The sequence below is a fragment of the Accipiter gentilis genome, chromosome 3, assembly GCF_929443795.1.
Source record: "Accipiter gentilis chromosome 3, bAccGen1.1, whole genome shotgun sequence".
Classification (NCBI taxonomy): Eukaryota; Metazoa; Chordata; class Aves; order Accipitriformes; family Accipitridae; genus Astur; species Astur gentilis.
In genome coordinates this window covers 6,497,628-6,767,016 of record NC_064882.1, presented here as the reverse complement: position 1 = coordinate 6,767,016, position 269,389 = coordinate 6,497,628, and the positions used below count along the sequence as shown (strand labels likewise).

General features: G+C 39.2%; 1 protein-coding gene across 4 annotated transcripts; it reads left to right on the top strand.

Moving 5' to 3' along the window:
- The first annotated feature begins 32,468 nt into the window (after window positions 1-32,468).
- RAPGEF2 (Rap guanine nucleotide exchange factor 2) lies at window positions 32,469-222,580 on the top strand. Of its 4 annotated transcripts, XM_049833423.1 has the most exons (29): window positions 32,469-32,612; window positions 89,226-89,296; window positions 92,854-92,910; window positions 107,307-107,390; window positions 127,579-127,654; window positions 130,378-130,545; window positions 172,838-172,969; window positions 183,037-183,214; window positions 185,000-185,136; window positions 185,719-185,877; window positions 187,568-187,720; window positions 188,091-188,255; window positions 191,220-191,327; window positions 191,419-191,622; window positions 191,735-191,843; window positions 194,073-194,319; window positions 198,767-198,924; window positions 203,483-203,723; window positions 203,975-204,358; window positions 205,976-206,187; window positions 206,272-206,395; window positions 207,026-207,049; window positions 208,095-208,318; window positions 209,170-209,355; window positions 211,181-211,333; window positions 213,805-214,030; window positions 215,677-216,236; window positions 218,906-219,211; window positions 220,459-222,580. In XM_049833423.1, the coding sequence occupies exons 1-29, from the start codon at window positions 32,544-32,546 to the stop codon at window positions 220,482-220,484; spliced, it is 4,941 nt and encodes a 1,646-aa protein (XP_049689380.1). In that variant the 5' UTR covers window positions 32,469-32,543; the 3' UTR covers window positions 220,485-222,580. The 4 variants fall into 4 exon arrangements, with proteins under 4 accessions (XP_049689380.1, XP_049689390.1, XP_049689409.1 ...); XM_049833433.1 differs by lacking the exon at window positions 207,026-207,049; XM_049833452.1 differs by lacking the exons at window positions 32,469-32,612; window positions 89,226-89,296; window positions 92,854-92,910; ... (1 more) ...; window positions 127,579-127,654; window positions 130,378-130,545 and adding an exon at window positions 148,771-148,936.
- Window positions 222,581-269,389: the final 46,809 nt, after the last annotated feature.

Below are 269,389 nucleotides of genomic sequence, written 5' to 3'. Positions count from 1 at the left end.
TACTGCTGCTACTACCAGCAACGTGGAGTTGAGCTTGGAGGAGGTGCTCAGGCTTTTCATGGGTCTATCTGTCACACCCAGATGAGCCCGCGGCAGCTGTGGCAGCACTGCTGCTGCTCCCGGTTTGCACAAACAGGCAAGGAGAAAAAAAGAAACCGCTTCATATGCTGTGGGAGCTCCTTGTGCTACAGGGCACCGCGCAGGGAAGCAGTGTCCTGAGGGCAGCAGCTCCCGTTGGCAGCGTACGGAGGTGAGAGCAAAGGGGAGGGAGGAAGAGGCAGAGCAGACCCGTGTCTGTGTGTCTGTCTGCACGGCCTTGCTCTCCCCCAGCACATCTGCCTCAATGCAGAGATGCGGTTACGTCTGCCGAGCAAGGGCAGGACGCGTTTCCACAGTCCTGGGAGCAGGTGGGCATGTTTGGAGACCCGCTGTGACTGTGAATGCACTTCAGCCATCACCTGCTGCTTCCCAGGCGACTTCTAGGGAATTTAGGCATTTCCCATTTTCCAGTGGAGGTCATTGCCTTGCTGTCATTAACAGACTGTATTTCCCAGTGGCTATTCTTGAGGGAAGGAGAGGAGGTACAATAAAACTCCTTGGGCGGTCCTTTTCCGTAAATGCTCTTAGTCCTTCTCACTGCTTGGTGTTTTACCTAGGTCTCCATTATGAATGCCTCAGCAGTCAAAGCTCCTGGTCGTAGTGAACTTCTTAAAGCCTTATGTATTGCTGGCATGGCGTAAGTTCTTTTCACATGCATGGTTTTGCTGGAAGAGCTCTGCCGGTCTCATAAGGGCTTTTTCTATTGTCACTCTCATTTCTGTAACACATTCCTAGCTGAAGATGATTATTGCTAATTATTGCTTTACAAACCTGAGATTTCTTTCAAGATGCATTAATCAAAGTAATTGGAAAAATTAATTCTCACTAAAAACTAAATGGGGTTCTGTGAAACAGGGCGCTCTCTTCAAAGGGGATTAGATATTCCCTAGAGAGCTCGTCCAGCTGCTTGAAATGTATTGTAGTTTAGCTCTGGAATACTTCTATTGATTAATGACAAAATATCAGCTAAATACTCTATTCTCAATGGTTTTCTGCAGCAGTGTGTGCCAGCAGTAGGCTTTCATTAGATCTGTTGAGCTTCAAAGTCAAGCATGCCAATAATTTGCCTATTCCAGGAGTTCTCAGGGAACATCCTCATAGGGCACGGATTAGAGCAAATTTAAAAAAAAAATTAGTAAGTGGTTACCACGGACTTTGGTACCTGTGTGTTGCTTTATCTTCAGCAGCCTGTCGAATCAGTCCTCTCTGTCAAAGAGAAACAGAAACAAAACATGGTACGATGTTAACCTTAAGGCATACATGCCACTCTCAAATAGTACTGGGAAGGAAGACTAGGTCCGTTTCCACCTGGAAGATTTAGGTGGAGATATGGCAATGAAACTAGAGAATGTGAAAAATAACAATTGCTGCTTGCTTCCACACTGTGCAAGGGTTGCAGAGACAGTGGTCTTGGCAGCAGTTTGACTCCTTTAAAATTTTGAAAAGAATTATCTAAATGGGTAATAAAGCATCACACAGAGAAATGCCTTCCTGCAGATCTTTTTAAGCAGGGAAAGAGTTGTTGGAAAGGTAGGGGATTATCTAAAAAGTATCCAAAGGTCACAAATGGAAAAGAGAAAAGTCCATGACAGACTGTACCTCTGAGATCATGGGACACAAATGCAGCCAGGATAGCAAATATCGCTGTAAATAAGTCAAGGTTCAATCCTCAGTAATAAGCTCTTTTTTAAACTTAACTTGCTTGGGTGAGATAACCACGTGTATTACATTTGTCTGGAGAGAGAAGCAACAGCACAGCGTATGTGTTTGTCAGCAACACCTACACCCCGAGTAGTCTTTATCTGAATTCCTGCCATGGTTATCTGCAGGCAGGACTTAGACCATATGTTGGGAAAAGAATTGGTACAAATAGCTGAATCAGAGCTCCTTTGAAGCTCAACAAAACAGGGTGGCTTAATTGTCCTCCCTGACTTCTCCGCTTCTTCATCTTATTTGCTCGGAGTAACTGTTCAGGTCCTGTGCAATCGAACAGCAAAAGTGTCAGACGTAGATTAAGCGGTGACAATTGCTTAGGCAATTTCTTTTTCCTTAGCCCACAGAATTCAAGTAGTGTTGTAGTTCATGATTTGCCCAAGCTGTTCTTAGACCAGTAGCCAGACAAAGGCTTTGAACCGGCCCATGTCCTCCAGTTTATCTCCCTACTCACAGCTGTCCTTCCCCTCATCCTCTCTATCCTGTTCTCCTCTTTCTCTTTGTTTCCCTTAGGACTGTACTGAAACAATTGTGTCTGTCTGGTGGCATCCTTCAACTGCTGAAGAATTTAGACATACATTTGAAAAAAATAAAAATCCCCGTTCCGAACCAAATGCTGAAAAGAAATCCCATTTTCCATGTGAACCAGTGCCGCAGTTGTAGTACTAGCGAGTCTGAGCATTGCGGAGCAACTGCTCCAAGGGAAAACTGGATTTCCCTCGTGCAGGTGTCATAGCCCAGTTAGAGACATTACGAGGAGGCAGCTGGGTAGAGGCACTGGTGTATGGATTCGGGCACGCAGATTTATCCCCTTTGCTTAGATGGAGAGGGACTTGCCAGCACTCCTGTGGCCGTCACAGCAACCCACAGCACAGAAGGGAACACGGACCCTCCTTCCTGCCCCGGGCGCTGCCGGCTGGGCCGGGGCAGGCAGCAGGCATCTCCCCCCACAGCAGCCCCCTCAGCCATCTCGGCTGACATCCCTCGGGACAGCAAGGCAGCCTGCGTGGGGACATCCATCACAGCAGTCACTAGGAGTTACGTTTTTGGGGGGTTGTTTTTGGTTTTTTTTTCCCCCTGATAAGGCATGTTGAGAGATAAGGAGAACATAGAGCAGCTCTGTTTCTCAGAGATGTCAGAGCCGATAAACTGTAGTTTTTCTGTGGTTTTCTCTGGCAGATGTGAGCGATTCAGTGTACAAACTCTAGTAAAAGGAGCGGCAGCAAATTATTCTTAAAAACTTGAATTGGGTTTGACTCCACTGTACCGTTTGCACAAAAGGGAGGGGATTCCTGCTTTGGGGAGGTTTAAGCTCCCAGGTCGCTTTTGCCTACTACAGCTTGAGAAACAGAGCTCCACTGAGCGTATCTACCCCGTCTGTACCAGCTGTGTGTGTTCAGGCTCAAGTTCACAGAGTCAAGTGCCTGAAATCAGTTGAATCCATATTGCCTTCAGGGTCAAAAGCACAAGTCCCTGACACCACCTACCCCGCACTTGCTTTTCCTTGTCTGGACAGGCAGCCTGGCTATTTCTAGAATGTGCAAGCAACATCAAGGACTGGGGGATTTGGGCCAAGCATGAGGTCAAAGCCGACACGACAGAGCAATTAGATAATCAGCTTCTGAAATCAGTGGCTATTAAGCATAGGCAGCCCAGACATCATGGTGACTTGCACGTAGCAGCGTTGATGCTGAGGATCTATTAGCTGAAACAGCAGCTCCTTGCTCCGAATGCAGGCGGTATTTGGGGAGAGCTGATGATCTGCCTTCAGTCCCTCTCCCCCCGCCACGGCCATTAGGGGTGGCAGGGCAGGTGGAGTTGTCCTCTGGGATGGATTTGGCCCATGGGTCACAGTGCAAAGCTTTCTGTGATAGAAGAGGGCTTGTCACCACAGAAGCATTTAGATTGTCATCATTTGATAAAAGCTTAATCAAATTGGTATTTTAAGGAGTTTTGTTTTTATGGTCCCAGCTGTCATGGAAACAAGCACAATTAAGAAAGAATAAACCAGAGTAAAAGTCAGAAAAGAGAGGCAAAAGTACCGTTTTCATGAGTAACTTGGGGAATGCTGCTCCTTGGGTCTAGCGTGGGGTTCGTCGGGAGTAAGGCTGGGGAAGCCAACTGTAATTACACACAGCAAACCAAAGTCCACACACGTTGCTGACCAGCAAAAGTGTCCCACGCTGAACGGCCTGGTCAGGCTTAAATATGCTCAGTCCAGAGCTACGAACTGTGTGTTGAAGTCCCTTCTCGTGTTAAAATGAAGTATGACTTTTGCTGTCGTATATCATTTTCCTTGCTCTTAGTAAGCGCTTATGCAGACCTATGAATGTGCATGGCACTTCACTGATCAGAGAAATTGCTTCCCTGCAGCAATTGCTCAACTGGGGGTGAGGGCAAGGACTTCTTGTGGTAAGATTGCATAGCACAAAAGGCAGCTAGCTTCGGCGGTGGAAGTGTATAGCCCTTCTGCACTGCATTGATTTTCACTCTCTAGCTATTATGAAATAGGGTTGGGTGGTTATTTTTGTAATTATTTTATTTACTGGAAAGCAACTAACAATATTTATGAATTTGAGCTCATTTTTGCAAAACTATCTACTGGGGGGAAAAAATGTTGTTAAAACAGTTTTGAAATGTCTTTTTATTTTTTTTTTCTATTTTGAAGGAAAAATAAGTGGGTTTGGTTTTCCAGTCCTAGACAAATATTTCTCGTTTGGTTTACTCAAAATATTTTCTCTCCTGTGTTTTCAAGTTCATTGGCCAAATACAAGTAACAGGTTCTTTCATCCTTTTCCGTGGAAACAAAGAGAGTGTCTGTTCTGTCTGTCTGTCATTTTAACTAAGGAATTTCCTTTGCATTTATTCAAGCTGATTGTTGTCTTTCTTCTGTCTGAAGGGTTACTGTATTCTTTATCATGAAAAATTCACTGTACTACAGAATAATATTTATGTCTCTACAAATACATTATGTAAAACATCATCTAGAGAAATCATTCTCAAGAAACCAAAAGCTTTTGTCTGTAAAGAGAGAGCGTTCGTTTCATGCAATCAAGGAGACATAAATAAGGGTTGCAAAGTGTCATCTCTATGGTGACAGCATTAAGGCCCTTGTTCAGCATGCAATGTGCTTTCACTTTCAGAAATTTGGGGGTGTTAACACTGGCAGAAGCACTGAGAGTTAAGAATTACCACCTCGTACAATATGTTTGAAAGCATTTTTCTAATAAGTCTGGGCATCTTAAACACGCTTGGTTAGAATATCTCAACAGTGAGTCTATGGTGTAAAGGAGAGTAAATATAAGCACTGTATTTTATCTTAAAATTCGTTAAAGATCATATGATAAATAATGAGTGAAAAGCTTTATTTTTCTAATAAATTGTTCTAAAACCTATATATTTTAACTTCACTAAGCTGCTTAAATTGTTTTTATTTTAATCTGTGCTGAGAGCAATATCTGCAGATCAGAAATGAGAGTAGTGAAATTATTTGTTGATGCTTAGGTACTTAAGAGAGAGACTTGGAATCCATGTCTGCTATTGATTTTACATGAAGAAAGTGGTTCAGATCCATTTTAGTACTAGAAAAAGCCCACTTCTTAGAAATACAAAGCAGACCATAAAATCTATGGACTATAAAAAAGAAACCCTATTGAATACTGAGAGTTCATTCTATATTGGAGGGTTCATTTATGAATAGATAGCCAATAGTAGAAAAAAACCCTGTTGTATTATGCTAAATTCAATGGCCCTTTGCTACACAGGGGACCAGGGGGCAAGGCAGGAGGACCTCTGGTCACCTATGCAGAGCTCAGCTTTTGCTGGCCTTTCTCATGGCGGAGCTGCAGAATGTGTCGGGCTGTGATAGCACATTTCACGCAGCAGCTTCTTCTGTAATTGAGAGAGACCCAACATCCCCTTTCTCTACTACTAATATCCGGACTGTGTGTTGGCACACAGCAGTGCCCCTGGGATGTACCTACTCACATCGGACAAGTCTTTCCTAAATGACTACTGCTTCCTAAGAACACACAGCTCTGCGCAACTGTACCAAAGCCCCCCTTAGTGCTGCGCATTGGTGCTTTTTTTGTTAAGAAGGAAGAGAATTCCGGTGCACGTTGTTAAATTCAGAAAAGCAATATCACAAACCTAATGTGTAGATATAACACACACGCACACCCCTATACGTGGAGGTTATGCATATGTGTAATATATATGCACACCCTTATTTGTGTTTCCACAAGTTCGGACTCACACCAGATGTGTTTCAGCAGGAAATGTTTTTCGAGTAACGGCAGGAGATGTTAGTCAGTACAACACTTCTTTCCAGGACCATAGGTCTATTCACACTTTGCAGGCAAATGATCAATGAAGGTTCAGAGTTTGACCTCAAAAGGTGGTGTCCAACAGAAATACAAAAAGGGTGTCCTCAGGGATCAGATGAGGCTTGCAGAGGTCTGAATGCTGCTGACTTTTATCTCCCTGCATCACGTTAAGTCACAAAGGATCAGCCCCCAGAAACTAGAGATGTATCAGTTTTGTACCAGATATCAGTTCCTTTCAGATAGATCTGATAGACTCAGGCTTCTTATTTTCAACGGCTGGTTGACTCAGACAAGTAGGTCCATCCACTTACTACACTTCTCCCTGCAGCTATTTTCATACTGTGCTACTGAATATATTCTTTTGCTTGAGAATAACTGTGAGCAGGGGAAAACAAACTGGGAGAGTTCCTCCTCTTCCTCTTCTCTGCATCCAGGTGGGTGGATCAAAGAGGAAAATCTATTCCTCTGTCTTGCTTTTCTCCCCCAGTGGGGAGGGGGGGCATAGTCTGTTGTGTGTTTGGGAAGAGAACACCAGATCCCCATGAGGACCAAAAAGGGCAGCTATCCAGAGCTGATAACCCCACGGCTGGTCTTTTCTACTTGAGCTCCTAGTTAGCTACAGATTCAAGGCAGCCCTACAACTTTTCTTCAGAGGTCCTCAAGAAGCACAAAAGACACCTTAAGCTCAGAAGCTGGTTTCATATGAGCAGATATTAAGTCAAGGCAAATATTATAACTGCAGAAAATTCAGACTGATACCAGACTCTGAAAGGTCTGTACACACACCTAACCCTGCTCACTCTGTCCGTGGGTCATGGGTCCTCTCTTCCAAGTTCACTCCTGCTCTGATAACCTTTTACCGGCTTCCTGGGTTACAGCAAATGCTACACTCTGTCCTTCGGCTCCCCAGAATTATTTTTCTTCCTTCACTTCGGGAGCCTGTGCATCTGCTATTCCCAGCAGTTTTCTAATCCCAATTATACCACAGCTTTCCAGTTCCCAAGATTTCACATTTCTACTTGCTTTTTCTAGCTGTCTCGCTCTGTCCTTGGGAAGCTTCCTCCCCGCCAAGCAGGCTCATTTGCTCCCAGGAGGGACCAATTTCCCTTCCCCTCACTTTGTCCACTTAATGAGTTATGTCTATTTTCAACATGGTGTATAACAGACAAACACCATGAATAACTTACATACTTTCTCTATTTTTGGTGTTTTAAGAAGGGTATGCTTGGAGGAATACCCAGCGTCCAATGTAGACACACTGCAGCACATTGTAAGAGCACCTTAACTATTGAAGAAGCTTGTTTTTGGAAAGAAATATTGTAGTATTTTTTCATACAGCCCTAAAACCATCAAAACCCTAGCCTATTTTGGGCTTCTAAAACTGCTATGCAATATACATAGCAATGTTAAATATACCCATATCATTATGTGTGAATTTGCATGTGTATATGTAAGAAAAATGTGATGTAGAACATATCTACATATATAAATATAAATTGTTTCAGGAATCAAGCTGTAGGAGTTTTTATTATAACTTAAGGCAAACATGAATTCTGCTGCAACTAGATGTGTAAGTAAGAGGTTCAAAATGAGGACCTAGAACGAATAGAAAGAGGAACAAATTCAGGTGTCTGAAGCTTGTTATCTACTTCTGCACCCCATGCCCTGCATGAGACTGAGTAACATGCAGGTTTGCACCCTTATCGGGAATAAGCATCTGCGAGCACGCAAACCCGGTGGGATTCTGGTCATACAGAGGTTGCAAACCTGACGCTTTGGGTCTCCACAGCATTTGGGAATCGGCCGAGTGATGGGATGACTCGGTGGCTCGTGTTGCATTAGACCTCGCTCCCTCAAACAGCTCCTCCCACATCGCTGTCTACTCTAGTCATGTAGGAAAACCCAGCCCGCAGCCACTCAGCCCTTAAAAGCAGCTGTTGGATTATGTTAAGTAGGACGCTTTAGTCAGGTTATTTTTCAGGCAGCTTCATCCACCTGGGAGCCTGTCTTTGGGCAAACTGGTACAAAAATATATCTTGAAGCTTCTGTAAGCCTGGGCTGATGTTTTGCTCGGCACAGTTTTTGATCTATTAGCTGTAGTCTCTCTTGCTCCTTCCTTAGTCCATGATTAATCTCGGCCCTAATGACAATTCAGAATGAAACTGCAAAGCAGAGCACAACTTTCTTCAGCCTTCTGCAACTCAGGTAATTTCACATACGAAGTCTTCCTCATCTGAATCTGTGCTTCACTCTGGAGACGTTTCCAGGCGAAATGCCTGAGCTCCCGCACACCTCGCGCAATTTCACTGGGGTAGCGAGGTCTGTGAGGTGATACGTGTGAAGGATGTGGGGGTCAGGTGCCACAAGTAGTTAGCATTGCTGGCACCCTTTGTTGCTGGAGATGTCTCTCCTGTGTAGGGAGTATGTTCAGTTTTCCTTGTTCTGTAATCACATCTAGCATCTGGGCCTTATAGACAGAAAAGGCAGAGAGACTCATTATTTAAATTATTTTTGCTACTAACCTATTTCAGTACGCTTTATTTCCTTTTATCTTGGAAATTTTTCCTTGGAAATGTTTCCTTTTATCTTGCCTAAGGCAACAATTTTATATAGCTGTTCCACTTTGCAAGAACATTGTACCTGTTATACCTTTTGTTAGAGAGTGTCTCCTGGAGTGGGGGTCATGTATGGCTTTTTTTACAGAAACATTCCTTTTTCCTGCTCTGAAAATCTGGCTATGGAAAAAGCAGCATGACATGAAACAAAATTAGCCTCCTTCTTCTGGTAAAAAGCAACTTTTTGTTATTTTTGATTGGGTGCCTACCTGTTAAAATGGTGCTTTCATTTTTATTTATATAAACATGTTCAGGAAATGAATATGTATTAGCCACAGATATGAACTTAAAGTGGCTTTGGTTTACTAAATTAAGTCAATATAGGTATTCTAATCCAGAATTAAAGTGGCTTTATTTCATTTTAATTTATTTCAATGTCAAGTTGAAATACCATGTAATGCCAAGTCCCTTTAAATAACGAAGCCCAGTGATTTTCAGAGACTTTCCAGGTCACTCAGAGATGTGTCTGCCAGAATTTTAGTGCAGAATTATGAAAGGGTCTGAATTTATGGAATGAGATGCTGTTCCAGCTGATCAGGTGCATATCTAGAAGGCACAGTACAAGAAGAGTGAAGCAAAGCCATGCTCCCCATTGCTGGTCCACTGAGCCTTCAGGTGGGACATCTGGCTGGAAAGCCTTACAGCTCCCACCCAGCTGGAGTACCTGAGTTTTCTTTGGTTGCAATGCAAGGTGCTGGAGAGTGGAGACTAAGGTCAGAGAGCTAACCTCAGCATTTCACTCATGCTGAGGCTCACCACTAGCCTCCACACCACTGTTTCACAGCCGGTAAAACACAAGCAATGGTGCTCTCTGCAAGGAGCCCTGTGCTGTTATGGTATGTATGGACTATGAATATAAACAAGTATATCAAGTCTTGGGAAAACTGCTTTAGCAACACAGATATAGCTAGAAATTTAACCTGAGGTCTTGTAATTGCAAGCTGTGTCTCTCACCCGTGCCGACAGGGCAAGAGTGTTACGGGAACTCATAAATTACCAAAGTCTCTGTAGCATCAATTTACAGTCTGAGATTAGTATTGATATTTTTACTGCCAAATGTGAGGGTTGTTAGAGCTTGACAGCATATGGAGGCAGATTCTGCCTTAATGGTTATTACAAAGCACTTGGATAATAGCTTCAAAAAAGATACCCCAAATTTAGTATGACTGAGTTTCTAAGATCACTATTGCCCGAGAGGGACAGTCTTGTTACCATTTCCATTGTCACCTCTATAACAGGGATTTTATAACGAATCAGCCATCGAATATCATTTAGCTAGACAAACCCCACACAGGTGTCCAGCTGAGGAGGGTATATCTATCATTCATGTTTGTGAAAAAAATGTAAAGCTCTAGAAATATTTCATCATTATAGAGGAAGACAGGTCTTTCTTTGGGCATCAACCAGAGTTCCTTCTGCACCAGGCTTAGCCCTAAAGCTTTGTCACAGAGAGAGATTATAAAGCGTATTGTGGGTTCAGGCCTCTGGAAAAGCCACAAGCCATGTTTTTAGTTAAAAGGAGAAACCATTAGAAGCGTGCTGACAAAGTCTCCTACTGGAGCAGCAGCTGATGATGCCAGACGACTTCATTGCTGGTATAGATTTAAATCAATTTCCTGCTGGTCTACTGATATTTATGCTATTGCTTTAGCTAATAGAGCTGTATTGATCCAGGCTGAGGATGAAAAGAAAAATCATCCTCCAAACCATCATAGTTACAGAAAATAAAAACAAAACCAGGAGGGTGTTTTCACATGGAGCAGATCTTGAAAATGGCTGAAGCAAAACAGGAACAGAAAGGAACTCTTTTTGTGAAACACTTGGGGAGTTATTCCAGAATAGTTTCTATAATTAAATGTTAATCCAACTGAACTTTCAAGTGTAGATAATACTTGACTCCTACTCCTAGGCAAGGGATTCATTTCCAAACCATATGTCTTCTCAGGATCCATATTAACTGAAAATAGATCACTATGTGCAGAGACAATTGAAACAAAGATCACTCCAGTTCAAAGTCAGGTTAGCCTCTCCGTAAAGGCTGACGGTTTTGTTTTGACTGTATCACATTAACAGGGAAGGGCACCTTTTAAAACCGGATTCAGTCCTGTTCAGCATGGGGCTAAATTTTAAGTGTGGGTAGTCCATGCAACGCTTCCTTGAACATCGTATCCATATTTCCAGCATCCTGTAATCAGCAGCTGAGCTTGGAGGAGTAGGTACTAACTGACCCCGCTTCTCTGAGTTAATAGCTGATGCACAGTGTTGTTCCAAGGCCTCTGCATGACAGGGTCCTGCTAATTTATAACATTTTTCACTGTTAATTAAAGGTGATGGGGAAATTTTCCTAACATTGTTTCACTAATCCAGTTTACAGCACAGTCCCAAAACAGTCGCATCAGCACAAGTGCAGAGGCAGTGGACTGTGCCATAGGTGCAAAAATAAAAAGCAGGAACCTCTTAAATCAACTTTGCTGCCAGAGAAAACACAGCTTGGAACTATGTCCTGAATTTTCCATTGGGTTTATTATTTTTCAGCTCCATAGTTTGGACTCTCATGTAACTGTGCATTCCCCTTTCCAGAGAAGAATCTTCACTAGTTGTGTGTGTTATTGTTCTGTGTGGGCTTCAGAAGAAACAATGTATTTGAATAATTGGTAGAAATTGAATTGTAATTTAAAAGAAAGTCAGGTGGTCTCTCAATGCTTCCCACTGTGTGAGCAAGGGATGCCTTCACATTGGTCATATGGAAAGCAAAGTTTAAACTTTTGTTCTCCCTTGTGGAATAAGGGAAAGGGTAAACAAAGAAAATCAATTATAAATGTTCCATTAATAAGGATGAAGATGGAATATAACTGTCATTGGGAAAAACCCTGGCTTAATTCCCAAGGGACTGCCTCTCAACAGTTTTGGCTTAGCAGAGGCGTTTGAGCAGGCTATTCTTGGTCAGATAAAGAGAGGCGCTGCTGGCAGCACACACTCTGTGGAGACTTGAAATCTCTGCAGTATGCTCCCTAGCTTGGTCCAAATGCACTGGATTCTCTAGGCACAGTGAAAGACATATTTATTTGATCAAGGTTTTGGAGAAAGCTGTGGGTATATTCCCAGAATGATGAAAGGGGGAAGAGATGATGGTAAGAATGACAATTATTTAAATAACACTGAGACTGGTTTTCCTTTTGTTTCACTGTTACTGCTGAAATATTAATTATAAGCTAGGGCCTTACATTTTATTTATAGTAATGTAAATAAACAATCATATGAATCCTAGCAGTCTTATTCCCCAGCAAGCACATACGCTGGTAGGGTATACTTAAAAGCACAGAACCAAACCATTGCTAAATACAGATCCATTGCTTGAATTTACAACACCCTTTAGGGAATTAGTGTCCTCCCACTCCCTCAACAGCAACAGAAGTAGTTCATCCTACTGGCCAAACAGTAACTTCCAGATGACAATAATTTGACCACCTGAAGCTGGTGGTTAGGATTACTACTTGTGGTGGATATGGTTAAGCATATTTTGTGTAAGGTTTCAGAGAATCAAGGCCAAAATTGGCCTTGTGACCCTGTGATGAACATCTTTAACCTGACTTAAACCATATAAACATATAGCAAATAGCAGGAGTTGTGGTTGGTATTGCTCTGATTAACTCTTTCCAAATTAATTCCACGTGTGGACTTTCTTTTTCTGGAGTTCCTGGTTCCAGTTTAACTAGAACATCCCAACTGCTTTCCAGTATAAAATGGCCACAGCTGGCATTATCTAGGAATAGCTATTTCATGATGGCTTAATGAAAAGCATAAGCGGGCCCGAGACGTGTGTTTACAATAGAACCTATTAATTTCCACATCAGCTGAAGGTACTCTGTGATTTTCAGGAGGAGTGAGCCGCTCAGAAAACAGAGCCCCAGGGCCAGTGATTCTAAATCAGTGATAAGAAGGCTTTCTATTCTGTTCTAAAACTGATAAGTCAAGCCAGACCGAGTGCTAAATATTAATTTGTGAACGAGAAATGGAGAAATAACGAAAAGCTTAAGCTCTTACAGACTGTAATTTCAAACATTACTCCAAATGCAAATATGTCTCTCTGGCTTATTTTACTTCCATTATTTTCTTCAAAAGATGGAGGCAGAGTTTCAGCATCATGAACTGCGTTCCATCTGCCGTCCATTAAATATATCTCCTCTTGAAAAGCACCACATGGCAGTCAGTAAACAGAGGTAACCACTCGTCAGGGATAGCATAGGTTTCAACAGCTCCTGCATCTCACTGCTGGTTTTTTTGCCTTTTTTTCTGCCTGTCCTTAGAGAAAAAGATATCTCAGATATCTCCTGGATATACCCATGCAAACAGCAATCACAACATTCACCTGCTTGGTGTAGGAATCCACCCTGAGAACTACCTTGAGATCACCATCTAATATGAGCCACCAGCGCTGGGTGGGATGCCACGCGCCGTTTCTTTGCAGCGCCACCAGCTTCAGCCCCTCTGCCTGCCTACCTGGCGCTGCCCATGGCACCAGAACAACTGCTTCTCCACCGCATGGTAAAACGTTTGGGGTTTTTTCCTGGTTATTTTTAACACAGATTAATTCACTGATCTCATTTTCCATGTGGCCTTGGGGGGGGGGGGGGGGGGGGGCTTGGGGAGAAGCAGTTGTGCCAAAACAAACAGTGCAAGATGGGAACGAGTGGCTGAAGGTCAGAACTGCTGAGCCACCATCGTCCCAAGGAGGAGGAGGACTGCACCCGGAGCGGTGCTCCTACCCTGGCACGTACACAGATGTAAATGCCTTTGGGTCCCTGGGGAGACTGCGTGCAAACCAGGGGCTGCAGCACTCAGCAGATGAAGGCTGGTGCAGAAGGATGGTCGAAGTCTTTCAATCTAGCCCTCCTGGAGGCTCTGAAATCACAAATGGCCCATCAGTAGCGGCACTTGCATAGAGCATGGAAGTTCAGACTCTTGTATAGTCATGGTTCTTCTTTAGCACTTGCCTTCTTTACATATACGTTGTAAAGACAGAGATAACGGGGCCCTTCACACAAGAAGTGTCATTTTAATACCCCAGTTAGATATCTTCAAAAGGTAACATGTATCATCTGCGCCATACTTCCAGTAGTATTTAACTCTGCTTTTATTTGCTTAGATTTTTCTCCTGAATTTGATTAAGAGCCTGAGGCTGGAAGAAAGCAGAAGACATAAAAGCAAGCTCTACCCTCCTGTCACCTGCTGACAGTCATTCAAGCAGTTAATCAGGATCCTCTGTGAGAATGGCTGAAATTATAGAGTGAAGGAGTCCTGCTTGGTCAGGTTTATCACTCAGTTTATCATCTTTGCTTCTTTGAGAAGATGATTTCTGAGGCTACATAAGAAGGTCAGACCCCTTTTGACCTTAGGGTTGCCAGTGGGATCAGGACATCAGTAGAAATTCTAGGACACAGCTGTGGAGGTATGCGAGTGCACTATTTTTTAAAAAATTGGATCATGAAAAGAGAGTCGTATATTTTCTTGAAATCAGAACTAAGAAGCTTACAGATACTATTATATAGATCAATCCTATTTTATTTTTAAGGAATTATTTAAGGGATTTTTTAAAAAAATTAATCTTCTGATCTTTAAACCACTGGAAATGGAACAGTAATCATAGGCCTATCTGGAATATTAGGAACCCGAAACATAGATGCTTGGCTCTTTATCTTAGGAGTCCTAGAACGCGCATGAATAATATGCTAATTGTGAACCAATCTGCTAACTTGTAAATCTGCAATAACACACTTGCTCCATTACACGCAACAGAACTCTATAAATAATCAGGTGAAATTTACTTTTCCCTTTACAAGATATCAGTGTCACTAATAGCAAGCTGTGCATTCTCGATTAGCGATTATGTTGCTGCGATTAAGTTACTTCTAGTGCTTTAAAAATAACCTTGCCTATTCCTCTTGTCTCAGAATTGCCTGGCAGAAATCATTCACAGGAGCAGTGCCTGTGTCACACAATACCATTGCAACGTTATTGGATTAAGGACAGTCAGCAAGAAGAGTCCAAAGCACTTTCCAAGATTAGTTTCTCAGGAAAAGTGCTTTCCCCAGAAAACCTATGCTCCTAAGAGAGTGTAATCCACCATCTACTGAGAGTAATAGCAATCTTACCATGATATTAGATAAAAAGCAGGGGAAAAAAGCTCTTTGGTAGAAAAACCTCTTAGGGCAGCATGTAGCACAGTGGTTGGATCGAAATAGGTTTATCCAACTTGACATTTTTCTGAAACTTGCTCTATTTTTTAATGGTATTAACAATGCTGCAGAAGAGTTCAGTAGGTAAACTGACAGGCTGGTTTTGTCAGTGGGTGTAATTTGTACAACTTACACCATGCAACGCTACCACTGTGTGCCCCTTCTGACAAGGAGTGGGGATGGTAACCTGTTAGCTCATAGCAAACAGGCAGCTCAGCATGACCTCCAGATATTATGCCACTGAATATGTTGGTTCTGCACCTGTATCTTGAATATTGTGTGCTGTTCTGGTTCCCCATTCTTACCAATCTCATGAAATAACCTGTTAAAATGAGAAAAGGTACTGAAAGTGGTTGATGTGGATGTACTTACCTACCTGTGCCATTCTGTTATTCTCAACAGCTGAAAACTAGCAGTAATCTGGAATCAGAGACAATGTATTTGACTTCATTTTTTTCAGGCAGAAGTCTAAATATTTTTTTCTCTCTCTCTCTCTCAGAAATTACTCAAGAGGCTGTAGTAGAGAGTTGTTAAATAATGACCTTTCTGAATAAGATGAATAAGGAGCAGTTGCAACATTTCATAAGCCAAAACCTAGAATTAAATTGCTAGAAATAGATTTAAGACATCAAAGGAAATTCTTTTTCATGCAGTTCATAGCTAAACTGAGTCACCTTTTGCCACAAAGAAGTTGCACGGCAAAAACTGTGAATGAGAGTTAAGAGCAATTCTGGCAAGGATATTAGATGGTACGAATTCTTAATCTGACCCCAAACTGCAGGCTTTATGTTCCTGTGACTTGTACCCCAACAGCAGAAACTACTGCTGTGGATAGCTTGAAGAGCACATACTCATTATTCAGGGCTACTAGAATACATATACTGTATTGTAACACAACTTATATCATCCAGATATTGTTTCTGGTATCTTGGCAGTTAAGGAAGAAATAGAATGTCGAAGTACAATTTGTACAATTCTTGTTTAATTATTACAAGATACAAGTGCACCGAAATGTATCAGTCTCTAAATCTGTACTATTAAAAAAATCATTATTAGTGTGAATCTATATATAAACCATCACTATAATTTAAAAGCAGGCTCCAAGACAAATTCAGTTTCATTTAATAAAGGTACTTTTATTTTTTTAGTCCATCAGTTTTATTCTTGAGTCTGGTCTTTTATACTGGTGCATTTGAAATTCAAATGGAGCTGTGGTAGGATAACATCTCTGTAATCGCTGTTAACTGGAAACACCAAGAAATCCTTGCCGGCACTCAGCAGGAGGTTTTCATTCAGCCCCTGGACCAGAACCTCGTTCTCTCCTCAGATACTTTTTCTTCAATATGCGGGTGCAGGGCTCACTTTTTAAGTAATGAATGAGAGCTGCTGAGCAGGGCACAAAAGCTTCCAAATTGAAAAAGTATCCAGTTCATGTTACCGTCTCTGGGTGTGCATGCATGTGTGTGCCTGGCACACAATAAATAATCTCTTGTGGTTGAAAAATACCCAGATACTTACTCGGTATGAAAAATGTAAACAACGGAAGTCGTTTTTTTTTTTCTATTTAGGCATCGAACTGTCCAATGAAACAAAAACTATCGTGCCATGCAACGTACGTTTTTTCCTGCTACTTAATCTTGCGTTATCTGTGCTGTTTGCACTTTAGCCACCAGTCTGTCATGTCAAACAAGGGTTCACCGGACAAACGCCGGCCACGCAGGTGCGCAGTAACGCTGCCCTTGCCCCGTCCCTGCGGCACCTGCGGTCCGGCCCCAGGCTGAGGCAGCATCCCTGCTGTGCGAGGGGCTCCCAGACCCCAGCGCCATCACCCACCCGAGGCTATCACCCTTGCCCCCACGCGGGCTTCCCCCGCCGAGGCTCTGTGGTGGGAGGAGGGCATGGCGTGGGCACGGCTTGCCTGGGAAGGGTCTAGGCCCTGCTGCTCCTGTGCCCACCGCCGCGGTGGCTGCAGGCTCTTCCCCCCCGACGCAGGCGCTGAGGACTGACGCTTCGTGACGTACCGTCCCCTCGGCTCTGCGAGTGTCCCTGGCGCTGGCCGGGCCCGATCCCCACCACCGGCAGGGTGGCAGCCCTGGGGAGGCAGCTCCTGCAGGTGTCCTTGGAGAGCTGGCTCCAAGTGAGGGCCACATCCCTTTCCGTGGGTGCAATAAGCGTGCTGGAGACTGCCCATTGGCGAGTAAAATGACTTGTCTTTAGGAAACCAGAGTTGCGGAGACCCTGACTTTCTTGGTTTCAGCTCCTGTTTGCTGCTTCGGGGGGTCTTTATCCAAAAAGGTGGCTCCTGGGCAGGACCTGTGGCCCTTCAGGGTCCTCTGCTCCGTGAAAGATATCTAAGCGAGGACATGCAGGTCTTCTTCTAGAGTTACTTTTTCTCTGGTTCACCCAGTAATTTTGTTGAGATTTTTTGTTTTGATGCTGGCAAAATATATGGAATAAGAGAGCCCCAGACAAAAAAAGTCTGGCTGGCGTGCCTGTCGGAGCTGTCTTGATTTCTGCCGATCCTCCAGCTGCTGGTTCCATCTGTTGTCTCCTGCTTTTTCTTTCACTTGTAAACACCTTAGGGCACGAGCCATTTCTACGTGTGTGCGACTCCAAAGGGACCGGTATGGTGCAATACAAATCCTCAGTGCTTCAGCAATACATACAATATTAAAAAATGCTTAGCAAGAGGTTTCTAGTGTATTTCCAACCACATCTGAAATAAACTTCTAATTAACGAATAATCAAGGACAGCACAGTGTTCGTTAACACTCTAGTTAAGCATACATGACAGCTCTGATTTGTGTACTGAGGCCTTTTTATTGTTGCTTTAATAGTTTTCTTTTTCCCAACCATCCCTAAAGGGCAGTATCTGAGCATTTGATTGGCAATGCGTGTCTGTGCAAGCTTGCCAGCAAATCCTGATCTTCTGAGTAAGAACTGAGCTGGTGGACACGGGCTCTGAATCATCAAGGGTTACTTGTTCAACAACATTTTGCTCCTGGCTCCTCCTCTTGACCCTTGAGCTGCTCCTCCCAGTGTGACTTGTCTCGGGTCCCTCCTCCTCTTCCCAGTCTAGTCTCCCATTTCTCACTCCTCCTCCCTTTACTTTCCCAATAGCCTCTTCCCCAAGCCTTTCAGCCAGATTGTTTTGTGCTCTGTCAAGCCAGGGCAGGAGCACACCCAGCCTCTGCTGGCCATCACCAGCCTCCTGCTGTCACCCACAGTGGTCATCCGCCATGGTGGGCTGCGCTACCTTGCAACTGGGAGGCAGTGCCCGCAGACAGGCTCAGAGGATGGCTTTGGCCTCGAGCCCTCATCTCCATGGAAAAGTGTAGCCATTTAAAATACCAGTGTAGTTGAAGAGGTGTTATACTTACACATGTGATGCTACACTTAACTAGGTGTGCTTTTGTCGGTGTTGACAAAACATACAGGAAGGGGGATAACCTTTGTTATTCTTGTCTGTCTTTACGCTATGCAAGCTTCTCCCACAATTAATGGTATGTGTCTAATCATGAAAGTAATAGAACACCCTTCTAACTGGCACCATTATATTTTGTACAGAAAGAGCCTAATAAGTCACACAAAGATGAAAGATGGAAAAATATGACTGCCATGTCATTGGACTACAGATTAAATCATATGACTTCAAGATTTTCAGCAGCAAGAAGAACAGTAATGTCATTAAAACTGTTTGTAAAAGTACATCCAGTTTTAAAGCAGCCCCATGGCAGACATCAGGACTTCCCCAGGCCTTACAAACAAGCTGTCTTGCTGGAGTGGTCTGTTTCTGAGATGGAGGGAGATATGAGGCGACACTGCAGCTGCAGCACATGTTTTGCTTTTCCTACCTGCTTAGACTCAGTAGCTTGTTTTGTTTTAAAACAGAGTTTCTAAATGAACAACTGTAATAGCTGGGTGCAGCAATCTAGGAATACTAGAATATATGAACTTGCTGCCAAGGTTTTTGCTGAAAGGCTGGGGAAAAACCCCTTATGTTTTGCTTACTGGGATTTATTGGTAGCAGTATTAATGATGCTATTTATTTGGTAGCAATGCCATTGTAGGTGGTGCGAAGATTGTAAGCCATGCTAAAGACTTTACCTTTATTATGTGATTTCCATGCTTCCCAAGGTTTGACTCTGAGGATTGTGCTTTGTCTGTTACTATATAGCATGGTTTTGTTTTGGGTTTTTTTTTGCTGTGAGAATGAATATGTTTGTTGGTACTTATGGCAGGTCTGAATTTGGTTAAAAAAAGCTCTAGAGGTCTCAGGCAAGTTATTGTTTGATTGGAGTATTTATCAGCTTTGCCTACATTTGAATCACTTCTCTCAAGCGCAAGTTAGGGCAGTGACACAGTGAAATGCGTCCAAAATAACAGCCAAATGAATGCTAGTACTAAGTTCACTTTTGCATGCTACAGATCTCTTAACGCCCCTGTTTCCAGTTGCTAGTCTCTCTGCTGCAGGTTGCCATCCCTGTAGTGACTGACTGAATGCCATGTATCCCCATGCAGGTGAATAGTGTTTGCTTCAGTCCACAGTGTTGCATCTTAGCTTCAGCTGTAAAGATTTTGGGTTAAGATGCCAGGCTCTGGACTGGAACAGCTGAGGCGTGGACACATGCTCTTCTGCCATCCCTCCTGCAGAGAGGGGGAGGTCAAGAAATCAAATGCTGGGATTAGTAACATGATATACCACGGTAGGAAAATTCACCAGGTCTCATCTATTGGATCCCAAACACTTCTGAGGGCATACTCAAAGTCTTTTGCTTTGCTGTAGGGTTTGGGGTTGGGGGTGTGTGTGTGTGTGTGTTATTATAATTTTAAATTTTTTTTATTTTTTAATTTCAGTGGACTGAGCTCCTTCATGAATTATGCTCCAGTGAGCCATGGTAGAGCTGGCCTGTTCTCCCTGCACTCATGGAGTGAACCACAGCAAGACATTAAGGGGACTAACGGAACTCTGAAGTAGATGACCTGCAGCCACATTAATTATTGATCATGTTAGCAGTTGATGAGTTGTGCTAAATTGATCTGTGGCAAGATAATGTGAATTAAAAGCTGCTTAAATATTTAATTCTGGGCTTTTCCTAGATGGCATGAATTTGAATGAAAGGCTACACATAAGTCATGACTAGAATCAACTTTTCAGTAAAGACAAGCTATCAGAATAAAAGGTACTATCTAAATGTAAATCATGATTTATTAGAGGAGAAATTTCTTGCATGTAAACATTTTAATGGAGGACCGGAAACCTTTCCAGATGAAATTCTCTAAAGTGATGATGATATATGGAGATTTTCTTATTATTAGTTCAATTCCTGCATATTTTACTTTAATTAAACGTTGCAGCATCCAAGGTAGTGCATGAGGCACTGTAGGGAGAGAGAGAGACCGAAAGCCTGTAGGAAGTGAAGGAGGACTGCTGGCTGAAACTCCATATGTTTGCTGCAGCATTGCAACACTGTACAGCTGGAGCACAGCTTGAGTGAAATGAATCCGTAGATGACTGGTGAGAGGAAGTAAGGGGGCTAGTTCTGACATTGGAGATATATGTGTGTGTATATATATATATCAGGCAAAAGAATTTGCTGATGACTCTGCACAGGGGCTCATAATACTAGGGGAGGACTCAGGGAGCTAGCACTCTGCATGTCAGCAGCACCAGTTAAAGTGCCTTTGACAGGGAGATAAGTCCTGTTGAATAAAAAGGTCGGCATCATTCCATCTGAAGAAGAGCCACTCAGATCTCCTCAGCATGCTCGGATCGTACTGCATTGCCCCACAAACTTTTTTGAAGGACTTTGTGGTATCGTTAATACAGTTTTGAAGGTCGGCACACATGCTCGGTTGGCTTAGGTGCCGCAGTTCCAAATAAATCCTTCCCTGGCTTCTCCCAGCACAGAGAGAAACATCCTTAATGTAAAGCAGGCCTGGTCCTGAAGTAGAAACGTGTTTTAGTTCAGCATGATAGCGTGTACAGGCTAGAGTTATCTTTAGTGAGAAGGGGAGGCTCCTGCCTACTGCAGTTTCTTCCTTCCCTTTCGTCTCACTTCATTCCTCCATGTACCAGAGAGCATTTTGGCAGTGGAGGGTATTTGTCTTGTTTTTTCTCACCCTTCACAAAGGCTGTCCTCTGCTTAACATGCACATTTTTTCCTTTGGAGCCATTTTCCTCCGTAGGCTCTCTGAGCTGGCCAGACGCCAAACAGTAGGGTGAGCTGCATGAAAAAGCCTTGATCATTGACAGGCTGTCTTACAATTTCTTTCTTGTATTCAAGATGCAGATGGATGTTATTAGAAAGGTTTTTACTTCGAATGTGTGCGGCTTGTCCACATGCCCGAGATTAGTGCTCAATACTCCTATATGCTTTCCATCCTCAAAAGGGCTTTACAAGTGTCAGCCCTCAGAACGCCCCTGCGACGTAGGTGCACGCGTTTTGTTGTATGTTTTATAACAAGGAGGGACACATGTTAGTGACTTGTTCAAAGATGTATCACACAGCAAGCATTATAAAGGAAGGAAATCTTTACACTTTCCTAATGTTCTTCTCTGATGTTTTCGTGTCTAAAAAATTCATGAGATTTCACCGTGGCAGCGTGTTTTTCCATATGAAAGAAGTGATTAGTGACAGCAAAAATTAAAATGTATCTCAGGTTATAGTGCTACTAGATAAATATGCAGCATTTCTACAGTTTATTAGGCCAAATTTCCTGCTGCACTAAGCTTCAATTAATGCAGCAGAACGGGAGCCTAAAGGGATCATCAAAGAGACCCAAGTTTGATAGAAGATTTGGAGCGCTTGCCTCAAACCATACTTCAAAACAGAGGGAAATGATTTTAGGAGGAGTGATGAAAAATGCCTGTCTTCTCAGTTGAAAGGGCAGTGCAGGATTTTTCCCCCCCTGCTTTAACTGCAGGACTATAATTAAAACAGCTACAGTAACAGCAACAGTCCCAGTATGAACTCCCTTCCACTGAAAGTTCTTGTGATATTGTATCTCATCTTGGTGAGGGGGCTGAAATAAGCTGTAGCTGTGAAAGGCATCTTTATAATTATGTATTCTCACTGAGCTTTTACTGGCATGACTACTCTGGCATGCTTTACCTTGCACAGACAAGCCAATGAATGTTTCAAGGGTTGACCAGCATACATAATCTGGCTAAGGCCAAGATCACTCGGTAAGATGTGGTTTCTAAACTAGGTCGGCAAGCCCTTAAAGGATGTCTAATAATCAGTATTAAGGGTCTCTGTAGCCTCAGTGAGCCTCAGGGTCTGTAGAGGTAGCTGGAGGAAACTGGCTTGGAAAACAGTAGCCACCTTAGCTCAGTAAGGAATAGTTAATAAGGCTGTGAGATGGTGAGGTGCTTGTCCAGAATAAACGAGCAGGGGCTGGCTTGTAGGAGACTGCAAGCACAAAGATTTGTTTGACACACATACACCTACTTTATGCTTTCTGGGTAAATAGGTTGAGAATAGCCTGTCTAGCTCAAGTCATGAGGAGGGTAAAGCTAGATAGGCTTAAGGAAGTGTTTACTTTAATTCTGCCCCACCATCTTCCCTGTTTTATCTAAGCTTTGTTTTCTTTAAGTTTTGGGTGTTGGGTTTTTTTTCCACCGAGTAAATAATCACATAGTTATGCCCAATGAAAAAAAGGACTCTGTAGCATCTCAGGAAAGATGTTGAGAATTAGTTACTGAACTCTCTGGTGCGGCAGAGAGGACCACATGCTCATGCTGCATTGAGTAAGGTGAAGGAGTGGAATGGTATAAACTACTCATGCTTTTTTAACCCCAAAAAGGAATCCTTACTTGTTTTCCAGAATAATTCTACGTTCGGATCTTATCTCCCTCTTGCTGCTCTGGGAAAGGTATATGGCCCCAGAAATTACTCTGGAAAAAGGGAAATGTGAGTTCTTTCCTGTTTTTCTGACCACTCTACAGATGAATTCAGGGAAATGATAGGCAGATAAATTCATGAAAAGTATTTTATGGGAAATTACAGCTGGAACAAGTTACCACATTTTTATGGATTCCACATCCACAGGCTTTAATGTTAGCTACCCTATTTCACTTTATAATCGTGTAAGTGAGTACATCTGGGCCAATTAAGCATTTTCAGTTGCCTTCAAAAGAGTTGCAAATGCCTGCTAGAAGTTGAAGATACTGTACTATTTAGCCTTAAACATTTAGAGTAAAGAGATGCTTTTCCAGGGCTATGACATACCTGCATGGTTTTGATGACAAAATACATGTAATGCTCATTGCAAAACCATGAGGTGTTTAAGTTAATATCTCGAAGCTATGTAATGCTTTGGATATGTTCAGTACTTTTATTCCTCTTTAAAATTTACAACAACAAATATTTGCAAGCACTGCAGAATGGGTTCAGGCCACCTGTGGACCAGTTTTTTTCAAATGCCATCACATCTCCATCCACCTACAAATCTCTTTGTTATTTCCTACAATATTACCCTTGCAAGTGCCAGGTTTGAAGCTCCCACAAAGTGAAGTGCAACTTGACTCCCAAATGCACAGATCTTTTAACATCTAACGCCAGTAGGAAAATACAACCCTTATCTTCAGTGTTGGTCTCCAAGTTCAAATCAACTGACTATCTGTACCATTATTGCTGGGTTTTTTTTTTTAAAAAAAAAAACAAACAAAGTGGTATTTTTGCTTGAAAGGCCCCTTTTTGCACTTTGAAGATGTGCTGATGTGTGATTTAAGCAATTGTATTTACATTACCCAGGAGTATCAACCCACTATCTGGCTCAGAGATTTACATACACAGTGAGCAGGACCTTTACTGAAAGTGTATTAGTGATAAGCATGGGTTAAGAATTACAGGTACTTCAAATAAAACTTCAGAAAGTCTATTTGAATATAACGAAATATCCATGCTTAACTGCTGGAGCATTGATATTATTTTTGGAACACAAGCAACCAGGACAAATTAATTAAAAATGAAATTTTCTCTTGTAGTTCAACTCCTCTCCTCCCCAGCAAGAGGAATCTAACTTCATACCTGAACGCAATAGTAATGTGAAGGCTTGAGGCAAAATTGTTAGCTATTCACATCAATGGAATGAAGTTATACAGCTCACTTCCACCTGAGAGAAGAACCATTTTAAAAATTTGTGCATCGCTAACAAGACGCAGATGTCGCTATTGGGCAAACGGGCAAGATTGTTTTGTTGTTCATCAGGCACCCCTTCCCAGCGGCACGGCTGAGCATACGTTAGAGAGGTTTCTCTTTCGGGGGTTTTAAAACAGTGCATCATTTTTTTAGCTAGAGACCAAAAGGGGCATATCCATCCTTGGCCACATCACTGCAAGAACTCCCTGCAACCCCGACAGGGATCAGAAGCAAGGAACGGGTCCTTAGCTGTTTTAAACTAGCAGGATTTTGTTGATCTCCTTGAAATACATGGATTTTAGTCAGATGAGGACCTGGGCTGTAATGTGAAGATACACTGAAGCAGGAGAAATGATCCACCCTGGCTCTTCTCCCACTGAAGAATCCGCTTCCTCACGTGGATGCTGTTTGCACATGAACAAGAACGTGTGGATGCCGATCCCCACCCTCCAGTTTATTTGCAAGAGGATACTTCTGAAGTACTTCAAGTCTTCCTTATCCCAAGGACCAAAATCCCTGAGCTGTCTCCATTCCAGCTAGTTCAAGCTGAAGGAAGCAAAACAAATAAATGTGGATAACAGGAGTGTGCTTATTGTGGCCATGTACAGACAGGGCTCTCGTTACGCCAGTCAGATGCCATAGCACAAAAAAGGGAAAATTCCTAGCAAAGAGCTTCCCCCTCACAAAATCTTTAAGATTTCATGTGTTTTTCAGAAATGTATGTCTTCCAAAGAGTCACTTGATTTCCCACAAAATGCTAATCTCAACTACCTCTTTCTGTACAATTGTTTCCCACATTTCAGTTTCTCTTCCTGACTTAGAAAACGCGTTTACAAGATAAACTTGGTTGACTGCGGACCTTCATCAGCAGTGTCCCTGTGCTAGTTGCTCTGCTAAGCACAGCAACAATGAGAGAGGCAATTCTTTTAATTTTTTTTTTTTTTTTTTTTTTTAAATTTGTTCTGGAAATGAAAAGTGAAGCAGACAGCAGCTTCCCATGTTTCTCCAGCAGTGCTACAACAAGGCAATGGGGGATGTTCTCGGCACAAATCGGTTGTTGCAGGAGTAGGAAGATAGTGTTTATCACAGCTAGCTGCTGAATTTTTAAAGAGTATTATAAGTATCTGCTTCATAAGTGAAACAAATAGCAAAATTAACACAAAAACCTGAGGGAAAGTGGTAATTTATTGCTGTCTGTCTTAAATATAGATCCAGGTAATGCAAGGAATACATTGTGTAAATGTCTACCATGCAGTTAGTGACTGCCTACCTGTGCAGTACTGCTTATTTTTGTCTGTTCCTTCATGTCTCTATTTTTGTATTAGTCAGGGATTTCTTGCTCCAACTTAATTTAATGCTTGAATTTATCATTGTGTATTTGTACAGAAGCTGAAGATCCCAGTGGAAATAGGGATCTCTCTGTATTAAGTTATTTACAAAAAGAAAGCAATAGAAAGTCTTAATTTTCACTGCTGACATTACTGGTGATTATAGAGTCTGTGTGAAACAAACTCGGTCATAACAATGTTTTGAACACAAACTATTTTATTTTTTTTCTATGATCTGTCTAATAGGAGTATTCTTGGACTACAGGTGCAGCAAGGAGCTCTGCACACACAAGGTTAGGCATATTGTCGTTAAATTGTCTGGAACGTTCTCAGGATGAGTCCACGATAAGCTTAGATCACCTTGGTAGCTTACCTCAGTGTCGATCTATCTGGAACATGCTTTCTTGGGATAAGGTAAATTAGATTTTAATGCCGTTTTATTCCAGGTACTGGATGATTTCTTCCTGGAAAAATAAATGGAACATAAATCGATGGAGTGTGGTATCACTGATTTGTAAGTAACAAAAATATTAACTTTTCTAGCATTTACTGAACTTAAAGTTGATTCTATCTGTTTAAATTGGTACCTAGTACTTGTCACATTATGATATAGGTGTGAATATGCTTTGCCAGGATATGTATGCACAGCACAGAAACATTCACTTAAGTTCACACCCACACATCCCCATATGCTTTGAACAGATCTAAATGGTGACTGAAGGATGAAGAAGGCTGAACCGCATAAACATTATACACAATGACTATAATTTCAAAGCAAGGGAATAATTTATAAAGGTTGTTAGGAAGCAATGTAAATGCAAATGCTCTTCTAATAAGCGCCAGCAGTATCATGTTGGAACATATTTGTGATGCAGCATAACGTGTTAAAGCGAGAGGGGAAGAGCGCGGACGATTTCTGTGGAAGATGGTGACAAGAGTAAAGAGGTGAAAGCCGACAGGAATGCGGCATTTGGGGACTCAGTTCAAGGACTAGTTACAGCACAGGCTGACTTAGCAGTGCAGTAAGCTTGGTGGCTGAGCGAGGACAGGCAATATCTGGAATAATTAATCAATAATTCATTACAAAAAAATGCTATCAGCTGTAAACTTAATTTGTAGAATAATGACCTGCAGTAATGCCAAAAGTTATAAATATATTCATATTTCTTGAAACAGCTAGTAGAGACTGAAGCCAAACACTTCAATCATATATAACAAAGCTGATTTCTGGGGGAAAAAAAAAAAAAAGAAAAAAAAAAGGTTTCTGATGATAGACAGTGAAAATTAGGCAATCAGTATAGAATCCTAATACTGAAAATAGCACATTTGGACTTAATAACAATGTTAACAACAATTTTTTCTCTTATAAATATTTCATATCTTTGTGCAGGACTAAAATTCCTACCTCCTATGTGTTTCATTTTCCTTGCAGAGCTTTACATGTTTTATTTATCATTCTGCATGATCTGTTAGATAACTTTATCATCTTGTAGTGTTTTACGAAAAGCAGTATTGTTGGATATTAATGATCATGTTGCTATCTATCGTTAATACGTATGAGTTAAAGCCTTTTAAAGACTTGGCCAGCTTTGAATAAATATTCATCCTGTCTAGATGGACTTATAGACAATTTCCCCTTTTCATACTGAGGCACAATCACATAGTGCTTGGGTTGTAGAAACTTCAAACAATTATTTTAAACAACTCAATTACAGTTATTTTAGAAAGAGTAACTTTGCATTTTCTTTTAGAAAATACATTGGTTTAAAAACAAAACACTGAAATGTAAGTCTGGGTTTTAATTTGTTCAGTAATGAAAACTTCAAAGGCAGCGAATAAGAATGAAATATTTTTTCCTCATTTGGGATGCTATTTACTGAAATATAGTATTAGAAATACATGTGGCATTGAATATATAGTTCACAAAACTGTGTTATAATATACTTTCAGAAGTTGAAGTGGCTCCTATGTATATCCTGCCTGTATTAGACTGTGGATGACTATTTGGAAAGGAGTGCATTTTTTAACATATGTATCATTCAGAAAGTGTCATCTACCTAAAAGGACCCTGGTTTTAGTCTGTCTGATCCCTTTGCCGCTGTGCTGTGGGTGCAATTCAAGAACCACCGCAGGGCACCCCTCCTTGCTGGCAGCCTGTCCCCGAGCACACCGGCACCGAAGCACTGACATATTGCCCTGTGCTCTGCGCCATCCCACCAAAACAACCTCTTTCACTACACATCCTGATAATGAGAAAAGATGCTATATTTGACTCTTTCTATGTCTGTCGTTAATTTTCTGTTTAAAAAAACTCAAAATGCTGTTAGAATTAGTAACAGCACTTTGCAGTGTTTTTCTTACGGCTTCAGAATACTTTACCTAAGCAGTCGAGTTGATACTTTTGTGCCTTTCTCTCTTCCCAGAAGGAGAAGCTGGAGCAGATGATGTTGAAGCGAGGTCTGAGCACCCCTTTCCCAGTGGAGGTACTGGGATAGGAGACTCACAATCATCTCCCATCATCACTTCCACTCCTGGGAGATAAGGGGCACACTTGTATCATGGTCACGAGCGCGAATGAAGCTTGTGTAGACATACCTGAGCTTACTTCAGAAATGCAGGCTTGACTTTCAAGAGTTGCTGCTAATTTGTTCAGTGTTCATACAGTATGTAGCTGTATGAACTGTCCGTTACTACTCCTCCTAAGTGCCGCTGCGATACAGATTTCAGCCACCTTTCCTTTTGTCTGGGCACCTTTATCAGTGCAGCTGAAGGGAATACCGTGTGGGCTCTGAATTCCTCTCCAAAGACCATGTAAATACTTAGACAGTTCATGCTGGTCCCTGAGCTACCGCTGCTAGCGTTAAACTAACTAGTTAAAGCTGGTTTGCATACATTTGCAGCTACAGCAGAAGCCGAGTGATAAATATTCCCAAATGTAGCTATGCAAATAGTGGCAAATTCTGAATAAATGTATGAAATGCATTATAGTAGTCACAAATTCTTCTCTTTTTCCTTTAAGAAAAAAAAAACAAAGACAAATTTGGCTTTATGGCACAGGCCAGGTTCTCTTTTATAACCTTTTGAATTTTTTACATCCTTACAAAAAGGGCTACATCCTACAAAAGGACTATAAACTGATGGTAAACATTCAAGGATTATTTTAGCACGGTGGTAAGTCACCGATATCTTTCTATCCTACCCTCTGGTTCAGGGGCACAGAGTGGTGGTTATATACCGTGCCTGTACATCAGTCATCGCTAGTTGACAAATAGCCACATAACTAGAGGATGTTGTGTAAAAAAACTAACAAACAAAAAACCCCAAACAAACAAACAAAAAACCCCACATGTCCTTCATCATGCTTTAAAAGATAACAAAAACTGGAGTTGCACATGGTAATAATCGCATCCATATGTAAATCGCAAAAGGTGAGAGACAGCATTCTTGGAAGCATTGCCATGCAAAAAGACAGCATAGAGGCCAGTCTTGTTCAAAGGAGATAGTGTCCCCCCCGCTAGCAGCCTTACTTGTACCCGACATCATTCATCTTTGACTTAAAATCCAATAAAATTGGCTTCCGCCCAGCCCAATGGGGCTGGCTACAGTTCTCAAGGTCAGCTCTGGGATGGTTTGTCAGGCCGATACCTCCGTTCCCCTTTACTGTCCACCTCCACGAGTGGTTATGAAAGTAACATTTTATGGTTGCTGAAAAGGTGCTGGGAGAGAGCTGGGAAGAGGACGGGCAGTTCTGAGGGCTGGAGCTTGGCTGCACGAATCTGCTTCAGCTGCCATGCCACCTCCAGAAGATAGATGAAAACAAGTATTTATCCAAAGCAAGGGGATAAAAGGACATCCAGGGGTTTAATATCCATAGCGACTGCATATAATTTACTAAACTCCCCAAAGAGGCAATATTCTCTTTCCCTTCCAGGGCAGACTGGCCTCTCCTGAGCAAACCAGGCATTTAACTGTGGGTGACCAATAGCTGGTGTCACAAATTAAAAGCCGTGTGGCTAAGTCAAGTGCAAGCCTTTCAAAGTGTGAGTATCTTCTTAAAAATGAGGCATAGCAAATGAACAAAGAGCTCACAGAAATGCTGAATTTGTTTCCTTGGCATTTCAGTAACTGTTTGACCTGACCATTTCAATTTATCCCTTAAAAGAAATGGAGATACTCAGGAAGGCAGAAACTGTATTTCTAAGGCAAAATACTGTTCTAAAATACTTTAACATAGCGCTTAGTTATAGCTCTCCAAAAGGATATTATGCTGAGCTGTCACATTTTGACTCGCGGCCTTTTCATATTGCTGAAATATCAGTACTGTACTGCATGTAATGTATATGGTTAAGTCTCGGTTTCCTAATGTAATATGGGGTAGGAAACCTTTGTAATGCAATAACATGACCAGTGCAAACAACACCCTCCCCCCCTCCAAATCCCTTGTAAATCAGGCTGGTTAATGTAGACTGAGGAACAGCCAAAAAGCAAATGCAAAATGAATGGCAGGTCCTGGTATATGTGTGTTTTCTAAAACGTACTGATTTACTGTTGAAGTTAGAAAACAGGAAAGACAGTGAGACTAAGAGAATGTGAAAGTTGCAAAAACGTTTGATGCTGTAAATTATATTTTGTTGAATATTTGCAAGAAAAATAGGCGTTTCCAGTGATAATCGGATGTGTTCTCTAATATTGTCCTTACTATGTATCTTGATGATTACTTGCTGTTTTTTTTTTTTTCCTATTTGAATGTAAGAAGTATTCTAATTACAGCTAGAAAAAAACAGCATAAAGAACAGGCTTGTATCCACCATGGAGAATATAAACAATCAATCAGAAGCATCTGCATTATACAAACATGTTGCTTACAGACACTAAAAAGGTGTTAATGCAACACATCCTAAATATTATTAAGAAATGGTTGAGTGTATTTGTACATACTTTTCTAGCTTTCATTCATTTCCATTTCTAACAATTCATGTAGTGTGTGATAGGCCTTTGGCATATGTCTATAACCACCGAGATTTGTTACATTGTTCAGAGTACAATTGGAACCCCCCAAATCCCGTTGGCTGAAGTTAAATATCACCGTGAATCACAGGTACTGTGTTACCAGATAACACAACAAAAAATTAATCAGAGTGAAACACTTCACTCGATGCTGTTACAGCTAATAGGTCTGAAATGAAAGATAATTGCATATTAAAATAGAGTGGGTAGCTCTGTTTTGATGTAGAGATATAAAGATGTCAGGCAAGCTAGTCTGTAGCGGGAGGGAATGGGTGCCCTGAAGTGATTGAGGAGCGGAGCCCAGGAGAGCATTCCTCGCATTCCTGCGGCTCTCACCCTATACATATGCCCCACAAAAAAAGGGAATTTTAGCACTCCGGGTTGGTAAACTGAGCTTCAGAAAAGCTGGCACTTTCCTATAGCTGCAGGCTTGATTAATTTGAAGAAATGATGCTCTCCAGATGATGAATGTGAGGCATATTTAAAACTTATTTTTTAGGGCAAAGGACATTACATTTTCAATCTGTTAGCTAAAAAAAAAGAAAAAAAAAAAAAAAAAGATAATCCCCCATAAGGACTACTAATAAGCACTGACAAGCAAGATGTAGCCAGGATGTGGAGCCCTCCCTAGCCTTTTCCCGTGGCCTGCCCAGAATGAACGGTATTAGCTGCAAAAATATTTTGCTGACACATATGGATGGGATTAGCCCAAAGAGTTGTCTTTGTTAATGAGCCATATCTCGAAATTCTGTAGGTTTAGTAGATTGCTGTCTGAAGACACAGCCTGTTTGAGAGCCATGTATGTCTAAAAGCATAAGATTTTGTCTCCCGAGACCAGCTGTGTGTGTTTTGGGAGGACAAAATAGTCACCCCTGTGACTTTTCACAAATAAAAAATACAAATAAAAATTACATTGCCTTACTTGTGATTAGAATGTGTAAACCCCTGCTAGTGGCTGGAAAACAAACAGATTTCTTAGCGTAGACATTATTTACATTGTGTGATCCGTATCAGCAAAGGGTACACGTCGCTTGTAAAAGCAAATACATTAATAGTATTACACTGCCGTTAATGGCACATTAATAATACTTCCATGATTCGTATTTGTCAAGCTGCCGTTGAGACATGCTCGGTGTCGTGGTAAACAAAAGAAAATCAGCCATGTTGCAAGACCTTTATTCTTTCAAAACTTAACTCCACGTGAGAAGAAAAAGCCGCCAGATAACCACCCCCCCCCCCCGAAAAGTGTTAAATTAAAGACTTCACCCCCCTTCCCTTCCTCGTTTTTAACCCGTATAGCAATGACAGAGGGGACAGCCGGGCTGATACGGATTACTCTGGAGAAGAGTGACAACAGGTGGCCTCCCCAAAGCAGGGAGTCACTAGATCCAGCAGATCAGGTCTTTTTTTTTTTTTTTTTTTTTCTTTCTCCCCCCCCCCATGCCCAGCTCCCTCATCACCAATATTCCCAGGGTGCATGGGATGATGCGCGTCCCTCGGGATGATGGCGACAGCCGGTCAGTGTTTTCGGGGGGGGGTCCCCCCGCGACCCGCCCCCCCCCCCCCCCTTTCCCACCGTCCCGCCCCCCCGCCGCTCCGCCTCCCCGAGCCAGCAACTTCCCCGTCGCCGAGGCGGGCGCGGAGAGCCCCCCATCAGCCCGGATGGGAGGAGGAGGAGGAGGAGGAGGAGAAGAAGAAGAAGAAGAGAGACGGCGACGACGACGGTGGTGGTGCCCGGGGGGATGCGGCGGAGCGGGCCGGCGGGAGGCGTAGAGCCGGTTAGAGAGGGAGAGCCGAGCCCTCGTCGCCGCCGCCGCCGCTGCTGCTGCTGCTACCGGCGGGGCTCGGCTGCCGCCGCCGCCGCCGCCTCCGGTTTCGGGCGGCGGCGCTGCTGAGCCCGCGGAGCCTCCGCGCCGCCCTCCCTCCCTCCCTCCCATCTCCTCGCCCAAGCGCTCCGGCCGCGCAACCCGCAGCGCCAGGCCGCGGCCGGCCCTCCCCCCATCCCCTCCCCGGGCGGCGGCGGCGGCGGCGCCGGCGGAGCCCGGGCAGGCGGCGGCGAGGCAGGAGGGGCGCGATGGCGTCCTACGTGGATAACAGCTTCCGCCAGGCGGTGATGAAGAACCCGGCGGAGAGGAGCCCCCAGGTAGGCGGCCCCTTCCCCCGGACCCTGCGACACCCTTCCAGCCCCGCGGCGGGGGACGGCACCCGCGCCGCTGCCCTCCGTGCCCGGCGGGAGAGGCCTCCGCCAGCGCCCCCGCCCCGCGGCCGGGGTGGGGGGGTGGGGGGGAGCCCGGGAGCCCCACGGCCCCGCTCCCGGGGGTGCGGAGCGGCTCCGGCGCCGGTTTCGCCTCCAGCGCCCCCCCCCCCCCCCCCCCCGCGCCTTCCAGCGCCGAATTCCCGGTCGGCGAGCTCACGGGAAGGGAAGAAACGGGTTAACGCGAACAACTTTCCTCCTACTCCCTAATTTTGGGGCTGGGGGGAGGGAGAGGGAGCAACGCCAGCTGAGTTTATTTTGAAGGTTGCTTCCGGTAAAAAAAGGAAAATTGCAGTTAGAGTGTGATTTGGGGGTGGGGTGGGGGGGTGGTTGGTTTTGTTTTGTTATTGTCCCGCAGTACGCTGTGGCTCTGGATTTGAATTCGATCCCTGCTTTTACATAGCTGGCTGGAGCTGGCAGCGCTGTTTCATAATGTTGGAGCTGAGGTCAGTGGTATTCTTGGCAAGTCCTTGCTCTCCAAAGTAGGGTGAAATCCTTACACAATGGCACCAGGCAGGAATTTTTCAGATACCTGCGCCGGGCTCCTGGAGCCCTCTTTGTCAGAGGAGCCTGCGTGCTGAAGCTGCTTGTAAGCGTAACTGCACTTGGAGAGGCTAAGAAAGGTTAAATTGGGGACTGGAGTGCCTACAGAAACATTTTGACTTAACATGACCTGAAAAACAACTAAACTGAATGAGTTCCTTCTGCTCCCGAACGGTTGCTGCAGTGGCTGTTGCTGCCAACTGTCTAAAGACTAATAAGCTTTACACTGATCCCCGCATCAAGCCGCGGTTCAATAGCTAATGATACAAGGAGTTACTTTGCTTGGAGTTGTAATGCCATCTGTCCTATTTTCTAAAGGCTTGTCCTGCTCTCTGAGCAGTCCCTGTGTTCTGGTTGTGGGGAAGAGATGGTGTTACTGGTTATTTTGGCAGGCAGCTGAATGCCTGGTGACGTTTTCAAATTGGGGGCAAAGAGGAAACCTTGACTTTCGGTCGGCACCCATAAGTCATTCCTCCTACTATAGATACGTCATTGTGGTAATGTTATTTTTATCCTCGTGCTCGTGGAATACGTGTGAGAAAATAAAAACTCCCATGGAAAAATATACTGACTGCACAGGCATCGTATTTAGCGTGTCTTTTTTGCAAATCTTCCTTTTTGTGTTTTTGTTTTTGTTTTTTTTTAAAAAAGCTGCTTCTGGAACGTGTTTTTGTGGTGTTAAAGTTGTTTCTCTGTCCTTGTTTGACCTTTTCCAAATGTCTGTTTGCCTTAAGTGCTGGACCCGGCCCTTCGGTGTGTTGTGAAAGCCGAAGGAGGCCGAGTGCTCTCTCCCGGGGAGGATGCTCTCCGCAAACTTGTAGCGAGGTCCCTCGCGTTGGTAGAGGTGTAAGTTCCAGCCGGGGGAGCCTGCCGGCGGTGTCCGGCCTCGGGAGATGGTTATCGAAGGACGGGTCGGCTGTTCAGGAGGAGTGACACCTGCAGATGCTCAGAAACCAGTTGGTCAGGTAGTGGGGCCACCAGGCTGGGCTTGGGGATGACGCTTCCCCTGTGACATGATCTGTGCCCTGTGTGAACTGTTAAACTTTCTCTTGGCCTTGCCGGTCAGCCCTGCTCTCTGGAAGGGATAACGAAAAAAAAAACACCAGAAGAGCAGAAAGTAAGAAATGACGCAGTGAAGAAATCGGCCCAAATGCAGGGATAAAGCTGGTGTGAAGGGCACGGAGCAGAGAGCTAAATCAGGAACACCAGGGCTGCGTTAATGCTGTAAAACTTCCCGAATCAGCAGACTGGAAGCCTGCTGTGGCAATCGCCACAGGAAAAGAAACCCACCCTTAAATCCACGAAGCTGACACTAGCCAAAATAATCCACAAATAAGACCAAATTTGTGGGAAACATAATGTATTGTTAGCACTGGAAGTACTTGAAACCGGTGATCAGGCGTGCCCTCCTGTTGCTGCTGGGGAGAGCAGGGCTTGCAGCAGAAAACTTGGTTGGCATTTTTGGGAACAGCTCGTGCTGAATTGTGTCTTGAGGAGTTTTCTAATGTTGGTTCACTCTTCTGGAAATTCAGTTTTATTTTACAGCAGTATTGGAATTTGAAAGAAATAGGCTTATGCATATCATCTTTCAGTCATTAAGTAAAATTAAAAAAACTGTTTATATAGAAGGACACAAAGACCTCATTTTTTCTTCTTCCCTTAAAGTAACTTTTTATTGTCTCTTTACTTGTATTCTCCTTTCCTTGCTATGCTATCTCATAAAGATAGTTACTTAATTTTGGCTTTTGAGAAGTCATGAGGTATCTTTAAAGTTGAGAGGGGGTTGGAAAGAGAAAATTTATTTATCATATTCATGTCAGTACAGGAAATAACAAGAGACATATGTTAGTAACATATTTGCTGTTTACTTGTGTTTAACAAACTCATTGGGCCTCTGCTTCTCCCAGATCACAAGGAGGTAAATATGCGTTTGACATTACTATTCACCCTGGATTGTCATGGTGCAAATGTGGCAAAATTATTTCACTGCAGGCTCAGAGGAGAGGAGTGACAGTAGGATGGCCAGCTAGTATTTGTATGTACAGCTTTGAGAGCTGCTAGATCTGATATGTGTTGTCGGAGAAAGCAGACTTAACTTTGCGTGAACTTCTGTAGTCTCTTGGTAATTTTGGACTGGACTGTTTTTTGGTGGTGTTTTTTTTTTTTTTTTTTGAGGTAAACAGTGTGTTCAGCAATTGGTTTGGAAAATTCTTAGCTTCATATCTCTTTAGCGTATCCTTGCTTACAGAGTTTCTCTAAATTTTGTGAATTACAACTCAAGACCTCACTGACTTAAAGAAGCTCAAAAATAATAAAAAAAAGTATGTAAATGGCCTGTACTTTAACATGTCTGTTGTGTAACAGAGCTCCTCTCTTTAATTGCTTTATTAAACTATTCATTTTCTCTTTGAAGACGTGAACTAGGAAGTTAATTTAACTACTTTGGGGAATCTAACTTCTAAATGTTCATAAATTACAAATGGTTTTATGCCCTTAAGCTGTGAGTAATAGCGATCTATTTTTTTCTTTTCTCCAAACGTCGTCTTATATGAACTGTTATAGCTTTAATTCTTTTCAAAACAAATTCTTATTGGTGTCATAGGCCATCTTGGAAAGCATGCAGTTTTATGCTGGTGTAGCTTAATCTGAAAAAATAGGGCTGCTTTTGTTTTCAAACAAGAGAAACTGAGTCCTAATCTCTTTCTTTATCCTAACAACTCATTTGCATGGCATGGTATGTGAATAACTAGTTACCTCAGAAACTCTGCATACTAGTTCACTGTTTTCATGCCACGTAGTGACGTCTGCAGGAAGAATTTTTTTTTTTTTTTTTTTTTTTTTTTAATGTATGCCTTATACATGTTAGGTGCCTAAGGTTTTCTTCTGGAAACTGCCACTGTGGTACATTGAGGCAATTCAGTACAGTAGTAATGAATAGCAGAGAAGTAACAGCATCAGACTTTGTCTTAAGGGGAGAACTGTACAGTAGCCGTTAGTTTGATATTAGTGCGTCATTTAATGTCAGAAGACATCTAAACAGGATGCTACTGTTGAGCAGATATTCCCTTCTCGAGCTCTCCAGAGGAACAATAGTTTAATTATAGGATGTACCTATGCTTTTTCCAAATAAACTTTCAGCTTGTTCCCCAGTTGTGTTATTTTTATGCCTGTAACCACTGATAGCACGATTGTGTGCAATCTTCAGATAAGCCAGAAATGAACATTTCCTTCTTGCTATAGTGATGTCTTAGCAAATAAATACGAGGCTGTCTCGTTTTACGGGATCATAGAAAATAAGCGTTTTACATGCGAGTCTAGCATAAAGAATTATAGTCTTTAAATTCAGGCTTATTGTGTGTCTGTATATCAAATACACCAGAAGACTAGAACTGTCTTTTTCAAAAGACCTGATCTGGGATTTCTTACATTGGGAAAACAAAAGTATTTTGGAGCTTGAGTTTTGCTTTCACATTTTCTTCACTGTCAGCATGTTACCATGTTACTATCTTTTTTGATGCTAGTATTCAAAGAGGAAGGTAACCCCTGTTACCATGCTGATAACAGCAGCGTAGTGCTGAGAACTGGTTCTGTTGCTAAATTCTTCTGCTGGTTCTCGGTAGCCCTGAAAAGTGAAGGACTGTGACAGCTGATGCCTGGTGTTTGGCTGTATTACATACTTATAATGGGCTTTCTATCATCCATCTCAGGGCTTTGTAATGTGGTGATTCAGGAGTAGCTTTAATTTGCAAGGTTTGACATTCTGTTTTTTTGGAGAGAGCTGGTTTGGCCAACAAAATGGAATTCCTAAATGCACTTCCCATGGTAGTGTTCAGGCTCTCTGCTGTCTGCAGTAACTAATTCTGAAGTGGGGGCATGAACCCGTTACGTTTTGTGTTAATGTTGTGAGCGTGGTTAGTAACGCAGCTTAATGAAGAAAGGCTGTTGCAAGTTCTTGGTCCAGGCGCTTTTCTCTTGCTTGGCGGTTGGTTTGAAGTAAAGTTGCCATTGTCAGGTCAGCTGTAAGGGTAGTTGGTCTGAGCAAAAAAGGGGGGGGCCGGGGATGGGGAAAAGCCCTCCAGATGCTGCAGGGTTTTGGAAACTTGTTCAAAATAGTTAAATAGTTAACATCCCCAGAATGTGTCTGATGAACTGTAAGTGAAGCGGTGTCTCTTGGGGGAGATGGATACAGATAAACCAGAAAAAGTTATAATCGAAGTGTGTATATATAGACCTTTGGCCATAGAGTTTTTTCTTGCTGTGTTTCAGCACTTACCTGGGATGATAAAAACCTAAACTAACTATTTGGAAGAAGTGAGACCTTTATGTGACAAAGCAAGTCATGTCTTTGTTTAGTACAGAAATAACATTAGAGAATGTATTTTTGAAGTAAGTATACTTTTTTTTTTCTCTTAATGTTTTCCCTTGAGCTAGTATTACTGTGCAGCATAATTTCATACCCAACAAACTTAATTGTATGAATATGTCTTTGTGGCTGATAACTAAAACCGAAAACCCTCGCGTAGCTCGGATTTTCTTGTGACCTCTCTAATCTCAGTCTGTCGAAACAGCCCTGGAATGTCTGATTCTGAACTTCCACCATCAATTTTCATGTTTTTCCCAAAACTAAGGGCAAGTACTGCAACAGGCTGCTCAGTATCCTGTTTGTTTTGAAAGAAAATATGTTTATTTCCCAGTCTTTCTGACAGAGGGTACATTTTCCCGTAGCCGTTCATATCTTTATTTCTGAGAGCTTTGAAAACGGCAAGAACATTGAATTTTTCATTTCTTTTGCCCCAGTTCTCCCCTGTCATAGGGCTAGTACGTTCTGCATTTGTAGATTTCTGTATCCTGTAGTAATAAGAGTTTCACCAACATTTACAAATGTTGGTGGCATGATCAGGAAGCCTTCACCTATGGAGTAGAAATAGCTTCGTCCTAAACACTTGTCTGCTTTTTCATTACATCAGAAGATTGGTGCCTGGTTAGCTGTATGTATCCGAGCCGATTTGAAACTAGGTAACTTGGAAAGTGAGAGTTTAACTGTAGCACCGATAAGCTTTGTGTAATTTCCTACTTGATTAATTATCTGTTTGGTAGAGTTTGCTGTTGATTTCTGCCCTGCTGTGGCTGCGGAAGTGTTTGCACCAGGTTCAGGCTGGGTATGTTCCCATGAGCCACGAGCATGTTTTTGGCAGCCTTGGGGACATACCCTCCTGCACTTAAAAAAGCTGGGAGCGTAACGACGCTGCCTTGCCTTTCTGTGGCAATCTTACCTAGGAAAGTTACTGAAGTGAGTAGTGCCGGGCCTGAAGCCCAGGGATCTTCTACTCAGCCCCAAGCTTTTTTTGTCTACTTGCCTTGTAACGTGCTGTTGAGACGTAAGAGCATGTGTCTGTACTCTCAGTGGTGCCAAAGGGACAGCACCGTCCCTCCCATCCTCGCTCATCCCTCCGGTGAGCCAGGGGTGCTGCTGGGGAGGCGACGGTGGAGGAGAAGGGTTATTGCAAGGCTGTACCGATTGCCGTGGCTCGGCTTGCCCTTCTGCTAAAGCTAGTAAGGAGCAAAATCATCTGTTGGACTTCTGAGACAAAAAAGGCTGATAGTTCGTTCTTGCCTCGTGTGTAAAAGTGTAGGTCAGGAAAAGTAAATGGCACACAAGTGTTTTCCCAAAATCAGGTAGGAGGATACAGCGTGGACAACCTACTAACCCATGGAAAACACTTTTTACCTGGAAAAAAAGATGATTTAAATGTAATCTCTGAAGATGCTTCATTTATTTTATGCTTATTATAATAGAGGTTAGTTAAGGTTTTGTGAAAACATTTATTATTTCTTCAATTCCATTATTTTTAAAAATCTGTATGCTTAAAAGTCTTTAAAAGTCTGTATGCTTGTGTGAAATATTGAGTGGTAGCTACTAATTTGGTCTGATGAATTACTGATCTGATTTTGATCATTTTTTTTCCCCTAAATCAGAATGCTGCTACTTAATCTGTTAGCATGTTTCAAGAATAACCATATGTATACTGAACAGTCGTTGTAAGAACTTTGACTTCCTCAGCGAGGGTTTTTTGTATCCTCATGAGAAAATATATTTTGGCTTGTGTTTTGAGAACTTTCCCACAGTAGGAGATCTAATTTTTGCAAGGTATTGTTTGGGAATTCAAAAGGAGCGCTGGCAGAAAGATAGCTCTACAAAGATGCTTTGTGAAGGGCAGCTGAGCCTGCGCGCCTTGTTTGCCGCAGCCAGTGTTGCAGATTTAATTTGCTGGATATATTTTGCATGAAGAGATGTATTTGAATAAGTCTCAAAATGGAAGTGGTGCTCCGCTTCCCTTTTTCTGAAGTTGGTGAAGTTGACCACTTTTCTTGAAAAGGGAGAGAGAGGAGCCCTACGGCAATGCTTTTCTTACAGCTTTGTTTTGGTGTTAAAAATAGCTTATTTGTTCTCTCTGGGTATCTCTGTGTTATGCCCGTATATCTGTAGATGTATTTCTTTGTGTATCTCAGTCTTGTCTGACCTGAGTAAAAGTGATTTAATATTTGATTTTGAACAGTTCTAAAGAATTCTGGCCAACAATAATGAGCAGTGTGTATATCCTTACCTGATCAAAACACTGAAGGAATAAGATAAGGTTAAAATATTTGAATGTTCTTAGGAAAAAAAACCCAAACCAAACCCCAATGCATGAGTTTACTTTTCAGCACTGATAAAAATGAAAGGAATTTTCTTGTACTAATATTTATATGGATAGCATTTTTCTTGTATTTGTATGTATTCTGATAAAGACAAGCAGCATAATGAAAATGCATCTGGTATCAGGGTAAATTACCTGGGAAAGGGTATTAAGTTTCGTGGAAGACCTGTTGTTAACTGTCTTTACCAGACTGTCTGTTTCTGTTTGCTTGCTTTTTTGTATGTCTAAAGTTAAAATAAACTCAGCTAAATAGATAAGAACACGTCTTTCGTAGTTATTTCTGAATTTCAAAGGGGAATATGGATCCTATTCCCTGGGGGATGATGCTTTAAAATTTTTGAGGGTGGCTTTTTTTTTTTTTTTTTTCCAGTTTGTATTTGCTGTTCTGTATTTTTAAGGATACTCTTGTCTCCCATCTTTGTTTTACTTTTTCTGTAGTTGAGGGAAAAAATACTGGTACAATCTTTTCCATTTGAAATTAAGTCATTCAGACTTCATGTCCTGTTAAGCAAAAAATAAACCAAAACTTAGAGGGGTGAGATAGGATGTTACGCAAATGTGGTTTGTAAGCAGTTGATGGAAAAACAAGACTGTACCACCAATGCAGCTGTAAGAAGCTTTGGCTTGAGACTTGACTTGCTGAAACCAAAGGCTAAATCTTTCATGGTACATCATATTTTTCTAGCAGCAAAGCTTGTTTAAGAGCTTTGTTTCCCATGCTGATGTTCTCTGCTGCCTCGTTTGTGCTGATCCAACTGTTCGTGAGGCTACAATATAAACAGGATAAGTGATATGATCTTGTTAGCTGAACAAAAGAAAAGTGACTTATTTTTGAGAGGTGGTGTGTGAGAGGTTTTTTTTCTTTCTAAAATCTGGGTGACTCAATCTGGTTCAGATTATGACACTCCAAATGTCAGTGTTGGTACAACTGATGCTGTGAAGATTTGCGCTACAAGATTGAGAATTAATGGTTATGATTGCGTGTAGGAACCTCTGAAACAGCTTAACTTCCTGCAGAGAATATATAGTGCTCCATTTTCAAGCACCGTCTTGAAGCATAAAAAAACCTAAATTGAATGGAATATTATGAGATTATTTACTCCTCATGTATTTCCTAAAATGAGGTTGTTTTTGGTTTTTTTTTTTTTTTGTTAACTTATGAGGCACATGTGCAAGGTGCTTCTTGAGAGAGGTGTCTCCCATTTTTGTTTGTTGTTTTGAGGATTAATCTCAAAGGAAACTTTTGTAATAAGTCTCTAGCTCTAAGGTCTTTCTCCATTAAAATATAGCAATGATAAGAAACCTGGGTAGTAAGACTACCTTTGTGTGCACTGAATTGAGTACATAAGAGATGATAAGGCCTGATATATTTTTGTATTGCTAATACTGAATCTTGTCTGTATTTACGTTGCTTTGTGTATGGTAGCTGAAAAATGGATGCTGGTGGGCTGTCTTCCTGGGGGGAAACCAAGATGTGAAGTGAAAAAATTTTATTGGCATGCAAGTTGAGACACGCACACTTTTCCATTTGGTATCTGCAATATATTGGGACATACCTAAAATACGTACCCTATAATGTTTTTTTTTGACTTTGAGGTAAGTGCTTACTCTTGTCAGGAAGCTGTTCCCTCACCTGCATGGAACATTTTCTCAAAATATGTAATCTTGCTGAAACCAGCAGTACGTTGCAATTGTGTGAGTAGCCAGCGCTCCTTTGAATGGTTGTGTGGATTTTGACTGTTTGTCAAAAGACATATCAGAATACACAACATAGGCGGTAGTAAATATTTAGATATGTTTTGAACTGAGAGGGAGACTTGGCTGTGCAATATTGCAGACTTCTTTGTGTCTGTTGTCAGTGTTACTGCAGGTGTCGGAAGTGTCCTCCGCTGAAGCGGACACACAGGGCCTGATCACTTTTACCCATGTGCTGTAGCTCGTTCAGCTTTTGAAGGTGGCATAGCTGTAGTAATAAAAGACGTGCTTTTGTTTAAATAGCTGCGTCAATGTTTTGAAGTCATGGCATTTTACTACATTTATGTATGATGGTACTTAGTGTTGAAATATCTTTGAACTTTGTAAGTTAGCAACTGCAACGTAAAATGTAGTAAAAACTTATTAAGTTGTGTCATCGAGGAAGAGCAGGCCCCAGAGCAGACAAGCTGATATTCTTAAAGTACTGGTGGATTCTGTGATAGCTGATTAGAAACTGTTGCTATTATAAAGTGAGAGGAAGGGGACCTGGCTGTGCCTACACTGATGGCCCTGCTGGGGAGCTCTGCCTGTGGGATCAGTCCCCAACTCTGGAGGAACCAGAGTCTCCAAAAAGATTAAAAAATTGGAGAAGAATCCAGGTGCTGGGTGCTGCTGAAGCAGAATGTGTGGCAATGATGTTTTGTGTGGTTGGGCTTTTTATCCCGGTTGCTAAAGTCATACCAAGATGCTGAAAGCTGAAGTGATGTAGGTGATCTTGACGTGCGCTGTGATTTCCTGTTGAGGGTAGTTAATGACTGGCAGCTTCTCCACTGAAGGCAGTAAGTGGCGCATCGATTTAAATTACATTAGTACTGTTCCTTTGTAAAATATTAGTTTAGCTTGTGGATGAAATACATGTTGAGAACATGAAGAAACACAGTTTGATTGTTTAGGTTTGTTTTTGGCTGTGGTCTCAAAGGAACAAGAAGCAAATCTTAAGAAAAAACAATAAATGGGGGTATAGTTCATGGAGGATGCTCTGAGTATGAAAAAAGAAATAGGATTTTGCACTGGCTAATGATGAGTGCTGGTTAGGTGGTCTCTCTCTCTAAACTCTGTAGTTTGAATGTATTCCCTGATAAGGAGGTAGTGAGCAAATGGTAAACGTTCCCAGTGAGGCAGTTTTCACTCTGAATTATGGAAAGGTAGTGAGGTTCTCCGTCTAACATTTCATGTTCTCTGTTGATCTGTGGTATGTTTCGAGCTGGTACATCGAATTTCTTGGGGGTCTACAGTGTATTTGTTACACAAAACACAAAAAATCAGACCTCTGTGTGAATCGCATGCAGTGGTCTGATCTGAAGACTGAACTATTTCACATACCTTCATATTGCCGAAGGTATGGAAACACAAGTGGCTCTGCCAGCTACATGCTGACCAGGACCAGGCGCTTGCTGGAATGAGGGTAATTGAATTTCCATCCTTGTCACCGCTTCTCTGTCACTGCTGAAAGCTGCTAATTAGTGCCAATGCTTTGTTTTAATTTGTGATGATTTAGTTCGCAAATGCCAACTCCTTGGTTGTAGGACACTGAACGACTGTCAGATGGCAACACAATTCCAGCTCAGCTGTTAAAAATGATTTGAGGTAACAATGCCAAGGGAAGGATGATAGTTGTTGTCGCTGTAGATATTTGCCGAGGTGGAGGAGAGGAGTACAGTCCATCTCTGCTGTATTTTAGGTAGCCATCTATTTTAGTGCTGTTAGCTCTTATTTTACCAGATGAAGTATTGATGGATAGCTAGTCTCTGCTACTCCTAAATCCTCTTTAAGAAGCTTCTAAGACTTCTTTATTTAAGATGACTTTTAGAAGAATATTGCTTTAGTAGTCAAAAAACTTCTAGGCTACTGGATATTGCTGTACATGACATGGTGGTCTGTAAATGCTTTGTTAACTTTGTAAAGCAGTTTTAAGGACCTGGAGCAAAGAAATTTGAGGTTCAGGGTAGGATAATTCTTTCTATCCATGTGAGAAGATGGTATGTTTCTGAATGCCCAGGTGAATTATTACTCCTTCTTTAATTTCTCCCTTCTCTTACTTGTTCTTTGAACCTAACCTTATGCTGTGGTTTAATCTCTGTTTTATTAATTTGATGTCTTGTAGCTTCTCCCTTTCTAAACCTCCATTGGTAGTGCTCTTTGAATTTTGTGCCTTAAAGTCATCACTTCAGGTATTTTCCTTACTAGGAGAGCACTTAGAAAGAAACAGCACGGTGGTTTTGGCTAATACTTTCATTCACACTTATTGATTTCTGAGTGGGAAGTAAATGCCTCTTTATTTACAAATTGCAATACAGGGTACATTATACAAGTTATTGTCCACTTTTAAAACAAAAAGTACAAATACCCTCAGTATGTCCTCATTGGAATTGGCATATGTCAAATTTCTAACTTTTTTGGGTCGATAAACTAGCATGGCTGTTTAAGGTCTACTGTTCCTATGTGAATGAGTGTTCTATATGAATTTAAAAATAAAGAGAAAATAATGGCACTTTCTTACAGTCCATCTCTGCTTGATAGTAAATGAACATTTAGCCATGACGAAAGTAACATGGTTTATAGAGACACAACCTACATAAACTCAGTTGGATTTGCTGTTGACATTGGCCCACGTTCCAGCTTATGAGTTACCTTACGTTTCTTTTGAACAAAGGAGGTTTGTTTGAAACAGGTGCTCTAATGGTTACCCCGGCCTTTATAAATAGCTTTTAGGTGAAGTATTACTTCTGTTAGCTGTGGGTAACTTCACACGGCATCTTGGTTTATTGCTTCAGGTTTCCATTAAAAAAAAAAAAAAAAAAAGCCATCTTGGCTATAGCTTCGTGATGTTTACTGCCTCATACACTACTGTTTATTTTTAGAGTGTGCTTGTCGCAATTTGTCAGCCAAATATTGGCCTGTCACCTCTGCTGTTAGATAGCTGCTGAAATGCTGTTCCCAAGATGACTTTTCAAAAATACGTAATGAATTAATACCTACCCTGGTTGTTCCAGGGTAATCTTAGTTTTAGTAGGAAATAACGCAGCTAAAACTTGCCACCTTTGCAAAACCCATAGAGCGATAGAAAAAAATTAGATGTTCTTATTAAGTATTGTAACCATACCATGTGTTAAATGCGTTAAACTCAGTTAACATGCTGAAGTGGTTTGGAGAGTCTGTGGTAAGTTGCCTGAACATGTCGAAAGGTTTGAATGCTATTTATGAACAGTAGTGAAGAATGTTTCTACATCGGTTGTAAAATGAGCCAGGAGATAACAAAGAAATAGCAGGGCCAGTATCTAGGCTGGTAAGACATGGCTACTTACGCACTGTGCATTGCTTTAGGAAAACTAGATCAGAATTTCTTTTAAGGAGAAAGGAGAGTTCTGCTTTATATAAGTGACATCTGATATCTTACTTGATTTCTTTTCCTGTTTCTTCTATTTATAGATGTCTTGAGTTTGGGATTTATCTGAAAGCTAAGGTCAGGAAGTGCCTTCCTCCAAAAATGCTACTTGTTGTGGTTTTCTGGCATGTCCTCTCCCCCCCTCCTTCCCAAAAGGAACTGTACAGAAAGTATTTTTGCACAATGAAACAGATCCTCAGCTCTGCAGATTTCATGCTCTGACTGTGGCATATACTGCTTCACGTCCAAAAATGAAACTTCTTAAATCACTCTTGGTGTTTACATCAGTTGTATGGCTGTTTTGAGTAAAACGCAAAAGGCAGTAGCCACTTTAGTTTGAATTATTACTGCTTTGAATAGAGCCTACGCAGAGGTTGGGATGTGCGGGCAAAGGAACATAGGCTGTATCCTATTTGGTAGGATTTATTTCCCATGTGGATTTTCAGATGACTTTAACGACTTTGTTTTAAACAGGAGTTACGCATATACGTGCAGGAGATGCTCATCCATTCCCTATGCTTCCACCAACTGTTTAAGGTCATGGAGGACCTTAAATGTGAAAGGTCTCTCCTGCCTTGGAGGTGATGAGAATAACAAGCACATGGTCATGAAACACATGAAGTTTTTTGCGAGTTCTGGTGTATGGAAGAGGTTCTCCCCAACTTGCAAACAAAAGGCAATTACTTAAACCAGTCCTCTGAGAGAGTACGGTAGTTCTGAGGGAAGCAAAGATGTGGGAGTGCAATGAATGCTTTTGACTAAATAACTGGTTTTGTTGTAGATAGGGTTTAGTGCAAGGTCTTAAATTCAGGATTGATTTCTCACAAACAGCCCTGTTTAGTCATTAAAGTTTGCAGTATTGTTTATGCAGCTTGTATGCTTGTGGTATGACTGCTTACAGCAAGCATGTACCTTAAAGTACTTTTGAAGAATAGCTGTTGCTATAAGGAAGTTAAAATGAGGCTACGTTTGAAGACATGATTAAAATCTTTAACTAAACAAAGGCCCTGCACCCAAATCTTCTTGTGATGCTCCCCTTTTAAAAATTTATTTAAACATATGTATTTATAGAAACTACTGATGACCAGTAACTCCTCCTTTTTGGAATACAAGTTTGGAAGTCTATAATGACTATTTTGTCATTTGACCTTGTTTTATACTGTTTCATACTTTCATATGCAGTAAACGAAATTGTATTTAGAATTAGGACTGTCAACAGTAGTTTAATGTTTTGTTGAACTTTGGATTCGTGTATCTGGCTGTTGTATAACTTTTTATGATGAACCTGATTTGTGTTTAGTAATTTGGATTTACTTTTAAGAGACTTTGTGATCTGTTGTCTTGAACAGGTTTCAAGAAAACAAGTTGTGAGTTTAATTGGCACTGTTTAACAATCTCACCCTCAGTGAGCAGTGCCAGTTGAAAGAGGCTTATGAAACCAGCTCTGTATGTCTGAAAGTTTTCTTAGCTGTTGAAATTCAAAGTACTGACCAGACTGTTTTAAATTTATTCTAAAAAATAGTGTGGCATTTGTTAAGAAACTATCACGAACAAGATCTTTTTCTATATTCACCCTGTTTCTAACCTTCTTGGTGCCCTGATAATTGGGATATCAATTTTTAATTCTGTATTCAATTAAGAGAGGGGATAAAACCCCAAGTGTCATTTTGATATGAGTGCCAGTGCTCAGAAGGCTTATGAACTGGTGGTCCTGCTCCTTTTTTCCTTGGCAAAAATCTTCCATATACTCTGCAGAGGGAGAGTAACTTGTGTGTTTTCCCAAGTTTTCTTTTCTTTTGCTTTCAAATAGCGACCATAATAATTAGGCTGCTCTCATGCTTTTCTTGTATTCCTAACTGCTAACCTTGTAAAATAACAGGGACTTACAGTTAAGACAAAAAAGCCCAAACCCTTAACAGCCACTAACTTCTGTGTCTTGTCTTCCAGCTGTAAAATGTAGAGGGGTGGTAAGCATCCTTTCAGGTGCTTTGCTGTCTGTTGAAAGCTGGCCTTGAAACCACTGCAGTTGGGCTGCATGTCAAAATGAGTAATTTTGTATTAAATTTAATGGGTGGAATTGGTAGCTGTGAAGTAAGGCGAGAGGCCACATGTTCAGTGCTGAAGACGATCCTTTTTGCATCCATTACTCCATTCCTTAGCTTGTTAGAATGGACATTTACCTTTCAAGATGGATGTGTGTTTTGGTTAGGTTTTTTTTTTTTTCAGAAGAAAATGACAAAGTAGTGGCTGTAAATAGTAGTGGAAGCAAGATCTAGTCATTCTGTAGATGAGGTATGATTGCATCCAGTGACAGACCATCAAACATGGTGGTCTGCAGGCAACGCAGCAGTGTTCAGTAATGGTTTCTTAATGTTGAGGCGTTTCAGCAAATTCCAGCTCTCAGGATAGCATGGCCCCTGTGATACCTGCATTGCAGCTGCTCTGGAAGCATAACCTGCTTGGAGTACCCTTGCAAAACTTGAAGATGCTGCAATCATGAGTCATTTAGAAAATTTTAGTTAGAAGCCTGGTCTTCAGGAGTGTGCGTTTACGTACAGTAGCTTTTCAAATAGATTCTAACTTAATTCACTTACAAGTTCTTTACTGTGAGAATATTTAAAGGAAATTATTCCTGGGGAATTAATTCGCCGTTTTAGTTAATCTTTTCAGGAGATCTGTGAAGGTCTTGATAAAGGTTTTTTCTGTAATTAAAAAAAAAAAAAAAAAAAAAGGGGGTGGGGGTGGTGGGACTAAATAAGTGATCTGTGAGACCACCTGCTAACCATAAGATTGTTCTTTGATATGAGATAGATGCAGAAAATATAGAGAGAAGCTTCCAGGTAGGGGCAAGATAGTGACCTGATAAAAAGCCAGATACAGAAAAAACGTTGGACTACTTAATAGTGGGTCATCTTTTGTGTGTGTCAGCTTGCATATTGAATCTCGCAGTTAGTTTCAATTGTGACTTTTAAATTTTTTTCCTTGGCTACTCTTCTCATTCTACTGTTTATTCTCTCTCCTTTTCTCATTCTTTTCACAGTTGCAGGCTTCTCTGTGTGAGGATCTTTATTTCAGTTTGTGCTGCCAGAATTCAGCTTTCTAAAATTCCAAAATTATTCACTTTGGTAATGAACAATGCAAGAAAAATGCTTTTGGGTTAAAACAGAATTCAGTCTGCCATAAGCACTAAAGTGAACTTGCTGCTTATGGACAAATTCTTTCCCCAACCTCAAAATATGGCCCTTTTATAAATCCCATACAGTGTCAAAATCTGAAGGATGAGATAGCAATTGCACTGACACCTCTTAGTATGCTGAGATTGAAAAAAAACACTAGGATTATTTTTTTTGGCTTGTTACTTATGAAATTTCTATTTAATCAATAGTCCGTGGCTTACATTTGCTTTTTATTAAAAAATAAAGTTCCCAGTAATAACAACATGGTACTGAAATGACACACATTAGAAATGGTTTCTGACTGTGTTTATATTTAAAAAATTCTATTCAAACATCTGTTTACACTTGGATAAAATCAAGAAAATATCCTTGCTGTCCTGTGGGGTGCGTGCGGTTTCTTTGGTTTTGTTTTATTTTGCATTAAGAATAAATGAGTTATGGCAACTGAAACTAACATAGCTACACTGAAATTGTATTGATTGATAGCACGAAATGTTGGAAACAGGAATATGCTCTAAATGTTCAGTTGTGGAGTGGTTGTTGTTGTTGTTTTCTTCTCCTTATGATGTGTCTCTATAGTTAGTGTGAGTCACAGTTGCTATTAATATAGATGTAACATTTCATAATTATCCTTAGTTTCAACAAATAAAGTGCATCCTTTAAAAAAGGAAACAAAACTTCTCACTTTGTGTAGGAGGACTGTAAAATACCATAAACGAGTGTAAGAATGAGGACGTACTTTCTAAATCAGTATTTCGTATCTGGGGTTGTGGGTAGCAGTTTGTCAGTCTTTCCCCTGGTCTGTTAATGACATAATCTGAAAAATCAGCTGGCAAGTAAATTATTCAAACGTTATGTCAGCTTTAAAAATTTAGATGGCATCCAGAATTAAGTACTAATTAATAACTTTTAGTGGAATCCTGAAGGTGTTTAGTTGGATTTCTAAGTAGTTTTGAGAAATAAGCTTTATCTTATGCATTTTCTGTTAGCTGCTTGGCAGTTGACAAAGCAAGAGTTGGAAAAATTGTGGATCTGGATACTAAGAAATGCTTTTATAGTCAATGCAAATTTAGATTGAGAGTAAAAGGCATATTTTTGCATGTGTAAGCAAATATTTTAATGCCAGACTTTTGCTCTCTATTGTCATTAGAGCTGGGACAGCAAGCAGAGGACTTGAGTGCTCTTCTTTCCAGCCAATTTGACTTCTTATAAATAAACTCTCTGTTGTGTATTTTTGTGTCCAGTTCCTTTGAGCATCGTTGGAAGCTACCAATGATAGCAATGTAGAGAAAAAACCTTTTTGGTGTTTCTGCATTATGACTGCACTGCTCTGCTGTAATTATTACCCTGTGGACAGCTGAAAGACATTGCCTGTTTCACAAGGCAAATCTTAAGGCTTTTCTGTTGGTGGGATTGGTGGTAGGCTGCTGTTTGGAGGGATCTTAGAGCCATTTAAATTAGCTGAGTTATTAAAAATAGCTTTATCTGACCACGTCTTTCTGCCACCCATGCACGCTTACTTTTAACACTCCCAGGAGAAAATTATTTTTGCGTATCTTCCAGTTCCTTAAGGATGACAAAAGATGTTTCTGATGCCCTGCAGTTTGACTTGGTACGTGAAAGTGTAAGGATCGCATAGTCTTCAGTAGCTGATTCAGTTACACTGCATCCTTACGTGGGTTCTTGAGTCTCCATGGTTAGCCTATAAAAATATTCAAAACTGTGAGGATGAGATAAAAGCTTTCACCGGTCAAACTTAATAGCGACAAAAATGATTATTAGTGAAACTCTCTTTGCAATCTGGAAGACTTAAACAGACTTGTTAGGGAGCCTGCTACAGTTTCAGGTAACTTTGACCCTCTTTCTTAACTAAAGGAGGGGAGTGTTTTATCCTGGTGAGGCTGGTTGAGTCAAGGTGTGCATGTAGACTTGAGCATTGCTAATGGAAGTGACTGCTTTTTCTTTTGCCTAGATGAAATGCTCTGCGTCAACCTGAGCACCACCGTACTGCTGTCTGTGTAAGGCTTTCATTAAAATAACCACCTGTAATTTTTTTTTCCCCTTCAGAATGAAGAGAGCATCCTGTAACTCTGTAGAATGCATTTTGTATACAGCTAGTGGTTTTCCATGTTAATATAACCTTTTCTTCCTAATGGAATATCCTCCATTATCCAAACCCAAGATAGATCATTTGGTATCGATATTTTGCCCTATTTCTCTTAAGAGAAACTTAGTGTAGCTTATTTGGGGGGAAAAAAGTGTTCGTATGCAAAAGAAATGTAATGGCCACCTTCAAAGCGTATGTTGGATCATATTTTATGAACAGGTGCTAATAGTTAAGAATAATATGGGCAGTAATTACTGTCTTGGACAGTTTGGAAATATTAGCTGCAGGCATTTTAAAATGTTAATAACCTTCATCCCACTAGCCCAGACAGTTTCTGAAGGCTGAGGAAGCTGTTAAATAATGAAGTGCAGTGATGTTCACCAGAAGCAGCTTTACAGCCAACAGAGTAGGTACTGCTTTGTGCGACATTTTAACATGTAGTAGATGAATATTAACCACTTTAACAGAACAATGTCTTTCTAAGAGCTGGGTGGGTTTTCTAAAGGCTAAGCCCCAGATGGGTAATATAGGAAAAGGAATGAAATAGAAGAGGATAGGAGGTCAGAGTATGTGGTGCATGTTTCCAGGTAGCTCCTTTCCCCCCCCCCCTCTGTTAAGTGTCCTCTCCAGTCACTTGGCACTTGATTTGTGGTTCTTTAGAAAGACTTATTGTTTCATTTACCGTAGTGGCAGAAGAAAGTAACTTTCAGAGGAAGGTTATATAAAGAGAAAGTGGGGGACTTGAGCTCATAGCGACTCAGCCCATTTTTTCTTAAATATGACTGAGAAAAGTTTTAAAGTAACCTCATTAAGTTATTATTTTAATTTACAGAAGCACATATGTGAATTATTGCAAAATAGTGTGAAGGGCTCTTTCACTATGACCAGGTTTTTAACTTGTTTCTACTTTGGTGGCTTGCTTTTTTTTTTCACCTGCCACTATTCGTTGCTTTCATTTGGATCCAGGTAGAGATGTGCTTTAACTGGAATCGGATTTTAGCGTTTCCTTGGTTTAAATGAATAATATTGGCAAAGCTGTTCATCCGCTGACTTAAGAGTCTCTAATGTCATACATAAATTGCATACGGTACTGTAGGTATGGGAGTTTCTCGTGTCTGGACTGGGATGCTCAGAAGGAAGAAGAATGTCAGTGATGCTCTCCTATACAGTGGTACCAGCCTAACTTATGCTCTGATCAGTTTTTACACCAGAAAAAAATGCTTTTGATCATGTCATATCACCAAATACTCATTTTGTTCTGAGAAGTGACATAAACCATACTGGCAGAGCAGCTTTTGCAGATGTCTCTGTTCATGTCAGCTAGGTTTGACTGCCTTTGCAGGCTGTTCTTTTTATAGACCTGTCTGGAAAGAGAGAGGTAGAGTGTAGGAGTGATAATAACAGCTTTCATTTTCGTGAAATTTAGTAAAGTGTTTGCAGTCTCCTTGATGCCTTCCTGTATAAGTATTACTTCACCAATGAATTAAATGACTGTTAAGCTAACTGATCTGCAGGTGTTCCTAAACTTTTGGACATCTGTGATGTTGATAGGTTTGTCTCATCTCACTATGCTGCTATTCATAAGAGAAACCGAAACAGCCCTCTGACTTTTTCCAATAGATTACAAAAATATGGTGCAACTCATTATGAACCCTATTTGGAGAGCAAAAAGGGTGATAGAAGAATGCTAAGATGATAAATATGCCTGTATTGAAACCATTAGGCAGGCTGACTTGAAGTAAAGGTTGGACTACTGACTATTTGGTATTTCAGGAGGATGAGCAGGGGCATGGGATGGCTGGGTCTTTTGTAGTATTGTTTCTGATCTTACTAGTCTGGCATGTCTTTCAAAAAAAGTGCTGCTATTGTAAAGGGCAGGCGGGAATCCATAGATTCATGATTGTATGGTTTGAGGGGGAGGATAAAATTTTCATGTGGGGACACCAGATACACTTTTAGTAACTTATTAAGGTAAACAGCCTTTCTGTACTTTTATGCTTGGCTACAAAACAGTGCTTGTAGGGGGAAAACTGGGAGCTAGTTAACCTTTTAGTCTCTCTTTCACTAACAATATAGTATCTGTAAATACAGGTCTGATACTTCACGTTTTCATTGCTTAAAAGATGGGTTGTGGCAGTTTGGAATTGAAAGCAACACTGCTAATGTCAAAAGAAACAAGCAAGAGCTTCAAATTTTGATGAAGCATCCTTACATGGAAGACCTACGTTCTTTCTTTTTTACTTAAAAACAGGCAAACCAAAAGAAAACTGAAGGAAGTTATCTGTGCTGGCACTGGTGGATACACTGCTAGCACTGCTTCAAAACAGAAGCAACATCCAAAATTAATACATGAAATAAAACTTTTAATTTGCAAGCATGAAGAAAGTAATACTTCAAGATCTCCATTTACTGTAAAAGAAGAAATTAGGAGTTAAGCTTATTGTCTTTCTTATTTATGTACACAAACATAATCTAAAACCTGACAGAGACTCAACCTTTTGTTGCCATTAGAAATAAAATATATTCACTCCTTGGTATCTGAGACAGTCAAGCATTTCTGTGACTTTAAATATCTTGAAGCATTAAGAGTAGGATCCTTACTTGTGTTTGGGATGCTCTTGTTCTCTCAAAGACTGTATTGTATGCAAGGGGCTGAAATAAAAATAATGGTGTAATATTCATAAATACATAAATATCTTAAAGTTTTCTTTCTTAATTCTTGGTTCCAAACTGTACTGGAGAGAGGTTATATTTTGGTAATCTGAAAACAGATCTGTTTCCATCATAGCTAAACAGTAATTTTGGAGACAATGCTGCTTGTGTAAACTATAGAGGCAAAAAATAGACTTCAGTAGTCATAAGACTTGCTTGTTTTTCGTAGCTGCATTGTTGTTCATAGGAAGGTTTGCAATTTGTTTAATTAAAGGTTGCTCTGTAAACAATGGAAAAAGTTATCACTTTTTTTTTTCTACCTGATGATTCTTTTTATATCGTTTGACAACTGGCATGCCAAATTTGACAAGAAAATTGACAGTGTGTTTTATATGTTTTGGTTTTTCCACACCTGAAGTTAAGAAGGAACTTCTTTAAGTAGTCATAATCTAGATTTACCAGATTTAAAAGTGAATCATTTTAGTGCTTTTGACAGCATGCATTTAACAGCACGTGTTATGCACAGCAAAGAGGGAGCAGCAAGTAGATGGAGTGGTCTGTCAGCAGCTGCCAAAACTGTACACTGGATTCAAGCCATAGGTATTAATCAGTCCTGCTATGAGCAGGAACAAAATGCATCAAAAAGCCTTCAGGGCGTTGGGAGTGGAAATTCTTGCACTCTGCTAAACAGAGAAATATACTTTATTTAGTCATACAGCAGCTTCTTGAGTTGTCTGAACTAGCATAGTTGCCTTTAAACCGTGTGTCACTTTTGTGAATTTCATTTGTTACAAAAGTGCTAATAAAAGTTTTTTTCTGAAAACACAACTGAGGCCATCAGAATTAACTGATTATCTTTTAAACAAAGCTGCAAAGATTTCATCTATTAAATTCTCTTTCTGTGTTTCCACAGAACAGAGGAAAGAGGGCATGAGCCAAAATTGCTTTTGCTGCTTCTTTCAGGTCTTGCAAGTTCACTTTCCCTCTATTCCCATCCGAAATACTACCTTTTTTTTTTTTTTTTTTTTTTTGTCCCCAAAAGATCATAGAATAGTTTAGGTTGGAAGGGACCTTTAAAGGTCATCTAGTCCAACCCCCCCTGCAGTGAGCAGGGGCATCGTCCACTAGATCAGTTGCTCAGAGCCCCATCCAGCCTGACATGGAATGTTTCCAGGGATAGGGCATCTACCACCTCTCTGAGCAACCTGTGCCAGTGTTTCACCACTCTCATTGTAACAAAAAAAAAAATAAAAAAATTCTTGCTTCCATCTAGAAGATTACTTAGTATTTCTAAGTTATAAATTTTGCAACGCTGAAAATTACGGAGACAACATCCTTTACTAGTGTGCTGTTGCTAACAAAGCATAAGTGGTGCTAGATTGAAAGTAGAACTGTAGAAATGGGTACATTGGTGGAACCTGAAGAAAATGTTTGTCAGATTTATGTAAGCTACCCATACTGCCTGACTTGCTCAGATTTAAAGGGATGTATCTGGCCCCCCCCCCCCCCCCCCAGTGAGTCACAAACATTTTTCTCTCAAGAAACTTTGAATTTCAATTTCAGGAAGTGGAATATAAATAACCTTCTGTAAGAAGACCTACAATTCTTTAGTTAATGTAAAATTTTAATAGTAGATATTAGATCACTGGTATTTTCAAGGCCCATAGTTAATCAAGTGCAAGTCAATGGTATTTGTGCACCTTTTGAAAGAATTTTTTTTAATGATTAATGTTTTTCTAGATAGCTAATGCTAAAATAGTTGCAAAGATTGGAGATCGATATAGCTATGGTGAGTTTCTGTTTTGATTTTCTTCTTTAAAATTTTGAATCAGGGATTTGAAACAGGGGATAAAGTTATTAAAAAACTTAATAAATGGCTTAACATGCACCCGTATTTCTCATCTGTACTTGCATTGGTAAAGCTGGATTTTTCTTATGAAACTATTCTGCAGAAACTGAAAATTAAAGCTGCTCTTGGGTCCTGTAAGGAGTGGCTGCCTATCAGTAGTCAAAATGTCACTTCTGTTGCATCATGTTTTAAAGAAATCTCTGGATCTTCTGATACAGTTCATAACTCCAGAAAAATACCTGCTATGCTGTGGTGTGTAGCTGGTGAATCACTTACATGAACATATGTATTTGTTTGAGTGCTACAAGGGGCGGTGTTATTTCACAGGAGAGAGACACCTTAACATTTTTCAAATAAATTTTGGAGATAGAATACTGATGCTTCTGTTTTTCTACCTAAACTTATTTGAAAATGTGCACTTAGCATGAAAATAAATCTGATTACAGGTATTTGCGTATTTCTGTTAATTTGGAAGAGTTTCCCTGTTATTACTACAGCATCTTAAGATGTCTACAAAAAAGAAATTTCTGGCTCATGTTTGTGAAGATAACTTGGGATGTTTGACAAGTTAAAGTTGTTTATTATTATTCTGTATTGTCACAGCCTCAGCATTTCTGCTGCTGCATATAACTTTCTCATAGTATAAGAGAAAAATGACTTGATAGCAACAAAATGAGAAGAAAGATGCCATTCCTCCTGTGAGATGTGGTTTTGTTAGGCATCCACAGAGGAAAACTCGCATTATATGTTCAGACTGGGGGAGGGGAGTGTGGATCAGGTAAGAAGTTAGGAAATGAGATCTTGTAGCTAGTGGAAAAGGTAAACCTGCTCCTGAAAGAAGAGGCCACTATTTGTGAATGGTGCTACTCCTTGCTTTTGAAATAAGTGGTGCAGAACTACCTTATTTGACAATACTGGCTTTCAAGACCTTCCCAACCTTCTTCTACAGTTTCCTTGTTTTGCTGCAACAGTGACTGGAGGGGAATCTTAACGAAGGAGAATCCTAAATTAGTACCAAAGTGTGCAAGGAGGAATGTTGCCGGTATCTCTTTTAGTCCTGACCCTCCTCACGTTTTTCATGTTCTGTTCAGCAATTATGCTGTCAGGGATGCCAACTGATTGACAGCTATGCTTTGCATATTGGACAAGTGAATGATGGAAAAAAAAATGGTCTTTGTGGCTTTGAAAGAGGCCTGATTTGTGTTGGGTGGAATATATGCATTTTTATGCTGTTATGTAAAATGCAGGATTTAATTGAAAGAAGTAATGCCAGCTCTCTTGTCTAACGAATAGGAAGGAAGCAAGCATTGTAAAATAAATATGCAGATATATTTTTGTGTTCTAGGCTTATTAACTTGCTGTAATGTCTTTACAGTACTGCCTAGTAATAGCAAAGTTATCAATCCTAGCAATCTTATTGAGATGGATTTTTTTGGTAATTCTTCCATTGTCTCAACCTATAAAGAAGCTAGAGAGTAATGATATCGTGGGAGAAAAATTTAGTAAAAGTTTAATATTAAACTGTAATTAAATATCAAGTTAGCACATGTCTCAATGGAAGATAAAGTACTATTTGCCTGTCAAGTTCAAAGACTTAGCGCTGTCCTTGCTGATACTGACCTGATGATAAAGGCCGTTCTTATGGCAACTTCTTTATATTTGATAGTTTTAAGGGGCTTAGCTGAAATTTCTATGGTATTGAAATATTCTATTGTACTTGTTTCTTACTTCCGTCATTCTCCCAGGTGCAGGACTTTCTAAAGTGAACCAGCCAGGTAATCAGAGCTCTTGAAATGCCCATGTCTCTCTCTGCTGGAAAGACTGTGCTACATCCTGCGAGTGCATTTTTGATGTGCACAGTCTTGATACTTCTTATACATATGTTCAGAAATATTTTAAATACATCGAAGTACATAGAACAGACTCCCTTGCAATTTCTCTGTATACAAGCTTCAGGCTGTATAAAAACCTTTAGTGGCTAATTCATTTGAAAGGATACACAAGGATTTCTTGTACGTACTTGTAAATAAGGTTTCTTGAGCTCTATGGCATGATTATACCAATCTACTAAACATAATCTCATTAAGAAAAAAGATGTATATACAGTTTTTGTGGGGTAATTAAATGAGGTCTAGAAAGATAGTCATCTTCAGTCCGGACCCTGTGAATTGGTTTAGCTTGCTGTCTTGTTATTTTAGTTAGGAGACTTCTGTAATCCTCGAACTTGGTGATGCAAACTATGTGCCTTGCTCACATGGTTTCCAACAGTAAAACAGTAGTTCTGAGTATATAAAATGTATATGTATTGGTTGGCAGCTACCATCTATCACCTTAACCCCTGAGTTCCTCTTTTCCCAAAATCTGTCTTCTAAGGATTGTGTTTTCCCTCTGCTTCCTTAGTCTATTGTAGGTACTGTGACTTGTAAGGTTTCATAATAAGGTGCTTAAAGCCTGTAGCTTGATTTCATGGCCTTGCTGTTATACAAAACATTGTAAAAATCAGGATTTGATTTGCGCTGAAAGTGGGATATTTTATCCCAAACAAAATATGTAAGTAATTCATGCTGTCCAAGGGAACTTAGAGTTCATTAAAGGTCATTAGTCAAATGTCCAACTTCTTGGCTTTCCTTGTCATGAAAGTATTTCCATGTCACTGTGATGTGTCTAAAAATAGTGACTGTATCCCCATATTTTTGTGCAGTTCCAAACAAAATTGTGTCCTGTTGATCATGTAAAAAATGTCCAATGGATATCTACTTTAAAAAAAAAGCTGTTTTGTTTTCTTGAAGATTACGGGTGGGGTCACTGAGCAGGAAGAGAGATGTTTGCAGATGGGAACTCTCAAGTTTTTTGGAAACAAAGACCTATCTTTCAAGAAGGATGAATTTTTTTATTCTGTTCTTTAAATTTATAAAAGCCTCAGAATGCCATGCAATCCAAATGGAGAATATAATGGAAGACATTTTCTCATAGTACTTTCTATCTGAAAACAAATGGAAATGATGGATGCTTGTTCTTTCTGGGGAAGAAACCCAACAGTTCAGGAGTCTAAATGTGTTTAGACAAAATGCAGCTCATTACAGGACTGTGGATATTCTAGAAGCTGTAACTTGCTTTACGGTATGTTTATGCTTGATCTTATACTTAGGGCTTCATCTTTGCTCATATCATGTTATTTTTTCCAAAAACAAAATTCCAAGTTTATTGCAGTAGGTGTATTTGCCCCCCCCCCCCTTATGAAAACCTGATTTCTTGTATGACTTCATGAGAATAAAAAGAGTTAACTGATTGTCTTTGGAACAGCATGGATGGAGAGAAATTGATTTTTATGGAGTAAACAAAAAAATGACCACTGATTCTTGTCTCACTTGAATAAGTTGCTATCAAAGATAGTTCTGCTGATCTGTAACCCTTCCTGAAGGTAACCTTCAAGGGTTTGTCTAGCTCTTATTTACCTAGCTTCTCTTAGAACTATTTCACTTCTCACCCTCTGATCGTGATACCTGCTTTGACTCTGTAACTTAACATTTGCTATAACCTTGCTGATAGTTTAGTGTTCCTAAACCCCTCCTTCTGAGTTTGAAATTAAAGCAGGTAGATATAGCAAGGATTAACTTTTGGATGTGTAGCTGTTACTCTTGCATAACTTAGCGGGGGAAAGGAAAGAAGAGAAAAGATGGTTGTGATGACTTGCAAGTTTTCTGGCCGGGAATTCAGAAAATCCTAGAGAGCAGAGTGGCGGGAATAAACGTGTTTATAGAATTAATGAAAAAGGGGAAGGAAGACAAAATGGCATCAGAATATTCAGAAAACATGTTTCGAATGAGATACTGCAGAGAGAAAGTTTCCTGTGGGAGGACATCAGAAACTACGCTGACTCACTTGCTGCTCGGTTGCAGAAGGTGGCCAAAGATGTGCTGTAGAGGAAACTGGTGTGCATGTGCTCACGGAGGATGTGCCAGTTGGTGCGGTGGTAATCTTTTTGGCTCTTAATTTCTCTGATTCAGTTTTACAGCACAGCTGCTGTGTGGGACCAGCTCCTGTGTGTGACTGTTGCAGTATTTATGAAGTGCAAATGAGCAGGATTCCTCTTGGTTTGTGGCTAGGCAGGTTACAGATAATAAATGGTAATTGTTTGGTAATGAGAGAGGTGTCACTTCCCAAATGAGCTTAAGCTATGCTTTTCTTTTAAGCAATTGTAGTCTCTTGTTTGCTGCAGCAAATGACAACTTTTACATAACAGAAAAAGACGGTGTACAGAAATTATCCTAACACTGAATAAATCTGTTCAAGTATGATCTCATTCAGTTCCCTAGATGAGTTTTGTCCTTACCTAAAGCAGCAGCAGCTGGGAAGTTGGGAACTGTGATACCACAGAACACTGGCCTCCCAGAAAGTGCAATGGTGCAGGTTTCTCCCTGCCTGCACCTCTTGAAGCTTTTGCCTGTAGTAGGAGTTGTTATTTTTAAATGGACAAAACAAAAACATTGGGGATTTTTCAGATCATAGTGAAACTTGGGGGAAAAAATGGGATAATATGTTTCTTCTAGAAATACTAATTCTGGGTAGTGGGACTCACCATTCAATAGCTATGAAAGGGACAAACACTGTGCTCTTAATGTCAATATTTTTAAAGCTGGATTCACTGTGCACACTACTTAATGCTGAAAAATGAATTTAATACAGGAAATCCTGTTTGGGTGCCACTGGGAGGGTGACAAAGGAACGTATTTCAGAAACAAATTTACTTGGCAGAACCAACACCGGGTTTTGAGCCCTGTTGGCAGACACTGATAGCTCTGACTTTTTTTTTTTTTCCCTTGTTAACGTTGTGGCTACTGTTTTCCTGTTACCTTTCTTGTATTGGCTTTCTTCTTTTTGAATACCACTTTTAATTGGTACTGTGGCACAATTACGGAATTGCCCCTTTACATTCCAGATCGTAGACTCTTATGAAATTAGAACGATGTCATTGGAAAATTTTGAGCTGGCATTTTCCTTTCTGTACTCATGCCAGGGTGCAATTGTTGGGTTCATTAATTGGGGCATATGAAGAAAACATATGGAGAAGGCTGAAGTTCTGTTGAAAAGATGCTGGAGTACACTGCATGCCTCATACACAGGTCTAAAAACGACTACCCAGAAGGCATTCAAGGGAACCACCTGAATGATTTGAACTCTGTTAGAGACTTGGATTTTGCTGCTTTTTCCCCAAGCCTTTACTTTCAGGGGGAGAGCCCTGATTAGCAGAAGCCTGTGGTCTAGTAGTACTGAGTACGGGGAGACCACAAGTTAATCCAAAGTAATTAATAATCTGAATAACTAGGAAAATGTTAATTGTCAGTAAATGCTTGAGGCAGAGGACTGTTGGCGTCTGAGAAGATTCTCTTGCTTGAAATCATAGATCAAGTACTGTTCTATACTAGTGGGTGTGGAAGCTGTAGGTACGCTTCTGTACGTGATCTGCTGGTTCTGCATTTAAAACTGATGAACGGCACACTGTGAATTCCAGCTATTACTCTTTTTGTGGAACATTTTGAGGTATTTGGCATGATTTAGTTGGAGTCCAGCTTTTTGCCATTAAAGTGTTTAATGAAGATGGGCGACTGTCCTTGGTGTAGGTTATCTTGATGTTCTCTAGTTTAAAGAATCTCATAAACTAGTAAAATTTCTTTACTTGACTAGATCAGCTGATGTCTGGATTTAGTGATTGACTAAATTATATTGTAAATTACTCACTTTGGATCGATAGACTCGGTGCTTATAACAAATCAGAGTTTTTATTAGCAGCTTAGTATTTTAAATATAACTATACTAGCTTTTCTAAGGTTATTACTGTGTGCCTAGTCTTATTTGTAGGCACAGAACTATGAATTTGCAGCTCCATCTCCCCTTCTCCCTTCTTTCAAAGAAATCTGTTTATAATTCAACAAAGCGAACAACTTGCCAATGTTGATCTCCCCCCGAGCTGTATAACTGCTGTGAAGCATGAGAACTAAAGAGCTGAGGAAATACTTAAAGTTGCTATTCTCCTAACTTTAATCGGTTTTGCCCTTCTCACTCACTTCTTATGAATGAGAGGACTAAAATGAAAGCTTCATTTACAGGAAGTATATTCAGCAGGAAAAAATTAAAGGATCAATTGGGGAAGTAATTTTTCATTTTTAAGGAAAATATTGAGGACTTCCCTGTCTTGTTGATTGTGGTGGGTTTATTGAATGCTGAACTGTGCTGGAGTTATTCCTGAGACAACCCTGCTTCCCCTGTTATCTCAGGTGCTGAGCAGAAAGGATGCAACTAAGGATGGAAGTTGGTTTTGTTTTAGTTTTGGTCAAACAAATGTTATGAAGTGTTTAAGCTCAAGATCATGAACAAATTGATCTTAAGTATTACTCTTCTGTGTCTGTTTTCAGAAAGCTAATTATTATGTGGGCAACTTAATTTTTTTTTCTCAGCAGTGGAGGCCTGCCCAGATACTTAGTTTTTTCCTGGTCCATTCCTCTAACTTTCATTTTTCTTAGCATAGCTGAGTGTCTTCAGTGTGCATTCAGCTAGGAAGCATGAGTTCAATACAACTGTGATGAGTTCTAAATTCTTCTGAGTCACCTTGAATAAGCCCAGTGCTGGTGGGAGGAGAAGATAGCAGGAGAAACAATAGTTTGTACCACCCAAATTGAGCAGTAAGTCATCACTGCATGCAGTTTCTGAGAAATCCAAGTTGTGTTGGTCTCCAGAAGATGGAGCTTTAATTTATACCCTCTGAAATGTTGCTTGCCCTTATTTATCTTTTCAAAATTCTGGTCAAGGTTTTCTGTCCAGCATTATTCCAACTTTTGAACTAAAAGAACATGCTCTCCTTTCACAAATATGGGTGAACTTTTATATTAAAACTATACTAATTTGAGGAATCTTTCAATAGGCATTGTAAAGTGGAAAAAACCCACATGCTTTAGGTTCAGTGTTGATAGCTGTACTTCATGCAGTGAAGTTTTTGCTTCTCTTTCAGCTGTTTTAATTCAGTAATCAGTGTAGCCTATGAAACTCTATTTTTGGGGACAGCATTGGGTAGGCACAGTTTACTTAAAATGGGGCTTTTTGAAAGCTTTAATGGCAAGAAGAGGTCGTTCACCTATTTGTAACTCATGGCTCTCAGGGTGTAGGTGAAGGCTGAAAAAGTACTCTGGGTCAGAGGTACGCAAGAACTACAGTTCCTCTGATTCACTCATGGAAGAAAATGATCTATGGTTAATCTTGTCACCTTCCTCCTCTTAATTCAGGTGCCAAAAGGTAGGAAGGGTAATAGGGAAGGATGTATGCCAGAGCTGAGATGAGTATCGTAGATTCAAGGGAACTGAACTTACTGGTTTGAGAGTCCTGAAATCAATTACTGTGCCTGGGCTGGTACTAAAGAATGAGGAACTCGGGATACCACTCTCCTTAGTAATATTAAATCATGACTGTCAACTGACACTTGGATGTAATCCAAAGTGTCTGTCACTCATTCATCTGCATGTCCTATTTCTTAAGCTGAAAACAAGTAGCTTAGCTTGGGACAGACGGTGGGCAGGGACTCATGAAAAGTGAGTGGTATCACTCAGCAGTAGGCGTTATTACCCTTGGCGAGTTGTACGAACTTCCTACCTAATCTGTTAAATTATGATTACTATTCCAAACAGTAAAGTATGCAACTATAAAACCTTACCTGTGAAACTTCCCTGTGCAAAGTGGGGCAGTAGTCTGGCTACTAATAGTAGGAAATGAATGACTTGACATCCCCCCCTTCCCCCACAGCTGCAGTTCTAAAGTGAGCTGGGACATTCAGCTCGAATGAAAAAAAAACCCTGGCTAGTATTTCAGTCGTGGTGGTTTTTATGGGTGGTTTCTTTAGCTTTTAAATAACTCTCCCCAATACTACAAATTAGTTGAGTAAGACTTCTTGGTAACCATAGGTGTTGAACTCACTGTGCTTACTACTCTGACTTGGTAAAATGTGCACATGCTCTCTCTATTCCTTTTTATTTTATGGTGAGAATAACCATCATCTTAAAAGCTAAACATCCTAATTATCGAGGTAATAAATGGTTGAAGTAGTTGTAGCCCAATGATGCAGAGTCTTCGTACCATCTCCTACAGGTGTTTTCTCATAAAGGGCAGATGGCTGCTATGTTACTGACTCTTCAGGGACAGCAAATTAGGGGAAGGCAGATATAGCTTATGCTTCTAGAAAACAAATTTAATTCCATGTAATTTCATTCTTTTAAAGGTTTCTCCTTGTTTCTGCCCTTGCTGGAGACTTTGAAAGGCTTATGTGGCTTTTATTAAAAGCAAAATTAAGAAAGAATACAGAATTTTGATCTTGCTGTTTGATTTAAGTTACAAGTCTTTAGGACTTGTTTACTTGAGTGAGCATGTGTAAATTATAATAGTTTATATATATAATTTGTAGTATAAGAATTACCAAATCTAAGCAATCAAAAATCGCATGATAGGCCCTCAACGATGAAACTGGCTTATTAATGAAATGAGAAGAGAGTTTGTTTTGTTTTTTCTAACATGATACACTTGAGCCTTGTTTTAGAACTGAAATAGAAGAGCCCTCTGGGTGATTGAATCCATGTTTTGGAGTTACAGACTGTTATGCAGCAAAGTTATTTCCTAAACTGTTCATATTGCTTCCCAAGTTCCCATTGCAGCAGTGCTTGTGTTACTAGGTCAGCTTTGTCTTTTAATAGCCTTCTGTATAGTCTAGTTAACAACTTTATTTCTAGAGAGCTGCAATTGCCCGCAACCTCTTCTGTGTCTTAACATAGCTAGCTTTTTTGGGAGTATTCCCTTGTAAAACAGACTCTTTTCTGCAGCTTTCCTGGCTTTGAATTAATTTGAAGGAAATGAGTAGACAGGGTCTTGAGAGGAGTTTGTAGAGAGGCTTAAATAGTTCTGCTGTTATGATTTACTTCTCTCATGGCTACATTATGGGCCCCCAAAACTGTCATGTTATCAAGTAGTATGCAAATATTTTTTCTTAGTTCATGAATGTTTTTGCATCATGTATGACTGATTTTTTTTTTTAAAAAATGTTGTTAAGATTGATTTGTTTATGTATGCTTTGACTGTACCTTCCCAATTTTTTACCTTTAGCCTATTTTTTCATCATAGGCATACATTTGGAAAAAAAGTTTAATAATTGAAAAGATTGGCTTTAAAATCAGCCCACAAAGGTATTCCAGTAATACCTTTCTATACTACTTTGCTGTATTCTCTTTTAACTAAATCCTTGTTTTTTGTATTTCTTTATAAATAGTTACGTTACCAGGCTTTACAAGTTTTCTTCATGGCACTGTATACAATGTGTTGTTTATTAATACCATCTAATCTTTCTGAACCCTGCCTAAGCAAGCAGAAAAAAAAAAAATAACAAAATGTAAAATAAAAACCCCAAACGTGGCTTTGGTTATATTGTTGCCTGTGTGTTGTAATTACTTACATTTTCCTGTCTGTGATCTCTATTTGTTCATAACCCCTGTATACTTAGAGATGAAAATAATAGTAGACAAGCCTGGTTTCTTACATGCCCTGTTTAAATGAAGCTACTACAGGTGCTCTGTTGCCCCGTGTGTATGTGCCCACCACTTGACAGATACACAGGAAATCCTAGCATGGGTGAGCTCTTGTGCTTGAGTATTACAGGCTGAAAATGATCCAACCCTCAGCTTTAGCGCATTAACCTTTTTGCCTTTTGATTGCATTTTGTGTATGGTAGTTGTCCTGGTTTCAGCTGGGATAGAGTTAACTGACCCCTTAGTAGCTGGTATAGTGCTATGTTTTGGGTTCAGTATGAGAAGAATGTTGCTAACACGCTGATGCTTTCAGTTGTTTCTAAGTGGTGTTTAGACTAAAGTCAAGGATTTTTTAGCTTCTCATGCCCAGCCAGCGAGAAGACTGGAGGGGCACAAGAAGTTAGGAGGGGACACAGCCAGGGCAGCTGACCCAAACTGGCCAAAGGGGTATTCCATACCATGTGATGTCATGCCCAGTATATAAACTGGGGGGGGTTGGCCTGGGGCAGATCGCTGCTCAGGAACTAACTGGGCACCAGTCAGCGAGTGGTGAGCAATTGCTTTGTGCATTGCTTGTATATTCCAATCCTTTTTTTATTATTATTGTCATTTTATTATGGTTATTGTTATTATTTTCTTCCTTTCTGTCCTATTAAACTGTTCTTATCTCAACCTACAAGCTTTACTTTTTTTTTTCTGATTCTCTCCTTCATCCCACTGGGTGGGGGGGGAAGTGAGTGAGTGGCTGCGTGGTGCTTAATTGCTGGCTGGGGTTAAACCACGACATAGTTTACACTTCCATATCCTTTTTTTTTTTTCCCCATTAATGATTGTTGTTTTGCTCCTTACATCCAGTGTTATATTTTGTTCTTGGCTATTTGTAAAGATATGGTTAATTTTGAAGAAGGCGATACCTAATCTCCCATTACAGGTTTCAGAACAGCCCCGTTTCTTTGCTCTCTACTAAGGTGCTTGAAGTTTTGCATGTTTAATTTGCCTTGCAAGCTTCAGCTTTGTTTGATTTATGATGAATCTACCTTCTGTTACTGCACGCCCTGCTGTCAAACTGTGGCTGCTATTATGGAGTGAGTAACACAGCATTGAGAATACATGCAGGCTGCTGCTTAGCAAAGAAAGAAGGGAGATGAGTGCTTGGGAGTGTGGTGAGGTAGTGAAGATACAGTTTTCAAAAATACCTGTCAAGATTTGTTGTCACTGTTTTAAGACATTGCTATAGCAGAATGAGTTCTTAAACTGCATGGGTAATGTCTGAGCAGCGAAACATCTGCAAATAGATGTAAACACATGCAGTCTGAAAGTAAAGCAATTTTGCCAGAAGAAGGGAGTGACAGCAATGTGTCTCATTTTGTTCTTGGTATCCATCAAACTCATTCCTTTCATCTGAGGGATAAATAAATAATAAGACTGCATCTGTATGTGCCTTGGGGGTGATTGCAGGTCAAATTTTTGAATAAGCTGCATTGATTGTATGAGTTGTTTTTTTTTTCAAAACCATTGTTACCTAGATCATATAGGCAAATTGATGCCAGTGCCACATAACAAGTGCTGTAGGCTAAACATTGGTGATGCCAGATAAGGAGAAAAGTGTAGACTTGTTCACACAAATATTCACTTTTGTGTAAAATGATTTCTGATTTACTTTTTTTTTGTAGTTCATCTGGTAATTGTCCAGCTTCTGGCTGGGTAGGTAAAAAGAACAATAATATGAGCATTGCTTGTTAAAATGATGGTTATCCTTGAAGAATTTGAAAAACATTAAAATGGTTCATGTTGAAAAAAAGATAATTAACTTTATTTCAGTTAACAAGTTGAATGCAATGCACTTGTAATTCTTAGGGTTCCAGGCTCTGTGCAAAACCTTGAATTAGTTGGGCAGGCAGATTTCCTTTCTATGGAGGATGTTGGTCACCTTTGTCCAACCACCTTTCCTCAGAGTGCGCTCCTGCAAAATAGTAGCAAATATTAAATCCTAACGTACTGCACTTGCAAATCTGTGTTCCGGAAGATGAATGGAAAGAGTAAAATTTAAAGACCTGCAAAAGTCTGTTCAGGAGATAATGTCTTTTGTGATCAAAAATAAAGAAAATAGTTCTTTTCATAGACAAGGAATAAAAGAAGCAATTTTTGTTCTCGTTCTGGAATAACAAGTTTTCTTTTTCATCTTAAGAGGCCATAATTATTCAGTGTGCAGCTATTGTTCAATGATAACTGTACAAAAAATATAGAAATTGCAAATGCTTATTAATTCACCACAAATCCAGTGAAAGGTTGTAGGGCTTATAATCTTCTGTATATTTTGTGCACTGTTTCGGCATTCAAATATCAGATGCAAGTATAAAGTAAACTTGACCTTTAATATTGTTGCCGTTTGAAAGACTATGAAGTGGTATGTGACTTTTTTAAAAAGCAGAATCAATAAAAATATATAAATTGTACTCCTATCTTGGTTGGCTGCTAATACAGGCTTTTATACTGTGTTTTTTCTATTTGCTCCTTGAAAATTTGAGGTATGATTAAAATACAAGTAAATAGGCACTGGTAGACCTTCCAGCTACAAAAATCTTAATGAACGCTCAGATTTACTTTTTCCTCACAGGTGTTTTAAAGTATTGCTGGATGTACAGAATATGACAGCTCCAAAATCTGATAAATGAATGTTAAAATACAAAACCTGTTCCACTCTTCAGTGGCTTCTGTCATTACTGTTGAGGTTTGTCTTATGTCAAGAAGCTAGAGTGTATGGGAGGTGACTTGCATAAACTATTGTATTTCTCTTCTGTTCACCTTTTTTTTTCTTTTTTTCTTTTTAAGATGGTGGTCATCTCAATTCAAAGAAAGGAAAAAAAAAAAATACACCTTGACCCTTACTTCTAATCTTCTCATATAACTGATGGACTGCTGAAACAATAGCAGTCACATCTGATACAACAACATCTTATTTATAGGTGGAAGCAGCTGCATCCTCTGTCTTTGCATGCAAGAAGCCCTATTGTTTTCAAGTCACCAGGTTAATGAGACTGTGGGAAAATGAAGGTCTATTATAAAAGCATTATTAAAGATAATTATTTAACACAAAAAGGAAGGGAGGATGTGGCTGGTACGACTTGCTCTTAAACTTGAGTTAGGTGTGGTGTAAATGTAGATGTTAGTGCTGACAATTTAAGCTATAGTGTAGCCTCGAGTTTACTCATGGATTCTTGTATCGTGCTTAACATTTGGCTACATTAAAAACATCTGTTTCCACACGTCTGCAGTTTCTGACGACTAAGGGCTGAACATTAAGTAAGTTCAGTACATAGGGAAAAGTCCCTGCCCCGTTATACCCCTTCTCCACCACTGAATGCTTTCTCCTCCTCTGCTTCCCCCAGGCAACTTATCTGCCTGGCGTGCCCAATGTGCAGTGTGGTTTATCAGCAGATACTTCTGTGCCGTCCTCACCGGGTCACTGGGGCAGAGGATTGCTGGGGACGCAGCGGGGAGTGGGCAGCACTGTCTGGTGGTACAGTTTTCTTTAGCTAGGAAATGCGACTCTGGGATCTGTGACCAGCTGGCTGGCCTCTGAAACTGGAGCACTGAATTTGGGAGCTGTAAGAGGTTGTTAATCCCTCTGTTGTCATCCTCATTTTTCCTCTCTGTTGGATGCCCTAGGTGGAAGGAAGGATTTCTGTGTTGATGGGAGCATTCTCCCAGGCTTAGGAGAGCACCTTGAGCTTCACTACAGGTCCCTGAAAGTCTGTGGATGAGCAGCCAGGACCTCTTTTTCCCATCCTCTTTTGGTCAGGCGTTCAGTGGTGTCAATTTAAAGACTGTAGCCTGTGAAGCACAGAATACAGCTCAGTCCAGCATGTGCTCCCCTCATGTAGCACGTGCTCTTAGGAGCTATGTGGTATTTTCCACCTAGTTCATGCTGTGTGAATAATAATAATAAAAATAGTAATTGCTAAATGGAAAATATTGGATGATAGGAGCATTAAGAGTGAGAATTTTTTTTCAGTGCAAACTCAAGCGACAACAGCACTAGGTTGGTTTAAGGTCTTTCATGTAAAATACTCTTTTTATTAAGAACACAGCTTTAAAATTTGTGCAAGTGGAAGTCTCTGGCTGAATAATCAAGTATGTGTTAAGATCAATTGACATACAGGAGTTCCTCGGTGTCTTTTGTAGCCTACCTGTAAGTTACAGTGAATGTGTCTTTTGAAAACTGTCTGGTCCTGGTGTAAGTGATAAGATTTGCTGAATCCTTTGGGTAAGCAGACTGAATGTTTATTTTTTACCAATCTACAAGAAAAACAACAAAGACTCCAATAGCCCCTGAAATTTCTAGTTTGAATTGTCTTGTTCCAGGTATTGGGTTATTGAATTTCACTGTACCACCTTCTGTTGAAGTGGGATTTGGAAGTCTGACATGTGATGCTTGCTTGCAGGTGGTCATCAAGTCTGGGTACCTCAGAGCCTTCTCTTGGTTCAGCTAGCTTGAGCTGATCAGCTTTTTTTTTTTTAAGCTTAGTAAAAAGTTTGTGTTCTAGATCTGACACTGGTTGTTTTTCTTTCCATATAGAGTGGTTATAATAGTTACAATAGTTTTTTGGGAGAGAATCCCATATCTGAATTGTAAAGTATGCTGAATAGATAATGTTTTTACAATTAGAGTTTTAGACTTTGTTTTCTAATTTCAATTAAAATTTGGCTTTAGTTTACTGATTTGGAACATTACGTTGTTTCAAGATAGGGGATTTTTTTGGGGGGGGTGGTAGGTGGGAGTCGGGTAAGGCCTTTTTTTAGCATCCATTCTTGAACTTTAAAGATCATTAAAAACAAAGGAGTTATTTACTGGTCAGATTGTTACTTGGCTTATGTTGTAATGAGTTTATAGTAATTTTGGCTCTTGATTTAACCCATCTAGAGTTTGACTTTTTTTAAAATGAGATGTTTTTATTGAAAGTCAGCAAGGTAATATCTTTTTCCTCTGGAACATATTTTTATTTTTAGAAGCCATTATTAGGGAGATGTTTTGCACCGTTTAGGTCTCTTGACCCTTCTTATCTTGTTGAAAATCTAGCTTCAGTAATCTTTTAGTATTAGACTGCTTTGTTGCATGGATTCTTTGGTAAATAGATTAATCTCCGGGTCTTGTGACTATATTAATCTTGCTCTGCTGCTTAGGGAGGGATTTCTAATAATTAGGACGTCTTTGTGCTTGGTCTCAAAACAGTTACTGTTTTTCCTGGGATTCTAATGGTGAAGTAGGAAACAGTGGAGACAACCAGATGTATTAGCAGTAAGAGGTTCTTTGGTTACTTTTGCTTTTCATGTTGTGTAAAAAGCTTATAAATATTTAAGTAGTTTTTGCAAGATACTGACCTGAAACAGAACCTTCTAAAACCATATTAAGTGTGGGATTCAGTGTTGATATGTTCATGTAGGACATCTTAAAAGAAAAAAGCAGACTTCTTTTAAAAGCGCAGGCACTTTATTGCATCTTTTGATGCTTCACTGTGGGTGCTTGTAAACTGTGAACCACTGCAAGGCTATAATGTCAAAATGTATCCCTAGATGATTCTTCTTGAATGGCGTCTAGGACTTTGGACAATCACATGGTGTCACTTCTTGCGGAAAAATTTGTGCTTAGCAAAAGAGCTTGTTTGATTTGCCCCCTCATGCCTTCCATTAATATGACATCCTGGAGAAAAATGTTGACACCAGAGCCAGGTAATAAAAGGCAGTGGAATATTTCTTGTGAAGAAATCTTGTGTATGTTTTGCTGTAATTCTATTTCCATATATTGCTTCCAATTATTTAATTTTCAGCATTTAACTGTTGCTTCAGATTACTTTATGGTGCTTTTTAGTATTGAGTGAATAGTGATTACAAGAATCCTTTGTTTTGCTTGATGCTGCTTGGTCAGGATTTTTGTGTTTGGCTAAGTGGTCTACTGATAACCCTTTCTTCATATGTGATGTATGTTGTTGTTTTTAGTAGAGCATGCAGTCACCAACAAAGCTTACTCCAGGTGTTAACATGGTCATGTGAGCCATCTCAGTGTTATGAGTGTATTCTGAAACTTTCCTCTGCTGGCTTGAAATCAGAAATAAAACTTATTCTTGGTAATAGTCGTATTAAGCACTCAAACAGCAGGCTGTTCAAGTGAATGAAATGCCATTAACCAGAAGGTCAACGAGAGCATTTTTTTTGTGTTTTAATTTGCTTAAGAGAATGAGATTACAGCCAGAAAATTGTCTTGTCAAACAGCCAGATATTGACTTCTTGGTCTTCCATTGCCAAATGCTCAAGCTTCTCCAGCTCACTCCCCTGAGCCCTCTGCCAGCTTGCTGGGAGAGCCAAGAGTGAAAGCTTGGGCTAGTCCTTTCCTTCTTTGTTGGGCAAAATGTTACCCATCAGAGTTCTAAGCATTGCATTTTTACAAGATCTGAGAATATGCGTAAGCCATGTTTACTTAAAAACTAGCAAAGCTCCATTTTTCTTGAGGCCATCTTTTATTTGTAATGTATATAAAAGTGTATTTATAACTTGAAAGTGAGTAGGTGCTCTGATTTGCTAACATAGAACTTTTAGTAGCTGAACTGAGGGAAACTCAGTATTAAATATTAACTTTAATTTAGAAAGCCAAAAGCCAAACTTTTGTTTCAGGTCACTTGTGTTGGTATGAAGTACTTGACTGGTTTTTTAATTTTTAAAAAGAAGTTATTCTGTGAGCATAAGAATGTGTGTAAATATTTGTGTTTTCCAGTGTTTAATGTTCCCAACTTGTGCCTTCTGTGTGCTTCCCAGCCCTTTAGTGTGTTCCTTCCAGTTTCTTTGCATTTTTTTTGATTTCTTCCCTTCAAGTTGTAAATCTTCCATGCTGTCAAATAGGTTTAAAACTAGCTAGTGGACTCATAAGTGATGAAAACCAAGATATATAGAGGCTGTGTACAAAAGCCTTCTTTCTTCAGTCAAAAGAATAAATGGATTGAAATAAAAGATGGGGTCCTTGTTTCACTTGTTTGATATGTATCTTTGAAAAACTAGTCCTTTGTGTCAACATTAGCTGTTTACTATCTCTTTTCTGTGAATTATCTTTTGACATTTTTAGATCAGGTTTGCAAGTTTAATCAGTTCCTGTAAAGCTGTTAGCATAGTACTGAGTTTTTTTCTGCCACGTTATAAAAATCAAGCTTAAACCCAAGTTTTCTTGCTGATAAACCTTTATAATACCACTCAAATTACATCTGTAAAATGATTTGTTTTTTTAAAGACTTCCTAGGTTTAATTGAATGAAAAAGAGAATTATAAGTAACTTTTGAAAAGTCTCTGAAATCAGGCACACTGCAACTCAATCAGTTTATTACTGGGACTTGTGCTTTTTTTTCTTCAGGTACATCTCTGGATAAGTGTTGAATACAATATTTGTTCCCCTTCCCCTGTCCTTTGGGAATTCTAAATCACTCGCAGCAAAAATAAGACCGGTTAGCCTTACATAAACTCCCATAGTTACCAAGTAAGACTGTACTGATGCCACAAGGTGCTCAGCTGTTGCCAAATCCTGGAAAGGCGAAACGCCTAAGGATCTATTATACCAATATTGCTGCTCAAAAAATCCTTTATTCCACTGTTTAAAATATAAAAATGATGTAATTAATTCCCACAGGATGTAATATTTTTGAAGTAACTCCAGAAAGCTCTACTACATAGCACAGTACAAAGTTAACCTGTAGACATTCTGAGCGTAGTGTTGTCCTGTCATCTCCCTGCACGGTCCCTGTTGTGACCATTCCCTCAAATGCCAAAGAAGCCCCCTGCCCGACCACTGCCATCCCCTTGATATAGTTAAGGATACGTTGTTGACCCTAAACTACCTGAAGCTATTAGCTGGTTCACTGAAGGGCAAGTAGTCTTTGCATATACTTCCATGGCCACCTGTGCTCTGTACGCACACTGTATGTGGCTGTAACCTTAACCTAGTAAACAGCTAATCTGTAATAGCCAAATTCTTACTATTCTTACTCAGCTTGTACCTTCTGTAAGTTCACAGTGCAAGTTAATAATTTCAGACAGTATGCGTTCTTGCCCTCAGTCTTTAGTTTAGACTTTTTTTCACGTGCTTTAGGAAAGAAAATCAAGGTATCCTTGGAAGGAAACTGCTCTGAAATTTCAGGTTATGTTTGTAGGAATCGATGGCTTCTTAATGTGAAAATTTAGTATTTCAGTGCTTTAAAAAAGCAACAACCAAACAAACCACCAAACACATGAGGCATTTGCTGTTCCTGACTTTCAAATTCATTCATAAGTCTTCCAAAAGAAAAAAAAAAAAAAAAAAGAGCACAAGTCCAATAGCAAAAAAGTGCAGAACTGACCTCCGGGTGAGACAACTGTACAGAGCCAACTAAATCATGACTGTAACATTGGAGAATCTCCTCTGGCAAAACTTACTGTGGAAACTTGAGGAGCAACTGTCTCTGTCTGTCAGCGTGGTCTTTCATCTATACAGTGCCCACCCGAGCAGAGCTGGCAGAAGAGAGCACGTAGTACATGTGCTGCGTCAGTACATTGCTTGCGATCGTAAAGCAATCTCTGGGAGGTTGCAAAAAGGCCTTCCCAATCCTCCAGGGCAGAATTTCAATGTGTCGGGGGGAGCCAAGGACACTAGTGAGTGCAGGCTGCCCCACACTGCATGCTTTTTCAAGGCAAGTTTTGGGCCACTTTGGCCAAAGTGGAGTCAAGGTGTTCTATGAACTGCAGATAGCTGAAGCCTGTTGTTTGTGACAACGATCCACAACCAAATCTTGCCTTGTTTCTAGTCCGTTCAGTTGTGGGAGAATAAATACCAAGACTGCACTGCTTATCCTTGGTGTCCTGCACTCAAAGTAAGGAAGGGAAGGAAGCTGTGGGATCCCCTATTTGAGAACAGCTATAAAGTATATACAGAACTTTCAAGAGAACTATTGCACTGCTAGTTGTTTTTCTAGACACATCCAGGTGATGTGCTTGTTCTAGAGCTCCTGGCTGCTTCCTGTACATTCACAAGTGCCAAAAGGTTTAGTTAAAAGTACAGCTGGAACCTATGTAGAAATTTTACCCGATTTTGCAGGATTTGGCTGTCCATAAAACGTGTGGGGCCTCGGAGCTGCTGCTGCATTCATTCAGTCTTTTTCTGGTATCTGAGAGTGCCAAGAAAGGTGACAATTTCTTTCGTCCCCTGGTAGTTTTTTAGGGCTGTTTGCCCTGTAGCAGCTGCTTTGAGGTCTCCAATTCATTTTCATGCTGGTCATCAACCGCGGGTCTGCCTGTTTTGGCTAAATGCTAGTATTAGTGAAAATACAGAAGGGAATGCAGTAGAAATATAGCAAACTACTTTATTTGAATTGAGGATGAGGAAAAAAGAAAATGGTAGACATATTTGCCAGTCTACCTACAGCAATTGCCAGGTTCATGAAGGAGCAAAAAACCTCAGATCTGGAACTGGTGAAATGGGTTAAAAATGCTGGTGAGGGCAAGAAGGCAGAGCAACTAATGTGACCAGTTAGGAACTTTGTTGGCAGAAGTGCATGGGTCCTGTACGTAGAAACAATGACTTTATAACCCGAAACCACTGTAGTCATATCACCAATTGCAGATGGAAAGCTTACAGTCTGACTACTGTTTCTTGAACTAGACACTTTGCCTGAGGCTAGTAACCATTTGCAGATTAAATGGATAAAATCCGGCAGATGAGCCAGCCTTAGATATGTTGGACAGTAGAAATAATAATCCTGATCTGTGTTAAATGTAACCGAGGATGTTGTTTTAAAAGGAGAAAGTCTCAACCCTTACAAGCTTCCCTGTCAGTTGTTATCTGGATTACATGTGCTGTGATGATCTTTCAAAGAGAGGTCAGGTCCCGCTGTATGCTTTAGTTGAGACACCGTGCTGGGTGGAGGCAGCAAGCATGCTCTGAGGAAAGCTTGTGACGATGCAGGGATGGTGTGAGTAACTCCTGAGCTATGTTTCTAGACCTGGGGGTGGGGGGGGGGGGGCAGTGAGCAGGATGCAGAGACACCTTGGGTTTCCACAGAGCTAGTTTCGATCCAGCTCTGTTGTTGTTGAGCCGATTCCCTGTGGATCTACCTTCTGCACCTCACTCTCCAGGGTTTCTGTGGCTTAATTCACCAGCAGAGAAGTGCTGTCTAAATGTATGGATACTGCTGTGGGTTATTGCCAGGCTCCTGACTTAATGAGCCCTTCCCAGTGTGGCTGGAGAGCAGAGATCAGAAACAGTCATTAGCTCTACTGGTACCAGCAGAAGGCCAGCTGAGGCCAAAGCTAATAACAAGGCTGCCGGGATCTTGGTTCCTCATGCTGAACGCCACAGGCGTGGTGTCCTTGTGCCTTGCCCTCCCGGTCCTCTGCAGCCTGGGAGCTGATTTACCTCAGTCACCATGCCCGGCCTTTGTTTAGGAGTCTTCTGCTTTTAGTCACACTGTCGCTAATCATCCCTCTTCCTCTGTGCCCAAAGCTCAGGAGCATTGGTGAGTGCAGTGCAGCCACAAGTCCCACCGGGTGCTCCTGGAATAAACCTCCTGGCTACCACTTGGCTCCTGGAGGAGACAGCAGTGCTTCTGCACAGGTCTCCCATTTCTTGTCATCCAGCATCATCCTAGGCCACTATCTTCAGGAAATGCTCACTGCTGTTTGAAATCATGTTTGTCACTCCTATGTTCTTGTGCCAGACTCAGGAGAAGGAGTGGAAAGGTGTTTGTGTCTCTCATGTTTTAGGACATTCTAGGGCTGTACAAGCAGGTAATTAACATTGGTCGTATTTCTCAGTACACTTAGGAATGCTTAGATACTGACCTAGTGCTCAAACCTGTTTAGAGTTGGGTTTCTAATAGCATTGCAAGGGTTTATGTGGGGCACCAATGGGAGAGATCGCACCTATTGTCCATCAGAGCGCTTTGGGGATGCTTCACTGCCATGCTTTAGCTGAGCTCTGTTTGGAGTTGCTTTTAGTGTTAAAAGTGAGTCCTCAGACTCAGCTGTAAATTACTAACTCAGGAGATAAGCAGTAATCTCTAATGAGGAATGTGAATGTCCAATTTCAGAGTTCAAACACATGATTTCAAGTTGCTGTGAAGTATGTATTCAGTGTTTAAGAACAAATGTCGCTTGCTTATCAGTTGATAAACAGTATCTTGTTAAGATTGGGTAAATTGATGGCTGTCATATGCTTGGTCTAAATTAGTTTGCAAAACAACTGGTAAGCTTCTCTGTATCAAGATTTAGCTTAAATGTTCATAAAGAATGGTGCTTAAGATCTAGGCAAAAATACTCTGTTATGAAACCAAGGGTATGTATTTTATTATACACAAAGAATTCAGAGTTATATCTCTAACCCTTTGCTTAGTTAACTTAGACTAAGCAAAGCATGTGACATATGGTACCCCTCTGGAAAGGCTATAGAGGCTGAAAAACCTGTTTGCCTTATGCATTGGATTAAGATTCTGAGAGACTGCCTGCTGCTGTCCTGTGGACGTGTTTTTTTGTGTGTCGGTGTGTTTGGTTTCTCCATCCACCAGCACTTGCTGTTGGTCCTTTGGCAGCTGTACCACCCACCGACTTGTAAATGTCTATCTGTGTTAGGGCTGGTGGGGGGGGAGAAACTAGTATACGGAGGGACATTCTTGAACTTCAGTAAAGAAATAAAAAAAAAAAAAATAATCAGTTGTGATGTGACAGCCAGATATGTCACTAACAGTTATTAGAAATTAAATTCTAGTTCAGTAGGCAGTTTGTAGACCAGCTGTAAGGAGTCACTGCTAGTGGGTTGCCTTGCATTCTTAACTGCAAAGCCCCTGCTCACAAAGAAATAGCTGGCAGTACCTCTATCTCTTTACAGTTGTTGGTAAAGTTATTGAACAAAAAACACAGACCCAGCCAAGTCAGGGAATGGAGTAAGCAGTAGATAAGCTTTATTCACAACTTCTAGCCTTTTCAGGATCTTGTGTGTGTGTGTGATAGAGCGAGTGAAAATCACATCCCTGTGACCATCTCTGTAACCTGTGGTATAAATGCAGTGTCTTAAGAAGTTGGAGATTTGACAAACAATATAGGTGTTAGGTCTTGGTGTTGAGCTGTCTGATGCATGGAAGTGGATTTGGATCTGATGAATCCCTTCAGCAGTTGTGATGAGATGAAAGGGATTTCGAAGTGCTGAGAAAGAGCCATCTAGAGCTGCTAATGGGGGATGTTAAAGAGCATCCCCCTGATTCCCTCTGAGTAGGGTTTAACGGTACAGCCAAACCATTTTGAATGGCTTGTTCCCTCCAGAAGGGATTTTTTTTAGGGGCTGGCAGAGCGTTCCAGTGAAGTGTCACTGTGTGACTTCTTTCATACTCTTTAAGCTTTGGATCTGTTCCTGATGGTTTTCCCTTGTGCGTGCAGTGCCAGGTAAGACTGAATCAAGAGAGTGGAGTCCTTCCCCGTAAGGGCAGTCATCTGCTACATCAGCTGAAGCTGCTTTAGGTCACTTCATCTCAATAGGCAGAGGCAAAGTAGATGGGCTGAACCCTGCCTGCTTTGCCACCATGCCAGGGTGTTCTTGTGTGCCCTTCTTGCCAGGGCAGCCTCCCATAGGCTGGCCATGGGTATGTGCGTGTCTTCTGCTCGTTGGACTCTAACGTTGGACATTAAAGGGTCAGAACATTAGCATGAGTCAGAGAGGAGGCAGCTGTGGCAAATGGGGTTGGCTCACTGAGGTATCAGATGTTCTCCCAGTGGCCAAGAGAAAGTCCAACACATTTGGCGATGGAAGGCTGTTTGTTTTTTCCATCTTGTTTTATGGTACTCAGAACTGCATTTAGGTTGCAGGGTGGTGACCTGAGAAGGGCTGTGCTTCACCACCACCATAACCTTACACGTGCTTGACCTCTATGGGTGTTTACCCATTTGACATTAAAATTTCTTAGGTAGTTGGTGTTCTGCTTCTAGGATTGCAAAAATATTCTCAAGTTGAATCAGAGCAGTGTCTCCAGTAAGCCCATCTGAGATTTGGAAATTGATTCATCCCCAAGTGAAATTTAAAAAAATAATAAAAAATCCAAAAGCTCAGGTCCCTTTCAGAATCTTACCATTGCTCATAGGAAGGAAAAACCCCCAAACCTAAAAGATAGACATTTGGAGTTATTAAATGCAGCCTCTGTTTTAGGAAATACCTGAGCTAACAAATAAATTTGGGCCTGGAGATTATTCTGTGGAAAGTACTTCAGCATTTTTCTAAAGTTTGCCTCCTTTGCTGTGGGAGGATGTGACCACCAGCAGCTTTTGAGATGAATTTTTGAGTGAGGATTGATTTGACATGCAAATACATACTTTGGTATGATCATTTGCCTGATAGTCTCGGAATAATTTTCATGTGACCTACTGTTGATGCTTCAAGTAAGTTTAATGTCTGTTGTAAAACATGGTCTGAAACATGCTGCTGTAAACTCAGCTGCTCCAAAAAAATAAACAAACATGATTCTTTGCTATCTTATTTTAAAACACAAAATCAAATGACAAAGCTTTTTTTTAAAGGGTAAGCTGAACTAAGAGGAGTTGTATGTTGGAATGTGGGGAAAATTGTGTCTGTCTAAATGAATCTTAATGCTTTGTTTAAGCACATGAATATAAAAGATGTGTCGGGGTATAAACCTTTGAAATTAGTTGTGGTATAATCTTTTTCTCCCCCTTCCTCATGCTTTCATTGTATCTGTGTTTTTTTGATTCATAAATATAAAGAAACCGAGCAACACATTTTTTCTTAAATAAAAACAAAACTGTCCAAAGCAAGAAAGGAACAGTGCAGTTTTACTTCAGCAAATACGCGCTGTTGCCTCAGTGGTTGGAAAGGCGAACTTTATTTTTGTTTTGTGTTTTTGCTTTGGTTGGTTGTAAGCCAGCAATATAAAATGGTTGTAGGCCAGCCACAGAAAATAACTCACTGTATTTTCTGTTGATTATAGTACTACCGAGATATTTCTGTTGCAAGTTCTGGCAGAGCACAGTTTCCAACGCGTGCTGGTTCCTTTTGTCTCTGGATGTGAGTTGTCATGGTAATAAGCCAGGGAGCTGCAGCACGGAGCTCCTCACCAGCTCAACCCCGGGTCGGTGGTGGCTGTTTGCAACAAGTAACCTCTGGAAGGGGCGGTGGAGGTCTCCTACGGCATTGGGGCTTCTAGAAAACCCCACTTTACAAAGTGGAGGTGGCTCTGATGCTCTGGGTGATTCTGGAAATCAGTGTGTTGCTGGCTGGGTTGGGATGCAATTGTGCTTGGGAACTGATTTTTTTTTTTCTTTTTTTTTTTTCCCCTCCCCTTCTCTCAACCAGAGCGTGAGGTTTGTGGTGTTTCTGGGTTGGTTTGGGTTTTTCTTGCTTGGCAAGGGAGAAATGCAACAAGCAGAGGGTGGAGCGTGATGATGTTCAGCACTTGGGACAGAGCTGAACCCCCCCAACCCGGCGATTCATTGCTGAGCTTCTCGGTCTCAAAGGCACAAGGAGGCCAATTCCAAGGTCTTGTTTTAACAAGGTAAAATGCCAGTATTCCCAAGAAGGTAGGTGAAATGTGAGCAGTTGGGATTGTTACAGCTTCAGATGTGGACCGATAATCACAAGTGATTGTGCAGAGGTGGTTTACTGGGTTACCCCTTTGTCAGCCGAACAGCATTGCCACCTTAGCCTGTTACTAAATTTACAAAGCTTGTTTGCAATAGAAAGCTTAAAATGTTCACATGAGCAGTTATCGCAGATCAGTTGACAAAAGACAGCTCTTTAAGGTCATTGCGACTTATTCCCTTGTGATTTGGAACACCTGCCCCATTTAACAAATCTGGTACGCTATGAAGATCAGCATACTATGAAGCCTGTGTCGTCGGGATTTTTTTAATGATCACAACCTTGTTAATGATGCATTTGAAGAAGGAATGCTGTGTAGTTGTGGTTACCACTTGTCTGTGATGTTGAAGTCCAGTGACCTAGGCCTTACAGAAGTTAAGGTTTTTCACAAAACAGATTGCTCTTGCCCACTACAAGGAAAACTGTGTGAAGAGTTCATCTAGGCTAAGTCTGGAGTGACGCGTTTCCTTCATGGCAATTTGTTTGGCTTAGTTATGCCTAGATTGTCTAGACTGCAGTCCTTGTGCTTAAACTGATATAATGAATATTAATCCTGGCTGCGTTGAAACCTGTAGGCTAATTAAGCACTCTAAAAAAAACCCACTACCAGCAAAAGTATGTGAGAATTGTCATACCTTAATCTTGCTCTGACAGCTCTTGGGGAATCCCCTAAGCACAGCTAACCACTAACCCTATTTTTAGTGGGCAACCCTACCTGATAGACTGTGGTCTGCTTTTGCTGGCCACCCTAGTTGCTCTTCCTGATGTTGTTCTCTGGGCTGAGGTCCTTTAAAATGCTTCTATCATTACAACTAGGTGCCGACTAGGAGTTGCTTTTTGGCTGTTTACTCCAGGATAGTGTTTTTTTAAAACAAATTTTGCTATTTAAAAGCTACCAATCATTATAGTCATTTGTATTTGGATAAACTTATATAAAACTCATCTCTGCTACAAGTAGTTGTTTAAAAATAAGTCCCGCTGTATTTAGTAGCGGATATATTTGTTAGCACAAGGTTGATTTTCATTTAGTTAGGATATTGAGTCTTATTCCATATAGCTAATGGCAAACATGGGGCAAATAACAAACTGTCTCAAAACAATGTGAGACTTCCCTTAGCATTACCAAAAAAAAAAAAAAAAAAAAAAAAGAAAGAGGAAAACCCCCTAGGAACTGGGATAACTCTGCAATAAAAGATGTGAATGTTTGTGCAATGAATGTGAAAATGGATAGAACAGATTTAATACAAGCTTCCAACTGTTGGCTATAAATATTGAAAAGGCATGAAAAGGCAATTATATATATTCTTAATGGTGAAAAGCTTAAGTGCCTTTCATAATTATGGTCTGCAGTCAATAGGAGAGATCTTTTGTAGTGAAACCATTTTGTTTGCATTTGGACATGCGACCAACATTTGGATTTTTGACTACAGAACTTAGGCTTTTGTGTTAAGTATTTAATTGTCTGACTTCTGAGTGTCTGGAGAGTAGAAAAGAAATGCATGGTGCTACCCTGTAATTTCTATGCTCATTAGTTTGTTCACTGACTTCTACGAGATGGCAGGCTTTAATTTCCCATCTACCCTTTCCACGTTTATCCCCATCTTATGGGATGATTATAATCATGAATGTCTTAATTTCTTTACTTTATTCTGCTGAAAGCTTTATGACCAGCAGGGTATGTTGAACCAATTGTACTAATTTCGAGCTGGTGTTAAAAGTCTGTTAGTGTGGGTGGGTCATTGAACCTTCCAACTTATTTTCATACGTTTGAGCAGGTTCCACTGGCAAGATTGAAACCCCCAAACTGTTTATATTATTATATATAAATCTGTGAGGCATTACATGGAAGTAGAGATTTTTTTTTTTAATCCTACTTCCCATTAGAAAAAAAATTATCTAAAATGCAAAAATAAACACGTAATGAAATTGTCTTTTGAGGGAAGCTCATTTAAAAAGAAAATAATTCACAAAACAAACAAAATGTATTTGAAAGACAGGAAGGCTGATTTAAGTATCCCGTTGAAACATCTTGTTTCTCCACAACTATTTTACTGTGATCCTGTGGTGTTTCTCCAGCCTCTGACTTTGACGGTAATGCAGCTGAAGGCTTTGGATAAGCATATTTTTGTTCTCTACTGTTCTCTACTGAGACAACTCCCAGTTAAGACAAACCAGGAAAAGGGGATTTCTCCTTTTTTCCTTACAAGCTTTTGGAGTTGTTCCTGATTAGCTTCATGTGTGGGTACTTCAGTTCCAGATTAGAATTGCCTGTTCTTCCTGTTTCTAATCCAGTTTAAAAATTCCACCTGTAACCCAGAACAAATGTCCCCACCCTCCCCCCAGGAGAACTAAAAATAACAACTTTTTGTGTGTCAACAAGTCTTAACAAGATCAATACGATTTCCATATTCCTTTCCCACTGCCTAGCTGAAGCAGAGGAAGTAAAGGCTTGGGATGGCTTGATGGTCTGTAAACTGCTCTTCTGATGAAGGCCGATTCCCACGCTTAGTCATGCCTGGTTGCTGTGGAGTCATGTTTTGTCAAAAATTTCCTGAGGCAAATTCATCCAGGTTTAAGATGGTACAACTTTTTAGAACCTCAGTGGCCACTAACACACTTGGCTGAAGTTCAGGTAACTAATTTGGCATTGGATGGCTCTAACAGACCTTTAAGTTCAAAAATTGCCTTTTAATCCCAGTCACCTGTTTGGACTATGGGTAAGAAGGTATTTGTCTTTAGCAGCTCCTCAAATTGTCTCATCATTGTCTTGGAGAGCTGTGGTTTTGAGGCAAGCCAAGCTGTTGCCTGTAACAGGCAGTTTACGAAAAGGTAGACTCCGCTGGCGGGTGGCAAATGGGGGACGGCAAAGCTGCTCTGCTACAGTCAGTTGTCTGCCTACCCCGCGTACCTGCCTTTGCTCCCTACCCATTTCCAACACTACTTGTTCTTGCTTCCCACCCCTCCAATTTTTACATTTGTCCTGTGCCAAACAAAAGAAAAAGAAGAAATTATAATGGCAATGTGGCGTGATGCTACTTATCAGAGCGACTCTGCTGAGCTGAGTCCCCTTCGAGATGTGTCAGGAATGTTGAGTTTCCAGGCTTGCAGCTTATCTGGGAGCTGATGGTGTGCTGCTCCTTGGGAAGGGGAGGGCTGTGTTGGGCTGGATGCTGGCTGGATAGGTCTGTCTCACTCTTGGCAGAAAAACAGGAGCCCCACAGGAGTAGAGAAGGGCAAATGGGATCTGAAACTGTGCTGAATGTGGGTGAGGAACAGGATAGGAACTTCTTCAACCCTGCTGTGAGATCGTTGAAGAGAGTAGCATCACCTGATTCTGTAGGCTTAGTGTTTGAAAAAGCAGACTTGACTATTAAAAATGTCAAGTTTGGCTAAAGGAAATGCTAATTGATTCATGTGTAAAACTGATAGACCAAGCTTTGTGTCCTAGACTATACTTAGAAACTGAATGTATTAAGAATCAGGAGTTTTATTCTGTGTTCAGGAATTAACTTTTATTAGTCTCTGATAGCTTATGTTTTTCTTATATACTTCAAAACAGAGTGATATAAATGAAATAGTTCTTTCAGGTAAATTTATAAAAGTGAATTACATGATCTATATTAATCCTTAAAATATGGCCCATAGGATTTCATTCACAAAAGTGCCAATTTGGGTGACTTGACATATGTAATTGCACTTACTTAAATATTTTAATTTATATCTGTGTAGCTGCAAAATTCAGCATTGAGTCAATAAATTGTTTTCTATAACTTTGGCTTTAGTTTTTTTTTTTTAAGCTGTGGATCTCTATGTAGCATGCTGTACACTAGTAAGAATGGCTTGCAGAAAAAAGCTGTGGTAGCTTACAGTGAAGTTAAGAAGAACAAATTATCTTAAACTGTAGTGTAATAGTTTGGATTCTGGCAGGTTTCCCATGTGGCGGCCCCCCACCCCTGAATATGATGGTCCTGATGTAAGAAAGAGAATGTAAAAAATTGTAGTACATGACAAATACTTCATTTTAATCTCTTCAACAAATTAGTCTTGGTATGGCTTACTGATAAGTAGGTGCATACCTGGGCGTGCCTCTGCATGGCAATTGTGAGTGTTTAGAAGCTGGAGGTGAAGATGAATTCTTCATCTTCACGTGCGCATGGCAGGGATTTTGGTATCAGTAACACTGCATTTCTTTGTCATGGTGTTAGTCGTGTTTTGTGGGTTTGCTGGCAGCTTAATATTTGCAAGATGCGAACTCACCCTTAGGGTAAGGTTTTGCCTTTGGAGGCAGGTTTGGCTGGGATAACTGATGCAGCTTCCCCCCCGCCCTTCCTCGCCTGCCCTGCCTTTCTGTCAGAGGTTGCCGTCTCCGAAGGCAGTAACTTGCATCGTCTCCTGACCTGCTGTTGGTGGGAGCCTGGCATGTTAGTGTGAACCAGATGTGAACAAACCTACTTGGGAGCAGGCACATCTCTTCTGTGGACACGGAAATTTCTGTTTAAGCCAGATGGGATTGATGTTGCTGTAGTCCAGTCTGTTTCTTTTGGCGATGCTGGCACTGCTTTGGCCTCGGTGAGCCAGTAGAGGCAGCCAGGCAGGCAGGTGCTAAATCAATGCTAGAGGAAAAAAAGAAAATATAAATGCTATAAATATAGCTACCTGAGAGGCTGAGTCTCAAACGATTTCAGGTGCTGGATGTGAGAAGAAAAGGGAGAAAGACAGGATCCTGCAGCTACAAGGAAAGAGAGGCAGACCTTCAGCAACCTGGGTTTGGACTGGGGCTTCATTGCTCACTAGGAAGAAAAACTTGGCACTGCTGCTCTAGCTACTGTATCACGATTTGGGGGAAAAAAAGAATTAAAATACTTGAAGAGAAAAGGGATGTTCCACTCTGAGCTCAAATAACTGTTTAGTCAGCCATATAGAAATGACAAACGCCTCCCTTCCTGCCAGCGGTGTCATGGTCTGTTTAAACCCATTGAAGACTTCGAGGTGCCACCTTCACCCTGCCGTGTGCGCTGTTGCCTGCGTGACCCGGTCACTGGACCTTGCCGGTCTCAAGCTGCCAACAGGGAGGTTGGAAGTTCGGTCCCTGGGAGTGGGTGCTGGTCCTGGGGCTGAGGAGGTGGCGGGATCCCGGAGGGGAGGGACTGGGTGGCACCTCCCGGTTTCAAAACAGCGAAACCTGGGCTTGGGCTGGGGTCTGGAGCTGCCGGGTGTGATGGCGAGCGGGTGTGCCCACCCACTGCCCCATCCCATCGGAGCCTGGTGCTACTGGCGGTTGGCTGGGTGTGAGCTGAAGGTGGGTTATTTTAACAAAGATCAGCCTTTCAAAACCTGTTGTAGGCTCAGCCGGCAGATCTTTTTGAGCCCAGGATGAATATTAGGTACTTTGAAAAGGTCCTTCTTTTTTTTTTTTTTTCTTTTTTTTTCCCCCCATCCTCTGAGACAGTGAATTAAGGAATTAGCTTGTATTTTATTTTTACCCTTTGATTTAAAATATACCAAACTATTATAAGATGAAAGCTTCTTTCTGCTTGTTTGCCACTTCACAGAAATGGGTGAATTTCTCACTAATCAATGAATTTCAGAGCTCAGCATTTTGCTTTTTAACTGTAGCAAGGATGAATAGTTGAGTTGAGCCTGTAGTTTCACACCTTAATGCAAACCAGGACTGAAACCACTGTAAGTCTGCAATTTTTAGAGCAGTTTAACTTTTTCAGTCCAAAGTAGCAAATTTTCATGTCTCTATCACTTTACTAAAGCAAAAATTTGTTCATTAAGCTAGTATGAATTTAGGGCCAGCATTCTTGTTTGGTTTTGCCTGGTTTGTGTAACTGGCATTGCCAAATATGTTTGAAGCACAAATTAAATGGATAGAAATGACTGGGCATAAACATATGCAGATTTTTATTAGAATGGAGAGCAGAGGTAAGGTTGCAGGCCGATGTGTTTCTACACATCTAATTGAAGTTGAACTATGTTAAAACTTGAGTGTCTCTGTTTTGTTTCAAAGTACACAGTCAGAACTTTAAACTGAGCCAGCTGACACCACGGAAACAAACAAATTAAGAAATAACACTGAATTAAACAAATTTTGGGCTGCTCCACACACAGCAACCCAAGCATACGACTTTGGCTGCAGTACAAGTTTAAGCGTAGATTAGATTTCAGTTGTTTAGCCTTCATTTAAATAAAAACATGCTTTAAAAGCTGTGCTAATTTGTGCTTTGCATTTAATTTTTGGTTTTGGAGTTTCCATTGAGATGTTTTTTTCAAGCTGTTGCCATAATCTTTGTGTAGAACTTGATTCTTTTAGCAAGGTTAGCTGAGCCTTTTTGTTGCTTTTGCTATTTTTTTTTTTTTTTTTTTTTTCAATTCTGCTGCCTGGATGAAACTAGAAAGCAGCAAAGTGGTGGTTCTTCTGTGCTTTTGTAGAAATAGTCCTTCCTGTAGCAGAATATTTAACCAGTTTTAGTGGTGATGATTAGCTTTGCTCCTCCTGACTTTAAAATAAACTGTTATAAAGTTATATTTTAAAAAATGAAGGGAAAAACAGTGAAGAATTACTTTCTCTGAAGTTTTGATGGCTCAGTCTGCCACCTTGTGGTAATTTGAGTACATGTGCTGTAAAAACAATCTTCAAAAAAGCATCAGACTGCTGCTGTCACCTGCGTGCCTTTATATCCTGTGGATTAGTTAGAGGCAGCTTTCAGGGACACTGTCAGCTAGCAGAAATGTTTGTGTAAGTCACAGTGGGGTTGAATTTGGCTGCTGCTTTAAGGTTTTGCTCAACTAGCTGGCATAAATCACATAGGCAGGCTATGTCCTTCTTGAAAGACAAAGTTCCTGAGAGTTTTAAAATTTTAGCTTTTTTGGCAAGTGTCTAAAAAATTCTGTAGCTTGCATGCCTAATTTTATGTGTTTCTGTTATTTTTGTGAAATGGCTTTTATTATACCATAGTTTCAAGCATTTGGAATCTGTTTAGGATTTTACAACACTTGGTGCTAGTATTTCTGAAGGACTCTTGCATTCTATTAATTCACTTTTAATTAAGAAGTTGAAACAGCTATTTATGTTCTATAATACGTTTGCTGAGTAAGCAAAGCCTAGTTTTTCCTGAGATAAATGGAAAACTGAGGTGACAATAACTTGATATTCTGATTTTATTTTACTTTTTCAAATTGCGTTCTTACTCTTTAATGCTGCAGACTGACAGGAAGTGTGCAGTGCCTACTGACAATATATGAAAATACATTCAGTTCTCATTTTCGACTCTACTGTAGTTTTCTGTACCTTGCACTATTATGGAGAATTTAGTTGAAAGGAATGATGCTGGTTATTTGTCACTTAAATCTCAATGCCAAACTTTTGGTGCTAGAGGGAGCTGTTTCCTGCTAGACATCCTCTGGAAAGGTAGAGCTTAAAGAATGGGCTGCAGCACACTTTTTGGAAACAGTTGTCTGATTTGATGCCAGTGCACATAGCTGCAATGTTATAATGACTACTTCCTTTGATAGGACCCCACTGTCTGCGGCACTGGTCTGTTTTCTTGCTGCTTTTTTTGCAAATCAAAAAACCCCCACCTTAGTTCTCTCTGTGGTGAGAGGTCTTCCAACTTTATCTTCCCTGTGTTGCTGCAGCCAGCAACCATGATGGAAACACAAGTAAAGATTTATTTAGTTGTTTTTCTTCTTACCTCTCCCCCCTTTAGATCTGGGTTTTTTTGCCTTTTTTAGGCAAGGACTTCCACCATCTGCCATTCCTGGTGTGGGGATCTAGGTGATATTGTATTTACAAATATTTGACAAGTAAACTTTATATTTTGAGAAAGGAATTTTTTTAAGGTGTTCACTAAACTCATCTTGTCTGTTGCTTATGAAACTGGTCAGAATGACTCCCTTCAGTGATTTAATGCATTCCCCCTGCTTCAAGTCACTTGAGCTGCATTTCTTTAGGAACATAACCTGTGTTCTGTACTGCTTTGTACATCTGCAGGGTTGGTCACTAGGTTTGTGTCACTCAGCAGTTTTGGAAACCAAATGTCCATGGATCCATTTTACCAGGCACTTTCAATTTTAGGTCTAACCCAGCATCCTTAATGGTTCTGTATTCATCTGTGAATCCGTTACTGCGGATAAAATCTGTGCAAGCTGGTGGCAGAAGGTTACTCTCTTTCTTTTCTGTCTCTGCTTTGTTGTTAGACAGGCTTGTTGGAAATGAATTACAGTAGTGCCTTCTGGCCAGGCTCTTTTCCATGTAATCCACTGCTGTGGGCATCTGATCCTCAATGGCCCACTCCCAGCGTCTCGCGGCAGCCGGTGGCTTGTGCCGCAGAGTCTGCCATGTCTGGGTGAGTGGCAGTGATGCCACAGGGACTGTCGGGCTTGCGTCTTACCCCGCCACCGGCACAGGGCTACCGGGAGCCTCTGCTCATCCCCAGCCTGTCTGGCAAGCGAGCAGGTCGCTGGCTGCGGCAGACATGTTGTTCCACACACTTTTATTACTATTAAAAAAAAAAAATAGAAAAAAGAAAAGCAGAAAGTAAAAAAGGCAAGCAACCTACTGTATTTTCTCTTCAAAGCCTCCTACGTGCAAGGTCTCTCCATCCCAAACCATGCATAATTACTTTTATCCTTGATGTGTCCTCTGCTCCTCACAGGAGGACCAAAGCCTCTAGAGGGCAAGGGAACAGAAGGACCAGAATAGAAGTGAAACTGCAACATTTTGGCTTTTGCCCTTCTTCCACTTTTTCAAACAGAATATTTTCTTTTTTTTTTTTTTTTTTTCAGTGTGAGGAAAAGATGTTCTCTTCAATACTGAATGAAAGACACCTATTTAGTCTCAACCACTGAGTGTAACTTCTGGCATCTTTTCTGATCTGTACCATGTTTAAACAAGTATAGTAACATTTCTACACTTAATGTATTTAACTAGATTTTATTTTTATTTTGCTCACTTGAATTCAAGTTCTCTGTGCGACTTCAGTCCTAACGCCCTTGTCCAAATACCACAGCTAGCATTCTTTCATTGTACCTGAAAACTGAAGTATTTCTGTACTTCACGGTCAATTTTAAATACACAAATATCTCCCAGTGGCCAAATCTTTCATAAATGTATAGCTTTGATATATTCCATTACATGAAAACATCTTCTTACAGTAAGTTTATAAAAGTGGTATTGGTGTTAGTTTATTCTCAGCTTTGTCAGCCTCAGCTAGTGGTTGCGAGTCACTGCTCTGATTTTCAATGAATTATGGATAACGCATTGTCTCTTAACTAGCGCATTTAAAAAAACCAAAACAACGATGATGAAACAGCATCAAATCTGCAAGCCAAATTTAAATCACTCTAGAAGTTGTGGCCTGCACTGAAGTTCTCTCAAGTGCTATAGTGATTTTTAAGTATAACTTTAGTAAAACTGCTAGACTGACATTAGTGTTTCCGTAGTTGCATCTTAAGAAGTTTTAGTCTTGGATGTTGTTTTCATATCTTTATTAATGTTGTTTTGTGAGCTGGATAGTGGAGGTCCACCATGGTTGAATGTAACACTTTGCCATATAACTAGGATTGTATTTATGATTTTTTTTAATGATCTTGTGCCAATAATTTTCTCTTCGTGCCACCTTTTTTCTCATTTAAGCTTGTGGTTTACCTTCCACTTGAAGTGGATATGATTTTGTGAATATTTATGTACAAAGGGATATTTTGTTAGACTGTTTTGTACTTTTTCTTTTCCCCTGATCGTGAAAAGACCAATTTCCATGAGCTTGCTTTACGAAATAAATGAAGGGGTTTGAGTATGTTGGCATTGGGAAGCAGGACAGTGGTAGTTGCAAAGTAGCTCACTGGGGTTCTGGACCAGGCTTGTTTCCTGGACACGAGCAATAACTGCAAAAGCAGAAAGGTTTCTGTGTTTGCATTTTCTGATGTGGACACACCATCATTATTCTCCATGTCAGGTTCAAAGGTATAATCCAAGGTATTCCTGCAACTTGCCTTTAACCTCTTGTAAATGTATTATTTCCAATATTCCTGTTGCCCCTACAAGGAGAGCTCCGGATGCTTGCAAAAACAGTATTTTAACAGCTTGTACCAAAACGAGAATCCTAATTATGTTTTCCTTGTGTTTGTAGGATTTGGAGATTGTGTATTCCTATTTACACGGAATGGAAGCCTTGTGTAATCTGAGAGAGCATCAGCTAAGGTATGATACTTTATCATTAAACACACATATATGTTAATGCACTAACAAAGCAAAGGAACAGTAGGTTTGGTAACTATACACTTCTCTTGTGTACCCTACCTCAAACTGAAAAGCTGGCTATCACTGCATCCATTTCTTCCATTCTTTATTGTCCTAACGCTTTCTCCTTGTATGCGTGCATATGTGTATCCCTATTTGTTCCTTCTGATTGCTATTATAGATGCATTTATTTTCTTTTCAAACTTCCAGACTAGAAGTAAATGTTTTACATAAAGTACAAATTCCAGTCCTGAATGAAAGTCCATATATAGTCAAAATCATTCATATAATATAATAATCATGAGAGCAGAGTCTGTTATTCAGCTTCTGTTTCAGTTTGTGCTTGCATTTGTGTGGAAGTTTTAGACAAATTATGTACTACACGTGCAAATGATACTTAGTAAAAAATTATTAATAAATGTCACCACGCACTTTTTTTATTAAAACGCTTCATGAAGCAAATAAATTCAAGTAAAAACTTCCAGAGGCTTGTGTGTGTTTGATTTTTAAGTAGTTGTTTCAGTTGTCCTCACATAAACATCTTGCAGCACAGGCTTCTAAGGGTATTTGGATATTGGTGTGAGGCTGGCAGATACAGAAGGAGGCCCGCACATCTCCTCTATGGGGAGAGAGGGTGAATTACTGTTAGTTTGCATCCTGGGGTTTGCCAAAATTTGCTACGTATGAAGTTGCTGAGGCAGCTTTGACTTAATTAACGTTGGTTTAGGTTCTAATTTCTGGCCTCTTGCTTTGTCATTCTGTCAGAGTACACATTCCCAAGCCAATATTCTGTAATTTGGAGAAAACAAAAGGCAGGGTTTTCTTTCTCCTGAAGCGCTCAAGACGCATTTTGCAATGTGAATGTTGGCTTCAAAGGAGTCTCTGTAATTACTTCTGCTTTGGAAGGAGGCCATGATCACGTTCAGTTAAAGCATTTTGTGTTATGCTATTGTATGGAAGACTTTTAGTACATCAAGTTTTGCATAGCTGGAGTTGAACTGATGTTAACTTGTTTACAAAGATCAAAGTGTGCCCATATGGTTGAGTGGTATGTTGATGTGTGCTTCTTGGCTTCCTGTGCAGAATGAGGTTCTTGCTGAGGAATGTGTGGAACTCGCTCTCCCAGCACAGTGAATTCCTAGAAGAGAGCTTCTGTTTACAGTACCATACATGGAAAAGGCTGGGCTCCTGGCAGATGTGGGACAGAAAGCTTTTATAGTATCCTTCAGGATAGAACATTTCTTGTGGCAGTGGGATGCCACAAAAACCTCTGAGATGCATTAAAAACTAGTGTATTAAATATAACCTCTAGTAGTGAATTACTTACATTATGGCTTGCTCGTGATCTCATCTTGAATTTATTACATTTCTTTGGGAAGCAGACAAAGATCACATTCGAGCAAAAATTAGATACCAGTATTTTGACCAGAAGTAATTAAATTTTTCAAATATTTGAGTTTATAGTTTGTACCACTTGGTCACTGTAATTTCTAACTGTTCCAGTATAACGCAGGAACTGAAACACTTGGCTACCTTCTGTCAGAGGCCTTTTCTCCCCAGTTACTGTCCTAATAATGGGACCAAAATGCTGTAAAACTCGGACAGTGCCAGTGGTGAACTTGCGTGACTCTATCAGGAATGTACTTCCTTCACTCCTAATTCAGAGGGGAACAAAATTTGCTTGTTAAAGTGATTCTGTTTCCTATAACTCCTACTCTTAGATGGCCCATCGCCCAGCATCGTTTCAGACCAGTAGGACACAGACTATCCTTGAGCAGTATTTTAATTTTTAAATCTATCTGCTAGAAATTACTTTTCTTCTAGTATCTTCTCAACAGTAACTTTGTGTCTGCTTTCCCCTTCCCTCTCAAAACAGAGGATCACAGAAAGAAGATAAGGACCTGGGAGGTAGACAGTAGACAGTAGCTTTTTGGTGTCTGTAAAGGATTTTGGCAAGACCCAATTTTATGGTGGGGACCAGTGTCTGAAAAAGAGAAGGTTCTGTGGTTCAAAAAGTTTTTCCCTGTGCCAGGAAGCAAGAAGGTTTTTCCTTAGCTGAAATTGATATGCAATACATAATTATATACAATACAGACATTGCCTATAAGAAAAGTTCTCAAAGATGGTCCAAAGAGTAGATCTAAAATATTGAAGTGGGGAAAGGCTGTGGTAGTAAAACTTGGTCTTTTTTTTTTCTGTGTGTTTTTTGAGCAAACAGAATTAAGATCTTAATTTTCTATTAACAAAATTCATGAATGATCAGGATACCACTATAAGCCTGCCACTTCTGGACAGAAAAAGCATTATTTCTTAGTAGGCTGAATTAATAAGTGAAGTCCTGAAAGAGATAAGTGCCAAGGTACCTTTTGTAGCAGCCTGTTGGCTATTGAAATGAATTATCTAGGAAATTATGGGAAATGGCAATCAGAAGCCTTTTAAATGTCACATCAAACCCAGACCCACTCTTCCAGTCCTCAGATCAACTTTTTTGAGACTTTTTGCCTGAGCAGGAATTCTTGAGCACTTTTGTCAGCTTAGGGTATCACTGCAGGCAGCTGGTCATTAGTGCGCTGAGGTTCTGATGATTGATCCTGTGAAGAATTGAGAATTTATTTTCCAAATTTAAATATAGTTCCTCATCTGAATGTTCAAATGAGCCTCTTAGGCAAATCTCTGACTGTCTGTCAAATAGCCTTGGTGTTTGCAGTCTCCTTCAGAGCCATAGAAAGTCCACGGGAGGCAGCGGGGTTTGTTTCCTTCCCACCCCCCAGTAATTTACAGGGTCCATTTCCTTAAGACAGTAGGCAGAAATGGCATGTTGATTTTTTACACCAAGTTAACATTGCATTTCCTAATACGTGGTAAGTTCTATTATAGTTGCTCTCTATTATGCCACATTTGTCAGGCAGACAGTGAATGCCAAAGTGCTTTAATCCTCCCCTCTAGACAGAGGATTTTCCTGCAGGAAGTTCTCTCCACTTTGAGCCTTCTGGGATTTCAGCATTAAAATCTCACAGTAATTTTTAAGTTGCTGAATTTTAGCAAAATAAGAAGCTTTGATTTACCATGCAACATAATTTCTTGTTTTATCTATTGGGCCTGACTTGAAAAAGGGAACCGTTCTTGTATCATGGTATCTCTGATTAGTGTTAACGTATCATAAATTTCTATCCATTTCCAAAATTCTGAATTGTTTCCTTATAAAGCAACTTACTTTTATCAGATCACTTTATAAAATGAGATCAGTATCATTTTACCCATTTTATAGAATTTTTTTTATGGGAGCAATTACATCTAGTGTCCTAAATCAAATCTGATCTTGGATGAACTAATAAGTTTAATGCTTAGATTTAACAATTTGTTCTCTTAAATTAAAAACCAGCTTAGCTTTAAATTGATGGTTAGTTTCTGCAAGTGCTGGAGGCAAACGTGGAAATGCTGACTAACTTTAGAAAGTGAAGTCTTTGTGACGCTGATAGGAATCATAATTAAAAATGACTTCTTTCCTTCTCTTTCAGACTGATGTGTGAAACTGTTAGATATGAAAGGCATGAAGCAAATGAAGTTCTGTACTAGTAAGTATTTCTGCTTCTTTTCGTATGATGTTCAAAGAATTAATTCATTTTAAAGTCTGTTAAGGACAGCGTTCGATGCCAATTCCCTCACCCAGTGCACAGCCTGTAAACTTAAATAAGTCACTTCGTTTTCATTGTCAAACAGTGGAGAAATTTGCTGGTGCCAGGGAGGGAGCTAACAGTGACTCTTGCTTGGTGATGTGTGTTGTATTCATTTTTGTAACCAGTGAGATGTTATAGCATTAGGGGATGTGGGATGTCGTCTTGTTAGAGTAAGTTGTCATTTAGTCTCACTTCAATTTTGTCAAAGTAGTAGTGACCAGCTTTTTGTGCCAGAGGTGCCAAATCGACATATCTAACACAGCTTATAATTAGCAGGGATGTGATCTAATGTCAGCTCAGATTTACAGTAGAGAACTGAGGATTGCAATTGCTTCGTTTATGCAAGCAACTTACTGAAACAAAAGGTTTATTACATTTTTCACTTAATGCCTCTAAACCAGACTCTAAATGCAGATTTTTCTGGGTTGTCTGGTGTTAGTTGAACATCTAAGCAAATGCAGATTTTTCTGGGTTGTCTGGTGTTATTTGAACATTTAAGCATATGAAGCATGCACCTGTATGCCGCCTTTTATGCATGTGTAATTATTCCTATGTTGGCCATCAGGAAGAAGATGTGATTGAACAAACTTTAATGCTAAACCTTGACCATTCAGCAAAGTTAAATTAATGTCTAATGAAACCCCATAATCAGTTATGTATGGGAAATGCACAAGGTCAAATTTTAAGTAGACCAGTATAATCTTTATTCATTTTACAGACTGATTTGCTAGTGACTATTGTGCTGGTGATTTGTCCTTTACTAGGCAGTTGGTTGTGTCCATTACGTGTACTAGAGCTTTTGTTTAGACCCAATATCTTGGCTTCTTCTAACTGTTGGTTTAAATTTGAATTATATGCTGAATGAATCAAGGCTGCTAGTTATGCATGTACTCAAGGCAGGTAACTTCAGGCAGGCAAAAGTTACCGGGAGATACGTGCCCGAGAAAATACAATGCACAAACAGAAAATTGTGAGATCTGGGTTAACTTGAAGTGCTTTTTGCAATTCTTTTGCACTGATTTCCTTTGTCACTCCTTTCATGTGACTTAATCTTCACTTTGGTTGTTTGCCTGTCATTCCTATTTACTCGCTTCTTGACGGGTTTTTTTCCCATGATTTATTCAGTAGATATAATGGGCAGTTTGTCAGTTTCTAGACATAGAAGCTAATGCAAAATGTGCTTGCTCTAACATTTCACATCTCTGATTTAATGTTTAATGGGCTAAACCTGAAAGTTAACATTGAATATTTTTATTTAAAAAAAATATCTAAAAATTCCATATTTTGAAGCTAGAAATAGATGTTCTGTTACTCTGAGTTGTAGCTTTACATTTTATTTTAATGAACAATTTGAGATCTACTTGGTAAGAAAATCCCATGGAACCTGCAGTTTAATTTCAGTATTCTATTTTTAGGATAATGAACTTGGAGGAATCCTTTTTTTGTTTCACAAATTCAGCATACATATTGAAGACTTATTATAAAAACCAGAATTCCAATTTTACAATGTACACGTTTGGAAAAATTCTTTGAGTACTACAGGAGATAAGCAATGTGATAGCCAGGTTAGAATCAATCCGCTCAGTTATGAGCTATAGGAAAGGAGCTTGGAACATACAACCTTGTCACTTTTTATTGAACATGCCAGAATTTATCACTTGAAGCTCTTATTTTAGTCATGAAGGCCAAGGTTTTTAAAAAAGCATTAAATTTGGATGCTAAATTACAACTTTTTTTTTTCCCAGTGATGGTATGTCTTGCATTGAAATCTGAAATTGGGTGCTAATCTTCTGTGTTCATTAGAAAAATCTATTAAAATAGTTGCAACTGTTGGAGCTGTTAATTGACCTGCGTGTGTGACCTCTCTGAGGCACAACTTAATGTCTCAGTGTGGATAAGGTAAATCTTTATCCCTAAATGTTAACATGAAAACTAATACAGTTGCTCTGCTTATTTGATCAAAACTTTTTTTATTGTGAAAATTTTGTTCTTATCGTCGTCAGCTGTACTTATAAAAAGGTAAATTTCTATTGCCTGTATACAATGCTGAAAATAATTATCCACATTCAGTACACAGTAACTATTTTATCCTCCATTTAAAAAAAAAAAAGTTGTAAATTTTCATAGTGCCTCTATAGATTTTTTTAATTTTTTTTTTAAATGGCCAAAGGGATAAAATGGAGCACGTTGTTTAAAATTGGCTCATCTCATCTGCATTTACTTTATTATCAGCGGGTGTACATGGTAGTGACAAATTCTCAAACCCTACAGCCATCTCACTGCTTAAATGGAAACTGGGTTATTAAAAGTGGCAGTTCAGCTCGAGCTATTCTTCATTTGCCAGTCATCCTACTACTTTCATTTGATGGGAAGTTAATGATAAAAGGGCTTAAATCCTGCAAGGCAAAATTTCAGAATTGAGGTTTACTTGACACATATACCTGATTTTTTTTTTTTTTTTTTTTTTTTACCTGCTACCTTTATTCAAATCTACTTAAAGATCCCTTTTAAAAAAATATTTAGTTTGGTCACTTGATAAATATTTTATCAGTAGTTCAAAGAAAAAAAAGTTCCTTTTTCGTATCTGCATAGTAGTCATTCTTGACGTTTCCAACAGTAAGCTTCTAATTAGCAATTTCTTTGGAAACCAAAGTTTTAAACAGATTTGTACAGGGTGTGTATACATCTTGACAGTTGAAAAAAATTTTCAGATCAAAATTTAAATGTTTGCGATGATGGCAGAGAGGAGTCTTTGGCAATAAATGTTTTGCATATAAGCAAATGAATATGTCTCTAATGAAAAAAGCATCTTTTTTTTTTCCCCCTCATTAGTCATAAAGGGGCTGTATGTGGTTTTCAGCCCTGCTGTTTGATATTTCTGTCTGTATGCATCAGTGGTGTTTGGCTTAATCTTTCTGTAAGGAAGTCTTGTATGTCTTTAAGCTTCCTGTATTTACTTGGCTAAAGATATTGGATTGGCAGAAAATAAATTTTAAGTTTTGATGACCTGCTGTCCAAAGTCACTCAATAATGTGCTTCTGAATTGCCATGCTGGAGCACAACCTGTTTTTGTGATCACATTCTCTTTAGTTTCTAAGCAATTGAACCTGGAACTAACTTAGCTGCTGCTTAAAATGTTTTTAAAAAATACAAAGGAAACCCCAACCCAGGTTATTGTTAAGTGTATTTTAGTTTTTTAGAGAACCTTCCAAAGAAAGCCTGATAGGATATATGCTCCTACCTTCCGCATGTCCCTGCTGAGAAGATTGCAAGATGTATATTTTGGATTTAAGCTCTTAACAGTAACAAATTTCTCGCTCTGTCACACTTTAGTAGTATGCTACTGGTTTTGATTGCATTGATTCTTAGAAAAGGACAAGTGTTTAAACAAGACTAGTTAGTTATCTCTTGGACATCTTGAACTGAATTTTCGTGTTAAAGTCTATGGTTGGAAAAAGCTCTTGTCTAACGTCAACATGTTTGGGTGCTTTTATGTCATTCTGTTGTGCAGCCTTCTGTGCTTTAATGAAATTCATTGTTTTCAGAGGACTGTATTGTGAAAAAAAAGGTGTACATATAAACTGGAGATTGGAGGAAAAAAATATTACGTGTAGAACTGAGTTATTACTACAGAGAATGACCACAGCTGAAATGAGAAATGGCGATCTCTTTAGTTTCTAAATTACTGACTATGGTAGGCAGGATGTGTAATAAATATGTGTATTTGTACAATTATGTTTTGTCTTGCTTTTTTCCTCATTCCCTGCTTGTCATACAATCTGGGATGAAAAAATATCCATTTATGTTACGACTGTGGTGCTTATATGGGGAGGGGGGCTGGGGAGAGAAGAGAAAAGGGGATGAGAAGCAGAGAAGGCCGCAAAAAGGATAAAGATGCGCAATTTCAGCTGGTCTTTTTGGATATTTCTATGTTTAGAACTAAATTCTCAGGTCCAGTAGCTGTAATATCCCCATCCAGCCTTAGCCAGGTTTTCTGAGTTACATCACCATGGCCCATTTGTTTTGGGGCAGCCATGAGGCCTTCTCCAGAGCTGGCTTGGCCCAGGCTTCAAAGCATGAAATGAATGAAATCTGGAAAGGAAATAAAGGAGAACGCCTTCTTGGTTGCTATGCAAATACTTATGGTTTTCTTAGATGAAAATGTTAGTGTCTTTCACGAGGTGGAGCAGAACATTTGAAAAACGCTGGAGGGCACTGGCTTTGCGTAGCTTTTGGGACAGGCTGCGATAAGAGGATTGCCCGAAGGCGCTGGGGAGACTGATTTGGGGCAGTGACTGGCAGGAAACTTCCAGAGCTTCCTCAGGAGGATGCTTTTCCCAGGGAGGAGACGTGCTGTCATCTGTCCAGGTATCGTGCATTACACAGAAAGTCAAGCAGGGTGTAAGCTGTAAAGTGTCTGGGTGTGTTATAGCTAAACAGCTAAGCTGTAGTTTTATTTGCAGCTGTAGGTCTATGTAATGTACAGTCGTTCTGCGCAAGGACAGGTGAGAAATAGATCTATGAGTAGTCTTTAAGAGTGGGAATCTAAGAGTCAAACTTTTAAGTCCTACAGTAAAAGTGACATCTAGTGAATTCATGATTCTTTCACAGTAGCATATTGCCCCGAAGACTCTCGGAGGATAGAAGCAGTGCGTACGAAACAACAAAAAGTGATGCCAAAGTGGCCGTAGTACGTTTCTGCATAGCCTGACTTAATTGTGCGATGAAGTGTGACTGAAAATGAGCTAAAAGCCTCTGCTTTAGCTATCAGCGCAGGATTTTTAAACAGAACAGCTCTGCTGAGACCACCTCACTGAAATTTGTCTCCTGACACGTACATCTGTGACGTGAAGAAGTGCTTTTATGTTCTGTACATGTTCGAGAAGTTTTATGGTGGTGGTGCTATCATAAAAACAAGTTATTCTGTATAGATACGATATATGTGATCTATAGCTATATATGTTTATATCTTATAGTTATAAAACTTAAAACCTAAAACACTACAGAAAGGAATTGCTAGAGAACTTTTAATCAGAATTTCTGGTTTTTGGACAAGATGAGCCTGTTTGGAGGCTTGGGTCGCATTTTTGTGTTTACTGTCCTTGTTTACTGGATGTTCTTGACTTCAGAGAGCCCCTATAAAAGATTTCTTCCTTGGGCTTATAGAAATATAAGACACATTGAAAATTATTTAAAATGCTCTAAATACACAGTAAACTCAGAATATTTCTCTTTGAAGCATCTCTCTGGGTCAGTATCCAAATTTTCAAGTAGACCTCTGCAGGCAGCATTCATTCTGCTTGTGCATCCATACGTTTCTGTGGAAGTCATGTGGCAGTATATTTAATAATGCAAAGAACTGCTGCAGCAGGGCTGGTCTCTCTTTTTTTTTTTTCTTTTTTCTTTTCTTCTCAAGGTATTCTAAAGGTGTATTGCACCTTCTGATAGTCAGGCAGTTGCCAAAGTAGTGTTGGGATACTGCCAGTTCTGCACTGCAGTAAATCAGGTACCTGAATTCTTATGTTGTGTTGTGGATACATTTTCTGTGGGGAATTTCTTAGGCAATGTGTATCATTAAAACAAATACATTCAAGGACTTGGCAGTCAGCTCTGTATAAGCAGACACTGAATCAAGGCTTCTTAATAGTGTCAGTGATCAATGTTACAGTCTGTTGGCTTTGCATAGCCAGTTCCAAATTTCTGTGTTATTGTTTGACCTGATTTTGAGACTTCTTTGAATGAAGACTAAAGGAAGGTTTTTTAAGAGGATTTTAATTTGCACCTTCTTTACTGTAAATGTTTCACTAAAACCTTTCATATTTTTGTTGTTGTTGTAATCTTGAGACTAAAAGCTTTGATTTTGGAGGAACAGTAGAAAGGTATAAGATTTAATAGCAGAATTGTATGTCTTGATTGACCTCAGAGTATTTTGGATGCAAGATCATTTTATTTTACTACTGTCATTGTTTTCCTCGTGTTTTAGGAGACTATAATTTTTTGTATCAAGGGCTAATTCACTGTGCAAGTTTAATACCAAGACTTCAATGACAGTAGGTCAATGAGCTTGCATATGTATATTTGCATAATGTATTTATTGATTGCCTTGTATAATCAGCTGTCTTAGACTCACACGCGTTACTGACACTCAGCAATAATCTCTGATTGGACTGAATTTTCTGGTTTATTTTACTGATGTTATTTCAGAAGTGGAAAAGAATGCAAATAAATTAAATACTCTAAAGAAAAACATACTTCCGACTGTTTTCATGAATACTGAAGAGTTGTTTCCTGTGGTTCATTCTTCTTTATTTCCTACTCTTGCTACCAGAAGACAAGACACCAGTTTTTATCTGGTGTCCATTAATAAACGATAATCATGGACATCAGTTGAAATACGCACTTTAAGATGCCTGTTTAGTGAAAATTAGAACTTCTAAATTCTGAGTTACCAGTTTCATTACTGGGATGTATTTTAAATTCTTATATTTAGAGTGAAGATTAAGAGTAAGAATAAATGTAACTTCAATGTGTTCATAAAAAAAAAAGTATTTGAAAATTGTGTGTGGCTAATGCATAAAGTACCCAATCTGTTTTACTTCTGTGTTGGGGATATACCTCTTAATGTCATGAAGAGCACCTGAAATGCTCTGGCAGATGTCAGGTGACTGCTTAACTAGCTTATTAAGGAGGGTTATAGACAGTGCTGACAATGTGAGTAAACTGTTTTCTGATTATTCTGAATGCTACAACAGTACAGTGCTGGTGGGCAGGATCTTCAGGCAATGAGGTGTCTACCTGAGAGAATTGTTAAACTTAGACATTTTTGACATTCTAAGGCACTTCGGGGCTAATTGGGGCAATGATTATTCAATTAAAACAATAAACTACCTGTAGCGTTCAGCATACAGAGAATAACCAAAATGAGCAGAGAGAAACAGATAGATTAATCTGCTGAAATAATATCCTATGGAGCATAAGCTTCAGAGCAATGTTTTTTCTAATTTCTTCTTGTGCAGTGCTTAAATGCCTGAAAGAGGTCCCAGTTCTGATGTGTCAAATTTTCATTGTTTCTGTTCCTCTCAAGTGGAGATCTGGGAGCATGAACAATGTTCTGAATTACTCTGTTTACTTTCTGAAATTTATTCAACTTTCAACAACATTGAGTATAATTTCATGAAAATGTAATCTGCTAGGTACATCTTGGTTTGTAATATAAGCTGTTTTATCAAAAGAGTTACAAATGTCATAGCTTGTAGGAATGGTACTATATCCATTTTAAATGTAAGTCTTGAATGAATCCTTTAGTGGCTGGAATTTTAATGATTTATGGAGACAATAATTCTAACTAGCTCTTTCACAACCAAGAAATTGTTCTTGCTGATTTAATGACCTTTTTATGAAGTAACTTGGAAAATAGCTCTGAACTGGAAAGTAATTCTGGATGTGGCGTTTGACTTGCGTTAGCGGTCCTTCCAGCATCTGGTGTTGCTGGACCATTCAGTCCAGTGTCAGAGGGAGAATGACACCTCCATCGTTTAGGTTTCAGGATAGACACATCTCTCATAAAGGGAATATTAAGCAGTAATTATATGGCAGCCATTTCTGTTTTCACTGAGACCTGCATACCGATTAGATTTTTTTCAAGTGCTGTCTTAAAGGAGTTGGCTGAGAAACCAATGACCAGTAGGTGGTCAGAGCAGCAATGACTTCTGTTTAGCATGTGCTTTTAAGTCCAGGTGCTGAATTTTGCACTGAAGTGATGCCTTATTTGACAGAATTAAAGCATGCTTGACAGCAGTCATCACAAAGACCTGCAAATTCTTGCTGCTGTACATACTGAGGACCTTCATTATCTCAGCTGAACCAAACGCACTCAAGTAAGCATGTGCTGAATACGATTCATTATTCCAGAGTTTTTAGTAGTGATACATCTCATCTTGATGGAGAATGAGAATTAAATTGATAGCGCTCATTAAAGTGTAGCGATTTCTAAAGAAGTTTTAAAGGAAAGTGATGCATCAGGACTTGTTAGGATAGAGGAAGACACTTGAGGTAGCATAACTATTTGAGATTTATTGGGTTTTTCAGCAGGTTGACTTAAATCTTTATTGTTGCTGAATATTTTGGAAGGGTTTTCAACATCTTATGTGATTAGGAAATCTGAAAGCTGAAACTGGAACACCTGTGCTACTGTAGACAGAAGCATTAGAATCAGTACGTGTGTGGGATATGTGTTGAAACAAGTTATATTTTTTGCATGATTTCTTTGATATGCTTTTAATATTGATTCAGGTTTCTAGTTAGAAACCTGGTGTACAAGTGCTGCCGAATGCTTTAAATCAAAATAAAATATTTATAATAAGAAAATAAAACTTCAGTTTTAAGTAGTGTATATGTAGCTAGTTGGGGATCTGGGAATAAGAAGCTGCCCCTTCCAGTAGAATAAGTAGCTCACAGCATGAAGAGTTTGATAAAAGTGCTGAAGACTTTGAGAAAGGCTGCAAACTTCTTGGATCTTGGCAGCCTGGAGATTTATAAACACTTCCTCATTTTTGAACTTTGAGTACCTCTGAGGTCTCAAAGAACAGTCATATGCTAGAAAATGTGAAGACTCAAGTCTGAAAATACTGTCTAACCTTATCAGCGCTGACAGCCTGGTGATGTCATCATAGGCTATTGCAAAATTATGTAGCTGAAGATTCCAAACAGTTAGAGTGACAGCTATGAAGTTAGTTTGCAAGTTCTGTCTTCAGTTCTTCTGTGTCATTTTCAAAGCGGCAAAGTGTGCTGCAGGTTGTAGTTGCGTAAAAGGACTACATCAAGGAAGCTGGGGAGGGAAACACAACGGGAAGGCATTGCAATCCAGTCTCTGGATTTCCGTTTCTAGCTTCTGAATTCCCGTAAATCAAGCTTTCTTGCATTCTGGGAAATTAAATATAGATTCCCCAGGAAATCCCCTGCTCTCAAAAGTGCTATTATACAAGAGTCAAGATTTAAAGTAGCTCTATTTAAATTTTGTACAAGTAACTTAAGTGCAGATTATGAATCAAGTGTGCGTATTGGTGACTATTTTGGTATTGGTTTTAAGTTTCGCACCACTTTAAGGTTGCTGCTAGAACCTGTGTATTCTGAAAACTTTATCAGTAGGTAGCTCCATCACAGTAGTAATAACAGAAGAACATTAAATCTTGGTCCCTTGAGTCCTTTTGTTGTTGTCTTCACAGAATACAAATACTATCTTTTGCTAAAGATCTCTTGCTCTTCTGCTTAAGATTTAGGCTCTTTCCTCTACACTGTAGTCAAATGCTTCAAGTGCGTGTTAGTCTAATCCTAGTGCGCTAACAAGTTACAGTTTTAGTGCAGCTGGTGTCTTGAATCTGGCTATAGTCCCGTTGGTTCTGTAAAGGATGGATGGAAGTTTGTGTTGCCAAGGTTTCACTGGGGCTTTTGCTGGCTTTACTATAGCTAGGACAGAATAACTACATGTATTGATTTTGTTCTTCTGACTGCCGCTTAATGTGTGACTTTTGGGTTGACTTAGTTCTGAATCTCTGCAGGATAAATTGCCCATGTCATCTTACTTTCTTGGTAATAAATCTTGGTTTTGTAACTTCGGAAAGTGGATAGCTGTGCTGCATTTGGTAGGCAATATAACAGTCCTGAGTTTCATCCAGAACAGAATATTCAGAACAGCAGATAAGCTGGAAAAAACAAACAAAAACCAAACAACCCCCCCCAAACCCCCAAAGAAACCCCCACTAGTCTTAAGTATTTGAAGTAACATACTGCATCACTTAAGGCCAACTGGTAAAGTAATTTCTTGCCTGGAGAGAAGATCTGTGAATGCCTGCTTGGAAATGCACATGTGCCAATAACTCCCGATTTCAAGTATTTCCACTCCTGCTGTGCCTGCAGCCTTGCAAGACTGGAGGGTTGTTTGGGAAGGGAACTCCAAACTAAGTGGAAGTGCCGATTGCCTGAGTTGGGCAGGCTTTGCTTTCAGCCTGATGTGGACGTTCACTGCACTTCCAGTCTTCTAGTGTCTAACAGCTGCTGCTTCAGTGGCGATGGTGATGATGGACAGCAGTGGCACCCTTACAAAACTAGTCACTGGAAAGATCTTACCTTATCAAATGTCTTTCCTTTCTACATCAGCTTGACTGACAGGTGCTACTGGACCCTCCCCTCAACTGTCGCTAGGCCAAAAAAACCCCAATCTCCCTCTAAGGATGCCTTTGGGGGGGATGTCGTCAGCATCTATCGTGCTTCAGCTAATTCTGGATGACTTGCTTACATGGAGTTAATACCCTCCTGCAAACCCAGTCAGGGATGTGTCCTGTCTACAAAAAAAACCCTGCTAAGCACAATTTGCTGTCATCTCTTTGACAGAAGATGTATCTTTAGGAGGAAAAATACGGTTTCTAGATACCTCTGTGGGCTGCCAGTGGTAAGCAGTATTCTAGCAGGGAAAGAAAACTCCATAATTAAGCTTAGATTTCTTCTCTAGGATTCAATTCTGATGTTTAAAAACAAACCGTAAAATGTGATTGCAAAGAAAAAACCTTTCAAATGTGAGTATCCTATATTGGGTAAAATGGTATTTGCATGAGTCCTCACGTAGCTTGAAGAAGTGGTTTTGTAGTTCAGTATAGGCTTCTGTAGTTCCTTCTGTTCACTACAGGCACAAAAGACCTGAAGAATGCAAATGTATTGTTGATGAACAAAGGTCAAACGTAGTACAGAAAACATGGAAACTTGATTGAAGGCCACCTGATGTTTGAATAGGATTGTGGAAAGCCCAGGATCCTTGAAATGAAAGAATGACATGTGGTTTTTTGTAACAGCGCTGTCTAGCAAAAGCTGGCTGCCAAATGACTTTGAGGCTTAATTCTAAACAACAAGTGTAGCAAGTGTTGAGAAGTGCAGGAGTTAAATATATTTTCATATGAAAGGAATAGATCAGTCTTACATTTGTCTGTGGGCTTTTTGGAGGGAAGCATGTGTGTTCTGGAGGAAGGAATGTATTTGCTGTATGTGTGGGTTTTTTTCCAGATGTTTTGTTCAAGAGTATATTAAGACACTAGTAGTTGTAAACACGAAGAGAATGAAAATCCATCAGCGTTCTTTGCTCTTGAATACTGTCTTGGAAATATTTCTGATATTTTGGCTGGCAATGAAAGTTTAAAAGAATAAACAGTGTATTTTGGGGAAGATACCTTGAAATACAGATACTTCCACTATTCTGACACAGCAATATTGAAGATTTTTTTATAATTATTTAGATAATTAAGGAGTTGTTCAGTAGATATGCATGATGCAAATACCTTAGAGCTTAGAAATTCTCAAACATGACTGTAAAAATAAAAACACTTAAAGTACACATAAAGCAAAAGGAAAAGAAAACCAATCAGATAGTATTGCTGAAGTTTCTTTTTTGTTTTTTTAATCAGTACTTTCAGCTGTCAGATGAACAGATGCTTCTTTGATTATATATAAAGTGGATAAAGTATGATGTTCATGACAGATCAGTGAGAAGGAGCAACAACTGTTAAAGAGCTAGCTTGCAGAAAAAGTGGATAAACCTGTGAACTGGCAAAAGAAAAGATAAAACTGAGTTGGATGATTAACTAAGTGAAAAGTCATGGTGTGTGTGATCAAATAAGAAAAACTTAAACCACTGCAGTTAAATGTATAATCATTAAAGCTGTTTGTTAAATGATTCAAAGGTAGACTTCACAAGTGGCATTAAGAATTTGAATATTGAACTTACTGACTGGTGCTTGTGAAAGCCAGTGTCTGCCTTACACGTTGGGGATAAAACATCTCCAATGAGAAAAGATAACTAAAGCCCCTTACAAATAGGTGATTTGATAGAGGATTTAAAATAGTTATCAACTCTTAGAGGAGGGAAATAAAAGCTTGTATATTAGCAGATTTGCAAAAGATTTTTCTATTGTTTTAAATATTTTTTTTTTTTATTTTTGCTTCGATTATTTTATCCTTGGAAATGGCTTTCTGTAAAAGTATACATGGATCTTTTAGATTACTTTTTTTTCAGTTATGAAGCCTGTGACCCCTGATGAGGTTCTCTTCTACTGGACTAGACATTTATACTTAGTCAAACTGCCAATTTTTAGGAAAAGGGCGGGGGGGAACCAACCCACAAAACTTCTTATGTGATAATATAATGCACTATAATCCACATGGAAAAATTATCCTTCACAACCTAATAGTTACTTCCCAGCAATTTGGGAAATCACTTGGTCTATAGCCATTGCTTCAAATGTCTATTTTAAAAACTTTCAACTGTGCTAATTAGTGCAGATTACTTGTATTTAGAATGGCATCTATTAAAAAACAGAAACAGGAAAAAACCCAGCAGACTTGCAGTTCAGCAGTAATGCTGGTTGTATGCCTGTCACCTTAGGACTCATTTGGGGGGGAAGAGTGTTTAAAGATGTGTGACTTCTTTTGAAGTGGTGGTTTTCCTATCTGCTCTAACCTGGTTCTCTGTACTTATGTGCAATGTTGATTTTTTTTAGACTAGCAAGTTTGAGGGCAATATACAGGTCCATGTGAGAAGCAAGTTTGTGAAGCATGCCTCAGAAAAGGCAGCTTGGTGCACTTCAACTATGTAAATCAAAATGCCTTCTTGTTTTAGCTATGACACCATGTTGCCGCTTCATTTTCTATTGTCTATCAGTATAAAGAGTATTTCCTGAAGTCTTCATTTGGAAGATGTTAAGTCTTCACTGGTGGGCATGGCTGACCAGTGTGGCTTCACTGGTCAGGTCATAGCCTGGTGTAAAAGGAATATAGGCTGTATCATCTTAGTCAGTTCTTGTGTTCTTGGTCATAGATTGTGTCCTCAATTTTCTCTGTTAATTCTCCATGTATCTAATGTCTGTCTTTTCTCTTATGGTTATATTATACAGTGCAAAATGGAAATGGAGCATGTTTTTTAGATTGGATGGTTTGCTGTTTTGCTCTCAGCTGTTTTAGGCCAGCTCCTTCCCTCTCCTTCTAACTTCAGCTTTCCTTTTAGAAAGCGTAACATAGGGAGTGCTGAGGAAATGGCACTCCTGTTTTGAGGACCCTGCTGTGTAGGTACCTCTTCAGTTGAAGTTCTTCAAATGAAAAACACGCTGCTAACATGTACATAGCCTACTTAGATTTAAGATTGGATTTTAATACTATGCTGTCATCGTCATTAAAAGATGTGGGCTGTTCTTGCTTGAAGTTAGAACTTGTTGCTAAAGACTTGAGACATGTAATTTAAAAAAATGAAGGTGCTACAGATTAATTAAGTAATCTGCATCTCTTAACTGTCACTAGGGATGTGGTTTTCAGATAAGAATGCTTGTGCAGTTCATAATGGCGTACTTGAATCCAATTAGTGAGTTTCTTTGGAAGAAGCAGGAGTGGTAAAACCTGAATTAAAGTACAGATATTCTCAGTTTTGACTGTTGAAATGGCACAAGATTTCCACTGCAGGTATTTCTAGTAACCTTGAACTATTTTATTTTCCTGTCTAAACATTAGTTAACTTATCCAAGAGGAGTCTAAGCCTATGAAAAAGATTTTGTGTTACTCAAGGAGCAAGATCTGAATCTACAGTAGAATGAACTGGGCCTGGATGGTAAAGTCCTCATCCAGTTCCTCTGTAGGATGAAGAGAGGGGAGTTTATTAGGAATTTATTCTTGTGCGAGGAGAAGACATGAAAGGGGCAGTGCGTAGTAGCAGCAGATAAAGTGGACTAACAAATCTGAATGTAGGTTTACCATCTGCAAATGTATCCAATGCTCTCGTACCTTGTGGGAAGGCAGACTGATGCCAAAAGGCAAATTTTTGTCTTGAAGAAAGAGTGAAGGAGAGGGCTAGAATTGGAAAATGAAGCCTTGTTTATAGAGGGGAAGATGCTACAATTCTCTTCAGCAAGAGGAAAGTAATGGATTCAACAGAATACAATACTTTTGCTGTAGCTTGACTTCATTTTAATCACTTTCAATGATATTTCATTGGATTTGTGTTGTTACTAAATAGATTTATGCTTTTAAAAAAGTGAGGTAAATGAAATGAGGCATTCTAATGTGTATATATTTGCAGGTGGAAATTAGAATAGTTTGATGGAATTGTTTTGTAAATGATTGAACTGTGGCTTTCTTCCATAATTTTGAGCATTTTTGCCTCTGATGTTCTTTGTACTGCAAATTTGGTAGTGCTATGAGTAACCTAAATCAAGTGTCTTAAACTGTGTCCTTTTTTTTTTTTTTTTTTTTTTTTTTTATTCCAGCCCTGATGATATTGGTACCTGTTGGTATATCCTGCTGTCTGGTTCAGTCTTCATTAAAGAATCTATGTTTCTTCCAAGGAGCAGGTATGTCAGCTATGAATGTACTGCATTCTGTATTTTAAACATGAATTATGAGATGTAGAGAATTTTTAGAATTAAAAGGCAATGTCATATGCTTAATGAAACACAGAAGTACATGAGTAAACACACCTTTTCTGCCTTTACTAGCTGTGGTATTTGTTTTATGCCCATAGCTAGAATTGAAAGCCCGTTACTGTGGATAGTGTAAAAACATCCAAAGTGTCATGCAAATGCTGTCAATTTAAAAATAAAACCACCAAAAACCTGACAAATGGAGTGAAGTACAGAGTAGTCTATTCCTGTGAGTAATCAAACTTTAAATCACAGGATGCACTAGAGCTTATGATGTTTTCCTGAGGCTTTACTTACCGTGCACAAATCTTCAGTGCATGTTTTAGCATATGCTTAGATCATGTTACTGCCAGTTTTGCTACTTCAGTTTAAGGTTGTGCTTCATGTAAATGGATTTACAATGAAGAGTGGTATTTTATGTAGAAAAAGTAAGTTTGAGTGTGAGATGCTCAAAACTTACATTGCTACAGTAGAACATTTAATTATTTTGAGCTATGGAGAAAAAAATGCAGATGACTGCAAGGATTTTAGACTAAGGTGGCTGAGCTTGATCATTTTACTGGAAGCAGAGTGGAATCGCTTTAAAAAGCTGGTTTTATGCATATTCATTCAGACTACTATAAAAGGCTCCTTTGAAGTAAATAGCATGTAATACAATTTGTGAAAGGCAGAATGAAAGAATGACCCATCTCTGTACAGTATGATGAGAATGAAAGCACTAGAAACTTCCTTACAGTTTTAAACAGTGGGAAACCACTTCAGAGCCAGTGATGGTTGGCATATGAACAACTAGATGTTCCAATCTGCCTTTCAGTGGGAGAATAATGCTGGTCTTGGGACTTCCATTTGATGATGGTGGTATGTTCTTGGTGTAAGCAAGTGTCTTGCATCTGTAAAAGGACAGGCACTTCTAATAAAATGGTATATTTGATGTGTCATCAAACAGCATGTGCTAAAGGTGCAGAACTGGTTATTGTAAAAAGTAGCACAACAACAGATTATAGGATCCCTGCTGCTGGCAGATGGATGAAAATTGTCCCATATGTCATCCATGAACAGGCAATGCCAGAAAAAAAGCTGGCAGAAAGTGCTACCTTTAGATGCCGGGAGAAGGGATATACATCATCTGAATTAATGTAGGGTGGTTGTATACAGTCTGTGTCAATAATCTTCTGTTCCTTTGAATTACAGCAATGCTTGTGCTTTAGACATTTTTTGACACTTGATGAGAAGTGAGATTTAATGAGATAAACAATATGCTTGAGATTCTTCCTGGAAGAATGACAAGAAATTGTACGTCCTGTGACTCTAAGCAGAGCATTTAAGGGCTGATCACCTGGAGAAATTCAGAAATGACAGCTGGGACAGTGTCTGAGATCTTGGTGAATTCCAAGTGTGGAATTTGGCATTAGAAAAAGTTTCATAGTTGTGGATGGAGTCAAGTAGCTGCCAAAGCTGGTGTCTTGAGAAGCAAATGCAAGAGAGAGAATTTGTTAATTAACAAAGATAACATGAGTCCATGAAAGCAAAATTAAGAAACTTCGATTTAATGGTATAAAAAAGTATTTCTTGAGAGCAAAACCAGAGTCATTCTAGTGAGGGGTTTTGTGCTTAGAAGCTATAGTTATTAAGGGGTGGGTGAAGGCCTTATTTAAATTTAGGACGAGGCTAATGGGGATTTTTACTTTGCAAATGAGTAAGCTGCAGTATCTGGGCCTTAGACTTATCCATTAATAGGAAAGTTGAGAAAAGTGAGAGGGCACGCAAGTTGTTTTTGATTTGGAATACGGGTGGTAATAAGTGAGTTATTTATTTATTTATGTATTTTTAAAGCAAAGACTTGAGAAGAAGACTGAGTTGTTCAGATTTACTTATGCTGCCAGTGAATTGCTCACAAGGAAATAGTAAGCTGCTCAGATATATAGACTGGGTAGAAGAGACTGATTAGCAGCAATACTAAAATAAATTTTGCAGTGCTGTGGAAAAAAAGTGAGTGAGGCCTCCTAAAAAGGTTGCTATCCAGCAAGAACCGATAGGGTGGTATTCTGAAAACTCAAAAGTGGGCAAAAGGCCGTTACTGGATAACTATCTGCTTAAACTGACTATTTACACATACGGGGAGTAATAATTTCAAGAGCCTTTTTGAGCATTGCATAATTTGGGAGTGTTGATGTCTTGTTGCCATTAAGATAAATTTGCTACGCTTTAGCAAATGGAGCATGTTTTGATGCATCATTGACTTCAGGTAATAGGAAGAGATCTAAACATTGCCAGGTAGAGATCATCTAATTTTGATCTTGTTTGGCCAAAACATTGTCATTTGAGTAAAGTTATTGTAAATTCATATTTAGACTACTGTAGTGGATTTTTTTCCAGTTTAATCCATTTTATCTTTGCCCATCTAGAAAGCCACTAGGAAATAATTTTGCAACATGTGAAGCTTGTGAGTAAGAAAGCAGGATGGAGATGAGAAGTCTGTGTAGGAGCAGAAAGCAAGAAGTATATTCTTCTCTCCAAACCCGAGTGACTCAGAAAATTCTCATTTCCCTAACTTTTCTTCTCCCAGAGCTTAGACTAATCCATCCCTCCTATCCTCACACATCTTGCCATCCAAAACTCCTCATTTATTTTTTTCTTGCTTTAAAATTATTCTCTTTTTTGACAGCCTGCTCTATGCACCTGCAATAAATCCCTTTGCATAGGTTATTTGGGCTGCATCCAACCCTCCCAGTGGGACCTCAGGAGCTGCTGGTGCTGCTCAGACTGCAGGCTTCCACTTGCCTGCCCTCCTGGCTTCGTTGAGCTTGGCTTCATTTAATGATGACTCAGCAGCAGTAGCTGGCCAAATTTAAAATAAAATATATGTCGTTGTTGTTGTTGTCCGTCTGTCGCCCCCAGTTTCAAGAGCATTTGCTATTCTTTGTTGGATTTCACTCTTTTAAAACGTATGTCTGTACAAGCCAGGGTAAAAGTAGTACCTAGTTAGGGTAATTCAGATAGCCCCAGTGAATAAATCTGCCTGCAGTCTTGGAGGTGTTTTCTCAGTCCTGCGCTGAATTCCATACTACTCTTAACTTTGTGGCTGTTGGCATGTGACCCTACAAGGAACAGGATGGAGTGCTGTCATCAGCTGAAACACTTGAAACACTAAACTGAAGCCTTAGTGCATTTGACTGCAAATACTCAGCATATTGTTTGCATTCGGGGCTTCTATTAGCTAATTTAGTTGCATTAGTTTCAGATATAGCATCCTCAGACTGGTTGGTGGATAACAACTGGAAATGCTCTTCTGTTGTGTATTCTATGTCAGGTAAACTTTTTTTTTCTTCTTCCAAATCATTGTTTCCATGTCTTTGATATCTAGTGTTAGATACCATTTAAAATTGTTTGGGGAGGGGGAGTGATGGCTCTGCTCGGGAGACAGATAATACATAGTTGGGAAAGAAGAATGTCTTAAAACCCACAACAAACCCACAACCCCAAACTAAACAAAAAAACCCCTAGCTGTCTAAAAGCACAAGAAATGACCACCCCCCTGCTTTCCCAGTCAAACCAGAAATAAATAATAGTATAGCAGTCCAAAAATAAGCAGCTTTGTAAGGTATGGTCAAATAGCTGATAGCTGAAATAGTTTGAAATGAGTGGCATAGCTGCCAATTTTGCCGTGGTTATATAATGTACTGGGTGACTTGTAAAACTACTTATAACTAGCTATTTGACAATGAAATATTGGAATACCTGAAGTTTTAAATCAAGTAACATGCTTTGGAAACTTTAACATTGAAACTATGCCTGTTTTGTGAAAATAGCATGACTATCATTTTATTTTCCTATTGTGATATAGTTTAGCTTGTATTTGTTCGAGTGTCAGGCCATCAGCTAGCAAATAATGTTCATAAGATAAGGCTGGATTTTATTCTGTTAACTTACTATTTGGGCAAAATTTACAATTCAGAGTTTTAAAGAATTTTGACCTGAACAATTAAAGCTGCCATATTCTTTGGTAACGTAAAGTAAAGCTTAATCTTGTTCTCCTATTTAATTTCTGTAAATTACAACAGTGAAATTTATTCTGACAGCTTAATGTGAGGAAGATTCCCCCCCCCCCCCCCCATTTTACTATTTAGTTTTCATACTTATTCCTTTTTTTTTTAACATATCAGGCACATATTATGGTCAAACTAAACATTTCTTAATTTCCCCCATTCCACCACGACCACCAAACTAGCACAAATTAACACCTGGTCCCCTCACCATTTCCCCTGAGCATCTGTGCCCTGAAGCAGTTCACATGGTAGAATGAGGTTTATGTATGAAGTCCAGAAAGTAAATGAGCAGAAAATACAATTCCCTGAAGGTTGTCCTGGCTCTCCTGTGTTTTCACGTGGTCACTGACAGCAGTATTGTGACAGTCCCTCAAAATATCTGTTGGAATGGCCTCCAGCATCCCTAGGTCTGCTCAGTGCTCTCATCACATTTGCTCAGCTGCTCAGACTTCCCGCGTGGTTTTTGTTCCAGGACTTTGCTTGTAGTGTAAATTTTACTGTAGTCTTCCATCTTATTCGACTTAGAGCAGCACTACAAAAATGTCTCCTAGATCTCCCACAGCTAACCTCGTGCTTGCCCATGGCCTCCACAGCTGGAGGATGCAACTAACACTTAGCAGCAACAAAATACAGATTTGCTGGGCAGTTTTTCCTCAGTCCAGTAGACTCTGGTGCTTGTTTTTTTTTCTGCCTTTCTCTAAGAATTCTTCCGAGACTGCCTGGGTGATGGGTGATGTGTGCTGTGCTGTTTAGGCATGCTGCAATGCTGACTTGTCAAGGGTAAACCTGGCTTTGCTCTTGTCTTTAACTACTCGCTCATCTATACTCTTCCCTTGCTGTAGCCTCCTCTTTTCTTTTTTTACTGCCACACCCAAGCAGTTCTCCCCTCACCACTTCATATGGCGATGGAGAGCTGCTCTGCCTTTGGCAAATTCACAAATTTTACATGAAAGCATTTATTTAAGCTTTTTCCTCTAATTAAAAGATTAAATTTTGAAGTTGAGAGAACATCTGTTTTTTCTCTCTTCATAATTAAAAGGGATGTATCTATTTAAATATTGATGATTTAGTCCTCTGGTCTTTCCTATACTAAACCAGCTTAAAAATTCTACTGGAGAGCCATTGAAGAAATTATGGACTTGTTTTGAATGTGTTTAAAGCAATAACAATACTCAATTTGTACAGAAATGATTTGTCCTCATCCAAGTGTGTCCTGATTAACTTAAGAAGGTAATCTCTCCCAGAAGAAAATTTTTTAGGGATTTTGGCAGGTTTTTTTTATTTTGACAGGTAGTGCATATGAGTATAATAGTGTGAGCAGAGCCCTTGGCTATATACATGCATTTATACAGCTTTATGTATCCTGAAACATACTTCCAAATTTTTGTGATGCCTGGGACATGCTGTTTGGTGTGGCTTACATATATCTAACTGATGATCCATTTATATTTTGAATAGAGAACTGTCTTTGATCAATCTTTTCAGTGAATAAAATTATATTGATAGCTTGAATCACAATGATAAAATCCTTCTCTCCGTATATGACCCTAATATCATTTAGTTAAAGTGGCTGTTGCTGGCTGAAACTCGGAACAGAACAAAACTGGTGTTTTAACTGAAAGAGAGTGATCAATATACACAAATATTTAAACCAAAATAAATTTTGAATTTGGCTAAAAAGGGATATTTTTTTTTTTACTTTTTTTTTTTTTTCCCTGTGCAGGAAACTGAGAGTTTTAGAACAGTGGATTTGAGGGAGGCTCAGGGTTGTACTTTTGGGAGCTGCTGGTTTAGTTATTTAAGATGCAGAGGGAGTTGATCAAGAGCTGTGCCAGGCTTATTGAGCTTTTCCCTGTTTCTGAGTTTTGCTTATGGCTGAGGATTTATAGCATCATGATTGAAACATGAAGACTATACATTAGATCTTTGTACAGAAGAATAAATCCCCAGGTTGTGGTTTCAAGTCTATTTAAGAAATTATTTGAAAATGCGTGCTTTGGATTTAGTTTGCCCTCAGAGCTCTTGCTCTTTAATAGAAAATTTTTTTTTTTTCCTTTTTTCTGCTACTTGCTGCTGCTGGGTTTTCCCATGACCTGTTTGTTGCTTTATTATTTCTGTATCCAGCTAGTGGTGTTCTGACGCCATGCTCGTGGCTCTTCAAAAGCTGGTGGGAAGGTGTAGAGTATGGTATTGTTGTGGGCTCACCCCCAGTGCTGTCTTGTCTTCTGTCTGGTTTGAATGCCTTAGTTCAGCATTTCAGTCCATCAACTGAAACTGAAGCATGAAAGGAGCATGACCTTAGGGGTTTAGTCTAGGAAAGACCGAGATCATAAGCTGAAGAAAGGAGTTGGAAGAAGTAGTGGAGATGTCAGTCCATTTATGACCGAGTGTATATCTACCATGAATTACTCACAATGGATTTTAAGTAGACATTTAGAAAGTAATGCTAATTGCTTTGTACCATCTGCATCTACCTAAAAGATGGTGTATGTCCTTTTCAGTGGACGTGTTTACTGTGACCTGCAAGCACGTAATTAGACTATCCCATTGCATGTGACTGGGATTACTTTTTGAGACTCAAACTACTGGAGAAAACAAAAGCTTGCTTACAAGAGGAAGCATTTTGTTGGGAGTGCCTGATCTGGCCCTCTACCTTGAATCTGTTCATCTCCTGGTGGTATCGTGGCCAGCGTTATCAGTGAAGCCTGGAGCTCGCTGATGTGTGGCATTGCCTTCTTCCTTGCAAGGTGCCCGTGGAGCTGGAGCTGCCGCGGGTCTGTCCCTGAACCCAACTCCCTGAGGGCGGGCTGGCTGGCAGGGAGGGTATGCAGAGAGGGTTTCAAGCTCTTTGAGCCTGGCTCCTTCACTTGGACACAGTCACAGTCAACCCTGGCTGTAGCTGAATTAGCCGAGCCATAAATTGACGGGGCCTTGTCTTGTCATGTCACCTGCTGTTACAGCAAAGTTCGTGATGCAGAGCACGTGCTACTTGTACCGGTAACGTCATCTGAAACTGTCCTTATTGTTTGCAGAAATTGGTGTACAGTTTTTTTAAATATGAATACTTAAAATGATTTTTACAGCTAAATGAGTTTGGTATTACATATATTTTGCTTTATCCCACCCGTCTCCTGTTGTGTTGCATAATTTAAGAGTTCATTGAGGTTTGAAATTGGTCGTCTTCCAAGTGTGCTGCCAGTATCTGAGGTGTTGGGAAATAGAAGAGGACACGGTTCCTAAATGATGAGATTGGGTGGTGTCTGGCGTTGTTCCTGTCAAAACAATTATTTCAACGCTACTGGAATTTTGTTCTTGCACAGCTGCTAAAATGTTAAGGGACTTAATCTATTACTCTGGAATCTTTTGAAAATAAAAATAGAAATCTAGCGTAGTGGGCCTAGTGCTACCAGGCTCTCTTCCAAGTTTGTAATGAGGAGATGAGAAGGTAACAACAAAGCAGAAAGTGTCAAATGACCTGAATAACTTTGCAGTGAGCCTGATTATTTTTGATTCCTCTTAAGGTGGGGGAGGTTTTCGGGGATGGAAATGCTTATGGTAGGAGAAAAGCCAACTTCAGAAGATCTCCACAAATGCAAGCCTTGTACTAGTTTCTAGCTGTATGTCCTAGAGCTACAGACTTCTGTCTCTTTCCATATGAAAGACCTGGTGATGGACTTGAGATGGTCTGGATCACCTGCTGATGATCAGGTGCATTGGTGGAATGTTCAAAACAACTTCATACGCTTTCTGTAGGAGAGATACCATTAATTGATGGCGTAGAGCCTGTAGATTCAAGAATCCTTGTTCTGGTCCAGTTTTTCACTGTTTCATATGCAGTAATTGTAAGCTAAGTCAAGATGGCATTTCCTGCCACTGTTGCTACATTGAAAAATAAAAAAAAGTAAGAAAAGCCTACTTCAATTTTTTACGTTGTGCTTTATTCAGGTCAATGGTGTTTATCTTCCCCATTGAAACCACAATTGTGTAAAAATACTAAAAAGTTAAATTTATCTATTTTAATGATAAAGTTATGCTTAGGCATTTGTGATATGGAGCATAGAAACAAAGTATGTAACATTATAAATCGTAACCCCTGCTTTTATGGAGAGTCCCACTTGTGAACTAATTTAAGTTATTTTTGCACTTGCTATATGGAATAAGTATAATCAAAATTTTTCAGTGTGATATGAGTATGGGATATAACCAATGCTAAGGAAAAACAAAATCTGAGGTAGCATGGATAGTAGAGTTTTTCTGTGTAAGCATGAATGTATCTTAATAGCTCAAAGAAAAGGACCTTAAGGAAAAAATTAAAATTAAGCAGAGCGGTTTAACAGACTAGATTCATGGGGGATAATCTTTTAGCAGAAAGAAAGCAGAGGAAAGGAGAAAATCCTTGAAGGTAGCTGATAGAAGAAATACAGTCTTTGACATCTATGAATGATACCAACTCTCACATCCCATTTTTTAAATGTTAGAAAATTGGGTTTAAAATTATGGCTATTTAGTGTTGCAAAATGTGCTGAAATTGTGGTTTGTTGTTTTGTTGTGTTTTTTTTTTTCCCTGGGAATGTTTTAGAATGCTCTCTAGGATGGACGGGAAAAACCATTCCACTGAAAACTTGTTTTTCCTGAAGATATTGACATATTCTCATTGCTGAAAAATTTTGGTGCTGCTTAGTTGGTTTCTAAAGTGTGCTGCAGTGAAAGCTGGCCTTGAAACAGATTGGTTTTTTTATTGCTGACTCTTCTCTTTAGCTTATTTTGTGTCTCGTTGGTTAGAGACACCTTTGTAATCCCAGCATTAGGGTTTCTAATGGAGCATGTCACAATTTGAAGTAATTGAGAACTTCTAATCAATCTTGGAAACTTTGTTCATCTTTGCTTTTGCTTTTATTGCTCTTCCGTACATTATAATTATGTGATATTAATTTAATTTCAGCAGTTCTCACTTATACTGGGATCTTCTTTGTAAAATTTCAGGCTTGATTTTAGTATTAAAAAGCTGCTATCTGAAATGATAATGAATTACTCGCATACAAATGGGGATATGGAAAAAATGGAGAGCTTTTTCTGAGAAGTTAAGGAGGGGTAAATTCTCTATGTAATAAAGTACATGGTTATTTCAAAGTTAAATGTGAGAACTCTTATACCTGGGTATTCACCAGTGCTTACACTGCTAATGAAAGATACTTATCAGAAAAAATCTGTTGCTTTTTCACAATTGATATTGCGGCTGGTGAGGTAACCTGTTCTGCAATCTATTCCTTCTGATTTAAGGTTCCTTCTGATTCAATTTATTAGTATTTAAGGTTTTGAGTTTTAGTACAAACCTGCAAAATACCAGAAAACCCCTCGGTTACTTGGGAACTGCATTCTGAGATTCCTGCAGACAGAAAGAGGAAGACCGTGGTTTTTTTACATGCTGTCAGGGTCTCTGAGCAAGTTTTATAAATGTAATGAACTCAGAAGTTATCTGGTCATTGCTTACCCCAAAATAACAACAAAATGAACTATGTGCAAAAATAGCATAAAGAATACCAATGAGGGAGAAGTATACCCATGTGGAGGGAGGGGACGGGGTGCGCTGCAGAGCGAGGTGACGATGCTGCTCTAGGTATGATACACTGGGGAAAAGACCATTTTCAGCAGGGTGGTGAAGTTTTCACAGCCTAGGGAGCAACATTAACTAGACAGAGAGGTCTATTTTAAATCCTGAAATTGGAGATGATTTATTACTCCTGAACAATTATAGTTAGAAGAAGAATATACAGAGTGGATGATCATGCTCACCAAAATTTGTGTACTCTACAGAAAAGTCAAGAGGTACCTTAAAGTCTATCTTGTGCTTACAAGTGCAAGACTTACAAGTCTTTTTTGATTTTTTTTTTTTTTTAAATATTTATTTATTTATTACGAAAGGTCCAAGAAAATTCTTGAGGGAAGTCCAATATAAATGTGTTATGGGATGGCTGTTCTGGCATTTAGGTTTGGGGTATATGTGGGGAAGAGCCTTTTCTTTGTCTCATGTGGAACTCAGGTGATCTAAACTTCTATAGACTTATCTTTGCTGAAGAGCAGTCTTGCTAAGATAAAATAATGACTTTTACTTACTTACATATTTGTAGGACTGTAGAAAGGTTGAAGGAATCAAAACTATTGTTTTGACCATTAGCATGATTCTGCTACTATAATTCTCCTACAAATAGTGTTTTTAACAAAATGTCATTCCATACTGTAGAAGAGTAAAATATCTGAGAGTTTTCTTTCAGGTTACGCTCAAATTTTTGAATGTTTCTGAAAAATAAATCCAGGGACACTAGGCATAGTATAACATGTAAAGTGAGGGATAATTTATTTTCAAATTATAATCTAAATAGCTAAAATAAAATTATTGCTATTACTTCACTGTTTTATTTTGTTTATTCATTTACAGTTATAGGGCACTTATTACAAAGATATCTTGAATACATCTATAGTGTACTAATAAGATTTATGGAAACTAGTTATTGAGGTCATGTGTTTAGCCCTCCATGTGAATGAATTGGTTGTATTGAATGAGTTAGGCATATAAGTGGGGGTGGAAAACGTCAATATGTATGGTCCTACTTTACTACTAAAAACCTAGATGACATGTCAAGTTATTAATTTTTTGTTGTTGTTTTTAGTTTTTAAAAAAGATGACAGTTTCTAATACCTTAATTATGAAAGTCTGTAGAGGGACTTAAAAAGCTTACTATATATTTTTCGAGGTAAAAAAACCCCGTCTCATTTAGGATCTAACTTCTAAAGGCTTTGTATGCGGTTGGAAAAATACTCCTCTGTATTAATGAATTTCATGAACGCTAATAACCCAAACTGTTCAGACAAGGTCTTGCCTCTTAAGTAATGTTTTCCTACTACTTCTCATTCTTTGAGACCATTATGTAGATCTTGTGATGTCACAGTAATATCCATGGCAACACAGACGTCATTAAGATGAAGCATAAGCAAAGCTGTCTTTATTCAAATCATTTATTAAAATACTTTTTTTTTTTAAAAAAAGGAATAATAATAAAAAAAGTTAGGGGAAAAAAGCCTTCATCTTTGAATGTTTTCCAAGATAAAATAATACAAGAACTTCTAATTTAAAAATAAAATAAGGAAAATTTTCTTTTCCACATAAAGATCTTCTCTGTCAGCTGTTCTGATGAGGTACCTGCCTTCTAGCTTTCCATACTAGAGATGCTGCAAAGTTGAGCTGCTGCAACAAGACAAATTTTGTTATTGCCACTACTACTACTTTCCAGTTTTGTTTATATATTTGTGTATATAGTTTATAAACAGAGATCTTGAATTTCACAGGAAAATGTCATAAATGCATTTCTCTTGTTTAGTGTATATGAAAGGGTCATAAAGAACTGTAAGTCGTATTCTTGTCTGAAATATTCAGGTTCACCTGCTGCTATGAAGGCCCTGAGCTTCTACCGTCATTTGCAGTAAATTTGCAAAAGAATTTGTTACTCTTTACAGCACTTTTTCAGATTGGTTTTTTAACCATTTTTAGCTTAACTTTAGTTTTAAAGTAACATTATAAAAAGCTAAAGTGAAAAGCAACAAATTTGAAACTTTACTTTTTTTTTTTACATAAACTAGTCAAACTCGCTACCATACTCAGCTTTGTAACTAGGTAAAAATCTAAAATTAACCACACTTCTCAAAACAGTAGTCTGTACTAAAAGAAAAACTGTGTGAAGACCACAAGGCATATGTTTCAGGGCTTGACTGAAGGGACTTTCTCTTGAAGCAAACCTCCGATCTAGCTACTTTCAAAGTATTCACTGTGGGTTTTCCAGAACTTCTTTTGAAGTGCTTTCAGTAGTCGGCTATAAATTACCAGATTAATGCAACCTCTGATATGGGTTGTATTTGCATAAGAAATAAAGAAATCCCTATGAGTGTTACGTAGATAAAGTACTATAGTCTGTCATCTCTAAGGATGCTAACTAAACATGTTCAAAATGCTGAAGAAGTTTACTAAAGCTTTCAGCTGGAGTTCAAATTAACTTTCACACATTTTTAGCAGAAATTATTTAAAGCATTAATATACTATTAAATGTGCTTATCCTCTAATTTTAGCGTCCTTCACACGGACTGGTTAGTTGTCAGGCATTCTCTGTCTGGCTTGCCAGGTTCTTCCTGACTTGATCAACACCCTCCTGCTGCAGCACCGGGGTTATTGCCCTTGGCATCGTGATCCCTCTTCCCTCACAGGCAGCGAGTAGTTTGGGCCCCAGGTCAAGCAAGGAGCTGCATTGATGTTTGAGGCTTTTTTTTTTTTTTTTTTTCACTTGTGAAACACCTGCCCCCTCCCCCCCCCCGGTATTATTAAGTGACATGTACTTAGCTGTGCTGTTGCGAGTCCCTTCCCTGACACATGAGCTGTTGTATCTGAGACTGTAAACATCTAAGCTATCATATGACACTGGATAAGTCTAATCATCCTTATCCATGGTATGTAGTGAGCTCATGTCTCCAGGATTTGCAAACAGTGACAGGTCTGCAAATACCTCTTCAACTCATATTCCACTTGCCAGCATCTCAATTTTCCTTTCAACTGAAAAGTATTTCTGTAAAGCAGCTATTTAATCTCGCTTAAAAAAAATTAAAAAAAAAGCTGTAGGTATAGTAACATTGTGAGAATTGAATAAGTTAAAAGAAAAAAAAAAAAGAATCTATCGATTATTTTGATATGCTGTTGACCACCACATTTTAATTAAAAAAAATATTTAACACAAGTCAAAAGCAGCTTGGGCTTCACTTGCATATTTGCTTATTTTTTCTAAGAGACAGGCTCTAATTCAAATGAGAATCGGAGAAGTCAGCCTATATTGTACAGAAGATCAAATTATCTGATAGTGACCCTCTCTCCTTTAGCTGACAAACCCTTGCTTTCGGAGTTTCCTGTGTGCAGCTTTAAGCGTGGGGAAACCTGCTGCTACCTTCCCTCCCCGCATCATCCCCAGCGGAGGGCTGTTCACGTTAGAGCTGCTCTGCATGCATGAAGGGCTCTGTCTTTTTTTCTGAGGGGTCAGAAAATGGCCATGCCAAATTTAGTTTTCGTCAGAACACTCCAGCGTTCCCCTAGGGATGGCTTGTGTGTGTGCGTACACACTTCCAAATTGCGACTTTAGGATTTTTCATCCCTCGCAAGGGCGAGTTGGGTGGAGGAGCAGTCTGGGTTTCACAGCACATTCATGTGGAACCCAGCTAAACCTAGCTTGGTTAGAATGAGCCATTAAGAGGGACTGGTGTTTTCAATTCTAATCTGGATGTACCGAAATGAAACACAGTGGGTTTTGGTAAAAAAAAAAAAAGATACAGGAGGAGGAACTTGACTGAATCCCTTACTATCTGCCGAAGCAGCAGGTAGAAAATAGTCCCTGGTTTTTTTCCATCTAGACATTTACTAAATACTGCTCTATAATACTTAATTCAGGAATTCGGTGTGACTGGTTTGCTTTAGGACTAACGCGTTTTGGTGTTGTTACAAGTTAAATGTTGATTATTACCTCAAGATTGGACTTCGGGGTGTGTCGAAGGCTGGACGTTCTGCTCATGTTTGCTTCTGTATCATCAGAGAATAATTGATGCAGTGATGGAAAGCAGTTGCTGGTCACGGCTGAGGTCACAGCGCTGGTATGAGGAAACAGGCGGGACATGCAGCAAATGACACGTCCGGAGGAACGGTAGCTCCTCTGAGTTTGGGAAGTGGAGGGTGGAGGGAAGATGGGAAACACAGTAGAGAGCACTTGAACGTAAAAAGTAATGGTAGTAATAGCATTTGCAGGGTGGGTGCTACCTAAAAGCAAATGAAGACTCTTTGGTTTACATAACTTCAAATTCTAAACATGATGAATGCAATACCTCTGTATTTCACTTTGGTAGCTTTCCGTGATTCTCCTAAATGTAGATGTCAATTGAGTAAATGTAATTTTTCACAAAAAGAGTTTGGAATTATTGGGTTTATGTAACTTAAGATCTGGTTTTATCATAAACGTGTCGAGAGCTTGAGAAACTGAACTCTACTATGCGTAGCCTTGTGCTTACAGATTTATTCAGGTACGGTCTCGAAGAGAAGAGGACTGGTTTCAGGGAAGGTGAGAGAGGGAAAATATTTACTTTAATCTCCATGTATATTTAGATGTCCTGCACTGGCAAATTACTGCACAGCCGTGATCTTAAGCCCATTGTACTTCCCACATGAAAACTTCAGAACAAAGAAAGGTTTTGAATATTGATTTCTAGAGTTTTGGCATAAACCATTGCAATACTTATGCATTACATGTCTACTTTTAATATATTGTAGACTTTTTTAAAAAGCAAAATTTATATGGAATTTATTTCCTTGCATGAATGTACCATAGAAAATTTTAAGAACTTGAGAAACAAGAAAACGTGTTCCTTTGTATTTTTCCTTGCATTAGAACATGTCTAAATGCAATATGCTTTTTGACTTAGAGGAAATGCTAATTAAATAGACTTTATTCTAAACCAGCGGCTTTGTTCCAAATACAGCATTTATAAATACATAAAACCATAACAGAATTTTGCTGAATGTGCTGTAGAATGTGCACCATACAGATGACCGCATTTTGTGGGGCTTTCTTTGTAGAGACTTACATGTAGTTTTACTAAGACTTGTAATTTATATGTGAATTAATTATTACTTTAAGCTAATGCAAGGTCATGAATATCAAAAGAAATAAAGCTTAAGATTACATTATAGGGGAAAACCTAGTTTTTTGTATGTCCTTTTTGAAAAACAGCTGTCACTAGTGAAATTGGGTTTTGTGAGAGTGATCTCTGATCTTTAAGAAGAGGGAAGAAAAGGGCTTCTTATTGAAAAAACCTTTCCTTGGCGTTCGTTGTCAGTGGAGTTTTCTTCAGATTCTGCATCACTTTTGATGAATACGTTTACATTCCAGTGCTGGGAAATAACTTTCCATTTGGGAGCTGGGCTGAGGTGAAAACAGGAATGTGGAGGCCCCGGGCTGAATGCTGATAGGGAACTGTTCCCTCTGCAGTAGCAGCCGTCTCTGCTGCAAGCTTTGAAAAGAGCGTCTGTGTGCGCGTGTACAAGTATGTCTGGGGACCTGGGGAAATGGATGGGTCACGTCTGGAGAAAACTGTGTTGTCCTCCAGTGTCATGATGATAATAGAAAGGACAGAACGAGTCACCCTCAATACCTGGAAGTTTCTGGCTGTCTCTGTGTGTAAGTGGCAATAAAAACTAATGTGTTGCTTGTAGCTTTAGGTGGTTTATTTAATTGACGTACTTTGTTGTTTTGTTTTATTAGTAAATCTAATAAATTTGAAGGGGAGTAAAGGCAGACAGTGGTCTTAAATTATTCTTATTTTGCTGTTTGTTAGCCACTGACATATTTGCACTAATTGTAGGTTTATAATTGTAAAGGGTTTTTTAATGAGAACTGAAAGAGTAAATTTGGGAAACATGGAAACCCTTAGCTTTCACTTAAAACTAGTCTTCTATTAACTTGCATGTCGTAAATTGCAATACGTCTGTTCTTTAACTGTATTTTGAGTGTAACAAGTTATGAGATAGGTATGTGGTATGGTACATTTAGGGAGAAAGCAACTGTCATCTACAGTCAGTGTAAACTCAATTTTTAGAATGCCTTAGAATGGAAATGAAGTTGTAAATTACTTGTATGGATTAAAATACCTGCTTTTAATACAGATACAGCGAGCAAAAGGGTTTTTTAGTACTAAGAAATTTATTTGGAAATAATGCTTTCGAATAGTCAAGTGGGAAATTAGACTTTTGTCAATTGCTTCAGGGAATAGTATAGTTAGGGAGCAGTTGCTAGGGGACAATATCTAACCTTCTAAGAGTTAATTTTTTTTTTATCATCCATTTTCAGAATTGCTACTGTAGCGTCGATTCCTGCAAATAAAATTGTTTTGTGTATCTTTAAGTTTTTTTAAAAAGTAGATTTATCTCCACATCATGCATTCAGTACTTTTTTGGGGAATAAAAGTAACTCTGATAGAGAAGGACTTGAGAAATGAAATTGCCCCTAGGACAGGTGCTGAGGAGAGCATCTGTGAAATTTAATACTCAAGGAGCCTTAAGTCAGAGCTTACGTGGTAGCAGGGAAAAAAGTGTTGGAAAAGCTGCTGCAAAACAAGGTACTTCGGGGAATTTAGGTGAGGAAGCAATAGCCTAACCAGGCAGAATTCTGGCTATCTAAATTACTGTTACAATCTCTGCATCCCATATTGACAGCCACCATTGCAAAGATAACTTTAAACTCCCTTAGCTTCCTTTGGTGAAATTCTCTCATACATGTCACAGATTTAGAGAAAATAGTTGCAAAGCTGGGATTTTTCTCAGGTGTATCACTGACTTAATAGTTGCAAATGAGCTATTTTTAGGAGTTGAAATTAATAAGGTAGGAAGAAAAGATTTTTCTCTTTATGTATCAAGACAATTTTGATTGAAATTATTAAGGAATGATATGATACAACCAAATGTGAAGTGTATATTATGTGAAATACTCAACTGCATTTTAAAAACAAAAATGTGGTTTGACCTTAAGCTCCATAGCGAAGTCATATATCCACAGGCTTATTTCACATTACTGTAAGGGAAGGAATAAATTTGTCAAATCCAGTCCATTGAAACCTGCTAATAAAGGCTCTTTACATTTTACTTTAGCTAGCTAGTGCTCACGTAGACCATGTATTTTGTGATAAATCTGGGTAGTCAAACTCACTTTCTATGGGAAATCTGGCATCAAAATTTGGAAAGAACAGTGTCTAGCAAAAGTTACTGAATAGAGCTAGTATTATGAAGATAATCTGTCAGCCCTTCCACTGAAACTTTATTTGCCGCTACTGTTTCTGTGCTATACCTAGCATCCCTCAAGCCAGCTTGCATGCCAGCTTGTGGTCCCTTGTATGAAGTTCTTCTCCTGGTATTTTATGAAAGGGTTTACAGCTTGGGCTTTTTGATCAGCTCAGTGAACAGACTTTATTATGTGTTGGGTATTTGCTTCTTTTTATTGCTTACTAATGTTTTAAATAACTTGTTTTCAGTTAAATCTAGTTTGGTGGCTTCCCCTCCCTGGTTACTACAGCCAGAGATTTCAGGTAGAGAAGAGTGTCACCAAAGTCCTTTTTTGTTGGTCTTTGCTTTTTGCTCGTGTGAAACTCTGACAAATTATTTCTGATAAAACTTATTGACTTGGATATCAGTGTTCTGAATTGAAACAATGGGATTGGCGATGCACTAAGATCCCAGTTGTTTCTCAAAGTTGCATGTTAACAGGTATTTGTGTGACTGTGTGTGTAGGTATTGGAGTGTGGTTCTGCAACAGATAGTATGTAATACTGTGATGGATGTTCTACCACAGAGTTGGACACTTCTGAAGTGCCTGGACATAGTAGACAGTCACAAGAATTTCCTAATTTTCACTGGTTACATGAATTCCTCACTAATGATGAATTTTCAGCAGCAGATTGGAAGTCAGGAGTTTTACCTGGCATGGCATATCTGAGAAGAGAAAGGCAACGCTTGAAAGGTCGTTTAACTTTCTTCTGCCTTGATTTACTTGTCTTCTCACTTACAATACTTCACAAAGATTACAGAGTTTGTTTGCAGCCAAGTGCCTTGTGATCTTTGGTCAAAGATAATATATACGTGTGATGTGCTGTCTGCTCTGATAAATTCTGTGCTGTCATAGGAATCTGAGCAGTACAGCAATGATGTGGTTATTTGCTGCGAGAACCAGTGTGGTGCTGGGAACAGAAATCAAGAATTTTCTTTACAGTAATTCAGTGCATGCCTTCTGTCTTAATATGTTGACTACTGTTCCCTTGTGCTGAAGGGTAAAATCCAAACAAGTTACTCAAGAATAGAAAAGCACATCCAAAACACAGATTTTTTTATTATTTTTTTTTTACTGTGTTTGCTAAAGCTTGAAACTTTTGGATGTCAGCAGTGATTAGCAATGGGCAGAAGTTTAAAGTTGATACTTAGAGACAGCAATAGAGGAAGAAGAAACGGTGGAGTGGAAAGGTGTATATGCGTTTTCTGTTGAAATTAGTGCTTGCTGTGAAAATAGGCTGGCAAAAAATACAGCAATGGTGTATTCTAGACCTAAACCAATGGTTACAAAGAGGGGGACAAGGATCTGCAGGAGGAGAGGGAATATTTCTGTGTTTGTTTTCAATCAGAATATTAAATAAATTGACTTGATAATCACCATTTTTGCATTGTTGTTTTTCAATCAATGAGTTGATTTACTTTCTCCTTACCCCTTCCTTCTCTTTTTTAAAGGAAAAACTGTGTGTATGGATCATGTTAATGACCAAGAAAATAAGTTTCTCACTTTTGCAACAGTTTAATGAATCAAGCTAGTGGATTCGTATTCTGGTATCTTTAAGCATAGTTGAAAATGTATAAAATTCAAAATGGCATTGTAGAGTAAAGTACCCTCTGTTTTGTTGCTGGACTATAGGAAGAAGCATGTGTTTTGCCTCTAGGAAAATACGCATTTTGTTGAGAGACTTCTTTACTGAATGTTTCTTTTCAAGAGGCTTAGTATTCTGGAAAACTGTTTCTATTGTAGAAGTCCCATGTACCATTAAATGCGATTATTATTTTGATGAATAAGCACAGCTGGCATTTCTTTTCAATATCTGACTGCCTTCTTTTTGAGCTATAAACGTGCTGTTGTCAAGAGATTAGCCTTTGGGGTAGCGAGTTAAATTGTTCATTTCTACAAATTGCCAGGTGGGACAGGCGAAGAGATATAAACTGGCTAGATATACTTTTCTGAATGGTATAGGAACTTCTTCAGTTTGCTTGTTATGAAATAAACCTTAAAAAAGCTACTTTTCACAGACATCATACCTTAAGTGTGTCACTGTGACTGTGCATTACAGGATTGGTTAAAATTCAGATTTCACAATTTTATTGAGTCTGGTTTGTTTTTTATAAAGTAGCTGTTTCCCTGTGAACTTCAGATAGGAAGGTTTCCTGTGCCTGTTGCACAGTACCGAGTTGAAGAAAGGGAAAGGCTAAATAGTTACTTGGCTTTTGGCAGATTTTAGGGCAGGCTTGTTACAGCAGGCTACAAGAGGGGTCCTGAAGTTCCAGCCATTTTGTCAGCTCTCCTGCCTTCCTCTCTGCGATGGGAAAGGTCTGACGTTGACCTGGCAGGCTTAAATATGAACTACCTGGAGGGGGAAGCACACACCCCAGAACCAAACTTTAGCTGGTCGTCTTTTCTTCCACTCTGATGGCGTATGATTAAGGATTTAACCATAAAGGTCTTGTATTTCACTGAATTATGTACTGGTTCTCTGCACTCCACCTTTACCACTGCATTTTGAGGATACTTTGCAGTTAAGCCTGCAAATACACACATTCATTTAATACAGGCAGAACACTTGAGAAACTGAAACTAAAATAACTTCCTATTTTATCTTCTAGGAAGCAAAATAGTATCATGCTTAATTATTGCACTAAGGTGGGAATGTGTCATGAAAGGCAAAAACCTCTTTTGACCTCATCTGTTCAATTTGGGAATACTCTTAGGTTCAGCATCCTTATTTTGTTAATTTATTTTAAGTAAAAGAGCTAATTGAAGTCGATCAGCCTGTTCATTCTTTCCTTGGTATGCTAGTTAGCTTTCTGCATAGAAATGCAGATAGCTTAGGTAACTTAATACTGTAATGTCAGAAGATACTAGATCAAACTCTGTAATGTAGTTCAGAATCAACCATGCATCTTCAGTAGGCAGCACTTGATTGACGCTTGTTTTAGTGTTAATAGAATTATTTAGCAAATAGTCTTGATAAACTGTGTAAATACAAAATACACAGCTCTTTCGTGTGCTTGGGTATCAGTTACTTGTTGAAGGACATATGTGTGAAACTTGTACTGTGCAGAGGTATGTACGCTTTTTTCTATGCTTTACAGTATCTGGAGAAGATGTAAATATGCTTTTGAATTGTGTTATAGCTCTGATTTTTGTTCTGATTGAAGTATTTTTGATCTTCAGTTTTGGCAAGCGTTCTGCAGGAAGCTTCAGGCGTGGCTGTGAATGCATTGTTTTAGAGCCATCTGAAATGATTGTGGTAAGAATATTTTCATTCAGTTGCTTTCAAATTTTACAGACCAAGTTTGGTAACATTTCAACTTCCAATAAAACTCGAAGTTTTTTGTTTTGCATGTGATCTTTTTATAAATCTAAGATGTCATATGTAAATTTCTTGCCATTCTTTACACACATACTTGCATTGTTTGAATGATGAAGGCATCCTTTATATTGTTGTTACATTTACTTTTGCAGATTTCTTGTAAAACTAAAGTTTTCTCATGCTAGCAGAATAGCAGAACAGTTTGGGGCTTTTTTTCTTTTTTTTAAAAGCTGCTTTATTGTTACAGGTAAGCATAGATGCTTTAGTATTCATCTCAGATTAGCTTAAGTAATGAATGTTTGATTGAATTTAAATTTATTCTCAGCTCTCTGAGGTTTTAAGAAGGAGCTTGAACATTATAAAATTCTACCAACTTTTCTGGGTGAAGGTAGTTTTGTTAGCAGTGTCTGCTGTAGTCCAGTGGCAGAACAGCATCGTCTCTGAGGGTTCTTAGTTGCCACTTCAGGGTGCATCATCTGAACAAATGCACAGTCAGCAGGCTATCTGTTTTTTTTCCCTGTCACTGAGATAGCAATCGGTTCATAATACAGGCATGACAATTATCTAAGCCATATGTAGATGATAGTTCAAATATAGGCTGTGACACTAAACATTTTTTTCCTAAAAAGTGACAGTTTCTTTAAAACTTGCAGAAGCTCAGGAAAATGTGGTATAGCTTAAGTCTTGTAGAAGAGATTAAGTTACTTGTTTAAAGTTGATTGGTAAAAAAAGTAGCTTTTAAACTTACCTTCATGCAACTGTAGGCATGCTTTTGTGGGTTTTAAGCTCTTTGTGATTTCAGGTAAAGATGATTATGTAACGGTAGCTTGTTCTGTCGGATGTTTGAAGATATATCTCCCTCTTCCAATTCTAAATAAGAAAATCATCTTAGGAGGCTAATGCAGTGTAGTAGCAGACACAGAGGCATATGTGAGAAATGCCAATTGCTTTTTTGCTGTCTGTAACTGAAGCTCTCTGTAACTTTACTTGGTAAAGGAACAGCTCCTCAACAGCAGCCCCTTATGCCTCCCCATTTAAACCTGTATTGGCCCCCTGATCTGTCTGACTGCTTTGTGTAACTCGTATCTGGCCGCAAGTTTGGGAAACAGTTTATTGTCCTGGATTTGGTCTCTAGAAGTATACAATTTAGTTGGTGGTAGCTGTGCGGATGGCTGTCTCTCACTCGTGCATTCCTTGGTAAATTAAAAGGGAGAGTGATATAAAGGTAAGCGTAGGGGAAGGAGATGACTAAACAACAAGATCTTCTGGACTGATGGATAATGTTGGGTCAGGGGCAGATACTCCCACATGTGTTGCCTTAGTCCAAAAAACCCCAACCTCTAGAGTTTTGGGAAAGCTGAAATTGAACACTTAACTTCAATCCAGCCTTTCAAAGGAATAACTGTACCTTGAATAGTAAGAATCCCATCCCCAGAGTCTGCTGGGCTCAGTAACTTTCAGTCTCAGGGCTGGATGGGGTCACTCTGTGGAGAGGAGAGGCGGGAGAGGTGTAGGGTGTGAGCGTGACTATCAGATGTGAAATAGATACTTGGTGGTAAGGGGGTAAGCATTACCAGCTCTTCCTGGGGACCCACGAAGCGTGCTCATCCCCTTGTTATTAGTACACTGAAAGTTGCATTTAGTGGCGTGAGCTGACAAGTATGTGACACTTCTGACACAGATATGCTGCAAATTCTTAGGAGTGTTTTGTCTAATATTTCTTTTCCTTGTTGAAAAATATGGAGGAACCTTGCAAGGTGCCTCATAAGCTCTTCTCTACGTCTTCAGAAATACTGTTTATCCCTGGGTGGTGGAATTGAATAGAAGGAGGAGTTAACTGAATCCCCATACATAGCTAGTGCTGGAAGCTGTTTGGTTTTTTTTTTTTCCTCATTTCCCTGTTAGTGTCGAGTAAGGTTTAAATTAGCAGGGTGAACATAGAAAAGATGTTGATTTTCAGCCAAATTACTGTAAAAAGATTGTTCTCTTTCAGGAAAACCAGATTTCCTAGTTCAAATATTTTTATTGCAGTATCCTGTTGTGTAGTAATTTAGGACTATTACTCTGAAGACTCTGAAACTGAGAAGACTTATTTTATATTAGGATATACCTAATAGGTATTTTTTATTCTCCCTGTTGTTGTTTTGAAGTGATTTGTTTTTATGTAAATCCAGTCTATTAGAAATCCTTCCTTATGCCCTCAAAATACTGGAAGCATACAATAAAACCAGTGCTGCCTATTGAAGACCAAAACCTTTGCCATAGGTTGGTTAGGGAGGATTCCAAGTGACAAACAGAGGTCAGTAGGAAAACTACCAAGTGCTCCCTCATACCAGTTTTCTTTTTGCAATGTATTGAGTAGTGAAACGTTTGTATTTGTGCAAGAGTAAGAAGTGGGGGAGGAAGGGAGAATTTTTCCTTCTGTCATTTTTGGAAAGTGGTCATATTCAGTGATGCTGTTCATACCAGTGTTGATTTTTTGGTTTTGTGGTTGTTTGTTTGGGTTTTTGTTTTTGAGTAGTGGCTTCACTCATAGTACTGAAAATACAGGAGATTCAAAAAACACCAGTCAGCTTTGAAAATAGGATTTGTAGTGTTTCTAATAAGAAGAAACATTTTTATTTCTTGTTGGAAATGACACTTTCTTGCATCTTTTGTAGGTTGATTACATGGATGAAAATGAGGAGTATTTTCAGCGTCAAGCTTCTCATAGGCAATCTCGAAGAAGATTTAGGAAAATCAACCAAAAAGGGGAGCGACAAACAATTATTGATACTGTTGACCCTTATCCTGTGGGGAAGCCACCTCTACCTAGAGGTTACCATACGGTAAGCTGTCTGTATTTGTGGTTCACAAAAACATAAACAGGAAAATTATTGAAAAGAAACCAAATGGCTAAACTTTGTGGTATCTTTAAAGAAGATTGCTTCTGATGGGAGGTTTCTGCTTAAAATACGGCTCCATCAGTATGTGAACATGTGTGCAGCTTGCATCTTAGTTCAGAGTTGAAAGCACGTTTCTTATGACTGTGAATGTCATGTATTATTTCTTAATGTTCTAGTCGTTATTTGAAATTGTGAAAGAAACTATGTTCTGATTTCCTTTTGATATTAAGTTACAGTACAAATAGTTTAGTGTAAGGTGTTAAAAGGTCAGTTAGCGAAGCACTCAATCATGTATATGATAACAGTTGTTGCCTGAGAAGGACTGTGCTGCATTGCAGTAGGCCAAATTCTTGGATTAAATCTGTCATTTCTTTTTGGTATATAGAACTTAAGTGTCAAATTAACTGTTTCTAGTGTCTGCCTCAAGAGCCCTTTATACCTCGGTTTCAGTGAGCTACATAGTCTGCCCATCATCAGGGAGATTATTTGGTCATTCCACTCGATTTCTTTTTTTTTTTGGGGGGGGGGGGGGGGGGGCGGTAATCTTACATGTTGAAAGTTTCCAGGCTTTCTCTTCAGATTAAAATAAACTAATAATTAAAACTGATTCTACAAAATATTTTATATGGCTTTTAAATTGAGAAAAGCTCCTTTAGATTAATATGTTTGTTTGGTATTGATTTCAACTGTAAGCAAAATACTGGAAAAGCTGTTTGTCTTTGGCTCTCATTTATTTGTTTAAGCCCCCAAATCTGCTAGAACCATAAAGGCATGGGCATAAATAACTTTGTGGGTATTTAATCTTATTGAGTTCATTGGGCTGAATTTTGCACAATGTAAGCCACATGCACGTAAATTTGCAGGATTAGAGCTTTAATGTCTTTAAAATACTGTCTTTGATCCAATGCAATTGTAGATTTTTTCCATTTTTCCTTCTTTATCCTTATTCCTTGACTTGTTTGCCAGTTCGCTGTATATTCAGTGTGTGTCTGTAAGTGTGTAGATGTTTGATTACATCTGTTAATTATACAGGCTTTTCCTCATGAGTTGAATAATTACATTTTATGCCAACATTTTGTTTTTGTTTATACAACAGCTTTTAATGGTTTAATTTTCAGTGCAGTTTTAATTGCCTCTAAATTTAATACAGATTGAGCCAGTTCACTTGGTTTGAAGATGAAACATTTTACTAGTCTGTTTTTGAAAAAATAAATATGTTGTATTGTACTTTGTAGGAATTACAGGAAGAATTACTTTTGTTCATATTACTTAGATGTGTGTTGTGCTTAGCAAACAGTTCTAGTGTTATTTTTATCTAACTCTAGAAGGGCAGTATTTAGATCACACACAGTGCTATTTGCATTCGTAGGTCCCTGCCTGTTGTATAAATTTCACTTTAGGTATGCCTAATGAGTTTTTGTAAGCCTAACTGGTACTGAGAGCAAAAGCCCATTGTGTGCCATTCTGTTGTGCGAGTTCATAATGATTTTGTGTATGTGTTGGGAAATTCATTGCAAGTGAGATTTCATATTGAGTTGGAAGAGATTGCCAAATAAACTGTAAAATTTGCAATAATTACAGTCAAATGTTGCTTTAAAAAGTGTAATATGATGCATGTGATTTGTTTTTTGGTTTTGGTTTTTTTTTATTATTATTTTTTTTATTATTTTTCATTTCCCCAAAGCATATAGAGTCAAGTAAGCTCAACTGAGTTTTACAATGTAGTCAAGACTCTCCATGCTGGCCCATTCTCTCCTATTTTTACAGTATTTGGTGATCTTGTATACATTGTTCTCATTCAATTCTACTAGCAATATTATTTCTATTGCTTTAACCATACATGTTAAAGGCTGCATTGTCTTTTCTTCCTTCTTATTTTATGTCCTTTGATCTCATTTTTTGGGGGTCTTAATTTCTTGAGAAATTGACTGAAGAAAGCAGGGGGGTCTTTTGAAACACATAGGAATTCAAAGCATATAGCACATATCTTGTGGGCTTGTTGCCCATCCATTCTTTGGTCAGCATCTGTCAGGGTCTCATCTTTGGTTCTACTTCTTAATTTTGGATACATAAAGAAGCATTAAAAAAAATGCAGATGTTCAGATATTGCAGTAAATAATGTGTTAAAGTCAAATTGAAAAAGAATTAATATGATGCATTTGTTTTCAAGTTTGTTCTTCCTTGTGGATGTCTTCTGGTTTAGGTGTCAGTTACATGAGATTCAAAGTGATAAAGCTGCTTTGATAGCATCCTCAAAATCTTCACAAAATATGTAATTTCCTTATATTTTGTTTAAATCTGTAGTTACCATGTAGAATGGTTTGGTTTGTTGGGGTTTTTTTAATATATATTATTAATGCTTTATTTGCAGTAGTCTCTGAATGCTTTTCTTCAGAAAGTTCAAACAGTATTTTCTGAAGAAAGTTTTCTATATCTTTGTGAAAACAGAGAGCAAAACGTAGAGCTTAAATGAAGATGCATGGCTGTGCTTTTCAAGAATTAAAAATTAAATGCAGTGCTCTCAGTTGTGGCATGGCTTTCTGCAATAAAGTCAACTTGTAGGGGATGGTGGACCCTCACTAACATAATTTTAACATTATCTTCATAGTGGTGGAATGTACTATGGCATGTCTGATAATGTTCATCTTTTCCTTTCCTCCTATATGGCATTCATTTCATTTTGGCTCACAGGAATGCACTAAACATCAGGTATTGTAACTTACTGTGTATGGTCCACTAACAATTTACTTGTGGGTTTGCAGTGTGGTATCGTAATACTGATGCAATGTTATGAACTAAAATTGCCTCCCAGCCTTTTCTTTGATACTTGAGCAATCTCACTATGATATAAAAGTACTAATGTAAATATGGAATTTGGTGACAGCATGATGTCTCTTGCCCAGCTTGATCGACCTTTCTTCCTTGCTTTGATGTCCTGTGATTTAGAGAAAATGGAGAACAATAGGCAAAGGGTATATATAAAATATTTAGTGTTTGACAGACACTTCACTCGGGTATCTCTTCCATGACATGAAGGACTTAATCTTTGATTTAGATTTAAAAATAGCCACCCCCCCCAACCCCCCCCGCCCCGTCACTGTTTAGTACCTATATGTCAGTAGAGCAGTAACCTATGGTTACTAAAATACTATGTCTAAGAGTTATAATGTGCTTTTCAAATTACAATGGGAATTTTAAATACTTTGTAGTATTCTGATAACTTACTCTAATTCTTGAAGGACCATTCGAAGTAACATCTGACGTTGGGTATCGTACTTAGGCATGTTACTTTTGGAACAAGTGTTGCTGATTTCTAGGGTGATAAAAATAGAAACTTCATAATGTATGGAAATAAAATGAATGTGTCCTATCAGACTGATAAAATGGCATCCTTTTTGCCACCACTTGTAGTTTGTTAAAATGGATCTGTCCTTTTACAGGGAAGAAGAAAAATCCTGATAAGTTTAGGCTGAGCCGTTCTTACTTGAATCTGAAAAATCTGAACAAGGTTTTCTTGATAGAAAATTTTTGCTTGTGCTTCTAATGTGTCAGAAACTGTCTTTAACTTAGATTAGTGTTAACACCTCTTTACTTAATAATAGAAATTGGATTTTAACTTCTGAATGTGGATTTTCTTTCTGCGTTTATGTATACTTAAGGCTACTTAATGTTTTCAGTGAAATGCCCTTGTTTTGGGTGACTTGACTGAAAGAGTATGGACCCTTTCTCCTGAGAATCTAAATTGCTTTTCTTCTGCTTTAGGCTGATTTTTTTTTTTTTAATTAACTTTAAAATAGAATAGTCGCCTATGCAGTGAATTTAAAAAAGGATAGACTTTCTTTTAATATCTTACTGCCAATAAACTTTGTGGCTGCTTCAGTGCATCTGTGAAGAATTCATCATGCCCAGTCTGAGTGTTGCTGAGCTGGTTATTATGTATATAATGAATGACATATTTATTGTAAATTAACAGAAGTTCATAAACAAAAAATAACTTTGTCCAAAATAAGATGCTGTTCTTTAGTGGCCCAGAGGTTACAAGTTGTAATTTATAACTCCCTGGTTTGTGATGGTCAGTCTCTCCTGTGCCTTAGACTATATATGTAAACAGAGATGTGGGCTTTTACTAGTCTGTACCATAAGTCTTTACTTTGCTAAAGGCAAAATATCAAAGCTTACTGGGGAATATTTAGAGAGATGCAGGTAGGCCTGTACATAAAACGCTGAAACACCTGTGAATAGCCCTGCAGGTAGGCCTGTAAATAAAATGCTGAAACACCTGTGAATAGCCCTGAACAGAAAGTTTAGTATGTGTGTTTTTCACTCTGCGAGAATCCATCCAGATTTGAATTAGTTAACAGGCCTGTGAGAATTGCTGCTAGTGCATCCTCAGCCGGGCTTTGTAAAGCCAGCTGCTGAAATCCCTGCAAAAGGTCTCTCTGCCTTTAGTAGCCTTTCTTATCCCGTTCAGCTTGAGATTCACGTAAGGTGACAATCCGTTTATCCGGTGTCAGAAGAAAAAGAGCAGTGGGCCCGGAGCCGTCAATAACCCCAGCTTCTTCCCCAAGTTACAAGCATGTAACAATTTTATCCTCGCACACCGTGCTGTGGAGCCAGTCATCCTGCCGATCTGTTAAGGGCAGACAAGTATTGTCCTTCTGGATTTTATTTGAAGGAGGTAACTGAAAATTTGAATGAGAGGAGGGCTGGAAGTGAAACCATGTCTAATACCACTGAGTCAAGTCTCATCTGCAGCCATGATTCCCTGAACAAATAAGTATGAGGGTGTTTTTTTATACATATATATATTTTAAAATATTAGAACCTGCTCACTTAGTAGCAAATTGTAGAAACTTTGCTTCCTGCGCCATCTTCTTTTATAAGTAATAGTTAGTGCAAAGCATCGGCAAAGTAACCTTTTTTTTCCCCTGATACCGTTTGCATTCATGTTGTCCGCTGAGAGTCTGAAATTCCTGGATTGAAAATTTATGTCCAGATTGTTCTGTTTCCTGAAACAAATTTGCCTTTTCCTTTGTCTGAAAACTTACATTTTTAAAAACCAACAAAGCTGTTGTATGTTATATTTCTACATATAGGAAGGATTTTAAAAAATACGAATTTTATATTTTTCTGCCTGAATTTGGTGCGAAAGCCTAGTTGTTTTCCGTTACTCGGCATGTGTGGCTACTGAAGTGATGTGGAAGTTTACAAGATGACAAGCAGTTTTTTCTTGTGGCATATATATTAGTTGAGAATTCAAAAAAGCTGATTCTATTTTAGGACTTTGTTGCAGATGTCCAGTATAATTTGGGATGACACTTAAAAACCAGCATAACATATAGAATTCCTGTCATTTTAGTTTGAATCGGTAGGAACAGTTGTCAGATACCCTATCTACAAGAAATCAGTTTAAAGGAATACTGTCTATCTTTCAAGCCTGTAAATAGCTGTAGCTTTTAATGTTCCTGATGATTTTTAGGATTATCTAGCACTTTCATTCTAACACAAGTTCACTTAATAAAACAAAAAGTGAACCACAGAATCAATCGTGAGTATTCACACAAACACACAAAAAAAGGGCGGGCTGGGGGGGGGGGAGCAGCTCCATTTAGGAAGAATGAACAACATCTGAGCTAATTTACCAAGTCTAGGAAAAATTATTTGAGGGGCAGTGAACAAAGAGGTGTGGACACACTGAAAGCTTGACTTTATGCAGAGGTATAAAGGATGTGGAGAGGTTCTGGGGAAAAAAATAATTGTTTAAACACCCTTGACCTTGGAAGTGTTAAGCAAGTTTATTTACAAAGGAAAAAAGGCACAGAAAAACTACTGGGGCGATATCGTAGTCAGGTACACTTGATCATCAAAATGTTTGGGGAAGCAGAAAGTTTGAAGGTTTTGGCTTTAGACGCTTGTATGAGTTACAGCAGCTGAACCTATTTAAATAGATTTAATTTTTTAACTTGATGCTAACTTAGTTTTTCCCCAGATAGAGGGAAAAATGTGAAGAGCAAGCAGAAAGGAAACCGAGATGGTTCTGTTACATGGCATATGCAAAATGAAAGCAAAAAGGTCACCTCACTTAAAAATTGAACTCGACTCATTCTGTTCTTGGTTATAAAACAAATTAATTTAAGTAATGTAAGCAGAGAAATGGTCATTCAAAACATAATTGTACACACACCTAAACTTACAGTGTATTGCCAATGGGAAGTAGCATGGTGTGCAAGGGTGTTTTAATCACACGTTTGCAAAAATAATACGTTTTTACTCAAAATTGTCTCTAGTGATAACAAATTAAGTATAAAATAATTTATTTAACATTTCTAGTGTTTATATTTAAAATAAAATACACTGCATTGATAGTTCCATTAACAAAAGAAAGGGTCTGGTTCTTAACATTGTCAAGTGCGAGTGTCCTTTTACCAGGAAGGATATTTGTTTAGTTGCTTTAGTTCATTTACAAAATTCAGTGTGCAATTTCAAAAGCAACTGTTTTTATTATTCCATGATGACAATAATCAATCTCATTCCAAATAATAAGTAGATGTGTATGTCCTACTAGGAAGTAATACAAAATACTAGATATACATAGTATGTGTATCTAATATTTGAACACATGCAGTAATGCTAATTCCTGAAGTGTGTGACTGTGTTATATATGCAGGTGTATTTTGAAGTGAGACACTACAAAACCTGTGGGGTAATTTTATCTGAAATATGAAATTCCTGAGATGATTTGGGCAGTTCCCGTTAACTGTTTTTTGTATAGAAGTTGGGTGCTTTATGGGAACATCCACTGATAATGTTATAATGACAATAAGTAATTCCCACCCCTATGTTCTGTGTTTTGTGGCAAAACACAACCGTTTTAGCCACGTGGCTTCCCTCCTTCATCTGTGTTGTAAGGGACTATTAGTTTAAAATTATGTTATATATTAATGTTAATATGTGAGCAATGCTATCATTTTGTTTTGTGTAGCACCCGAAGCAAAACAAAATTGTTAGTTCATCATCCTTTTAGTAATGTCTACTGGCAAGCTAATGCAAAATTAATGACATGCAGTGTGTTATTTACTCAACTTGCAGCTTCTGTCAGAGGATGTCTATTTTTATATATTACATCATCCCTGCTGCAGAACTCGTATATCCTTTGGGATTTACTGTACTTCCATTCCCTTTGGAAGCGCTCACATTGATGTCATAACTGGATTTGTAATTGTGATTAGATCTGGAAATTCAAAGAGAAACATTGAAGCTATGCAGTATTTTCTGCAACTGAAGTGTCAGTAGTTTCTGATTTTCTTTTTTTTTTTAGATATATTATTAACACTAGTCCTGTTTACAGCTTGTAGAGTTGCTGATACTTTATGACCACACATATGTGAAACCGTGTTTAATAGCATAGATTTTCCAGAGTAGTGTGAGTTTTTTGCTGTTACTGACTTGTGATGTGCTCTTTTATATTATACAAAAGATTGCTTCTCTGAGATGTAGGGTATAAAACGAAATGTGAGGTTTGTCATCAAAGCAGAAAGTTGTTCATGCAGAAGAAAAATGAATTTTTCATAACCCTTTTCTAAACTGATCGTTGCATAATGTAACTAAATACAAATATTGAATTTCCAGCACTTAAACTTGATTAGAGCTGAGGAAGATTAAACACACACATACATGTGTTCTTAAACATTTTTAAATAGGATATTCTCATTAGTGTAAGGTTGTTCATTTAGAAGCAATGTTTGCATGTGAAGTACATATGGGGAAATGGGATCTGTCTATGCGTTATATTTGTAGAATACCAATACAGATCCTTTCAACACTACCATCTCTATACAGATGAGCACTGTGAGTGATAGTCCTGATGTGGACATGTGCCCATCAAAGTATGGAAAGAAACTGTCAGTTCATTTTTTTTTTTTTTTTCCCCAAGCATCTGAGCCCCTGTTACGTGAGCTGTGCTTGACGTAGTGACTTAAAGATAAAATGATTAGTATTTGGTGTCAATCTTTCCACAAAAGGTTCTGTTTCTGAGTACTTTTAATAGTGCTTTTACCTTTGATTTGAATCATTTAAAATGACCATTTTGCTGAGTGAACTTCAAAGTTCTAAAAAAAATAATCAATAAAAGTAGTAGTTTAAATATCCTGAGCAACTAAGGAAGTATGTATATGTGCTGGTTTTGGCTGGGGTAGAGTTAATTTTCTTCAAAGTAGCTGGAATGGGGCTGTATTTTGGATTTGTGCTGAAAACAGTGTTGATAACACAGGGATGTTTTCGTTACCGCTGAGCAGTGCTTACACAGAGCCGAGGCCTTTTCTGCTTCTCCCCCCACCCCACCAGCGAGGAGGCTGGGGGGGCACAAGAAGTTGGGAGGGGACACAGCTGGGACAGCTGACCCCCACTGACCCAAGGGATGTCCCAGACCATACGGCGTCATGCTCAGCAGATAAAGCGGGGGGAAGAAGGAGGAAGGGGGGGATGTTCAGAGTGATGGCGTTTGTCTTCCCAAGTCACCGTTACGCGTGATGGAGCCCTGCTTTCCTGGAGATGGCTGAACACCTGCCTGCCCATGGGAAGTGGTGAATGAATTCCTTGTTTTGCTTTGCTTGTGTGCATGGCTTTTGCTTTCCCTATTAAACTGTCTATCTCAGCCCGCGAGTTTTCTCTCTTCTAGTCTTCTGATTCTCTCCCCCATCCCACTGTGAGGGAGGTGAGTGAGCAGCTGTTTGGGGCTTAGTTGCTGGCTGGAGTTAAACCATGACAGTATAGAACTGAAACATGGGAAAGATGGAATGTTCCAAGTTCCAAGGTGGCCAATAGCATCCTGGCTTGTATCAGAAATAGTGTGGCCAGCAGAAGCAGGGAAGTGATTGTCCCCCTGTAACTGGTGCTGCTGGGACCACACCTCGAGTACTGTGTTCAGTTTTGGGCTCCTCACTACAAGAAAGACATTGAGTTGCTGGAGGGTGTCCAGAGAAGGGCAACCAAGTTGGCGAGGGGCCTGGAGCATGAGTCTGACAAGGAGCAGCTGAAGGAGCTGGGAACTGTTGTTTAGCCTGGAGAAAAGGAGGCTGAGGGGAGACCTTATCACTCCTTACAACTACCTGGAAGGAGGTTGTAGTGAGGTGGGTGTCAGCCTCTTTTCTCAAGTAACAAGCAATAGGACAAGAGAAATGGCCTCAATTTGTGCCAAGGAGATTTAGATTGGATATTAGGAAAAACTTCTTCATTGAAAGTGTTATCAAGCACTGGAACAGGCTGCCCAGGGGAGTGGTTGAGTCACCATCCCTGGAGGTATTTAAAAGACATATAGAAGTGGTGCTTAGGGACATGGTTTAGTGGTGGACTTGGCAGTGTTAGGTTTACGGTTGGACTCGATGATCTTAAAGGTCTTTTCCAACCTTAATGTTTCTATGATTCTAAGTCCAGAAGGTGAGTTATTCTTTCACTTTCTATTCCGGGTTTGCAAGTACTTCTTTTTCTTTGGACAACTGGCATATGTTAATTCCTCACTGGTCTTGCAGTTATCAGTTGTGAAGGGGGAGGGACGGGGACCAAACCCAAAGAAAGACTGTTTCTCCATATTTTGAAATATTGATGTTATAGTCATGCCTAAAGGCTTGACCAAAGAGTGGAACTTATTCCAACACATTTAAACACGACCCTTCCATGATGAGTTTTGGTGCATGAGTATCAAACAAGTTTGAGATGAGGAAGAAGGAAATTAGAGGCAATGCAAGAATTTAGTAATAAAACAAGAACTGTAACCTGCAACTCCTGGCTTCTAGTCTGGTGTCATGATCTTAAACATTAATTTGTGGAAGTAAATTGTGTATATTTAGTTTAACAGAGCTTGGGTTTTCATGTGTTTGAAGCTTTGTGCTACTTGTAACTTTTGCTATGTGGAAATAATGCTGTAATTCCTATTTGTGAATTATTTCAAGTTTGTTTGTTTTGTTTTTTAAAAAGGTGCCCCAAATCCTTAAAACTAAAGCATGTTTACAGTCTCTGAATCTGAAATGTTAAGGAGTAAAGGAGTTGACAAAGGTCTCTGGGTAGATATTTGGGGTTGTGTCTGTTATGGTAGTTCAGTGGTAGCGGGTTTCTTCGGGTGAAAGACAGGGAGGTGCTTTGGTTTCTTTAAAAGCTGTGTTTTTTTTAAAGTGAAGGAGATACAGTTGTTATAACAGTAATTGCACATTCAACATAATTCCGTTTCTAAGCTTTTAGATGAGACTCAGTAGCCCAAGTTGCAGGTACCAGGCTTCTCTCGGTGTTGTCACAGCTGCTGATGAAGATGCAGCAATGTCCATCCTACTTTCCAGGCAGTCTTAATCTTAAAATTTATGCAAAGGTTGGTCTTGACCAAAGGTGCTGGTTAGGAAAAAAGGTGGAATAATCTGCTTTATTTAAATGCTAATAAGTCTGAGAGAAAATCTTTTAATGTGTAAACTTTTTTTACTTTACTGGGTAGATGTGTACATTACAGTGTCCTGCCTAGTCCTGCTAAGTGTAAATGCCGTTGTACATGCTTGCATCTTCTAGTAGGTGACAGTTCAGTTCAGGGGAGCTAACAAGTCCTGAGTAATGCAATGTAGTTACTTTGAATTTACCACAAGGTTTGTGGTAAATTCTTTCTCTCTCTTTCACCACGCTGTTAAGGTGCTTATGTAGCCATACTCAGGTCACCGTGCAACAAAGTTGTTCTTAGATGTGAGGCTGAGCATCCCTGAGCACTTTCTAAATTCCTGGTGTTTACACATCTCTGATGGAAAGAAATATTATTTTTTTTAATAATGAAAAAACCCTTTTTTTTAAATGTAAGATCTAGTCTGTGTTAGTATTAGTGTTAGTATTCTGTTGTACAAGTAATGGGTATGGTGAGCTGGGCTTTAGTTTTGAGCAGTTAACCTTAATTATCTTTGAATTTTCAGATAGTAAAGTTTTGACATGCATCTGGAACAGCTGGCAGGTATTATGTGTATTGTTGATGTGGTTGGCAAAGACTACACAGATTGTGCTTTCACTCTGTTTTGCATTATTTGTATATGCGTGTGTGTCTATGCATGTGCTAAAATGTAAAATATTTTACCTTTTCTTCCTTTCACTTCACTAAATTACATTTTTTGTATTACTCTTGAATGTTGTAATTTGATGAGTATAAAGGCCTGCAGCTAACTTTTTTTAAAGTCTGCAAATGATCCATGGTGTGCAAAAGATCATCTTAAAAGTAAGCATGCTGACAGCTTTTCCATTAGTAATCTTGGAATACAAACCAGTGTAGAATCAAATTATTAGGGAGACTCAGTTGGGTAGGTGCACTTCTACCTAATTTTATTCAGCACTTCTATATCTAGGTAACTGATCTTGTAATTGTAAGGGAAAAATGTAGTTTAAAATTTGCAAAATGGGACATCAATCAGTTGATGGTAGCTGGCTCCCTGATTTATTTGATTGGGTAAGAGAAGAGGGAAAGGGCATTTTTTACGATTTTATATTAAGGTCTCTTTATTTGAAGGATGTAATGTTGTGTTTTGACTTTTTTTTCTATCTAAACCCAATTTGGCTCATTTTGCTTAATAATTATTTTTAAAAGTAAGGGACAACTGAAGTTGCATGGGGTTTGTCACTGATAAAAGCGAAAGGTCTGGATAAATGATTCTTGTACAGTTGCTAGAGACAGGGCACAAAGTTCTCATGATATGTTAGTGCATGGTGCATTACAGAAGGGAGGATATGCAGGGGCATGAGGCGAGAGTTCTCTCAAAAAAAATATCTTATGCTGGTAAACTTTTTAGTTTTGATTTGGTTTTGATCAACTTTTTAGTGTTGATTTTAGTTGGGAACCGCTGGAGTAGGCTCTTTGGAGACTCTCCTTGGTTAAGACTGGCTGAAGACAAAACCAAAAGTTATTTCCTTCCAACACACAACTGAAATGAATTAAAATCCTCTGTAACAGCAACCAGCCCTTTCAAAGTTAAACTTCTTCAACATACTAGTGATAAATAGTTAGTTACCCCAAGAAATGTCCAAATAAACATTCAAGGAGGTGGACAGAAAGGACTCAACATCACATATGGTAGTAAAAATGACACACCATTTCCACCATAATTTGGGGAACCTGGAAACCTAATGGGAGACTGGAGGTTTTCTGCCAGTCCCGTCTATGTCTGCACCTGGAACATAGTGATGACAGTTTCACATTATTCCTTAATGATTCTAAGTAAATTCAAGGAAAACTGTTATAAAGCATATTGTATTTGCTTAAAACAAAACTACTCCCCCTCTACTACTGCCAAAATCTCCCAATGAATAACCAAACAAAAAAACCAAACAGAAAACCAGTTAGCACTTAGAGAAGACTGGGAAAAATCTGGGTTTTGTTTGGGTTTACTCCATTAATATTTTATACTGAAACATTAAATAATTGTTCCCCTCCCTTGGGTGGTCTCTGATACATTCAGTTCCGTGCCAGAACAATCATCCTTGCAATTCAAACATGCCAGTGTATTTCAGGTAACAGGATTCAATGGGGCTGGTAAAGAACATAATGGTCTAGAATATGGGCAGTTGATTGACCTCAGAAAAATCCCTGAATTTTATTCTTACCGTTTAACAGTGCAGCAGTAGGATACACATGAAAGAGGTATGCGGTTATCCAGCTTCCATAAAGTTTTCCTGCATTATTATATGGTGAAGAACATGAAATTTTGGGGGTACCTCACATAAGTGAAGACCTTGTGTCCCTGAATTCCTGCTGTGAAATTGGTATGGACACAATGATACAGGGGGGGTTGTGGGTATTTGTTTTGTTTTGTTTTTCCTCCAAGGTAGTAAGGCAATCTGTATCTCAGTAGTGAACCTTGTACCCAGCAGGTATGGATGCCAAGGTATTGCTTAGATCTGGTAAAGAGGCCTTGCTAGTCCTATATACCTAATATCATAATTTTTGACCTTAAAAGAGCATTTTCTTTTTTGCTTTCATGCTCTTTGTCACAGTTTAAAAGCAGAAGGCACATTGTCGTGTTTTCTGATTTAATTAACACATCATCTTAAACTCTTGTCCTTACACCGAAGTGAGAAAATTTTATGAACATTGGGAAAAACTTCATCTATCCTGACAGACTGCATTTTTTCCACTCCTGAAGTACTGAAATACTTAAGGAAATTAAACTAATCTGTGACCATTCTGCCAATTAAAGTCATTAATAGTTTGAATTTTAATGTCTAATTTTTAACATTTAATAATTATAATATATACTTTTAAAGCCATGTTATATGCATTAAACTTTAGGCTTGTGTAAGTAATAACCCTTTGCTTTATGTAAAAAACACAGCTAAATCAGTTAAACACCACGTAAAGTGACTTCACATACATGCATACTAAATATGATTTTGATCTTGCAAGTAAACTTTAGTAAGACCTTATAAGTGCTCCAGGAACACAAAAGTTATGTTGATCCTTACTTCTTTTTTTGGTTGGTTTTTGGTTGGTTTGGTTTGGTTTAAGAGCGTTGTTAGTTTTAAAGCATAAGTAAATATGGAGTCCAGAGAAAAGTTTGTGTGCTCTGTTACTGTGGTGAGCCTTTGCTCAAATTGGTTTTGTAAGCTAAATTACGTGCTCTGGAAATTGGACATCTTGTCCCATTAGGGTTTCTTCATGTCTGTTCTAACATAATTGTCATATGAAAGAGAATCTGATGGCAAGTATTTTAAATGAATACTATAACTTGCTCCCATTTTAAGATGGATGGCATGCAAACAAAGTTTGCTGTACTGAAAAGAGAGCTGTGCGCAGAAGGTGACAAATGAGTCTGCTGTCAAAGGGAAGATTGGCAGTCTATGGCACATCCACCCAGCTGAGGCACCAGCCTGAGTGCTCTGGGCTTGTCATTATTTTAAAGATCCGGATTATAGATTCATCTGCAGCAGCAGCTCAACAGAAGGGCATTTGTTCAAATGGTCTGTAACATTAGTAAACGTGTTATCAAAACAGCACACATCGCTCCATTGTAACTGTTGCTTTGGTGTTGCCAATGGTGCGGTGAACGTCCTTATAATGATGTGTTAATGCCACAGCTTTACTAATACCACCCCCTCCCCCCAATTTGGCAAATAGATTATCGATGTGTTTTGGCCAAAATGGTTTTTTAGTCATAGAAACTCACCTTGGAAAACATAATTGGTAACTTTCCTTTAAATGAAACTCTGTTGAATAAAGTTCTAAAAGTTCTTGAGAAAATGCAAATAGGACAGGTGTGCCTGGACTGTTCCATGTCTGCGTTATCCTGATAAACAGGAACTCGCTTGCATGAAATTGGGTCATATGACCAGAGATTTCAATTACTGGCAGTAAATTTGCCTAAATACATTAGAATAAGACTTTCGTATTGTATAGGACTTTTAAATGGATTGTAGCATTTGGAATGAATTGTTGTTCTGGGTTTTCAGTGGTTTCAGTTGGTGTTTTTAAATCTGATGGGAGCATCGGATGGTTATTTAGCAGTCTCTCTTAAGGCTAGTGGGAGGGAGAGAGCATCAGCATTATAAAATTCAGAAGCACGCTCCTGGGAGCTTAATGGTTTTGTGTCCAGTAGCCCTGAGCTTAAAACTAAGTTTTAAACCTCCATTTCTTTCCCGGGGGGGGGGGGTGGGGGGGGGTGGGTGGGTGGGGAAGCAAAGATACCTCTGCCTTGTTTTCCTTTAAATTTATGTATTCTATTCTTGCACTCTTCAGTTTAGCTGCCTATATTCTCCTACAAAACTGTGTAATAGTCCCCTCACTGTGAATGTTTTTGGGACACACATAGTGCGGGGTTTTTGCCTTTATTCCTTGGTCTTTTTTTAATTTCTTTGACTCCACCGCCGCCGCCCCCTGCCTTTTTCTGGAGTAAATTTGGTGACCTTACAGTGTTCTGTTGTCTTTTGCATAAGTTTTTGGACATGAAGGAAATGATACTTTACACTGGATTTAAAGGGAGGGGGAAAATGTGCTGATAACTTATGTTTTTGAGGGACTTCAGGAAAAGAATGGTTTCTGTGTACGTAATCTGTATAAAAATTTAAGTACTCCTGTAAATAGCTGTGAATTAAGGTGACTGCTTGAAATTGAAGATTTGAGGTAATCTGTTGTTGCAGCATTTATCATTAACCTAAAAAGGTTTAATACTCTAAGCATTTTGACACTGTTTAGGAGAATAATAGCCATGTGAGATTACGTTCTAGAATGTAAAATAGTTGAGAGGCATTACAGTCAGATGATACATGCTGCTGAAATCTCTACCAATTTTTAACTTGAATTCAGAATTACTCTTTATGAATCCTGAAGCCTATGAGTAGTCCAAGGATGTCCTAACATTTGTAGTTCCTTTTGGAAGTGTTTTTTTTAATGTTCTTTTCTGTGACTCATAAAAAGATGCCAATTTTCTAATAAATGCAATATTTTGAAAGCAGCTGGGGATAGCCCATCATGTCCAATTATTACACATCAGGTTTATTAACATCTCACTTTAATTGCCTAAAAGCATTTGCAAAAATGTCTTGCTTTTTCAAACTGTAGTCTAAGCAAGAAGTTCTTAAATGGGTTTTGAAATACACGTGAACACAAAGTTGCAGTTAGGTTTTGTATAAACTATTCATACTTGTTTATGATAGAAACTTTCCAGGATATATTGTTCTGGTGTCTTACACGGATTTAAATTCCATTCATTCTACACTGAAACATATAATGATTCACGAAATATAATTTATATGTAATAATTTTCTGAACTGATAATGGACAGTACATACGATTACACTGCACCACTGTACCTGGAAAGTGGTGGCAGTTGAGGAGGAAGGAATAGGGAAATGGAATCAACCATTTATTTCTTGAAATTGTTTTGACTTACAAATTGCCTGTGAGTGGTGTTTTCTTCACCTAATTATATAGGTATCACTTTTCACATTTTAAATATAAAGAGGCTTTTTTCTATTTTGGAAACCACCAAGTTTTCATCAGTCTGATGCAGGTGAACATCAATTAGGCTTTGTTAGGTTGATTTAAATTTTGCATTAGTGTATGAAGTACTGACTTAATTTTCTAACAGGCAAGTAGAGGTGCATAGTAGTGACCAGCATAAGTAGTAAGGAAGTGTTTCATGGCTTCATCATCTGGAGGTTTTGTCTTTCACTACCGTTTTAATGGTTTCTTTCATGTTTTCATGTTACTCTTCAAGGCTTATGCCACAGAAACCAGGCTAGATTTTGGTTGGAAATACCGACTGATGCAGAGTAAGATGCTTATTGATAGTTAAGTATGTAATGGAGTTCAGGGTGTGCTCCCTTCCTATGCTGGGGAGACATTTCTGTCTTATCAGAACTTCATTTTTTCCTGACATGAGCATAAAACACTGCGCTGAAATTCTGCTCATGGTGTTAACCGCAAGGCCACCGAATCAGACTCAAAGAGGATTTTAATTTCTTTGTCAACAAGTAATATTTTTTAATTTTGTACTAGAGAGGGTTTGTCTGAGCTTCCTAGAACGGATAACTTCCGCTATTTCTGGTCAGCACTTCATCAGAAAATTGATTGTGCTCAGCATTAGACTGTTTTACAAGGCTTAAGCATAATTTGACGTTTTTAAATCATCTGTTAGTTGCATTGGCAGATTGCAAAGACTTTTAAAAATTCTAAACTAATTTTTGTAGTTCAGTCATTTAAAGAAGATCTTATCTTTTAGCATATACTAGAAGATCAAGGGCATGGGTGTCATTAAACTCTCATAAATGTAAATATATTCAATTTAAAATGTGCTGTGTGTGAAACGGTGTCCTTAGAATAACTGTGCAAAAAATAGACCAGATATTTCAGGATCTTTTCTTGCTTTACTAGAATTCATTTCCACTATTTTTTATAGCCTCATTTACTAGCAGTCATTGTCAGTACCGAAAGAAATCACCGCGTAACAAACTAAACTCATTATCAGTGGACATGTTATTTTGGTGGAAGCCAGCTGCAGATTGTATGACATAGTATTCTGTAGTATTCATTTTTTTTCCCTGTGTGCTTATGCCTGTGTAACAACTGTTAAGTCTGTTTTTCTATTGTTCTTGTTAAAAAAAAAAAAAAAAAAAAAAAAAAAAAGAAAAAAAGAAAGACTTTGAAGTTACTTTAAGCACAGATGGTCTCTCATTTTAAAGAATGTGTTGTAAATGTGTTCTAGAGAACTGTACTAAAGTTGAAGCCTAATGGAAGAGTGGCATGTTCCTGTTTGCCCTGGCTTGGTCTCCCCTGCGTCAAGTGGTGTGAATTCGTGGCTCTTAAGATGTTCGTCGTATAGGGCTGACAATTAGTTTATTGCTTGAGCACGTTCCCTGTTGCATTTCAGCTCCTCTGCAGTATGATGTTGCTGGTATAACATGAGAAGTGGTATAGTGTAAATGGGAGAGACTGGGGAAATTTCTGAGTTTCAGATATAATTACAGTCAGAGGGGAGAATTATAAAAGCCATATGTATGTCAGTCTCTTCCAGACCGTGTATCCCCTTTTGTTTTTAGTGGAATTTGTGTATTCGGTGCGCAAGGAGAAGCAGGAGCTGTATTCGGAAAGACTTTAAATGTCGTCTTAAAGGGTTCTGGACGTTCACCTGCCCCAGCCCCTGGGTATCTGTGGCCTGCGTAGCTGGGAAGCTGCTGAAAACCTGAGAGAGCTCATCAAGTGCGCTGTTTATAAATACTTGATAACAATGTTTACAGCTCTGCAGCAGCACTCTTTTGGGTGGGGGAAAAAGGGAGGTGATGTCAACCCCTCTGCTTTATCCTCATCTTCATGAAAAGTCATGTTCAGTTCAGGATTTGGCGAGGTAAACGTGGGTCCTTATTCCCACCCTGACTTCAGTGATATTCTTAGGAGCCAGCAGCGAAGGAATCCCTCCCCTCTGGGGCTGCCTTGATCTTCAGAGGCTGATACCAGATACAGGCAAGAGCTTGCTGTTTTATCTGCATTGTCCATCTCTACCTTAATGAGTGAAATGGTTAAGTATCCGAGGGGGCGAGCCTCAAGGAATGTGTCTTCCATTTGACTCGAATATTTCGGTGGATAAAGGGAGAGGGAGGGAGAGGAGAGAGAGCGAGAGAGAGAAACCCACTTACATCACTCGAACTGCATTGAGTGTGTGCCTGTGTGCAGGTTAAGAGACAGACTAGTGTCTTTGCTTTCTGCAGGAAGCAGCAATGCCGTTTGTATCCTAAGAGGAATTTTTTATTTAGAAAAGGAAGCATTCTTTCTACCCAGGAAATGGCTTTCCTTGTGCGTTGCTATGCCAACTGCCTGCAGCCATGGTCTTCCAAAGTAAGCACAATAACGTAATTATATTGGCGTATTGCATTCAGACTCATGATTCTCTGGGTTTTTGTGTGTGTGTAACTGTTGTATTTTTGTTGCTGACTCTTTGGGCGGTAGACGTGCTTGTCGTGATTGCGAGGAACAGGCATCATAAAATTAAATGTCCATCAATGTCATGCTGCTAAGATTAATTGTGCAAACTTGGTTAGCTGAGTGGAACAGAGATCACTGGTCACTACTCTGTCAGCATCATTAGCAGCCAGGGGAGGAGGTCCCTATTCGTGTGCTCTGCCCTGATTTTGGGGGAGTGGAGGGTAGTGGTGGCAGGGGGGGGAGGCTGCGTGCGTGTGTGTGTGTGTGTGTGTGTGATTGCAAATGAAACAGGAGTATTAACAATGCTTGGCTGAATGCTGGAGGCTGGTTCCTGCACCCTGACTAATATAATACTGTATTAAGCCTTTTTGAGGGAGTCTCTGTGCAGTCAGCCATTTTAGCTTTTTTCCTCCTTTTTCTTTTCTTCCCATTCCTAAGGCTCAGGGAATGGTTTTGGTCCCTTGGATGAATGCTGGATATGTAGGGTTTCATCAGGCTCTGTACGTCCTGACACGCTTAGACTTTCAGCGTTACAAAAATGGAGACTAACGCTGTCGTTTGGATTGCTGCTCTGCACTACAAGTGCGAGGGGGCTTTTGAGCTTACCAGTAGTGACACTTTTCGCTCCAGCTTGGTTTCCCCCCTCCTCCTCTTTTTAATTTAATGCCGTAGAGGGTGACTTGCCATCCATAAGAAATTGGTACATGATGTGTAAATTCAGTTCGGCTTATGTTGCTTCATTATGAAACCACTTGCAATCCCAGCTAACCATGGAGTTATGGGCCAGCAGGAGAAACACTCAGTAAGTATTGCAAATTCTGTTCGTTCTATCAATAACCTGTCACGGGCAAACTGCATGGAGATTGAAACTGCTTGTCGTCCTGCGCACGGGCTTTCCTGCTTGTGAATTTAATAGTGGGTTTCGAGGGAAAGCTGTACCTGAGGTGGCATTAGAGTTGGTGGCTGTATTTAAGATTGCTTTTAGCTTAGAAAAGGCAACTCTGTAGGTTCCTTTTGAATGTTAAAAATTTACTTGAAGAAATGCTGACATACTTTTATCAAGCAAGAAGCTATGAGCATTCCGTTAAAATTGTTATGCATTTCTTAAAACTTTAAAGAAATACTCAAGCTGTATAACAAGTGATATAATTGTAGGTGGTGATAAGAATAGATTTATTCTGTCTAGTGTATGGTACTAGTGTGCTGTTGCCTTGTAGCATGGCGTTTAACATCTGTGATACACTTATGCTGAAAATGCAGAAACTGTTAGTAAAACATGGAATGAACAAAAGGCAAAGTACTGATGCTTTCTAATTGATCCCATGAGTCAGCTACACCTTTGTCATGCTTTAATCCCATAGGCTGCCTGTGTTTATTGTTTGGGAAAAATGCATTCATAAGCAGAAGAGCAAACATTATTTAACAAGGCCTCAGGTGTCAGGAATTAGAAATTTAGCTTTTATGTGATAAAAACATTATAGAAGTATGTATTATGATTGCTCAGTTAACTTGTTTAAATCTTCCTGCTAGATTTTATATGGTTCAATATAATTTTCAATCTGACAATTTGTTTCTTGAAAAGATCTATATATATAATGTTCTGTGCATACTATATGTGCTAGAATGTACATGGGAATGTGTACAGTATGTTCAGCATATACAGCTAAGAATCATAAATATTGGGAAGATGTGATAGCAGGAACTTCTTAAAGGATAAACATTTTCCTCAAGAATTCAGTTTTGATTGTATAGAAATACAGAAACTAATCTAGAAAGATTTCAGAATGTGTCTAGTGGATTTTTCTTATGCATGTAGCAGACATGTCACAGTTTGTTGCTGTAGACTGACTTGTTCCTTTCCCTTCTTCTTAATTACATTCTAAGTATAAAGGAGTTCATGTTACCAAATCATTTGGTGTTCATGAAATATTTAGAACTTAATCTTAAAAAAAAAACCAAAAAAAACCCCAAAACCAAAAAACCCCCCCAAACTCCTTTCCTTCTGAAACTCAAGTACTAAAGAAGCTGAAATAGAATAGGATACCTTGACTTTGCAAATAGGAATAAAATGCGAAAGCTGCATATGTATTTGTTTTTCCTGCTCTTTTTACTCTCCAAAGAATGTTGATGAAAAGTTCTAGATTGATTCTGGTAATGCAGCAAGTCTAGCCAATATAAAATAATCGCTTATAGGTAAAGGAAAAAAATAACCTGGCATTTTAGAGACTCTACGTTACAAGCTCTGTCATATTTTAATTGTATTACTTTGAGTTAATTTAATCACAGAGATAAATTTCACTCTCTGGACCAAAATGTAGGAATACTAAAAGGGAAAAAGGTCAAGGTACTGCTTTACAAGAAAATTAGTTTACTTGAAGAAAAGTCCACATATATGTAAGAGAAAGAAATCATACTTTGACATAGGGCTGGCATGCAATTGCTGATTTTGCATGAACAAAAGTCATAGTTTAGAGTTTATATAGAAGTTTAAAATGAAACTGTTAGGACACAATGTAGCTCAGCAAACACCACCACTTTGGCAATGAAACTTTCTGTGCTTGTTCTCTAGGTAGAGGTTATTTTGTTTGGAAAATGGGACTGAAAGATGTGAATTCTTGGTAGAGAGGGAAGGCAAGCTTGAGGTTTCAAGGTATATAGACTTTGTCTTGCTTTGCTTAAAAGGAGAACTTATTGAATTAATAATTTTTGGTGATAAGTTATTTTCATATTAGTATGTTCCCAGAATCCTAAATCTTTTATTGATCTCTGACTTGATCTTATTTTAAGGATAAAGCCTTAATTACTTCTGTGACATCCCTGCCTAGAGTCTAACAGCTTGATTTGCTGGGACAATCTGGAATTGAATGCAAAAATTTCCTGTGTAAGGTTTCACAAAATTCTGTGATTAATTTTAGTTAATGCTGTTAAAATCTTAATTTCCTGCTAGTTTAGTTAAGGAATGAGAGATATGGTTTAAATCTCCTGTTCTGTGAAAATGGTATGCAAACTGACCATTAGGTTCATCATGGTGAAAATGGAGAGAGGAAAAGTGAAAAATCGTGTTGCGTTTCCTAGATAATTTAATAAAAGAAATAAAAGCAGCAGCAACAGTCAAGTGTACTGGTCCTACATGCCTCATATTTCGTAAACCGGAAGAGTTTGAAGCAGTGCTGCAGATGTCTATCTGAAGGTGGTATTGATCTATGGGTGAAGTTCCTTGACACACAACTGTTGCCATCTGCTGAACAGGGAGTAAAAAAGTATGCTCTGGGTGAAAGAGAGAAAGAGAGAAATGGAAGCTGGATTGTTGCAAAAGTAGTTCTGGGTTCTTGTATTTGATGCACTTAACCAGATTCCATGTATTTCAGTAGGTTCATTCTATTTGGCTGTGTCCTTGCTGGTTTTAAGAGTCCTCTCAACTAGCTTTGTAGTGCTCTCATTTTAATTTTCCTAATCTTAAAGGTTAGGAGGATGAGTGATGTTTCAGAAAATGTTGTTTTATGGATGTTGAAACAACATTCTCTTGAAAAGCTTCACACATTGCATCTTATACGTGCTTTATTATGTGAAAAAAATCACATGAAGGTCTAGCGCATGAAGGTTCCCGCAGTAGGCTTGGGCCTTCTAGAATGTTATCTTTCTATCTCATTTCTCCATTTCCCTTGTATGTGTTGTTTGTAGGAACTTAAGGTCACTTTAAAAAAAAAAAGAAAAAATTGTCAGGTATAATGGCTTTTTAAAATGCAACTTGAGATGCATAGTTCTTTCATGACTGTGTAATGATTAACAGCTCTTGCATTACAGAGTGCATTGGAGTGACTTATGAACAACCTGTAAGAAAGTATAAGTTACATTTTAATTTGGGTATTATTGAAATAAAATCTGCTAATAAAGGATATGTTTCACTGTCAGCCCAGTGACTCTCCTTTAGTGGTCATGTAGGTACTGCAGTCTTTTGATGTACTTGACCTGTCTTGAATTACTGAAAAATATTGAAAGCAATACATCAAATCTTTGGCTTGTTCTTACCTTATTTTAGTTCACAAAGATTTGTGGCCCTGTGCTAGGGGCCCCATCGCTCCCAGGAATGAGAAGGAAATGAATGGTATTTTGAGGAAAAGTCTTGAGTGGTACTTGTTCAAATATGGTTATTTTAGTACTACACACCAAATATGGTGTGTAGTAAGGGTGCTGGTTGGCATGCTTTCCTAAGAAATCTAGAACTATACAGAATAACAGTAATTTTCTGTTACTGGAGAGGATCATCAGTATTGTTTTATAACTCACACAATAAATGTAACCAGGGGTAGTTATTAGTCCTTTGAGTGAGCATCATGCAGCACTAAGACATGGGAAAAAGAAGGGTGATGTTGTGATCAGGTGGCTATGCTTGGTAAGCTGAATAGTCTGAGGTGGCATCGTACCTGGATATTTTTTTATATGTATATCTGGAAAAAAAGGAAGACATATGAAAAGGAACTCCGACTGTTAGCTACTGTAACTGCTGATGGTTGTGATTTTGTTGATCTTAATGAATTACATTGCACTGGGACTTGATACAGATTTTTTTTCTGTTGTTGTTAGGCACCTTTATTTTTATCTCTTACTGAAACCAGATTTCTGGTTTGGCCCCTTCTGATTATTCCTTTCCTCTTAATTTGTATATTAAAAAAAAAAATTAAAATCCTCTCTGAAGACCAATAAAGGAGTTGTGGATTTTTCGTGTGATTAGGAATAATGTCTTACCTCTTCATAGATGCATTATGATACAGTCTTCAATTACGTGACGATGTATCTTCCACAAGATTCATCTCAAGATGGATAGCTCTGGTTTAACAAGCAGCTGTTCGATATTTTGGGCTAGCTTCATTGCTCAAAAGGCCAGGTTCTGTTTATGGCATACTATTCCAGTCCGACTCAGAAGATGAAAGCATTCTTTTATATTTTTTTCTTCTGTGGCTTTTTAAAGTGTTTGTAAATACAGTGTTCACGCAATTCATTAACATAGCGCCGGGGGCTGGGGGTGGGATTATTTTCATTTTTCAGGTAGCTCTGCTGAAGCAAATCATTGGTAAAAAGTAAGGACAGAATTTTGAGAACTTAAGATGCCTATTCCTCAGCATAGCTAGGCATACATAAGTGTTCAAAGTATGGATTTTGTTATTTGAATTTTCTGTGTATTGGCTCAGTTCAGGCATAGACAGCTTAATGATCATCTGAAGGGTTGATTTTAAGTGACTTGCCTGGCATCCTACCAGAGATCTGTGGTAGAGTCTGGCTAAATTCCTGTTCTCCAGGACAACATTTAACTGAAGATTTTCTCAAAAGCTTATAAATGGCAAAATTTGGGTCATTTCATAGGAATGACAGTGAATGCATTAGTGACCTGTAGAGTTGGCTATGAAAGCATCCTTGGCACATAGGAGATGTCCTGCCGTCTTTCCATTACTGTTTCAAGGCCTGGGCATTGCACAACATATTTAAAAGGGAGGGGAGAACCACACCAGAAAAGCCACCATCTATATGTATATTCTGCATGTGTGCACAAAACTGCTTTCTCTACCTTCTGAAAAAGTAGCTGAATTTTTTTCAGGTTGACATGAGTAGTTGACATAGAAGATCTCACAGTAGGGCGTTCGTTTAGCAAATTTATGAAGTAGGAAAAGTTCAGGCCTCACAATAAGAATTGGGAAACTAACAGAATCAGTATTACTGGTTCTGATTTATGTTCCAAAGTGGCCAAATCTAGCTGTGGTGTTGGAGTGCTTGCAAAGTGATGTCTATGATGGTGCCCACTGAAATGTGTTGTGTCATAGTCACAATACAGATGTGAACCTGAAAAGGAAAGTCAGCTTCTTCTAACATGCTATTTTGAGACCAACAGACTAACTCTATCATTACTGAGTTTTAAGCACTCCTGCCTGATCTCCAGGCATACTGAAAATCCAGCTGAAATTGAGAGCTGCTGATACCCAACAATTAAAAAAAAAATAAATAAAAAAATCAAGCAACCAAAAAGCCAAATGTCAAAAGAGAAAAAGAATCCTAAATCCCTTAACGTACTGTTGATTTGCTCCTGATTCTACTAGTTAATAAAGATACAGGAATAATAGAAGCTCTAAAAAGCAGAAGATAATGGACTGTGTTGTGCTAAGTGTAGCATAGGTTAAAAATATCAGGGAATTAGCAATATGCATGTATAGTAGCATGAAGTCCATTGTAACCAGAAGCAAGCACGGTCAGCTAAGGAAATCCTGTACCGCAGTATCTCAAGTTGATTCTTCCACCTGCAAAATATTTGCATTCCCTTGCAGTGTACTGGCTCAGTGATACTTGTGCTTGTACTTAGACAATTTCCAAGTAACATAAACTTAACAGTTTAGCAAATGCACTTGTAAAAATATTCCAGGAAGTTGTAGTAAATTAGATTTTTGGAAATTCCATTTTTAATTATCTAAAGCAGGGCATCTCAGATAGTGATATGCAAAGAAATATGTAGCTTATAAAAGGATTAGAAACTGCTGTCAGTTGTGTTGCTTCTTTTTGCAGTTGTGATTGCCGCTGCTGCTGGGGGTACTACTCCAGTATGCAAAAGCGAGGGAAGTGTCTCTGTTCTGTGTCTGCTGCTGAGATGACCTGAAGCTCATCTGCAAAATACTTCTGTACTTGATAGCTTTACAAGTTGTCCGCAAAATCAATGAAATAGCAAAAGATAACTGCATGTGATTTAACAATACAAGCATTAGGAACCATGAAACTAAACTGGAATTGGATAAACATTTAAACCGTGTTCAGACTATCAGCTCTCTGGATAATGAATGAATGTTGATGCTAGGAACTCTTAAGTATATATTTTTTTTAAGCTTATTTAAAGTTTGCTTTTCTTCAACTATCTTAGATATTTTTTCTTCCCTGGTATATTTATTCTAGGCTTTAAATTGCTACAGATTAGTCCTTAACAGCATCCTTGATGTTTGAAAAGCTGAACTAATTTTACTAACACTTTCATGAATACACAGTGGTGTGAATTATTTTTTTTGTCTGACTGCAATAAATACAAGATTTTCAGGATCTCAGGATTATTTTATTAAAGTCTGATTTTGATTTTTGATATCTTAGTTGCAATAGCAGATATATAACCAGACTATTAATTATTTTCACTTACTAATATGGATGCATTCTTGTTAGTCTTCTCTAAATTAAAAAATCAATAAAACTAATACTACTAGGAAAAAAACCCCAAACTTGATAGTAGTGTATTTCAGGAGTTCATGCAGGTGAGGGTAATACTGAAGCAGTGTTTCCAGTGTTCTTTATTGCCAGTGGATGAGGAGTACTACTGACTGTGAAAACCCTACATAAGTATAGTTAATGTTAAGGATTTGATAAAAATGAAGTATTAACGTTTTAAGATTTACCTTTGACCAAAGAACCTTGTACCTGCCACACTTCATTTTCAACACTGTATTTAAAAGAGTCTGGTAGCTATAGTGCAGAAGCGTGGGATGACCCCTGCAGGTCTGCAGGCTTTTTAGGATTCTAACCTCTGCATGCTTAACCCATCGATCTGTTACTGAGATGTAACTGGCACTCATACAGTATCCCAGTACTGGATGGTCGGTGTTCCTCCAATTTTGTCAGCTTGCCAGTAGTCTTGTTTGCTGTTCATTTAGAGATGGTGATGATTCAGCTGAGAACCACAGCAAGAATAAACTGTACTGAAGGGGTCTCTGCTCAGTGGGTTGCTTGTGAAAGCTGATCCTGTGCCCAGGAGCTGGAATTTATAGGAGTGTTTGTCATTCCTTCCTAAACCCATGTTTGTATGGGGGTACTAGAAGGGCAGATGAAGGACAACAGATTACCTTCAACATCACCCACATAAAAGCATTGCAAATAGCCTTACGTTAACATAGTATCTGGCCCAAATAGTGCTGCTACTAAGTCCCTAATACATCTGAGATACAGGGGTGGAGATGAGCTATTGCCTATTTTTTTTTTCTTTTTTTTTCCTCTCTTTTTTTTTTTTTTCTTGGAAAACATGAAGGACCACAACCAATTGCATTTGCTGAAATAACTGGAAGACAGGATGAAATTTTGTGTAGGTGTTGTTTGTAACTTACACTTGTGGTGCTGGTGTTGGTTATTAGACTAGTGCAGTTTGGTAAGACACAAGAATGTGGGTTCAGCCTTTGGCCAAAAGCCTTCATCTGTCTTTTTGGGTTGCTCTCACTGCAAATGTGAAGCTTGCTACTATGAACCAACTCTACAGTATTTAGCTAACCTGGCATTCTATACTTGGCCTAAACCTTAAGCTGGTCAAAAAGCTAAAAATAAGGGCACCAGCCTTTCTGTGATCCATGGTCTCCGTTGCAAATGTTGGAGCACAAAATCCCAGCATGTTTAGTTCCCTTGTCATGAAAAGTGAAAGGGGATTTTCCTAAATGAGGAGTAGCCTGCTAAATCTCCCAGCTTGGACTGGCTAGTTTTCTAGCTTTTCCCAAGTCCTCTGTTATAGGCAGTCCATTTGATGTCTCCTGTAATATGCCATTCCTACCAAAGCCTGTCTAGAGAGCCTTAAAAAGCCATCATATAATTTGATTTGCTACAGATTTCAATAGTTACTGTGCTTTGTGTTCCCTATGCTGGGTAGTAGATGGGAGTGTGAGTGCCCTTCCTATAATTCAGGAAGGCTTTCTGATTTTTCCTTACATGTCTTGTGAGTCCCACTTTAGTGACTACTGTAAAGGACAACAGAAAGCTCTGAACCATTTGACAAAGTGTGAAGATTTTGCCTTGAATATGAATATGGTTGTGACTCCCTACACTCAAATATATGCATACCTCCATGGCATTTGCAGCTTGTAATGGAGATGAGACTTTTCCTTTGGACTGGGAATATGAAAACTGGTTTAATACCAGCCTTCTCTTTCAGCCCCAGCTTCTTGACTTGAATCAGGAGCCAGCTGCTTTTTCAAATAGAGGAGAAGCAGGCTTGTGTGTTAGGATGCAAAGTAGTGCAAAGTATTACATTATAGCTGCATTTAGTATCTGTTATTAAGCTAACAAATGCTATGGCAATCAAAACATAGCTCCATGTGTTTCAACTGTCCCAGGGTTGACAGATGACCAAATGCCGATGTTTGGTAGCAGTAGTGTCCTCTTGGTAACTGCAGTTACTTGATCTTCAGAGATATATGGACCGCCAGAAACCACATTGTAAACCCAGACAATAACCCCATGGTCAAAATTGCTCAACCTGTGATTTCTTTCACTCAGTCTATAAATATTGCCGCATTTTATCTGACTGTAGCCTTTCAGCTTGCTTGCTTACAAGCATAGGCACTGTGCACTGGGTCATTTGGGCACACCAACTGGGTAGCTTGACTCCAAACTGTGACTTTGCAAGTAGGAAAAATGGATTAAAGCTTTTCTTTTCCTCTTCTGAAGAACGATTTCATAAAAATGACGTTGTGCTATTTAGTAGGTCTTCGCCTTTTGTGTATTTAGTCATGTTGGCTTGCTTTATAGTTAAAAATAGGCTTTTACTGTTCTGTGCTGCTGTTATTCCTGCAGAGCAAGGAGAATGGGACCTGGGTTGTGCTGTTAGGACTCCATCCATAGCATTGTTTCCTAAATGCCTATCTGCTGCTGCGCACCTGCCAATCTACCGAGTGCTGTAGGAGTTACATGACTGTCAGGAAGGTCTAACGTGGGATGATTTGAAAGGGCATGGTAATGCCTGAAACAGAATATGGCTGCCGAACTGGACCATAAATTTAATATTGGTAGTGGGATCGATAGATTGAAAACAGGGTGATGAAGGACATTGTACCTGAAAACTGAATGTATTTGGTTGTGGTTGAAAAAAAAAAAAAAAATTTCTAGATTTTAGGAAATCTAAACTGAATTGTGGGAATTATTTCTTAGTTAGCTATAGCCTAGGTTTGCTGAACCATCAGCCCTGTTCTCATTTTAACCCAGCTACATTTTTATGCTCTTGATTTGTTTTTTTCTTATATGTAAGCAGCTAAAGGTACTTCAAAACTTGCATTGTACACTCTCTGCCTCTGCTGCTTCACTGATCAGGGTACAGCTTGACCTCTAAATCTTAATGTATTCCTGATAACAAGCTAGGGAAAAAAAAAAATCTTCCAAATACTTGGCAGGCAGTAGCTCTTTACTCTTCTAGATTGCTCAGGAAAGAGCCAGATGTCAGACTTGGATGTGTCTCCCTGGAGCGCTTGCCTTTTCAGTTTTGACCCACATCACCAGTGGATTTTTAGCTAGGTTTTCTGGCCTTTGAATAAGAAGCTGACTATAGGGGGCTTTGGTTTGAAATACCCATAAATAATGTAGAAAGATCTTTTTTCTGTTGTCCTCACTTTTAAGGAACCATGAGGAAAAGGAAAATGCATGAATTTATGGATTTCAGAGCCTTTGTAAAGTGTCCTACTTAAATAATTAACTCTGCATCTGGAAGTGGTGGTCCACTGAATTTTTTAAGGAAGCAGAGAAGACTCATACTAATTCTTTTCAAAGTGAAGCTGTTCACAGCTGTAGGAGCAGAATAAAAAGCAAACTAAAATGAAAACAGTGTTAGTTTCTGTTAATAACTGTGGAAGCCTGCATGCTAGGTGTACCTCTCCTTGCCTGTTGGTGTATGACTTCTGCAAACCTTTTCTGTTGTCTGACTCCTGGAGTTTCTGTCCTGTTCAGTCTTGCTTGTTTCCAAAACAGGAGGTTCTTTTAGTTGATAGTTTATTTTTTATTTATTTATTTATTTACTTTTGTGAGTAGATGAGAGATTTCTCGCACTTCAGAGCAAAGGATTTCAAATATTTCTGTTTAGCAGAAAGTTTCCAAGGTCCCTGAATACAGCTGCTATTCCTAAATAAATGGATATAAAAGCATAGTTTCACAAACAGTGGCATGCATGTCAGCAGTAGTATACAGAAAATTTAGTTATCTACCTCTTTCCTGTTGAAGGAAGAGGTTGTTTAGACAGTTAAATGTCACTCCTACACCTGCCACTTCCATTAGTATTGTACATTACTATTCTTTCTGTGATGATGGTACCCAGGGAAAACTAAATTTAGGAATTCCTGAGTTAGAGTAATAAGATTTATTTTTTTATTATTTCGTTTTAAGTGGAGGTGCAATGTTCCAGCTGGAGTTTTATTCGGTTAAGCATGCAGAGATAACATGTTTAATGCAGTAAATGACTAAAATGTCTACCACTTTTATGAAAGAAAGTAACCTTCTTAATCTCTTGCAGGATGGGGTGTCACAGCAAAGACCATTCTAGCACTGTCATAAATCAGAAGTTAAGATTTGACTCTCAAATTTTCTGCTTCTTGCAAGGTGACTCAATACAGTAGGTGATGTACATGCACACATCATGGGTCTCTATAGCTTATCTTCTGGTAGGTGGGAGAAGGAAAGATGAACTTCACTAATTATATTTGTAGAACGGGCTTCAATTATTGATCCTAGTATTTCCAGCTGATTTCTGTGCTCCTTATTTTTTCTGCAGCTTGGCAATCTCCGATTTAAAATCTCTTCATAAATAGGTGCCATTGAAATATTTCATGGTGTCAGTAGAATATACAAGTTGCTACATGACTTGTGTTTTTTAGTATGCTGTTGACCTAAGGCAGGAATATAAGGGATGATTTAAACTCTGTGTGCACACCTGCACAGACACAAATAGATAAATTTCTGGAAGTCACATCTGAATGTCAGCATTTTAAGCAGAAAAACATGGTGCTTCAATTCAATTCACAATGTCTCCTTGCTCTAAAGCAGCCTTGGTTTTAGCAGGCACCATGTAGGGCCTTCTTGTTTTGCTTTGTTGTTGAAGGAAGTTGGGAAACCATTACCTTGTGAATATGTTGTTGTGGACATCTGGAAAAGTTAAGTGATTTTTTTTTTTTTATTTTATTTTAATTTTTTTTTTAAGGGCTAATTGAACTTGGCATTTAATATTACAGTTTTGGCTAACTGACACTTAGACTACAAAGAAAAGCTCTGCAGGTCGTTTCAAAATTTAATGGAAATATTCATGTAAAATATGGTTCTGTGTTGATTTGTGTAAGTAATTTTAAATGGCTCCGCACAGTTGTTGGTGCATGGTGCTCCAGAATTTAGGGAATATCTTTGCACTTACCTGAAGACTCTTTGATGAAAAGAAGAAAAATGGTCCTTTTTCCCTTCCTATGATCACAGTGAGCACACACAAGTAGGTCTTTTGCTCAAACTAGTAAATATTCTTAGTAATTCAAAGAAGTCAGAATCTTGTTCTGTATGACAAAATAGAAACTCGGGGGTATTAGGAATGCATGATAACACATACAGTGTTAAGAGTTTGTGTCACTGTGAAAAATTTTCATTAATTTCCTTTAGCTACCATATGATGGAAAATGTAAACAGAATAATGTAACAAGCAAAGCAAAGCTGGGGATGGTATAGTAACATTCACTGCTATTATATTGCTATGGCATGAGTACAGTTGCACTTTCAAAATTCATAAAATAAGTAATAAAGCTGTTTAACCAGTAGGCATGTTAATATAGCATTAAAAAATCATAGATAAGGTAAATTACTATTTTAAGATTTTGCAACATTAGTCATATAGAAAGGGAAAATGCTTGTCATTTAAAAATATTTTTAGTTGTCTCGTTGCTGTGCTATTTTTGTTATCCGGAAAAACAGCGAGACATTACATATATTAGTTTATAGTGCAAATATGAGCCCTTTTTTGCTCTCTGTGCATCGGTATCAGAAGTATTATCTATAACCTTTCTTTCAAAAATCACCTTATTTTAAAAATATACCATTTTTAAGCAAAATTATTTGCCTTTTCTTTTTAAAATTTTATATTGTTATTTTGAAATGCTCACTATTATGCAATTAATCTCAAAACTTTGATTGGGGTAGTACACATTTTTGCTTTATATCAAAGAATGCTATAATCAGAATATACTTAAAAACAAGGTTGAGCTAGTGCTTTGATAGCCTCTTGTTTGTTGAGAATATGCATCCTGCAATACTGCATTTATTAATTTTTTTTCCTTGAGATGAAGCAAAAGTGTGCATCTTTCATTGTCAGACAAGCAAAATAGAGGAAACTTCCACTGTAGAGCAAACACATGGAAAACAAGTAGTTGCAGTTCATGATTTCTTATTTGGAGCCAGTCATCAGCAGAAGAAATGATGCATGTTCCTTTCCGATTGGTTAAGTTACTGAAAAGCAAAGTCATTGCATTAGGACACCCCACCCCACCACCCCCCACGCCCAACTCACTTTTCTCTTAAATTATTCCTTGATACTATAAAGCGAAGATAATCCTTTAGTTAAAACTCCAAGGGTGGCATTGACGTGGCTGCAGCCATCAAACATTAAAAAAAATTTCCGTTTAATTGCTTGTGAATTATCATGTCTCTATTTAAATTTTCTTCAAATTTCTTTCAATTAATTTGGCATTTTATAGAGGTAAGACTCACTGTACAAATGGAAGTCTCCAGTTTTTGCGTCTGTTCACAGCAGCTCCCTACATATATGTATCTTTTAAAAATATTTTCCTTGGAAGTGTACAGAATACTTAAGTCTTTACTAAGAAGCTAGTAGTATCAAAATCTAAAATGTTATGTTAATCATGGTGATTTTTGTCTTTTTTCCTCCTTTGGTTAGTCTGCTTCTGAATGATAAGTATACAAAAAAACAGGCTGGCTTCAGATTTTTCTGCTTGGAAGAGTGATATGGATCTGGAAGGGATTTTCTGGGTCACTGCCATTACACACTGTTGCACAGCACGTTCATAACTTTGTCTAGCTTTGGTTTGAAAGCCTTCTCTACCACAGCTGCTGTTGAGCCTGGTTTTGAGAATCTCTGTGGTTCATTAGATAGCAACCTTCTTTCAACTTCCTGCTCGTTAGGCTTTGCACCTGCATTGCCTCTTGCTGGAAATATTTCTTTTTCTTCTTGCCTATTTCTAGATAGGGATCATACCCTCTCTCAGCTTGGGCTGAATAAGCCATGCTCCTCTTAAGCTTTCTCAAATACTAGTTTTTCTTCTTCTGATAATCCTGATAGTTTTTCTCTGACTCTGTTATGTGTATGGCTTAAAGTCCATCTTTACTGAAAACATATAGCTGGGAATGTGTGCTGCATTTCCAAATAAGGTCTCTGCTGGGGCCATGGAGAAGAGCCTGAAACGACTGTATTTCTGGATGATGCATGCTGTCATCTTATTGGGTTCTTCTGCTTCATCACCTTAACAGTTCAGTCACCTTCTGATTAGTGAATACACTGAAACTCTTTTTACAGTCATTTCTAACAGATAAGTTCCTAGATTCTTGGTTTTGGTCTCCAAGTGCATGATCTCACATCTTCTCATACTGCATTTGATTTCTCTTATGCCAAGTAGGAGTCATCCTAATCTCACAGAAGAGTGTCCTGCTCATCATCCCTTGTACCAGGATTGTCTCTTTGCACTGTGTTACCAGCATGTTTGGTCCCACCCCCGGCTTGGAAAGAGGGGAATTCTGAGGTATTTTCTGTACCTATCATTTTTCATATCCCATCTTAAAAAAAAAATAAAAAAAATTACTTGGTTAGCCCTTAATTTAATTTTTCTTTATTGTAGAATTAATTAACTTTGATTTCTTTTACTATTGTAAGTTCAGTGCAGTAAAATTCAGTGCTGTAGTTCAGTAGTAAACTGCAGTAGTTCAGATTAAACAGCTGCAGTTCAAAGTTGAGATGTCCCCTCATGAGTGTTCTGAAAAACTTAACCAAGTTTAGTTAGATTAGCTGGAATGCTGTAATCATGAAATGAAATAATCCATGATCAGGTATAAAACAAAAAAAGCAATACATGGTGTAAGAATGCCCTACTGATGGAGGCTTCAACACTTGAAATGTATACATATCATAGGTCTTTTCTTTAACCATTTAAAATGTGCCCAGGAATGATGTTTTCACCTTTGGGTTAAACTTGTCTGTAGTGGTTTTCAATCCTGAGTGGTGCTTTAAACCTGAAAATAAAATCTGACTGCAGGTGCCATGAGTTTTACCCCCACTGGTGCAATTGCTCTTTAGCATCCCCCATGTCCACTTTAGTTAGACTGCTGTATAAGAAACCCCAAATGAGTCTGTATATGAGGTGTACATGAGCATCCCCTCACTTAAAATGTTCTGCAGGATTTAAAACATCTTGCTTGAAAATGTTTGAATTAACATTTCCTGTAAACATATGTGCCCACATAAAGTGTTCTTGAACTTTTTTTGCTTTTACATCCTTAGGCATAAATCTTTTGTCTGGTTTCCTGTGGAAGCAAAGTTTGTGACCAGGTTCTCTGTTCCTTCCTGTCCCACAGTTACTTGTAACAGGCCAAAGGGTTCAAAATTTAACCTTATAGGTCTCCAAAAGTCCTGAAAGTAGGCCATTTAGTTTCCAGCCCGTGAGTAGTTCTCAGCATATTAAACAGCAAAACAGCCACAGAGAGGAAGTATTTAGAAATTTCTAACTGTGGGAAAATCATCAACTGGAACATGCATTATAGGAGTATGAAAATCAGTTATTCCCAAGAGAGAGATCTTTGCAAAGCCAGGCTTTATTAATTTTTTTGTCCTCCCTGTCTACTGCTGTTAAATAGGGAGCTTTTACTGAAGTTCAGTGGTTGAGCTCAGTTTTCTATGCTCCTACCCTAGAGATATTTCAGAAGTCAATTGAAATGCCTCGCAACAGTTTTTCCTTCAGCCTAAGCTGCAATCATCGTTGAGTGCCTATCCCTAGTTGTCAGTTTTCATTATGTAGATTTCCACCATGTGAATTCCCCTCCCAATTTTTTTCAGTGTTCTTGGGAAGATGTTCGTTTGTGTGTGGGCATAGGCTGTGCAGGCTCTGTTAGGGCTCTAAATGCGAGTGCTTGGTGAGGCAGTGGGCTACTACCAAGATGATACGGTATGGCCTTGTAAACGTGCAGACATAATACACTGGGATAGAGATTCTGCTTTTCACACTTTGAACTACTGTTCAGGGATGGGATCCGATCTGAACTGCAGACATTCATAAACCAGACCAAACCGATCAATATAAAATATCAGATACTGTTAGTGAAAAAAGAGGAGGAAGACCTGAAAAGCCTTCATAGTCAATTCTGCAAGGTTTCACTTCCACTGCAGTGTTTGGGAAAAACTTTAGCACATGGAACAAAAATCTTTCCGAAATTGAGTGGCAGATACAGGCAGAGACACAGATCTCCTTTTCTGTGAAGGAGATGGGAAAAAATGTACACAGTGTCTGAGAAATGGTGTTCTCTGTAAAATCAGCCTATCCCATGCAAATAGCATTGCTTTGTTATTAATGTTAAGTGAGGTAAAGTGACTGAAATGTTGTGAAAGACCATGTTTGTCCATGTGGTTGAGGTTGCCAGAAAGTTGTCAGTACTTAAATGTGTATCCACAGTCAAAACCGTTGTAGAACAGTCTTTTTATTTTGATCCCGGGAGCAGAACTGCTCTAAATTTAAAACCACCACAGGTACTGTATTTTAAAAGTACTAAATTATCCTTTGTTGCCCAATGAAGAAATTACACTTTTACCAGGTATTTTCTGAGACAAACTTCTGAATAAAGTTCTAAATAAAAATATTGTGATCTTGCAGATTTGTTGCTGTTCATTTTAAATATGTTATAATCGTTTGAGTTAAGAATTTCAAAACCCTGAGAAGAGCTCTGGAAAACTGAGTAACACTTTAGTACAGTATGATTTAGTTCAGTTTAGTGTGATTTAGTTCAAATCTCTTCTGCATATTTTTTTTTTCTTTTGTATTCTTGGTTCACAGTCACTTCAAATACCTGTATGATACAATTTTTTTTATTATTTTTTTTTTTTTTTTAGTTTTACATAATTTGAGCTGTTGCCAATAAATTGACATTCGTTTTGCAGAAGGAATATTGTTCATGCTCTGGCACTGAAGAAGGCACTTTTGAATATAAAGTCCTGCATTGAATCTGACACACAAATGCTGTCAAAAGGAAAAGCAAATACTAACAGATCTGGTCCTACAACAGATAAGGTAGTTATGTTAAAGAAGAATGGGTGTGTGTCAGTGATGCATTTCATACTTTTCCTTTGAGAAGAGTTGTCCCTGAGAGCTTTTCTCCATTCCCCAGATACTCATTTACATTTCACCACCTCTGTCCTTCTGCAGAAGTCAATAATCCTTCAAGCAAAGGATAATTATGTTCAATGCATTACATGCTCATAGGTTTAGCTGCTGAGAGCTATGAGATGTTACAGCAAGTGGTAGTCAGTGCGTGTTTTGTGAGGGAAACAAAATGAAGCTCCCGTGTACTGGTTCTGTCTCATTCTCTCTCCAAGACCAACAGATCATGTTGCAATAGCTTAAACCTCTGAATAGTTTTACGGGGTGCTACCCGTAGGAAAGCATCAGTGCAGGAAAATATGGAGAGCTTGCCAGAAAAGCTCATCTTAATGCTTATTTCTGTTAGAGGTGTTCTGCTGTGGGCTTTGTATATGAACAACTGCTTAACCACAATAGTATCCAAATGCAGTATTTTCAGAACATGGGTTGTGTCTTGTGTTGTACTCGAGATGAAGAACATTTTTGAGAGTAGGTCTTTGTAAAGTTTGAGCCACAGTTTCACATAAAGACGTCTACTTGAGGAAAACTTGGAGACTCAAAATATATGAGATACTATTGTGTAAGTGAATGATATACAGAAGACATAATTCAAGTCAGAGGGTTTTTATTTAACTCCTGCTGAAGTTTTAAGAGAAAATACATAGAAACTTCTTAATGTTTTCCATCCCACCCCTAAGTACAAGGAAATCTTGCTTGCATGGGAATTGCATTCTAATTTGAACTGTATGTAGTTTAAACTTTTATTTTTAAATTTAACTCTGCACCGGACATGTCAGCCTGCATCATGTCTGTAGACAGAATCGATAGAAATTACTTTATTATTCAGTAATTACTTACATTGACTGCTGTGTTTTAAGTCACTGAACCATAAAAATGTTTTCCTTGATGTTTGTCTTGATTAGTGAAAGAATTATGTTGAACTAGCATGTTGATGAATACCCACCATTATTGGAAGTATTTTCTTCCTTCAGTCATTAAACATCATAAATCTGGGTATATCCTTCAAATGCATACAACAGACCTACAAACATTTAATATAAAAATGACCATTTACATAAAATGGTGAAATAAAATGTTACTGAATTGGTAGGATACTGAAGAATACTGGGCTGGTGATCCTAGACTCTTGTAGTGCAATGAATGTTTTAAAATTCCTATCTTGGTGGGGAAAAAAATGGGAAAGACTTGGGCATAGTGTTTATTTTATTTGGCTGCTGTTGCTCTTCCTTTATGAAAAGATAGAGAATACCAAAATAACTTCATTATAATTTACTCTTTAGATTTGTGGGACTAAATTAATCATCTATAAAAGAAATAAAACTATTTTTTATTATTATTGCCTTGGCTTTTATTATTTTATTAGCAAAGAGGTACTACAGAATAAGCACTGAGATGCATGTGTTCAGAGGCTTGAACAATCAGTGTTTGCTTGTGTTTCTTTAATTTCAGAAAGTGGAAATAGTTTATAAAGGTGATATTTTGTGTTGTCTTATATCTACTGTACTTGCTTGGCCTATCTCAGTGACATCTAATTGCCTATAGGATCATTCATCGTGAATTGCTTAACACAATGTTACACCTTTGCTCTCTTAAATTCCATCTTTCTGCAGATATATTTCAGTCACTTTGCAGGCTTTATAAATCTTTCATGAAGTACTGAATGGTCTTCAGTAGAAGACCTTGTTTATAAAATGCTTACTGATATGTTTGCTCTAAAATGAACGCTATGTTGGAGCTCTCCAGCTGGCATTCCTCTTGTATTTTAGAATTATATTTGTGTGTATATCTTTCTTGTTGGTGCATTTATGCTTGTTGTTTTCGCATATAACTGCATTTATAAAAATTATAAATGTATATAATTTATATATTTTATATATAGATATAATTTATGTTGAAATTATAAAAGTAAAACAAAACAAAACCCCAAACCCAACCCCACATACCCAACAAAAAACTTAGAGGAATACTATTTAAATGAAGAAAGGATTTTTGTATCATTTCACTCATTTTTTGCTGGTTTCATACCTTTTTTATGATATATCTGAAGATTTTACTTTCTTGCCTAGCAAGTATTTTGAAAATATATTAACTTTTTTTGTTGTTTTAAATACTGTATTAGTAGGATGAGCCCAATGGTTTCTTGAGTGGAAGTTGCATATAATGCAGAGGAGCTCAAGCATTTGGCCAAGAGACTAAGAAAGAGGAGAAGCCCAGTACGGTCCCATTAGTAGCATATATATTGCCTTTTGTTATACAGAAAGGCATACTGTAGGGTAGGAGAAAATCATGATGTTCTTAAAATAGGAGGAACATATTCAGAGCAAAGTAATTGTTAGCTTTGCATGCATAAAGCGGTGACTCACTTTGAGGGTGGAAGTAATAAAATGCTGCTTTTAAGATAGCAAGATGTGATAGGGTTTAAGGTATTGTATGGTTCAAAATGGAGATACCTCTTTGTCCTTAAGATAGTTTCACATAATTGTTTAAGTTTTCATTTGTTTTATGGTTTTCAAGAAGTAAAAGCATGGGGTTCCCAGCTGTACAGTTTTCATCTGGTTTCTTGACATGTATGTAAACTATTTAAATGTGAGTATACATGCATGCATGCTTATTAAGAGGTATATGTATATTTATAAAATACATATATTTATAAAATATCTGTCAAATTAAGATTAGGGCTTTGGTGCTAACTATTTTATTGGTTCATGTTTTCTATTAAAAACTTTTTTCCCCTGTTACGTCATATTTCATTAGTTCTATGCATATGTAGCCTTAACATTTTCTCACTTAGGAAGTTTGTCCTGAAAATAGGTTATGAGGGTACTTATCTGACCTTTTTAATGACTATTAATTGCTTAATGTAGTGTAGTGAAACTACATTTACTTAAGAAGAACTCGTACATTTATTTTTCTAACAGCCTGCCATGTTTTTATTCTTGTCTGCTAGTTCAGTCTGATGCTGTGACTCCCAAGTCTTCAGTAACAAAGTTAAGAAATACTGTAGTTGCTGGCTTCAGTAAAGCTGTAGTTTAGTACTGTCGCAGAAAAATAAGCGCTCTTTATGAAATGTACAAGTTGCTTTTGTTCCTTATTCCTTTGAATGACTCCTTAAAATTAGCCATCATTTAATGATAATGCAAAACAAGAGAAACGTGTCTCCTTGGTTCTGATGCCATTTGTGGTGTCTTTAGTTTGTTGTAGCTGATGTTACTGAGGCAAAGGGTATGTCCTTAGACTTACTCATGCTGCTGCATGATCTGGAGGATAAGGCATGTGTTGTATATCTAGCCTGTGCACTTTTTGAAACATTATATGAGAACCTTTATTTTTACTGTGATACTAAATACTAAAGTCAACGCAAAAATGTTGAATGGAACAATAGCTAAATACAAGCACTGAATGCTTAAAAATTCCATGATAAAGCGATATTCAGTAGCACAGCAAATATATATCTCTTGTAGTGAAGTTAACTGTCATACGTTTCCCAAAAGTAGAATTGGTGTTCGTAGCCATTTTTTCACTGGATATAATAGCATGGTTTCATGATGTTGTTTTCTAATCATGTTCCACTGCAATTAGATGTAAATACCCTGGGTCGGGCCAGGCAACTTTGTGCTGGTTGCTGACACTACTGAGTTTGTTGAACATGGCATTTTATTCTTGCCTGCTTACTGAAACCATTTAGCAAACATTGTGCTCCAGGAGTGACAGGTGTAGCCTCTTACATACAAGACTTAAGTACACATGGTTTTTCATTGTCATTAGTACTTTACTTTTTCCCCATTGTGTACAACTCTGTACATGAAATATTTTAAATAGCAGCATGTAACGAAGAAATGCATGTATTTCTCACACGCAGTTTTCATTGAGCTCACAATTTAAATGTTTCAGCTTATTTAATTTTTGTGGTTTTTTTAATCCTCACACAATTTCTCAACTTATTTGGGGTAAAGCAGTCGAGGTGGATGCTGCTTTTGGGCATGTAGCACAGAGATGTAGTCTGCAAAGATGTGAGCATGTGCTTTCTGCTTGTAAATAGTCCTATTTGATTAGGATCACAGTGACTAGTTCAGTTGCCCTAAGTAAAATGCCTGCTTCTGATCTTCTGCTGTCACCACTTGGCAAGTCCAGCTCATGCAGCGTGGCTTTGACTTGAGGAGTTACTCTGAAAACCAGTAATCACCAAACATTCAGCTGATTGTCTACAGCCAAAAAAATTCAGAAGGCTTGCTTTTATTTGCAGTGTTTTCATCCATTATTGTGGAATCCCCTGCCTCTTCCTATTGCCTGAGTAATAAGAAAACATAAATCCTTGCTGTTCATTTAAAACACTAAGTGCAGTTGTTATATTAAACATAGCTTGATTTCATTTTTTAATGTACTAACTGGATTTGCTTTGATGTACAGTTCTTAAGAATTGTTATTGCATTGATAAAAAATAAATGAGATTGTTAATGACATGGAGATATTTGCAGGGCACTGTGAAAAATTGAACGTGTTTGGCTGGGCGCAAGACTGTGTTGACATGCATCTCCCTGTGGAGTTAATACTTACTTGGGATTGAAATAGTTATTACTTTATAAAATGGAAAACTCTAAAAATACTATATCTTTGTAGGTTATCATTAAATGTGTGACTCTTAGATGATTTGTGCATCTATCTTAAAATAATATGTAGGATTTCTACTTGGAAGTAAACCTGGACTGCTTTAATTCTAAGAGACTGTACTTCTAGGAGTAGTCATAGACACATTGAAAAAGCTGTGGTGGTTCATTTACTATACATTCTACCCATGGAATGTATACTTATTTGTAGAATGGCTCAAATCATGATAAAAAAATGGATATAGTGGCCTAAATATCAGTATATACTGTTCAGTTTTGTGATAACTCAGACATACAGATTGAAAAGGGAAGTAGCAGAGACAACAGATACTATAAGTAATGCACTCCTCAATGCTGTATTTTCTGCTTCTGGTATATCATCAAAAGTGGTGAGCATAACTAGATTTTTCTGGAGGCAGTATCCATGGCTGTATGTATTAGAGTATTGCTTTTGTTAATTGCCCTTTCTTTGTTGATTGGTATATGAACATCAACTCTAGCTCTGGGCTTACTAAAGCTTTTTAGGATTATTAATGTCTGGTTCCTGTTTTTAGCCCCTCTTTCAGGTAAAATATTAAGAAAGAATTGTTTAAAATGTAACCATTTTTGCTATCACTGATGCAGTCATGCTGTAACAAGGAAGAAATCCTTTTCAGGTGCATTACAATAGGAAATGCCAGTCAGTCTAAATAAGACTAAGGTTTCCAGTTGTGTGTGCTTTCACCACAAATTCTAAAGCCAATGTTCTTTGAGGGCACATTCCATAAACAGACTGAAACCAGGAAAACAGCAGTAAAATCACTCAGTACCTTTAACTGAATAGAGCTAATAATTTTCTCAAGCACACTCTTGTGACTTGCAGATTACTTGTTTCATAACCTTTTGTACTGATCATTGTATTATATCTTAATGCTGAACGAGCTTATATTTTCATTTTCATCCAGGGAGAACAGTAATAGTATGCCAAGGTAGCATTCGTAACTGACATGGATGGACACACTGGTACAAATACACCTCTGTAGACAGTATCTACTATGTCTTGAGTTGAAACAAACAAACAAAAAACAACAAGCAAAGGCTTTTTTTAAATTATTGAGGCATTTATTGCATACCAAAATTGACATGTTAACATACTTTTATTAACTAGCAGTGGGATGCAAGCTTCTTGGGGAAAGGAGTAATTTGCCCCTGAAGTAGCATTTAAATATTTCTTCAGACAGCAAATATTTTCCTTTATCAAAGTTGACTTTCTGCAGTCTGGCAATGTTTATAGTTCTTAATGATTTTCATGGGAGCTGTGTGCATAAAGCAGTAGTAAAAAATATACATCACAAATCTTGGTGGGTGATTGTTAAATGATCGAATATACTCTTGATTCGTTCTTCAGCACTGTGTGTGAGCAAACTAATTTCAGGATTGTAGCTCTTTGCCGTTGTGTCAGTCTTCCCACTTTTCCTATTTGCCATCATGTTACTTGGCTCAAAGTATAACAGTCAGCTCAGTGGCTTGGATTTTACTTGCCTTTAATGTACTTTGACAACTTCAGAAGCAGAAGAGTTAGCCAAATCCAGACCAGTGCTTGTTGGTTTGTTTTGGGTTTTGTTATGGGTTTTTTTGTTGTTTTTTGTTTGTTTTTTTTTAAAGTGTGTGACTTTACTCTCTGTTAATCCCCATTCTGCAGGGAACCGTTGATATTGAAACTAGCACAATATTCATATGTGCTTTAATTCTATCCAAACCCCATAGCAAGATACCGAAGGGTTTTGGCATAAGGGTTATTTCTTCACTGGTGTTTGTCCTCGGATATATGGGTTTTTTTAAATCTTATATTCGCAGCAATTTTGTGGTATTTTGCTGACTTCTGTATGAATTTAAAAAAACTGCAAAACTCAAACTTTCAAGCTGCATTCTCAAGCCCCAGTGGTTTTCTTAATAAACTTGGTACTGGTAGAGAGTAAAGTGTGACGTAAATAATTTGAATTCATTTTGCTGTGTATCTACCTCAAATTGTAATGATGCTTTTTCTGCTCCACCTATAGCTTCCTGCAGATTTCACAAAGCTGCACCTTACTGACAGTCTCCACCCACAGGTGACCCACGTTTCATCTAGTCACTCAGGATGTAGCATCACTAGTGATTCAGGAAGCAGCAGCCTTTCTGATATCTACCAGGTAAGACTGGAATGGATGCTGATGGGAGGTGCAATTGCCAACAGTTTTGACGTTAATAGCTGAACGCCTGTGCTATTGCCTATTGTCAGTTTTTGTCTGAAGACTCAACAGACTTTAAAAACATGATTTTTATTTGAATTGTAATAATTTCAGGGTTTTATCTGCCATGTACTAGATCTGAAGTTTGAAAACTCGGCAAGCAATCTTCAGCACGGTGACATGATGTGTGTTGCCGTAGTTTGTCAGGATTCGAGTCAGCAACGTAGAGATGTAGTGTTTCACAGCACTTCAGGATTGTGCTTCATGAATTTTGTTTCTAATTTCTGATTTTGGGGGAGGAAATCTTCCTGAACTTCAGCCAGAGCCAGTGTGGCCTCTCCAGCAGATGTCCATGGTGGGACCTAGGAGGTAAAGGGGTTCTGTTCCTGACTCCAGCACTTCACCTCATCTTTCTGTCCGTCTGATTTGCCATACATATAACAGCAGCTACGATGTTTACAGATCAGAATTTCAAAACTATAGATTTAGGACCTTGTAATGCGAGGGATTTTTCTTCTTGTTGCTGTGTTTTACAGTTCTTGGATGTGTTGGCTTCAAAATCTGGAACATACTCAGTGGCAGGGACAAAGAAATATGCAGCGAGCAGCCTGTGCTGGCCTGACTTAAGGGGCATATTCCAATTTCCCCACCTAGTAGAGACCTGGTGCCAGCCTCTCACTAGTGCTTTCTCTCCTGGCTGTCCTAGGTGAGAAGGTGAACTGGTGACGCTATTTTAAGTTGTTATACTTCTGAGAGGGCTTCTTGTCATAAATCTTTGTGCTCTTTGTTTGGAGCAGCTTGAGTTTGGAGAGACTTACTGTGAAACTGATCCAGAGGGTCCCTAGAGCACTTGGGGATATGCATCCTTCCTCTGAATATAAACTGGAAAAAAAAACCTAAAATAAAATAAATAAATAAATGAGGAAGTCTACATCCTTCAATTGATGTTTACAATTCTTGCAATGTCAGAGGAGGATTTGTCCTGATAGGAAAGTATAGCAATTTCTTTGGGGTGGGGGGTGGGGTGGGGGGGAAGGGGGGGATAAAAAATAATCTAATCTAATTAAAGTGTTCTATTAAAACAAACATAAAAAAATTAACGAGACCACTTCTACATGCAGTACTGTTTACCAGAAGGGGAATAATATTTGTTTGGGATGGTTCTAAAAATGCAAATGTAGCCATTTAAACAATGGGAAAAGCATCATCTTTGCAAATACCTACAAGTTCAGTTGTGAGCATAGTTGTAGCATGTAGTCCGCTTCAGGTGAATAAGCTTGTAGGCTTTTCTGTGGGAGAAGATAGGCTATAAAAAGGTCCCAGATCAATTTAGACAGTAATTGCAATAATGCAAAGGTTCATTTTTGTGAAAAATGTCAAAGTAACTGAACACTTTAGGCATAGCACATGCCAGTCAAGTATGTTTGTCACAGTTTCTCCTGAAGAGAGGATTACTTTGAGACAGGATTTAGGTTTATGCTGTGAGGGTGAAGAAGATTTAAAATCAGCTTTGTTCTTCAAGTCTTCTATAGATTTTCATACCTTTTATTCCAAAGATTTTCACTTTAATATAAAAATAACAAGCACCTCTAGAGACACAGTTGTAGGTGGCATGTAGTTACAGTCATACAGTTACTCTCTAGAGAAGTTGGAAGTAAATTTTTGAAGATATTTTCAGCAAAACTTTAATAACTGTGAAAACGATCACTGAATTTCTGGGAAATTAAACGAAACCAAACAACTGTACAGAAACTTCAGAGAAATACTTCTTTATGTAGTCACCAACCTGGTGTATGACTCCTATGATAAGTTTTGTTTACAATAATGGAACCAACAGAATGGTTGGTGTTCAGAGAGAGTTAATGGTTTTCTGAAGTATTTACATGGAGAACATTTACTTTTTAAATACTCTTTTCGATTTAATAAAAAAAAATATCCATTCTTGGTGATCTTAAAAAACATTATCTGGTTTCTTCAATTAATCTACAATTAATACCTCATTTAAAGATGTCTTGGCACAGATGTATTGAGAACTATGTAATTGTACAATGTCAAACTAATTGTTAAGATAACCTATGTCCATATCAACATTGAGAAATACAAGCATGTGTTGTGGAACATAACCCCATGTTTTTGTGTTAATATACATACTTGAAGAAACATTTATTAAGAAAATAAATTGATACGTTCAGGTGTGGAAATTGATAAGGTTCTTAAATTCTTGACTTTAACTTAATGGTAACAAGTATTGTTTGACTTGATGATTTCTCATATTGTGGTAACTCATTAATTTCTGACCTCAATTTCAGTCATAAAGGAATGTAATGTAGCAATGTCCAATTAGGTTAAAGTACTGCCAAAAAAAACCCACAACAAAATAAAATGGCTGTAATTTGAATTCTCTGGGGTCAAGTCAAGGATTAAATAAACAGAAATACTTTTTGAAACCAAGAGATTGGATCAGTCATTCTCTCTTAATTGTTTGCCTTTTAATTCTCTCCCAAGTGTTTATTCGAAAACAGTAAACCATAACCAAGTCATCTACATATCTGTTTTTTATTTCAAATTTAATAGGTCTTAGGCAAAGCTCAATATCATTGTTCCTCTGATTCTTATGTTCTGTATATGATGGCTTTTTTCTGTTCAGAGGGTGGACTTCTGTTCATGATGGCTAAGTATAAAGCAATGATTTAGAAAGATTGCCATCTTATCTTGCAATTGGTAAATAACATAAATGTTTTCTTTTCTTAAATTATACTATTAATTAGATCCTTACTTTTGAAATCTGAGGTAATGATAGGTCATATTTTGCATCCTAGTAAGTTATAGTTCTGTAGCCTTAAGAGCAGCTGTTTGCAGTGAAAATACGTTCATGGCCTTTTAAGATTTTTTTGAATAAATCATGAAGCTGAATCTTCAGATGCTTTCAGCATTGAGCTGAGAATATTTCCTTTTAAATATTAATGCTGTAACTAAATTTATTTGTCAAATGTACATGAAAGAACTTCTTTTAGGATACGAAGTACTTACCAAAATAAAATACATAATCCTTTGTGTTTACCCCACCCAAGTCTCAAAAATATTTCGGATGCCAGTTAGTAAGGTCCTTAAATGTTGTTACTTTTATTTTAGGAAATAAGTTCGTAAAGTGACTAACTCTGTAGTGTGACCGGAGAGGAAGGGGATGCTGAATGTTAATAGATTATGTGCCGGCTTGTATTTGCCAAGAACAATACTTTGCTTCTGGCTTGTATTGACTTGGCAAAGCAAATCATTCACTGCTGCTTCTCGTGTATGGCTGCTCCCTCTTGCTTCTCATGCTTAGTTAATGCTTGCTATATGGAAGCATATACCTGTTCCTATATGCTCCTAAATGCTTCCTACACCTGCCATATATATTACCAGATGATGATCCTGGTTTGAGAGCGAGGGGATTTAAGCCCATGAACGCCTGTTATTCTCCCTCCCTGTTTTGGGAAGGCGTTGTTGTGTTGGCTCAGCTCTTTCCTTTGCCAGCCTTTCTTTGCCTTATCCTGTCCTCAGCCCGGTGGCTTCCTGCCGGCCCTACGTGCCCTCTGGTGTCTGCCCAGATACTGCTGGCGGTACAGGAAACCAGGAGCATCCTTTTCGAGACCCTCCCAGGATGCGTGTATTGCTTGGAAATTTTCAAGATGTCAACTTTGTTTTCTCACGAGTCTGATACAGTAACTCATAGAAGAAAGGTCCACTTTCCAGAAAGTCTTCCTGAGAGCACCCAAACCTTTCTCTCTCTCAAACCAGAGAGTCCATGCAGCCTGCCCCTAAGTTGTTGTCTGCAAAATAAAGAGGTTTTACCTTAAGATTAAGTCAGTCTTTCTGACTATATCACCCTCTGCAGTGCAGGGCTCTGGTTAATGCAAGGACATCTGAAATGGTCAAGTAAGCTAGGTCCTACTGAACTCTCCCCCAGCTTCGGCTAAGTCCTCTGCAGTACCTCAGCACTCCTGGTGAGTTCAGGTCCTCTAATCTGTTCTGCAATTTATAGCCTAGGGGTAGCTTTCAGAGTCCTTGTTGTATGCCTGTGGTCTCAGCAAATGTTGCTCCATTTTGAGAAAGTGGCGATTAGTTGGCGATAGAGGATGATGCTGTTCGTGGTGTGCTTTGTCTGGATTATTACATTTTTCCATCTCTAGGGAGGAATTATGCTCAGACTGACGCCTGTGACAGATGTGAGCTGCTGTGCTGTAAATTTGTAGTAGATAATGAAAGAATAACTACGAAGAGAGACCGCAGTAAAAATCTTAGACTGAAGGAGTTTTAAGATATTTCATGGCCATTTGCACTCATGTTAGTAGAGTATGAAAAAATAATTTCACTACCTTAGATTTATGTATGAGTTGTATGCATGTAATACTTATAATTGATATATATATGATAATTTTTTAACAAACATAGTATAATTACATGGTTTGAATTTCATAGCAATTTATTAATATTGTAAATTTTTGCCCAGTTGAAAGCTAATGTAAAACAAAACCCCAGCCATGTTTTCTCTCTGTGAAAAGCTGGATCCAATGTACCTATATAACAACAGGAGAAAATCTTCCAAGCCTAATGGAACTTCTGCAAGTGATTTCACAAGAGGTGTAGTGCCAGAGTTCTTGGTGTTCTGTATCAGTATTGGCTTATAAATTATGCAGTAAAAAACTGAACCTTTTCACTAATAAACATTTTTCACTTCATTTTTTAGTTTATTTTTTAGCCCTTAAACTACAATGATTGAAAAATGAGGTGGGGATGGTTTTTTTTGAGCTGAGCTTGGCTGCTTTGTTTGTTACCTTCATGGACTTGAAGGACTGCACCAGGCAATGAACATATTTCTGGTTTGCGCAACAAGAGTCTTCTATGATTTTTTTTTTTTTCCCCCCAGTGTTTTTTCTCTTGCATGTTTGGACATTTTGGATTGTCAATTTAGGTAATGACATTAGTCATAAAGGGGATTTATTACTCAAAATGATCCAATTTTTTCTTAATGTTTCCTAAAGAAAGTGGTTAGAATAATGTCATGGCTTAAGCCCTGGCACCACGAAACTGCTTGCCCACTCCTCTCCTGCCCTGGTGGAATGAGGAGGAGAAAACAAAGAAAAGCTCATGGGTCAAGACAAGGGCAGGGAGGGATTACTCACCAGTTATGGTCACAGGCAAAAACTAGACTCAACTTGGGGAAAAAACAAGATCAATTTAATTTACTACAAATCAAATCAAAACAACAATAATGGGAAGCAAAACCAAATCTTAAAACACCTTTCCCCCACCCCTCCCTCCTTCTTGGCTCAACCCCACTCCCGTTTCTCTCTACCTCCTCCTCCCCAGCGGCGCAGGGGGACGGGGAATGGGGGTTGGGGTCAGTTCATCACACCTTGTCTCTGCTGCTCCTTCCTCCTCAGGGGGAGGACTCCTCACTCTTCCCCTGCTCCAGCCTGGGGTCCCTCCCCCGGAAGACAATTCTCCATGGAACTTCCCTGGCATGGGTTCTTTCTGCGGGCCGCAGTCCTTCAGGCACAGACCGCTCCAGCGTGGGCTTTCCCATGGCGTCCCGGCCATCTTGGGGGGCATCCCCCTGCTCCGGCGTGGGCTCCTCTCTCCCCGGGCTGCAGGTGGGCATCTGCTCCCCCGCTCCCCTCCATGGGCTGCAGGGGGGGACACAGCCTGCCGTCTCACCGGGGCTGCAGGGGCACCCCCTCCTCCGGCGCTCCTCCTCCCCTCCTTCCTCACTGACCTCGGTGTCTGCAGAGGGGTTCCTCTCACGTTCCAATCCCCCCACTCACTGCAGGTTCCCCTTCCTAAATCTGTTCTCCCAGAGGCGCTACCACCGTCACTGATGGGCTCGGCCTGGGCCAGAGGTGGGTCCCACTGGGAGCCGGGGAAGCTTCTCACAGGAGCCGGCCCTGCAGCCCCTCCCCTGCTACCAAAACCCTGCCACACAAACCCAAAACAAATAAAAATAAACAAAAGTCTAGGCTAAAATGCTCTGTTTAAGATACTAAGGAATCAATAGTTAATATGGCTAATTTTAAGGGTTTTCTAGTTTTTCTCTTTATCTTAAGATCAGCTTTTTCTGCAAACCAATGTAGAAAAGAAAACTATGAAGGCAACCTAAAACAGAGCCAGTCGTCTTGTAAGCGGTTCTCCATGTCCTCCCATTTCTTTCCCATAGTAAGGCTGGTGTGTTTATGCAGGCATGCGTGATGAAACAGTTATAACACGGGAGGGACAGTTACTTGACTGTAAATGTACAGATCTGTTGGATAAGCCAACATCCTCCTTGGCCTCTTCTGATCTTTTTCTCAACAGATACCCAAAAATTGGTTGGAGAAGGAAATGAGGCAGTAAAGGAGGTCACTTTCTTTAGCTGTTCATGTAGTCTTACCACCTCTCTCATTATGTTGGTGTTCATGATGCCTCCAAAAAATGAAAGACTAGTAAAGTTAGGCTTAATCAGTTTCCTCTTATACCAGTCTAAAGGGACTAACAGGGTCTTCCATTTCCCCAGTCTGCCCAGTTTGACCTAAGGGAATGATAGATTTTTGTTGGTTTTTTTTTTTCCCCTCCTACCATCAGTCAAGGAGCCAAAGGCTAACTGAGAAAACTTACAGAAGGCTTCTTTACTTTCCATTTTCCTAGTTATTTCATGGTATTTGTTTAATTAGCCATTATTACTCAAATCTAGAAGTGACTGTGGTCTTGGAGATCCTTAGCAGTTGAAACAAACACTTTTGTATTACTAAAATACTAGCCTTAATAAGACACTGCTTAAAGTTGGGCAGGTCGCCTCAGGTACCATATGTGAAATAACTCTTCAACGTAGGCTTGAAAATGTCTGTCTTAAGTCTTCTGACTTTCTTGTTGGTGATGTGACAAAATATTAGGCTGTCATGTGATTCCTTTGAAACTTCAGCAAATTTTTCATGCCATCTTTCCAACTGTGAAGAAAATTTTCATTGCAACTGGTATTCAGACTTTGGAGAGACATTGTTTTGTACTCCAAGCTGCAAGCAGCATTTGTCTTACATGAAGTCTCTTTAGATTTATTTAAGTGAAGCTAATTTCTCTTATTACCCAAGAAACAAAGGACAACATGCATTTGTGAAAGCACTGATTACCAAGGTGTTCTTCATCCTTGATTAAATGCCTTGGGAAGCTCTAAGCCTCATGATTGACTGTAGTACAAATTCTGTCAGGTATTCATCTTATGTTCTGGATTTTCTCATCCTGAGGTTTATAAGGAAGCCTCTGTCCTCAGAGGAGCTAATCGAGGTTTTCCCTTCAGTCTTACACAAATGCATGGCTGTTGCTTCATAACTAAGGGTTCCTGTGTGAACGTGCTCGATTTTTCTAACACGTGAGGGGTACAAAAGTATTCGAAGTTGAAGTTTAATGTGTCAGCAAGAGAACTGTGAGTGCTTAACATCATATTTGATGCTACGAATCCTAAAGAAGCTATTTGCGATGTTTTGTAAATAAATTGGTGTGTGCTTTTAACATGAAGACAGATCCAATTATTCTTGATAATGTAACAAAATTCATGCAAAACTTTTTGCATGTATAAACTCAGAAGGAGTCCCTGTGGGATGAATTGTTTGATTCCTTACTACTGTGAATGCATATTGCATCCTTTGCTAACTTCTGCATAATCATATCTTTTTCAGAAAATTGCTTGGAGAAAAGGTTGTTTGTTGGGTTTTTTTTTTCTCAAAAGATACAGTTTATTTTTAAAGGTTAAAGTTAAATTAATAAATTTTCTTGTTACTCTGTGGAATGTTGCATTCAATTCTGAGCTTTGTTGCAGTGGTTTATATTTTTGGATAACTAGTAAGCTAGAAATAGTTGCTTTAACATTCAGATTTCTACCAATTATTTCAGTTGTCAGAAAGATTTAATTAGCTCTGTAAAAAGCGATCATCTTCAGGAAATAGTTGTAACCTTCAGCTGTAATTTTTAAAGTATATTCTGAATACATAATTGCATTTAATTTGTGTGAGAATTTTTTTTTTAAAACAGCATCAACTTTTCTTGATAATAGAGCTTTGACTTCTGTTTTTAGTTCATTGTTTTAAGACAATCAGCTTGTCTTTTAATAATCAGTTTTGTAGAATATGTCTAATTTTCTCATGTATGTTAGCATTGTGTGACTAAATTTAGTTCTGCATTCATCTTATGTGTTTTTGAGAGCTTATTCTAGGCAGGTAGGAGGGGTGCTTATTAGTAATGGGAAGGTCTGCAAAATTGACTCGTGAATTAGTCAGTCCTACTGTCAGTGGCATTGTCACTGTTGGAGACTTCTGATTCTGACAGATTGGTGTCATAAGCTGTGTGTCTACTGACTCATCGTCACTAATTTTTCCACCAGTCGCTTTTGATGAAGGCTATTTTGTAAGAGTAGTTAGAACAACTGTTTCAAATATATCATAGAGAACATGCATGTCAAGCACAGTAAGACTGCTAATGAAAATACTACTATCAGTGCTATCAGTTTTGTGATTTGTTTGCATGCCTGTATACCATCCTTCTTTACCCTGCTTAAGAAATACTCAGAATTTTTTCTTAAAAAAACCCCACCCCCACCCCCAAAACCAAACCCCCCCAAAACCCCAAAACACAAAGTGAGAATAATTTGGATACTGTGTAGTTGCTGTTATGTTTTTTATATTAACAAGACCCTGTTACAAAGCTTGTGTTGTATTGTAGGACAGAAGCATTTAAGAATGTCACTAGCTGCCCTGATCTGTCTCCAGCCATATGCTATCATTTATAAGGTGGCTGTGTATAATGGCATTAAAGTAACAGATGTCAGCCACAGCTAGTGAGGCACAAATAGGGAAGATGACTCTATGAAAATACCAATGTAATTTGTCTTACCTTCTCTGTGTTTGGAGGATTGACCTAGTTTGGGGTGTTTCTTTTTTTAACCAGTGTGAGAGGCAGATCAATAAAACAGGCTTTAGTAGCTGTGTTTTGCCCCATGTAGTATTTTTAAAGTAGACGTGCACTGTGCGTTTCCAGAGTCTCAGAAACAAACCATCCCTGTAAGGGGGGTGAAACTTGATTTCTCAAGCCATGGCTTAAACTTGCTAGTTAGAAGCTTGCATTTCCTTAAAAATTGTCATAGCTGAGCCTTGGCTGCTGCCATGGTAGTAAATCAGGTTCTGAGAAAAAGAAGCTTTATCAGCTGTGACAGACAAATGTTTGTGGGATTTATTAAGTGTTTGAGCTTAAAACTGAATCATTAAAATGTATTTACCTTTAGGTGCTATGCTAATGACCTCAGGCTATATATGGACTATGTTCTCCTTCATTTTAATACAGTTTAAAGGAGGTTATGTTTTGCAGATACTCCGTGTAGTCCATCTGTGGTGTTTAAGCAGTGACTTTGCATTTTTTTCTGCATTTGTAAATTCTTATACATTTTATCAGCAAATGAAAGCCATATTTAACTATGTTGAACTGGAATTGTAAAAGAAAAATATAGTCCTAGGTTACTGGGAGATAGCTAAATTCCTGCAGTGTTTTGATGCTGTACTTATTTCCCAAAACTGTCTACTTAAAATTACATTATATTTCTAAGTGTCTGAAAATGTAAAGTTGGGGCAGGAACAGAAACTGTTTTAAATGAACTGTTCATTTAAAAAAATTATGTTCAGCTAATATTCCAAGAAATTGTTCCTTGAAATACAACTGCCTTCAATTCCCCCCAGACCGACTGATTAAATAATGTTTATTGAATCCTGTTATGTGTGGCTGATTGAAACAAGTGTTAAAAGCCCTGTTTAAACAGTGGGTTTGGGTTGATTAATTGTTAGTTGTTTCAAAAAGGTGTGTAAATAAAAAAGCAATATAAAAAATAGAGTGAATTTATGACTCATCTGTTAGGTGATAGAATTCATTTGTGTACATTTGACTAGAAAACAGTAGCAGTGAAGAACACATTTGAATGTTTTCTTTTTGTTTGTTTGGTTGGGGTTTTTTTAATTGTCAATACGTGAATTTAGGCTACAGAAAGTGAGGCTGGTGATATGGATCTTAGTGGGTTGCCAGAGACAGCAGTGGATTCTGAGGATGATGATGACGAAGAAGATATTGAAAGGGCATCGGATCCTTTGATGAGTAGGGATATTGTTAGAGACTGCTTGGAGAAAGATCCAATAGACAGAACAGATGATGACATTGGTAAGTATTGCAACGTAGTAAAATACTGTCAAACTTGTTCTCCTTCATCAAAAGTATATTCCTTTTTGAGCTTGAGGTTTTATTTTCATCATTGGCTTTTGTAGTTGGTAAGTTCAATGTTTGTTCTGTAAGGTGATTCATAAATGCCATAAATTCAGCCAGTGAATGAGTACAACCACAGAAGAGGAGGAAAACACACATAATATGGGTGAAAACGATTAGTTTCTGGCCCTTTGTATCTCAAGCTTCAACTTCTAATTGATATCAGAACTGGTTTATGAAGCAAACATCATTGTGTACTGTCATTACAGACATAACCTTGGCAAAGTCATCAATCTACACTAGATGCTTATCACACTAAATTTTTTAATTGTAAGTTGTGACATTGTGTCTGGTCTTAACCAAAGATATACATTTGTGTTAAACATTGAAGCTGTTAAGACCTTTATGTAAATGTGCATCTAATCAAACTAATTTGCTATGTTAACATACAGGTTAATGCATCAAAAGCAAAACAGAACTAGAATTCAAATTCTTACAATTTCTAATCTAATCTGTTTCACTGGCTGAGTTTTAATTTTTTTCTTTTATCAAAGTATGACTAAATGATGTGTAAGGTTGATTATCAGATGATTAAGGGACTGGAGCATCTTTTATATGAGGAAGGTCTAAGAGAGCTGGGACTGTTCAGCCTGGAGAAGAGAAGGCTCAGGGGGTTCTCATCAATGTGTGCGAATACCTGCAGGAAAGGTGTAAAGAAGACAGAGCCAGGGTCTTCTCACTGGTGCCCAGTGAGAGGACCAGAGGTAATGGGCACAAACTTAAACACAGGAGGCTCTGTCTGACCACCAGGAAACACTTTTTTTCCCACTGTGACAGAGCACTGCACAGGTTGCCCAGAGAGGTGGTAGAGAGGTCTCCCTCCTTGAAGATACTCAGAAACCATCTGGACACAGTCCTGGGCAATTGGCTGTATGTGGCCCTGCTTGAGTAGGTGGGTTTGACCAGATGACTTCCAAAGGTGCCTTCCAACCTTGAACCATTCAGTGATTCTGAGTAAATAAAAATTTAGGAAAAAGATGGGGTTCTACTGACTACTTTCAGTAGGTTTTTAGATCAAACTGAATGCAAAAATGTCTAGCACTTACAGAATATAATCCCTCAGCTGGACTATTAAGAAAAATTGAGTTCTGTAGTTATGAACAATGTAAAAAGTGAAAATACGGGAGAAGTTCACTGTTGAGTACAAGAGCAACTCCAGTGCATGTAGAAGACAGAGCAGCAGTAGTCACCTTTGAGGCAGTAATCCTGTCTGGTCCATCCAAGGGGAGCTTTGTGAATGTGCCAGATGACGACCAAGTACAATTTACTGTTAAGTTTAGCCTAGGAAGGGATGGCTTTACCAATGAACTTTCTCAGTTTTGTGAAATTTCCCTTCTTAAAGTCTTGCTGTGTCTTCTATAGGCCTATCATAGTGTTAAGGGAGTAATACTGGCTGGAGTATTACAAATATCATTGGTTGTATTCAGAGCTCTCAGTTACATTACAGTTCTTCCATTATGCTGACATTTACTTTGCAGGGCTTCTATTGATGATATGACCAGCCAGTCTGTGTCTACAAAATACCCAGTAATTACAACAGGCCACTGTACATGATTTATTAGTATACAGAAACGATTGTGCAGCATTTTAGCTTAAGTACCCTCAGGCATCTTGCTGAAGAACTGTCTTTACTGTGCTTTGTTGTTTTGACATGCACGACTCAGTGGGCTTTTTCTCCTTCAGAACAACTACTGGAATTCATGCATCAATTGCCTGCTTTTGCCAACATGACAATGTCAGTGAGGAGGGAGCTCTGTGCTGTAATGGTGTTTGCAGTTGTGGAGAGAGCAGGAACTATTGTACTGAACGATGGGGAAGAGGTCAGTAGAAGTTACTTTGGACTCTCCTATTATACCAGACATCCCAGATTCCACAGGGTTAAGGTCCTATTTTGTTGCTTAAAAATTAAAAAAGAAAAAATAACATTGAGCAGCTGAATTATGCCTCTTTTCGTTCTGCAGTAGTTTGAAAGCTTTTGCTTAAGTACTTGAACAACATTTCTTATGCAATGAAAGCATAAGAAAATACTCTTTGTAATGTACAAAATACTTCCTGCCTATTGGAGCTGATTCGGGGAGTTCATTTTGGTGTTTAAGTGGTGCTTTAAAACCACCTTTTTTGTTTGTTTGTTGTGGTTTTTTTTGTTTGGTGTGGGGTTTTTTTTGTTTTGTTTTTTTTTACATTCTTACATAAACTCTTAACATTAATGTTAAACATAGGATTCTGGTTTTCTTGAGCTGGAAGTAGCTGCACAGTTAAAGTAAACTAGCTTATAGATGTTTTTAACAGGTGCTAAAAATAACTTTTCCTTTGGAAGAATAGTAAGGATTGTACCTATATAGTATGATGTTACAGTGTTAAGTGATTCAGTCTTCATGTATCCTGCAACATTTGATTTGCAGCTGGATTCCTGGTCAGTCATTTTGAATGGCTCTGTGGAGGTGACGTACCCTGATGGAAGAACAGAGATACTCTGCATGGGAAACAGTTTTGGTGTTTCCCCTACCATGGAAAAGGAGTATATGAAAGGAGTGATGAGAACCAAAGTGGATGACTGCCAGGTAGAGTGTTGGACTGTAATACATGCAAAATCACATACATATAGGTATAAGGCAACTCAATAGCCAGGCATGGTTTTACTTAAAACTGAATATATGTAAAATCTCCAGTGTGTAACCCTGTACAGTAGTTGGGAAATAATGGTTTCTGCATACCCACAGTCTGGGAAATTGAATTTTCTTCATCTGGATAGGGATCATTTTAGATGAAGAGGTTTATCTACAGGCTTTCCCCAGAACTTGAGGCCCGGTAGCCTGTTGCATACATCCATTGCTTCAAACTTTCCCTTAGTAGGATCTTGAGGTCCATTAGCCTTTACAGGCTCTCTTACTTCTACAGGTAACAGCCATTCTTCCTTACTCGACTCAGCTACTGAATCTTAAAGTAATACAAGCTCTCTCTCCCATGGTTTGAGTGGAAAATCTTCTAGTTTCAGCTAACCTGGCCTTTCAAGGAAAATGCCTTGATGTTTGCTATAACACAAGCAGTCAGATGTAAGCAATGGTTCTCATAGAGTAACATTACTAGCCTAATCTGGATATAGGGTTGCTATTTGCTTATTCCCATCCAGAAAATAACAGCCAAGCCCAGGGTGAATTAAGCATTTTGCTTGGTCCTGATGGCTAATTAGCTTCCAGTAGATGGCCTTTGAAATGGGTGTAAATGGAGTCACCTGGTATAGTTTGCCCTTCTAACTTCCAAAAAGTGCATAAATGGTATCATGTTAGGATAATGTTTTGCAACAAATCCAAACTGTGGGACTTCTGTTTCAGCTACTACTAGCTGCTGGAAATAGAAAAGGTATGTAAATTAATTATAAAGAATGCAGGAGAAAATACTATCTCTGTGAATCTCATGCCTTTGTCTTAAGTATGTCCATGATTTAACAACCTTTCAGTTAGAAGAAACACTGTTATTTCCTTTCAGTTAAATACCCAAGTTCATATGAGAAGACAGTTTAATCTTGTCCCCCAAAAGAGACAAAGGTATAAAACTTGTAACAAGTTACAGAAGGCAATTCATAGTGTGTACAGTATTTTCTTTTTCTAAGTTGTAGTGGGTGGTCTTAACTATATTTGCATACTGTAGGTGCTAGGGGTATTCTTCAGATATTTATTCTTGCACTTATTCTTGGTTGAGCAGATGACCGTAGAAAATATTTTTCCTGCTGTATGCTTTAATCCAGAAGTAATTTGTTTCTGTGTGACTGCACTCATATAATTGAATAAATTTTAGTTTTCTTAATGATTGACTTTATTAATAATAGCTATGAAAAATGAAAATTATTTACAGTAGCAATAGGCACAAAAAATAAAAGCTAGGTTTTCCCTTCAGTCTCTTAACCTTTCTAAATACCACACAAAAGCTTGCATGGGAGAAAAAATACCAGCTACTAGAATACTGAGCTTCATCTCCAGTAGAGGGGATATCAGAGCAGCTAAAAAAAAATGCCTAATAATGCTAAATCATTTTGCTCTAATGAATCTTGGTCTCCTCTAACTGCAAGGTTGTAGTGGAAGTACTGTGCTTGTGTATTCATCTGCTTACTACAGCTGAACTGCTGGAAAGACAAATTTAGCTCATTGCAGGTTGGGAAAGTATCTTCTCTGTTAATAGAGTACTTGCATCTTAAGTCTAAATGCTTTTCTGAAGATTTACCTTTTAATACTGGTGCGCAATGATTCTTTCCAGTTTGTTTGTATAGCCCAGCAAGATTATTGCCGCATCCTCAATCAAGTAGAAAAGAACATGCAGAAGGTAGAAGAGGAAGGGGAGATTGTGATGGTGAAGGAGCACAGGGAGCTTGATCGCACTGGAACAAGAAAAGGTCACATTGTCATCAAGGTAAAAGCAAAAGAGGGCATGTCTTGCAAAAGTCTGTGTTCTATAAACTTTTTTAACTTGTCAAGTTAGGTCCAGGGTTAGTTGAGATGTATATTATAAAAATATATATTTAAAAATACAGTTAATAGTTCTAGTTTTTCTCTTTATAATTATGCACATTGATAACTAGGTGATTTCTACAGAAATTAATTGCATATATTTTTTTACATTTCTTATCACAATGGTTAAGCTGTTATTTTTGCTTAGCTCATTGGTCAATAGATGCCAGTATTCTTTCTTGTGTAGAGCATCTTCATTATGTTATGAGAAAACAAATTTGCATTTATTGAAAACCTGTTTTAATAACTAAGATTTTTATTTTTTTTAATAGGGAACAGCTGAAAGGTTAACAATGCATTTGGTGGAAGAGCACTCTGTGGTAGACCCAACATTTATAGAGGACTTCCTGTTGACATATCGGACCTTTCTTTCCAGCCCGATGGAAGTGGGCAAGAAGTTGTTGGAGTGGTTCAATGACCCCAGCCTCAGGGATAAGGTTAAAATCCCCTGTTTTACATACCTGTTACCATTTGCATTGAAGTATAAGCTATTAAAAATAATGTATGTTTTAGAGAGAATGACTAAACTGAATAAGACACAAATAGCTGGTGACATATTTTAATGGCAGAATATGTGGATAACACTAAGAAATTTTTTTTCTTTCTTTAAGTATTAATGTGCTCAGGAAAGGTAAATTAGCCATGTTTTACCTTGCTGTGTTTTTACAACTTAGTTACTTGCAAGTATAAGGAAAGCTTTTTCCCAATAATCAGTGGGGTTTTTTCATATAATTCAATAGAATTCTATTGTATCTTGAAATCTGAGTGTATAACTAAGTTCTGTGTTTTCCATGCATAATACTGGTTAACACAACTTGGCAAATATTTTGTGATAATTTGTTTTTATATAAAAAAGAGACTAGAAAATATAGCTGTTGTTAAGAATCTGTTGAGCCTTACACAGTATTAAAACAAAAACCAACCCAAACACAAGAAAGCAATCAAACGTCCTCTTCCCTAAACAAAACTGCCATGATGGAAGAATAAGACCCTGCATATCCCGTTTTGGCACACTGTCTGTTTAGGCTATACTGTACTTCACACTGTAATGCTTTATTTTCACTTGTATACAACTCTCTCATATGTAAAAAAACTACGAAAAATTTCCAGATGTTTTTTTCAAATTTGAAACCAAGGGAATTGTATCAACAAGGTTAAAGAGAAATTCAGTTTTCAACTTTTATTTAAATCTGGGTATCTCTTCTAGAAATGCTAGCCTATCTGTGCCTTGGAGGAAGGATCTTACATTTGGCAGAGAAGATAGGTTTTGCAGCTAATATTGTTTAGTATAGGCTTGTTACAGCTTCTGAGCTATAATATTGGAGTTCATCTTGAAACTTATTTTTCCTGTCCTACAATGGATAATCCCCTCAGCCTCTGTAAAAGCATGAGCCAGCACAGTGGCTGGTATCGCATCTGAAAACAGAGCAATACTTTGTTCTGCCATCTCAGTAACAACCCCTGATCCGACATCCAGTAGTCCCGACAGAAAGGCAAGAGTCAGAGAACAGCTTGGGGCAAGTGGAGATAAGAAAGTGAGGAACAAGGAATTGGGAAGATTTTGGCTGTTTTGTATTAGGGGCTGATAGGCAGTGAGGAGAGGGAAAAAGGGTGAGTAAAACTTCCTGAGGATGATCAGTACTCGGTAGTAATCAGACTGGGACATTTGAGATCCAACCTTACTGATGATTTTGCCCAGCAGCAGGGTACTTGATTTTACAGCTTTAATCCTCTTTTAATGCTGTTCCTGGTTGTGATACAAACAATGGCATTCCTTTGGAAGTCACCATTCGACCCTTTCCAGTGCAGTGTCATTTGGGTGTACTTTAGTAAGTCCCAATTTTGAAAGCAGCATTGATACTGAAGCTATCACTGCAGTGATTTAAAATATATTACATGGTACGGCTTGCAACCTCCCAGCAAGTTTTAAAAAATCTCCAATTAGCCTAAATTTAACAAGACATTGCCTGGATCTTCCAATGTCATCCACATTAATGAAAAACACCACAGATGTCTAACAGAAAGGAAGTTAATCTTCAATTTCAGGGTGGAAAAATCTCATATATGTCAGAAATGCTACCCCTAGCTATATCCCTGTGGCTGGGAGCTGCAGCATGAAGTGCTGTATAGTTGCCTCCTGTTAAAAATCTTCTGAAGGAAGGACTTCTGAAATACTTGATTAGTTTGGTCATTAATTTTGGCAATTCTTCGGAATTTACTTGCTTTTCTGGGGTAAAAGGCAGACTACTTGGAAACTGTTCATGAGGGTGGCAGGGTTTGGTTTTGGGTGCCTGGTGTCAGACCTTTAGCAAAAGCAGCTGCAGAGATTTAGATTTTGTGCAGATGCAAAGAACGGACAGGGGTTAGCTTTAACTGATTAAAATTTGTATGAGATTTTGTTCTTAAGCCCTAGTTTTTTAAATGTTTAGAGGTTTTCCCCTACTAACTTACTTTCCTAGCATAACAGAGGAAATGCAGCTGTATTTTTAGAGATAACTTTGAGTGGCACAACTGTTTTGGATTCAGGAGCTTTTTTTTTAAATAGCATGAGTCTATATTAATTCCAGACATCAAACCTCTTTTATTTTGTCAGGACAAGTGCTGCTGATACTCTAGGTCAAATCACATACTAAGATAAAATTTTATAGTGGAAGCATATAGTTTTAAAACATGCAGCTCTTATTTTGTGGCTTTACCTTCCGTAATATTAATTGATAGTATTCCTTCAGGTTTTTTCCTAACAAATTGTAAAATACCGGCTAAGATCCTTCTGAACTTGATAATCATAGTTGTTTGGGGGGAGTAGAGGTAGAGAGAAGGGAGGAGTAGTGCATGTATTCACTGTTAAAACCTTTCCTGCTTCTCACAGTAGTTCCTTTTTCCTGCCTCTCTAAACATACAATAGCTCTTTTACACAGGTAAATGCCTAATTAAGTTAATGATGGCTTATCTAAAGATTTGTGAGATTCAAAAACCAGTATAAAGCAGTATCGGAAGCTTTATGATCATGTGTTTGAAGAATTAAGCAGATTTGGAAATGTACATGAACAGGAAATTGTTGTTGTAAGTCAGAAATGGGTCTAACTCATTGCCTTGTACCTGTGTGCTCTATTCCGTACTCAATTGAATTTGACACAGCCAGTGTTAATTTTCTAACTCATAGTATTCTTTATGAAATACAATGTACAATTTCTTATACAAGTGAAAGCATTTTTAATACTTAATTCATTCTAGCCTCCTGGTAAATGCATATTAATAAAGTTAGGTTTGGGTGTACAGATATAATATTTAGGATTCCAGTGGAAATAAACAGGGTCTTTAGGGAGCAGTATTTTTAAAGGACTTACTAGTGATGTTCTGGGTGTTCCTGGAAAATATTTATATTATTTATTAATTTTCAGGTTACACGGGTAGTATTGTTGTGGGTGAACAATCACTTCAATGATTTTGAAGGAGATCCTGCTATGACTCGATTTTTGGAAGAATTTGAGAACAATTTGGAGAGGGAGGTAAGAGTGAGCATTTTTTCCGACAATTTAGGATGGCAGGGAGTAGCCAGGCTGTTGTTATATATAACTCATTACGCTTTTTCTCTTCTAGAAAATGGGTGGACATTTGAGGCTGTTAAATATTGCTTGTGCTGCTAAAGCTAAACGAAGATTGATAACCTTAACAAAGCCATCTCGAGAAGCCCCTTTGCCTTTTATCTTGCTGGGAGGATCAGAAAAGGGATTTGGAATCTTTGTTGACAGTGTAGATTTTGGTAGCAAAGCCACAGAAGCAGGCTTGAAACGTGGAGACCAGGTATGTAATTTTAAAATGTCTTCCACCCCCACCCCCCCAGCTTGTTTTTGGTTTTGTTTTGTTTCCTTTCTCTTTGCTAAATAAAAATAAAACTACCTGTTGGTATTTTTAGATACTGGAAGTGAATGGTCAAAATTTTGAAAACATTCAGCTGTCAAAAGCCATGGAAATCCTTAGAAATAACACTCATCTGTCTATCACTGTGAAAACAAATTTATTTGGTAAGTTTGTATGCACTTTTTGTTCTAAATTCTGTTCTAATTTATATGGAGTCTTGATTTTTTTTTTTTTTAATAGTTTAAAATAGTTTTGTTTGAAATACCTCTGTACTGGGGAGAATAGAAAAAGGAAGCTTGCAGGTCCTAAAATACCTTAGTTAATAATTGCAGGGAAAATTTTCTGAATAGGGCCTTAAATGAAGTGACTTCACTCTCATAAGTGTATGTTTCTGAATTAAGAGGAACTATTGTGACCATTTAGCTCAAACTTATAAAAAGTGTTTGTACATGTAACATTTAGTCCTTTCTCAGGAAAGAAGCTTTTTTTGGAATTTCAGTTTATCAGTGATCTTAATCTGTCTGCTAAATTTGCTCATCGTTTTTCAGTCCATGCCTACAATGAGTGCAACGAGGTTAATAAAAACTTTCTTGCCAGCTAGATGAAAACAGTCTCACTACCTGCCGAATCCATTCTCTTCATTTCTCCCTCCAACAAGTACTAAAGCAGTCATAAAGGAGTCTTTAAGCAGCTCAGGACCTCAGTTAGCATCACAAGTAATTAATAGTTTGTGGATTTTGTTTGATTTTTTTTACCACTGGATACTTGGATTATTTGTATAATCTAGTGATGTGTTCCCCACGTATCTCTTCCCGGATCAGATTCTTCATCACAAATAACTAGGGCAGAGTATAACCACAGGATGTCACTGCACTAACTGATGATTAAGTATGTTTAGATTATCTCCAAAAGTCATTTGTCAAATCTATTTCCTGGGGATTTTTTTTGCTTTGCAGTAAAGTTTCTAATATTTCAATTGTTTCTAGTAAGTAGAGCATTTCTTAATATATCTGTATATGCTTGTTTAGCAGTATGTGCTTGTTTCTTTATGTGTAAGTTCTGTGTAACCATCCTTCACACACTAAGTTTTTGTATCTCCTGTGTTGCTTTAGTATGTTTAAGATTAAGCCCAATTTCTTAATTTCTTCAGAAGTCATGTTCTTCTAAGTTTTTAATCTTGTTGCTCCACTGCAAATACTGAAATCGCATCACAGTAGACTCTCAGAACAGTTACTTTCTGTGTCTTGCATGCAGTATTCCTTATCAACAAATCCCAAAAGGAGAGTTTTCCTTTTTTTAACAGCATCTTCTTACCTGTATCTAATTTGTCTGTGCAGGCCCCAGCTCTTTTCTGACAGTACAGTTATGGGCTCGGATTACTCTCCTCCACTTTTCTTTGTGTGTCTAATTTGAAGGTTTTGAAGTCTCTTGGTGATTTGTTGTGTGCCTCTGGGGATAAGGATGAATATTAAGGACAACATTAATACATAATAGTAAAACCTAACCCCTAATACTCATCCTTAGCTGGTTGCCCTTGTTCCTTCCTTTTCTACAATTTCTTGGTTTTAATTATCGGTTTTCATTTATTATTACAAATCAACTCATCAGATGATTTTTCCATTTATATATGGAGACTTCCTCTCACACTCAGAATATGTGACTTTATCTCAAGATCAGTTTTGTTTGATTTATTTAAATATATCAACATTTTTGTGAAGCTAAAAGTTGCAGCAGAAGAACTAATTCACAAATTCATTGGGTTTTTTCTGCCCCAGAGATGACTCTTTGCTAGAGAGCTGAGGGAGTCTGAGAGGTTTTTTGTATATCTGGCAGATGGATGCAACAGCCCTGTCAAACACCCAAGGTGTCTCAGTAGTCTCATACTTTCTTATATTTTCCTTATGACTTTGTTTCAGTTTCCCCTCTGATTTCTGATTTTTTGATCCTGTTGCTAATAATTTCTTGTCCATCTGAGAGCTTTTGTTGCTGGCTACCTGTTTAAAACCTTCTTTCTCAGTTGTTAGTTTTGCTATCTCATTTTTGTCTAGTGTGCTCTTTTTATGCATGCTACTACTCTGCAGAAGCCCATGTCCTTAGATTGAAAAGTCAAAGTCCTTCTGTTGACACCATCCATGCAACCAAGTGGTCATCTAGTGTTTCTGTTCTGAGCTGGGCCAATTTACTGATTTTCTGATTCATATTACAGAAAATGAATGTCTTTTTTCAAATGTAAAAATTTTTTAAACTCTTAGATCTAAATTCATTTAAGGCTTGAGTTGACAGAATGTCCTAATCAGTTTTTTGTAATGATTAATATTAAACTGGTCTGGTGCACAGAGCTTTCTTTTACATTTTTGTTCTTTTTCTTTCCTCCCTTTTCCTGTCCTGTGCAGTTTTTAAAGAACTCTTAACACGGTTGTCAGAGGAAAAAAGAAATGGTGCTCCCCACCTGCCTAAAATTGGTGATATTAAAAAGGCGAGTCGTTATTCCATCCCAGACCTTGCTGTTGATGTGGAGCAGGTAATAGGATTAGAAAAAGTAAATAAGAAAAGTAAAGCCAACACAGTTGGGGGAAGAAATAAATTAAAGAAGATACTTGACAAGACTCGAATCAGTATTCTGCCTCAGAAACCGTACAAGTGAGTTTTTTTATTTTGTCTTAAATATTTTCTTTGTGTTAAATTTTAATAATTTCTCATGATACTTATAATTTGTCATGATACTTTTTCTATTTATTAATGCAAACCATGCTTATATCTGAAAAAATATACTATAAAATACTAGTCTGAATATTTGAATGATCATAGACTACTAACAATGCAGTTCCTGACATCAATATGGACATATTTTACTTATTATAGATAACGTGATGGCACAAATACTTTTTTGTGTCACTCATCCCAGGCAATTAATTTCAGAATAACTCTGCAAGCAGGTTTGATGATTTCAATTTATCCACATTCCAGTGGTCTATAAGAATTTCTGCATACTGCCATAAGGGATACTGAGGTTAAAATTTTAATTTGGGATCTTTGATGAATTGACTATTTTTTTAATGAAAGCTAAATATGGTATCTGATATCTTTTATTCTATGAATACATTTTAGAAATAGAGTTCTGATAAGGATTGTCAGAAACAATAGAAGAATGAGTTTTATATCATTTTATGGGAATCGGGTTCTTGGCCAAGACAGATGGCATCGGTGGGAAAAATGAATTGTAGAGGGTCGTTGATGTGTAGTCAGTGTTTTCTCTTGCATTTTTCTTTTCTGTGTCCCACTGAGGAAGAGATCTATTCTATGTCAATTCATGAAAAAGACACTTGTGCTGAAAATCTAGGATTTTTTTTCCTGCTATTACTTTAAAAAAAACCAAACAAACTTTGCTTAACTACTGTTAGGTATTCCCTACTAAATGAATATTGTTCTGAAACATTTAAAATAGAATGTTAGTAATGTAAAGGTTAAATTAATATATTATTATTATATCCAAATAATGGATATTTCTTAAATTGATGCAGATACATTTCAGTAGAGGAGAATCTGTAAATCCTCTTTTTATGTTGTTTGTCTTTTATTTCACTGGTCTTGTACGTTTGTTCCTCTGATGAGCCATACATACTGTTAGAAGTGATTTTTTTGCATTGTTCACCATAATTCCATGCAAAAGCTGCGAACATTCTTGTTGGTTTTCTTTTTTTTCTTTGATTCCCTTCATTTTTGCACTTTCTCTGTGCAGGGACCTTTTTGGGTAAGACTCAGAAAAACAGTATACTTGACCTATTTTCCTTGCTTTACTTCATGTGTTATATATAGCAATTTGTCTGCAAAGCCTGTTGACATTCAGTTGTTTGTGTCTGCACGGTTTCTGCATAGAGATGTGTAGCTGTAGACTTAACTGTTTGTGCTTTATTTTCCCCCTGTAGTGTAGAAACTTATATCTCGTTCTTCCTAATAATTAATGGTATTGCATATATTAAGGGACTTGAGCTATTCTCACGTGTTTTTAAATAGCAAAAATCAAGAGGGATGAAAACTTTATTTACTCATTAAAGTAGAAACTGTCCACCTTGTTTTTGAACATGAATGTATCCTCCATAATGTATCCAGATAAAATCAGTCTTTAACTAGAATGAGGTCACTGTTAGAGCGAGCTTGTCAGCTTCACGAGACATTAAATCAGTATCAAAGACGAATCAGTTTGAGCAGGAGATAAGGCCTTCCTTCAGTCTTGCTTTTCAGTCCAATAATGTCAAGTAACTTCCCAAACTGAGCAAACAGCACCATTTCCTCTGTATCTACTGGGAGATCTCCTCCTCTCCACTGGCTATGAGGCATCTCTTGAAGTGTGCTACAGCCTCCGCTTGAGCTCTTTGCTTGCTTTACTTTTCTAAACTAGAGTGCTTTTGTGGTCTGTAGGCTCAGTTGCTCCAAATAAGGATTAAACACAACCCCTACCTCCATCTCTACCAAAGTTCTGCCTGGTCCATAATGCAGCATCTCAGACAAGGAAGCAGTGCCTCTCTCTCCTTTCTACTTGCAGCTCTGCAGTGGGATGCACAGTATACTGTATTTTGAAGGAAGAAACATTCAGGCAGCTCTACCATTCCGTTATCCCGTCTACCCTGTTTGTCATCCAGCAGGAAAGTTATTTTTCAGTTAATGCTATCTCCCTGCATGGCAAATGCATACAGAAAGCAATAAAAAATGTCTTTCCTTTAAAACCACAATCTCCTGTCACCAGCATAAAAAAAAAAAATTACTTAACAGCAGGGGCAGTTGATCTTCGTGGGACCTAGAGTTTTCTAGTGGTGCTATTTGTATCTGAAATTTCTGGGGTTCATTTCTTGTTTGCCTAAGTTAGAACTCACTCAGATTCTGATTTAAGTTTTAAAAATATAGTAAATTGAGTGTAAGGTAAATACTTTCCAATTTAGTATACAAATACTTAGAATTGAGAATAATTTTAGAAACATTACCTTTTTAAAAAAACAAAACAAAACAAAAAATCTAACATTTGTCAGTTGATCCACTTTACTGAAGCTGCTTCTGTCATGACGCACAGGATAGGTATAAGATTATATAACACTGACGAACGGCAAAAGGAATACATAATGCAAGTGAAACTATTAATATAAGGCGGAGGGTCACATTGTCTTCATTTGGTTTGAATTTAGAGAAAATACTGGTGTTGGGACATTTATGAAATATACTATATAGTTGTTTAGAACCAGCAGAAAGCATTTTGAGTTTCGGGGGATTTGGGGTTTTTTGTTTACTTGGGGTTTTTTGTGTGCGTGAAGTGGTTCCTACTTGAAAGACGAGACACTGATTGCTGGGAATGCTTTTAGTTTTAGTTAAAGATTTACTTGCTTACTTGTGACTTAGCATGAAAGTGCTGTGTGCTGAGTTGATCATCATTGCTTGTCACACTATTTTGTGCTTTATGTGGAAGTACAAAAATATAGATGTTCAGATTCAGCTTAACTTCTGACTGAGAGAGAATCCAAGAAACTTTTTTTTCAGTGGACTTGAGTGTTTCTGTCACTCTCATGGCTTGGAGTTTACCCTTTGTAAAATATTTTGTTAATATAGAGTTATCTTGTTTTTTAAAAACAAAACAATGAGAAAACCCAAACGCATCATACAGAGATACCCCTCCAACCTTTTTCGAGTTGCGTTGCCTTCTAAAATGCAGTTGCTGTGTCCATGTAACTAAAATTGTGTCTTAAATGCCCAGAGATACTGTCCTAGCTTCCCAGAGTACTGTTCAATTCATAGCACTTAAAGAAGTTGTTGTACAAGAGTGTACTGGGTAAAGTAATTCATTGGTAAGCACAAAAGGATGCTTGTGCTGTAACAGCTCAACAGGGATAATTATCAGGCCCTTAATTACTTCTGTTTAGGTTTTTCTGAGGATGGATAGAACAGTAGACAAAAGCTTAAGTGCCCAAAATTAGGGTACAAATGGTCATTTGTGTTTCATCATTTAATTTAGTAGCTTGACTTTTTAGAGTTGTAGCGGTTTGCAATGAAATCTAAGTTCTAGTTTATGCTTTATTTCCATGTGTGGATACAGATTTAGATGTACTTGGCTTTTTAAAAAGCTTTGCCTGTACTAGCTAAATTTTTCATTATTTTCACTTTGTATAATGGCTGCTGTTCAACATTTTACACCCTCAGAGTATTTTATGAAGGATTTGCATCTATATATTTATAGAAAGTTCAATGGCTAGCTCTAGCTGTATGTCCTGTAGCAGTTCTGCTTCACTTGCTGATTATGAACTCAAAAGCAATAAGCAAATTAATGCCTACTATAATATGATAGCTCTGTTTCTGATCCATCTTCCACTACTGACCTCCGTTGGGACCCTGCCTTTCACAATTTAACAGGCAAAATCTGTCACCGTTATCACAGAATACTTTTATTTACAGCTGTCAGGCACTTTGGAGGGGATACTGACAGCGCCCAAGTGTGGATGCTTACCTTAGCCTTCCAAGTTAGCTGGCATCAGTTCAGTCACATTCAGCGAAGAGGAACTGAGAGAAGGTGATACAGGGTAGGAAAATGGATGATGTCGATGATCCTGTCTGTTGAAAGACCTTAGATTGTATGGCTACAATACGTCCTGAAGTACAGTTGCAAATCCTATCTGTGATGGGGTGAAATGTCTGTGAAATTCAGGTCTTGTGAAACAGCACTGAGGGGACAGCAGTATCAGTCAAAGTTTGGGTGATGGAGTGGTGCAAGAATGATCAGGTGTGTACCACCTTTTGAATAAAGAAGTTGGCCAGTGTGAGAAATTGTCAAAAAAATAAGCCTAGCAGCTCCGCAGAGCTTAGTGGTGAACTTGAGGATTTTCTGGCAGTGTGAGCAGGCAGATCAACTCACTTTGGACATTTGGGTGCTGTTGACAAAGCTAGACAGCAAGCATTGTTGTCTGGAGAATTTTAACTTCTAAATAGTGATTACTGTACTAGCAATTGAAAGTGTGAAAATGTAGCAATATAGATGTCCCTGCATCCCTCTAGTATAGGGATGCTCTGAATGTCTTTAAGTCCAGATTTTATTTCTTTCTGGACGCAGTGACATTGGAATTGGCCAGTCTCAGGATGACAGCATTGTGGGACTGAGGCAAACGAAGCACATTCCTCCTGCTTTACCTGTCAGCGGAACCCTGTCATCCAGTAATCCCGATCTACTGCAGTCTCATCACCGCATCTTAGACTTCAATACTACTCCGGGTAAGGATCCTTTCTTGTTGTTGTTCTTGACCTTATTTCCTTTGATTGATCTCTTTTTCCAGAGTCTGAAGAAGTTTTTATTAACTGTATGCTATCACCCACAGATTAGCCACATATTAGTGCATTAGGATTTATTACATTTGCTCTTGTATACTTTACTTGAATGTATTAGATGTCTAGTTTTCCAAATATGTTGTATACCAAGTGCCTCTTGCAGATTGAATACTCATGGCCTGTGAAAACTTATTTTGCTTGGTATTTATAATTTGCCCTGATAGATCAGTCTTTACAACGCTGCAGTGTTTTCAAATAGCACAGTAGATCATTAGCTTGCAGTAAAGTGAAAGGGCATTGGACTGGGATACAGGACATGTGTTTCAGTCTTTTTTGGAACAGACTTATATAATCTTGTGCTACATATATAAGGGACAGAGTTTCAAAGTTCCTGGTTAGTCACCCCGCCCTACAGCTGTGTGCTGAATTCTTTGCATATAAAGTGATTTAAAATTCCATTCCGAGATAGATAAAAAATTAACACATTTAGCAGAGAGGAACAAAGCATGGGGGTGAGTGAGGGAGAAAAAGGGGGAGAATATTAGAAACTTGAGAGCCTTATCTTATGAGAAACATTGAGCTGGAGCTCCTCGTAGGGTTGGGATTTGGGCTCCTATCTGACTGCAGGAAGGTTCTCAGCAGGAAACCTCTGAGTTAAGTATCCAAATCTTTGCTATTAAAATGTAGCTGCTGGAGGAGGATATGGTGACAGTAGCTGTGCAGACCCTTGGCTATTTTAGTCTAATCTTCAGAGTATTTTTCAACAGTAGAACTGAAAATTCAGTGCCCTCCTAAGCTTGAGGGATTTCATACCTTACCTGAAGGGACGATGCTTAAACATTGACTTATATACTGGCTAAGTTGTGCAGTCATAGCACTTGAAACTGTGATACTGAGCATCACTTCATCTCAGGTTTTTTAGGGCTAGAGAAGACTACAGGAAGGTGGTGTGTGAATTTTGTCCCAGTGTCTGAGATTGCTCCTGAGAGAGTGGGAAGATTGGTATTTGTTTGTATCTTATCTAGCAACTAGTGTCCAACACTTCGAAGATATTCTTTATCAATAGGAGCCTAACTTTTCATCAGCACTCTATCTATAAATGGGTGAAGATTCCATTCTTCAGCTTGCCATTTACCTAGACCAGAAGGTTTTAGGTAATTAATGTGCCCCTAATGCCAAGCACACCGACTGGCTAACTTCCAGAGCTGTGGGCATCGCTGTAACACACAGCTCAAATAAACTCCATTATTTGAGAAGGAAAGCCATTACAGGTCTGAACATCCTTCAGTCACAGATGGAGTACAGAGAAGTTTAATAAATGAATAATGTTCTGCTGTTTGCCTTTTGCTTTGAGGAAAGGAGATAAATAATGATGTAATGCCACTGCTTCAGCATTATAGCAGCTTTTCCATTATCTTTATAGAAAATGTATTATGTAATTAGTGCTTTCTCATTTTATAAAAAGTGTTTTTTTTTTTTCTTTGCTTAAAATTTGCCCAAATGTCCACACACTGAATATTTTTAAAGTAATTTGCAGGTATAATTTTTCCCTGTATGGGAAGGAGGAGAAAGGGGCACTGAAATAAAAACCATATACCTTAAGGGCTTTAGGGATGGTTGCATTGTAGATAGAGTTGAATTATACCTCTATATACTTTAAGACTTGGCAAAAATTAAACCCTGCAATTTTAATTTCTTTTATTACCTTGGACTAAATTAAAGATGGAGATGGAGGCAGCTTGCAAGAAATTGAATGCACTGGAGAAGAAAGAGAGAAGTGGTGGAACAGCCATCCTTTGAGGCTTTGGGGACTATCCCTCAGGACAGAAAATAAAACAACTTGCTGTTTTGGAAGTGTAGTCTTTGAGGAGAAAATGAGAACAGCTTGAAATCTGCAAGGAGTCATTTTAGTTTCTCTTCTGATTTGCTCAGGCTTTTTCAAATACACTTTGTAAAGTTTATTTTTAAATATTCAAATAGTCAATAGCACTTTGATTTCTCTTCTCTTGTGCTGTCTTTGCTATTCAATTGGAAGTCAAAATAATATAGTAATGATGAGCTGCCAGTCACTGGTACTTTCCCCCCCCCACACACAAGCTTTCTAAGGGACTAGATTCCTATCATATAGCATTGCATTCTGAAGCCTGCCACTCCAGTCAGTTTTGTTTTTTTTGAAAAGGAGTGAAGGGGGGATGATTACAGTTCTCTTCAAGTGCTGTTTTATTTAAAAATTATTGTGCTGAATTACTTGCTACCATTGCTATAGCTGTAATCATTTCAGTTGCTGGCAGACTTCTCTGTATTCTGCGTTGTGCTTTTGCTACCAGCTCTGATAGGTACACAGCTTGAGGAACTGGACGGTAAAATACAGTGCAAAGATGATACTTTTCTATTTGCTGTTCTCTGCATTTCTTTATATTGACTTCAGTGATCCAGCAGAGCAGGTTATTTTCTCCTTGCACAAACCACTTGTTTCTGGGGAGCGTTAAGTGAGTTCCCACCTTGGTATTGTTTACAGTAGCTTCCTATCTTCATAGCATTTATTTGAGTGGCAAGTATTTCTGTAACAGCAAGAGGCAACAAGATCTAGAGGGCGGTCTGGCTTTTAAGAACGTCTCTGAAAGGCTGCGTCTTTGGCATCTGCCTTCCTCGAGATGTCAAAAAATGTAGAAAATATTTCAGGCACTGCTCTGTATCCCTCTTCAACTAATTACTGAAGGAAGATGGGTCAATATAGAGCTGGTGATAAAAGGCAAAATTGGCTTGCTAGTTGTAAGGTATTTGTACATTTGACTCAAGTACTTAGGGCATAAAAACTGGCTTATACTGATATCCTTTATGTGTAACTGATCATGTAATCACTCAATTCTAACGTGTTTCAGTATTAGTGCTTCTCAAGCTGCAAAAATACTACTGTGAGCTTACAAGTTATGGGCTTAGTCACATGAAATTTGTAAACTAATATATTTAAGCCTAAACAGCCTTTGTGGCATGTAAATCAATTCATATCAGAGAGATTTATCTTAATGCTTTCCAAATGATTATTTTGGAGACACGCAGCAGCAGTTATTTTTTTTTTCTTTTGTCACAAGATTTCTCTTGCTAAATTGATCTTTCTGTAGTAACTTGAGTACATGTTATGCACATTTAGGTCTTGTCAAAAAAAGGTGGTGGTTGTATCAAAGTGAAAGTTTTCACCTGGAGCTGTTTTTTCAGTATTTTTTTTGTAATAACCATTTTTTGGCTGTAGATTCAGAAGGCTTTCTATTACCTATTTTCTGGTTTGTATGACCTTTATGATAAAAAAAGAAAAGAAAAGAAATTTTTTAAAACATATTAATTAAAGAAAGAATAATGACCAGGTATCATGCCCTACAAAACTAGAAAAGGTTATTTGTAACAGAGGGAAGAAATTAAATTAATTGAAAGTACTTGTCAGTTCAAAATACCTTATGTTAAAAAAATCCAGTGGTGGATAGCTGTACAATTTTAGTTCTTTTTTGTTTTCTTTTTATAATACAAAGATAACAATCAAACTTCAGTTGACTAATGGGTCTAGATTTCAATACATCATTGGAAATATGGAAACATATATGGATTTGGTATTTCCATGTAGCTTATGGAAATAACAAATCCAACACTTAGAGTTAGGCTGGTAATTTTCCAGATTTCCTAAAACCAGCTGCCTTGTAGATGTTCACTGTAAGTTTTCTGTCATCGGTCACTTGAAACGATAATATATTTACAGCTTGAATATTTGTGAAGTGTTTTTCTATCTCTGGCTGCTTTAGTTCTTAATTACTAAAACATTGGCACAGAGAAATAAAGAGCAAGTTTTCAGTCTGTTACTTAGACATTTATTATTGTGATTTATATGTATCAAGGATAGAGTATTTTTGATAATTAACTGGATGCATTAATACTACTGCAGTTTATTTGTGTATACATGCATGCTGGCCATTATACATGCATCTTCCTAGCTACTTACATGTACATGTTTTCCCTTTGCGTGTCACACTATGGTTATGTGTCAGACACAGGTAAATTATTCTGTTTTCTTAAAAACATCCTTAGGAAGATTGACACTCCTGTCACTTAATTCACTTAAACTTCTTATATGTCAGTGTATAGGGTAATGTTGTTGAGTGTCCTTGATTTTTCTCAGGCTTAAATGGAATTTACCAGGACTCAACACCTGTGAAAATCGGAATGCTCATTAGTTTGTCTGTCCAGACTTCGGAAACATTAGCATATTTTTGTGGCCTAACTTCTTTTCCTGGTTATTAATTGAACTAGTCTTTCATTAAAAAACCCACAACCCCAATAACAACAAAAAAAACCCCCACCCAGCTGTTTTATAAGAAGGAGAGAGGTGAAACAATGATACTGAAGTAAAAATGATAGCACTAGTAATTAGACTCAGTGTAACTGTTGCTTGTTCTTATACCATTAATTTTTTTTTTGCTTTACTAAAATGCATACCTTGCATGTAATTTCTTTCCAGACTTACCAGATCAAGTTCTGAGGGTTTTCAAGGCAGATCAGCAAAGTCGCTACATCATGATCAGTAAGGACACAACAGCAAAAGAAGTGGTCATCCAGGCTATCAGGGAGTTTGCTCTCACTGCAACCCCTGATGCATATTCACTATGTGAAGTGTCTGTCACACCTGAGGGTGTGATCAAGCAAAGGAGGCTTCCTGATCAGTTATCCAAGCTTGCTGACAGGATACAGCTGAGTGGCAGGTGAGATTGGAGACTGTGAGCTAAAGCTAAGGATGCCAGTTTATTAAGTCAAAATCCTGTTAATAGGAGCATTATTTAATTATTAATGTTCTGTTTCTTTATAAGAAATTGCTCCTTATGCAACTTCTGATTAATATCTAGGCCTGGTGAAATTCAGTTTATTCTACAATTCCAACTGGATCATTACTGTAACTTTCAACTAGTATTTGAGTATATTGTATGTAGTGTCTTTTTGAATTTTGTTTTTACAGGTATTACCTGAAGAACAACATGGAAACAGAAACTCTTTGTTCAGATGAAGATGCTCAAGAGTTACTAAGGGAAAGTCAAATTTCCCTGTTACAGCTCAGTACTGTTGAGGTGGCTACCCAACTCTCCATGAGAAACTTTGAGCTATTCCGTAATATTGAACCCACGGAATACATAGATGACTTGTTTAAACTCAAATCAAAAACAGGTTGCACTAATCTAAAAAAATTTGAAGAGGTGATAAATCAAGAAACATTCTGGGTGGCTTCTGAGATTCTAAGAGAAACCAACCAGCTGAAAAGGATGAAGATCATTAAGCATTTCATTAAGATAGCCCTACACTGCAGAGAATGCAAGAACTTCAACTCAATGTTTGCCATCATTAGGTATTGCCCCTTAATTTTACTTCTAAGTAAAATGCAAAGTCTTACTTATGTCAGTCTAAACAAAATGTATTTAACAGAGTAAACCAATTAATACTGCTAACATCAACACTTCGTAATCCAATAAGGAGGACATTTTCCAGTAGTCTGAACTTAACATTGAAACATTTGCTGAAATATTATTTGGAATGCTACTATTATATACTTACTGCTCCAGAAAGTGAGGCAAGAGTTATGGGTGAACATGGCACTAGAGAAACTATTGCACTCATTTAAAAACAAAGACCAAAAGAAATGGCAATTATATGAAGAAAAAGTATAACATAGTCATAAATGAATGGGTTACTTTCCAAAGGGAGCTCATCATTTTATATATAGTTTCCAGTATCTTGAATTCATTAAGCCATGATATGTTGCCTTTGGTTTTCTTTGTATCAGCAGTTTCTTGGATGGAACTCTGATAAAATGGCAGGCTACAATGCTGTATAATAAGCTTTAAATAAAGACCTTTTAATAAGAATTAAGAAAGTACTAAAAATCTCAGACAGAAAACCTTTCTTAGTTTTGGAATGAAAAGGAGGAGAGGAAACTCTAATGTGTGTGTTTATACACATTTTTTTGTAATGTTCACATTCCCTTTTGAGCCTCTCAAGCAGGAAGAACCTAACAAAAAAAAAATAATCCTGAAATATTGTCTCTTCTGAAAAAGCTTGAGTAAGTTGCATTAAAATGACAGTTTTGTCAGTCTCTGGCAAAATCCCATGTAACATTCAATCTATTGACTGAATTCAATCTATTGATTGAATGTGACACTTTTCTGAACATCACTGGTTTTGAATACCATTCAATCAAATGTGGCAAGTTCCAAGTCAAAGTTCTATGCTGATAATCAGTCAGCATCTCTGAGATGTAAAAATCTTGATATTTAGCTCAGCTGTTTCAGCTGATTTCAATGAGAAATAAAAGCAGCCTGCCTGCTTGCAGAAACTTGAATGAAGGGAAGATTCTAGATACCAAACTTTGCCGTAGGTAGAAATGAATAGCAAGACAGGCAATGCCATTAAGGGAAAAAAGCCCGTTGCTTGTACCGGCTACAGCTTCAGAATAACCTTAAACAGTCTGTTACAACAATTTGAACTGGACACAACAAAGTCAGATTATTGCAGCAAAAAGGTGGGTCACTGTGCTTTCACTACCTAAAGATTGTGTAGGTGGAAGATGTTTTCTCCTCCAGCCTAGTAATCTGGAAGGAAGTAGTGATCCTGAGTACTCCTAGATTATGATATTGTTATCAAATTCAGACCCAATTCCGAAGTAATAAGTACATATTCTGTATAAGGTTTAACTACTCATCCAAGTGTAACTTTTATCTGTTTATGGTTACATCGTGCAGATATCTCCAGTTTTTATAGCTTTTATAAAAATGTTCTTAATTGTTCTGTAATACACGCTGGCAAAAGGAAGTATTCACTTTCTTTTACTTTATTGACATTGTTGTGCTACGCTATTCTGGCTATGTGGTACTTCTCCCATACAAAATTTAACATGGTCTTTTCTAGGATTTTTTTGTTTCTTTCTATTGTTCTTGATCTTTTTTGCACTTTTCTTGTTTGTTTCAAGTGGCCTGAATTTGGCACCAGTTGCAAGGCTCCGAACTACTTGGGAAAAGCTTCCAAGCAAGTATGAAAAACTGTTTCAAGATCTACAGGACTTGTTTGATCCATCTAGGAATATGGCAAAATATCGTAATGTCCTTAACAGCCAAAACCTACAGCCCCCCATTATACCCCTGTTTCCTGTTATCAAAAAAGACCTTACATTCCTTCATGAAGGTAAAAGCAGAAGTATATCATCTTTTACTAGCAAAGGAAAACTAACTCTGCTGCATAATAACTGATGTTAATTGTTGATTGTAGGAAATGATTCAAAAGTGGAGGGCTTGGTCAATTTTGAGAAGCTGAGAATGATTGCGAAGGAGATACGCCATGTTGGTCGCATGGCATCTGTGAACATGGATCCTGCTTTAATGTTTAGAACGAGGTAAGTGTGTTGTATTAGGCAGAGCTTTTCCCAGCTAAGAGAAGGCTAGGTATCAGCAAGAGGTGCTTTTCAAGTGCCCCTTGTTGTATTGGAGCAGCGTGAGTTCTCTGTTTCTTGTTAGCAATTTATCAAAATTACGTGGTGTTCTAAAACTGGAGAAATCATTACACTTTGTGTTTATCAGTATATATTAAAATGTTTTACATTATTCCTTAGCTGCCAGTTACCTCATAAAAATGAGATTCCATTAGTGGGAGGGAGAGGGAGAGGGAGATACTGTCTTCAACACATATGTATTAGTCTGTTTGAAGCATTGATGTATGCCAGCCTTATCATTTTGATTTAGTAGAAGTGGGAATGTATCTGAAAGTGTCAGCTAGTAGTGTTAGAAAATGTGGAGTGAATGCTCTTCGGCTTCATGTTAGACCAGCTTATTGCATACTCTTTTTCTTAATTTGAGCTAGAAGAGTTTGTAATATCTGACTGTATGCCTGAGTCAAGGCTCTTTTTAATGTTTGTGGGCTTCCAGAACTGCTTGTCCTGAGGTCTGGTCTTTTTCTTTCTGAGCTTGTGATCTTTCTCTGTCTCTTCTTAAACCCATGCTTTACTCTTCCTGGCTCTCACTTGCAGGAAGAAGAAATGGAGGAGTTTGGGGTAAGTGGTTGGAGACAACACTCACAGACATTCATTCTTCCTTTACCATTTGCATTGTTTCCTACTTGCTATCTTTAATTTTCTGGTGCTTTGACTTTTTTTTTATTTTGTTAACCCTTTTTTACTGACAATACATTTTAATCCAGGAGTGCTTTTGCTTTTGAGGTTAAAACACAAAAGTTGTAAATTATTTATAAGTGGCTGTAGATAGGAGTGGGGTGTTCTTCTCCCTCACCTTCAATTTAAATTGCCAAAGGAAGTGACTTTCAGTAAAAGAGAAATTATAAAATGGCAAGGTTGCAACAGCTGAAAATTGCAGTTAACTTTCTTATGCCTAATAAGCAATTATCACAATCAAATAAAAAAGTTAAAACTTACAATATCTGCTAGCCTAACTTATTTTCAATTCAGCCATCATTTTTACTCTTAACAATTCAGGAACAATGCGTAGCATTCATATAACATATGTACATTGAAATGTGCATGACATTTATTTCATCATGAACTAGCTGATCATTTTATTAAATAAAAAGCTGTCTTCAACCTAGCAAGTTAAAAGGAAATTTTATTCTGTAAAACTGAGCTGTACATTTTGCATATTGTCTGATTGAAAAAGTATTTAGCTTTCAAAATGCCTTCTGTATATTAATTTAAATTTGGACCTCATCTGTAGTATTCTGTCAGCATTGCCTTACTGCATGAGCTTTTCCTAATGCTCCAATCTTCTCAGTAGCTAGCTTATGTGAGAGAGCTAGCTTGACTGCATTTCTAGATGTGTGAAGTGATATTGCCTAGTTGGAGCAGAATAGGTTAAAATATTTGTGTAATTAAAATAGTGCCTGTCACCAAGTAAAAAGATTTCCTGACCCTCATCTTTCTATCTGTTATAGCTGTTTGACTTACTGGAATGAGGCATGTGAGCTTTGACCATAGACTGACACTCATGCAATCCTTTGCACGTTTCATGTTTATCAAGTGATACCACATTGGACTAAGTCATACTTCTCCCCTCTTTCCTCCCCCTCCTGCCCCACCTTCACTCCAGGTCTCTCAGCCAGGGCAGTACGAATGCAGCTGTGCTGGATGTCGCGCAAACGGGGGGTCATAAAAAGCGGGTCCGTCGCAGCTCCTTCCTTAATGCTAAAAAACTGTATGAAGATGCTCAGATGGCACGGAAAGTGAAGCAGTATCTCTCAAACTTGGATCTGGAAATGGATGAAGAGAGCCTCCAGACACTGTCTCTGCAGTGTGAGCCAGCCACCAACACACGTGAGAATTGTCATTTGTTACGGATCTCAAGAAAACTGCTAAATATACCTCTGTTTCTTCAGGGAAGTAATTGGGAACGGTAACTAGACAATAAGGTGGAAAATGATGTGTCTGGTCATTTCCAAGTACTGAACATCTATGAATCTTAAGGAAATCATCTTGCAGATTAACAGTATAGGGACATAGCATTTATATAGGAGATAAGGTTTTCGGATGATGCCGTGCTGAAGTGCACAGGGGTTCTTTAGACTTGTTCGTACAAAGGATTTGGAGGAGCCAAAAGTTTCTTTACAGTTCTGATGTACTCAGGCTATTGGTGTGAATAGGGTTCGTCATCCTGGATATCTTGACCTTGAGAGGCAAAAGGGGATTTCCTTATGTCCAGGTGTTTCAGAGACACCTGAAGGGCTGTACTTGGCTGCAGCAGAGGGGACCTTATGCTGGATATTGGTTTCATTTTGATTGGAAGGAATGCTGGATCTTATGCCCTTCCCTTCCTTCAGGGTAGCAAAAAATAGTACTTATATATCCATTCTAAACCAGTTGTAGTCCTTATGAGAGCCCAGTATAATGTCTGATGTTTTTGACAACTATAACAACAGTAAGTTATGAGGGTTTTACTTGGAGAAAGAGAGTAAATATTCTTTGATAAAATATATGCTTTAAATGGAGTTAAATCTCCCTCTCTTTTCCTCTTCATCTCTTCTCTCTAAAGGTATCCTACTGCATTAATTGTACAAGTATTTGAGCACCTTAATTATTATTTGAAGGGCTTTGCACTGCTCAGATTAAAACTCCCACAATATTTTTAGCTAGTAGTCATTCTGTGCTTTCTCCCATTTCTTGCAAAGTGCCGAAGAATACAGGAGACAAGCGATCTGGAAAATCTGAAACGTCACCGGTGGCTCCCCGGGCAGGCATCCAGCAGAAAGTGCAGCAACAGCAGCAACATAAAGTAAACCAAGCATTGCAGGTCCCTGCCGTATCTCTTTATCCCTCTCGCAAGAAAGTGCCGGTCAAAGACCTCCCACCATTTGGTAAGTGGAGCAATGAAACATTTGGCTTAGTACTCTGAAGTTTGCTTATGTCAGGGAGACATTTTTAATCAAATAAGATTGAGACATTTATTTCTGGTAGTATTATATGCAGGTTATGCCAGTTCATGCAGTGTGTATGCATAATTCTCTTCTCTAGAAATGGAAAGAAAGAAATCTTGGAAAGCATCCTGTCAATTTAATCAGTATAAGTATTTACCTGTTACTAACAGCTGGAAAAAATGAATGTTTCTGACTGTCTGCCCAAGGATCTGGGCTTATCTTTTCCAAAGGGATTAGTGACTTGGAGTTTATGAGTGACCCATCTGAGATGCCTCAGAAGTTTTGGTGTTTTTTCAAAATTTGAACGTTTAATGTGAAATTCAGGCCTGCTCAAAGTGGTAGTCCTGTTAGAAGTGTAGGCCTGAAGTTTCCTGTTGAGAATTGTTTGGCTTCTGGTCCCTCGTGCTTTTTTGTTGTTATTCAGTCATTGCTGCCTGCATGTCACTCAGAAAGATACTGGACTATAGGAATTTCTTCCAATCTGATTTCCAAATCTGTGTTCCAGCATGTGTACCTAACGTGTGTGTTATTAAAGAACTTCTTACATATCACTTAAAGTACAGTAATATTCCTAATAAGATATGTAGCATAACTGGCCCTTCCTGTTGCATGATAGTAATTTCATAAGAGCTTAATTCTGATATCACTTTGTATTAGTTTTACTTGTGCATTGCTTAGGCTGCTAGGGAAACATCAGAACCAGCAAAATGGGCAAGAAACAATTTAATATTCTTCTAGTTCTTGTTGATTTTACTGTTAAATTTTAATCTTAAAGGGACTTTGAAGCACCATAGACTGCGTTTTTTGCTCATGGTGGGGAAGTTTCTGAAAATTGACTAGGTTATGTTGATGAAGCAGCTGTAAATTATTGATAGCAGCATTGTGATCCAACAGATCAAAGATAAATTCTGTAGACTGCTTGAAAATAACCTTTACCACAAACGTTGGCAAATCTTGTCAGAGAAGCTCCATCTTCACTTTTAAGACTGTCCCAGGGTGGATTTTTGGGAAGAGGGGAAGAGAAAGATGGATAAATGTTGCCCAAGAAGGGAAAGATGGATAAATGTTGCCCAAGAAAAGCAATTGTTGATGCCCTAGATCTTTACATCATACATCATCCTCAGGATGTTTTTACTCTAGTTTCCCAAAATAAGCTGGTGCAGACATAGTTCTCAAAAATGAAAGGAGAAAGGCAGCTGCAGGATGACCTTGTTTTGTAAGCCTAATCTATCTTCTTTCCAGCTTTCTTTAACCTTCTAGGCTACTCTGAATAGAAAAGGAACAGGAGAACAGTTTCAATTTCTTACTATATAAACCGCCACTAATCAGTGAGATTTGTGTTTGGTTTTATTCAACATAATTTTAGTTCAAGTTTCTCAGTAACCATTACTATGCATATCCTTGATTTATATATTGTATAGACAGTATTCTGCAACACCAAATCTGCATTGTGTTTTCCGTGACAAATTATTTATGTCAGGTAGCCAGAATGAAAGACTGGCGACACTAATATGCAGAAATGAAGTGATATATTTTAAATAGAAGTAGTTTCAAGTGTTTTGCTTCATTTAAGCTGCTGTCAGAAACTTACAAACAGGAAAAAAAAATCTAGGTTTTTTTCCTGTATGGTGTCTGCTCTATAAATGCATTGCAAAAAAATCTAGGGTTTTTTCCTGTATGATGTCTGCTCTATAAATGCATTGCAAAACAGAAAGATGTATTTATACTGGACTTTACATCTGCCTACATTAATTCTTATTTAAAGGCATTAACTCCCCACAAGCTTTAAAGAAAATTCTTTCCTTATCTGAAGAAGGAAGTTTGGATCGTCACAAGAAACAATCTGAAGACACAGTTTCAAGTGCATCTTCACAGCTGTCTTCTCCTCCCACTTCACCACAGAGCTCTCCAAGGAAAGGTATTAGATGTGCAATATTTCTCATCCTGTTTTCTGAAGCTCAGAAACTTTGGAAGCTTCTGAGAGAGAATGTGGGCACTCGGGATAAACTACTGCTGCTTCTATTTTTGTCACGTGGTCAGCAAGAGGGCAGAAAGTATAGTGCAGAGTGGGTTACGTGAAAGGATACCTGGGAACCTAATTTCAGGGATACCTGAAAGCCCTCTGGTTAGCAAAAGCCAGGAAAGATAGCCTGATCTGATATAGGATTTAATACAATAGGTCACTCTTACTGCAGCTGCTTCTGACAAAAATATTCCCATCATCAGTGTTTCCTGTCAGTGGAAGGATGTGCAGATTGGAACTTAAAATCTTTGTACAGCATTGAGCACACGAGGCTATTAGAGGAATTATTTGCTGTGTCATACATCTGGATGGGATATGACCTATGTATGACAGGCAAGCTAAAGATACTTGGAATTTGAATCACTAATACAAGACGTTTTACTAGCAACCTGATTATTCAAACAATATATATGGGTATTTGAGGAATGGTATTACACATTGGAGCTTTTTTGACTGAGTTCTTTTTAAGTGACTTCATAGAGTTATTTTTTCAAGGTGAACGTAGGACTTTAAAGGGATTTTTTTTGAGCCTGTTTGTTTTTTTCATTGTACTCATTCTGGTTATGATTTGACAAAACAGAGAATGGAGGCATTTTCCTGTAGTTTAAACAAACAAAAAAACCTGTTCCTTTGGAAGTATGATAGCCTAGCTGTATGCAGATAACTTCTAAGTTATTCTATTTCCAGAATATCATAAAAGTTCAGTTTAACAGTTACATAATGTAACATTATGGTAAAATATATATATTGGGGTTGCATCCCCATGATAGAAGTTCAGAATGCTAAAGAGATGAGTATGTTGGAGACTTCCCTGTAGCAATAACTTTCTCTAAACTGCACAAGCATTTGATACTTATGCGAGTATCACTTTTTCTACTTTCTTATCAAATGGATACCTAAGCCCTTTTCTTAATGTGATAGGTGGCAGTGCTGATTAGTTGAGGCCTTATGGATCCAGACTAACATAGCTAACCAGTTGCTCCTCTCCTCTTGGAGGTGAGAACAGTAACAAGAATAACAATTCACCCAAGATCTCTGGGATAGGTGGGGCTTATGGAAACAAAATGGGAAAAAGTAAGTCCAATTGGATAAGCGGAGATCCAAAAATGGGAGAGATGAATATGGCAAGAAAGTGCAAATGCCTATCCAAAATCTCTATTGAAGTGATATTTACTAAGGTCAGATGGAGGAGAATGTTATGTAGAGAAGATTTAGATTATCACCTCGAGTCCTTGTAAACCATCACCATGATTTCTCCCAAATACTACATTAGTAAAGAGTGAATTTGTATAATTAGTCAGGCCTGTGCATTTCTTGAAAAAGGAATTGGGATTCTGTACTTGGCTCATAGTGGGAAAAGTACTTTATTTTTGCAAAAATCAAATCATAAACATGATTATAAATTAAAAAAAAATAATCCTTGGTTTGGTGGTGACATAAATCTAATGGTATGTCCTTTCAGACAAAAACTGTATGTTCTTTCAGACAAAAATGGCAACATTAATTCCATGTTCTCAGCAAGTGAATTGGGATAGATCAGTTTGGAGTCATCTTGACACTTATGTGTAGACTGAAAGCAAAAAAATGAAAACTACAGTTACTTGTGGATGTATGTTGTTGAATGATCTTTTACTTAGCTGGCAAGAGAATTCAGCACAACTTTGTTCAATACTAAAACAAAGCTGAATTTGCTGAATTTGCCTCTGTGACATGGTTTGCAGATTTTATCTCAGTCTGGCAGTGACAATGCTACCTCCCAGGTTACAGTATAATTCTGGTAATATATGCTATTTGGAATGTAATTAGTTAGCAAAGTACCACAAAGCAAGCTTGAAAATCTGGCCCCCTCTCAGCCAAGATACGTAATAACCTGTCAGCCCAGACATCTGGGCTTCATGTTGTATCTGCTGTTTGTCTCTGAAATGTAGCTTTGCAGAACAGAAAAACTGTGTGAGAGGGTCTCTTGGATTACATTAAGCATTAATCTTGTCCAGGGCATCTCTTTCATTCCAATTTTTGAGACAGTGTTTATGTACAGGCAGTTTTTTGCGAAGTGAGATTTCATAATGCAGGGATACAAGTATGATGATGCATTTGAAAATAATTTGGGGGATGAGAGCAGAGAAGAAGGGAAGGTGAGCAGTTAGTTTCTAAATGAGCAGTGCATGTTCCCACAATCTTAAACCTCTTATTAAGAGACAGAATACATGTCCCACAGTTCTGCTATGTATCTATCTTTTGCAGTGGTGCTTCTGTGTAAATGTAGTCATAGTTTTGATTTACTGTGGTAGCAGTATGGCTGGCTGCCTGGCAATAACTGAGCAGGCTCCTCAGAGAGTCTGATTAACGTGACATTCCCTTTGCAGGCTATACTTTGGCTCCTAGCGGCACAGTGGATAACTTTTCAGATTCTGGTCACAGCGAAATTTCTTCCAGATCTAGTATTGTCAGCAATTCCTCTTTTGACTCTATGCCAGTCTCCCTGCATGATGAGAGGAGGCAGAGGCATTCTGTCAGCATCGTGGAGACAAATCTTGGTGTGGGAAGGATTGATAGAAGAATGATGATTGAACCAGATCAATACAGCTTAGGGTAGGAATTTTATTTGTGCTTACTTACATTATACCTTCATATAGTGTGTATGTGGCATGTCTATGTATATTTGTTCATGTAACTTTCCCTGTATCTATCTCAAATATTTTTTTTTTCTTCCCTGCCCTTAAAAACTACTATTTCAGTGCTGTGTTTTGTGATAATGCTCCATTTTCTGACAAGAAAATGTTTTGTACTCCTTAGTGTGTGATGAGGTCTACAACAGTAAGGCTTTACCTCAGTAGACCTTACCATCTGAGCATTTAGTAGTGCCGTAGATTATCCTCTTTATGGCAGACTAGTATCCTAGCCTGTTTTCTGGATGGGGAATTAACTGAATTAAATGAGAAATTATTCATACAATTATTCAGTGATGAAGCTGAGAACAGAAAAAGCTAGTAATTTTCCACTCTGTTTTATAGAAAAGTGCATATTTATCTAACTCAAAAATATTTTACCCCAAATATTTCTTCTAGTCAACAGTAATTGGAAGGTAAAATTCACATTAGGCTGCTGGTTTTCTAGGTAATTTTCTAGGTAATTAACTTCTGTAATGGTAGGGAAGCTAGTGCTGTGAGTTGTCTAAATCTCTAGCAGTGAGCCTTGGTCTGAAAATAATTGGAGCTCTGCCTCCTATTTAGTCTCCACTTACTTTTCTGAGCTGTTACTTGGATGCTTCAGTCCTCTGAATGGTTCCAGGGGTTTTAATTCTGCAGGGTCTGTGGATGGCAGGCCTGTTCCAAAACTGGTGGACTTCAGCTTTGGAAATCCCAGGCTATACAAACTCTTTAATTGGATGCCTTAAATATTTGGAAGAGCAGGTTTCCAGTCTGCATAGGAGGCTGCCCTGGAAGGATAAATCCCAGGAGCCTGGAGAGCTGCTAAACAAAAGTGGCACTTTGTCGGTTTTCTCTACTGCTATGTAAGTGATAGTGTCAGGCTTATTTAATTGCTGAAAGTCTACAGAGAGCATACTTGCTCTATGAAGTAGCATATGTTTCCAAAATTAAGGTTATAATACAGTTTCATTTGTAAGAAATGTTGAAAAGGTGGCTTTCAGAGTTTCCTAAGCAAAAAAAAATAAAAAATAAAAAAAAGCTGAAAAGCTGAAACCTAAACAGGAATATCAGCCACCTCCTGCTAAAACTCTGTTTCTCCCTTTTAATCCTTTGCTTTGCATGGCTGGAAAAGCAGTAGGAACCCAATCTATCAGTCTGTTCCCCTTTATATATGTCAGTGCACTTTGCCTGTCTTAAAGGGCTGCTGCAAAGTTAAGATTTTACCTTTTGAAATTACACCACTGAAGTGTGTTAAGTTTTGTCAAGATATCTATCCAGTAATTTTTGCTTGTTTGTTTTATTGAGGATGAGCTTGAAAGGAAATTGTCCTATTATCAAAATTGAATTAGTCATTAATGCAAATAATACTTAATATAAATTGCTTCAAAACCTTCATTCATTGAATCATAGAATGGCTTGGGTTGGATGGGACCTTTTAAAGGTCATCTAGTCCAACCCCCCAATATGTTTGCTTTTTTTCTTGATTGTTGAATTCTTCATGTGTCTTGTAAATTATCTCCGATTCCAACGCTGGATTTATTTTTTTTAATTTTTTTTTTCTTTGTTCCCTCATCAATGTGCATCTAGCTCATATGCACCACTGTCAGAGACCAGAGGCCTGTATGCTGGAGCAACTGTGCTTTCTTCTCCTAGTACAGAAGAACTGTCACAGGATCAGGGGGACAGAGCTTCGCTCGATGCGGCTGACAGTGGCCGTGGTAGCTGGACTTCCTGTTCGAGCGGTTCTCATGACAACATACAAACAATACAGCACCAGAGAAGCTGGGAGACTCTGCCTTTTGGACACGCTCATTTCGATAGTTCAGGCGATGGGGCAGGACTGTGGGCCTCGGGCAGTCATATGGACCAGCTGATGTTCCCTGATCATGGCACAAAGTATGGCAGGCAAAGTCAAGGTAGGGAGGGCCTCGATCAAGCACAGTCCAGAGCAAGCTGGGCATCCTCAACAGGATACTGGGGAGAGGACTCGGAAGGCGATACAGGTACCATAAAGCGGAGGGGTGGGAAGGATGTTTCAACTGAAGCTGAAACCAGTAGCATAACATCTGTACCAGCAGAGGAGTCAAAGCCAGCTCCCATGCCCGCTCATATAGCAGTATCATCAAGTAGTACAAAGGGGCTTATTGGTAAGTTCAGTTTTGTGTGCTGTGAAGTATCTTAATTCATTTGCTTGTGATTCTTTGTATTGTTCTAAAACTGCGTTTCTTTTGTCTGGGTTGATTTTTTTTAATTTAATTTTTTTTATTATTTATTTTTAAAGCAAAACCAAACATTTTGCAGTGTCTCCCCTTTAATGGTGCATTCATTGCTAGGGAATATATCTCTTATTGTTGATTCTCAGTTCTGGCAGCATCTTTGGGTTTCAAGAGAGCCTGCGATACATCAGAAAACTAGCTCAACTGCTGGACATTGTTTTGAGAGGTTGATGTATTTAGGTGTCTGTTCTGAAATGTGAGTTTCTCTTCACAGTAAGGCTTCATGTTCTGTGTTTAGAAATCTTAATGAATGTGGCCTGATATTTTTAGAATTGTTCTACTTTATACATCTGTATGACTTGTCTGATAATTGTGAAGATTCCTTGCTTCTGAAAATGGCATCACTTTGTGCTTAAATACCAACTGAGATGTTTAAATACCAACTGAGATGTGTCTTTGGACTGCTAAAACTGAAGAGGTTCCTAAGAAGTTAGAGCTAGAATACATTTATAATCATTCAGAAAAGAAATATCAGATAAAATATAAAATAATATGAAGGTGTCCTTGGCAGGGCTTTACATTTTTCTCATACTGTTCCTTCTACACATTGCAGTCCTTGTGCCATCCAAGACCTCTGCATTTTTGCCTCTTTCCTTCCTTTCATTCCCCTTCACTTTGCCTTTCTTCAGGTTAATATGAAGAACTATCTAAAAGCTGGTTTGTGCTGACATAGCTGAAAAAGTCTGCCAGATTGAGGTCATGCTGAGACCACTGTGATAAACTGCTTTTCCGTCTTCTGCCCATGTATATTGCTTGGCAATGGCCCATTGCCTCAAAGCTTGAGTACAGATCTGAATCCCTGAACTATGAAGAGGAGGAAGCTGTGGAGTTCAGGACTCCAGGTTCAGATTCATGCCACTCTCTAATTTTACTCTTTGATACCCTTCGTTTCCAACAGAATGTGGAACAAGCGTGCTTCCAAACTTGCATCTCAAGGCAGTGCTTGCCACTACGTTTTTAGAGACTTGAGAGAACGTGAAAGAGACCTGGAAATTCAAACCACACACTTCCATGCACTTCTGAACTATTAACTAATTATCCTGCAAATGTAACTGTGCATATCACTGTCCAACAGAAGCCACTATTTTTACGTGATTCTTTTGCACTGAATAGACATCAATCTCTTGCAGCAGTATTTCAATAGAATTTTTCTACAGAATTTCTTCTGCATCAATGTTACTTTTCAGAAATCTTTGAATAAAATTTCTCAGAAACTTCTTCGTGCTGCTCTGCTCAGTTAAAACAATCTGTTGAAGAAAAATACCTAGATTCTATTGGAAATTATTTGGTTTTGTTATAATACCAAGACTTTAGTCCATAAAAACTCGCATCCAAGACAAATACCTAGATTCTATTGGAAATTATTTGGTTTTGTTATAATACCAAGACTTTATTTTCAGTCCATAAAAACTCGCATCCAAGTAGCACCAGTTCAGCTTAAGCTTGTACTGCCCTCTCAGTCAATTCCATGGTGCCTAATGCAGGGTGATGTTGTCATCACCACTTGTGCAAGAATATACAGTGTATGACAAGCTGTGGAGAGTAAATTGTCTGCATCAGTGTTTTTTTCCTGCTGTGTTTGCCTTTGTACTGTAAGTTAAGTGGTCATGTGTTGTTGAAGGGCTAGACCCACAAAAAGTGTTCAGTATCAAAGTCCCAGCTGAATTCTTTATGTACATAACTCCAAAATAGAGTCTCATGCCTATCTGCTCTGTGTCCCTGCAGATGCTTAAAATTCTTAATTGCTGTTTCCTCCCTTGAAGTTCTCTGCAAGAGAGAACTTCTAAATATGCACGGAGTTAAGTCTTGTTTAGGTAAACAGTTATGCCTCAATGAGATCCACAAACTAGGTGGTGGTCTTTCCATCTCCTATATAAAATCATATTCAATCATTGTTCTTAGGGGCATACTTTCAAGTTTCCATTTTGTAGAGAATACAACCATAAGAGCAGTGGGCAGTAGTGCATATAGAAAGTATCAAGATGAAGCCCACTTCTTTTTCTTACCTTTTGCAATTGTAGCTTATGTCACATTATTTCTTCCTACAAATCTTACTACTTTAATGAATCAAGTGCCTTTCCCCCCACCCCCGCAAGATGCTGAAAACAAGAGTTGAGCTTGGGTACAAAGCCCATCTTCAGGATTAAGACAGTCATGTGTTGGGGGAGATGGCAGTATTCCTGATGTTTGCCACTTCTGTGGACTCTTGAGTCTTCCACGGTACTTTGATCAGAGTACGTTTTGTTCTATACAATTGATGGAACTGCTTCAGTTGCTAGGTTTGAACAAATTCCCCATGTTAATTTGGTGAATTTTATTAGACTAATGCTTCACTACTAGAAGAATAGCTATATCCTGTGTATGTTGTATATCCTGTACTTTCTTGCATGGTTTATTTTTCAAGATCTCATTGTGTCCTTCAGATTTTCTCCTCCTGGGCTGTTGAGTTGGTTGTTGTTTATTTAACTTTCACTGTTCATTTTCCTTTGAGCAGTTTTCCTTTTACTGTCTCTTATACTGATCTGTTCTTTTTCCTGCAGCACGAAAAGAGGGTCGATACCGGGAACCACCTCCAACTCCTCCTGGTTATGTAGGAATACCTATTGCTGAGTTTGCAGAAGGTGGTTCCCATCCAACCAGAAAGCCTCCAGATTACAACATAGCACTTCAGAGGTCTAGAATGGTGGCACGGACATGTGAGACTCATGGGACATCAACTCCACAGCAGCAGTCACATGGCCATTCAACTAGCAGGCCTGTGAACAAACCCCAGTGGCATAAACCAAATGAGTCAGATCCACGTCTTGCTCACTATCCATCTCAAGGGTTTTCCACAGAGGAAGATGGTAAATTGCTAATTGTTAGATTTTGAGTTTGCTGCATGCAAAAATGGTCAATGCTTTCACAGACACAAAGCAAATGACACAAATGTGTTCTGCTATAGAAATTCTTGCCATAATTTGAGCTCTCTTCCATCTTTCAAAACTTGCTATTTATTAACTTTTTGGAAGGGGAGGAATTCAGTTCATCCTAAATATATAATTTAAAATTGGGAGTGTAGGTCCACCTGAATTTTGGACAAACAAGCAGCTGGCTTAGGCAACTTCCGTGGAGGTGCCTATGTTCACCAGGTACAGACCTGCCTGCCCTGAAAGTTTCCAGCGTACCTAATTTTTGGCACTAACCATGTATTTTACCAATCAAAAAAGTATCCTGGTCTATAGAGTACCTGCCCATCTGTCCCATAGAGCATTGTTGGTCAGGTTTATTTGGATAGTCACTCACATTCTACCTGAAACTGTTACACTGTGGACACTTCCACACCACTGCTTCACGTAATGAGCCCACTACTCTTTTGCTACCTCACTTGCCCAAGTGTGTCTGCATCTTTATGCTTTAGCTCAATTATAATGGTAGAAAGATTATGTAAACATAGTCTTTCTGTTTTTCTATGGAATGCAAGCGTAGCTGGATTGCATCTTTAAGGCTAGGTGCTCAAAATTTAGGCAGGGCAGTGCCTAAATCGCACATTTGAGTGCTTTGTTTTGCTTAATGATAGAAAGGCTAATGTTCCCCTTCCTTCCCTAACTGCTTAGTTACTAAGGTTTTATGTGCAGGATGAGCTCTGTAGTTGAACGTGATGGGAAAAAAAAAGAAATCTACTTTAATCGAGTTGCCTCAAACTTTGAGAATTAGCATGACAGAGAATTTTAATTGTTTCTACCAACAATGACTAAAGCTGCACTCAATTTTTATGCAATCTTAATTTAAATAAATCATAGATATATTCAGGGAAAAAATGTAAGTTGGCTTTATGAAGCTATTGGATATCTAGGAGTAGCTGTTGTGTTCCTCAGGCTGAGAAATTACACCTCGCTCAGTTATAGCAATTGTCTTATTTTCTTTGAGAACAAAATTACACAGGAATGTTTCTCATGAGACCTGAATGTAGAGACATTTAGATTGGTTTAAAATATATACCTAATACAACGAAATGGAAAACAAATGAGCACAGTACAGGTTGTTTCATTCAGTAGCAGTCTTGTTCCATATGAACTAAATTCTATTTTCCCCTATCCTATTGTGTTTGCAGAAGATGAACAAGTCTCTGCTGTCTAAGACTTGGGCTTTTCTGGATCCAGAGTGAGCCACCTTAAAGGAGAGCACAAGAAGACGTCCCTAGAATAGGAGCCTTGGAACTATAGTTAAAGGATGGTGGACCTATTTGCCTCCTTCCCTGCCTTAAAGCAGCATGGGGCTTCTTCCTCTGCCCCTCCCCCTTCTGTCCCCTCTCCCCTTGCATGTGAAATACTGTGAAGAAATCGCCCTGGCACTTTTCAAACTGTGTTGCTTGAAATGCACAGTGCAGCAATCTCCAAGCTACCACTGTCGCTGTCTGCCACATCACACAGTATCATTCCAAATTCCAAGATCATCACATCAGGATGATTAACTCTGGCTGCACTTCCCAATGCCTGGAAGGGTTTTTTGTTTTTTAAATCTTCCTTTTAGATTTTAATCACAATCCTAGCACTTACTCTCATTGGGATAATGAGATAAGCTAGTTGTCAAATTACATTTGGCCTTTAACCTACAAAGAGAAAAATGCATTGAAATCCTTCAAGGAGGCAGTGCTTTTTTGCTTGTTTACAATGCCTTTGTTACGATTTTGTATGTTTGTGTTTCGGAGATCAAATACTGCATCTGCGTAGTAATTACAGTATTATTTCATACCTGTAAGTAGGGTTGCCAGCCTGAGCTCCTGGAAAGAATATTGCTATCGCGTGGCTGAGCAGGGCAGAAGGGAAGACAGAGGTTACGGGATGCAGCCTTTGCTTGACCGTCTCGCTTCACTCTTAATGTGCCCCACCCTGGAACCTTCAAAAGTTTGTAAATGTTAGCATTAATAGCATCCTCAGCCGGGTCTAGCGTAAATGCAGAAACACATGCTTGCAACTGGCCGGTGATGGAAGAGGACACTGTGTGTTTCATACCTGTGCCTTGCGGAATACAGGATGGCATACTAAAAAAGAAAGTGTCCCATTCTAATGAGACAGACGGCAACCCCACCTTTAAGTTATATATTATTTTTATTATTTTTTTTACTATATAGTAGTTATATTAAAAGAAAAATTAACTGGATAACATTGCAGTGAAGGCAAGTTGGGATGTCACAGCTCGTGTCAGCTGTTAACACTGATCTAATAACCTCCATCTATTGACTTTGGCATTAGGGGATAAACGAGCCTTTAAGTAATGAAAAATAACACGTTTAGATTTGCCAGCCTTTGCAATGCAGAAATAGTCACAACTGTTAATGGCTTCATGGAACACTGCATGTGTAGAGAAGGCCAATGTGTAGCAACCACCTGCTCACAGCTGCTATTAACCCTATAATGACTGAAATGACCCTCCCCTCTATTTTTGTGTTGTTTTTGCACAGACTCCGGAGAAGTGAAGGCTGCCAATCCGAGTAGTACTCAAATGTGAGGAACTGCTGGTCTTGGATTTTTTTTTTTTTTTTTCCATTGAACTCAGCTGATCATATTGATCAGTAGATAAACGTAAATAGCTTCAACTTTTAAAGATCAAATTGCAGTGTTTTTTCACTGTATCAAACAAATGTCAGTGCTTTATTTAATTCTCTCTCCTGTAATCATAGCTTTTGTCTATTTGCTTATATATCACATTGTCAATTATGCATTTGTAATTTTACATGTAATATGCATTATTTGCCAGTTTTATTCTCAAGGCTATGGACCTCATGTGCATATAGAAATACAAAATCCTAGCTCTATCACAAGTTGCACAAATGTTATATAAGCATTAAGTAATTGTAGACCATAGGACTGCTAATCTCAGTTCGCTCTGTGATGTCAAGTGCAGAATGTACAATTAACTGGTGATTTCCTCATACTTTTGATACTACTTGTACCTGTATGTCTTTTAGAAAGACATTGGTGGAGTCTGTATCCCTTTTGTATTTTTAATACAATAATTGTACATATTGGTTATATTTTTGTTGAAAATGGTAGAAATGTACTATGTTTATGCTTCTACATCCAGTTTGTATGAAGCTGGAAAATAAATAAATATAACATTAATGAAGTCCATATTGATTCTTATGCATTTTACATGTTCCACATACTTGAACAAATTTATGAAAAAATTTTACTTCTCTGTGTATTAATATTAAAGGGACATTGCCAAGTGATGTGGGCAAACCATTGGTGTGGAGTTTTTCTTAATATACAGTTGTGCTGCTGATCATTGTTGAAAAGTTTGGTGTGTGTACTGCTGAATGAGAATGACTGAGATGTTATGTGTCTCCAGCAGAAACATCTGAGATGCCAAAAAAGGAGTATAGGTATGGTCTTGGGTATATATAGAATGTAAACAGTGTTAAAGGAAAGATTGTGTTGATTTTATATTCTGAATGGTGTAAAAGTAAGGAATACGTGTATCGTGGTTTAACCCCAGCCAGTAACTACGCACCACGCATCTGCTCACTCACTCCCCCTCACCCAGCGGGATGGGGGAGAGAATCAGAAGGAAATAGGGAAAACTTGTAGGTACAAAGATAAGAACAGTTTAATAGGACAGAAAGGAATAAAATAATAATGATAATAATAACCATAATAAAATGACAAGAGTAATAAAAAAAGAATTGGAATATACAAACCAAGTGATGCACAATGCAATTGCTCACCACTCGCTGACTGATGCCCAGTCAGTTCCCGAGCAGTGATGCCCCCAGGCCATCTCCCTCCAGTTTATATACTGGGCATGACACTACATGGTATGGAAAACTCCTTTGACCAGGATGGGTCAGCTGTCCTGGCTGTGTCCCCTCCCAGCTACTTGTGCCCCTCCAGCTGCCTTGCTGGCTATAAACACTACTTAGCAACAACTGAAAACCTCTGTGTGTTATCAACATTCTTCTCATACTGAACCCAAAACACAGCACTATACCAGCTACGAGGAAGACAATTAACTCTATCCCAGCTGAAACCAGGACAACATGTTTTAACATTTGGGTAGAGAGAAGTATGAAAAGTGATCCATTTGAGTTTTTACCGAAGAAGGTATTTCAAGTAATAAAGATCATGCAATAGCATCCACAGTAATAAAAGTTGATGTTAATGCAATGTCAAATCTGTAGAATTCCCTACCACCACCCCCAGGTTAGATTCATTACTTTCAATAGTATGCAGAAGACTGGGTTAAAATGTCACTGCTGAAGCCATTATTAGCTGTATCCCATTTAGCTTCAAAATGCTTGACAGGTGTTGTTTCCAAATCTAAAATTAGATCATTGCAAAAAGAAGCAACAAAATGCTTTGTCTAGATTTAAGTCTTCCTAACATCATAACTCTAGAAATGTTCCACAATGAAAATATAATCATAAGAAAGTTTAAAATAATTGAAAATACAGGACTTGTAAACATACTCTTTTTATCACTGGAATCTGTAGCACTGTAAGGAAGGAAAGAAATTATGGACACTATTGGATTTGTATGGTGTGTGGCGGGGGTGGAACTACTGTCTGTGAATCTGTGGCTAATACGTGTTGGGTACATTTCAAAAAGGTAGAGAACTACTGTTGGTTCTGACATTAGTAGGTTTAACAAACAAACTTTTTTATATATCTTTACATATCTTATCTGCAAGTTTCTCCTTTGGTAACATCAAAGGTGCGTTGTTAGGGAAATAATTCCTCTTACCTCACAAGTCAGTATGTGAACCGTTTGCACACTTGTCAATTTTTTTTTATATGTTTGATATAGTATTGAATTAGGCAATCCTCCTGTTTATGCCTCCCTTCTGTAATGAATATTTTTAGAACACATTACACAGAGACATTCTCAATGCTTATCATCCCATACACATAGCTTAATTCTTTGTGGATTTGGAGATAAAGAACGCTTCACACAGCAACCGATTCAGTAGAGGTAAAGGCCTTGCTATGGTATGACTTTTTATGAAACAGTTTTGATAGATGTTCTAGTACGTGTAATATGAATTTTGTACTTAATGTGTGGATGCAGCAAGATGCGGACAAGTAAACTACCAGTTGCTGGGTTTTGGTGTTACATTAACCAAAATTGTATGGAACACTGCAATCTAAGGATTTTTATTTTTTTTTGTCTGAAGAAATGTTATTCAATTATCTGTACTCTTTTATGACTTTTTCACTGAAGATTGTTGAGGCAGAGGCTACTTCTTTATGCAATATATTACACATCTGGAGTCAGCCACAGAAGTCATAAAAGCTGAGATATTGAAGATATTGCTTTAGTGGATAAACCTTGGCTACCTGGAGACGCATGCACGTTTTACATCTATAAATCTGAGACTAAAATATTTGGTCACCTGAAGTGGGGAACAGTGTTGCTATTTTAAAACAGAACAAAACAAAAAAAACCACTCCAAATTTTCTATTTGCTTCAAGACTAGTAGGAAATGCAATAAAGTTCCAGGCTTCCTGTCTCATATGGATTGTAGAATAGTTGAGACAAAATCAACTCTGGAGAATGCAAGTAATGATTTAATTGCAAGTATTAATACTTATGTATTACTTGATATGTGATGAAATATCAAAAATACTTTTGTGGACAAAGCTAATGTAGCAGCAACAGCTTGACTAACATAATATTAAATAACATAGATCTATTGAGGAAAATAGGAACATTGTTAAAATGACTCTGAAAATTGACCCCCTCAGGAGAAAGCAACCATCTGAGATCATTAGTATAATGATAATAATAATTTGGTCACCTATCCCTAGACCATCCTTTAAGTAAGCTTTGTAGTCTTGTGTCTAAAAATGGCATGCTTTGAGAGAAGGCTGGGAGCGAAAGGAGGTTTATTACTGACGTAAGATGGAATCAGTTACTTTCTGTTTTCTGTTGAAAATGTGACAAATGAAAATTTGTGGGTTTTACTAGAATATGAGAATCTTTAAAGCTCTATCTTGCTTATAGGCAGTGACTATTTAGGAATGAGTAGATATGCCCCAGGTACCAGAATACTAGCTGTTCTTCAAATTCATAAATTGACATAATTGTATCACAGCAGCAAACCAAGAAGCTATAAACCATGAAGGTATTCAACTATTAGCAACCATCAACTGCATAATCTTAAACTATTCTCATTTGGTTTTACTGGATTAAATTTATACAGTGACACTCCATGCACATGACTGCATTCCCTGTGGAGGAATGAGTTTCGGCGGTCTGTGTAAAGACTCAAGTTTGTGTTAAGTAGAAGTGCTGGCTTCTCTTTAAGTGTAGACTTGTCTACCTCAGCCTTTTATTTGGTGGCACTCTCTCATGGCTTGACATGCTCAGTCTTCCCTTTCGGTTTGGAGTGTTTGTTTGGATTATTTTTTTTTTTTTTCGGATCCTTAAATGGGTTGGGTTTTCCTAGGTATTCTAACCTCTGAAAGTAGGATCGTTTTCTTTGCAGCACTGTTGCCCTTGCTGGCAATGAAACTCTTTGTGTGTGTGTGTGTGCGCGTAAAAACGTTGTATATGTGTGTGCAAATATATATATAAACATTGTAAATGTATGTGTAGATATATATGTATATATAAAAGCTATTGTATACCAATGCAGCATCCACTTTTTTAGCTAGCGTGTCTACGCTGGTAAAGAAGCCAGTAGAGCATTATTTAAAGGCATTTGAGTGGTGCAGTTTGTCAATCTTGTTTTCAGTGAAACTTACAGCAGAATAGTGATGTTTAAAATGCCTTCTCAGTCATTGCTGAAGTATTTTGACATGCAGTTGTTATCTTCTGATCCAGTTCCAGAAGAAAATTGCCACTTGCCCCAGGGTCAGTAGCTATGGCAGAGATAAATTGCCTAGGTGGTGTGTTCAATCTTTTTTGAGGCTTTTCCCATCACTAGAGAAATATGAGGGGTTTTAAACTAGTTTCTATTGAGTTTTGTGTAATGAATAAGATCATCTGAACTGTGGCTTTCTAACAGAAGGTAGTCCGTGTGGCCCAGGATGGCTTTGCTTTCCTTGGTGTCTGTGGTCAGAATCCCAGTAAAACATGGGAAATTGCACTGGTAAAAAGCAACCTTCCAGACTGAGGCCCCACTCTTCAACATCCATGTAGAACTGAAAAGGTTGTTCTGATTTGACAGTGCAGGAAACCCTCGTACAACGGTCTTGATACATGTTTTGCTCTTAAAAAGAGAGCGCCTTTGTTGCTGCATTTCTTAATTGGAAGCCTGATCTACAGCCCCAGTAGTCAAAGGTTAATTGAGCCTCCATGTGCTGGTTTACATGCGTATGCGATTCTTGCATTAAACATTCTTTAATCCAAGTAGTTCTCTTTCTTTCTCTTTTCTTGAACCTATGACTTGTTACTCAGTCTGTGATATCTGATACTAACTAGTTCTTTCAAAATTCTGGGCTGAACACTATTGCTGTTTTCATTAGTCTCTATTTAACAACATTTTCCATATTTAAGAGGAATGTTACACTTTGTTAGGTAGCTATAGATGGATTATTCCTGAGCTCTGTTCTTTCCTGGCCATATAGTGGCCCTGATGACTCATTTTGGGTTTGAGGTATTTATTCAGTAGAGGAATCTTTGTGTTTTGTGTCAATAAAAAACTAATTCAGCTCGATTTCTGTCAATTTTGAGCTTCATCTCCATCCTCCAAAATACTAGTTTGTTAATCTTTGTTTACTTTGCTGATTTTGGTTTGGATTAGAGGATGGGGATTAGTTTTTTCTGGTTACTCTAAAAAATTGTTTTGGTTTGTTTTTTTTGTTATTCTGGTGCCTTGCCCTACATGTTTCTTCCCCTTGTGTGGCAGTACATTCTGGACAGCTTTTGTATTTTGGGTAGCCTATGAAATAAGTGACTCCTGCTCTGTGTAATGTTAGCTGAGACCTTGGCTGAAGAATTTTACTCAAGTTTTGGTACTGTGCTTTGAGAAAGTCTGCACCTTCTTGACAGAGTTAGAGGAGAACAAGAAAACTTAATGTCTGTGAAATGCAGCTTCCAAGGAAAGCTGGAGTGCTATTTCCTATGATTCCCTGATCTAAAGAACTTGGCTGTCCCTGGGCTCTGTGTAATGCTTTTGAGTCTGTATGCTGTGAATGGAGGTACTCACACAGTGCAACTGTTTAAGCTGAACAGACCTGAAAAACTGATGGAGGTCCCTCTGTGATTAAGGCTGAACGTAGAAGTTTCTAAAGAATTTTGTATTTTGTTTTATTTTCAGGTAATAATGTTGGCAAAATCCCCAAGCTTCCTGAAATTTTGCATGCTGTGTCTCTGTCCACGTGAAGTTCATTGGGCAAGTCAGTCCTTATATTTGTGAAAAGCTCATAGCCAGAGACTTCACTGAAATTCATGTTCATAAGGCTTATGTATTTATCGCTCTTGAATACGATTCAACAAATCATTCATGTTTTAAGTGCTTTGTTGACTAAGAAAGGGCGTACTTAGCTGCTTCTGCTCTTCCCAGCACATACGTGCTTTTCCTCCTTCTCCTGCCTCCTTTGTTATTCTTCAGATGCACAATTCTCCCTCCCTATTAACCTCTTCCTGTTGCTTATATTAGCTGCTTTCTCACACAGCTTCTCTTTGCTCCTTTGTAGAACATAGTACCACCCATTTCCTTCCTCCCAAAGTGTGTTTTGTATGCAGTCTTCAGAAACAATGGAAGGAGGCAGCACTTCAGTGCTCAAAAAGCTTGAAAGGAGTGTACCCAGGCAGGGCAAATTCGGAGTTCAGTTCTTTGTCTGCACATACATAGCCCTTTTCTCTATTGTTTCCTGAAAGCTGGTTTGTTCGGGTTTCTACGTAGTAGCCCATATATATCCGTAGCATAACGCTTACTTTGTTGTACTTGCAATGGTTATGATCTGATGAATAAAGAACTGGTTTTTATTTGCTGAAGTCTTTGTCAGATACAAATCGAGCGTGGCTCAGGACCAGCGGAGGGAGTTGGGGAGGAGGGGGGAAGCAAGGGAGGGGTGGTGGTTCTGGCCAATCCAAACAGTAATCTTACAAGGTAGAAGTGGTCTGTTGTGTAATTAAAAGGGTCTAGTCTACCTGACTTTTTTTTTAAAATCACATTTCTGCTGCTTTTAATCATGTGTGACCAATATGCATTCTCTATAAAAACATGTTTCTTTCCAAAATAAGGTTGGAGATCTGTTGGTAATGTCCTGTACAGGACTGAACTACCTCCACTTTGTGTATGACAACATTTGGCTGGTTGGGAGGCCTCCATTCTGGCACTTGTCCTTTGAGCAGCTGGCTTTCCAGAGTGGTGAGAATAGGCACTCTTTCTTGGTGTAGCTTTGTGTTTGGATCGTCTCCATTCTCTTTATGGGAACTGGCATGTCACAGGTATGTTTAATGTTTTTGAAGTCTCCCTGGATCTTCTGTAATTCATTGAAGAATATTTCCAGTTCCTGGTTGCTTATGCTGTAGGGCTACCTGGGTTAAGGAGTCAATCGGATATATCCTACTACTTCTCTTGTGAGGTGTAAGTGGGATGTAATGTTGCAATTTCAGTTCGTATGGAGTAGCTTCCAAATTCTCATAGTTTCTGAACAGCTGAAGTAATGTCTTTAGGCAGTTAGTATCACCCTTTTCCTTTAGGGGATTGAACTAAGGCTTGCAGAGGTCAGCAAGTGTCCTGTAGATACTATTGCAACCAATTTTAATTTCGCTACCCAGGGTATTTCTGTCAGGCGTTTGAAGGTTGTGGTTACAGCTTCCTTGATGTTACCTTTGCATTAGTGACATAAAAATGTCGTCACTTGTGGGCAAGGCTCCCTTAAAGACTTATTTGTGCATCTGGTTGATACACTGTGCACAAATATAATTTTCAAAATGACAGTCCACTTGCTGAGAGTGAGTTACTCAGTCGAGTGATACTGTCTATAATTATCACTAACAGGATAAGTTGGTTTAGTGTTTGTTTAAATTGCTTGGATCTGATGCAGACATTGTTTTGGTGTCTTTACAACTACTGGGCTGGGGTTTAAGTGTCTACTTTCAGCAATTTTGCCTTTGTTTTCCAGGATTTGTTTTTTCTTTGAGTGCAGTGAGTTCTTCCTGAGGTAGGTGTTGCACAATTTGTGTCTTAAATCTTTACAGACCTCTAAGCTGCTGGGATGTCACTCTACACTGTTTGCTCATAGAACTTTTTTGGTTTGCTTTTTACTCACCTAACTATTGCTTGAAATTTTTGGTTCAGGCTTAGGGTCATTGAGGTTTCTGAAGTTGCATGTTTTAACTGAAATTAGGAGTATGTGGTGTTTTTGTAGTATCTGCAGTGTCAGCCTTTATTCCTTTCTTAGTTGTAAACTTGTCCTTGGTTGTAGTGGTGTCCTGATGATTGTGTCCTTGTAATTTTAATAGCTTTGGCTGAAATTTCACTTTCTTCTGCATACTGCTAAAGAAATCATTGCAGCTGAATGCATTTGCTGCCTGCTGATATTCTGTTGCTCTTTGCATCTGGTGCTAGTCCAAGCATCACAAACAATTTCTTTTTCTTGTTTTGAAGGGCACTAATGCTATATGTACAAGATACACTTGACACTTGAGGTGGGCTTTTCTTGGGCATACTTTCATTTGCAGCAGTTGCCGTCTTTGGCCAACAAGCAGGACATTTTCTCTTGAGGATGCATCTCAGCATGCAGACAGATGGCTACAAAAGAAAATGTTGATTTTCCTGTACCCTGAGAAGTCCTAGCTTGTACTGTTAAAATTCTTAATTATTCATGCAGTTCACGGATGCCTGAAGAACTTACGGTTTCGCATGGCAGCCTGTACTACAATGTCTTGCTTGCTGATTATTTTTTAAAACAATCTTCCTTACTGGTTGTCCTGACAAGATGTTCCTAAAGGAATCACTTTCTGATTGGGAAACTGAGTACCACAGATTTGCAACTCTTTCTGCTGCAGATAGCTACTAGAGCTTCCTTAGTCCTTACTTCCAGCTTTTGCCAAATGGAGAAGTGTGTAACTGTCTAGGTATGTAGTTGGCATTCTCAACACTTTATACTGTGTTGTGAAGAAAAATGCTCATTTGTAATCAGTGGAAAAATCAATAATGCTATGTTTTTTAACAAGATCTCTATAAGCAAAAGTTATACTCCTTTCTATTAGGTGATCTACCTTTAATTGCCCCCTCCTGCTCCCTGCTATCGCAGCTATATTATTGTATTGGTTTTGTTTGGCAAGGTTTTGGTAGCGGGGGGGGGGTTACAGGGGTGGCTTCTGTAAGAAACTGCTGGAAGCTTCCCCTGTGTTCAAGAGAGAGCGAGCCCATATTAGCCGGCTCTGAGACGGACCCGCCGCCGGCCAAGGCCGAGCCAATCAGTGATAGTGGTAACGCCTCTGTGATAACATTTTTAAGAAGGAAAAAGTTGGGACGGAGAGAAACTGCCGCCGGAGTGAGGAGTGAGAACATGTAAGAGAAACAAGCCTGCGGACACCAAGGTCAGTGAAGAAGGAGGGGGAGGAGATGCTCCAGGCGCCGGAGCGAAGATTCCCCTGCAGCCCGTGGTGAAGACCCTGGTGAGGCAGGCTGTCCCCCTGCAGTCCAGGGAGGTCCACGGTGGAGCAGATCTCCACCTGTAGCCCGTGGAGGACCCCACGCCGGAGCAGGTGGGTTCCCGAAGGAGGCTGTGACCCCGTGGGAACCCCGCGCTGGAGCAGGTTCCTGGCAGGACCTGCGGATCTGTGGAGAGAGGAGCCCACGGAGCAGGCTTTCTGGCAGGACTTGTGACCCCGTGGGGGACCCGCGCTGGAGCAGTGTGCTCCTGAAGGACTGCACACCGTGGAATGGACCCATGCTGGAGCAGTTTGTGAAGAACTGCAGCCCGTGGGAATGGCCCACGTTGGAGGAGTTCGTGGAGGACTGTCTCCCGTGGGTGGGACCCCACGCTGGAGCAGGGGAAGAGTGTGATCAGCCCTCGTCCTGAGGAGGTGAAGCGGCAGAAAATAACGTGTGATGACCATAAACCCCATCCCTGTCCCCCTGTGCCGCTGGGGGGGCTTGGTGGTGAAATCCGGGAGGGTAGTTGTGCCCGGGAAGAACGGAGGGGTGGTGGGAAGGTGTTCTGAGATTTCGTTTTACTTCTCATTACCTTGCTCTGGTTGATTTGTAATAAATTGAGTATGTTTTGCAAATTGAGTCTGTTTTGCCCGTGACGGTAATAGTGAATGATCTCTCCTGTCCTTATCTCGACCCGCGAGCCTTTTGTTATATTTTCTCTCCCCTATCCAGCTGAGGATGGGGGAGTGATAGAATGGCTTTGGTGGGCACCTGGTGTTCAGCCAGGGTCAACCCATCACAATTATCCAGTGTTTCAGTTCTAACACTGTTTCATTAACATATAGACCTGTATCATATTTTGGTTTGGTGAGCCATCCCAATGGCTACGTGATTCGCTACGTACTTTTTCCACACTAGAAAGTCCCAGTTTGGTTCACTCTGGAGCGGTCTGTGCTCTGTAGCTGAGAAGGTCCTGCCCTCAGGCATGTCCCTGTAGGCATTTATGAAGGTTGCTTATTGGTGTGGGTCACTACAAAACAGTACTGTGGTTGAAGCATGAGGTTCTCCAGATTTCTGATGCTCTGAAAGTGTGCATAAATAAAAGGCACACATAAATAAAAGGGGAAGAGTGAAAATTGCTGGCCTGCTGAAAGTGGTCATGTCCCCTTTCATCTGAATGAGCTGCTTGACAGTAGTTCAAGTTCCTGTGGCATGATGGGCTGAAGGCTCTTGTGGGCTGTCCCTCTTTCAGTGCCTGGTTAAATCCCTGCCTGCCTTGTGTCCTTGTGGAGACAAGGGCACAAAGCTGAATTAGCTGAGTCATCAGTCATGTTCTTTTGATTATTCACCTAGGATTGTCAAATAAATTGCTGTTGCTGCTGTTTGGGAGTTTGGGGGTTGTAGGTTAATGTTTTATACATTATTTTACTGGTTTCCTTCTCCCTTCAGCTGTATATCTTGCAGTCTTTGTAAATTTAGCCTATACCAATATTTGTTTTGCATATGAGCTTTCACTGCATTGTAACAGCACAATCTGCCCTTCAGTCCAGTCCCTCCCCACTGTTTACCTTCACTTTACTACATCAAATGTGGATGCTTAATTTAGACTGGAGACCCTTTGAGAAAGGCAGTATGCATTTATAAAATAATATCAGTGGATAACTCCTCTTTCCCTAACAAAATTTGTTTTCTTTCTTGAAGTGTCCTTTACCTTGCCAGGGTTAAAAAAAAAAAGAAAAAGGCCCACTTCTCTGCAGATTTCTTAAATTATAGATGCACACTTAAACAGTTTAAAAAACACTGCTTGCTCAGTGAAGGTCACCTTCTTTCACCTGAAATATTATTTTATAAATGAAATGTGCTGGGATTTTAGAAACGAGGAATTGGCCAGATGTACCCAATCAATACCTTTCACAAATCTGCTAAAAATATGTACTTAATAGAATACTGCATGTTGATGACATAGCATTTATTCTTATTACAATAAATTGTGTTCTTCAAAGATGAGAGTTCAGTTAGATTTATTGACCTCTTCATCCATACTTAAGGAAGAAAAATAGTGATGGAATGACTAAGACTGCTATTGTTATAATGGTCTGCAGAATGTGAACAAACATAACACTTATTTCAGTCTTCACCTTTTACCTGTCACAAACAATGACCTTAGCGCTTCCAACTTTTTGTTACAGAATGGCATGTTTCATTCCAAGGAGAAAAATGTAGAAGGAAGGTAATTAGCCCAAACCACAGAATGGGCATCACACTGATATGACCTTTTCTCAGTAATCTTTTAGGTATACTCACATTCTGGCCAAACCACAAGCATGCAGACCATGGGTAATACACACGAAAAAAGTCTTGAATGCACTTAGTTTTGCAAGACAGGGTGGCGGCGATTCTTTCACTGGCCATTAGTGCTAGAAATGTCAATCAGATGAGATAGATCTCTTTAGTTCACAGAACTTGTCATAAATGAGTGATAAAAGTAATACAAACTAATACAAAGAACAAAGTCCAATTCAGAGAACAGGGTATAAAAATAATATGAGAAAACTGCTACTTAAAAATACGTCATGGGAATTGATACCTGAAGAAAACAGTTCTGAAATTTTGAGCTTTAAAATCAAATTACTTGGATTCATAAAGATAACTTATGTTTATAAGTTGACAGGCTGATTCTGCCTGCTGATCATTACTTTGAGCTCTTTTGAGGTCCCCCTTTCATCTAAGATGCAGTAAGTAATAAACCATCTATGCCTACAACATATTTACAGACGAGTAGAGTGCTGGGGCAAACAGGACTCAAGTATGTTTGGCATATTTGTTGCCTCCTTTGACTGTAATCTACCCCAGAGGTGTTGCCAGGGTGAGAAAGGCCTATGTCCCATATCATGACCACCTCCATGAGGAAGGGAAGTTGGGTTATACTTGTAGGTGACTACCTTCTAGAGGGAAACAGAGGGTCCAAGATGCCAGACAAACCCTCCTCTTAGGGAAGTCTGCTGCCTCCCTGGGGCCTGGGTTAAGGACATCACTAGGAAACCTCCTAGCCTGCTACAGCCCTTGCATTATTACCCATTACCGCTCTTCCACGTGGGTGGCGATGAAGCCACAACATGTAGTCCAAGCGTGATCAAAGGACACTTCAGGGCCTTGGGACGGTTGGTGAGGGGATCTGGGGCACAGGTAATTTTTTCCTCTTCTTCCAGTTGTGGGCAGTGACATTAGAAGAAAAAGATGCACCCAGTCTATTAATACATGGCTCTGGGGCTGCTGTCACCACCGCAGTTTTGGGGTGTTCAATAATGGGATGTTCTACACAGCACCAGGCCTGCTGATATCAGATGGGATTCACCTTTCTCAAAGGGAGGAAGAGGGTCTTGGCTCATGAGCTAGTGGGGCTCATTGACAGAGCTTTAAACTAGGCATGAAGGGGGAGGGGAAGGGGGATAGTATCAGGCTTGCCCCTGACAAGCTGTGGGATGGCACACCAAGGTTAGAGGGACGGGGTGCTAGTGAGGGCCCTCAGCCTCTTGCTCTGAGACATGCTGGCTACACTGAAGCACACTTGAAGTCTTATGCAGATGAGCCAGCGACTCCTGAGGTAACAGGAGCCAACAGGGAAACACAAGTGAAATACCTCAAAGGAATTAAGGGGTGTTCCTCTAAGAAGGTGGCATGGCCAATAGCCCAGCTGAAGTGCCTCTACACCAATGCATGCAGCATAGGAGACAAATAGGAGGAGTTGGAAGCCACCATGCTGCTAGAAAGCTACGACCTAGCTGCCATTACTGAAACTTGGTGGGATGAATCTCATGATTGGAGTGCGGCTATCGACGGCTAGACGCTGTTCAGAAGGGCCAGGTGAGGAAGGAGGGCTTGCCCTCTACATCCAGAGATGGATAGAGTGTGAAGAGCTGTCTCTGAAGAATAGCCATGAGCAGGTTGAAAGCTTATGGGTAAGAATTAGAGACTGAGGCAGCAAAGGGAACCTTATGGTAGGTGTCTACTACAGGCTGCCCAGTCAGGGCCTTCTTACTCCAGCTACAGGAGGCATCACACTTGCAGATTGTTGTCCTGCTGGAGGACTTCAACCACCCTGACATCTGCTGGAAAAGTAGCACGGCAGGCTGTAGGTAATCCAGAAGACTCCTGGAATGCATTGAGGATGACTTCTTAAGCCAGGTAATAGACAGTCAGAGGGGATGCGATACTGGACCTGATGGTCATCAACACACATGAGCTAATCAGTGACGTCAAGATTGGACGCAGCCTGGGCTGCAGTGATCACGCACTGGTAGAGTTTGCAGTCCTGAGGGATGTGTGTCAAGCAAAAAGTAAAGTTAGGACCCTGAATTTTAGGAAAGCAAAATTCCAGCTGTTCAAGAAATTAGTCAATAGGACCCCCTGGGAAACTGCCCTCAGGGACAAGGGAGCAGAACAGAGCTGACAGATCTTTAAGGATGCTTTCTATAGAGTGTGAGAGCTCTTGATCCCCAGGTGTATGAAATCAGGTAAGGAAGGCAAGAGATGGGCATGGTGAGTTGTGACCTGCTGGTCAAACTAAAGGGCAAGAAGGAAATGCAGATAGTGGAAGCAGGGACAGGTATCCTGGCAAGAGTATAGGGATGCTGCCCGTTTGTGTAGGGATGGGGTCAGGAGGGCCAAGGTGCAGCTGGAGGTGAACTTGGCAAGGGATGCAAAGAATAATAAGAAGGGCTTCTACAGGTGTGTCAGCCAGAAAAGGAAGGTCAGAGAAAGTGTACCCCTCCCCTGATGAGCAAAACTGGCAAACTGGTAACAAAGGATGAGGAGAAGGCTGAGGTACTTAAATTTTGCCTCAGTCTTCACAGCCAACCTCTCTTCCCACACCTCTCAAGTGGATGGACTGCAAGGCAGGGACTGGGGGGAGCAAAGTCCCTCCCACTGTAAGAGAAGATCAGGTTTGTGACCACCTGAGGAACCTGAATATACATGTCTACATACATGTCTATGGGACCCGACAGGAGGCATCCCAGAGTCCTGAGGGAATTGGCTGATGTAGTTGCCACACCACTCTCCTTGATATTTGAAAAGCCACGGCGATGAGGTGAAGTCCCTGGTGACTGGAAAAGGTAAACATTGCACCCATTTTTAAAAAGGAGGGCCCTGGGAAGTACCAACCTGTCAGCCTCACATCTGTGCCTAGGAAGATCATGGAACAGATCCTCCTAGAAGCTATGCTAAGGCACATGGAGGTGATTTAAGACAGCCAGCATGGCTTCAGCAAGGGCAAGTCCTGCCTGACCTACTTAGTGTCTTTCTATGATGGAGGGACTACATCAGTGGACAAGGGAAGAGCTATGGCTGTTGTCTCTCTGGACTTCTGTAAGGCCTTTGACATGGTCCCCCACAACATCCTTCTCTCTAAACTAGAGAGAGAAGGATTTGATGGGCAGACCACCTGGTGGATGAGGAATTGGCTGGATGGTCACATCCAGAGGTTAGTGGTCAATGGCTCAATGTCCATATCGAGACTGATGACCAGTGGTGTCCCTCCAGGGTCCATACTGGGACAAGTACTGTTTAATATCTTCATCAGTGACATAGACATTGGGATCGAGTGCACCCTTAGCAAACTTGCAGATGACACCAAGCTGTGTAGTGCACTTGACATGCCTGAGGGATGGGATGCCATCCAGAGGGACCTGGATGAACTCAAGAAGTGGGCCCACGTGAACCTCATGAGGTTCAACAAGACCAAGTGCAAGGTTCTGCACATGGGTTGGGGCAACCCCTGGTAACAATACAGTCTGGGGGAATGAAAGGATTGAGAGCAGCCCTGTGGAGAAGGACTTGGGGCTACTGGTGGATAAAAAGCTGGACATGAGCCAGCAATGTGTGCTTGCAGCCCAGAAGGCCAGCCATCTCCTGCGCTGCATGAAAAGAAACGTGACCAGCAGGTCGAGGGAGGTGATTCTGCCCCTCTACTCTGCTCTGGTGAGAACCCACCTGGAGTATTGCGTCCAGCTCTGGAGTCCTCAGCACATGAACGATATGGACCTGTTGGAGCTGGTCCAGAGGAGGGCCACAAAAATTATCAGAGGGACAGAAGACCTCACCTATGAAGAATGGCTGAGAGAGTTGGGGTTGTTCAGCTTGGAGAAGAAAAGGCTCTGGGGAGACCTTATTGCGGCCTTTCAGTACTTAAAGGGGGCCTATAAGAAATATGGGGACAAACTTTTTAGCAGGGCCTGTTGTGTTAGGTCAAGGGGTATGGTTTTAAACTGAAAGATGGTAAATTTAGACTAGGTATAAGGAAGAAATTTTTTATGATGAGGGTGGTAAAACACTGAAACACGTTGCCCAGAGAGGTGGTAGATGCCCCATCCCTGGAAACATTCTGGGTCAGGTTGGATGGGGCTCTGAGCAACCTGTTCTAATTGAAGATGTCCCTGCTTATTGCAGGAGGTTTGGATTGGATGACCTTTAAAGGCCCCTTCCGACCCAAGCTGTTCTATGATTCTGTTCTATGATAATCTACATGGAGAAAGAAGATCAGGTTCTTACCTGTACCCAAAATATATGCTACCTTTTCAAGACATCTAGAAAACATTCTGGAGAAGAATATGGATGTGATAACAAAGCATAGACAAATTGTGTTTAAAAAAGTCACAAAGAAGAGTGGGGAAATCAAGGCTGTATTCCTAAAATTCCTGATACCAGTTTGTGCCCAGATATTGCAATGTGCTCCAGCAGGAGCATGCTGATATTATATTATAAATAGACAATAGCTGCGCACAGTCAGAGTAGAAATAAGTAAGGCAAAGGCAGGACAAGGAGGAAGGCAGCTGAAGGACTATGAGCTATGAGAATGTGCCTGAGGCTGGCTGTGTGTGCCTGCAGCTGAAGTGCATCGATACTTCCCATGTCTGTTTTTTGTAAGACTCTCCATTTCTTTTCTGCAGAACTTGCAGCTTAAGGGCTTGGCACCTTGCTTATGTTGGACCTAGCTGTTTTGAGGAGAGGTCCCAGATTTCGAAGCTAACCTGTAAAATGCTATTTTAGTGAACTATGTATGAAGAAAGGCTGAGGGATGAGCTAGAGGCGTGTGCTAGAGACCTCGTGTGCTGACTGTGCGGTACTGCACTTCTGGGGAGGCTGAAAAGCTTACTCTGGTTTCTCTGCAAAAGTGTTGCATGTCTGTGCCTAAAAAATCCTGAGACGATTTCTTAGCTTCCCCCCCAGATGATGCTGCAAAATCCTTCGATTTTAAAGTAATAGTTTTGTAAAGAAAATTGAATCTTCTCCTAAGGTAGGAACAAGATTAGAAGAGCAGCTGGATTTTAGAAAATAGTATGTTATCCACACATGGAAACCACTTGTATATTGAAGAAGCACCATTTATTGTAGAGTAAATTTCAGAGATGCTGGAATTGCAGGGGATTTTTTAATATTTTTTTTTCTTTGTTCTTGTTGGGTTGGTTTTTTTGAAAAAGTACGTGATGATCATGAGCCAGCCCTGAGTTCTTGGCAATGGTTAGCATGTCCAAGGAGAATAGGAGAGATGGGAATGTGATGCTCTGAACTGTGTAATCCTACTTAAACTGTTATAAGCAAAGAATCCAACTTCAACATCTTTATTATTCCATTTTGAGAAGTCTGCCTTCAAGCCCAAGTTCTGGGAGCATATGTATCCTGTTTACATTTCAAGATTGTTACTCTGAAGATGGAGCCTGTGACCTGAGATGAGTGAGTGAAATTGCTCCTTGCAAGGGTTTACAGGAATGTCTGTGCGTGTGTCCAAACCTTATTGCATCAAAAATGTGTTCCTATCACTGGAAAACATAGTCACTAGCTAATAAGTAATCTCTAGAACTGAGGTCTCTTTTCTGGAATGAAATATTGGTCTCTCCAAACTTATTTCAGTTACATTGACTTTCCATTACAAATTCATTAATGTGCAACTGTAGGCCATATGCAGTTTGAACTTTTTGGTCATGGTAAGGATCTATGTTGGGTGCTGCTACTACACCAGTATCAAAAGACAACCTAAAAAAGGACAGCAACTGAAGAGTGGGAGATGAAATACTTGATTTTAATTTTTTTTATCTGTTTCCTCCATGGATTTTCTGACATTTGAAGACAAATAACCTTTCTCCTACAATCTTCTATACATCAGAAGAACACTAGTTACACATCTCAGGGATGCTGTCACATTTCAAAGAAATGGGAGCTGTATGTGAATACAATATAGTGTAGAAAATTTTGGTTGTTCAGGAATGCAGAACAGTGTCTTGAACACATCATTACGGTTATCAAAATTTACGGATTTTCTTTAGTAATAACTAGATAGTTGGGGGAGCAGTTGCCTTCTGCAAAACATGCTATTAAGAAGCATGTTTCAAGCTGCTTCATTATAATATCAGAACTGGGAAGCAAAAATCTGGGCAGTGGAGCTTTTTGGAAAAAACATGCACCAAATGCTGTGAGCCTTGTTTTGAAAAACAAAATCATGCAAGCTGACAGCAGGTGGCTGTTTTCAACTTGATCTATCAGCAACAAGTGTGTCACTGAATGTTTCTTGGCGGTCAGCAGGCCATCTTGGATGAGGGCTTGTATGCAGACATTTGGCAAACAGGCCAATGTTCCCCTTAGCTTTGCTCCCAAGCTGGTGTTCTACTTGACTACTCGGTCATTGCCTTTAGAACAAAAAACTTAATCTGCAAATATTTTTCCATAGTGGGAGATGCATAGGAACAGTGACCTGCTAATTGCTGCCAATAGCAGGACAAAAAATACTTTGCTCTGGAAGGTACCAACAGCTGTGGCTAAACAGACAACTTCAAAATCTGTCAACCCCCTCCCCCCCCCCCCCCAGAATAGCTCTAAAGATCTCAAAATCAAGTGTAAATGCTGCTCAGCAGAATGGCTTTTGGAAAGCCTAGAGAGGAAACAAATTCAGTTCATGAGGGATTTAAACAAAAACTCTCCTTGTCAAATAATTTAAACTGTTTGCATTAATGCTCATTGCTGAACATAGAGCTGCCTCTAAGCTACTTGACATTTGGAATGGTTTTCTGCAGCTCTGCTTGCCAACTCCTTGTGCATGATGTTTAGCTTTGCCTGTGTACATGTTCTTGCCTGCGAAAAGTATGTAGCATTTGCAAGGCATAGCTTGTCTAAGTTTTCAGAGAATCACAGGATGGTTGAGGTTGGAAGGGACGTCTGGAGGTCACCTGGTCAAACTGGCCTGCTCAAGCTGGGCTACCTATAGCCAGTTGCCCAGGACCGTGTTCAGACGGGTTTTGAATATCTCCAGGAAGGGAGACTCTACCACATCTCTGGGCAACTTCTGCCAGTGCTCAGTCATCCTTACAGTAAAAAAGTGTGATGAGTTGACCCTGGCTGAACACCAGGTGCCCACCAAAGCCGTTCTATCACTCCCCCATCCTCAGCTGGATAGGGGAGAGAAAATATAACAAAAGGCTCGCGGGTTGAGATAAGGACAGGAGAGATCATTCACTATTACCGTCACGGGCAAAACAGACTCAATTTGCAAAATTAACTCAATTTATTACAAATCCACCAGAGCAAGGTAATGAGAAGTAAAATGAAATCTCAGAACACCTTCCCACCACCCCTCCCTTCTTCCCGGGCACAACTACCCTCCCGGATTTCACCACTGTATTGGTTTTGTTTGGCAAGGTTTTGGTAGCGGGGGGGGGGTTACAGGGGTGGCTTCTGTAAGAAGCTGCTGGAAGCTTCCCCTGTGTTCGAGAGAGAGCGAGCCCATACCAGCCGGCTCTAAGACGGACCCGCCGCCGGCCAAGGCCGAGCCAATCAGTGATAGTGGTAACGCCTCTGGGATAACATTTTTAAGAAGGAAAAAAAAGTTGGGACGGGGAGAAACTGCCGCCGGAGTGAGGAGTGAGAACATGTAAGAGAAACAAGCCTGCGGACACCAAGGTCAGTGAAGAAGGAGGGGGAGGAGATGCTCCAGGCGCCGGAGCGAAGATTCCCCTGCAGCCCGTGGGGAAGCCCCTGGTGAGGCAGGCTGTCCCCCTGCAGCCCAGGGAGGTCCACGGTGGAGCAGATCTCCACCTGTAGCCCGTGGAGGACCCCACGCCAGAGCAGGTGGGTTCCCGAAGGAGGCTGTGACCCCGTGGGAACCCCGCGCTGGAGCAGGCTCCTGGCAGGACCTGCGGATCTGTGGAGAGAGGAGCCCACGGAGCAGGCTTTCTGGCAGGACTTGTGACCCCGTGGGGGACCCGCGCTGGAGCAGTGTGCTCCTGAAGGACTGCACACCGTGGAATGGACCCATGCTGGAGCAGTTTGTGAAGAACTGCAGCCCGTGGGAATGGCCCACGTTGGAGGAGTTCGTGGAGGACTGTCTCCTGTGGGTGGGACCCCACGCTGGAGCAGGGGAAGAGTGTGATCAGCCCTCGTCCTGAGGAGGTGAAGCGGCAGAAAATAACGTGTGATGACCATAAACCCCATCCCTGTCCCCCTGTGCCGCTGGGGGGGCTTGGTGGTTGTGGTGGGTTGACCCTGGCTGGATGCCAGGTGCCCACCAAAGCCGCTCTATCACTCCCCCTCCTCAGCTGGAATGGGGGAGAGAAAAAATATAACGAAAGGCTCGTGGGTCAAGATAAGGGCAGTTTAATAAAATGATAGCAAAGGTCGCGCGCGAAAACAAAGAAAAAACAAATGATGTTACTCTCTACTTCCCATCAGCAGGCGATGTCTGGCCACTTCCTGGGAAGCAGGGCTCCAGTACGTGTAGTGCTTGCTCCGGAAGACAAAAATGCCCACCCCCTGTCTCCCTTCACTTAGCTTTTATATCTGAGCTGACGTCATATGGTATGGAATATCTGTTTGGTTAGTTTAGGTCAGCTGTCCTGGTTATGTCCCGTCCCAAGATCTTGCCCTGCCCCAGCCTGCCATTGAGGGGAGGGCAAAAATGTTGGAGAGACAGCCTTGATGCTGTGCCAGCACTGCTCAGCAGTAGCCAAAACACTGGTGTGTTATCAACACCTTTCTAGCTACAGAGCTGCAGAGCACAGCGCTATGAGGGCTGCTATAGGGAGTACTAACTCCATCTCAGCCAGACCCAATACAAAAAGCATTTCCTCGTGTTCAGATGGAGCCTCCTGTGTTTCAGTTTGTGCCCATTGCCTCTGGTCTTATCACTGGGCACCACTGAAAGACCCTGCCTCTGTCATCTTTATACTCTCCCTCCAGGTATTTGTAGACATGAATAAGATCCACCCTGAGCCTTCTCTTCTCCAGGCTGAACATAGAATCATAGAAAAAACAGCCACAGCTCTCTCAGCCCTTCCTCATAGGAAAGAAGCTCCAGCCCCTTAATCATCTTAGTGGCCCTTCACTGGACTTTCTCCAGTATGTCCATGTCTCTGTTGTACTGGGAAGCCCAGAACTGGACACAGCGCTCTAGGTGTGGCCTCACCAGTGCAGAGCAGAGGGGAAGAATCAGCTCCCTCAACCTGCTGGCAACACTTCTTCTAGTGCAGCACAGGAATCTGTTATCCTTCTTTACCACAAGTGCACATCGCTGGCTCATGGTCAACTTGGTCTCCACCAGGACCCCCAGGTCCTTTTCTGCAAAGCTGCTTCCCACCTGGGCAGCCCCTAGCATATACTGGTGCATGGGGTTGTTCCTCCCCAGGTGCAGGACTTTGCACTTACCCTTACTGAACTTCATGAGGTTCCTGGCAGCCCATTTCTCCAGCCTGTCGGGGTCCCTCTGAATGGCAGCATGACTCCCTCGTGTATCAGCTACTCCTCCCAGTCGTGTCATCAGCAAACTTGCTGAGGGTACACTCTACCCCATCATCCAGACCGTTAATGAAGATGTTGTTCAGGACTGGACCCAGTGTTGACCCTTGGGGTATGCTTCTAATTACTGCTCTTCAACTAGACTTCCATTGATTTCCACCCTCTGGGCCAAGATGTTTAGCCAGTTTTCAAGCCACCTCACTGCTCATCCAGCCCACGCTTCATCAGCTTCTCTATGAGGATCTTAAGTGAGACAGTGTCAAAGGCCTTACTGAAATCCAGGTAAACAATATCCAGTGCTCTCCCCTCACCTATCAGACTAGTCATTTCATTGTAGAAGTTTATCAAGTTGGCGAAGCATTACTTCCCCTGCGTGAAGCCATGCTGACTACTCCTGTTCCCCTTCTTGTCTTTCAAATGCCTGGAAATGCTTTCCAGGATTAGCTGCTCCATCACCTTCCCAGGTACTGAGGTGAGGCTGACTGGCCTGTAGTTCCCTGGGTCCTCCTTCTTGAAGACAGGTGGACATTTGCTTTCCTCCAGTTTTCAGGCATTTTTCCCAATCACCATGATCAATTAAAGGTTATCAGAAGTGGCCTTGTGACAACATCTGCCTGCTCCCTCAGCACTTGTGGGTGCATCCCATCAGGGCCCATGGACTTATATAAGTCCAGTTTGCATAAGTATTCCCTGACCTGATCCTCTTCTACCAAGGGTACATCTTCCTTGCTGCAGGTTTTCCCCTTGGTCTCTGGGACCTGGGATTCCTGAAGGCTGGACTTGCTAGAAAATGCTGAGGTGAAGAAGGCAATTGGTACCTCAGCCTTTTTTTCCATGTCCTACATCACTAGGGGCCCCGCTTCATTCAGCAATGATCCTACATTTTCCTATACGTGCATGTGTAATCAAGCTCCTAAAAATGTTCACAGACAATATTTTCAGGGAATTTATCTTTGAAATTATTTTCTGTATTAACATAAGGGCCTTTCTACAAGAATTGTGTACAAGCAAAATTCTCTCTTCTGTTACTGTTTTAATAAGGGGCTTATTACAAGTGAAACCATCTCTTCTGTTTCACAATGTTACATTATAATCATGCTCTACATGCTGTTATTGCTGTTGGGGATAGATCTAGCTGGTGCTTATTATCTCAACAGATTCATTGTATAATAGGAAACTTCATGTACTTGTATCAGTTGACTATAACCTACTCTAAGAATAGAAAAATATAGTCTATTTAAGTGGGATAGCTGTCTACTAAAATAAAAGAATAAAAAATGTTCTGAGAAATGACTTTTTTTTTTTTTTTTTTAAAATCTGGGTTTTTCTCCTCATTGGTGTTCCCAGATTTTATTCAGGAATTTCATTATCATACATATTCTTTGAATTGTGAACTGGTAATTGTTCAGACATATATTCAAGGAATAGATTTGTGGAATAACATCAGCCAAATTTCAAGTCTCTTCAGTACACATTGTATGTCTCTTCATGTGCACAGCTTGTGATGAGCACATGGAAGCTGAGAATGTGTGCAGCTGCAAAACTGTCATATGTAGGTTTAAAAAAATGCTGTAGTTTTGTTTCAAAGTAATGTGTATTAGCAGATTCATTCACAAGCCTGAGAAAGCTTTCGCCTTCAAACAGTATCCTCCTTATAGTCATCATCTTAAAGTTGGATATTGTAATAATAAATTTTCAACCTTCAAATATAAGGTTATTAAATAATTGAAGAGAAATTAGTCTATTTTAAGAAGAAAGGACTTCTCAGATGACAAGTTTCACACATCCAAAATGGGGCTTAAAGCAGTGCACCCTTTCTGCAGAGTTATTTGATGTTTTAAATGGAAAACATTTGAGTTTGACTTTCATTAGCAAAATTATCTTTCTCTGCTTGTTTCTCTCTGTGTCCCCCTTCCCACCCCCCAATGTGCAGCTTCACAGTGTTACTTAAGACAATCCCAGCATTAGCTGCCTTTGAAATGGGCAGCCCCATCTTTGGCAATCTGTTCCCACTTTGTGTTAGCACAGACATTCGATATGCTATGTACGGAAACTGATACGGCTGGAAACAACTTCAGGGGAAAAAACATAGCTGGATCAGTTCCCCATAACGAATGAAGAAGAAAAAGCAACATGCGGCCAGGAAGGGGAGTGGCACAGAGCAGAATGATCCCATTTTGGCAACTGCAGCCTTCACTCCTCCTGTAATTCCTTATCATTCTAGCTTCTGTTACCTTTGTATGATGCTGGCTGATTCCTTGCTGTGTGGAAAGGTGCAGCACTTCACTGGTCCTGCCACCTCATGCAGTTTTCTGCCTTGTCCCCAGCCCCAGAGAGTCAGTGCAGCCAGGTTTGCAGGGGAATGTAAGGTTTCAGTCTGTATTACAGAGTCTGCTTGCTTCCAAGTCCTGTAAAATGTTACTTTAGACAATGCCACACTCACTGCAGCTAAGCCATTTATTACAATAGCTTTTTCTATAAATGATGTGATGCTGCAAGCAGATCTTCAGCGTGAGAGAGGGAGAGGATAATTTGGTGCTAGAGGCTTCAGAAGATTAAACATGTTTACTTTCTCCATTTACGCATTAAATGCAAATTCAGGTGATGTATGCTAACATTAGTCTAGCTACTTTCCTTATATTTTAGCTGTGCTCTTTCCTTGTATTTCACTTAAGCTGTGTGCATGTATATACAGCAACATATTTGTACTCTGTGTATTTAGCAAGAAAGCCCCAGTGAATTTGTGATTCCATCTATAGTGTTTGCTCTAGGTATAAACTGAAGTTACACTGTTGATACAAAGGCAAGTGGCTCAGCTTCCTCTCAGCAGAGAATAATTCTGGATACCACTTATGTAAGAATCTGAAGGGGGTGAGCAAATGGTTCATAAAAATGACTCTCAACTCATTAAAATAAGGTACAATCCCAACACAGATTGTGTGATGAACATAATGCTAAATTTAATTAAACCTCCTCCCCAAGAAAAAAACCGAAACCCAACAACATCAAACTCCAGCGATTCCTTGGTCTACCACAAATAAATAATGAATCTCTGTCTAAATAAGTTTCTAAATAAGTTTGTGTGATCTGTGTATTAAAATGATCAGGTTTATTTTTAACAGAGGAAATATCTTGTAAGATACTGCTCTCCCCCCCCCCCCCCCCCCCCTTGATTTAGTGATACTAAAGTGTGCTGATTGGAGAGTTTAAAGATTTCTTTGAACTCTGAACTGTTTACAGCATAATTTTGTTCTCAGTTTCAGGCAGCTGGTTTCATGATGGTTAACTTCACTTTAGTTTCTCAGAAGTTAAGAGCTAAACCCTGGTTTCCAAGGAGGTAGAAGAATGCAGTCAATCATAACATTTCATATCATGTCAAAACCCCAAGTTTGTGTCAGTAAAGTGTTAAGAGGAAATGCAGGGAAATGGGGGTCTGTGAAGAACATGCAGGCTATATTTAGTGAAAACCCTCAAATGTGAGAGTGGACATTGACATTCAAACTTGTTCACTGCTCTGTATCACACTTTCTAAACTTCTTGATATTGCAAGAAGTTAACTCAGATGAAACTACATTTATTGCCAAACTGGGCATATTAACCTAATATGTCAGTACAATTTACCTTTACAGAGTAGTTTATAGAGAGGGTCCACCTAGGGTCTGCAATGCTCAGTACTGTACAACAGCTGTGCCACTTGCTTTTTGCCCGTAACTTAGAAGAGCTGCATTTGGGCAGAGTTAGCAGGTAATGTTCTGTAGGTACCTGGCAATGGGGTCAATGAATATTCACAGTGCCTGTCTTAAAGTGAATATTTCTTGGGATAATTGCAAAGGCAAGTTCATACCTCTTGACATCATGGGTGTTTTTGGTGTGTGTGTTATAGAAAGTATTAAAGACATCTCTGCAAGCAGATTGAATACAAATGCAGTAGCTCTCGGTGTCCATCTAACCCTGCACAGAAAGCTGTGGTGGCAACAGCCACCTACACACCTTCAACTCCGAGGTAGACGATCTGTGTTTTCTTTTGTTTGACCTAAGGAGATTCAGCTGGAGGATGTTGTTGTTATGCTAGAGAGAGGCAGGTGATGACGAGATTTAGTTTTTTACAGAACTGCTATGGTGAGAACGGGCTACTTCTCTAACACATAATATAGTGATTGCCTGAACTAGGAAAGGTGAAGATCTTGAGCTGGGTTTGTGTGCAGTTGAAATTTATTCTCCTCCTCTAGGGTCTTGGAGTTTTCAAAAGGTGAAGGAGCAATTGATTTTTTGTGTCTCTGTGTGTGTAGACGTGTATATATGTACATATGCATGTATGAGTTCCAAGTCTGATCTTAACTAACACATCTCCTCTAATGTTACAGGTAATTTCATTCATCCCCAAGATGCTTGGTTGTTTTATCTTTGTATAATTATATATACTTTTAGGCAGAATGAGGCTTTGTTTTACTGCAACACAAATGAATCACAACACACAAGCTCACTTTTAAGACCAGTTAATGTAGTGTTAACAATTCTTCTTGGAATATGAAGCTTAGTAATGTTTGTAGTATAAATATAGAGCTAGAACTCAAGTCTGAAAATAATTTTATTTGGAAACAGTTCTGGCCCATTGTTTTCTATTGGTTTTGACTGCCCCAAGGGTGGTGCGGGTGGTGGGGTGGAGGTGGCTTTTTGCTTTCGGAATTTGAAGCATAATGACGTTACAGGAATGTGATGATGATTTAGAAAGCCGGTTTATTTTTGTTTCAGTTTCTCTAAGGCTGTAGTAATTTTCTTTTCTCTCGCTGCTCTGACTGTTGAACAGCTGCTTTGTCTTGATCGCGCTGGTGGTGAACAGTCTCCCCAGAGTGGTGACTTGCAGTAACTGCAGATCAGCTGCTTGCATAAGGAATCGGGTGCATGTGAGAAATTCACATGCAGATAGCGCTGCGATCCAAGTATAGTTTAAGGATGCACGTTCAAGGAGTGCACTGTTATAGATTACTACATGTGCAACCTAAACTTCACCTCTTTCTGTAAGACTTCAAATGCACAGTTAATATAGACGAATCACACGTTAAAAAGGTTACACCTGTAAACTGCTGTAGATGACATGGAGCATATGGTACAGTGGCTAGCTACTCTAGTACCATCTCTAGCTCCTTTTGCATTTAGTTCAAAACTAATCTCATATAGTTTTGGATTCTTTCTGATCTGTATTATCTTATGGGGTGATAATATCACAGGTTCGCATCCTGCACAGAGGTGGTTTCTATGTATTATGCGGTTTTACTGAAAAATAATGACATAACTAAACTCCAGACAGTTAGCCAGTGAGATAAGATTATTCAATATTAACATCATTGTTTGCTGAGTAATTGCCTGGGTTTGCTTTCCAGTCAGAAGCTGTTTCAAACCCCAGTTTTCTATGATGTAAGCTTAACCAACTAACTTTTAGATACCTACATTCAGGATCCCTGTCTGGAAGAACTCTCACTCTTGGAGCTCGGTTCTGTTGTGCATGCACCAGTATTTATTGGAGGTGCCATAGGGTATCCCATCTGGTCTCCAAAAGGCCATGGATTTCTGATAGGTGTCTGGCGCTGCAGTGAGCATGTGGAGATTATCCTTGGACACAAAGTAGGGGCAACTAAACTGAGTTCTAAATATTTTTTCCATCCAAAGTAACTACCTCAAATACCAGCTGTTCGGTGACATGAACCTCTTCCTTTCTTTTTCTAGTCTTTCCTGAAATTCTTCCTACCAGCCAAGAAACTTTTCCTGACTGTTTTTTTGTTATGTCTCTTCTGATCTTCTAAATCAAATTTTGATTTTAGAATACTGAAATACTGAATGCTACATTAGCTACCTGAATGCTATGATATTGCAACACTACAAATTCCACTGTTTCCACAGGGTTTACCGCTTAAGTGTGTCCAAGGTGACCTAGAAACCTGTGATAACTGAACTAACTAACTGATCTGAACAGTTCAGGCCTTGCTGGGTTGAAAGGAATGATTGACTGCAGGGATCTAGTGTTTACGTAGACAGAGATTGAGCTGACTGCATATGCAGGCTATTAATATAGGGATATATTTTCCTGAGTTATGCAAGCATAACATTCCATTGGAAAATGTATTTACAATGAAAAATGGCATATGTATCCTTATGCTGTCATGAATCAGCATTGACTGGCAGTGATTTAACTTAGATTTCCCCTTTGAAAAAGGATTTCTAGCGTGAAACTGCCAAATGCTTATTATTTAGTATTTATTTCATGGCAGCATCCAAAAGAACCAATTCAGAACAGACTCCTTTGTAGCTTGTATTGTTATAGAATATATACATAAAAAGATAATGCTTGACTGCAAGGGAATCTACTATTAAAGTTCTGGATTTAAACAAAAGTTGATGGGCAGAAGCAAAAAGGCATCTGAGTAGGAAGGAGCTCAGTGTTCAGGGGTTAAGCTGACTTGTGTTAGTGTGTTGGTACGTATCTGGGTGTGCTTTTGAAGTCAATCTGCGGGCTATCCCCTTCTACTGTACTTTGGTTTGCATCGTGGAGCAGTCTCAAAGTTAGTGAACTGGATTCATCTTGGATGAAACACTGGCAGCAATGCTCCAGGAGCCACCTAATGTTCACCAGCAACAGACAGGTGTTCTGTTCATGGGGAAACGAAGATGAGAACTAGTCTGACGTGAATAAACAGACAAACTGTAACCATGACTGGTGTGGATGGCAGGTCCTCAGGATCAAGTAGTTCTTATTGTAAGTCTGCTCCTATTTTTCCACAGTGCCTCCTGGTAGTCTACAACATCAGGCTGCCACGGTCCATTGGTAGGGTGTGACTCCACAAAACATTGTCATGGTTAGTTTTAGGTAAGTAGCCTGAAGCTTGAAGTTGGAGTGGAAGGCAGTGAGTGGGAGAGGAGACCCTTTTCAAATACGCTTTTCTAATTCAGCAGTGCCTCCTTGTCCCAAATGAAAGCAGTGCCATGGGTTCAAAGTGCTGTATACAAGTTGGACAGAACCTTTCCCTCAGGAGCTCACATCAACTAAAAGAAGTTTATAAATAACCAAGATAGACCCTACAAGAAAAAAAAGAATTCTTCCCCCTGAGCTAGAGCAATATATTTTCAGGAAACAAATGTCTGTAGTTAATCAGCCTCTGCTTTTTCCACAAGCAAATTAGACATTGAATTTCGGGGGGAAAGATCTTACATACACATTCAACATTAAATTAGTGACATTCTATCCTGGTTTTGGTTGGGAGGGAGTTAATTTTCTTCCTAGTTGCTGGTACAGTGCTGTGTTTTGGGTTCAGTATGAGAAGAATGTTGATAACACACTGATGTTTTCAGTTGTTGCTAAGTAGTGTTTAGACTAAGCCAAGGATTTCTCAGCTTCTCATGCCCAGCCAGCAAGAAGGCTGGAGGGGCACAAGAAGTTGGGAGGGGACACAGCCAGGACAGCTGACCCATCCTGGCCAAAGGGGTTTTCCATACCATGTAGTGTCATGCCCAGTATATAAACTGGGGGGAGGTGGCCTGGGGGGAATAACTGCTCGGGAACTGACTGGGCATCGGTTGGCAAGTGGTGAGCAATTACATTGTGCATCACTTGTTTTGTATATTCCAATTCTTTTTTTATTATTCTTGTCATTTTATTATGGTTATTATTATCATTATTATTTTATTCCTTTCTGTCCTATTAAACTGCTTTTATCTCAACCCACAAGTTTTCCCTTGTTCCTTCTGATTCTCTCCCCCATCCCACTGGGTGGGGGGGAAGTGAGCGAGCAGCTGTGTGGTGCGTAGTTGCTGGCTGGAGTTAAACCACAATGCATTCCAATCCTAAATGTATTTTTACTGGATTCAAGCAAATTGATTTGCACATGGATGATGTTCTATGACACAATTACAATGTATGAATAGTACCTTCTGTGTTACTAGCAAGAATGTCATTAGTGCAATAAGAAACTGTAGTTACGACTGAAGGTATATGTCTACTATGGGTTTGGTTATCATCTGAAAAAAGAATATCTGGGAGATGTGTTATATTTATTTTATTAAAGTTTAACTTATACCAAAAATAAAAGTAATATTATAAGAGACTTCATGGCCTTGTGGTGTAAATTTTCTGCTTACAAGACAGTTATTAAAAGGGAAATGACTATTCTTTTTTGTTTCTTCTTGGTTAATAGTCATTAATGACATAAACCAACAATGTTAAGGACACGTCTCCACAGCCTGGTGAAGTTTTCTGCAGTGTTTCAGTATAGTGTATAATACTTATTTCCACAGATGCCTGAAATGAAGGACCAACATGCTGCAATTCTAGAAAAATAAGAATGGAAGCTTACAAGAGTGGCTGCTGTCAAATTCTGCTGTAACAGTGACAATGAGATCAAATGTTAGATAACTGTATTTGCTGTGAAATCTAGCTCTCAGACCTTAAGAGATGGCAGGGAGCAACAGTACTTTGCTGGTATGTGGGCGGGCAAGTCAACAATTATTCACTGTACTTAAATGCTGCTGCTATTCTGTGGTCCCTGGACCTACCTGGAATATACCTAGAGTAATTTTCAAACTTTCAATGCCTGTAAAATCAGTAGAGACCAGCCATATGCATTTGGATTTTCCCATATAATATGAAAATACAGTAATGGTAGGCACTGTTCCCTATATGTGCCACTAATGAGGCTGGTGGTGTAGAACAGTGTGTACTTTACAGACATGTCCATGAGGTATTCTTTTAAGTATCCAGTAACATCACTTCAGTTATCTTTAATCTGTCAATTCTGTTCCATCATTAAGTTCCATAATCCACCTTCTCTTCAGTATGTACCCTTAGAGTTGAAGTGAAGGATGTCTCACCACTACCAGCTGTTGACAGGTAAATTAACGAGCTAGTAACACTCTTCTCTCTGCCTTCACTGAGGAGAAAAAGGCTCATTTGGTGGGTGATTTATGGTGTCTCATTAAATGCTCTCAATTGCACAAGGATGGACTTTCTTTCTCTTGACTACAGAAAGACTTTAGATCAGCTAAATTAAGTGTTTAGTTTAGGTAATGTGAACTATTTTCTGTGCTGATAATGCTGCATTCAAGTTAATTATATCAGATATCTACTAATTAATTTCATATTTTCATATAGTCATAATTTTTTTCCCTCTTTATTTCCAATAGCTCCCTCCCCTACACAAAAAGATCATTTCTCTAACATCACCAGAGAAAGCTGATCCCCACTGACTGAGCACTGAATGACACTGGAACATGAAGAAGTCAAACAAGGGAAGTCCAAGGATGGGGAAAATGGGACAGGGAAAGCTTCTGCTGTTGTTGAGATTCACTAGAATTTGGTGGGCAACAGTGGGAGGAAGAGTTGTAAGTAGTCATAGCTACAAAAAAAAGACGACTGTTGGATAGCTTTATTTTAACAACAGCTGGTTTTAAGCCATTTAATCTTTCCAACTGTTAACAATCAAATTCAGTCAGAAGCAGCTGTGAATTACAAAGGCTCCAAAGTCCTGTTCATTATGTAAAAAGGAAGAAATAAGAAATGTTTGAAGAGCAAGCGACTTTTACCTCCCTCAGGGTAGAGATATTTTTTTTTTTCAGTTACAGAACATAATTTGTAAGGGGAACGGGAGCCTTAGAGAAAACAGGTAGTTGCAAGGAGTTAACAAAAGGCCACTGGGACATGGTTCAGAGCTAGATCAGGTACCATGAATCTGACAAAAAACCCCAACAAACAAAACACACAAAGTGGCCTGTGAATGTTAAGGTGACAGCTGTGGAATTACATGAAATGATTAGGGAAACATAAGATAAGGTGTGTATTTATAACTGTGAGTAAAGGAACTGTGTTTTTACTATTAAACATTGCTGAATGTAAATGTTCCTGCTTGCATGTTTGGCAGGAGCTAGTCACGTATCTGTACAGACTACCAGCCCCTGCCAAGGACAGCATGGCAAATGGTACAGAAAGGTTATTTGGGGATTGCAAAATATAACTGAAAGGCCAGAGTTATATTAGGTTCAAGCTAACTATGGCATTGCAAAAATTCTTAAGACTTTCACACGAGCCAAAAATACAGACTAAATCAAAAAATATACTCCATGTTTGGTGCTACAGGAAAAAAATGTTGCCAGCAATAAGGTAGGCAGAGATTATTTTTTTTTTGCGCTGAAGGGAAAAAAGACCACAAGTAACTTACTTGCTGTGATATTGTGTTTATTTCCTTGAGATAAACTCACCAGAGAATGTTACAACTAAATAAGTGATCATGCTTAGAAATTTTTTTTTTTCTTGCTGTATGTTACCTACTTTTCAGGTGCAACAATCTTTGACAACAGGACAGTTTGCTGAGACTGAATGTAGTAAAGTGATGGAAGAGTGGAGGTTTAGACATGAAGTTGCTAGAGCCAGTTATCTCCAGTATAGCAGGATATTGGGAAATGGTTTCAGAATAATTAAGGTCATGCTAGAAAAGACAAGATAATCACTCTGATCCACATTTAACATTGTTAAATTGCAGAGTAATGTTAATGAAACTTAAGTTGTTATGTGCTAATAATTTACTTGCTACTTAGAAGGATGTCTGTTGGGATTTGCAGGTGTACAAAGATCCAGACAAGGAAAAAATCCCCCACCCCCCCTACCACGTAAACTAACAAAGCTTGGCGTGACTTAGAGTGCAGGGAATTCTCCTTATTTCATGAAAATAATGATGTGAGTGAATCTACACTATGCAATGAAGCACTGTGCAATCGCCAAAACAGTTGTAGGGAGACAACCTCCCATAATTATGAAAGTTTGCATCCCCGGGTTAGAAATATGCAGTGTTTTTTCTGACCTGCCCAGAAAGAGGTAAGAATAAAAGGTTATGAGCCCTCTATCTGAGAAAGGAGCAGTTACTGCAGAGGCTATGTCTGCACCCCCATCCTCTCTGCAGCCAGGCTGCAGCCAGAAAGACTTAAACTAGCTCTGAGTAAACTGGGGTCTACCTGACTATGCAAAGATGCCCGTTTGATTTCTGGAAGTGTTGTACCACATTATGGTGGCTGTTCCTGTGCTACTTAGCCACCACGACAAAGCTAGTTAGTCTAGGACCATGCTGTGAGGATGTTACTGCATTGCTTTTGATGCTGGGGCTGGTTCAGGGATGCAGGCGCTGCTCTGTTTTGTGAAGCGTAGATGTGCCTTGTGTATAACTGCTGGGAAAGAAAGGCCAGGGCTGTCACAAGAAATAACATTCAAAGTCGTATGACTTTGGCATCCCAAATACCTACATGCTTTGGAGAAATAGGCAATGCTTATTGAACTTGAGATGGGAGGGAGAGAAGTGGGTCAGACTTGGGCATTTTGCCTGAAAGGGCATCACCTTGTCCGGGCAGCGTTGACAAGGACAGATTAGAACCGGTTCAGTTACTGAACCAGAGAATGCTGCAGCCAAGGCCTGGGGGAGCCGTCCCTGCTGTGACAGCCAAGCCTGCTGTACATTTGTATTTCAAGGTGATATGTAAAAAGCACTGATCTCTCTCAGATAATCCAAAAACTCCTGTGTAAGGGCTGCTGAATGAAGGGCCAGATTCTGCAACCATTAATTTAACCCCAAGCAATGCTATAACTGTGATGTAGTTTTGGACCAGTGAGGTTTGTCAGCACTGCTCCTTTTAGATTTGCAGATGTGTTGAGCCTCACAGTTATTTATCTTTATTCTAACGCCATCTTTGGAATAGCTGCATATACCCATCCATTTGTGTTTTCATCTGCATATGGACATGCAATTACCTCAACGCTATTAAATATATTTTGCTTTGTCTTTCTGGGCCATAAATTTAAAGAGGTGTGAAGTGGTACCGAAATGTGAGATAGCTTCATAAAGAGAAAACCCCAAAGGATTACTTGTAATGGATTTGTGTGTGGTGTGAAATAACTTTCTCTACAGTTGGAAGAGATGACTTTACTGTACCTACAGTTTTGGGGCAAACCCACAGCTGTAATTTGAAGGTATTTTATTTTTAGCTGAGTGTCACACTTTCTAGAAATGTATTAGAGAAAGGTCAATGAAGCCACTGTGCAGTGTCAAAGAGAGGTTCTTTTTACAATGCATTTCTGAGGAGACACTGAAATAAGTATTTGCAATCCAGCTTGGTAATTCTAAGCACCACTGTATCACTCATCAAAATGTTCAGTTGTGTAAGGCCTTTGTAAGAGCATGTGTTATTGCAAGGCAGTTTATAGAGCAAACGATAGCTAGTGTCAATGTACAGTACTGCGCACTAAATCAATAAGAGGTGATTTTGACTTCAGGTTTGCACAGGTTCACAAAAGAATTTGTTCACTTCAGTCTTAGCAGTCAGCTCTGAGAAGTGTTAGCCTCCTAGTGAATGCATTCTCATTTCTTTGTTCTAGGACCTGTAGGTGCCTTGCTGACAGAGGATGCTATTGATTAAAATATTGGCTTTTTTTTTTCTTTTTTTTTTCTTCTTTTCAAGCATTGTAGGGGTAAGTTACTGACCTGGTGTCCCCACTGAAAACCTTCAAATAATTCCAGTGTGCTTTACGAGGAAATATAGTTTGGTTCAACATATTACACCCCATTCCTTTATCTAATATTTTGTTATAATGAGAGGACACTATTACTGATAAAAATCGTTATTTGGTACTGAAAACTTGTAGCACTTTTATCAGGATAAAGTTAAACTCAAGTTACCTTGGGCAATACAAAATTTAGTACTGATGTCCCAGAAAGTCCCCACTCCGTATTAAAAACTAATAGTGCAAAATGTGGGGAAAACTCCCTTGCAAGATAGAAGATAAAGATAAGAAGTAATTTGGATAGCAAAACTCCAAACTTCTTGCCTTGGAAGTGCATGAAGAAAATATTCCTAACCCCACCTCAGAGGCATTTACAAAAAAATGTTTTTCTGAGTCTCTCTCTCTTGCCTGTGTGCTTATACACAAAGATGACCACAAAGGACGGTTAAAGGGGTTAAGTAATAACTTCATCTTGATGTACCATTTAAAACATGTCTCTTCTCTACCTGCCGAGTTCCTGCTCGTTCCTTCGGCCCCCTTTCCCAACAAGTTTGTGGCTTTGCACCATCCCAGCTGTACCTACTGCAAACAGACAGGATGCAAATACCCAAATGCCCTCCCTCTCTCCCTGCAGATGGGTGTGAGATGGGTGTTGCTCTGAAGCCCTATCCCTGACACCATCTTGCTGCAGTGAGTGACTGGCTGGTGGTTAGAGAGTTGGTGATGAGCAGATTGATGCAAAAGGGCGTTACGCCTTGAGCTGCACAAGCAAGAAACCAAGAAAGGAATCAGAGGAAATTTTGAATTAGTGAGATTTGTCCAGGAGAGGAGTTGCCATTAAATTACTTTACAGCAGGGTTGCGGTGAAAAAGGAAGCCTGCTGCCACCTTCTCACCCACATTTATATTTGTGGAAAAATAATTAAAATCGCTCACTTTTTTTTGCCCCCGTTATTTTCCTTCCCTGGAAGTCAGTCCCAGGCACTGAGGTACAAGAACAAATTCACCCGAGGAAACATCTGTGCCTGAGGCGGATGCAGCAGCAGCGATGGGCTGGGAGCTGCCAAGCACTCGCAAAGGCCTGAGGGAAACAAGGCCCTGCCCCAGTGCCTGCCAGGGCCTTCCCCGCTCCAGGGGTGCCCCTCCAGGAGGGCACACCGGGGCCGGCACTGACCTCCCGGACTGGTGGAGGTACGTCGGGCACCTCAGTTTACCGGTGGGTGAGACGTGCACAGGACTGTGCCTCTGCCCAAAACCCGCAGGGCGGGCAGCCGCCGGCTGCATGCCACCCCAGCCTTCCTCCCACCTCTGCCCGGCGTGGGCCTGCACCTGGCGTTCCCGCAGCCTGCGATAACAGCCTGCTGCTCCTCTGAGGGGCAGGGTGCTTGTGTTCGGATGGATTTTTTTTTAAAAACATCTTTTGGAGGCTTTGCTGGTGTGCTGTAGATTACGCTGTGCCGTTGCTAGGTGGCAATGTGTCTTCAGGAAAGGCGGGCAGCGGTGGTGCAGGGAAGGGGCCTTCGCTGTGGCCTGGCAGGGCCTCAGCAGTGGCCCCCGCCCGGCCGCCCTCAGAGATCTCTGAGGTAACAGCCTCCCTGCTGTTCGTGTGTGTGTGTGTGTGTGGGGGGGGGGGGGGGGGGGGGCCTCCCGATCAAACCATATATATATAAACCCTTTTTTTTTAACTGGCCCAAACATTTTTTATTATATAATAATTGACTTGGGGGGGGGGGGGGAAGGATGGAACCCAAATCCCTGCTCTGCCTTAAGTTAATTTAACACACAGGGCATAATATGGGTGTAGGTGCCAGTAGCAGGGGAGCGGTGGGTGCCTCTGCAGGCAGGGTGCTGCCGAGCCACCCTGCTGCTGCCCCAGCCTGGCAGTGCAGGAGGTGCTCCACATCAGGGTGGTTGGGAGCTAACAGAAAGGGGCTTGCTGACAAACTTCAATACAAAATTTCTACGACTTAAAGTGACTATTGGCAGGGATAGGCTACTACTTCAGAGGTTGATGAGTATTCTCAGTTTTTGTGTGGTGGTTTGTTGGTTTTGTTTTTTTTTTTAATTGAAATAGGAACATGCTGCAAGATGTGAACCAAAGATGTCTCGAAATCTGCCTGCAACCTTTGTATGCTCAAGAGTGCATTACTTTCAGAGTGCCTTTCCTTCTGGCTCTGCTCCTTGTTGTAAGAAGACCTTGTGTTACTTGGCTGAACATAAATTGAATTACCCTGTGCTAATTGATGCGCTGGAGTAGCTTTTACTCAAAAGCAAGACACAGTCCTGGGTTCAGAAAGCTTTGCTCTGGAAAAACAAATGCTATTTGTTATAGATGGTATAATGTGTTCCAACTTTATTTGTTCTGAGCAAGATGTGCCAAGGATACATCCAATATTTTTTTATACTGGTAATTGGGGGTGGAAGGGAAAATTCTTTTCATCCATCTGATCCTGGCTGTTATTTACTCAGAAATGACATTATTTTAAAGAGAATTAATTATGAGACAGTCATAGAACTCTAGTTCAGTGCAGCTGGCTGGCAATGACTGATTCAAAAGTGGTAATTATTACAGGTTTGGAAAGAGAGCTGAAATGACCCAGATGGTTAGCCCAATTAAACTGATCCAAAAGTCACCAGAAGTAGGGCTAATCTGTTTCTACTGGGTACAGCAGTGCATAAAGACCTGTGATAGCAGGGGACAGGTGCTAGTGAATCAGGTTGAGGAGACTGAGAGCTGTCGTAAGCCAGCTGGATAGACTTTTGAAGCACAGAGGCCCTGGTGGTGAAAAGCTGAGAGTTTAAAACACAGACATTGAATGAAATAGAAACCCTCTGCCAGTCTCTGTCTGAGTGGTTATTGGCCCGTACACAGTAAAGGGATAAAACAAACTAAGAAAATAATCTGAGAAGGAGAATGAGGGCAAGAAGAGCCCATTCAGAGTTGAAGCTCTCTGGAAAATAATCAGGACGGAGTTTAAGCGGTGTTTTGTTCTCTATCATATCTGCAAGCATTATATTCCAACAAAAACCAAGATTGTCTGGCAGTAGTCTGATATGTGACTAGTTTTGGAGCACTTAATGTACTCTGGCAGTAATAGCTGTACAAATGTGTTAGCGGAAGCTGTTTCTCTATGATAAAAAGAAACATGTGACAAGAATATTTAAAAGAAGTGAGGAAAAAAGCAAAATTGTTGTGAAAATGTATTCATGACTGCTAAATTTGGTAATGCTGAGTGATTAGAATAACAGGTGAAAAAGAATGCAGGAAGGACCCTTAAGATTGAAAAATATGAAAGATCATAGGTGCTGTATGCTTTCTTCAGCTAAAGAATGACATTAAGGAAGCTTTTAAAGTTTGACAAGTTGTTTCCAAAAAATTGGGCCCCTCATGGGAAAGAGCTGTAGTAGTATCACAGAATGCACCAGTCAGGTGGCTATGAGGTTGCAGTGAAGCACTGGTGTAGCATGTATAATCCATGAGTTCATACATAACGTGGTGGTGGAAAAGGGTGCTGTCACGACCCGTACTGGACAGACCAGGGAGGGGTTGTGGTGAGTTCGGAGTTCCCTCGGGCTAAAATAAGGTGAAGCGACACCAAACGATCAGCTGAACGTTTTATTCACGGCAGAAGCAAACTGAACTTGGAAGGCGTTAACAGTAGGTGGCGGGGTCTCTCACAACGGGAATTGGCATGGAACTACCTCAGTAAACCATGTAACATGTGGTAGCCATACACATCAATTCAGGGAAGAAGATTAGGAGAGCTCTCCCGTCGAGTCACAAGGCTCAGAGCTGACACCCTTGCTTTCTAGACTCCCTCTCAGTGAAGAGCCCAGGGGTGGCTGGATCTGTTCTTAGTCCCAGACTTGGTCAATGGTTTATGTGTAAGGGGATGAGGTGTAGGGATTATGGAAAAAAAGGGAGAGAGAGACAGAGAGAGAAGAGAGAAAGATTTCACTGGTCCTGGGTCCAGCGTTGGTCCGGCCAGCACAAGGGTCCGGTTCTGGAGGGTGCGTGCGCACGTGGGGCTTCAGTTTGTGTCCTTTTATCATCTTCTTGCCCCTCCTTTGGGTGGGCACTCGAACTCACTAGGCTAATTAGGTGTCATGCACAGTTTGTGCTTCCAGCACCTTTGGGAAATGGGTCGGTGGGCTTGGGGGTCGTCTGGGGAGTAACTTCTCCCTCCCTGCAGGCATGAGTATTGTTTGATCTTTGGCCATACAGGGTAAGCTGCCCCACTTAGCATATCAGAACACAGAACTGCGCATCCTCCAGTGTGTCTTCTGTGTCCTATTGCCGATGTCCTGTGCTGGTGGGCTTCTTTTCACATGTGGTTTGTTGCTCTGCAGAACTTTCCCCACCACAGTGTTTGAGACATTAACTCTTTCAGTCTCTCACAGATGTCAAAATACTTGAGTGCCTACTAGAGGGCTGTGTAGGTTCAGCCTGTGATCTCTTCTTGGCTCTGCTAAATTACATGACGGAGACAGTGAAGTGTGGTTTGTCATCTTTGACATTTTGTTCAAATAGAAATTGAAAACAAAAAATGGCTCCATAATTAAAAAACCCCACTGTCTGGATCAGCAGGGAATTGCAGATGTATATGGAGGCAACTAAGGCAAATCAAACCAAGCCTTGGTATGCTTCGGGATCCTGGGACCTACCCTTAATCCATAAAGATAAGGCTAGAAGTACCTGCAATAGAAAATAAAGACTGTAACAGCAGGAATGTCTTGAGAAGTGGCCATTGGATTGAGTGAGGCTGTCATTCCAGACAGTCCCATATTCTAAAGTTAGTTTCTGCAGGTTCTGGAAGGAAACAAGATAGGATCCGAATTAGCTGGCCTGACTGAGGAATAGGCAACAGACAGAGAGCAGTTTTAATTTGTGGAATTAACTGTCTTAGTATCACCTGATAACTATGATGCCCGTGTGGTGGGGAGATCACAAGAAAACAAAAGGATCCATAAAGACACCTTAAACATTGCTATTAAGCTTACATATATATGTATATTTCTGGGATTTTGAATTACATAAAAGATCAGGGTTAATTCTTGTTATATTTGCATGGCAAGGTAAGACATGGTAAACAGTCCCATTAGGAGTTTCTGGAACAAGCTGCTGATTGTTGTGTGACTACTTATATTGAACAATGTTGTGTTAGAAGTCTGACACCAAATGAAGCTAATCTCTCCTCGCCTTGGATTTGTAAATTCTACAGTGTGCACAAGACAGACACATATGCAACAGATAAAAGTATCATAACAGTGAGTCCTCTTTCAGGAAGACTAAATTCCAACATAGTAATGGCTCTTTATAAAAGCTTAATGTGATTTAGATGAGGATGTCCAATAATTTGCAATATACTTATTATATTTTAAACAATGAAATTGGACAGTCTTTCTTCAAATAAACTGAACTCATCCTTGTCCTCTATATTCATTGCTGTAGAGCTTAGAAAATCAGCAATTGCACTGTGCTATTAATTCCATTTATTTCTCTATGTATTTTACATTATAAATATTAAAAAAGGGTAATTACCTGAAAAATCAAAGTTAACTGATCTTTGTTGACAGGCTGTAATGACTTAAATTAGCATCTTGTCCACAGTGTTCTCCTTGAAATGAAAGCTGTTAGAAAAGCATATTCATAAGTTTGCCTAGCCACTGTACAAATATTTTAGAAAAGAAGATCTTTGCTCCAAGAAATATCACTGAAACAGATACTGAGCCAGCAAAGACACCAAATCAAATGGAAGACTATTAAGAGAAAGGATTAAGTTATTCATCTCTGAATGGTGTTTCCATGACTGTGAAGCTACTTGGAATGAAATGGGCAAATAGCTTTAAAGAAAAAATAGCTGCAATGTGGTGGTATCATTTGCTTAGGTTATTATGAGATGGCTTTGATTTGGAGGAACGGTGAAGAAGAGTTGGAAAGGAATTTTAATCACTGTTAGTAGCAAAAAAGAAAGGACAGAATGTAAGTGATTCATGCAGAGCAGCATACCCTGGGCAACAGCCACTTACACAGCTGGGCAGACTGTAAGTTAATTTCCTTGAGCGTTGCTTTCTTCTTCCTCTTTCCAGCCAGGCTGTGGGTATATCATTGGTCAATGTTTGCACAGTGCCACACACAGCCTTGCAAAACCTCCCTCTCTACTGGTTAGTGAAACTGGCAGCATGCAGCTCTGTTCTGAACTAAGCGTGGGGGGAAGAGCAAAGAGTTCATAGAAATGTGAAGGAGGGTGGTCTGAGGCAGGCAGCACCATCACAAGACTCCTGCTTTTGATCAGATTGCGTTATCACTGGTGGCCTAAGCATGGAGCCTGGATTTGCAAAGGGTGGTTCGAAGATTATAATGAGCGTTATGGGTAATGGGAGAACCAAACACCAGTGAAGGCAACTTGATTGGAGCTGTGCTGGGGATAATACAGTGGTTGGTGCTATGTTCTTTTCTCTTCCCTGAGCCATTGTAAAAGAAACTAGTTTGGCTTCCATTATCACCCTGAATTTTTCATAAAAATGAAGCAGGCAATGGTTTTGGAAAGACCTGGAAGCTTCCCAGAGTAAAAAGGTGCACCCTGGTATTTTCTGCTGTTGCTAGGAAGAACAGTACCCTGTGGGCACAAAGGGAGGTATTACTTGGGAATGCCAAGTTGCTTTTCAGAAACCCCACTGTTGTTCTTGACATTGGGAAAGATGATCTCATTGCTATTTTCACTGTTTAGGAAAACTAGGAGGGCTTGTTTTTGGTTTACTTGTGGTTGGTTTTTTTTGTTGTGTGTGTTTTTGTTTTGTTTTTTTTTTTTTTTAAGTGGTAGGGATGCAGTTACACAGAGGGTGGAAATGAGTTTGATTTCCTTAGTATTTCTTGCCATTTCCTGGCTTTTGAATCACTCCTGTACCTTCACCCTATTTAAGTGCGTATACCTGTCAAACAGGTTGAGATAGAAATATATCAGTTTCTCACTGGGAAGCAGGTATCTTAGTACCAAATAGGGACAGTAGTTTCAGGGTGTCATAGAATGAGGTTTGAGGAAGAGGTGCAATTTCTGCTCCCACCCCTCTGCCCCCTGACATTAACAGTGTCAGAGAAAGCTTAGAAAATTGCTCAGTCTGGTTTATTGCTCCTCTGCAGTATTTCCAGTTTGGTTTGTTGCTCCTCTGTACGATTTCAGAACTCTCCAGTGCTGTGACATTCTGTTACATTCTGAGACACTGCTGTCTTAAGCCAAAGATATTTAATTTTTTTAAAGAATAAATGGTGTAAAATGAGTCTAGCTGTCAAGTAAGGCAGTCAGCAGATCTTCCTGGCTCTGTGAGCAGGGTGGAAGATCCAGACCATAACAGATATGACAGGTGGAGGAGAAGGGTGATTAGGTAGTTGGTTGTTTGCTGCATGAATTGGAGAGGACAGAGAGGGACAGTGAATTTCAGAAAGAATGTTTGGTATTCTTAGCCTAGAAAAAAAACAGGAAAAAAAAAAAAAGAAGGAAGTAGATCATAGTCCAGATATGTACACTTGCCATCACACAGCATCCACATGACCCCATTCTGCAATTTAGGGAGAGCTTGTGGTAAGCACTGATTGCTTCCTTGTGACTTGGACCCAGAGTCCTCTGGTGGCTGACTGTTATGCTTGCTATTATATTGTAAGTCGTTGAACTTTGATTTTAATTTTTTTACTTTTTTTTTTAATTTAGGGACTACCTTTCCTTTATACTTTTCTATATCAGCTGAACAACCTTTTCTACTAAGTTCAAAATAGTTTCATAACATCTTGTGATTTTATACATCTCTCATAAACAGAAACAATATTAAAAGAAGCATGCAATAAAATGGTAAAATGAATGCAGTATTGTACATCCTTATGTGTAAACTCTATGTGCTACCATGAAGCATTAATATCAAATGGTATAATATTTTATCTACAAATATAGACATACAGTTGTTCAAGTCGTCCAAAACTAGCCAAGCAGGAATACAAACTGACTTTCATTCCCATGGCTGTGCTATACTGATAGTCCCTTGGAGTGTTTTTTCCAGTCTACAAGTCAGTATAATTTCTTGCATTTTCTGATTCTAAGTACTCCTTTTGTGCAGCAAATGTCCTTCTCTGTAATACCAGCTTTACTAATGTTAATCTAAAGTTGTAATCCAAACTTTGCAGCCGGACAGACTCTTATACCCCAGACATACTAAATTGTGTTTCAGTACTGTGTTCAGCATTTGCTTAGGGTATCATTAAGGTACTTCAACTGGGAAACCATGTTTTGGATCAAATTTTGCCACCTAGAGAATAAATGTAATATATAAAATGGACAGAAATTTCACATTAATATTCATACTGTTGGGAAGGAACAGAGCATGTCTTTACTTGCTTATTACTAAGCCAACTTTATGATGGGTCTTCCAAACAGGCATGTCAATGTAGTGTGAGGAAGGTGAAAGATGTCTTTCTTATTTCTACAGCCTTGTTTACCTTCAGATGGGATAGATAATGGTTGTATATGTTATACTGGTGGACTTGGTTTATGAAACCTAGTTAATGTAAGTTCAGTTATTTCAAAGGCAATGCCCATCTCACCATCTGCAGAAGCACCAAACTTCTGTCATCACAGTGCTAAAGGCAACTTGTCAAGAATATAAGTAAGTATCTATCTGCACTGCAGGCAAAACTGTGACTAGAAACAGAGAATGTCAAGGCCCTGCTCAGTTGCTTCAGGGCCTTGCTGTTTTCTTTCTTTCTTTAAATACAGCTTCTCTTTCAGATCTTTGTTGCTCTCCAGTGGTTCTTCCAAAGTGTGCACATACTTTATCAAGTTGGATACCGGTGTTTAATCTCCAAGCATCAAAGTACTGTGACTTTCATTTCTGTTACTGCTAAAAGAATGAATTGCTCCAAATTTCCCATTAAAAATATTTACCTTTAGTTTCACCTTGTTGCTTTGCAAGTCCAGTTTAACTAGCTCTTACTAAAGATGCCTTAACATTAAACCTGAAAAACTCTCCTTTTCCTTCCTATTGGTATGCTTGCCTGCTTTGGAAGTTCTTTATCTGTACATTGGACTGAGACATCTATGTAATGTTTGCTCTCATTTTCAAGCAAGTTCAGGACTCCAACATTTTCAGTTTCCAATATACATTACTTATGTACATATGCTGTAAAGCCTTTTCACCTCCTGTGTTCCTGCTGATCTGTAATCAGGTTGTGCTGATTTTTTTACTGTGTTGTGACACCATAACAGAATATTAGATTATAGTGGTGTAATGTCATACATAATAACATGAAAACATGTAAAACCTGGTGCTTGACTTAGCCAATATACTCAGATCTTTAAACCCAAACTTGATTTCTTTTCAGAAGGCTGCTTCAATGGTTAAAACATTTTGAATGCTTCCATAAGAAAATGCAAATAACTTTTTTAAAAGCAGACTTTTCAAAAGATTCACACCTTTACGAATCAGACTTTTTGCATTCTGGAGCAGTGTATGAATAGATTAGGTTCTTGCTAGAAATGATTTAATAAGTTGGACTGGCAAGCACTGAATCAGCATTTTAAAAGTTTTAAATAAGTCAGTATAATTTTTCCTATGTCAGACCTTGTGTTTGTTTTCTTCTTCTATCTTTTCTCTATGCTAAGTTAAAATCTCCAGAACCATAAAGCTCAGACATATAGAATAATTTTAGTGAGATAGTGGATCTGAAGACTGGGACTAGAGCAGAGCCTGAATGAATCCTGCACTTGGGTTACAGTTTCTCACCTTTCTCACAGGGTGTGCTCTGCTAATTAATCAATCTTTGAATTGTGGCAAAAGCATAGGTATAAGAATACATGTGTATGTTTACAAACAGGGAAGGACTGGTGGGAGGTGTGATGGTCAGAGGCTGTCTCGGGCTTAGTGACCATGATATGATAGAATTCTCAATTTTTGGTGAGGCAAGGAAGGTGGTCAGCAAAACCACCACTATTGACTTCCAGAAGGCAAACTTTGACCTTTTCAGGACACTGGTTGAGAGAGTCCCTTGGGAGACAGTCCTGAAGGGCAAAGGGGTCCAAGAAGGCTGGACATTCTTTAAGAAGGAAATCTTCATGGCTCAGGACCAGGCTATTCCCATGCGCCGCAAGACGAACCACAGAGGAAGATGACCAGCCTGGCTGAACAGGGATCTTTTGCTAGGACTCAAGAAAAAAAAGAGAGTTTATAATCTCTGGAAAAAAAGGGTAGGCAACTCAGGAGGAGTACAGGGATCTTGTTAGGTCATGCAGAGCTAGAACTCAATCTGGCCACTATTGTAAGAGACAACAAAAAATGTTTTTTACAAATATGTTAACAATAAAAAGAGATCCAACAAGAATATCTAGCCTTTAATGGATACAGAAGGGAACATTGCCACCAGAGATGAGGAAAAGGCTGAGGTACTTAATGCCTTCTTTGCTTCAGTCTTTCATAGAGAGACCAGGGTACTCTGCCCCCTGAGCTGGAAGGCAAGGACAAAGAGCAGAATATACCCCCCTTAATCCAGGAGGAAATAGTTAGTGACTTACTACACCATCTGGACAATCACAAATCTATGGGACCAGATGGGATCCATCCAAGACTACTGAGGGAGCTGGTGGAGGCGATTGCCAAGCCACTTTCCATCATTTATCAGCAATCCTGGTCAAAGGGGGAGGTCCCAGATGACTGAAGGCTTGCTAGTGTGATGCCCATTTACAAGAAGGGTCGGAGGGAGGATCCGGGAAATTACGGGCCTGTCAGCCTCACCTCAGTACTAGGGAAGATTATGGAACAGTTCGTCTTGAGTGCGCTTACATGGCATGTGCAGGACAACCAGGGGATCAGGCCCAGCAAGCATGGGTTCATGAAAGGCAGGTCCTGCCTGAACTACCTGAACGCCTTCTATGACCAGGTGACCTGCCTACTGGATGAGGGAAAGGCTGTGGATGTTGTCTGCCTGGACTTCAGCAAGGCCTTTGACGCTGTCTCTCACAGCATACTCCTTGAGAAGCTGGTGTCTCATGGCTTAGACAAGTGTACTTTTCACTGGGTGAAAAACAGGCTGGATGGACAAGCCCAGAGGGTTGTGGTGAATGGGGTGAAATCCAGTTGGCGGTGGGTCACAAGTGGTGTTCCTCAGGGCTCAGTATTGGGGCCAGTTTTGTTTAATATCTTTATTAATGATCTGCATGAGGGGATCGAGTGCACCATCAGTAAGTTTGCAGACGACACCAAGTTGGGAGGGAGGATCGGGTTGATCTGCTTGAGGGTAGGAAGGCTCTACAGAGGGATCTGGACAGGCTGGATCGATGGGCCAAGGCCAATTGTATGATGTTCCACAAGGCCAAGTGCCGGATCCTGCACTTTGGTCACAACAACCCCATGCAGCGCTACAGGCTTGGGGAAGAGTAGCTGGAAAGCTGCCCAGCAGAAAAAGACTTGGGGGTGCTGGTTGACAGCCGGCTGAATATGAGCCAGCAGTGTGCCCAGGTGGCCAAGGCAGCCGGCGGCATCCTGGCCTGTATCAGAAATAGTGTGGCCAGCAGGAGCAGGGAGGTGGTTGTTCCCCTGTACGGGGCACTGGTGAGGCCGCATCTCGAGTCCTGTGTTCAGTTTTGGGCCCCTCACTACAGGAAAGACATTGAGGTGCTGGAGGGTGTCCAGAGAAGGGCAACCAAGCTGGTGAGGGGCCTGGAGCACAAGTCTTATGAGGAGCGGCTGAGGGAGCTGGGGCTGTTTAGTCTGGAGAAAAAGAGGCTGAGGGGAGACCTTATCGCTCTCTACAACTACCAGAAAGGGGGTTGTAGTGAGGTGGGCGCTGGTCTCTTCTGTCAGGTGGCTGGAGGTAGGACGAGAGGAAATGGCCTCATGTTGTGGCAAGGGAGATTTAGGTTAGATATTAGGAAAAATTTCTTTACTGAGAGGGTTGTCAGGTATTGGAACGGGCTGTCCAGGGAAGTGGTTGAGTCACCATCCCTGGAGGTATTCAAAAAGTGCATAGACGGGGTACTCCAGAACATGGTTTAGTGGGCGTGGATGATGGTTGGACTTGGTTTTCTTGAAGGTCTTTTCCAACCTCAGTGATTCTATGATTCTATGACTCTATATGAAAAAGATGACAATGAAAATTTTATAGTTAGGTATTTGAAAGCTGTCATTTTCAGGTTTAGATATCAGAAAAGGCCCCTATTACAGCCAATGTATTCAAAATAGGTATTCTTAGCCTTTGCAAGTTCTCTCAGACTAGATTTACATTGTACAGAGTCCTCTTGCACACCCTGAAAAAATAATCACTATATCTTCTCTACAGTGTAGGTTTTACCCATTTACAGCCATTCTGTGACAGCTGTTATAGGTTGCCAGAGATTCATTCTCAGATTTCTTTTTATTTTTGCTTTGCTATCGCTAACCATTTATATTGCCTGCCTTTGACTTTTTTCCAAACAGTGAAAAATGTTGATATCTTCATATGATCCGAAAAACCTGGCAGATCACAGTAAAGAGTATCCAAAGTTACACTCCCTCAAATACATGTTTATATATACGTATGTATAATATAATACATATTTAAGTGCATGCCAAAATTTTAAAGCTAGGCAATCCTAGCACCAATGATATGTATTTATGATAAGCAAACCTGACAGAAGGTAACAGGGAAAAAACCCCAACACAGCAACAAAAAAATCCCCATAACAAAACCTGACCTTATTTAACATTGTTGGTTAAGAGATGAAGTATTGCATGAGCCTATGATGTGGAGCATTAGCCCTCTGAAAAGCAAGGGTTTCAGAAGCTGCAGGGGATGGCAAAATACTCCAAGTGGCAGGCAAGAGTAAAGCAGGGCACAGCTGGATGTTAGGTGAAAACAAGCTTCTCAACATTGGAGGTCATTCAGGCTTTTGCATGTTCCTTGTACAGGAAAGGTGTCGCTTTCTACATAAATCTTGGGAAGGAGCCCTTGTAATGGTTAAACAGTCTAGACAATAAAGCTGGTAGTTTGGGATTGAAACAGCTAATTCTTTTGGTTCGGTGACTGAAATGAGAAAAAAAGGTAGGGCAGGTACTGTCTCACAAAGCTTAAAACCAAATTTTTTTTCCCCTTGGTGAAAAAAGGCAAAAACCCCAGAATGATTCACTTTCTCTTAAAAAAACCCTATTCTGACTGTTCTGATTAAATGTAACCAACTTTGATGGGGGAAACTGACTTTTTTTTCTCAATCTTAAAATAGATTTTTTTAAATGATACTAAATATTTCTTCCCTATAAAGATATACTAAACCTGACTTGAATTCACAAGGGCACACAACTGAAACTCCTTTCAGTTTTGTTATAGAAATGCAGAATTATCAAGTTTCAGTTGCTGCTTTTCAAGGTACTATCAACATACCAGATGTCAGTTGAAGAAGCTGCAAGAAATTATAGCATCTGAAAAAGACCATTTAAAAACTACCTGTTTGGCCTGCCTACTGATGTCATGGCAAATCCTCTGTTCCTTCAGTGAACTCTACTTGGACAGCTGTGTGCACTCATCTTGAAATACCCATTAAAATCAAGGGGAGTCTGCAGAGGCTCAGGAGTTTGCAAGTGTAGAATTTGCTGCTGCATTATTGACTAAACTACCCCTCTAAGGCAGGTATGGCTAAAAAATAGATCTGGCTCTGAAAGCACTAGATGCAAAAGGTCTCAATTCCTGCTTTCACCTTATTAAGGAATGTAACCCAGAATGAGAGACAGCATTAAAAATAGTCATGATGGAAATTTAAAATGTTGTGTCATGCTTACGATTAGTGCAAGTTAGCTCTTTTTAGAACTTCAGGTTTACTCTTAATTTCCGATGCAGCCTTTTTCTCCATTAGGTAAGAAGAGATGCCAAATCTTTAGATGACATTTGGATGAAAATGATTGATGCTCTTTGATATGAGCAGGGTGAGTGAAAGGATGAATTTTAATGCTGTAAAAATAACAGCAAAGTGTTTGTTCTTCTGACAGGCAAGATGATGTTTTCATTCAGCAGCAAAAAGAAGGTGAGCAAATGGTTAACGTTAATGGGATGGGAAAGCTATGCATCTGAGTAGAGGTCTGTACAAAATGGCTGCCTGCAGCCTTAACTGTTAATTAGCTCCAACACTGGTTCGGCAGCCACAGCCGTGTTTCGCCTGACCTCACTGGTG

What these genes read in the sequence shown, in the direction of transcription:
- RAPGEF2 (XM_049833423.1), top strand. Translation starts at nt 32,544, where the DNA reads ATGGCGTCCTACGTGGATAACAGCTTCCGCCAGGCGGTGATGAAGAAC. An exon ending in GCAAATGAAGTTCTGTACTA is followed by an intron (nt 92,911 to 107,306) that starts GTAAGTATTTCT and finishes TTTTTATTCCAG; the next exon opens with CCCTGATGATATTGGTACCT. An exon ending in CCAAAGTGGATGACTGCCAG is followed by an intron (nt 185,878 to 187,567) that starts GTAGAGTGTTGG and finishes GATTCTTTCCAG; the next exon opens with TTTGTTTGTATAGCCCAGCA.